Genomic DNA, 288,358 nt, shown 5'->3' on the forward strand with positions numbered 1-288,358 from the left:
ATGATTGATGATGAACACTGAACATTAAAATTCAGTGGTATTTTAGCGCTAGGGGGTGATGGGGAAAGTGAGTAACAGACAAAAAAAAAAAGACGTGTTCATCTAATAAAGTGCTTTGTATCCAGCATGTACTGTACGTCTACCTTATATAGATGTGTTTCTGTGTGTTTTCATCCTGCATTCATTTCACCAGCATCTTATAATTCTCTCCTCTTTCCCACTGTGCCCTTTCATTTTCTTTCTTTTCTTTTTTTTTTTGAAGCAGAATATGTTCTACCACACTGATTTGTTTGCCGGGGACTGGATGCACCTGGCCCAGCAGCAGGGGGGCATTCACATCCTAGCATGTTCACTGTGGTTCTTAACGGTTTATAATGGAGGAGGCACGACAAAGAGCACTGCTGAGGTTAGTATTTTACCATATGGGGTGAGGAGGGGGGATGAACAACCATATGGGCAAGGTTGGAATACACGTACGTGAATAGGAAATAAGGCTGAACTGGGAATCGTGTTCAGCAGCTGGGTTGAGATTTGGTGTAAAGATTGAGTAGTCAGACAGAGCGTGCGTGTGCCATGGATTAATGGTCAGCTGCGTTTTAAAATCTTAAGCTAAAACAATGCACTGAACAGGTTCATGATGCTGCTGTTATCGCGTGTCGGTGAAGCCCAAATCATTCAATTCTGTTTGGTTCTAGTATGAGCTGCATTCTATGTATTTGTGCAAAATAATGCATCAGATATAACAGTTGTTTATGTTTGCATGAATCTACTTTCATTCTGCTCATTTTGTTAATTATGTTTTCTCTTGTTTACTCTTTTTAAGAGATGACATTATTGTAAGTTGCTATATATGATTGTATGTGGTCATATTTGCTGATTTCTTTATTTTCTCAGATGATTTGTGTCACATTTTTTTTTTAGAAAAATCATGTTTTAAAACTACACATCTGTTATGTGAACTTCTCACAATCTGTCAGCATCATACTTAGGAAGGGTAAATCTTTTTCTGTGCAATGTTTTGGCCACCTCCAGATGAGGCATGACACTACATTTACCCATTAAGGTGTGGAAGTCGTCTCAGTCATAGGCCTTTTCACAGCAGACTGATCACAGTAGGGAAAGCAGGTGTTACTAATAACATTAAAGACCCCCTCTGGTAAAAATCTAGTTTTTTACCTTGTTAACATGTCCATATGGTGTTTTTATACCCTAGAAGACATATCACCAGCAAACTAAGCAGCCAACGCCATGGCTCAGTATTTCCACCTTGAAACTGCAGTGTACCGAAAACAGTCTGAAACACGGATTTAGACTTCTGGGGCTTTACACCCAAGGAAAGCAAGATGGAAATATTATTGATTATTTAAATAGAGAAGAAACTTCTAAATGTTAAACTTTGATACAAAGAGATAAGCTTTTAGGGGTTCAATTATCCCAGTTGCCCCAGAGAGAGACTTATTACATTTTAAGTGTACATATCTATTGTGTTAAGTTTCCACAGCCAGACTCTGTGGCTGTTTGGTACTAAGGAAGGGTGGATCTTTTTCATTTTGCATGTTGGCCACTCTTAGGCAAGGAATAATACTGCATTAATCCACTGGTGTGGATATGGTCTCAATAAAAGGCCTTTTTCACAGAAGACTTATCACAGTAGGAAACGCAGGTGCCACTAATAACATTAATAATGGTTGCATTCACTTCAAGTGTCCCAGTAAGCCACCGACAGTGGGCCAGTGAGCCAGCTTCCACAATACCAGGACTCTGAAAGGGAAGCAGCTGAAATGGAATATAGTCATGTTTCAAACTTTCAGGGTTTCACCTGTGCTAATATGTGAAAAAACAAAATTTCTTCAGTGAAAATGCTTACTGGTAATGTTGGGAAAATGTTAAAAAAAATGTTACACAGAATACATGTCAAGTTTAAAGTGATGCTGACAAATCACATATTCATCCATCCATCCATCCATCCATCCATCCATCCATCCATCCATCCATCCATCAATCACTGCTTAATCCTCTAGGCAGGTTCGCAGGGGGTGCTGGAGCCTATCTCAGACGACTCAGTCCCAAAGCAGGGGACACCCTGGACAGGTCACCAGTCCATCGCAGGACCACACATAGAGACATACTGTATAACCAGGCACACTCACATTCACACCTAGGGACAATTTAGAATCACCAGTCAACCTTCAGAGAACCCAGTGAAAGCATACGAACTCCACACAGAAAGATCCCAGGCCCAAGAGCAAACCATCTTCTGGCTGTGAGGCTAACAACCAAGCTACCATGTATCCCCAAATCACACATCACACAATAAAAAGAATTAAATTGAAATGCTACTGGGATGAAACAGAATGCACTTGAACTAAATAACTGTCATTCCTTTAATATTTATTTTTAATTTAATTTACCATGTGTTTTTATTGTATACATCTGCAACTGAATAAACATCTGAATTAATACTATATCCATCTTTATTGTATTTTAAAAAATACATGACATAAAGTGGGGTGAAAAATCCTTTCAGTTATTTGAAACATTTCAAAAATTCATATGCTAAATGATTATTCAACTGCACTTCTAACTTTCAAACTTGCATTAAAGAAAGAAAGAAGGAAAAAAAAATGCATGCACAATGCTCCTTCTCCCCTGGGGTTCATTAGCAGCAATGGAATTCAGTGACCCAGAAACTAAACCTAGCCCAAATCAATTAGCAGATGTACACATGCATACATCTGAGCTGCTAATTACAAAGCCAAACTCCTCCTCACTGGGAGGAGTTTCCCCTTTGAAGATGAAACCAAACTGTGAGAAGCCAAAATGTTTTATAAATACAGTATTTTTGTTGGCTTCAGTATTTTAATGCTGAACCAGTGTCAGCCACCAGAAGATGTTCAAGGGCTTGATTAGGTTTCAAGGATGGTAAAATGCAAATTTAGAGTTGACTGTATTAATATGGACTACATTAGTATCATAAGAAATTGTGACCCTCACTTTATTTATGCCAGCTCTAGGCCTTATAAAAGTAAAGCAGAATTTACTACATTACAATACCATATATGATAATTCAGTCAAACTGGGAGCCGTTTATGTATGTTATTGAAAAAATCTGACGTAACACCAATGCCACTAGCCACTTTCAACATTGGAAAACCTATGGAGCATTTCTATTTTAATATTGTCATTTTACTGTGCTTTTGCAGTGAATTTCACACAGTGATGTTCCCTGGATGCCTTAAAGCAGCAAATAAAGTACATACTACACTATTAAACATTCATAAATATTTCAGAATCCAGTCAAAAACAAACAGAATTGCAGATGTGAGATAAAACATCACATACTGTATGAGTTTAAAACGCTCTAAAATTTAAGGAAGAAAATATTGTGGGGCTTTTTCACAGTGGATTTTTGACTTGTCATTACAAGAAAATCCCAGCTGTTACTAATAATGTTAACAATGGCTCTGTTCTGTTCAAGTGTCCCACTAAGTCGTGACATTGTAACATTGAGCAAGCACACAGAGTTCCAGGAGCCTGAAACCACAGCATCTACATTCATTGTGTTACTAACAATGGTGCTTCTCCTTCTGCAACATGTAAAAATGCATTCTATTGTAATAGGTCTGTGCTACCACTATTTGGAAAAAAAGGAGAAAATTGTGTATTTACAATATTTCAGGGTACACTTTTAGGTAATAGGTCCATTAATCAATATTTATATCTAGAAGGATCAAATAAAAGTATAACATAGACTTGTGACAAAATCCACACAGTATTACCACTCAACTACCAATCTGGGGCTTGGTGGTTAGCACTTGCAGCTAGAAGATCCGTGGTTCACGTCCCGGCCTTCCCGGGATCTTTCTGCATGGAGTTTGCATGTTCTCCCTGTGCTTGTGTGAGTTTTCTCAGGGTAAAACGGCTTCCTCCCACATAGTTCCAGTCTGTGTTTTAGTGTATTTCAGCTCATTGTTTTGAGAGATGAAAAGAAATTATATATTGGTCTTTTGTTCATGAAACGGCCAGAAATAAGGATGTAAATTAATGATAATGTTGCCTAACGTCTGCCTGGTATGCAAACTTATAATAAACATTTGTTCGCTATGATTTAGTCCATTGAAATGTCCCAGTAAGCAGTAAAAATGAAGAAGACAAAGATATAATTTTGTATTGACAAGTGGTGGGGACACAGGGGCTCAAAAATAAATAAACAAACAAAAAATGAAACAATCTTCAACATATGCAATCTTAGTTGCCGGTATCAGGCAGGTTGTCTATTGCACAAGTAACTCTCAGGTATATGCATCACATGCACAGCTGCAACACCATGCCAATCGAACAATGCCATTATCACATCGGACATGACTGCATTGTTGTCAGTGACAGCAATATCCAATAACACTGCCTTACAACATGACAAAACGCAATCAAGCGAAAGAATTACACCAACAATGGAGCTAAGCTAAACATAATAAACCCATCTTGCCATTAGATGTTAAGTTTAACTGCCCTGTTGTTATGAGGTTGCATACGTTTTTCGCATTAGAAAGTTCACAAGAATTCATGAGTCAGGCTCAACCAATCATTACTCACTGTAGGCATAAGGTTTAAATATATGGGAATGTTATTACCTTTTCCAACTTTTGGCCCCAAACTGTAGTTTAGAGTGCAGTGGTTTAGGAGGGTTGCACCAGTTGAACCCTATGTTCCATCCACAGCTCAGGAGTATTATCGTGTGGATTATGCACGAGTTTTTTCTATGTACTATACATTGCCTCCCGTATGTTCTTACTGTGCCAGTAAACCTTTGTCAAAGTGATTTAATTTGTTAGAGAACAATTCTAGGTGCAAGATCTTTTCAGTTCTTTTTAAAAGGGTGATCTGTTCATGCCCTGGAAACATGTCACCAGTGTCCACAGTGTAAATGACACCCATGACAGCTGTACAATACAAAGACCCTGGGACAACATCACCTAAAAGGAATGCAGGTGTTTAAGTGTTATCAGGTGCTGTTCCTGCTTCCAGAAGCCAAATTACCTGCTTTGGAAAAACAACTTCAGTCAGTCATTGCATTGCACTGGAGCTGCTTAAAATTTTTCTCCTCTTTCTTGCACATCATGATGTTGCTGTTTGAGCACTTACTGTAACTAAGAATGCGGATCCATGGGCTGTGCGGTGTGTTTTGGTGCCGCAGTAAATGGAGCACTTCCCCTTTAAGAAAGTGACAGCAGGCAGCGGTGGAGGATCTGGTCAGGAACTGGTCAGGAGCGGACGGCAGTGAAGGAATCTCAAAACTTTTCCAACACACACTGCTGGGCTCCGTTTACTGTTTCACTTCACCTCCAGTGTGGCAGCAAATGTGAAAATAAGGTCCACGCTTCCTTACTGTGTCTGTCGGTGCTTCAGTGGATGTAACTGGCCGCTTGGAAAAGAGAGGAAACTTGCGAGACGGAAAACTTACGGAGAGATGCCCGACCGACTGCATCCCTCCCTCCAAAGTTCAGCTAAGGTGGCTAACGTTAGCTAGCGCAAGAGCCAGATCGCTAAGTGTGATGTAAAAGTTTGGATAAACTTTTGTTTGTGTGTCAAAACAAGCGGCAACACAGCACTAGCACGTCGTAGTGAAGAGAGTAATGTGGACACCAAATAATTATAGCGAACTGAAAGCTTTCATCCTTGGCTTGTTATCTTAGCCGAGCCAGGTTACATTATCAAGCTAATCATTTTTAGCAAAGTGGAGCTAGCTGACAGACAGCTAGCATCTGACATGAGAGAGAGGTTAGTTAGTCAAAGTGAGAAATGACATGAAACACACTTCTCGTTTATTAGTAAACGCTCAGCTCCGGCATGAAAAAACTGCAGTACTTTAACGTTTCAGGAACTGTTTCTATCATGACCTTCTGAACAGCATCACCACTTGTATTTCAGAAGATGTGAAGAGATGAGAAAAGGTGGACTATTGCATGAGGAACTGTTCTGGAATTCTGGACAGCTGTTAACATTTGTGAAGCTTTTGAAGAAGCTGACTTGAGTGATGTAAGTTTTATTTGGATGCAGTTTTGCTCCAGTCACTCCTAAGTCCTGCTTTTCTGCCACCATTTTTGAAATTTTTGATCACATCCTTGCCTTTTTTTTGGAGAGCATTCTTCAATTTGGAGCCTTCCTGCATTGTTATGAACGTTGTTCATCGGGCACATTCAGAGGGCCTGCATCTTGGATGAAGTGGACAGTGCTATCATGAAGGTGACAGTAACATTTGGGCAGACAGGTGTGGTGGTTCCTTGCAAGGACGGATGGACCGTGAGGGACCTCATCCAGCAAGCCACACAGAGATACAGAAAACTCCTGGAACAGGTAGAGATCAACTGCTCACAGTTATCTTCTTAGTGTACAAACTGTTGCGACAAAGTGTTGTATGTTTTTGTGTAACACATTTTTCCTGCCATAAATCCTGCTTATTTGTTTTGAGTGACAAAAATTGTAGCAGTAGAATAATATGCCATTGTCAGTGAAATCACATAGACTAGTGTGCTTTAGGGCATGAACAAAACCATGAGCAATTGCAATTGTATCTGTCTTTGAGTCTGTCTGACCTCTGCGCCATGAGTTCGCTACATTATGCATTGTCAGAAGTAGTTTTGTAATATTGTGTGAAGATTTTCATGATCTCCAGAAAGACGGAAAAGAGGTGAGATAAGTTTTTATGAAACGGCACTTTCATAGCATTTGAGATTTTCCCTGAAGTCATAAAAGAATAATCGAAAGCTCTGTCATTTTTATATCATGAAAGGGCCATATGACTTTCACATTCCAAAGTCGGGAAATTACACAAAGCCATGGAGGGCCAGTTCTCCATAATTGCTGTATAAAAAATTAAAAGCGTATCTGATGTGAATTGCGATGGTCCAGACAGGAGGAGGCACAAGTCATTTCCAATTTAGTTGTGAGTGTAAAATGCAAATGACTCCGTCTTGTGATTCCTTTATGACTGCTGTTGATTCCCTGCACTGCTCTCGGGGCAGCAACCCCATGACCCCCATCACACAGCCAAATCTTCTCAGTGACTTGCTTCATATTGGGTCTATTATTCAAAAAGCACAGCAGTTATATAGATAGATAGCTTCAGCTGTGATTGAGGAAGAGATGTTGAAGCTGTGTGTGTGCTGGGTTTATGTGAGACAGCACTGGATGATGCTGAGATTTTTTCCACCCCCCTTCTTTCTTTCTTTTCCCCTGTAGCCCTTTTGCCTTTTAATCTGCTTTCACCTATCCATATATCACCTCTCCCCCCATACCACTCTTGTGTGTTTTGCCCCCTTCATCTTGTGTATCATTCTTTTACACATCTCCTCTTTACCTTCCTCAAACCTGTGCACGCAGTCGAAACATTCGCTTCCCTTTCGTTTGAACTGTTCTTCCTCTTTGAACACTTCCCCCCTTCACCTCTGGTTCTTCTTTATGAGATTGCTCTGTTCCACCTAGAAGTAAAGGTGCATAGTCTACATTAGTGGTGAATTTTTGTCTGCACACTAACAGTATGGAATACGAATAGGCACGAGCTGTCTATATGTCACCAAGCCCACACAGAGTTGACTGTCAACTGTTATTTGGTCAAGCAGGCTGTTTGCAACATTGACAATTTTAGAAAGACCCATTGTGCTGTTCAGTTTGTATGCAGCTCAGAATGTGCAAGCTTGGCTAACTAGCTTCCATCACTGATGTAGGAGATGCTGTCACTGCAGAAAATGTATTATTATTTGAAAACGAAAAACAAAAGGTTAATGTGCACTTTACTGTACTGCAGTCTGTCTCTGATCTTACTCAAGAGTAACAACATTTTAGGCGTTAATGCTCACTGAACAGGTGTAATTATGCACCTTCCTGCTCTATTGATTAGATCTCTGAGTGTTTAAATGCTTTGCTTCCTGCATGTGTCAATGAAATTCTTTGTTAAGATCATGGACGCTGTGTGTGCTTTGGCCTGCTCTTCTCTTCTTCCTCTGTTTTCTTTTCCCTTTTCCACCGTCTCCCACAGCTTTGTCATCATTTCTGAATCTTTCCTCCTTTTGCTACCTTCACCATGCTCTTTGTGCTATTTGATAGTTTTGGCCTTTTTCTCTTCTTTGTTTTTTGGCATTTTAAATATTCTGCTTTTGCTTCTATTCAGTTTTTTCATACTCACCCCTTTACAACCTTTGACTGCCAACTCCTGCAAGTCTTTCTCCTCCCCCTTTTGTTCCTCAAGGATGGTGAATTTCTCGTCTCCTTAATTGCTTCATCTCATTCCCTCTTCTTCCTTTGTATTTGCTCTATGTGCATTTTTCTCACTTTCTTGTCATCACTCAGTTATTTTTCTGCAGGTCTAATCTGTTGTAGCTGTATAATTATGGCTGTTAATGTGTTTCAGGATTAGAAGCCAGGATATGTGCCTGTTGTAGAGCAGTCCAGTCCCTAATCCTCCCTCCCAGTGCTGGCAAATCATATTTTTAAACTGTCACAGAGACGGCTTGCTTTCTGTCTATCTCTCTCCCTCTCGTTTTCCTCCCCATCTACTTCATCCTACTTAGAGTGTACACTGTTTGTATTAAAAACATTTTATTATCTTGTGTGTTCCTGCATGCATCCCCTCTACTTAAGTGACACTGCCAATCCTATTTATCAGTTGCTTTGTTAGGAGATCCCACAGTAGTGCTTTAGATGAGCTAATGCTTAGGATAGGCATTAAACCCATGTTGAACTGCTTTTTTTTTAAAGTTGAAATTTAGTCTTAAACTGAGTTTCAGAGAAGATTTATTTTGTGTTTTACTTGCATTCTTTTTATTTAAATTAGAATTGATATTTTTTTATGTTGGTTATAGCCTAACAACTACAATTTGTATCTGCCTTTGTGTTTCACAGTATGAAACCAAAGGGGGATAGGAGAAACAATGGGATTAGAAAGTGAAAGGCAAAGGAGAGGGCTGATTTAAGTACATAGAGTATGTGTCATTTTTGTAACATTGTGCAGCTACATTGAAGTCTTTTCTAAGCATTCTATAGTTTCAGCTGTTTTAAGATCTGTTCAAATAAAATGCAAGTCTTAGTTTATGAAATACATATATAACCTTGACCTTGGTTATCAGCTTGGACATGTATAAAACTGTCAAGACATATTTTAATAGAAAAAAATAATTTCAGGTAAAATTCAATTTTTTTTTCCAGATAGGAACACAACAGTGTGAACAATTGAAAAGAATGTTAAGCAAAACAAATTTAAGTAAAACACGTGAAGCAATTGCTTATCTCTTCATTCAAGAACATATTTGCTTCCTTGGAACTATTTAAGATATGTGACTTGCTGCAACAATTTGTGGGCAATGACATTTAATGATATTTAAAACTGTGATGGACTGAGCACGATTGCAAAACTGTAGAAAGAAATGAAATTTCATTGAATCTGCTGTAGCCAATATCTATTTGGTAAAGTAGGTCTTGGCTTCAATGCAACCACTCAGAGGGGTTTGGGACAGATCAACTGTAAGTCAAGTGGATGAATCTAGATGCACCAGTGCAGCGAGAAGTACAGATTAGTCAGTCTGTAACCTGTCATTCGGCAAGTCTGCCATTATTAGGTTAATTGTCGTCTGCCTCACTCATTACATCAATGAAGTAAGTGCACCATGATCTGTAATTATTTGTTATAAACCCAGGAAGAAAGAAGACCTGGCTGACAGCTACAGTGTAATATTGGGCTATCACTCGTGATGGATGAATATGGGGGCAAAGCACAAACTATGGTAGGGGACAGAGCATGACTGTGTCTAGAGGTGGGTGATCTGATGATCTTACATGGTGAACGGTAGTAATTTGGAGGAATGTACCAAATTTAACGGTGTTTTGTATAAGCATTCATTTTGAAAGTGCAGTTGCTGCTAACCAGCTAGCACCAGATCATTTTATCTTATTTATTTATTTATTTATTTATTTTTTTCCTACCTGCAAGCAGCGAAGGTAACTGTTTTGGTGGTCCTCCCTGTCATTTAGCTGCCTCTCCAGTGAGTCTCTTATTCTGTGGATGGACTCCAACTACACTGTCTTAGATTGCAGTTGCAGACGGTAGTTTTTGGTCTGCTCTCATGGTGCTCTGCAGGTGGAAAACTGATCCATGTGCTGCCATGTCAAGCTCACTGAGGCTGCAGAGCAGAACAAGGATGCCATAAAGTGAAGCTGTGATAAAATACGCAACTACTGTCGGCAACTGCAGTTCAAGGTGGTGGATTAGAGTCCGCATGTGAGACGAAAGATTCACTGGAAAGACGACTGAATGACAGGCTGATTGGATGCACGGCACATTGTGGAGTTGTAAGTTATTTTGCTAACAAAGTACAGTGTAACAGATGAAGAGATTTGTGTGTTGGGCCTTTAAATGACAGGCTTTGTATAACTGTAATCATATGCACAATTAATCCTGTGATTACATGGGTTCAGTAAATTCGTGAGGAGACTTGTGATTCAGATGTTGGGTCGTGATTCTTCTCCAAAAGATTTTGATATTATCACAATAAGCTTTTTTATCCAGATTGCCCAATCCAAACTGTATCAAAGAAAAAAATATATACAGTAATACGCAAGATTTTTGTAGTGAGTTGATTGTGAGGAAATGAATGAACCTTAAAGAAATCAGAATAAAGACGATGAATGTGTAAAGAAATAGATATCAAAGGAAGCCTGAAATGCAGTCTGAGACAGAGCAGGGAGGGAAGAAGGTGGAGGCTGTTTTCATGGGAAGTTTCCAGGAAGTCATCAGTTTGTTGACACACTTCTTAATTACTTTTGGCCAAACAGACAAGTGTGCATCTCTAATGCTTACAAATGCCTTTTGGGTGATTACAGTGAAATGTGGTTATGCTATTCTTGAATATATACCTATTTATAGAAAGTAAATTTATATAAAAATGTGAAACAGTACGTCCCTTGGAAGTGGTGGATTTTTTAAATTATGCATTTGAACCAGCAAACAGTTGATTTATTTGAAACAGTGTTGTTCTTTTACAAGTGATATATAGTTCTTTTTTTAATAATTTCAATTTACAAAGAGAACTGTCACTTGAATAGTAGGTTTACCCATACATTAATCATGCTCTCAGATTCATTAAATCAGAATTACGCATTCCAGATTAGCTGTCAGCAATTTGAATTTCCTTTGGGAGTGAACAGTGGAATGCCTTTTTTTTTGCAGCATCTACAGGTTGTTTCTTTTTGAAGTGGGTTGTGTCATCATGCCAATATGTAAAGAACTCTCCAATGGGCCTAAGAAAAAAATAAGTTTCCTATTAGTCTGATGAGAGATTTAAAAAGATCTTCAGACTATTTGAATTAAATCAGTCCACTGTGAGGAATATCATCTACAAGTGATGTGGATTTCAAACAACTGCCAGTTTGTCTTGGACTCACTGCTGCAGCAAATTCAGACCAGAGGCAGACTGTTTGATGCAACAAGAGTTCTCTAAGAACCCCAAACCTTCATCACAGAATCTGTGGGTAACTCTGCAACTGTTAGTGTCAAAGTGCTGTGTTTGACCTGCATGGGAGGCATGCCAGGAAAAAAGCTATTGCTGTCCAAAAAGAACATTGCATCAAGACTGCAGTTTGCCAATAAACATACAGGGAAAGAACAGGCCTTTTGAATAATGCACTCTAGACAAGCGAATCAAAGATAGAGTTGTTTGGCCATGTGTCAACATGTTTGGCACATACAAAAGACAGCTTTTGTGGAGAAGAACCTCATACCAGCTGTAAAGCACGGTGGTGGAAATGTAATAGTTTGGAGTTGCTTTGCTGCCTCAGGGACTGGGCAGCTTGCAGCCATTGATTGAACTGTGAATCCTGCATCATATGAAATGGTGCTTGAAGATAATGTGAGACCATCTGTTGAAAAGTTGAAGTTGCACCGGAAGTGGACCTTTTAGCAGAGTAATGATCCTAAGCATAATGCAGATTCACCAAGGAATAGTTCAGAAAGCAGAAATGGAGTGTTATGGAAGGGCCTAGTCAAAGCCTAGATTTGAATTCCATTAAAATGTTGTGGCAGTTTTGAAATGGGCAGTGCACACAAGAAAACACTCAAAAACCTTACAAATAAAGAAATTTTTACATGGAAAGAGAGGCCAAAAGTTTCAGCAAGCCGATGTCAATGTCTGTTGGACGTGTGCTAAAGTAAGTTATTTCTCCTAAGAATTAAATAGAATGAAATAAATGAATTAAATAGGACAAATGTTTGTTTGTCCATATACTAAAAAAAGCCACCAATTCCTTATTCACATGACTGTATATGTATTATTTAATTTTCATCTATATCTGACTCTTCTTATCTGGTGAAAATATGGACAAACATTGAAACTGTGAAGTCAGTTGCTTTTGTGTGCTGGTGGTTTATTTACATTATCCATGTGTGTACTTACACTTGCACATATACTGTAGACTGTAAGGTGGAGGTGTGTGAAGAGTTTCTTGCCTATGTATGCTATATTTTCATTAGCCAGAGGAGGAATGCTTATGAGGCGTGGCCAAACAAGCTCATAACATCGTAAAACGTTCTGGCACCATGCCAGAGCACAGGCAATTATTTCTGAGAGCGAGGGAGGAGGCAGGGAGGAGACGCGTGCCCCTTCTCTGCAGACAAACCACAGGAATGCGTTGATTAAGACACCTATTCTATTCTATTCTATTCTATTCTATTCTATTCTATTCTATTCTATTCTATTCTATTCTATTCTATTCTATTCCCTATCTAAATGAAATGTGTGTAAAGCTGATTCAAATGACAACACTGGAAGTCTAACCTGCGAGGATTGGGTTTCAGACCGTCTGATCTGCAATATGAATAGACCATAAATCCAGCTTTACCAGACCATTAACTTTTATGAGGAATTATGACTTAACTTTGCCTAATTAGATGATTGGAGAATAAGCTTGTGCCCATCATAAATGTGTTGTGCTGTTGGTAACTTGATGAGGGATGTTTGCCACAGCATTTCTACTTTTCTTTTGATAAAATATTAGCTTTGTTCCTGTGGAGTCACAAGACCGATCAAAGAATGATTTGACTCAGATTTGGTTATTTTAGGTGTTAGACCAGGATCCATCAAGAATATGATCGAAACTAAAGTAATAATACTTTGTTACTCACACACTGTATGTCAGTGGCTTTATGACTATAGTGATTGTGAACCTCCTAGTTTTAGATAAGGATTTAAATATGTTTCTTTTGCTAGCGGAATTGCTCTGGACTGTGATGCCTTGTCGTATTGTGTGAAGCAGATGCTTTTCACGTTTGTGTAGATAGCATGAGCACCAGAGTTTGCTCATAGTGATCCTTGGATCACTGTTTTGTGATACCAAAGTCCACTCCTATGCACCACCTCCAGTTTTGACAGCAGCATGCATACCAAACTCTTGTGTCAACCATCAGACTAGAAAGGGTTACTGTTCTGAGATAACGGATGGTAGAGTTCACCACATACCTTAAAGCACTGAACATTCTACATCGTGTTTTACTCTGGTGAGAATTTACTCCAGCCTGTTAATGATTGCTAGATCATGCCATGAGAAGCAAATACTCCAAAACTAGCCGAGATTATCTGTAATAGTATCAGGCAAAACACTGTATTAACTGCTAATCCCCCCCGATTTTTGGATTAGATCAGTGTGTTTACAACTCTTATCTTTAATCTTACAATATCTGGGTGTCCCTCTAGGTTTTTAAACTGCCATACATGGAGAGACAGGATTTCTGACGAACACATTATCAGATGAGATCAGTGTGCTCATAGCTTTTATCTCTGTAAATCTCCATCTTTTGTTTTTTCAGCTGTACGGCTTGCCTACTGTAACAAGAAATCAAAGCGGGTTGTTGTTGACCTAAAAACAGCAGCAGGTCACCAGAGAAATGAGGCGGTTAAATGTTGCAAATGCCTTCTATCACCACATTTTTATGTTGATTCCTGCTGCAATTAAAACGCACAAGTCAGTTGTGATTCTGGTGTCTTGGTTTATGTCTGCAGGTATCAGTTTTAAATACAGAGAGAAAATATGTTCTGTTTTTCGAGAATATGCCAGCTGCTAGAAGTTGAAGGAATAGAGTTGTAGTACATCGTACATTTTATAGCTAAAACAATGCACTGTTTTGGCATATTTGAATTATAGTGGTTGATTAATGTAGGACTATAGCTAACTATTGTTTTCATTATTGATTAGTCTGTTAATTATTGTCTTCAGTATTATCAGTTGATCTGTAAAATGTAAGGCACAACATATCGCTTTCACACAAGTTTTTTTTATTTACTTAGACAAATAGCTAAAATTAATCAAAAATTCAATTTATAATATGGAATGAGAAAAGCTTGCAGATTTGCATTCTTGATTGTATGACATTACCAACTAATAATTTTAGCAGCTTGATAACGTACTAATGCTATATTATGTTCATAATTAAAGTCAACAGATTGTTGTCAGGTGACTAATTGTTTCAGCTCTAAAATCATTGCAAAAAACAAAAGAGAAGAAAACAAGAAAATGATTAAGCATCCTGGTTTTGATGCAGTAGCTGAAAAGTGTACAACCTGCAGTAAGGTCCCAGATCCCCAGGGTCCCCGAAAGCCCAGTGTTTACGGTATGTCACTTGATTTGTTTTAATTTGATAAATGGCCTATTTGTTTTGGACTGTGCACCTGTAAAGTCCAATATTAATTGAAAGGAAAAGCACAGGTACTGTGGATCTGTCTACAGCTCATTTTTGCCCCAGGAACCCCTCTGCTTTTAATGTGGACACGGCATCGAGAGCAGGCTTAGCTTTGTTTTTCTTACAAGTGTGTTCACTTTGCAGAACATTATTTGAAACGAAACATAAGCAAGCTGGTACGAATGTTATCCTATTTGTTTCTTTGTAGTCTTGTTCTCTGTTAACAATGTAAAACCTGGCAGAGGTTAGTCAAGTTGCTTGTGTAGTAACTGTGCAACTAAGATTTTATGTGCAAAGCCAAGGCCAGAAAAGATACCAAATTATTGAGATGACATTGTGCGTCTGAAATTTTCCCTAGCAATTCTAAAAGCATTTTGCATGTGTTGTCCCAGAGTTAATATGTCCCCGAACCTTCATTGATAGTGCTCAGTGTAGATAAACAGTGTGCAAAGAAGAAAATAAAACATTGCAAACACAATGTTTGAACATTTCTCTCTCATACATCTGGCCTGGGTGTCGGCCAAGTTCGTGTTAGAATGGAGTCATACAATGAATTCCAATAGGGAGGGAAGGAGGGAGGGAGGAAGGAATGGAGGAGGACTGAGGGACAAAATAAAAGTCTAAACAGCCAAAGTGTCAGAGTCCTGTATAACGGAGATTGTTGAAAAGCCATTGAAATGTCTTATTTTGAGACAAAATAGGAAAAAAAAGTGTTTTTATGGACCTGTGCTATATTTAACTTGGAATAAAAGCTTCATCTTAAGTAACCGAACACAGGCATTTTTGTTAGTTACTTGTATACATCAGCTGGTGCCAGATGACAGTCAAGAATGACTAATGTCAAGATCAAACGTTGTATGATATATGAGATATGTTTGTCTCAAATATTGCATCAACAGGTGGGCCAGGTATCAGTTGACTAATGAATTATGGTAGCATTAATGTACGGTAAATAGCAGGGTTTCAGTTATGGAATAGGTGTGTTTCCAAGGCAACAATGCATTGACACAATCCTTACCACTAGCTTTACTACACTCACCAAGTGCATTTTAAAATCTTTTTTGGTTTATGTACTGCTTTATGTTGTTGCCTTCCCATTTAGTAAGGTTGGAATATTATGTGATATAGACATGACATACATATCAAGCAGACGCAGTAACTGACCTGTCGCCCTGTGGATTTATACATTTGATTGAATCGAATTCTTTTCTGTGAGACAGGCACGTGATGAATGTCCAAAATGCTTCCTTTGAGGACTGGCCTTTACAGCCATATCCAGGGACACAGTGCCTTGTCCCATCTTACACTCTTCCTAATGTGAGTTTCTGAAAAACACTGACAAGCACATGACCCTGAAAGAGTGATTTAATGGAGCACCACCCTGTAATGTTTTGAGTCATACCTTTCCTCAGGCTGTGTGTGGTTTTTGTGTGACAGTGTGTGCGTGTTGTCTCAATATGTTGTTCAACAACCAGCTCTATGTAGTCAGCTGTCCAGTACAGTGTCGATGTCATTAATCACAGACCCAACACAGCGGAGAAAGGGAGTGAGGAGGGAGAGAGAATGGGCCAGGCTAGAGTTGTAATCTGTACAAGGCACCTAGGGAAAGATGTGTGGACCAAAGAAACAAGAGAGAGGGCAAAGATGAAAGGAGAAGGGGAGTCAAAAAGAGAAGGCTATATAAATGAGAAGCAGAAAGGAGGAGTTGGTGAGCAGCAGAGAAGGCATTTATGGTCGCGGCAAGCTCTGGATGTATTCTATTCTAAGTCTCCATATAAGTGAAATTATACTTTGTATTGTTTAATTGATTGTCTGTATCATAATGTGTAATAGTTTAGACTTTCATTTATTGGTATATTAAGTTAAAACTACATGAGTTACAGCTGCCTCTGTTCCCTCTGATGTTATACCCTGGAGAAAATGTTGGAGCAAAATACAGTAAAGGTCTGAAGATTATGTACTTTTATTTAGTCAGATGATTGTTAATGGTCAGGTATGGTGCTAACATTAACCAACGCTACTTTAAGACCTAAACAGACAGATGCTCACAGGTAGGGCGAGGTTTTTTGAATAGCACCAACAAGACAAGACAAAATGCTTTACGTACGACACAAATGGCAAAATATATATATATTTAAAAAAGGCATTAAAAAAGGTAACAGATACAGGTTTTGAATGACTAAAATAAACCAATAAAATAAAAATAAGATCAAATAGAACAAGACGGATGAGCTAAAAGATCATTACAGTGCAGTGTAGGTTATTCATAAATTGCAGTATTTAATGTAAGCATATGTATTGGCAAACAAAAAAGACAAAGAATTCTGATTTTAACGGATTGTGAGTTGAAGCAGACCTTCAGTTTTCTGGGAGTCACATATATGGAGCATGAAAGCTGAATGGTGCTTCGCCATTTGACTCTGTGGGCGGTAATATGACCTGCCCTAGAGAACAAGATCAGAAATGTGTTTTGACTCTAAACCATTGAGTACTTTATTAAGCAGTAGTACTATTTTAAAATCAGTTCTTTGGCAAATGTTAAAGCAGTGTCAAAATCTGAGAAGTGGAGTGATTTGGGATTTTTTTTTCTGGTTTTCGTGAAGATTTTAGCAGCATCACTTGCTGTTTGGCCAATTTTTTAGAGACCTTTTAAAAGTTTGGTCTGAGTCAATGACTATGCCCAGATACACTGATCCAAGCATAACATTATCACCACTGACAGGTGAAGTCAATAACGCTGATTATCTTGTCATCGTGGCACCTGTTGGCACATTGTATATATTAGGCAGCAAGTTGACATTTTGTCCTCAAAGTTGATGTGTTAGAAGCAGGAAAGATGTGCAAACGTAAGGATTTGAATGAGTTTGACAAGGGCCAAATTGTGATGACTAGATGACTGTGTCAGAGCATCTCCAAAACTGCAGCTCTTGTGGGGTGTTCCTGGTCCGCAGTGGTCAGTATCTATCAAAAATGGTCCGAGGAAGGAACAGTGGTGAACCGGCAACAGGGTCATAGGCGGCCAAGGCTCATTGATGCATGTGGGGAGGAAGGCTGGCCCGTGTGGTCCGATCAAATAGACAAGCTACTGTTGCTCAGATTGCTGAAGAAGTTGATGCTGGTTCTGATAGAAAGGTGTCAGAATACACGGAGGATCATAGTTTGTCGCGTATGGGGCTGCATAGCTGCAGACCAGTCAGGGTGCCCATGCTGACTGCTGTGCACCGCCGAAAGTGCCAACAATCTGCACATGAGCATCAGAACTGGACCACGGAGCAATGGAAAAAGGTGGCCTGGTCTGATGAATCAGTGTTTCTTTTACATCACATGGATGGAGAGGTGCGAGTGTGTTACTTACCTGAGGAAGACTTGACACCAGGATGCACTATGGGAAGAAGGCAAGCCTGTGGAGGCAGTGTGATGCTTGCAGTGTTCTTCTGGAAAACCTTAGGTCCATGTGGATGCTACTTTGACAGATACCACCCACCTAAGCATTGTTGTAGACCATGAACACACTTTCATGGAAACGGTATTTCCTGATGGCTGTGGCCTCTTTCAACAAGATAATGCTCTGTGCCACAAAGCAAAAATGGTTCTGAAATGGTTTGAGGAGTATATCTGACTTGGTTCCTGGTCTATTTGTTTAAATGAAATGTATCTAATTTATCTTAATCTGCATGACTCTGTTAAGATTTTTTTGTTGTTTTCTACAATCTGAGATTATGAGAGCATGTAACTATTCAACCGAAGACAACCAAGAATGGAGTCATGTAGAATACAGCTTGATTTTTCTTGTCCAAAATGTGTAATTCCTGATCTACTCAAAACAGTCCCTGTCCGTCAATTAGGAGTGAAATAAATTTAACGTTGTGCCACAAAGTGCCACACAGTTTTGCAGCCTGTGTAGTAATAAGTTTTAATCGAATATGTGAAATCTGTGTACAAAGATCCAATGTTACTAAAAGTGAGACTTTATTACTGTTTGAGTTTCCTGTTGTCATTCAGGATCTTAATATGAGCAGTCTCTGTGCCCTGGTGTATTTGCAATTCTAATGGAAAAGCGTGGAAACAATTATTAAAAAACAGAAATGTGCTCTGCTGATAAAGATTCACAATAAGTATAGTGGGAAGAATGGCCAGCTGGTGATAGATCTATGCACAAATTGCTGATTTCCAATGGTTGTGTTCTGTGTTATAGGAAGGAGATTTTTTGGTTCGTACACACCATGTTGAATACTGTGATGGAGGGATTCTCGACCCTGATGATATACTCAGCGATCTGGTAGAAGACAAGGACAAGGTAAGAAAGTATTGTTTTCTCTCTGCTGTATATGATACTGTAATGAAAGGGACTGGCATAATGGTTTTTAGTTTATTTGATGTAAAATGCAGGTGTGAGTTGATTTTGAGCCAACTGCAAGCACCCTCTAAAAATGCCTTCCTTTTTTTGTACCTGTGAAGTAGAACCAACATGTGTGAGGTTATTTTTTAGTCACTGCAACACAAAGGCCAAACTGCAAAATGTGTGTGTGCAAAAAAAGTGTGTGCGCTTTCTTGAAGATTTTAGTGGATATCAGTGTCTTGTGTTTGTCTGTGCGAGTGTGTGTGAGTGTGTGTGTTCACCCTAGAGTACTGAGCTGCAGTGGCCTATAAGCCACTCCCTTGGATAGAATATTGCTTCTCGAGCAAAATTCAAAGGTAAAGGTTTTAACTTCCCTTTAGCATTAGGCGGTGTCATTAGCAATTCACTTTTGGAGACTTGAGGCAAATTCAATCCATAATTTCTTATTTTTCCCCCAAGGAATGTGTCATTTTTTCATTTAACCCCCTGGGAAAATCTAGTTTTTTTTGTATGTGGCATTATTACAGTATGATAAATGGCCTAGATTGAAGACTTTTTGAACCATGGCTTAGGACCTTAAATGAATCTTGTGCCCTCTCTTGGTGGCTCTGCACATTAAAACAGTGTCAACATGTTTTAATGAGCCTGTGTCCTATGGTGAGCTGAATTTTTCATTTAGGTCACAGCTAGAAAAAGTTGAAGAAGCTGCTGGCTATAAAATGTAATGTACAGTGTATATCCCTGTCCTCGGCTCATACCGTTTGCCTTTAAGGATGTATAAATACTGCAGGATTTGTGGGAAATTCTCTGAACTAATTAAGAACAAAGTTGCTGTAGTTGGCAATTTCCCTCAAAGCTGTAAGAACCGCTGGAAAGAACTGATCTTTCTCTCTGAGAGTCAGGCCTCTGTTGTTCTGTTTGTCAAGAAAATGATTCTTTTTAGATTTGATGATCAAGATATTTCTCTGTGAGTGCAACTTCAGCTAAATGTGAAATTTATAATCTTGAGTGTTTTTAGCTTGACAGAGTTAACATAGCCTTTTTGTAGTGATATGAGCAATGAGAATTATCTCTACTCTAGAAAGTAATATTCACACGACATTTTTAGAAATTCTAATGGCCCAATTTTTTCTCTTTACTGGCTGAATTTTCCTGATGTGCCTTCATGTGTCAAAATGGGGTGGTTACATGACACACTAAGCTACAGCCTTGGGGACATGTGACTCAGTGACAGGAGCAATAAAAGAGTCAGGAGACCAGCAACTGACCTAGGGGATTACTATTATAGGACCCGTTGCCATGGTTTTGGAGAGATTCAGAGAGCAGCATGCACTGGTCCTGCTGTTGGCTAGTTGTCACTTGCCCTGTGCCACTGTAATCATGTTTGTAACGGTTTTTTATGTGGAGATGTTACAGTCTGGAGTTTTCCCTATAATCAGTCAGTGTGGCATTGGGTGTGCACTGCACTGATTTTTCACCCACAAATCAGTATGAAGAAGGATGCATTTAATTTGTTTGGTCATATAGGCTAAGACTAGGATTGTGTCCAAATTCAGTCTATATTTTTAGTACATTTACCCCTCACCATTCTACTTGACAGTAAATTAATGTGCTGTGAAGTCCTCTGTATAATTCCTCAACAATTGTAAAACCTCTTGCTAACAATCCCACAATGCAATGCTACATATTTTATAGATGTGAGATCAGCATTCCTTGCTTGCAGGAGGCAGTCAATAGAAATGAGTTACTTCAGGCTGTGTTTTTATGCCCCTACGCCAGCATAGCTGGAGATATTAGGTTTTCAGGTTGTTTGTCTGTCCCATTCTCATGAATGCAGTAACTCTGGAACATCTTTGGCTCAAACATTCTTTTGGACTCTAGGATGAACTGTTTAAAATTTGGTGGTGAAACATCTCTCCTAGTGTGGCACCAGCATTCACTTGGACTCATGGATGAACTGATCATAATGTTCTGAAAGAGCACATTCCTGGTCAGTATTCACTGCCTTATCTCAGGAACAGAAGGGGAGAGTGTGACCCTATTTCACATTTGGTCATATGTTGAGTTGGTGGTACTAATTTTGGGTTCAAACATTGAAACTGTAGTAGATATGATGTTACTGTGTTAAGTAACGTTAATATTTAAAAAGATTATACTGTCATAGTTACCACTTCAGAAGTTGAGAAGTTCTATCACAATCAACTGTCTTGGTCAAGCATGCAAACACAAACAAGGATTTACACACTTCAGTCTTTTGTACATACTGTATAATATGTCTAAGCACACATGGATGTAAAGTGCAGCTTAGCTGACTGGGAGAGGCATGAAACAACAATGTGGTAATTTTTTTTTCTATCTGGTAGCAGTGGATATAAGCCAATTACAACTGATTTATTATGGCTTTATAAAGGTGTAATGTGAAACATGTAGCGAACAGTTGCCTATTTGCACATTCAGCAAGTGCTGATTTACTCTCCATTTAGTTCAGTTTTGGTCTTCCTTGACCTGTGAGGTTGAGATCTGGCTGGACGATGTTTTGAAGAGCTGACGAGAACAGTGGCCTACCGCTGAAAGATTTTGCTGCCTGAGGACACATGAGGAATTGAGCAAATGGATGATATCAAAAAGTATAGTCAGCATCAGTCAGAGTAGAGGTAAATGATTAAATAAATGTTTAATCATTTGAATAGCAGGTCCCGAGTTAAAGGTGGTCTAACAGGTTTCTCTATTAAGGTTATCAAGATAAATTAATGTCACTGTGGGGAAGCTGCCTAAATGTGCATACTATACAAAGAGCTGTTTTGCATTTTTGTCCTAACTTTGTCCTGAACACTGTCTCTCATAATCACTCCTAAAGGATAGTGATGCTTTTTATTAAAGTCCTCTGAATTCAGTCTAACTGCACATAACATAGTGTATGTTGAAACATCAAATGCAGCACTGAAATTAAATATAGAAGGTCATGAATACTACAAAATACACATTTCAACACTGGGATCAAATAAAGTGCCTATCACTAATTCCCCTAAAACACACATATGGTAAGATATACACAGACACACGGACACATGCACGCATGCACAAAGAAATAAACTGTACAGAATGATACCCAGCAATACGCACTTCTGAGCACCAGAGATTGCATATGAAATGAAAGTGTGAAATATTCATTGGATTCTGAAGCGAGGCTCTCATAGTATTACTGAGCTGAGATGAATAAATGGCTCCTAATCCCAGATGAGTGTTTTACTGTAGGCAGACTCAGACTGCCTGGCTTTAGGTTTATAACCACAAAGAAAACAGAAGATATTTGAGGTCTGCTGAAGACAGAGGTCAAAAATATAGTTTTGAAAAATCCGGGATGAAATATTCTCAAGTAATGCACTGGAGAGAAAGCATTCAAAGTGCTGAGCGTTTGAGGTGATACTTATGTAGCAGCTGTGAGTAAATGTGGGTCTGGATTCTTTAGCCCTCATTTACATCTGGTATTAACATGTAATCTCTATCTGGATACATTATCTGGATGACTTCTGATCCATCTGTCTTTGCATTTACACCTGGCATTAAAGTGTATTCTTGTTATCTAAATTCTGCCTGCACTCTAATCAGATCTCAATATGCAGTATGCAAATGGAAATATTGAGTGGGCTGCCTTCAACAAACATGGGGCATCCCAGGTCAAGGGAAGCAGTGATGCTGGATGGGTTCTATTTATTTTTCCATTGGGAATCTAATGCTACTGCTACTAGCTGTAGCTTTTGTTTGCTTTGTTTGAGTTTGAAGGAAGAAGCCCAGCTGATGTTTGAAATACTATAGACAGAGATTGACCATCTCCAAATGTGGTCTGGCTGATCCGATTGTACTCTGACTCAATATGCTCTGCATGCATTTACCTTGCATTAGCTTGTGTTTTCCCTTATCCACGTAAATTATCTCGTTAATATGTGAAAATGGGGTATCAAATGGAAGAGATACAGTATATATATATATATGTCTTTATACTTGGTATCTTTATGTATTAGAGATGTAATTGTATATGTATGCTTCCCAAATGAGAATGGCCAGAGATCCAAACAGTTACTGTCAGAAGTCTATTTCTGTCTGTCCACTTGAGTACCAGACTGGAAATTCTTGAGCTTGAGTCCCATTTTGGCAGTAAACCAGGTGATGCTTATCAGCTATTACATATTAGACATTTTTTTCTTAATTTATTTGAGCTGACAGGTCAGAGTCTTACGATGCTTGGAAATGCACTAACTGTGTTATTTTTGCTTATAGATAATACAACGTGCCAGCATTTGACTGTCTTCACTGTTAGAGTAAGAATTATGTCCTATGAGACACAGTTGTAGGTTTACATTTTTCAATGTTTTTAACTGTCTTTAGTTTTCTGTACCATTATGTACGTACTATATATTTCATGTGTCTATCTTGACCTCACCACTGATGCACGGCATGTTGAAAGATATTTTGGGATACATGTTCATAACATATTACCCCTTGTTTGTCGAGAGGATCAATATCTATTTAATTTCTGTATTTTCATTTTTGGATGTCTGCGACAGGAATTACTTGAACTGAAAGAAAATCTAGGTTAGTAGTGGATCCTTTAATGTACCCTGGAACCTACCCCCACCTCTAAGAAAATGATGCATGTATTACAGATGAATTTAGGTGATCAGTTGTGTGGGGTAACTTTCAGTGTGTAGTTTATCCATAGATCACCAACCAACACCTTCCTTACCCCCATCCCCACCTTTTTTCTCTATTACCCTAATGTCTCCCTTACGCTGTGTTTTTTCAAGCTCACTCACAGCTTTATGCCAAAGAAAATGAAAAGTAAGCAGAAAATATGGATTCCCATCAGCATTTTCTATGTTGCTGGAAGTGTATTTCCTAATGTATTTTTCCCATCTTGTAGATATGCAGCAACAGACTTCCAGGGACCAGGGTTTGTTTAAAAGGTTAGCTGGTAATGGAGAGATGGAGGAGGAACACTGTTGCCTTGTATGGTATTGATGTTTGCTCTGGGACATTAATGTCACATACACTCGATCAGATGCCCACATACACACACACACACACACACACACACACACACACACACACACACACACACACACACACACACACACACACACACACACACACACACACACACACACACACACACAGTCTACATTAAGCTTTACTGGCAAATAAGATTTAAGATCAAAGAAAGCCCTCCCCTGCTCTGATCACAACCCACATCCTCAAACATACACACACAATCATGGTTATTATTTTATCTTTTATAATGGATCCCTGTCCAAACCTCCAATCATGCACATATACCCTTTTACCCTATCAAAAATAGAAAGGAGATTTTTTATTACATAGACCGACTGGCACTGTAAATCACTCAAAAAGATTTAACACAGTAAGCCATATATCTCTACAAGCTGAAAATTCAGCTACACACATACATAGAGTATGCACATATAGTAAAGGGTGCTCTGCTAATAAATGTTGACTGTCAGTGTAGACTGATATATGTGTCAGTGTACTGCAATTTACCAATGAGGCCATAGCCTCATCAAATATAATTCACAATTCGGCTAATGGTAGATATCTCAGGTCCTAAGGAAAGAGAAGGTTTATGGTCCCTCTACCCTTCTCAAGGACTACCAGATATACCTGCTCACACACACACAAGACAACTCGCCAATGGAAACTAACACATATGATTACCATATAATGAAAAACGTCAGGATACATAAAGAAAATGACAAAGAAACGATATTTGAGTCGCACCTTCAGGTGACAGGCTGAAGAATTTATGAATTTTATATCCTTTTGAAGGACTAAGAAGAGCAAGTGCCTGCCATACTTGGTATTGTATGTTAAACCACTGGGAATTGTGACAACACATACGCTTACACACACTCACACTGAAGCTGACCTTTATATGTATTTAGTGGTTTTACATAGACCATAATGCCACAGCGTCCACTAACTGGATTTCGTGTCCATAACATGTTTTTAGGGAAAAGGGTTGGTTTAAGGCTTGTTGTTGAATAATGCTGGTCAACATTGTTCTACAATGTCATGTTATGCTTGACTTGAAAAACCTGGACCTCAACACAGTTGTGCACACAGTGGCACTTTAAGATTGTTTGTTGCACGCGACAAGTATTCCTCTTCGTCTCCACAGGTTTAACCTTATTTCTGTTGTTCTGCTATGACCAATACTTAGATTCATTATAGAATATAAGATAATTTAGTGACCCTCAATGACTTGTATTGTTTCCTTAAAGCCTAAGACACAGCTTGGTTGCTCACAATGACTTATATTGTGAATAAAACAAGCCTGGCCCACAAATAACTCAACAATTCTCCCCAGACTGACCTGTTCTGCTGACCCCAAAGCTACACTCTAATAGTGGAACATATTGTGTATTCTACTTCTCCTTATACTTGTGGGTGAACATGCACAGACACACACCTACACACCAGGATGCACAGTAAGTGAAACCAGTGCAATGTGTGAAAGCAATAAGCAGCAATGCTTTCTTTAGTGGAAGGTCAATATTATTCTCACCAGTTGGCCACTTCATATGGAGGGCTGAGGGGGCAAAGGTAGCTAGAATACTGTTTTTGTGTGCATGTGCATGAGTGTGTGTGAGCAACACACATGAGAGTGTTTGTCCTCCCTGTTCATTCTTTTAACCTTTGCAAGCTGACATCACAATTGCAAAGGAAAATATATCTCTGAACTCAGCTGCCCTCAAAGATCTATTGATAAATATTATATGATTAGGATGGGCTGGAGAAAGAGTGAGAATTATTTTTTGTTTTTGACAGTGTTGTATTTATCTTAGTAAGTCAATTCAACTCTATATATTCTTAATGTTAAAACAAATGCATGGGAAACATAGTGCTTATAGATATGTTTTAATTTCTAAATTAAAGTATTCTTTTCTTAACTCAATTTATTTTCAGTCTAGTTGTCAAACTGAAGATCTGGTATATATACAAACACCATTATTGACATATTGAAGATGATTGACGTGTTTTTAGAGGTTAAGATAATCTAACCTATAATCTATAACCATAACAAAGTAAAGATGCTGACCGTGCAAAATATCAACAGAAAACAGACTTCATGAAGAGAAAAGCTTTTCATTAGACAGACTTAGTCTGGGGTCAAGCCCAGCCTACCCTGAGAGCTAGAGATAACAAGGCAGCCAGTCAGAGACTAAATCAGGTCAGGGTCAGCTATCCGTAGTATATGAAGACATTCGTAGAGAAGGCCTCAAAGAGCAGACAACCGATGGTGCCAAATGGCAACTATTTGGTTATTTATTTAAGAATTAGCTTGCACGTAAAATACAATTGGCGTTAGGTAAAGTGAAGTTACATAAAGAAATAATAAAATCATTGTTTTCGGACAAGGAATCATCTTTTCAATAAAAGTTGAATTACAGTTGGTGCCACTACAGTGCAGGAAACCAGTGCCAAAAAATTAATGATACTGGCGCAGGTACAAAAAAAAAAATCCTGCTCATTTATTAATACTTATCACAATACTAATATGATTATTAAGCTGAACGTATAGGTGCAATATGAATAATGAGATTTGTTGGATGTCTGGCTCCTTGTTTAGAGTATCAGGTTTTTGAAGCCTAAGATTAAAATGTTGTGATTAAATGTGGACTATGTCAGAGGCCACCCACACAAATTACTGCTTCTCAGTATGTCATGTGGTATTGCATGTTTTTCTAATCCCTTTCAAGTGTCATTGTGTTGATCTGGGTCATGGTTCAATTAATGTTGACATGTCAACCAGCAGCACACACACAGACACACACACACAAAATGCAGGAAGAACCTAATCATCAACTACCTTTATACATAAGAATGCAGTCAAATACTGCCTGACTGTCTGGTGTCTATTGTCTTCATTATCTTGTCACACCAGAACAAGCAGCTATGAATAATCACATTGCAACTGCATCATCTTTACTAATCAACGCTTTCACCATGGCTTTGTGTGTGTGTGTGTGTGTGTGTGTGTGTGTGTGTGTGTGTGTGTGTATGATTTTAGAAACTAGGGCTGAAGCCAGTGCTCTTCATGAAATGTGAGGAACTTTCTGTCAGTGCGTATGTACTGCACAGACTTAGTGTTCATGTCATTTATGATGAAAACTGTAGAGGAGGATTATGGGGCATTATGCATAATAACCCTTCCAACATGGTCATAATTGCCTCATTCTGACTGGCTTGTGTTTTGTTCCTCAAAATGACAGAACTTAGCTAGTGAGAAGGGAAAGGGGGAAGAAATGGGATGGAAAGAGAGGGGAGAAAGAGACAGGGGGCATGCATGTACAGCAGTGGGAGAACTAATTGAAGGGGTTGAGGAGCAGGAAAGAGGAAGGAAGAGAGAAAACGTGAAGCAGGTTGGGGAAGCTAGATAGTGTGGAATGATGAGGGTTAAAGAACCAAAGTTGTCCAGATAGCCATCATTTCTTACCAGTATTCATTAACACCCATCCATTCATACATCTTCCTGTACGGTCTGTCTACTCTGTGCTACATCCCTCATAGATATGTCATACATACACTATAGACATATGACAAGATAATAGAGCTGGAATCCAGCAAGTATATCTGTACAAAACAAAATCTGTAGTTTTACTGATCAAACAGAGCTATTAGCCACACAGCTAATTGCCTTATAAAAGTTACACTAAAACGATCTCTAATGATGAACGTCTAAATGATTATATTCCAGCTCCATAGCAAATGCTATTATGAGTTCACACAATCAGTGATGACGGCAATCAATCTGTAAATAATGCAACACATGCATTAGCTGGGGCAAATTACTTTTGCATGTTTATGTATGTGTCTGTGTATATGCACATCTAAACACATTGTGCAGCAGCCCCACATTGTATTTTCTCAGTCACGATTGCTAAATGAACATTTTTGTATGGCCTTAATTGACTCATTTGTATCACAAACTATCACATCAAGCAGATATAGCATCAATATGTATGTATATTATAAGTTAAAAGGCAGTGGTTAGAGTGAAGCACAGAAATAAATTATGGAATTTTGCAGAGTTGCATCTGTTACCAGCAGCAGCTGGTGTTATTTATCCATTTTAGACATAGTTTTCATGTTCATGGAAGTAATAAACTGTACAGAAGAAGAGAGCACAGACAGGAGAGATCTGCCTAATAAAAACAAAGAACCTGATCAGAATAATTTTTTCTCATTTTCAGAGATATAACTACTTTGTTAAAAACATCTGGTACCCTAAGAACCTTTAGTATTTTATGTATTTTGATCTAACTAGTGAATGCATCATTTAAAAGTAGGATTAGATTTGTTACAGGAAGAAAAAAAGAATATTCAAAACTAATAAAAAAAAAAGAATAAAGATACTGAGACATGTACAATTACCCTCAACACAGGTTAGATTTTACTTTCTCAGACTCAGACGTTTCCTCATTATTTTCTGTTGTAGATGTCTTCTCCCTTCTTCAGACAGCCCTGGTAGACGCTTATATATGTCAGCTGACCGAACCTCCCAGCCTCCAGTTTGAAGACCAGACCAACATAAGGGTTTGAAGAGTCTCTTGTAGAGTTCATTTCAATCTTTGATGGTGTCTGTGGAATCTTCATCATTGAGAATGGCATAGTTTGCTTAAACCTTTTCGACTGTTTGGTCCAACTGCATTACGCACTGCCTTTCTTTCTTTAAATATAAAGTTTATTCTGTTTTATTTAATTTTTTAAATAACATACAAAATTACACTTAGTTTCAAGATTTAAAGCCACCTATTTGCATAATTTAAAACCATCTTGCACATTTTTTTCACTATACCAACACCAGTAAAGCAGTCTGTATGACTGTTTATCTGTCTCTGTTCTGCTCCTTCCACCCACTGTGCCATTTGATGGAAATGTTGGCCAAGAAGACAGAAAGTAAACCAGACGGACTAAAGAGAAAGTTAGTGACAAAGAGGAACATGAACTGTTGGTCTTATCTTCTGGAGAAAATGGCTCTTGCTGACTAGAAAACCAACACACATAAAGGGAAATACACACACACATGCGCACTCTGTGTACTCCCCACTGAGTTGGCATGAGTCCCCCTGCTGTCCATCTTGAGGTCCTCAAGTCTGTCTGGTTAAGGTTGTTTCATCTCATCAGCTAGCCAGATAAAATAAGCAGCAGACATGATTCAAAGATGTATTTAAACAGGATTTATAACTAGAATAAAACACAATTTTCCACCAAATTGCACGTTTGCAGCATTGTAGGCCCAATTAAACTAAATTTCTTTGAGGTGGTGCCCAGTGGAGAACCCCAAGAATACAGAGGATCTCACACCCTTCTGTCTTCACATGTCTGTGCCAGGTTTCTGCCGCAACATAAGAAATCTGTGACAAAGTTACTCAAGTGTTTATCAGGGCAGTGATACCAGAAATTTCAAGGCACTGAATATTGAACTGTCTGTCAGTAAGTTGTAAATGGATGCTTGCTGTGATCATATGTGTGCGTAATTGAATGCAATAATTTTAATTAGAGGTCGACCGATATGGGATTTTCAAAGGCCGATGCCGATACAGATTTTTAAAAAAATTTTCAGCCGATGGCCGATATCTAAAGCCGATTGTAGAAGCCGATTTTTAAGGCCGATTTTTAAAGCACATCGATTACAAAAAGCAATTTAAACACTAAAAGTATATACATGTATATATTACAAATTAAATACACTGCATTTTCTCTTACCAAGAAACAAATCTCTTACCTGTTTTTTTTTTTAACCAAATAAGCAGGTGTGGAGCGAGGCTTGTTGTTGCCTGGCTCACTCGCTCCACTCATGCTCCGCTCTCTGAGTGCCGGGGGTCCTTCTAAGGGAAAAGCGGTCGCGGCAGCTGCCCGTACGGGTGCCTGATCACAAATTGGCTTTTTATTTGTAAATATCGGCCGATGGCCGATATTGAAAAAAGTCCATATATCGGCCCAAAATATCGGCCGGCCGATATATCGGTCGACCTCTAATTTTAATTTACTGAATTGAGAAAAACCCTAACACAGCATTTTATTAAGTTCACCCACTAATTAATAGTTAGTCTGACTCACTGAATGTAGATCGCAGGTAGAAGCCTGGTATTGGCTGGACATTTCATGTGGGTTTGTCCTCTGTTTCTGCTGTCTGTGTGTTCACATTTTAAAAATCCCCTTCCCTGTGGGAAACAACAACCTCCAGACAGCAACCCACAGCAAACACCCCCTGAAAAATTCAAGTCTTGCCAAAGGTTTGGATTGTGCAATAAAGCAGTTGTTTGTCACAAATTATCCATTTTAATGACAGTGCTCGCCTCCTTGCATGGAAATGTTCCACTAAAGCATTTCAACCGCTACTATTTTGAGTGAACACCATCCTAGCATTCTGTTCTTTGCCCTGCCCAAGATGATTTAGATTGATTTAAAGAAATACAAATATGCCAAAGCATTTTGACTCCCTGTAGCAGAATGATATTGAAGTACAACCTGGCTATTCTATACAGCGTTGTGTTGCCTCTCCAATGAACCTCTTGTTCCACGGACGAACTCCAAATTCATCGTCTTATACTACAGCTGGTGACAGTTGTCCTTCACTGAAGCTGCAGAGCAGAACAATGACGCCATAAATTGATGAGATGAATGACTTCCATCGTCAGTTGCAGTGCAAGACAGTGGAGTTGGACTTTATTCGCAGATCAAGAGACTCAAAGGGAATGAGCTGTATACTGTAGTGCTCAGTAATTTTGTCACAAATGACTGCAATTAAACTTTACTGATTTAATTGCAGTTAGAATGCAGTTAAATTGCTTATGGTGGATTACCTTATACATACCACTATTTAATAATTTATTTTTTGTCCGTCTTTCTGTATGCATATGCTCGCATCAGCTACATGTCATTGTCCATTGCGATGTTTCATTATAGACATCGTCATATGCCAGTTGGTTAGACAAGGCCCAAACTTAACACAAACACCACAAAGCCCATCAAGAACAGAAAGACTTCAAACAAAACCTTTAAAGTCCTATAGCCTCATGTGCTACAGGCACGTCGTGTTTCACTTGATCACATAGACAGATGGGTAATACAATATTACTTGTGTGGCACATTTTGAATAGGTCCGTAATGTTCCATTAGTTTGATTGCTTACAACCCGTCACACACAGTGGGCAGAGACAATAAAAGCAGAATAGAGCAAAAATTAAATGGCTCTTTTTAATGCTTTAATTTAATGGTTTAATTTTAATATTGTTCATTTATGACTCAAGTGACATAATTAGATTGTTTCACTTAGACACAGATACATGGTGCACGCTGAAAGCTCCACACAGATATACTTCTGCTTACACGCACACACACACTCTCACTCTTGAAACGCAGTGGAGTGGAATAATGGACAAGGCAATGGAATAGTGGGCAGATTTTATCATTCACACTCTCTTAACCACCAGCCATCTGCTAAATGCATGCATTCTTGTCTTTGTGTCTGTGGATGTGTGCATGCATTCATGTGTACGAATGCACACACATGTATATGAATGGATGGAGGGATCATATAGTTAAGTCACTAGAGTAATTTAATTCAAACAGAACTTTGCATCTTGCTTCTCAATGACTATTTAATAGAAAAAAAAGCATACATAGGGTATATATAATGTCAAAAACATTTGCAATGTTTGTGTTTGTCACCCAAATACTCACCAATGCAAATGCATGTTAAAGGTAGTACAGTAATGCTGCTTACACGTGTTATTAATTGCATAAATTATCTCCTCTAATTTTCTCATCAATATGCTGATTACAAACGTTAGAAATTTGTCTAAAATATAAGCAGAAGAAAAGTAAAACAAATTAAACAAACTGTAGTGAAAAAAAATTGCAGTGTCGACTACAAACATCTTAAACATTACAATAAATTGATGTTTTAAGATAGAAGTAGCTTTGCCTCAATTTTTTCCAATTAAATTTTTCCTAAAGGTCATCCAGGCTTGGCTCATGTATCATTATCTCTGTGTTACATTGAGAGGTTGCTCATTATGAGGTGTTAAAAAGGAGACAACAGTGAGATCTCACCATAATGAACCTAAATGTTCCCTCTCACATGTCTGCTCTTGTGCCCATCTCTTTGTGCTTCCTTTCAGTCTGTCTAGAATTTGTCCTCGCTTTTTCTCCCGTTACGCTCTTTTTCTGTCTCAGCCAACAGTACCTGTCATTCTGTTACATCATCTAGTTAATACCATTCTTTCTCCAATTCTTGTTGGTTTTCTTGGCTCCTTTCATTCTCTCTTTTCTTTGAACATAGCCCTCCTTTACCGTGTTCCAGACTTCTCGACAAGTATTTAGTAATTCTTTGGCCTTGCCTCCACTATCCACTCACCCCCTTCCTTCCCCTTCACCACGTACTTCTTTCTTTCTTTCACTCTTTCCTCTAATGAATCCAATCATTTTTGAGTCACACCTTAGTGTGCTTGCATGTATGTGTATGTGGACCCTTCATTTGTCAAAGGCACATACAGATGTGATCCAGACCTGATACATATGTTGACCCTTAGCCAGCAACCACGGGCGGTTAATTGACTAAAGAGAGGGAGAGGCTACCGGGGGGAGGAGGATGAGACAGAAAGCCAGAGAGAGAGACGATGATGTGAGTGAGAACATTAAGAGAGTGAGAGCGTGACAGATAGGTGCAATTTGTAAGAGCACATGAAAGGAGAAAGAGGAGGTTGCAAGAGAGAAAGGGGTTAATTGCCAGAGTGAATAAAATGTAAGACAGAGGCAGGCCGGTAATTAAAGAACTGTGGAAGAGACAGTGAAATAAAGACAAATGTGGGGTTAATGGTGAAAGTGTGTGAGATGGGCATGAGGTCACAGCATGAGGCAGCTTAGCAGCAGGATATGAAAGATTGATCTTGAGCAATAGAGAAAGGGTTAACAGGAGGATTGAAATGAAACAGACAAGGTGAAAGTGAAAGGGTTAATTTCCAGTATAATAAACGATGAAGGCTGAGTTCTTCATGCACCTTGGCTCTTAATTAAGAAAACACAGCCGCACCTGGGACCCACCTAATAGATGGATATTGCATGAAATTGTGTGTGTGTGTGTGTGTGTGTGTGTGTGTGTGTGTGTGTGTGTGTGTGTGTGTGTGTGTGTTACTAATTGTTATTGTTATGGAGTCCACATCATCACGGATTCATTGTGATGATGAATTATCTTAATGAAGTGCCTGGATGTGGGTTTTGTTGTGGATGGATGAACTAAATGACCAAATCACCACAAACTGGCCCATCATATGATTGGTGAAACTGTGTGGACAGACAGTTTTCTGCCCGTGTGTTTTCTCTCTTCTCTGCTTTAAACAACTCTGTTTTAAGGAAAATGAAACAATAATTGTTCGGTTGAAACTCTAGTATGTTTAGTTACATATTTAGATTAACAAACCTTATGAACTTGAACTGCTTTTCACTGTCAATCAAGAGAAGTCACAATGGATTTTACAAGATGTGGCCTATCTACAAAACCCTGGTTGCTTCTTCTTGAAATACAAGAAATTATTTTCCAAAAATAATCATTTCCTGGCGCGGGAGAACAGTCAAATCAGCAGTATATTATGGACCCGTCAATCTCATTTTGTAGTTCATTGTATTTAGAGCATAACAGTAGAAGCAGACTAATTTGCTGCTTGATCTAATAACTTAAAAGCCTTAAGTCATAGCCATCCCAGTCTTTGAGGATATTATGCTTTTTGCTACAGGAACCTTTGAGCTGTTTCATGAGAATGTTTTGAAATCTTCCTGTGAGAATGCCAACTAATCTGTAGCTTCATCTGAGCTTTAGATGGTCTGTAGTCTGTATTAAGGTGCATTGTCACTTCAAGTACACATCATTTAGTGTCAAGAGGAACTTGATTTATGGCCTTGAGAATAGATGATATGATTTGTTTGGATGACTAATGTAATCACGGTGTTGGCTGTGAGCTTTACTCTTCACCTCAATCATAGATGTTAGAAGGACCACCTCTCATGTCAACCCTTTCAGAAAAAAAAGCAGTGTATGCGATGCATGTGAGCTCTGTGTAGATACTGTGTATGTGCTTTCAGGACAGATTTATTGTGTGTGTATATATGTGTTGTCATTACACACACACACACACACAAACACACAAGGCTACCAGCAGTTAGCAGAAAGATTTAAATACATTGACAGAGTAATTCGCTGGGTGGTGAGAGCTTTATAAAGAGTGAACCTGTCCCTGAATGTGTGAGTGATGATAACAGGCTCATTTAATTGCCTAACCCCTACACACCCGCATGTGTACACACACACACACCACACACACACAGATCATCAGCTCCCTGAGTAGGCGTCACATAATTTCTGTCATTCACCTTGAGTAGGTAGAGGTAAGACAGTATGATGGAGGATTGGAGGAAAGGACATAAACGAGTAAGAGTCAGTCAGCGCGAGAAACCCAGCCAAAGCATATAAGAGGTCAGAGGCATTTGGATTGACTTTATATGATCTTTCACAAGTTCAGCCTCATTTTTATGTTTGTCAGCTGCATTTTGGCAAAACAATTCCTCACCAAAATTACTAGTTTGAGAGGATTAAGTTGCAAAAACATCTAGTATGTTGTATTTTTTTCCCTGTTTTTTAAGATCTAGTCCATTGATTCAGCAGCTCCTTGTCATTTGAACACAACTTTAACGCTGCAGCCAAGCATGGGACAATGTTGATTATTTTTACGCAAATTCAGAACATGGAACATATTTATTTTTGGCTGACAGCGCTCAGCAGATGCTTGGGAGTAGACCTGGCCATCTTGCATGCTGTTGCTATGAGACTGGTCACATATTCATACAACCTGGTACTTGCTGCTAAAACCATACCTGATGCTGTTGTCAGATGCATCCAGTAGCATCACCATTTAATGAGAAATACAAGTAAGGGTTGTCATTTGTGAAATTACTTAAATGCAATTAAAATTTAACTTGACAGATTCTGTGAAATGGTACCATCCAAAGGTCCCATATGTTGCCCCATTTCAGCAAATTTATCAAAATCTCACATGTCCCCATGGTGTGTCTTCAGGTTTTTAGCTGAAAAATATTGCAAAGGTGGTTCGATTCACCATCACTGTATAAGCCTCACTTTTATAGCTATTTTGCTCTGAAAACCAATGAGCTGCTGCTGTTCTCACCACCCTCAGGAAGAACATGCTGTCTGCGTCTGTGACTGACAACAGGAGCTCTCAATCACAGTTTGAGTGAGATGGCTATTGGTTAATTATGTTACATAGTGCCTGGGTCAAATTCTTACTCACTTGGAAAGCAGGGACGCTAACTAGTTGTAGGGAATGGCAATTTCTGTAATCATTCAGTTTTATTTTAAGTTTATCACAATCACAAAAACATAATAAAATAGATTTTCATCATATATTACCTTTAAGAAAAGTCAGTAGTGTTTCCCTTCAGATCAGCAACTTTTTTCCTGCCTTATTCCTTGTTACAATATCCTGGATCATGTGCACAAAAGCTTACAGTTTTTGCAATACTGCAGGTTACCTGACATCTGAGCACTGATTTTTGCTGCCTTTGCTGTCCTTCATAGTTAAGTTACACATGGTTGAAAGTGCTAGCTGCTAGCTAGGAGTGAGCATGCCAACTGTATATGGATGTGTGCAATGGCACATGAACAAAGGTCTGAGCACTGGCTAACTGAAAGCAATTGGTTGTTCCTTTGCAGGGTACAAATTTGTTTGTTGCAGCACCAGAACACCATGTACTAGTTGCCTGTGTCCCATAATTGATTTATTAAATTGACAAGACTAATTTTATAACTTTCCTCTAGCAAATCATGAAGTTGATTGATCATTTATTTGGCCAATGAGAAACAGCCCAGTCAGGTAGGAAATTTTGGGTCAAACGGTTCTCTGCATTGTATAATCCAACATTACCCATTCACAACCATTTTTCTAACTTTAACAAGTCAAAAAACTTGATTTTCACTGGAGGGTGTCTTCAATAGAACAGGCTTAATTAGATTATATATTTTTAAGTGTGCAAACTGCCAACAATATTACAACAATGCACAGTTGTAATTTGATTAATTACATTTCTGCAATTGCATTTCTATAGATTTTGGAGGAAAATAATTAATTTGGAAATATCTGCACTTAATCCTGTTCACAATGTTAACCTATCTTACCCTGTCATGTAAACATATAAGCAGCATAAAGCTTTAAGTGTAAACCCCATACAAATTCTACAATGTCACTGACACGACCGTTCAGAGACCAGATGCTGAAAGAGGATTATGGTCAAAACTGTCATCAAATCATTTATTGTTATGTCCACTGCTAATAATAATGATAATAATAATAATAATAATAATAATAATAATAATAATAATAATAATAATAATAATAATAATAATAATAATAATAATAAAATAAAGCTGACAATAGGGAAAGACAAAATGTAGCCAAGTGTGCAGAAAAAGACACCTATGACAAATAATGGACACCAGTGTAGCACTCCTGTAATAACATATCAGCATTTTTTAAGTATAAAATGTAAAATTTAGGTTTGTAATCGTAGCTCCTGTTTATTGACTGATCCAAGAATCACAGACACTGTGCTATGCCAGACTATTTCATCGTTTTCTGTTATTCACAGGAAATTGTTGATTTGAGATGGTGAGATTCTGTCTTGTGTAGAAACAGTTAATGATGCTGAAAGTATTTTTTTCTTGGGCCTTGTGAAGTGGCATGGCAAGATTGATTGTTCTCCTTCAGCTCTGAAGAAGATAAGCTGTCTGGGGGTCAGGAGACAACCTTTCAGTAGTTAACCCCATAATCCCCAAAGTGGTGACAGATTATAGGCATGTGGATGACTTAATCCGCAGTCCTCCATTGTGTAGAACAGTACAACAACCCACTACCAAACATGCTTAAAGTTTTAGCGGTTAATGTTTAAACACATGAACTACAATGGAAGAAAGGATTTGACTTGCTGTTTTTATCTTTTCAAAGCCATAAGAAAGTCATGGATCATTAACTGAAATTTTGAAATCACGCTTTTTGCTAGTTTTATCGACCCCAGTTGAGAAGGCCAGTGGTATGCGTACTAGTAGCAGGTTTGATTTAATTTATTCTGTAATTCATGCATGTTTCTGTGTATATTTACGTCGATATATGTGTGTATGTGTGTACTATACTGATCCAGGTTTAGGACTGTCAGCTGACAGTTATTACTGCTTAGCATTTTGACATGTTAATCCTCAGATAACAACCATCAACACATTTTGTGTGTGTGTGTGTGTGTGTGTGTGTGTGTGTACGAGTGTGAAAATGTGTATGCGTGTATGTGAGGACATGGTGTGTATGGGTGTGTGTGTAGTCTAATCAGTCACATCTGACAGACAGCAAATCCTACTTCAAAAGCCACTCAGACGTTCATTGTTATGTGGAGAGCCAATTGAAGGAGATAAGATGTTGGGTAAAAAGGAGAGGAAGAAGGAGAGAAGGCTAGATACATGAGCTATCAAGGTGATGTGAGTGTTGTAAACTAAACCTTGACATTCATTTGAGCACTGATAACTTTTAGAGTTCACTGTGTAATGCTCTAAGACATACAAATCATTAATATTTAAATCATGCATAAGTATAACCTAAGTATAACATAGTATAACATAAGTAACATTTTCTTTTTCATTGTAACAGCACCCCATGTACGAGCAAGGACCTTTATTCAAAGGTTTTCCGAGATTGGTCGTGGAAAAGAATGGAGAATGCCATTGCCCTTGGGTTTGGAATGAGATATTCTTTCAAAACTGTGTGCAACATTTGGGTGTCTGCATTTTTTACAATGCTGTGTACGAAGATGGAAACTTAAATCCAGTCAAAACATTGTTTATTCTAAAGTTTAGATATACTTGCAGTCAAGAGTTATAAAACAAAACCCCAAACCAATTATTCAATGAGTTGATCAAGGAAAATTCATTGTCTACAGCTTGTATAACGAAGTAATCTGTCACAAAAAACAAACAAACAAAAAAAATTAATTGTAGACAGAATGTCTCTAGGTTCTGAATGTTTGTTGGACAGATTGTATTATGATATACTAAAAGACAGTTTCTGAGATGTCCCAAGCCAATATTAGGAATTGGTACTGTGACCCTCAGCAAATTCCAATCCTTTTCCCCCAGTACTTTTTAAACTGCAAAAATTACAGGGATCTGACACTTAAAGGGGCAAAATACAGATTAGTTAAACTCTAACTATATGGAATTGGTAATCTCTCTTTCATTAAAGATTAGAGTACTAAACACCAAGGGAAGCAGCTTCTCATTTTGGGCATGGGCTGTCCGTTGCCTCAGCCAGTTAAAGTCACAAAAACCTAGCAGCAGATCGCTGTTAACATTAATTCGGCGAATAACTTGGTGACAGGCCAAAAAGTTATCTTCTCTGGTTTGTGTGCTCCTTACAGACACACAACACAAAGTTAAATAACTCCGATTGGGATCAGGGCCAAAAAACTTGACCAGGACACTCCCAGGTTCTGATATGCTGTAGCACCCCATTTATCTCACAAGACGCAAGATGAAATATTAAAAGTAACTGAGGCATGATATGAAAAGATGAGGTCTGATCACAGAACACAGTTATGCTAATTATCCAGGATTAGCCTTTAGTCGGCTACTGTAGAGACTTTTAATGTCTGGACTAACCTTCAAAACAAGCTAATTCTCAGACAGTGTCACAGATTTGATACACAATTACTCACCTACTTTCTTGGATTCAGAGGGTGCCTGTGCAGTTTTCTCTGGTTAGCAGGCTCCTCTGGTGTATGAGTACTGCCATTTAGCCCGCTACTGGTAGATCATTGAGAATATGGCCTGCACAGAATGTGTCCATCTGTGCCACTGTGTGTCTCCATAATGCTGTTCCATATGGACAAGTGTGGTCTACACACAGCCTTGGGGAGATGGTGGTAGATGGTTAGCGCACATGCACAAACATGCTCATACACGGATATTCTTCTTCATGCACAAGCATCAATACATATATGTAGGGACACAAACAGTCGTGCACGCTCATGCAAATATGGATGCAGACAAGCACACACACCATCTGCAAGACTGAGGAAACAGAAGTTGTCATTATATTTTGGCTGTGTGACAGACACTGAAGTTCTGTCTGTCTGAAGTTCACAAAGTCACTGAGCATTTGTTCTGTTGGTACTAATGGAGGCTGCTCTACTCTGGACAACTGAAATCTTTCTGCTTTCTCTCTTTCAGACAAAAAAATGTCTATATAATGTCTTTTTGTGTTTCTGTCTGGCTCTCTGCTGTCCACATCAAACACTTGGTACTGGATGTCTGGGACCTCACCTCTGTCTATGTCTTTACGTCTCTGTTTCTCATTCTTCACAGTATTTCTGTCCCCCATTCATCTTTTTCTTCCTATCTGTTTTGTCTGGATTCCTCATGCTCTACTGAGAGGTAAGGTGAATGGAGATCAATAAAGGGTCAACACATACACTTACACACTAACCTACACAAAAATGCACACAGGCTTGAAACTGCTGAGCAGGTACATTTTATTCATTCATATTCTCTATACAGAGACAAGATCATCCTAATTATCGATTACCATGGTGATGGATTGACTGCAGTAGAGAGGTCATAGAGATGTGTGTATGTGTACCTAGTAGTTTTGTCCCTGTCTTTTTTGTATGGTGTGTCTGTAAATCCTTTTGTAATGTACAGTATGCTCAGCCCTTTGTGTTAAGTGCGTTTTGTAATCTTTGCTGAAATCTATTGTTAATGTTTGACTTGTACTGTCTGAGCCTCTGTCTTTAAGATATTTAAGCAGTACAAGAGAGTAGAACAAGTATGATGGGGGCCAGAAAATATCAAGGAATAAAATAAAATAGTCGGATTAAACAGAGTATGGAGATTGAGAGAGTGAGTGCCGATGTATCAGATTCATGTGTTAATCAATAAGCTCTTTGTTACTGTGTGAGTGTATCCAATAGAGCAAAGTGGTGGAACATGATGATTTACATCAGCTGATTTGTAAGGAACCACTACAACTCAGAGGGGAGAGAGGCTTGGCCGAAAAGAGCAGCTGTGGAGAAGGCTACAGGAGGCAAAGCAGAGGAAGAGAAGGTGGGGAGAAGAACAGGAGCAAGAGGAAAAAAGAAGCAAAAGGAGACAGGGTGAATCATAAAGAAAGGAGGCAACCGGAGAAGAGGAAAGGCAAAGCAAGGCATGGGAGGGGGAATGATAGGAAGCAACAGAGAGGAGGCAAAGTGAAGCCAGAGGGGAAAACACGGCTAAGCAGGAATATCTGCTGATGAAAGTCGAAAAGGCCAACTTGTACATAGCCTAGTATAGAATAGCTGACCTGCCTCGGGGTTCATTCAAATTCTCTTTGTGATCTGCACAATTATTTTTATGGTCGTCACACAAAACTGTGCTAGGCCTTACCAATATCATTTCTCATGGTAACTTCAGAGAGTGTCTATGTGCTTGCTCGAGTGACCTGAGCTTGCCAGAACAGCAACAAAGCTCTTTGTAGTGGGTGCTTCAGAGTTATGTCATGAGACAAAACATGCCTTTTTTGCTTTGGCATTACATCAAAAGGGAGGGGAATGAAGACATGCTGATAGAAACAGGCTCACTGGGCATGTAAAGTGTCATGTTATAGTTCAAAAGCTCAGTTCATTTACAAAGGATGGAGTTTTAAAGAGTTTGCATACACTGCAAGGCATGGAGGTGTTGCTTCTCTATACAGCACTTCCTTCTTTGAGCCAAGAGACAGACATATAATGAAATATTTGTGAGTTTGTCTTCCTTTTTCTTTGCTTTTCACAGGCGGAGAGCAGGTCTTTTGTTGCAATATGAAACACATAGGTGACAAAATAACAGACCGTGAGGGCCAGAGGTGTGCGTGTGTGGGTGGGGGTGATTGGGGTGTAGTGGCTTTATGATGCACTTCAGATGCAGTTTCTGCTGTGTAGAGCTAGGTGGTGCTGTCAGTCTATCCTCTGTCAGTGTGTGTGTGTGTGTGTGTGTGTGTGTGTGTGTGTGTGTGTGTGTGTGTGTGTGTGTGTGTGTGTGTGTGTGTGTGTGTGTGTGTGTGTGTGTGTGTGTGTGTGTGTGTGTGTGTGTGTGTGTAAGTGCAAGTGCAAGTGTGCGTGTGTGTCACTGAGTGATCAGACTTGGTTTCTTTCTTATGAGGAACAGTTGCGTCAGAGTAAAAGCTGTGTGATTTTGGACCAGGAAGATGCATTTATCCTCAATTCATTGCTGTATTCAGATCATTGGAGTTCATTAATAGCATTCTTTTTTATGAAAAAACACCATGAAAAGCTGAAATAGCACAGTTGGCAGTAAATTAGCATATTCACAAGGGGAAAAATAGAAAATTGTTATTTTTGCACATCTTTTTTTTTTCCCCCCTCTTAATCTTCTGTTGTGTATCACACCCAAGACTAACTGCAAAAGTTGCACCCAGGCTATAGAATAATGTTTGATATACTGTATACGACAGCAGGCTGATTATTCACATACTGCACATTTCCACATGCATGGACAGGTGCAGTCCTGCATGAGTCCTTTGATACATCTATGGTGATGCAGTGGTTGTTGCTAAGAATATTGCTGACTGCATGAGATGCCATGCATATATGAACATCATAGATTTTTCTGGTAAGTGGTTGTGAGTAGAAATCAAAGATCAGTTCTGTACAGAGAGCTTAAACATATTTAAAGATTGTATATGTGTGTGTGTGTGTGTGTGTGTGTGTGTGTGTGTGTGTGTGTGAGTTAGTGTATGTCTGTGAGCTGCGTATATGCTCATGCATTTGGCTGATTGTAGCATTTTATTGATCCACAGCAAACCAATCAATCAGGCTCTAATCGACCCGATTAAAAAGCGTATCATGTGGAAAAAGGCGGTAAGCCTGCACGCGCGTACAAGCACTTCTATCATGTTGTGCACTTAGATTCTGAGCTGCTATTAATCTATCTATGTCAATTTGATGTGCTCTTATAATTTTAACAAAAGAAAAGGAGCCAGCTGTGCACTTCCTTATTCTCTCTAGCACACTCACATATGTTAGAACATGTTAAGATACATGATAGCATGCACAGTTTGCGTGATGTACGTATACCATTTACAGCTCACTACAGTATAACTTTTTGAGGTTTTACTTTCAGATTTTGTCATCTGTAGCTAGTTATTGATAATTATTTAAGTATGTTTAACTCCTGAGTAGAAGAGGGAGTTGTAATCTGGTACCTGTGTTGGTGTTTACCAAAAATAAGGAAAGATTCTTTGCCATTCAGAAAGACAGGCAGTGTGGTGCTTCAGGTTCTACTAGCAGTGCAACCAACCATCATTTTAATTGTTCATTAGTCTGTTATTTTCTTGATTCATGCTTGATCTATAAAATATAAGAAAATAATTTAAAAATGGTTGTCAGTTTTTACCAAAGCCCAAGTCTTTTAACTCTTGGTTCATCCACAAAGGTGTTTGCTTATACTTTCTGATTAACCTCTTCTCAAGACAATGCAAGCATTTACATGTAGTATGCTTGTTTTTTAGCATCCCTAATCAGTCAAAATGATGAAAAACACCAGTATGTGTGTGTGTGCAGGAACTTTGAATGCATTTGTCATTATTTTACGATAATTTGGGATCAATTAACCTTAAAGTCCTCTGGTCATTTTTTCAAATGCTATTATATATAATAGGCTGCCAGCATCCTGGGACTGCAATAGAGCAGTATGAACACTAACAAACATGCATAAAATCTGTCTTTGGAATGAATAGATGTGACGTTTCGAGTGTTTTAGAATGTCCATCAGCTTTTGAAAATCGCGGCACCTCTTTAGTTTTCTCCACACATGAGATAACTATACATGGTTTTCTCATAGGTTCTGACTTCTTTTTTGCTGCTGCTAATTGAGTGTATTTTGACTGTTGTGGCCATATTGTCTCACATGGGCTCTAATTAGCTTAGTTTCTCATTTTAAATGATCTGATTCATGAACAGCAGGAAAACAAATTTTTCATCTTCAGTAGTCTCAGGTACGTCTTCATTAGCAGTGGTATCAAAATGTGATTGAAACAATTGCTGTACAAAGTAAATCATGCATGTCCACCAGTTTCCTTTTTCCTCGAAGTTTCCTATCTTTGATCTGAGAAGGACATGGCTGTAAGATGCACTGAGGCTACCTCATCACCTGGAAATACTTATTTTATGTCCACAGGGCTGATTTCGCTAATATAGTATCAATTCTTATATTTCACAGCTCTGTGTATAAGTAGATTACAGAGCTGTGTTGCCCACTATTTCACCCTTTCTGGAACAGTCTTAGCTTACACACTACTTTTTGCAATTTCAATTGCTCATTAAAGAGACAAGTTCTAAGACATTTTTTGACAGTAAAGGCTAGCCGTGTCATTTTACAGTTAATTTAATTTTTGTGCCGTAACTTCCAAAAGGCATGTTAAACGAATGGTTTTCTGGGAGGAAGTTTTTAACGGAAGCTTGTTCGTCAGGCCTTTACTTGAACCAAGCTCTCGGCTCAGATAGTCCAGCGAATCCAAGGATCCAAAGAATCATTCTGTAGCTGAGAACCAAAATGAATCATGGATATTTGGCAAGATATACTAGTAGACTTTAATGGACAATGGTACCAAATTTTCTGAGTTTGCTTTTTCATAAGGGATCAGTTAAAATAAAATTTTTACATGAACAAGTCACGTAATCAAATGGTTGTGCTGTAGTCATCCCAAACCTAGATAAAGACAAAATGAATCCTCATTTCTTGCTCAGATGGCATTTTGGAGCTCAAGAATCCAAGCTCACAGATGGATAAAGGCACTTGTACATGAGCTTGTCAGCAACATGATCAAAGTTAAACATGTGTTTTGACAGAATGCTGAAATCGAAAGAAGGGTGGGGGGAAATAAAAAATTTTCTCAACATCTTCATCTTTGAGTCTCTCAGGGCTGTTGACAGAATAGCTGATGAAAAGGTTAAATGTTATATATAATAGCATGATTGATACAGACAGTGGTATCAGCGCTAGATGCTGAAAAGTAACAATTAACTTAATACTCAAAGGCTAAAAATATGAGCTGTCTGCCTTGTCTGGAAATATCAAGTCTACTACTTTTGAGGTCAGGGACACACATTTTCTACCAGCTTGGACTGTCTTTCAAATAAGCATTTGACACAAATGTACATCATATATGTCTTATAATCCATCAGTGAACAAATTGAAGCATTTATCAAAAACAGATAAACACTAGATGTTGTTTAGGTTGTGCATGTTTGATTTTTTTTTTCATGTAATGTTGCAAAAATGGCTAAAGAAAATATCTTTTCTCTTTAGCCTCAGGTAAGTGAGTGGCTGGTGTACGAGGAACAGAGACAGACTTGGCAGCGTGTAACTTTTCATTTTGCTGAAAATGGACACATCATTGCACTAGCACTTGACACAGTGACACTCTTAGACAATCTCAAGTTTCAGGTTTGCTTTTTGCTCTTACTCTCTGACATCCCAAAGGTTTTCACAGTACAGCACATCTGTCAGTCTCCCTCATTATTATGATTATAATTCTCTCTCAGTCTCTGTCTCTGTCTCTCTGATTCTCCATGCCCATTTCTCTCTCTTTTTCTGTGCTTTCACTCTGTGCAGTGTCACCTTTCTGCCTCTCACCCCTCTCTTCCTCGCTTTCCCAGGCTGCGGTGTCATTTTGTTTGGCAGGTCTTTGAGTCCCTCTGTCGAACAGAACACAGGCTAAGTTCTCCCCTGTCTCATCTGGTTGTCTTTCCTTTCTTTTCGCCTCAGCTTTTTAAGAGACTTGGCAAGGCTCAGTTGAATTTGTCTACACATTTTTCTTCCAGTCATTCTTTCAGATGTTCTTTTTTAAGAATCTCTGCTACTTTTATCTGGAAGCTATTAGTTTTGTTCTGCTATGTCTAACAGACGGATTTATGGAAACTGGTCAAGGATGTGAGCTGTTTTTGTAAAATATGTGTAGGTTTTTAAAATGTTGCTCTCCCCTTTTTCACCTCTGTATCGCTCTTTTTTCGTGTCTGTTTAATTGCCATCTCTACAGTAGCTGCTGGACAAGGGGTGCAAAAGGTTTGCAGTGAAGCAGCATGGCAGAAAAAGGTTAACTGATCGACATCAAATGAAAAGCACTGTGGTTACAGAACTAAATCAAGGTTTTGTTCCCCAAGACTGAACATAACAGAGAAGTGTGGAAATAAACTAATAAGACAGAGGAGCAGTCGGGGATGAGGAAAGTGTAGAGACAAAGAGAAAAGATGGAACAAGACAATGAGAGAAATCTGTGTTAGACAGATGGAAGTGGGGAGTGTGACAGAACATGAATGTGTGAGAGACTGAGAGGCCTTGGTTGGGCTGAATAGCTGGTGAGATATGGATGGGAAGATGGTGAGAAAGGTGCGATATTGTGTAACTCGATGCTATTCTGCTCTCTGCCTGGTGAGGTTATGCTGGAAAGAAAGCACATATATGTAGTATGTACACTACTGTTCAAAATTTGGGGTCACCCAGGCAATTTCGTGTTTTTCATGAAAACTCACACTTTTATTCATGTGCTAATATAATTGCTAATCATCAGTTAGCCTTTCAAAATGATTAGCTAGCACAATGTAGCATTAGAACACAGGAGTGATGGTTGCTGGAAATGTTCCTCTGTACCCCTATGGAGATATTCCATTAAAAGCAACCCTTTCCAGCTTGAATAATCATTTACCACAAAACAATGTCTAGACTGTATTTCTGATTAATTTAATATTATCTTCATTGAAAAAAGCAACTGCTTTTCTTTCAAAAATGAGGACATTTCTAAGTGGCCCTAAACTTTTGAACAGTAGTGTATGTCTAATCTATAAATAAATTAAAGCCTGTGTATTTTGAAATTTAGTAAAAACAGTAGTTATCAATGCAATAAATATAGAGATACAAATTTTAAACATATTACCGCACATTAGCCATGTCAGCAATCAATAATCTCTAAGTTGTTGAAATTAATAAAATAAAGTGGCCGTTTTTCCATGTGCTGATAAAACATTTTTAACTACTGACCCTTAATGTTCACCACAACATTTACGTCATTACAACAGAAATTTGAAGTACAGATAAAGTAAACACCATTAAATAGCAAAAAGTAATGACTTCATTTAAAATTTGTCTTCAGGGATTGACCTGACAAATCCAGAATTCAGTTTCAGACACAACAAACAATGAGCTGTCTTCCACAGTAAATAACCTTTTACATTATTACAATACTCATACCCAATGTATTTGATGTAGTAAATTGTTTGCTAGAGTTAACATTAGTCCAGAATGCCAATACACTTGGTCACATTAGTTTAAATGTGTGAAACATGTATTCAGAGTCCTGCTGCTTCTGAATACAAACAGCATTCGCTCCTGCAGTTGGTCTCTGCTGACAGATACTCAGCTCACACCCTCTGTTAGCGTTTGGAAAACCTAGGTTAGTGTTGGTGGGAGGATCAGGTAACTAGCTGAACGGGACAGCCATGAGACACCTTTTTTTTTTTTTTTTTACAACTCGGTGTTGTTGCAACCCTTACAGGCGGTCGGCAAACACACCTGTAAACTCCATCTCATCAAACCCAAGAGATTCCACCTAGTGGTGCAAATTTACAAGACTTGTTTGACATACATGTCTGTCGTGTCTTGGCGGTTCATGTGTTTATTACTTGATTCTGTTATTAAAACAGTGAATTTTGATAATGTGTGTGTGGGCTATTTATTTTAACTCATTAAGATTTACCTGTTTTAAACACCAGTTGAAGAGACTGCTTTAAAAAAACTGCTCTAATTATCAGATTCACCTTAAATTGCCATTGCCTTGCGTTTTAGAACTGCATTTTTCGGCTTTGTTTTATTTGTTTTTTTCCTGCTTGTGCAGAAGAAACAGCAAACAAATCATAGTGCAGTCACTCATGTTGCATGTGAGGGAGAGAGAGACAGTGCGTTGCACACTTGTGGGTTCCAGTGTGACAGGAAGCCTCTGGCTTTGCTGGCAAACTCCCCTTTCTTTACTCTTGGCCACTATAGACACGACGCACACATACATACATTTACACACACTTACGCATACACACACAGGTCTATTCAGCTTTTGCATGGAGGCCCCTAGAACACTGTGTTGACAAGCTCTGTGCTATGTTAGGCTAAACGCAGACTCAGTGCAATACTCAATAGACGGGGATTCCACTATATAACACAGTTAAAGCTAGCAGAGTGTCACACACATGCAAAAGGGACACGAATGGAGTCAGTTGTTAATCGGTAGCCACCCACTCTGTCGCAGGAATGCTGGGCTCCTTGGATGTCCTCTATAGCGTCCTCATCCACAAGGTAACACATAAGTTGTGTGCATGCACATGCACTGAACCACACACAGTTTTCCTTTGCTTTATTTGTAGAAACGTGATCAGTAATGTGTTTATGGAAATTCATCAAGCGTAGTCCATAGTCTTTGTACTTCTTAGGTCAGATCTGGTGTCTTGTTAGCATTTTCTTCTTGATTTAAAATCTGTTGATGCTACTTTTCAAATTTGCTTTGCATTGTGTAATGTAAGTAAATTGCTAAAAGTAGCACATTGGCTGTGAAGAAAACTGGAGTGACTTTTATCTCATTATGAGTCTCAAGTGAGTAAGGAGTAGCAAACAGAAAACCTGGAGTGACAGTGAATCCATGTTAACCACAAACCTTTAAGCAGAGGTCCTACTGCTTCACTCTGGTAGAGTGCTGTGTTCATTATGGATGAACTAAGTAGAAGAAATTAAATGAACAATAACTGACTCCTTTGTGTGTTTGTGTGTTGTTTCTTTTTTTTTAGCTGATGGCGGTGTATGAGGAGCAGGAAGCCCAGCAGAGGGGCATGGCTAACAGTAGCCTAGCCCCCAGCCCTGAGCTTTACCAAGCGGAGCTCTCTGCTTTCCAGCCAATCGCAGGAGGAGAGATTGAAGTCACTTCCTCAGCCCTAAAGTCCAGTGAGTATTTTTTTGGTTTATATTAAAGTTGGCAATGCCCTCCTCCTCCCCCCTTAAAAAAATTATCAAATCAAATCATTTGACATTTTGCAGATTCACATTTTTAACGAACAGCAATTTTTTTACTCTGCATTACGTGTCAGAAATACACAATGTGTGCTGAATAATATTTATGTGAATACATATTAATCATAATTTAATACTGAAGATTTTAAATTTATTTTAAAAGTTTTTTGCAAAATGTTTAAGTTGCCTGAACACAAAGATACTTGCTGCATCTTTGGTTTAATTTAGACTTCATTTATGAACTTTCTTATCTCTAGAAGAGGACCAATGTCCTTGACAACAGTTAGGCTCTGGCATATGTCACTGCAACACAACACTAAGCCAAACTGAATTAGACAAGGTGTTGTGCCTTGGACAAGCCAGTCCATTTTACCTCTGGCATTGATAATAGCACAGTGTCTGACCATGCTGGCTCTTAGAGGAGCTTAGTCTTTCCCCCACTGTTGACTAGGTGGAGGCTTTGTAATTCCAGAGTTGAGTGTCACATGGTCTATATTCTATTTCAAAGTACTTTTGTAAGTTAGCAAAGAAAAAAAAGTCCTTCGGGAAGCATCTTACCTTTTAGTTGTAACCTGCAGGTCAGTGCATAAGCAGGTCAATGTCACAACTGATGTTAAACAAGAAACAGGTTCGGCTTTCGATGACATTTGATTTGAAGTGACACAACACCATTGTATGATGTATGGATAGATAAATGGCATGAAAGACAAATCTGTCAGAATTAAATAAATGAAATAATAAAGCACATTTTTGGCTTTCATATTGGCTCATTAGGTGCAGTGTCAGAGCCATATATGTTTTGTACATTCTAGGAAAGATGTTACCTTTGAATTCCAGTACAGACAAAGGTCAGGATGTGATGGACAGGATAGTAATAAAAGCAAGATGGTAACAGCTGAAGGGTTGGCAAGACTGTGTCTGAAATGCACAGTGAACAAGGATGAAAGAGAATCAGATGAGGAAAAGGGGAAGACAGGAAGTGTATGTGTTCTGTCAGGCTGTAAAGCAAAAACTGATGTCTGTGTCTGGTTACTGTTACCTGGACCAGACCTATCTGCATGACCTTTATTTTCTCAATATCCTTCTCTTTGCTTTGCTTTCATTCTCTGCCACCCTCTTTTTCTCTTTTCTATTTCCTCTCTCTTCTCTCTCTGTCTTATTTCAAGTCAAGTGCTTGTTCAGTAGAGGTACTGTACATGTGAATGTGAGAGGGCTTAGAACTGTCACTGTAACTTGCTTAAATCTAACTTTGCTTTAACAAAACAAACCATGTGGATAATGGACTGTGTGTGCTTACAGTTAGCCAAAATAAATGTTGACATTCCAACATATTTTGTCAATGTGATTTTTGAAATAGCACTTCAGATGAAGAGCATAATGCTCATGTGTTTATTTTAAGCTGTGCATTTTATCAGCAAGGTTTCACTCTTTTGATGATGCTGTTTTCTCTTTCCCATTGGATTGGATCTAATTTCACACATTGTGCGTAATGCAATAAATATCTTGTATCCTATATTAATACTACTAGTTGTATCTCTAACTGAACTGACATTTCAGCTTGTATGATTTGTCCTTCCTAAATTGTAAAGGGGCCTTCGCTGTATGATCCCGACACTGTTAAGACAGGAAGTTTAGTCTGTTTCAGTATGGCGCCTGTCAGCAGAGATTAGTGGTAATGTGTGACTGTCATGGGAGATTAGAGGTAACAGAGCTCTGGAGACTATCACTGTCAGTGTGAGAAGGTCAGAGTTAGGCCTCTATCACTGTCTACTGTTTTGCCTCTCAGTCCAACCACTTGTCTTTCTCTCCTTGTCTTTACCAGCTCCTTCTCCACGTTTCTTGTTCATTGTTTCTGGTTCTGGCCGTCTTTTACAGTCTCTGTAAATCTTCTTTTGTCTTCCCTCATCTTTGTATCCACTTCACTCTTCTTTGTGTTACTCGCCTCCATTTTCTGAGCTGACTTAGAGAGGCTTTTGATTTAGCTATCTTCCCTTCAGTTCTCTCTGTCTTGTCTCTGATGTGTATTTAAGTTGCTCGTTAATAGTGCAAAAAATGTTAAATTCTGTGACATGAGGGACACAAAAACAGCAATAGAATAATGTATTGAGCTTAAAATCAAGAATCGGAAGTGCTGTTTTTTTGTTCTTATTTTTTTCTAAACTGGGACACATAATCTGCATTAAAATGGATAGGCAAGGCTTTTTCAATGGAATCAAAAAACACAGACTGTAATAGTTATTTGGGTGGGTGGTACACTTGTGAATCATTTAGCTTTTTAATTGTTACTGTGGATAGAATCTTAGCAAAGTGACAGGTGTGCAGAAATGCGAAATGTAAAGTGCCGTATTCATTCTGTTGATTATATACGTTAGTTTTATAAACAAGCATTACATATCAGTGTTCAAAATAGGTACTTTTTCACAGAACATATTTTGATGTGTCAAAGTGGGACTCTTAAAGATAGTCAATTATGCTTCAACAACATTTTTAATGTGTATTTTTTTTTATTTTTGGGCGACTTTGACTTTGTGTATTACAACAGTGTGGAAAACTGCATAGTGACATCTTTTGATGACGCTGTGATCCTAGTTTATTCACTGCCTAATTCACAGTTTTAAAAAAAGCAATATTTCAAAGGCAATATTTCAAACATTCACATCAAATTTGTTTGACAGTTACATGAAAGCATGGCTATTGTCATACTGCCATTGCTTACTTAAGAGACATTCCTAGTGTAACTAGTAATGTCTGTTTGTTCCCTACCCTTAATACAATAATGTGATAATTTATTTAGTTTAAGAAGATATTTTCCTTCAGTGTAAATTTGGAGAAAATGATGGCCAAATAGGCTGCAGCGGTTTATGTTCATTGAAGAATGCACTCCAGTAAAAAAAAAATGCAAATTGCTGATACTTAAATGACAAAAGTCCAACGTACCACTCTGTCTCATATTACGCTATCAACATTATATAGCAAAGATCTGTATAATGGTAATACTGTAGGGGAAAGGTGAGTAGTAGTAATTATAGGGAGATCTAAAATTCTGCTGAAATAAAGGCACAAGGATAGGTTGGCTTTATTAGTCCCTGCATAATTATTGGGACATGCATATATATTAACCATCCGTTGTTTGTTATTGATATTTTTGTTGCACTTTGTCATGTTAGTGTATTTCTCATGTACTCTACATATTATCTTCTCCTGTCAATGCCTTTACTTGTGTTTCTATCCGTCTCCATCCAGTGTCTCTAATTTCTACCTCCTGTCGTCATCCATTCATCTGTCTTTCATTGCCTTTCTTTGAAGAGATGAATTGATTAGAGGTTTGATGTAATCCATATCCCACAGCCGGTCTTAAGAGCACCAAGGGTCCATTTTGTGACAATCAATATATGACCCTACAAATATCATTTGGCATGTTTTCTGAGTCGTACAACCGTATAGAGTTCCCTCCACCCACACCATCACTTTTACCATTCTATTCCCAATTGAACCATAGATGCTAACATGACAGTGTTCTTAATCTATATATGGATTAATGGTCCCTATGAGTGCGGATGGTAGATTTAAGGTTTGGGAGTGTACCAGACAGATCATAATAATATCACCACTTATAAATTGTATTTCTTTGCTTAGCTTTTTGCAGTGTTGAATTTCCTCTCAATTTTGCTATTCCCCCAAGCTCCAGGAGTAGCACAGGCACTGGTGCGTTGTGTTTCATTTATCAGTTTCAGTTAAATGATGATTTTATGCAGAGGGCTGATGAGATGCGAAGAAGGAGACATATCATATGTTATATACTTGCACACAGAAATTTGCAAATCAGCCCTTTATTGGCCATTTGGATGCATGAACACCAGTGTGCTCACCAATGAGATATGAAGGGAAGGGATCATACATTAACTTCTCACACACTGCTACTTTCAGATCTGTTCCTTGCAGACCTATGGAGCGATGCATACTCACATTTCCAAAAACAGCTTCCAGAAACGAGCTTAGTATGTAATCAGTCGATATGGACATACATCCATAAGTATGTGTCTGGCTGTGTTGGCTGTTGAGTTTGGATGATTAAAAGAAGTATTAGGGAAACCCCTAGGTTTTATTCAAATCATGAATATTTGAAGTTGGGTCTTTCTCTGTCATTGTGTCTTTCTTTCTTTTCTTCTACTAAATGTCACTGACCAGCAGTCAGAACACTGTATTTTCTTTGAAAGCACACTTTGACTTGTGTAGGTTTAATTTCACGTGAATATTGCCATGACAGAGCAGAAATTCATTTTGTCAGCAACAACATAAAAATATTCATCTCTCCTCTCTGCTTGTTTCTCTTCTTGCTTTGACACATGCAAAAAAACGCGTTCAAAACCCTTTGTGTAGTGTGGCATGACAGGCTTAGGTTTGTATCTTGTCAACTAAAAAAATATTATTAGACATGAATTTTGCTGAACTGTGACACCATCAAAATAGCATATGAGAGTCACATTGGTGTGCATTTGTGTGCTCATAATGTGCATCCATTAGTAAGACTTGCTAAGGTTTTTGAATCAGCATTGATACAGGACTTCTCTATTCTTACAGTTTTTTCCAGATCTGCCATGTCTTTTGTGCCATTAGAATGTGATTGCAGGTAGTTCTATCTACTCCTATATGTCACACGGTTATATTTCTGAGTTTTTCTTTCAAATGGGTCACTGTTTGGTGGTATGAAAGAGAAATGAGAAAAGGTGGTTGATGTGCAAGCTGTAGAACATCTCTGTTAAATATTTCCTGTAGATTTTCAGTGCATACAGACAGACTCTATAAACACATTCACATGTATGCATACAGTTCTGCTTCTGCTTAAGACAATTTGTACCTTTTGTATTAAGACAGGAAGTGGAGGTAGTAGATAAAAGACTTGCTTGTGAAGAATATCTGAGGAGTATGTACTGCTTTGCAATTGATGTCCACCCAAATCTGTAAGAATAGGTCTCAGTGTAGCAAACATTCAAAGCTACCTCCACATATCGTTTATTTGTGTGTTCTCTGTACTCTCTACAGACACACCCCTGATGGTGAGAAGTAGCAGTGACTCAGCCCTCAGCCCCCAGTCAACAGAGACTGAAGCCTCCTTCAATGAAGACATCACTGTGATGGTAAGGCCCTAAGGCATCTAGATTAAAAAAAAAAAAAAAAAAAACGGCATGAAAAGCACATAGGAACAGCTGTGAGAGGCTAATGAACACATACAAGTACCCATAACTAAGTCATGATGTCTGTGATATGAATTGTACCGTACATAGTAACCAGCCTTGAAACACATAAAAAATTAGAAAACCATAAAGGATATGTTTAGGTTTTTTAAAATATATCTTGAAACAATACTAATGTGCTCCTTTATATGTGATTGCTTTAACTATATCTGCTTTTTATGCTGACTGGGAAGCTTTTTCTTCAGGGGCACAACTCTGCTGTATGAAACGGGGAACAAAATACTAGGGCTGCAACTAACTATGAATCGATATAGTATATGCATATACTATATATGCATGATACAGCATGGACATGCGCGTTTATGATACAGCGTGGATGTCCATGCTGTATCGTGCATATATAATATATGTACGATGCAGCGCGGATGTCCGTCCGTGTTCTGCTCGGACGGTGATTTCTGTTGCATTGCGCGCTCACTTCCGCTTTTGATGACGTATCGTGCTCAGACGATTCATTGATTCGTCGTTAGTCGCAGCCCTACAAAATACCTTGTTCCATGCAAAAGTGCTCTCAGAACTTTTGCTAAGGCTCAAAAGAATCTGCAGTTCCACTAGATCTAGTGTCTAGTTGCTTTAAAGGTTACTGTCTAGTACAAAATTCCTTCTTTTGTTTACTCTTTGTTCTTTCTGCAGAGCTGAGGAAGATATCTTTCTGTAATTGCATGTAGATTCTTTGTTGTGAAGTAGCCTGCTACCTACAGGATTTAACTGCTTGGCAGCCAAAAAAAACCCTTTTGCATTACTTTAAAAATGGTTAATTTTGACCCAGTAGGGCAAAATGATTGATTGATTTTCTCATGAACTTTTATTCCAGCTTTTTGAACATGTCTCTCTATATATATGTTCATAAGTTTTTGCAAGATATTGATTTACTTGATGAATCATCACAAACTTTCCACTACTACTGCTGTAATCTAATAGGCAGATTGCCATTAAATATGCTAAGTACATTAAGACTCTCAAGGGGATAAACTGTTTGATTTTAATGATCCCATGACCTTTCTTTCAGCAACATTCCTGGAGCAAATACAAAATTTGCACTACTGCTCAGAAAGCTCAAAGAAGAGCAGAATGTTTTTAAAATCTACCTTCCTACTAATGTAGATATTGCTGGAATAATCAGATTTTTCCCCTAGGATTCATAAAATTCAATATTTTTTGAGTCAATTACAAATGCTAAAATTGCTTAGAAAGTCATACATTTGAAATGTCAAGTGCCCAAAAAATAGCTCATTTTATATTTGACGCTTTATATTGGAGTCTTTCTATGTCTATAGGGAAGCCTCACATATGTACTGTACATGGACAGGTTTTTTTTTTAATGTGATAGAGACTTGCAGAATACTAGAATTGCATATTGAGTCAAAAGTATTTCAGATTTTTATGCGTAATGCATACAACATCAAAAGCAAAAAGAGGTGGAAATGTGCATACACATTTATACCAGCGAACCTTTTTAAATATTAGTGTATGTACTGCGACAACAGATCAGTTCTACAGGTACACAGCAGCCTTTTATTTTTTTGCCTCAAGGAGCAGCATGGACATAGGTCAACAGTAGCTACGTGTGTTTAATGGTTTAGAATCAATAGTGCCTGTAGCGTCTTTATGTCCTTTTTAAGATGGATTAAGATGAATGACTGTCTCATTTTTTACCTTTCTTTTCATATTCTCTCTCCCTTTCTCAAAAGGGCACAGGGCCAGCTGTTGTTCTCCTTTTGCGTCATCTGCTCCATCCTCCCCCTTTGCTCTCCTCCATTCTTATAACTCAATTTTTACATCTGTGCCTTTTCAACATTTTCAATATATTGGTCCAAATGGTGTCAAACTTAACAGTTGGGGTCATGCTTAATATAAAAAAAAACTCAAAAATAGCTACTATTAAAGTACAGATCCTTTTGTTATTGCTCATGCTTTTTCCCCTCTGTGAAGATTGCAGTTTTAACATGCTTCTTTTTTCCTCTTATACTTTTATTAAACCATTCAGTCTGTAAATAAACTGCCCTCCATCTTTATACTCTCCATAGTCTCTACGTCTGCTTCGTCAATTTGAGCTTAGAGGCTGATCCATGTTGTGTGTTCCCTCTCCTTATAAGCTAATCTTTTACTGTGTTTCTGAGACGTGGGGGTGTATTGACTTTTTAAGGTATATTGATATACTTTCAAATGAGATTTTGGTTGAGAGAATACCTTTTAATCTCGTATACTTGCTGCACGTAAACTCAGTGCCACTCACTTACAAGTTCTCCTGCAACATGGTGGGGGAGACAACACTGCTCTGCCAAGCAATAGTATCTTGAAGTCTAGCTGCATACAGAAACTTGATGTGACAATAGTATATGTTGAAACACTTGACAAAGTTTGTTGAACTAATGCAGTAAGAAAGCACTCCAGGATTAACATAGCTGGGGACCCAGAATGGCTGAAAGCACTGAAACCAAGTGAGCCGTCGATGGCAAAATTCCAGTGTAGCCAGCTGCCATTGGGATTCCGTTGCACGTCTCCTTGTGCTGTAAGCAGACAAAATGGATGCTTAAACATTAAGGAAACCTGGTTATATACTGAGTGATAGGGTTATTATTTCAAACATCAAAATGGAATATGTAAAGTGGTCTTGCTGAATTTCAATATGTAAGCAATATGTATTCATTCCCTTTGCATTCTCTGTATGAACAGCAGCTGTGTTCATATAGCATGATTAAACATAACATCCAAAAAGGACATCGGCCAGACTTGGAAATATAGTTATAGCTATACTGAAGGAGTCGGACAGATAGAAACATGAGTAATTTCAAAGAATGATATTTTACAAGAGTTTGAACTCAAATTGAACTGAAGATGAGCTCCTCCATCTGTAAAGTTTACACTCTGGCTTGCATTACTTTACTATTACTATTTATTATATCCCTAAATACACAGTTCACTTAGTGAAAACAAAACTCATGTATTTAATTACCAGAACATAGGCATCCAGTTTTGTGTTTTTATTTTTGGTTGTGTTATAGTTTCATATTCACAGTATATTGTCAGACACAGAAGATCCCTCCAGCTTACTTGTTAAATGAACTCCATGCTTGATTGGACTCTTGAGTAGTGAGCCATTGACCCTTGAGACGTCTTACTGGACAAACATCCTTTTTTAATCACAGGGTATTCCCTTTAGAGCAACCTGTTTGGAAGGTTCAGTTCCTTTGGGTGATGTGATTGGTTCTCAGAGGTGGTCAGCTTCACTGCTCATCGTTGTTAAGGGGGAAATAACTTGTTTGTGACCATACATTTATACGTCATCAAAGTTTAACATTAAAGGACTGTTGTAGTTAGCATGTTAATGATTTCATCCAGTTCCTATGATGATCTACCAGAAATAAACCAGCTAAGGCATGTTATGATTAACAGGTATTTAATTGTAAATTAACTGATTAAAATATTTGACAAATAAGGCAGAAGACAACAGATAATGTATGTTACATTAGCTGAAATAACTAGTTAGCAGTTTTCTATTGGTAAGCAGAGAGCATTGTTGGAGTTCAGCTAGGAAAGTGCCACCATGAGAAAGTCTCTTGTGGCACTTAATACTTACTTGTTTAGTAGACGTACATTTAATCTCACACCTAACATCACAGCTTCGAACAGAACAGTGATTCCCAAAATTACTTTAGTAGTATCGCTGTGAATTGTTGTTACATGTGTTTTCTGCTTTTTATTAATCAACAAGTGTTGTGTTATAGAGCTGTTACCCTTGATTAAAACTCACACCATTTTGGCTTTGTAATAAAATGGGCTAACTGTGTGTCTAGCATAAATTCATATGGAGGTAGTCTGAACAATGAAAACATATTTTGCACAAATGTGAGATCATTTGGCATCAGTTTTCTCCTTCCATTCATGTAACTGACATATTTCCCAATCCCGTCATTCTGACTATGTGGTAGCAATGAGTGCTTGTGAAGATCTGTAAGATTATATTCAGCCTCAGTGTGGTAATCAGTTACATTTTAGGATGAGGATCTTGTTAGTGTAACCCCTTAGCCTACAGAGTGCAACAATGTGTGTGGACAAAAATCGTGATTCATTTTTTAACCAGAAGCTCCAAAAGTCAGAGAAAGGCTGAGTTCATAAGCCAGAGAAAGCAGCAGGCGAGCCAACTGTCAGTCACAGCTGCTCATAGCAACCACACTGCAGACATTATAACCTTCTCCAAGCCTTCAAATCTTATTAACAGAGTAATAATTTACTGAATCAGCAAGAGCATACATGTCAGAGGGCCCAAATTTTGCAAGCAAGATCATAGTCATTTGTTAAAATATTGAGTGAAGTTGACAGTCTTTAAATCAGAGTAAATCAGAACCAGAGATTTCTTTGAAACCATCCTTCTGTGGCTGCTGGTTGAAATGTGCTTTAAGGTGCCACTGCACAAACTTATAGGAGAATTCCAATTCATTTCAATTTAACATATTTCTCATTAATATGGCTATTGTAACTATAAGTGTGATGCTAACTTTGCACTCTTTGCCTCTGTTGTAGAGGTTTGGACTAAAGGCCTTTAGCAGCAATATGCATGAGTTCCCTGAGGCTTTCCAAAGAAAGCAGATTTTTACATGAATCAAACATTTGTTTTCAAATCTCACTGAAAGTAAACAGAGCTGCCAGAGTAGACCTTTTTCTCACTGTATTAGCTTTTACTTGCTGTTGGGAGAGCTGAGCATTCTGTCCAGCTAGTCTCACTGTTTGACATTGGGTCAGTGAAGCACCATCTGCAGGACAGCATTATTTTTAAAGCTGCATATTTATTAGTTGTAGTTCCACAGCAGGGATTACTCTTATCCACTGATACATGGAGATTTTCCACGTCTGTCATCAACAAGTGTCAGTCTGTGCCGTATTCCTCTTTGTCGGCAACAGAGCAGTGAGTGCATGCACACCAGCAGGTTACTGTGGGGCAGTTTTTTCAGGATGTAATGTTGTCTTTCCATTTCTGCCTCTTCCCACAGTCTATGTCAGCCTCACACAAGGAATCCCCTTATTGATCCCTAATGAATTTAGCAAAATGCTCATTCCAGACAGTTAAGTTTGTGTTTCCCTTCAGCCAGACTGAAAACATACGTTTACAATGAATAATCTAAAAATTGCATTATTTGTAAAGCTGCTGGGAGTTCTTCATGCCATTCCTCATTTCCCTTCATTTTTACAGTTGACATGCAAAGTACAAAGTTAGCACGATGCATTAATGGAAGATTCCCGAAGTTCACAAAAGCCACAATTCTCTTTTAAGCTTCAAACTGTGTGACTTTCCATTTGAGTAACATGTCAGAGGACTAAATGTGATACATTGGATTCAGTTTAATTTTTTGAATCTGACATTGAAATAACTGAATTGAACCTGTTACATACAAACATATATGGTTCTACAGTTATGGATTCATCAAGAACAAATGTGGTCAGAGGTGTATGATTGGCTTCATTCTATAATACACAACTGAGCATTTCACAGTGTTCAATGTCTGATAATTGTGGGGAAGTGAGAATTGATTTGTTTCTCTCTTTCAGTTTTTTTTAAATTACTGTTTTGCACTTTCCTTATGAGGTTCTGCAAAATTGTATGTACTACAAAAATGCAGTTTTTTTAAAATCTGAATGTTGAACTAGGTTGAATATGAAACAGCTAAAAATACTTTTAGCCAATTTGTAGAGGTAACAATTTCATGAAAGCAGTCTGAAATTTTATATCCCTAAGCTACGCATACAATGTATATATTATATAGTTCAGTGCAGTCAATACAAATTAGGTGTGAAAATAAATCTCTCTCTATTATTATTCATCTTGCATCTTTCTGTCTCCTTGAAGACCTTCAGTGTCACACATTTTTCCTGTCTATACCTTTCCATCTCACACCTGCTGTGCTGCTGTGTGTTACTCTGTGGAATGTGTCTACTGTAGATAGAGAACTTAACTTTTAGTTTTTCTCTTCCTCATACATCATTTTCTCAGTCACTGTCAATATCTTTTTTTATTTTTTCATTTTTGTCTCCTTCACTGTCCCTTGCCCTTTCTCTCATTCTCACACACGAGCACACAGTCATACTCACATATACCACACTCAGTCACTCCCTCATCTGTCTCTTCTCAAGCAGCCAGGTTCTGATAGAGGTAATGGCTCCGGGTAATTGTTCAAATTGTCACTTGGCCTTTTGGTGAGAGCGATGAGGGGAAGAAAGTACTCTTCTTGCAGTAATTCTCTGTCTTTCTTTGTCTCTGTCTTTTCTCTCACTCTCTGTCCCCTCTCTTTATTTAATTTCGACCCAGAAAGATTTACTGATGCAGCTCTTCCTTTTTTAAATGCCAAGCATAAATGAGTACAGTAAGCCACAGAATCACTCTCTTTTTCTCTCTTCTGTTTTCTGTCATGCCTACAACACACACGCACACACACACACACAGACACGCACACGGATTTGCAGGTTAGTTACCATGTGTTAATCAAGCTGGGAGTACTTGTCCTTGCCTAGAATACTACGGAGGTTAATAAGGCCACACAGCACTTATTTATCATGCCACCTGGGTGTTTTCAATGCTTGTTTGACTACATGTGTCCATTTGGATTCATGTTATTGTGGTTTCAAGACAATCTCACCAGAGGTCTATTGATGTCAAAGTGGATATCAAACATAACTAGGCTAATATATTGTAGCCAGCAACAATCACTTTTAAGCACGTTAACTGTATTTGTCGTCTTAATTGCAATGTTTTCATGAGAGTCACTTTGAAATTTGAATCTTTTATTGTAAAAAGAGTCTTATGCACTTGATAGTGACAAGTATTCTCACCTGTAGGACAATTGCCCTTCTTATTTGCTTTTTAACACTGAATCATGATCAATTGAAATTTTGAAAGCCACTGTTGAAAAAAACTCATTAAATCCCAACAAGAGTTCACCAGAAGGCACATGTGAAATTCTGAAGTTAGCTGGAAGAAAATTCTTTGGTCTGATGAGTGAAAAAAATTGCATTTTGGCCATCAGATTAGTTGCTTCATTTGATGGACAACACTACAGATTTTTACAAATACACCATTCCCCTCTGTGAAGCATAGGTGTGGCAGCATCATGATATGGGGATGCTTCTTGGCAGCAGCCCTTGAGAGCTTGTAAAGGTAGAGGGTCAAAAGAAATCAGCAAAGCATTGGGAAATCCTGGAGAACTGCCTGATTCAGTCTGCAAGAAAACTGCCCCTTGGGAGGAGTGTTGTTTTCCAGCAAGAGAATGACCCAAAGCATGTGATCTAAGCTACACAGAAATTATTTAAAGACAACAGTGGCTGAGTCTGAGCTCAGACCTTGCAGAAAAGAAACAAACTGGTGCATAAAAGTTTACCAGGATGAAAGAAATTAAGTGATTGATGCTCAGAATTTCTTGGGTGAGGACACCCAGGTCCCCTGCTTTATGTGCCCCCTTAATGTTTAGTGTCTGTTGATTTCTTTTTAAATGGATTTGATTGAATTTATTTGGGGGCAATTTAGTGCTTCCATATAGATCCATATTAGAGCTTTAGATATCTACATATAGGGATAGTTTAATAATGTCCTCAATGTCCAGCAATGTCATCTCTTTTAAATGTACCTCAGGCTGCCTAAGTGAGTTCTAAATCAAATACTGTCACACCTTACTCTATGAAAACAGTCATCAATAAATTACTGTTTTTCCTGATGAAGTTAATCCCATTTTGCACGAAACCATCATTGTTAGCTACTCTTACATACACACCCATGCACGCATGTGTGTGTGTATGTGTGTGTGTGTGTCTGCCCCATTCATTTTCATACATCATACACATTGCAAAAGGCATGTGTTAAGATAGATTACCTTAGGTTTATCACTTTCATACAGATGAGCACACATACATACACATACACAAAATGCCCAGTATGCATTACTGCCAATTTATCATACTCACTCTGGGAGTGTTTTCAGGGAACACTTAGCCTGATTGGTCATTCAGTAATTAGTAATATCACTAATAGTTTGCTCTTTTTGTCCGCTTTTAGCAATTATTAGATTGGACCAGAAGCCTAAATGCTCGCAGTCCATTTATTACAGCATAGTTATTCAAGGTAGGATTATCCATCACTGAGTTAAAATGGAAATCCCGCTTCTCTTTATCCAGTTTTTGGAAGGCCACTAATGCTCACAATTATTGATTAGGCTGTCCACCGTTGACAGACTAATGTATTAATTTTTTTCCCTGCAGTTGTCCTCACCATATTTCTAATAAATCTTAGTAATTTAATAACCATATTTTTGATTTCTTTTCAGAGCATTAGGCCTTTCAGTCATTCTTTCTAATCAACTTTTCCTTCTTGTGTAAATAAATTGTCTTTCTTTATGGAGCTGTTTGCACAACATGTTGATAGGATTATTAATTACAGAAAGCTGGGACGTTTTTGAGAATTTTCAGCTTTAATAACACGTGAACATGCACGTCTGAAAAACAAAGTAAAGAGCATTGCAGATGTTGAATCCCTTAGAATAAGAATTCTAACAATGATATTGGCAGCTGCAGTTTCCAAACAACAAGGACTTCAGAGGATCATTCAAATGTTAACAGGAATAATGAGACACAGTTACTCGTTCAGAATCATTTACTTGTTTTAAATTACCCTTTGATAACTAACATACATTGATGGCCTTTGTAATTAATATATTGCTGTTCCAAAGAGCAATTACTGGAGACTGTTTCTATATGCTGTTATTAAATGAGACACACGATTAAGCACCAAAGACTTGACAATTAATGTATAAGCAACTGCTATGACAAAGAGGTTAGTATAATTAATGTTACCTGTCATCCTGTTACTAATTAAGCTCACATGACAGCATCAACAGCTAGACTAGACTAATTGATTTCCAAGCCGCTACACCCCCAACATATGTTACAGTAGTGACTGTCTGTCGTTCACTGTTGAGTCTGATCTCGCCTTCCTTCATCTCTTTTTTATTTCAGATTTTTCTGCTCGCTTATTTCAGGTGTTATTTTTCAACTCAGTCTGGCTCTCTTTTGGTGTCTGACATCTTTCTTATATTTTTGCTCTCTGTTCTCATTTGTGTCAGTTTCTTCTCTGTCTGTTTTTCTCGCTGCCCTTCTCTGACAGGTGGAGAAGGTCAGAGGGCAGCATGGGGGCTGGTGGAGGTCAAAGGTGGAGGGTCATGTTAAGAGTCCATTAGTGCCAATGACTAACACGGAGCCTTATTGACCTGTGTGTGTCTCCATATGCTCACATAAACATGTGCTCAGTGTACCCCTTTGCACAGATATTCCCCGAATGATACTCACATATGTTCATATATGTGTATTTGCAATTCATAATACAAATAAAATTGGCTTTATTTGAAAAATACTTGTATATTTACTCTGTTTGGGGTGGTGCTACAGTTTCCCCAGCTGTAGTTTGTGATTAAAATTCTAAGTATAGACTTTAGAATATTAGGAATTCATTGTATTTGTAGTAGGACTGCACAGTGGATCGGTGGTTTGCACTGTGGCCTGGCAGCAAGAAGATCCCTGGTTCGCATCCCGGCCACGGCCTAGGATCTTTCTGCATGGAGTTTGCATGTTCTTCCTGTGCACACGTGGGTTTTCTCTGGATACTCCAGCTTCCACAATCCAAAAACATGTTGAGGTTAATTGGTAACTCTAAGTTGTCTGTAGGTGTGAACGTGAATGTGCTTGTTTGTCTCTATATGTAGCCCTGTGATAGACTGATGACCTGTCCAGGTGTCCCCTGCCTTCAGCCTATCAGCTGGGATAGACTCCAGCCCCCCGTGACCCCAATGAGGATTAAGCAGTGTATAGATAATGGATGGATGGATGTAATTGTAATAGAATAGAATAGATAACTTTATTGTCTGTTTCAAGTAAAAACAGAAATTCGCCTTGTCAAGGCTGTAAGACAAATTTCTGTTTTTTACTTGGAACAGACATTACATTTGATTAATAATGCAGATTAACAAACAAAACCAATATGTAAAACCTGATCTTAATGCAGACGATGTTGGGTTCACTCCAAGTCTAAATGCGGAAGGTAAGTTTTAAAAATGATGCAATATTGCTATATAATACTTTCTGTTTTAGCAGCAGAAAACATTATTTTGACATACCCAAGACCATGTATTTGGCTTTACAGAAGGGGTGAGTTGAGCAGGACACAGAGGACTAATTGTTGCAGACTCTTTAAAAAGATGCTAAATACAGTTAAAATGTATTGAAAAGATTATATTAAAGGAAATGCTTATGAATATGGGAGAAACCAACATTTCTGAAGTATTTTTGAAGCGTTGTACATCCTGCCATGCCAATAACACTTGATTGGAACTGGATTTTTTTCCTAATGCTGTCAGTATTTATAGTTTAACTCTCAAGAAATATAAAGGACTTGAATTGAAATTGCAACTGCTCATGAGTGTTGCCACGACGCTAAAATTAAGAAGGCAGATGCGGGGCTCACACATTGCCCCACGGTCACACAGTGAGGCAAAACAGGAAATGCAACTTCTATGGTTATTGTAATGCCTTTCTGTTGGGGTTATACACTATAACACCAGTGCAAATGTCGATTTATATTATATAACAAATAGTGCATCCCTAAGAAAGCATTTACATATTAAAATATGCCAGACCGTTGCTCATTGAAACTTTGCTTTTAGTCGCATTGGCTTGTTGAAAAGCAGCTGGCACAGAGGTGACAAAAGGACGTTTTTTTCCTCTGTACACCAATTAAATCAATAGATGTTCTTCACAGTATCTAACAAATACAAAACATAATTGGCTAAATGTCTAAAATCATTACCAGTTTCCCAAAGGTGGACTTGGTTGCTGAGCCGTTCATTATAAAGTGTCCATTCTGTGAACTCACACATATTATATATAGCAGATCTAGGCTGTGGCACATGTGAGTAGTCATATACAGAAGAACATGTATACTGTTACGTGATTTATCTCTTCTTTAGGGAATGAAACATTACTGTGAAACTCACTTCTCTCCATTGTATACAAATACATACACTTAGTGCAAGAACAATGCTGCTGTATAAAGTAATTTTTACGTCTTTTCCTACTTGCATCTGCCCTTTCTGTCCTACTCCTCACTGCCTTTCTCTTGGTTGCCGTGACCATTGACAGTGTTATTTATCACTGCTTGACAACACTGTCTTCTTGCCTTCAAATATTAATTGCTATTTGTACGTCATTCATCAATTAATTTGGCAGCTCCATCATTCCTCACTTCATTCATTCATTCATGCCCACTGTATTCCCTTTTCTTTCAAATTGCAAAGACTAAGTTGTTGAGTTGAGGATTTCAGACTTGCTTTAATACATTAAAAGGTAAAATCAAAACATGTGACTTCCCTTAATTCTACCGCTAAGCCACTGACTTTTATTTCTTTTGTTTATTTACAGAGGATTTTTTTTTTTTTTTTTTTTTTTTTTTTAGTGAATTCATCCACTTGTCCCCTAGTATTCACGTTCAAGTCTTAGGGGTTCAGATAGATTTAATGTGCTGTTGGAGCTTGTTGTTCACTTACTAACAGGACAGCTGTTGTGTTTGTGTTCTCTGCAGGCAGCCAGTCCTGCTGCGGAGAGGCAGGCAGGAGTGGACCGAGCCCAAGGCAAACACACCTTCAGTGGCAGGTCAGTTTATTTGTATGTGTATTTAATTGCTGTCTACCTTTATTTGAATTTATCTTGTTTTCATTCATTTTGCTTGTCGTTTGTCTTGAGGAACCACAGATGTGTTAGATTTGATTAAATGTTCTGATTAAGTGAGTCTATCGCTCCATCTTTTGGACTCTGCATGTTTTATGTAGTTAGTTAAGGATAGGTTTTGTATGTGCATGTGTCTGCATTCATGTTTATTGATGTTTGTGTGTGTGTGTGTGTGTGTGTTTCTGTCCTACTTTTCCTTCATTAAAACAGTATTCTAATCCAGATCAAGGCCCTCACAGATACAGTTAGTGTAAAGAAGCTCCATCATTAGCTGACTACAAAAGACTGCCAAAACAGGGTCAGGGACACACACAAATGCAACACACACAGCCGTAGACTGCCATACACACATGGACTGAAAAAATAAACAGCTGCAAACTCACTTGCATCTGCTTATTTTTTACAGGCAGACACAACTGAACACATAAGACACATGCATACACTAATGAGGGCTGCAGTTAAGAGTGTTTGGGGTGCCCTGTGTGTCCTGCAGGCCTTTGTGGTGTGTGTTTGTGTGTGTGTGTCTGTGCTTATTTTGGCCGTGTGTGGAGCAGAAAACTACCACAGGAGGACAGAGGAGTAGTCAGAGTAAGACTGTACTGAAGTAACAGTATTTGCTATTTGCCTAGCAATCCATACATAGTTATGTGTCTATGCCAGCATAATCAGAGCTTAGATTAAGGTGCATGGGTCATAATTCAAATTTTAGTTGTACTACTATTATTTAGCTTTGAACCTGACATATGCAGCCTTTGCAGTGCAGTGTTTGACCTAGCTAATATGCTCATATTCCATCAAAATGTGAGAATTTAATCAGAACATTGTTTCAGTTTTTGCAAATGCAAGGCATTTAGAAATCACAGGTGTTTGTGTATTTGTCTCTCTTTGATGACCGAGGTCTTATTGTTTCAGTTGGAATATTATTCAAAACTGGTGCACCTACATCCTATATCACAGTTTAGAGACAACTGAGTGATTGAGTCTATTAAATAAAGAATGACGAGAGGTCATATGTTCACTAAGGTTTCTCTGGTCAAGATTTTGGGGCTGTTTATGAATGTTGTGGAAGCAGTGTCAGTAGATAACAATGAGCAATCACAGAGCCTGTTTATCATATTGTATTATTCATTTTTAGAAACTATTCTGAACAACATTGTTAAGTATCAAGAAAAAGTATCGGGAAGTAATAACTGTTTATTTGCTGTCAACACATGCGACATGTTGCACTCTGTCTTGCAAATTCTACTTAATCATTAGCAGCCTTTGTCTGGCTTTGGGAACAGCTTACTTGAACAATTATAGCTTTCCTGTGCAATAAAATACCAATTTATAAAATAAAAGTTGGAATAAATTGTAATTTATAGAGTCCACTGATCAAACTGCTTAGGTTAAATATAAAGGTTTATAATAATAGCAGCTGATGGATTCGAGCAGCTTTAATGTTCACCCATGAAAAGAGTAGCCTGCTGTATGTAATGGGCATAGCTGTAACAATGTTTACTTTTTTTTTGTTTAGCTTTGTCATATGTAGTTTAAATGACAAGACGAAGATAAGTGTTGATTTGCTTATGACATTCCTCATTATATTTCCCTGTTTCTGTCTGTTGTGATGTCTAACCATATCTCAAAATATACTTGATAATTGAGATGTGACCCTAATACCCCCCAGCTTTTCCAGCAGTGACCGTGACACAGATACCAAAACTGTAGTTTTCATTTTTCTCATTTACTTGATTTAATCCCAAGGTCTGTCCGAGACAAAGAAAACACTGTTCTGTTTTAATAAGCATACAAGATCCCACAAACCATGGCCAGTCTTTGCAGTAGCAAGACTAATACAGATTAAAAGTGAATGAGTCCATTGTAAATTTGAAAAAGTGCCTATTACATCAGTGATCAATGTGCTGCTGTCTGACAACACTGACCTCCGCTAATGGACAGTTTATTACTGTGTTTCACAAATGACCAGGTCAGTATGAGCATGCAATTAATCCACAGTTAATTCATAATGACAAAACAAAGTCATATATAGATAACCTGTAAAGGAGATGGAGAAAGAAGATTTTAGCTTTGGCGAGAATAATGTGTGACCCCAGCCTCTCACAGTAACTAACCAACTGCAGGCACAGAGCGCAGACTGAATGAGATCACATGTATGGACAGTTACAGACTTTCTATTGCAGATTGAGGTACTGTGAAACACAGTTTGGCCACCTGCATTCACTGACAAGCAAACCAAATGGGAACAATTTAAGTTTGATCACTTCTCATGGTAGCACATAGTTCATTGCGGTGAATATAAAAGTAAATATTCAAGACACCCACTCACATTTGGTTCATTTTCTCGATAACTTTTATTCTGCACATGTCCTCTCATACACACCCTCACACACATCAACCATCTCAACTGTGAGTAATGCAGAAGTGATGTAATGGTTTTTGTGGTCGCCGGGGAAACGATCCTTGAAATTGCAAAAAAGTCCAAAATGAGTAGAGGAATGCAGCCATAAATACTGGCACAGTAGAGCATACGTTAAACGAACACGTGTGTTTGTGTGGCTGTATATGAGTTTCTGTGCACATTGTGGTCTTCCCAGTGTTGGTGTTTGCGTGTGAGAATTTGTGCACCCTTAAATGTGAAGCTACACCTATAAATACAGTAATGGTCCATCATTATTTTAACCACACTGCATGCACACCAGAAAACTCATTACATTTGAATCAAAATGTCCTTTTTATACAGGGAAACAGATTTACTGTAAATTGGTTTATTGAAATAGCATTTCAAGTATATTATATTTCTTTGTGAATAAGGCACTGTACTAGAAGTGTGTTAGAAGCTAGGAGGTGAAAAGGTAAATAGGTTTCATTGGATGCACAATACAAACTGGAGAAGAAAAGGGTTTTCTTTGTTTAATAGCACCTATTGTAGACTCAAATACTTCCATTTATCACTTGTGAAGAGTCCTTTTATGATGGTATTGCGATACTGATCTTTAGGTTTATTCATCTCTTTGTCTCAGTGTACCTGTGTCTCTGTCAGGCTGCCAATCTACAATGCTGTCTTCTGCCCTTCTTCATTTCCTACCTTGATTCTTCTTCCTTTTGACTTTTGCTATCCCAGGTTTCATTCATCCTAATTATCTTGTTATGGCTCTGCTACCCTGTTAATCTCTTTTTTTCATATTTACAGCAGTATAAAAATACTCTAAAATACTATAATCTTCACTGGTGTTTCACAATATATGGAAATGTTGGATGCAGGGGTTGACCAGTATTTTTTTCTTGTCAAGGTTGATACTGATGCTGTTAGTAATAAAGGTAGTCACTGATAGTTAAAACTGATTTACATTTGCAGAAAAACTGAAAATATTTGTGTCAAAATTTTGACACCACCACAAACTCTACATGTTGAAATGCCTTTGTTTAATTATGTTTTAAATGTTAAATTAAAGGAAACTTTTCAGTATTTGTTTTTCGGTGTAGACTATTACTAGCGATGTGTCATCAATCAGATAGTGCTGTGGGTTTTGCTGTGTTGCCTTATGTGACACAAATATCTGCATTTTTCTGTTATTTCTGACTATTTAATGAGCAAAAATGTCTGTAATTCTTGAGGAACCTCACTTCAGAAAACTGCCTTTACTCTCAGGCTAAGACCTCTTTCTAGGCCTCAAAAATCCTTCAAAACAAGAAAAACCCTACTTAGAGAGAAGCAACTACATCAGAGCCAAAGTAGCATATTTTAAATACATTTATTTAATTGGGAATCCATTAAAAATATCGATACTGATAGTCAGAAAAAATATTTAATATTGGAGCTGATGATACCCTTGACTCATAGTCAGTCGACCCACAATTGTGTGATATCTTTTAAAAACAATATCATCTTTAGCTGTTTGTGCTTTGAATTTCCCTCTCACTGTAAATGCCCTTGTTAATTCTGACTAATAATTATAATATTATTATTGGTAGTATTATTTCACATATTCATTAGACGATGCTACTTGTAGGCATTTGCCTGCCATTTGACTTTTGACTCATTCATTCTTGAAAGAAATTATATTTATTGTTTTTTACATTCCTATGTACATTCATACATTAACCTTTAGTAGTATTATGCATTTTTTGCATTCTCTGTAGTCTGCATCTCTGGTGCTGCACTTAAAAGACTAGCTGAGAGAAAGAGAGTGATAAATAAGGAGAAAGATGAGAGGGTGAATGCATTGAGAGGAAGAGAGTGGTTTGGTATTGCATATCCTTCTTTTTTGTTATTTCTCCTCTGTGTTTCTGTCTTTCATAGCGAGGATCAGTGAAGTGGCAGGTGGATAAAGAGAACACCTGCTCTCTTCATCTCTCTCTGCTTCTTTCTTTCTCCCTCTCTGTGCATTTGGCTGTTTTTTCTCTCTCTCTCTTGTTCTCTCATTGCGCTCCCTCTCTCTTTTCTGGAGTCTCACCCATTTTGTCTCTCTCTCACCCCCACTTCATTTTTTGCATTGATGCAGCCTGTCAAACATCTCACAGAAAAAAAATGAAAAAGAAAATGCAAATGGATCTCAAGTGTGTGTGTGCGTGTGTGTGTGTGTGCGTGTGTGTGTGTGTGTGTGTGTGTGTGTGTGTGTGTGTGTGTGTGTGTGTGTGTGTGTGTGTGTGTGTGTGTGTGTGTGTGTGTGTGTGTGTGTGTTAGAGATCAGAAGCACAGCAGCAGGAAAGGATAGAGGGAGGGGTAGATGTTATTTTCCCTCTCATATTAAGTCTATTCATTAGCCCTGTCTAATTAATTCAGTTTCTCCTCCCTCTTTCATTTCACTATATTTTACTTTCAGACCTCCCTTGCTTCCTACCTTCTCTTCTCCCCTTGTCCCCATTGCTGTTGTCTTCTTTTCTTTTTTATTTTTCTCTCTCTACCTAACTCAAAATTTTTTCCTCCCCTCCTTTCACTTCTGTTGCAGTCCTCAGATTGACAGTCAGTTGTGGTTTAAAATATCACAAGTAACCGTTAGACAGATTGATGTGGAATTTGAAAACTTAAATTTGGCACTTGGAATTTCTATTTATTCTTCTATTTTATGTCCAACAATCACTATGGTCAGTGCTGAATGGAAAATTTTAGTACGTTAAAAACCAACCCTATACATATTAAATTTTTTTTGCCACGCATGAATGCCCTCAGCTGCCTCCTTTGAACCTGGAGGAGCAGCAAGTTCTATTCTGAGCTTCTTCTTGAGAGTCTGAGCTTCTCAACCTTTTGTTGAGCATTAGAACAACCATACTTTGAAATAAACTCTTGTGGAGAACATTTTTCTGCGATCTTCAGGTTGTGACTCAAAGCTCCGAACCATGTGTGAGGATACATGGACTGACAGGCCATGTTTCTGTTTGCAACCATATAATTGTGCTATAGGATGTCAGTCAAACTTCAGCTTTAGAACGGTACTACCAGTTAAATGACACAAAATAAAGTCCATGTTTTTCAGAATTTCTTTATGTTTTCAGAGATGTTTAGTTTTTTTTTTGTTTTTTTTTTACCGTCATAAATAATTTTTTTATTGTCTTGTTGGAAGTGCCTTCAACTTGCGTTCTTTCTAATGGCCAACGAGAGGCGAAAAAGATGCCTGGTTGTATAGGAATCTATGAGAAAAATGACCCTACTTATACCTCAATTTATTACCTCAATGGGCATTTTCCTAATATGTTGACGCATTTTCTGCGTTCAAGCCTCTTTCAATAGAACATGATTTAATTTTTCTAAAATTGTAGCTCAATTTAGAATAAAATAAGTGATAATGCAGGTTTGCTTTAAAGTGTGGCCCACTTGTTATTGACAAATCCTACTCATGTCCTCGGGTTCTAAGTCAGATCCACCCTTTACTTAAAGCCAAGATGGCGGCAGCCAAATTCCAAGCTTAATAATGGCAGTTCGTACATTGATGGCTGCGTCTTTTAAAAGCAGACTATGTGAACAGTGGAAATGTGTTTTACGTAAACAACACATTCAGATATTATGTGTTTGTTAAGCATGTGTAATGACTGAGTGTACTGAGTAATTTTTCCAGTGCACACGGTCTGCAATCAAATCTGCTCGGAATCAGTGCTTAGTTTTGAATTGAGCAACTCCACATTATTGAAATAAATAATGCTTTTGGTTCTTTCATCTTTCTAAGCTCTGTCCTTGCCTCCCACTTCCTTCTCCTGTCTTGCAGTTCTTTGTCTCCTGTTGTCTGGATTAACTCAAATTTGCTGAGTAGCGATGATGCAGCATCAGCTTTGTGTGAGTGTATGTGTGTTGTGTGTGTGTTGTGTGTGTGTGTGTTTGTTTGTCTGTGTCTGCGTGTGTGTGAGGTAGAGAGAGACAGACAGAGACAAAGAGAGAGGGGGAACTTGTTTTTGCACTTTGCATCTCTCCCCTGTTGCCACCCACCATCATCAGTAACCCTCTCTCTGGGGTTTATCAGCATCTGTACTGCTATCAGTTGATGGGGGTTTAGGGATGGATGGATGGTCTAGAGAGAAAGAGGGAGACAAAACGAGCAGACACAGTTACAGACAGAGAGGGGAGGGTAAAACGAAAGAGCACAAAAACGAAGTTCAGACAAACTCACTTAGAAAAACACACACACACACACATAGGGAGCAGAGAGAAGGTCAGGAGAGGATTAATGGCTGTGCTCTGATAGATAAACTAATCAAACAAACAAAGACTTCAGCACGCACACACATTAAAACACAGGCTGAATGTAAAGCAGATACACACTTGAATAATCCAAACTAGACAGAGACATTGAAAGATTGAAAGCGAGGAAGAAACCCATGGAGAAGAATGGCGCGAAAAGTTTTGACAAACACACACACAGCACTCTGCACTTTTATTGACTTTGAATAGAGTGCTGGCATTCCCTTCTCTAAGGGCTGGGTTGGCAATCATGGATTAAGTCCTTGACAAAGAAGTATTTTTAGCACAATGAATGCATCAATGGAAAATGATGTGTCAATCCAGGATAGTACTTTTCTAAACTTTACCTCAAGAGACACATGCTTTCAAGACAGTTTATATTCTGCTCTCTGTGTTTGTATTTGTGTACCACCACATGTGCTGCCTATCCTGCTTTTTTGTCTTCATTTTCCCTCTCTGTCACATCCTTTTTTTTTTGTGTCTACATCATGTTTTATTCTCTGCATGTATTTATAAGGTTGAATTGATGTTTTTATATTGGCAATGTATGTTTTACAGTTTAGTTTTTGCTGCTCATAGTGATCAACCAGCCAGATGTGCTCACGTGCACCTAGAATTTAGTATTGGACATTGAAATTAAATTTGTGTCCTTCTTGGGATCCACACATACCATAATAACAAGCAGATAGTCCAAAATGTTTGAATTATACAACTGGCCTATTTTATGCTCACTCTTCTTGTCCGAAATTGGCAGATATTCTATTTTCTAATGGCTGTTATAGGTCAAAGCTGCCATTTATTTTAATGTAAGAGAACTCGTATTGCATTTTAGTATATTACATTTCCTCCAACTGATTCAGTTTTTGTCGATTTTGTGTACTTGTGTGTTCAACTGTCTGCATGTGTGTCTGTGTAGCCTGACCAGAATGGTGGAGATCCTGGGAGAAGACAGCCCTCTGGGAATCCACGTGGTTCCCTACTGCTCATCACTCAGTGGACGGTGAGTTGAGTGCATGGAGATGTACAAAAAATTTATTCACACACTCACGCACAGGTTCATGCTCACAAAAACAACACATATTCGTCTATATAAGCCCAATTGCTGCACTTGAACTCCCCAAAATCTTGTCTGTTTACCAGCTGTGCTAATGTTATATTCCCATAATCCTATTCTAGACTTGTAAGGAATTGTGACACATGCATGGCAGTACATAAGCATGGCAACCACACACACAAACACACACACACACAATGGTGAAAAAGAAGAAAAGGAATACAGAATACAGCTATGCAAGGCTTTTCTTTGGGTGTATGACAGTCAGACAGTGGATAGGGGATTTCCTAAAGAAAAGCAGGATGACTTTTTATGACTGTTCTCATGACTCACCTGACCCTACCAATCTCCTCCTTAAATTCCTCTGTCTGTTCTCTTTTTTTCTCTACTCTGTCCTCTTTCCTGTACACCAATTTCTTTTCATCATTTTACCATCCCCTTTACTTAGTTTCATGCTTTTGCAGCACCAGTGTCATCATCTCTGGTTTAATCAGCTATGTATTGGTGAGGAAATGGTAAAAGTTGAGGACAGAGAAGCTTGCATAGCTTTGCTGGCTGCTTGTGCACCATTTATATCTCTGTGTGTCTTCTTGGATGTCTGGCTGATTACTTGCTTACCTGCCAGTACTTTTCAGTCTGTTCTATGATTTCACTGGCTGTTTGTATATTATTTTATATATTTCTCTTTTTCACATGCTAACCTGCCTCTGCTCCTTTTTTATCTTGTTTTTATGTGTTTGTGTTGTCTTGTTATCTGCTAGTCAACCTGTGACCCCTGCGCTCCCGTGTATGTTTTTTCCAATTAATAGAGGGTCATACAAGTCATCGAGCGTAATCTGACAAAGCCGTGTTGAAATTAATCGTCCAACACCTCTGAAAGTAATTTTAAGAAAGTGTGCGTGCTTGTGAATTTATACATGAATACAATCTTTTTTAAAAAATGTAGAGGTATTGAGAACATCCCTTAATCTTCCTTTCTCTCATTGCGGGTTCTCCTATCAGGGCTCTTGGTCTGTATATCCGTGGAGTGGAGGAAGAAAGTCGCTCAAGAAAGGAGGGCTTGTTTCAAGAGGATGAGTGCATTGTCAAAATCAACAACACTGAGCTCATGGACAAGACATTCAGCCAGTGAGTACAACACCATTTGTCTGAGATGGGCCTACAGAGTTCAAAAGTGTGTCTGTGATGACGAATAGCATGTCGAGTGCTTAAGGATTTTAAAGAACAAAATCCGTGCCTCTATGTAGCATTAGAATCCTCACATTTTGCTGTTATGATAGTGATGAGACGATGGATAGTGAGAAATGTCAGTACCATAAATACTGCGTACTTGCAAAAAGGATCAGATAATTTTCCATCCTAAATTGCTGTTCCATCTGTTTTTTTGGTTAATGGAGTGATATAGGTCCTCTATTTTGAAAACATTCAGCTTATCCAGATTGCTGAAAAGCAACATATTTTCTCACTTAGATGTCAGTGTAGCCAACCAGATTTTTTGCTACATACAGTATGTTGGAGATTCTGGCCACTACTAATTAAAGACCCCCCCTCTGGTAAAATTCAAGTTTTTTTACCTTGTTAATATGTCCATATGGTGGTTTAAAATGCTGTGAACAGTGTACCAATGCCAGTCTGAAAAACATGAATTCAGGCTGTCAAGTTTGCAAAAACAACAAACCTGGGATCACTCCCATCAGCTTGAGGGGTGATACTTTCTGTGTTGTGATTCTTCATCGAAATTGGTTTCCAGGTCAAACATGTGTGGCTGAACTACTTCAGTATTGAAACTTGTCATTTACAATGTTTGAGTAGAGGTTAACTAGTGTGCTCTATCTGCACAAAGTAGCAGAAAGTGGGTGGAGAAAGAGGCAGGGGTGTTGGAAGGTAGGGATTGTTTACAAGGAAAGACTTCTAAATCAAGAGAAAGGTTTTTAGGGGTTTAATCAGTGCTCAGGAATAAATTTTAAAGTGATTTTAAAGAGCAAATAAAGGACAAAGAAGGCTTTCTGCATGGCTATAAAGATTGAAAGATTTTATGTGAATTTGATTTGAGCACTAATTTCCAGTTATATTAATTTGCAGATCTTTTAGCTACTGTGATCATTCAACATGATCTAAAAAAGTACAATACAATCAAAGTCTACTCATGAGTAGGCATATTTCATGTTTAAATCCATTTTAGGTCAGGTCCAGTGTCTCTTTTATTCAATTCAGTTCAATTACATTTTATTTATACACTGCCATTTCACAACATAAGTCATCTCAGGGCACTTCACATAGCCCATTACTCTTTTTCTTGCTGTCTTTTCTCTTCTGCGCCTGTTTCCCTTTCCATTGTCAGAGGGCTTATATTACTGATGTACTGCCACCACAAAGAACAGCAGAAAAGACATTTGGCAGATGTTCAGAGAGCGTTGCTTCCGAATTAATCTATGTATGTGTGCAGGGCTCTTAGAGTTGGCCTTTGTGCGTATGCTTGTTCCATGTCATTCCTTGAAGGAAACATTTGTTCAAGATTCATTTGAGACCAGATGTTTCTCGGTAGAGTTTGCTTACTTACTGTGCCACTGAAACGCCTGAGTAGAAATACATTAACATGACTGTATTTGTGGGTGTAATATGATTACTTTGCATTAAAATGACAAAAGACACACCTGTAAAATGACTGCCACAGATTACAAGTCCTGATGTGGATGTTACAATGATTAGAACACATTACAGTGACTATATAGTCCACACAACAGTTCCTGTCCAGCGTTCAGTGTGGTAATGAGATTATGTGTGAGGTATTTTATGCTGTACTGGAGGTAAATGGATTATCTTTGGAGAGGTTTGCACCTATTGTTCAAAGACAGGTGTATTGTGCCGTGTGTGCTCTCTTACTAACACCAGTTCACACACATGCACACAGACAGGTTTTCACCCTCACACATTCAGTCTTAAACACATATGCAAGTGAACAAAGGAAGCCAAATTTTAATAACAATGAAACAACGTGCTCTTAAATCTTGCATGAGATATATCCAGACCATTTCTTAACATTGACACAAATACTATTGCCAGCATTGTTCCGTCATGGCAGGTGGTACTGCAATATGTAGCTTGATCCAGTGAAATAAGTGTAAGTAGGCCATTGGAAGTCCACTGATCACTGTGAATGCTGCACTTACACTCTGTCATTGTCCCTGCTTGGCAGCTGTATTGACACAATCTGCTTGATTAGAATATCGTTTTTATACAATATATGCCTGCACACGTCCAATCAGGAGCAATAATGATATCATCCTTCCACAATGGCCCTATTACACAGGTGAACACACACCACTTTTATATCTAGTGTCATTGTACTGTATTGTGTCCTCAATACAATGAAGATCACTTTAAGTGTCATTATTCAAGAAGGTGTGACACAAGCACTTGCTGCGACTGCTTACTGTGTTGAATGGGTTCATGATGCAAATCCTGTCGAAGAAGAATGAAGGAGAAATGACCACCTATACACACACTCACCCACTCAGAGACCAGTTTTGCTCAGTGCATCATTCACAGATGTTGGCCTTTGGATTTAAATGCAGAATAAAATCAATGGGTTGCTCAGTAGTCTATGAAGGTTGACAGGCATACTATACTTTATGTGCACAAAATGGCCATTTGTGCTCACATTAGTAATTTTTACTTGTTCAGTAGTCATTTGTACTGATGCTGATGTTCGGTGTATTAAATTACAATTTTCTTACCTTTGCCTCCTGTATTCACAACATACAGTCTTTAGTTTGCAAGCAAACATATCCATGGATGTCTTTATGTGTAACAAAATACTAGATGTGATGCAAATTCAAATGTTCATTACGTTGACCGAGGACTTTAATAGGAACACCAAATGAATACTCTGTAGGACATCTATTTGCTCTCAAAATAGCCTCCATTCTTGTTGCTATGAATTCCACAAGATGCTGGAAACATTCCTTTGAGATTCTGGTAAATGTTGACACGATTGCATCACATTATTTGTGCAGATTTGTCACGCACATTTGTGCTGCGTATCTCCCGTTTTACTGAACGTGTTGTATTGGATTCAGATCTGGTGACTGGTTAGGCCCCTGAAGTACACTGAACTGCCTGTGATGTTTATGAAACTGGTTTGTGAGGACTTTTGCATTGTTACATGGTTTCATGTCATTGGAGGTTGGGTGAAATAAAACTGCCAAGTCAGCAACAATATGCATATAAGCCATGCATTCAAACCATGATTGATTGGTCTTAAGGAGTCCAGAATTTTCCGAGAAAACATTCACCCCACTGGCAGCCAGGACTGTTGACACAAAGCAGGTTTAGTCCGTGGATTTATATTATTGATGACAAATTCTGACCCTCCCATCTCTGTACCTCAGCAGAAATAACTGCATTTTCCAGTTTTGCTGAGCCTGTGGCCCTGTGCCCATTGGAGACGGATACTCATTCTGAGATGCTTTTCTGATCACCACAGTCATAAAGAGTGGCTAACTCCTCTGAAAAAAGTTACCTTTTGCCATCTCAAACCAGTTTGGGTAATTTTCCTCTGACCTACCTCATCAATAAGGAATTCCCATCTGCAGAACTCCCGCTTTGTAGATGTGAGTAAACTCTGGAGACTGAGATCAGCAGTTTTCAAAATGCTCTAATCAGCCTGACTCATACCAACAATCATGCCATGGTCAAAGTCACTCTGATGTTTGATATATTTGAAGTGAACATGAACTGAAGCTCCTGACCTGTGTCTGCATGATTTTATGAATTGAACTGCTGCCACATGTCTGGATGATTAGGTAATTGCATGAATAAGCAGGTGTACAGATGTTCTTAATGAAGTGCTCTGTGAATGTGCTTTAAGCAAACTTGAGTGATTGTTTAAAAATCCTTCACACAATTCCATTTTATCATCCAAGTATATCTATAATAGTTTACTAAGGTCCACTTATATTAAAGCCATATTTAAAGTAATTTTATTTCGTTTTTCATCTATTAAAAGATGGATATTATTCATAAATGACTTTCTAAACATAGTCTCCAGTTACAGATGGTTATAATCATTATCCATGTAATAATAATCTAGGCGGGAAACAATAGGAGTGTAATCCAATAAAATTTAAATAAACTGGATTTGCTCGGTCGGTTATCTGAGGTGAATGATGGTGTGTACCGATCGCTCCTGACACAACGGTCCCTCTAACTTATTTAGCATGATCTGATATAAAGTAATTCTCTGCAAAATGATCTTTTTTATAGATCATGAGATTGATGTGGCCTTTTGTACAGGTGTCATGGTTCTGTGCTCCTGTTCTGTCCTGTCTTGAGCTCAGTGAAGCTAAAAGACACAGTGAACCACCAGATGCTGACAATTAACAAAACAGAAATAGATTCGTAATGGTGTACAGTGTAATGCAGTTTAGATCATATGAACAGTTAACAAATGACCGCTTCATACATGACAGTCTTTCAAACACATTTCTTAATGCCAAAGAATTTTTATTTATTTTTTTATTCATACAAGTTTTGTTGCAGATCACATTTAGGCATCACCGAAGGTTTCAGTAAACACAGTTGTTTGTTACAGCAATACTCGGCAGTCTTGGAAACGACAGTTCCTTAAAATCAGTTTAGTAAAGATAAATGACCCTAAGATTAGCTACGGTGTATTGCGTTTTTTGAAAATCAAATACCGTATTTATACCATGTATCTTTTTTCTCTCCTAATTGAGTTATATATCCTTTTATAATTAGTTTTCTTGACAGAAATTGATAACTACACCCTGAATGTAATTATGATTAATGACATGATTAGTTTTAATGGTAAATGTGAGCCTCATGTAGTACACATAATTTGCAAAAAAGCTTGAACAAAACTTTTTCTCCGTTTCTTCCTCTGCACCAATTACTCATTGCCTGTCTCTTTGTCTTCATTCCTCTCCGCCTCTTCCTTATAGAGCCCAGGATGTGTTTCGTCAGGCAATGCGTTCCCCAGTCGTACGCTTGGAAGTCGTGCCCTCCTCCAGCAGAGAACGCTATGAGAAGAGTCTTATCGGTCAGCTGTTTGGAAACAACACCGGTCCCAACAACAGCCCCCGAGTCACCAGGACCAAAGAGCCACCTCCACTTATCAAAGCCAAACCGGTGTTTAAGCCCTCTGAGAATCCAGCCACACGACTGGCAGAGGAAGCTGCCAGCCTTGAGCCTGCTGTCAATGTAAATTACCATGCTTCATACATTCTACAGATCACTTTGGCCTCAGAGACATCTTAACTTTGTCTTAACTTATTGAAGCAGTTTTTTTTTAATCTCACAGACATTATAATGTGGTTGAAATAACTTCAAGTCAGTCAGGCCTTTTAAAGGAAGAGTATGCGATTCTAACCCAATGCACTTTTTGTCAAATTCAGTGAATATCTCCTCACAGTCTGCTAGCTATCTGCTCTGTATCTGCACTGAAAAAAAGATGTCAGAAGGGTGTTCTTACATAGCTCTGGCTCTGTAAATGGGAAACAAAGTGCCTTAAGGCGATCCACACAGCTCTATCACGTCTTGTACACGAAAATGGGGTAAGGGAGGGCGAAGACAGATGGTGGGGGAAGTGGGCAGTGGAAGCAGGAGGTACGGTAAATCTGTCACATGCTAATTGTCTTAATGTGCTAACTAGATAACATGAACAATCTTTCTCCTGACTTGCATACTCCACCTTTAAAGCTAAATATGAATATGAAAAGTATGTTTTAACAAAAATCAAAGTACAGTATTAATTGATTGGACATAAAATGTGACACATATAGTTATGGACTTTGTCACACTAATAGTCAACAGTGGCAAGTTGCCAGAGTTCTGTTTGCCTGCAGGGCTCTTGTCAGAGTTAAGTGCCACTAGCTACACAACTTTCGTAAAGAACATGCAGGCCTAATCACCTTTTTCAAAATGTGTCCTATGGCCTTTACCCCGAGTCTTTCCAAAATTTACACAAACTGTTTTTTTTTTTAATTTTATTGTTATTTTATGAGGATATATGGATGCTCAGACTGTAGAAACAGTACGAATCTCACATTATTTTGTAGTTGGTTCCTGCCTCTTTCCTAGAATATCACGTCTTATAAAACACAAACACATGTTACTGTGTTGTCCACATCGCCATGGTGACATGGCTGACATTTGAAAAACAGCTGGCATGGAAGCAACAGTTACTTAGCAACAGCAGATTATCTTATTTTATTAAAAATAAGTTTCTGCAGTCATTCTGTTATGCACAAATGCTGCACTGTTTCAGAAGCATTTTGCTGGGCTACACATATTGGCCTGTTTGTGGAGTTTCACCTCCCTTGAATTACAGTGTGTTTATGTAATTTTCTATCACGTTCGGTTTTTCAACAAAATCTAGATAGATTTTTTTTACTTTGTAAATATTTACAATTACACAATAGAAGTGAATTTTACAAAGTTCTGCAGACAACAGACAAAAATAGAAGATACTTCAGTCTAGATACAGCATTTTAAATTCTTTAAGCAAATGAATGAATGACACTGACAGTAACTTGTAGGTGGACACTTGTTACTGTGCTGTAACAAAAATACAAAACAATAAGTATCACACTCTATTTGCTTACATGTCTTATAAATAAAACAGCTCAGGGAATCCAGAGAGTTTAGATGTGATACATGCCGAATGTAAGAAATCAAGGCAATTCAAATATGTAATTTGAGTTGAGAAGGTTTCTGTTGAAATGTTGTCTTGCAGTCTTACTTTTTAATGCATTTTACTGCTGGAAAATTGAACTGAATGCTGCATGTTCCCCAACTAGACCCCCAAGGGTAGGAGTGAAAGCCCCCTTCTTAAGAAAAGCCCTGCCCTCACAAGCTTGGTAACCAATAAGAGAGGAGGACGAAGACTGAGGATCGACTTAAAGAAAGGTGGGGAACAGCTAGCTACAGAACAGAGCCCCACACATACTGTACAGAGTACAGTTTCTTTCTATAGAGCTCTAACATCTGCATGTTTCTGAAATGTTTTTTACTTCATGAATGATTGGAAATATATACACCCACACCCCATATATTTGTTTTTTTATGGTCCTTATCTGTCTATCTGTGTGTTAATAACGTTGCTATTTAGTAATATTGCTTCTATTTATGTACATCAGTTCACTCACTTTTTACTATTTAGTTTAATCTTTCATCTTCTGAGTGCAAAATTCATTTTTAACCATCTGCATTTCTTGCCTTTTTCTGAATGTTTCCAAAGGATCTGCTTTATTTCTCCAGCTGTTTGCCCAGAATTCACCTTATTTCTATACAGCTTCCTTTCTCTATTCTCTGGCTGAGTCTCCTTCCTCTCACCCTTCCTCTCTCCATCTTCCTGATTCCCTCTCTTCAGGGTCTATTAAGTCTTTATTGATCTGTTCATTTCTGCTGATATGAATTCATACTGGACCAAACTGCTGACTTGGCTCTGCTAAAGAGACCAGACTTAATGAGGTCTATAAAGCACACAACCAGTCCCTCTGTCTGTGTATGGCCTTTTCCTACACGCATGTATGTGTACGAGTGCCTTCATTCAACGTTCGCGTGTACGTGCGCACGTGTTTTTCACTGATTAGTGTTTTAATCTTCATCACCTCCCTTTCCAGAACATTCACTCTCAGTTTCCACTGCGTTACACTCATTTCTCTTTTACCTCTTCCATGTTTCTTCTTCATTTGCTTTTCCTGCTCTCTGCCCCACACCTGAACCCACTTTTAAAACCTTCACACCTACAGATACTGGAGCTGCAGCTATAGCTAAAGGGTTTAAGGCAACACACGCTCACAGTCTCCTCAGGCTTTAAGTTATTACACTTATAGTAGTCAGGAGCTGAGTCAACAATGCTATGTTGAAGTTCTTTGGAATAGTTTAGGGCAGGTGTGTGTGGGAGGATGAATATGAGATTTTTACTCAAAACCTGTAGAAGACAAATATTAAGGCAGGTAGTAAGCAGCTGTACAGGATATTAATGTGCTGAGATAAGCCTAGGGTTGTTACTTTTCCATGCGCACTGTAATTCACCTCTCTGTTCACACTTATGTGTGTGTGTTTGTTTACGTGTGTCCAGGCTCTGAAGGTCTTGGTTTTACTGTTGTAACCAGAGATTCTTCAGTACATGGTCCTGGTCCTATTCTAGTCAAAAACATTCTGCCACGTGGAGCTGCTGTCAAAGACGGACGCCTGCAGTCTGGAGACTGCATACTAGAGGTACAGGACAGGCTGGATGTCATCAGAATCATTTAAAATCTCACCCAGCTGTTATGAAGGTTAAGTGTTCTGGAGATGTGAAAAAAATCATACATGACAATGACGCTGTTTTGGCTTGGTTTGTGTGTGCGTGTAGGTAAATGGTGTGGATATTACGGGCGTGGGCCAGGAGGAGCTGGTGTGTATGCTACGCAGCACTCGACAGGGAGAGAGTGTGTGTCTTGTGGTTCTACGCCAGGAAGACATGTTCCTGCCCAGAGAGATGGTAAGAACCAATCACAACGTTGTACTCACAGCCAACGACACAAGATTTTCTAGTTGTTTGGAGGGTTATTAGCCCATATAGGATAATGGTTTCTTTTTCATTACCATTTATTCAACTCCATCTAATTTTTGCAGTTTTTGGTCCAATCATCAGACTTGCCTGGATGATGCACACCTCAGCAGCTTCATTATGTAGACATTAACCCCAAATGTCACTGAGGGTGTTTCTGAGTGACCTAAGAGACGACACACTTCCCTGTCCAATCATATTCTCTTTTTTAACTAAACAAGGAACTCATGTAATAGAGTGTTTTAGAGAACTCCTTTGTGATTGAATCAAATGAGGCCACTGTAAAGCTTTCTTCTATATAGATAATATAATGTTTTTGTGCCAGTCTTCCCTTACTGCACTGTTTATGCTGAATTTCACCTCTGTTTTTATTAATAAACACCTCTTTAATGCACTCTGGTTCTCCTTTTCCATGCTTTTTTTCTGACTTTGCATGATCAACTATTATGCATGCACTGATGATAATTTCAACTCTCCTGTTCTATCTTGTTATATATTTCTCATTATTTTCTTATGATGCTTGCTCTTCAACACAATAACCAATATAGAGATTATTGTGGGTAATAGCTTCTTTTCATCTTCTTTTGTATTAGTCATACTATAAACCTGTTGCTCTTTAGTCATCTCTTTTTCTGTAAGTCTTTGTTCTTTGAGGTAATTTTCTATCATCATTCACAGCTGGTGGAGTTTACAACATTTTGGTGTCACTTGTTTGCTTGCTTTCTTAATTATTGTAAGATATTTTTTGATTTGGTGCAATTTGCTTTTGCCTCCTCTCCACCCATCACTCACGTCTGTAGATCATTTTTCTCATCTTTCGCTATCTTATTCTGCTTTCATACTGCTTTTTGTGCCTCTTTTCCCACTGTTTGTCTTTCCGCTCCTGTCGACTGATGTTTCCGCAGCGACTGCCAGGAAGTTCCACATACAGACATGTGCAGGCGACCCTGAGCCCCATAGGAAGTTCTGTTTCTGCAGACAGGAAAAGCACTGATGTGTTGGAGTGTGTACACGTATTAACATTTAGGGTCATTTATGAGTGTCGCATCTGATCCAGAGTCTCGCTGTGTACGCATGTCTGAACTCCATGCCAGTGTCTTTTGCGTGTGTGCCAAGGATACCTTTTTGTGTTGTTGAATAACTGCACTTGTCATCCTATTATGTGTCCACTCAGAACCCCTCTGCAACCACAACACTGCCATACTATCAAACTATGAGAGAAAGCTCCTTTGGTAGCCAATTGTAGACAGAGTGAATCATAATGTTATATAGCTCTGCAATTGTTTGTTGATGTAAACAGTGTAGCCTTCATAGATGTGCAACTGCAGTAACAGATGTTTTCAAGGATGTTTTCCATTCTGTAGTTTGGGTTCCTTTTGTCCAAACTAAAAGACAAATCGCTGTATTAAACCATAGTGGACAAATTAAGTACAATGAGTAGAATCCAAGCACAGTACACTTTTTACTGGATTGAACAAGAACAACAAGCACTTTTACCTGTATCACTTGTACAAATCACTTATCATAAAACCGGTTCATGGACAATTCACAATAATAAAAATGGAATTAATAGTTGGCCAGTTTTTGAAATCACTTAACAATCACAAAATACTGTCGTTGGACTGGAAATGAACATGAAAATTCATTTTATCCCGGTGACTTTTCTAAGTTACGCAACATTTTTATGTTTTTTGACAATTTTACTACAATAGTTTAACTTTGAGCCTCTCAACTTTTAACTTGTCCGCATTGGTACGAGACCAGAATATCGCTCACCCACTTAGGAAACAGAGCTCTAAGAAAAGAAATGTTTCAGTATTGTAATTTTGCATAAAAAACTCAGTGCCACAATGTGCCCCGTAGGTAAAGTATTGTTGCCTGAGTTCTCGCTGTCCGTTTGGAAAACTGCTTAAGGCACCCTATGGTTCAAGGACAATACTGGTGTTTGTGTGTAGATAAATGTGTTGGTGTCTTTGTGCCAGCAATTGTGTGTGGTGGGTGTGTAGAAGCACTGAAAACTATTTTGTGATCTTTTTCCCGCTCAGTCCTCAGACCGACTTTAAAAGCTGATTTCTTATGTTCAGTCAAATTGAACAAAAGAACAAGTTTAAATAGACAGTGATGTTGAACTTAGTTAGAAGGCCTTTAGTTTTTCATTCCTGACTTCCATCCATTGCCAGTACATCACAGGGACAATACATGTACACACATACAATTTAGAATCATGAATTAACGTAGAACACAGAGAAGTACATACGACTGTAAGAACCAACCCACTCACCAAAGCACAGCCAACCAGCAGGTTCAAACCAAGGACACTTTTGTATTACCGCTCCCTAAAGACATCTTGTTGGGGCTAATTTGTGAAAAGACCTTGAAGCCTAATCAGCTTCACAACACTTCCTTTTCAAAATGATAAAAACTATGTAACTTAATGATGTGACAGATGAAGATGTTTGATTTAATGGTTCCACATTTCATAAGTTTTATGGAACATGTCAGATTAAATCCATGTTTTAATCTAAGAATTGACATTTCTGCAGTTGGTGCTGAATTGAATGAATGACAATGTTGGTTATATCTGGACAAAATATGACTATGAAAGAAAATGGTTTAGAAGAGATAATTGGTGTTAAAGCAGACAGACCTATCACCTGGAAATGAGGAGGGAGTATGAAAAATGGATTGACTTTGACTACAATTTAGTGTGAGGACTGATTAATTAGTGAGCTGCAAGTTAACTTTGGTGAGTTTAGCTGAACTTAATAAAACCGTTCTAGGTAGACGATGAGCACATGATTGGATGGATGTTAAGAATGATGACTGAAGGTTGAGGAAATAAGTCAGCAAATGGAAAGCAAGACGAAATCCTCTCTGACTTGGGTGCTGTTTGATAAACGAAAGCAGCAACAGATTAAATCCAAACTTCTTAATTCCAGTGGTATAGTTTGGTTTTACTTGACAGAGGGTTTGGAGTGCGTGTATGTGGGTGCACCCTTATTGTATGTAGAGTATTTCAATCAGCTTTTCGGTCTGTGTGTGTCTCCCTTTTCCCTTCCCAAGTGTCCCTCTCTCTCTTGGCCTCACCCTGTCTTCCTGACAGACAGCACGCCCCGGTAGAATTCACCTCTGTCTAATTAACAGCTGGTGGTGTTTATTCAGCAGTCACAACACTTTTCAAGAGCAAACGCAATTACAGTTCTCCATAATGGAGCTGTGAACACACTCCTTGATTGAAATTTAAATGTGTTACTGTGTGGTGTAATAAGTAAATGTGTGTATACGTGGGATGGGGGAATTCAGGACAGCTGTAATCATCAGTTGACAGCTGTTTTAGTGGTGAGAGTTTTCAAAATATACCCAGACAAGTGAATATCAGTAACTGTAAGTCATGAGTAATTATTGAAATGTGCACATTGATGAGGACAGAAGGACAGAATTGTAGAAATATGATCCACACAGGTCAGTTTAAAATGACAGCTGGGTCAACCTGGTTGCATTACATCTGAATTTGTTTATTCTGAGGCATATAGTAGAGCGCTTAATAATAAACAATCAACAAATTTAGTGTTTTAACAAAGCGTGGCAGCTTACATGCCACCTTCCTTTCTGTACTCTACTGTTGCTAAGTGTTGATTGGCTTCTAATAGCTTTTGGGGTGACACCTTCTTTGTTTGATGGTGCAAATGCAGTCTATTCAAGCAGTGAGTACACAGAAACAATGAATTTCACATGTTTGTATTTTCACACCAAAAAATCAAAGCATAAGCCTCAAAATATTATCGCACCTCACGAGCTAGCGTGTTTTGCAGGTTTTGTGGGGATCTTGTCACACATAAACAACATTCACAGAAACTTCCACATAACTCTCCAAGTTTTTATAGACTCGCTCCTGCTGCAGATGATGGCCATGTATTTTCATATAAAATCTATATGTAACTGTCATCACTTGTGAACAAAGGCCTAATACACTGTACTGTCCGTCATTCGGACCAGTAGTAAAGTCCCAAATTCAACAGTACAACTGTGGAGTTGTATTTATTTACCTTTGCTCAGCTTGAATCTATTTTTTTAAATGTCTTCTAGAGACCCGCCTTCGAGATGTTTTTGTAGTTTCAAATATTGAACAAAATATACACTACCAGTCAAAAATTTGGACACACTTTCTCGTGTAGGTTCAAAGATATAATTTTGAAATGAGAATCCTGATATGCTCACTTTAAGGAAAGACTATTAGCCTTGTTTCTGTCCGCATGAGTCTAAGTATGCTTTGATGGCCTCTGATTTTCAATCATGAACAAAAATATGCTTTTACATAATCTGTATATCTATATTTGCTACTACATGCGTTTTGCTTTCTAGTCAGTGTTTGCCAAGGACAACATTGCACATCTCCATTTCCCATCATTTTTTAATATTTGAAAGAGTTTTTTTTTAAGTATTGAGGAACAACTTTGTGCTATCTCCAAAAGTAGAAAGCAAAAAAAGTAACTTGAGTCATTTTGAAGTCCAATGGGAATGCTGCGAGCAGTCACCCTCTTTAAATATTGCTGTTTTACACAAGTCATTATATACAGTTCCAACTATTTTTAAAGCATGTTCCAGCAGACTTCAAACAGTGATATGGCTAGAGATCTGATTCCTTTTTTCTCCCTCCCTCCCTCTCTCTCTCTCTCTCTCTCTCTTTTTTTGTTGGTGTATGGGAGTTTGTTTGTGTTTACGGAGAGGAAACAGAAGAAGGATGATGATGAAATGATGGAAGGATCTTGTCTATCTTCTCCTCCCCCTCTTCCGTTGTCTCATTTTAGCCCACCATCTGGTGTTGTCTGCTAACGTGTGTGCTCGCTGTAGAACAAAGACATTACACCACCTCGAGACGTACACGCACTCTTACTCAAAGTCACTTTTCTGTGACATACAATCATATTCACACACATTCCACAATATAGCAAGCATACATCCTGCTGTGTTGGCTCTCAGTAAAGGCATCTTGTGCACACACACACACACACACACACACACACACACACACACACACACACACACACACGATCACTTACACATACAACATAAAACAACATTTTTTTTCAGTAATTTTCTTTGCACACGAACAAGCATACGCCTGCTGAGTTGGCTAGTGTCTTGAAACTAATGTTTGAGACAAAGATGCTCTTTTCTCCTTCCAGACATTTCACACCTCCCTTTCTCCCTCTCCCTCCCATTCTTTTGTTCTTCCTTGCACTTTGTTTTTTTTGCATGTCTGCTAAGGGGCTCTGAAAAAGTTTTCAATCAGAAAAAAGATCCCTGAATTGACTTACGGCAAATATCACAACTTGTTTGATTAAATGGTCATATTTGAATCCACGATGCGTCACACCCACTGATTTTTTTTTTCGAGAAGTAAAAAAGAAGTTGATGTTTTATTTAGAAATCCTCCCAAATATGATTTAAGGCACATCAAAATATTGTTTATATGGCTTTTTCATTGACAAGTTCTTAGAGACACACAGGCCTTCTTTCATTAAAAACCACTTTAGTGAAAAGTCAGTTTCATTGTATATGCACTGGAGGATTCAGTTTCTTCATCGTACTTGTGTACGTAAAAAAAGAGAGCTAAATTTAAATAAAGCACTAAGCTAAGATTTAAGAAAGAGATAAACTTTAATTTAAATGAAAGAATGTGAAAACAACCTTTACGTGTTCAACTCTTGACATAAATCATCCTCTGACAGTCAGACATCCAAGTAAAGTAACAGTAAGTGAAACATATGTTTTATCGGAGGTAGGTTTCAAGTTAGACAAACTGGCTTGTTGATTGCTAAAACACTGCATCATGTCTAGTGGGATTTCTTTCAGAATTTCACCTCAAACACAAAAGCATAAATAATGACTCAAAACCATATACATGGCAGAGCCACACCATAGATGATGTTATGATTATAAACCATTCACAAACACACTTTGGCAGCTAATAAGCTGGACTGAATGAAAGGCTTAAATGTGATTCCATCAGGCTTTTGGTGTGGTTCTGTTTTTGGCATCCTCTATCTGTTGAGCTGCAAGATGCTCTTCTGTCAGCCCCTTTCCTGTTTTTTTTTCTTTTTTTTTTTCCTTTTTCTTCACAACAGGAAACATGCTTTTTTAGTGCCAGATGCTTCTCACACAAACACTGACGTATAAAATCAGTAAACAGTTAACAATCGGTGACAGGACACATTCAAAGCACAACAACTTTATTGAACAGTTCCTTCAGTCTGATTGTACCTCATCCATCACTGGTCCACTGTGTGTGTGTGTGTGTGTGTGTGTGTGTGCGTGCCTGTGTGAATGAGGGGGAGAGTGTGCGTCGTTGCACGTCTTTGCAGTCTGTCGTCTCTTTCCGTTATGTATGTGTTACATCTCACTGATATTGTCACCAATGTGACCTCACAGAGTCACTACAGTAGATCCCCCATCTGTTACACCCTCAGAGACCTGTGTACGCACACACAGACACACACACACACACACACACACACAGACACACACACACACACACACACACACACACACACACACATGCAGACACAAACTCCTTGGCAGCTTGGTGTCTCTGCAGGAGCTGCCATCATCCCAGTGGAGGGCAGCCGAGAAGGGTATCACGTCTCTCTTCTCTTTCTCCCTGGCTCTCTGTCTCATCTCACATCTCTCTGCTGTTTATTGAAGGTTTATCAGCTCCTTCATCAGCTTATCATCCAACATCGCTGCTGTGTCCTAAAGCCCTCAGCACACAAGTGTCACACACACTCGTACATAACGATTTTTAGTTCACATCACTGGGGTCAACAAGGAAAGGTGTTGTAATGCCGTGCTCTTACTCTAACCTCTGATTTGTTGAGAGTAACAGCGATACATTTGTTGCAATGAATGGATAAAATGTAAACTTCTTTGACTGAAGCTTGACATTTTGGCAAATTTCCTTAATTGCTTTCTTGTTGGTTGTTAGATAAAGAGATTGATGCTGCTCTTATCTTTCTCTGCTAAATGTGCTGTCAGCTAGGAGTAGGTAGTGATGCAGTGGTTAGCAATGTCGCATCAGAGCAAGAACGGGCGTAACTCGATTCACATATCTGCATGTATGCAAAACTTTCATTTTGTCATCTACTCAAGTCCACAGCAGTCTGTGTGTACCCTTCTGCAGAAGCCCATGTCTACAAAACAACACGAAACAACTTCTTGTTATGAGGACAGACTCACTGAGCATATTTTCTGTCCTCCACACCTTTATAATTCATCAATTGGAGAGTTGTAATTAAAGCAGTTGCTGCCAGACTTTTGAGGGGCTTTGATTTGTAGCAATGTGCTTTTCATCGATGGAAGTGGGAGGTTATAAAATCTCCAGATATCCTGTGCTATATCTGCCCACTGTGCTCGGCACACCTCAGGAATAATCACATTTGGTGCTACAGCCCAACCTGTAACTATCTGCCATGTTGTGTAAAAACTGTAATGTCACAGTCAGCCTTTCAGAAAAAGCTGCGTGCATGTCCACTGTCCAATTTTCAGTTGCCATTCGTCTGCGCATGGGGATGCAGAAACCAGAAAATGGCCTTTAGAAATCAACTTACCACCCACTGTGGGTTTTTCTTTGTTGGGTTTCCACATACCTGCATGTGTTTTCTATGGGTCTTCAGTATTCCGGTTTAAAATGCGAGTCTGATTTGTGTATATGTGTGATTGTTTGCATAAATAGTTGTCTGTCTTTATGTTCTAGCCCTCACTGACTGATCTGTGTCTGCCAGGATCAGCCCCTGTAACCTTGTCATGATGCATGGCTATAGCTAACAAATGGATGCCATCAGCTGGCAAACTTAGCTTATCACAAAGACAGGCCCCAAAAACCCCAAGTGAAACAGACAAATTCACATTTACAGTTATACTTTTAAGAGACAGAAGGACTGGCTTCGAAAGAACAGTCTGCATTATCACAGGCATGATTTCATGTCAAATATATGATGTTGCAATGTCTATGTGAATAGAAATTCTATATATATTTTGGATGTGCAACAGTTAAGTTGTGGCTGTAGAGTCAGGGAATGAGGGTTTTGGCAAACAATCTAACACTTCAATGTTGCACATGCACAAGAAGAGAACAACTTTAATTCACTCTGATGGAAAAATGTACAAGCCTCTCACATCTTCTTCTTTTTGTGGTTCAACCCAATGCCCTTTCAGACACTTTTGCCTCTGTTCCCACAACTTTTTGTTATCACAGCCATTCCCCAGTTACAATCACATTTCATCAAATGATGTCTGAGTCCAGTCTGCCATTCCACTTTAAAGATTCTCTTAAATGTTTCATTGTGTGGAAGAAAACAGCTCAGATTTTGTACCCTATTGCCAAGAAGCAGTTCGGTGTTCATGTGGGGATCTTCGGCACATGAACAGAAGGCTAGCCGCCCCGCACCGTGAACCCATACAGTAATATGGTGGCCCATGAGCACTTGTAAACTTGGACAGTGAACCCTGTGCCACCAACACCTGCTGTGGGTTACATAGGAACTGCAGGCCGGCTTAACCTGCATGTACAGACCTTCAGTATACAACTCCAGGGGAGAGTGCACGCTGACAGCATTAGTGCTGCTCTCGTTGAACTGCAAAAGGCTGCAGACATCAATAAATAAGAATGTACAGTACTGTTCCTGTATCCCTTTGGACAGCTCTCCCACTGACATTTTATCCATAGCAATTATATCATGAAAGTCAGCCAGTTTCTTTCTCGAAAAAGCTCTTTTCATTCCCAACACTAAATGCAGACACTAGACACCCATACTGCTGTCCCCACAGACATGTTAACCCCACAACTTCATCTTCTTTGTGTGTCTCCTTGTCATTTTTCTTTCTCTGTAGGCTTCTAAATGTTTCTTCGTCACACTAAGATTGCAGACTCTAGGTCTCCCACTACTGCCTTTACCCTGACCATTAGTGAAGAAGAGGGTGTGGGGGATTGGACAACAGGGACCCATCCTGAGTGGTCTGTGATGGGGCAGTTATTTTCATAAGTCAGACACATAGCCCATAATGTCAGGTTTGGTCCCTGGGAGTACTTACCTCCGCCATTTGTGTGTATGTGTGCGTGAGTGTGATCACAATGCCACATTTAAGCACAGCGGCTACTGTTGTTTGGCCTTGTAAAATGGATCCTTGGGCAGTCATTCCCACAGCATGGGGCTTTCCACACACACATTCACAGAGTCTCAGCATGACTGGGTGGAAGGGCATCTGGGCACTGCTCTCATTAAAAGACCATGCTGCCAGAAGCAGGTGTCCTCACACAAATAAGCATATAATAGAGGAAGGGGAGAATTTATAGCAGGAAAGTGTTAAAGTAGACCTTTAATATTACTCACATATCTGAACATTGTGATCATCTTTCTTCTTAGCTGCTTTGTCATTTGATACAATTTTAATCTTTCTCTTTTTCCTCTCTCTGGCTTGCTGTTCATCTGTCCTTTAGAGGTGATGTAGTTGACTGTTCTCGCTCATTTTCACCTAATGTGTCTCTCCATCATTCTCACTTTTTTTTTTTGGTTCAGTTTAATAAAACACACACACACCGACACAGCGGTTCAGCTGTCTTTTTAATAGCGTGTCCTCTCGTTGATCCATCACTGTGGCAACCCATTTAAATGTTAAACGACCAGCACGAAGAGATTCGTCTATGCAAACAGCTTTTTCTGTGACTGGATGGATTTGATAGCGTTTATGTTGCAAATAGTCAAACTTACCTTTTTATAGCCACAAACGGAAAGCAGACACATAGAAACACACCATTGTGTTCAGTGTTAGACACAGATATAGCCACCGATCATAGCAAAGAGGCTTAAATAATGGAAGTGTTCCGTGAAACTGGAGTGTGCTTTGGCAATTTGTATGTGCCGTTGTCCCCTCCTGTATGCGTTTAAAAGCAATTTCAGGTAATGAAAAAGAGAGGCCCGGTTTAATTTTGTTTTGTTTTTTTCACCTGCTGAATAGAAACGGGCTCTTTATCTATTCACTCGTAATAAAAACCCACGGAAAAGTCAGGTTTGACACCAAACAATGATTATTTTTGCAAAATTCGCTCACAGGCCGTTTGTTTATCCAGTAAATTATCGAAGCTCTGAGGCTGTGCTTATTCGTTGTTTTCAAGGGAAATTGAATTCATCACCCAGAAAAACAACTTTACATACATTTGCATATTTTTGTCAGATTCCATAAAACATCTCACAGCCCTGTGGGTGGTCCTGACCCCCAAGCTGAGAACTGCTGGTTTAAACTTTTCTACAGTATAACAATACCCGTCCTCTGCTCTAAATTCATTCTGGCATTAGTTCTGTCCTGTGCTGAGTGTAAGAAAAAGAACTCATAAATAACAAAGGAAGGAAGTTGAATCAGATAAATTAAAAAAAAATGTAGCAGTGGCAGAAAAGCTGAAAAGTTGCCAAATCATGAAGATTACTTTGGACAGAAGTTTAGAGACTAATAAATTCTCAATGTAATTATGCACAGAAAGTAGCTAACGGTTCTCTTCTGGATGTTTTGAAGTTCTTTCCAAGGTCGGAGAGCTTCCTATCAGGTCTGGACAGTCAGTCTGATGGGGGGAGTTTTTCCGGCAGGGAAAACAGTTTTCTGCAGAGTAGAGGACTTTGTGTCGGCTTAGCGCTGTTAAACCTACAATCCACACAGACAAACAGTGTCTAAACCTGACACTGCTGACCCACGCAAACACACACACATACACAGACTCAGACAGAATCCTACATGTACATAGACGGTCACACACATCCATGGACTTTCTACCACAAATATGTACAGTTACAAAAAAGACTGATGCAAAAATGTAGCCACTGAAATTCTGATACGAAAACAGGAACCACACTGTTAATTCATTAGGAAACACCTCTGTATCCTGTGCAGCCCAGTCTAATACTATCAGAATGGATAATAACACAGTGAGCCACAGCTGAAGTGTTCATGAAATCAGAGTAAACAACAATATGATCACTAGTTCTATGACTGGTCAGAGTGAACCTCACTTGCATAGACATAGATTTCGCTTGGAACACTGGAGGGGATACATGAAGCAGAAATTCTGGGGATGCTCCCTGAAGAAATTTGGAGCATCAAACACATTATTTCTTGCTTTTTTGTGATGTTTTTTTTACACCACTGTGTGGTTTTTCTGTGTCAATGTATGAGGAAAATGTCTTTATTTATGTACAGGAAAAATACAAACAAACAAAATTGATCAGGCAAAAATGCAAAGCATCCCGTGGCTACGCTAAACATGTGTCACTTGTGGGCATTTCGCAGAGCAGATGCTGCAGCACTATGCTTCCACTATAATCAATGAAAGTGGCTACACCAGGCACGAGTAGGGCATAAATGGTGCCTATGTGGTGCAGATATTCATGCTGCAAATAAAAAGTAAAAATAGTCGTCTGTTTCTACAGCTTTATCTTCCTCTTCCGATATCGTCATGTGCACATTTTCTTCATTACAGGAACCTTAACTCTAGCAACCTACCACACTAAAAATTTCAAGTTTTTCAAAGGATTTGTATCATGCTATTTTTTTTTTTCTTTCCCGAAGGTTATCCATTTTAATCAAATCATCGTGGTCATCTTCTGGCAATACGATTCCACGTGTCACTATTTTGAGTGATCGTCGAAGCCGCATCATTCTCTTGCCCCGCCTACAGCGACTGTGATTGATTTATAGAAATTCCAACAAGCCAGAGTGTTTTCTTCCACTGTAGCAGAATGACAGTGAGGTGCAGCCAAACCAATGTGTTCTATCGCAAAAGCCTTACGCCCCATGTGTGCTGCAGGTGTAGCCACTAAAAAAATACATACAGGGGTACATTGACTCTACAAATAGTCCGCGAATTTTAAACCCTCAGTGTTATCACGGTATTAGCCTTTCAGGCCATACATATTGCTTTCAAATATTTCTTCTCCTGTAGATCAACTCCTCTCATTTATACATTGCATTTAAAAAAAAAATAATTAAAGTTGGCAAATGCTCTGTCGCAGTATGGTCGACAAAGCTATAGGCTACTCCGCAAAAATCCAAAACCAGGAGGAAGCCATTCAGATAGTTTGCATTTCTGCTGTGTTACTTAGCTAAAGTTGCGCCTGGACAGGTAGTCAGCAATCATCAGAACCTAGGATAACATATACACTCAGCAGAACCCTGGTTCCTTTGACAGTACTCTAGGCAGCATAATCGGGATTCTCAAAGCCCGGGCATGTCTGGGTTGCTGAAATCAAAAACACAAAAACGGGATACCTGAAAAACTCGATCTTTACCAGGATACTCACGTCCTCCATGTAAACACAGTCAATGTAATTCCAATGCTTGGATATAATATAAATGAATAAATTTTTTATGTTTAATATTTTAAAATAATATTAATGTTTTTGTGTTCGTCTCCTTTTTGCCAAAATATAATTTTAATCTTTTTTTGGTTTTTTTGCTGGTGATTCACTCAAACTGTGCTAAATCATTTGCAAAGGTGCTTTTAATATTTTAGATATTTATCACATCAAGTTGATTTATTTATTTATTTTTATTCTCATGAACTTAAAAGTTTGTTTTCCTTCACTAATAGTAATACTGGATAATGTTGCAAAAATGTGCACTGACCTATTATTTTGCTAGTTTCACAAATAAGCATTTATGCGAGTTTGTTGCACATTTGGAATGGAGAGTATTCTTTGATAAATACTGTTTCATGTCAGTACATTTCAGATAATGTGGATAGCGTAACCCACATGCGGTGCAGCGGTGCTAGCTCTCCCACTGAGCCATCAAACGCACTTTCATCTGGCAGGATCTACGTTTTTTGTTATGTTTACAATGTTTTTCCCCACTAACTCTGTCTCAGACTTAGTCATTACTGCCATATCTCTGTCTTAATAATATGGTGTTTTTCCACCATCTTTCTGGGTTTTATGATAGTCATTTTTATCTATATAGCCAGTCTTTGGTTCTTTTTCTTTCCTCGATATTCCCCCTGCTGCTGTCGCTGCTTTTGTCTCTCTTGCTCTCTGTGTTTGCCGTATTCTCCAATTACCTCTTGAAAATGCACAGGTCATTTTATTGATATTGCAGAGCTGAGAGAGGAAAAATGATGGGTGTATAAAAGCAGATAGTCCAAATGGCTTTCTTTCTCTTTTTCTTTTTTCTTTTTTTTTTAGACTCTAACCACAGTTTTTCAGTCATAGAGAAATTTAGCTGAAAAGCACCTCGTGATGGTTTCTCTCAAATGGAAAAGCTTTTAGTTTAGCTTCTGGAGGCTATTCAAGCCCAATGAGCTAACCTTTGTCTCCTCTTTCTTTGCCTTTTTTCCAAACCTCTGTCTTCGTCATCGATGTCTCACCCGTTCTACCTCTATTACTCTCTCCCTCCCAGAAGGACGAGCTGTCCCGTGTGCCAGGTAGCGTTGTTTCAGAGAATGGGAAGGAACAGCTCATGTTTGAGGTTCCCCTCAATGACACCGGCTCAGCGGGGCTTGGCATCAGCCTCAAAGGGAACAAGTCCAGAGAGACAGGAGAGGATCTTGGAATCTTCATCAAATCGATCATACATGGAGGAGCAGCATACAAGGTGACATACCCAAATGAGCAAATATAAATTACAAAGTTGTACAGTTACTAATCTGACATCACACTTACTTGTCACAAAGTTGCCCAGAACAGTGTTTACAGGACTGAAGTGTAACATTATGAAGAAAGCTTAGTAGATGAAATGGTATAGTAAAGGCCACTTCAGCTGTGTCTGCTTCTCGGCTCCTCCTCTGTTAACGTTTGACCTCTTATTTACCAGGACACACTTGACATGTCAAAGGCAGCATGAGACAGACAGGCAAACAGATGCACACATCCTCACACACCGAGTGCAGCTGTTAGTGTCTGTGCTCAGACTTGACAGAAATAGATGGAAAAGGGTCTGCTGTAGAAGCATTGTAAACTAGAAAAGCACTCAGAGTGCAGTACTCCGCCAAGGTTGTTCATTCCCCCGTATGGCATTGTCAGAAATACAGCATTTTATTATTTTTTTTTAAGAAATGCAGCATTTGTTTATTAGTTATTGACGATCAGAAATCATGGCAACATAGAATGTGACAATTTAATATAGATGTACTCACAAAAAAAAATGACCTTGCGCTGAGCACAGGTGTGTGTTATGCATGTGTACGTTATGTATGGATACTGAATCACGTGACCTAAATATGTAGCGGGCGGCGGGAATTGATGGGAAACACCCCCACAATTCATTCAGTTGTTCATTGTATAATTTCTGACGGATAAGTCCCGATAAGTCCGTAGCAGTTGACTGCTGTAGTGGATCACAGTCATGTGATCCTCAGTAGGATCGCAGTCATGTGATCCTCAACAGGCAGCTGACGTAGTATTCAGTTGTTGTCATAGTTACAGTGACGCTGTGCCGCTATCTCACAATGATACAGAAATCTTTAACAAATCCGTGGATCCAGACTGTAAGCCCCATCACTGCCAAAATCTAATCACTTGGTCCTTGTGTCATTTCCGACCTTCCTTGAACATTTCATCCAAATCCTTTAGTCCGTTTTTGAGTAATGCTGCTAACAGACAGACAAACAGACAAACCAGCACCGATCGTCACATAACTCTGCCGCTTTCCTTGGTGGATTAATAACCACCCAGGGAAGTCAGGCAGACAGAGTTGAAGGTAGGTTTTGTTAATGTGTTGGAGACTGTCAGACAGTCATGGTAATGTGTATGTGTTTGTGTGTGCACAAATTTGTGTGTGTCGTTATAATTTTTGCTATTCTGGATTCTTTCCTGATTGGACTTATGAGACACAGTGAAGGCTGCAGGCATGTGTTTGTGGGTGTGTGTTAGCTCAGTGGTTCCTCCGATTATTAAAAATGAAAATATCAAAAGACATTGCATGAGAAAATGACAGTTCCAGACAGTTCCAGCTTGATATTTGTTAACCAGGTTGAGGTTAACAAGGTTATTTAATTAACCTTGGTTGTCTATGTATAGACTTGGAAAACAGACATACAGTATGTCTGCAATCCAGCCATGAAAATGTACATAACGTTATAATTAAACTAGTGTTTCTTTTACAGGACGGTCGTCTGCATGTCAATGACCAGCTGGTGGCTGTAAACGGGGAGTCGCTGCTGGGGCGCTCTAACCATGCGGCCATGGAGACTCTCCGGCGCTCTATGTCACAGGAGGGAAATGCAAGAGGGACAATCCAGCTAGTGGTGCTGAGGGTTTTGAAGGTACGCTCACCCTCTGTCTTATGTGTCCTATTGTTGTTGCCTACTCGGAAAAATATCTGGATTTTGTGTTAATGTCCTCTATAATCATGAGTGGATATTTGAGCTGCGTTAATTAGCTAATTAATAACTGAATCGATCAAGACAAGAATAATTGTCATCAACATTGATAATCAATTAATCTTTAAATTAAATTTTTTAGTAACCATTAGTAACAACCTTAGTCTTCTATGAGAGCTGAGTATCTTTACAGTCTGGACTGTTGATTGGACATGTGAAGACGTCCCCTTTTCCACCTCTGGGAACTTGTGATGTGTGTGTTTCAATACAGTCAAGACATTGTGGGAGTGCGCCTTTAAAAAGCAAAAATCACACCTGATTTGAATTTGGTCGCCATCCCCTCTGAAGTAGTCTCTTTGTGCCGTGATACAGAGCTTCTGGCGCTCCTGACACCTTTGGAATGGTCTCTGGAAGTCCACTTCGATAAGTGCATCAGACACCATCTGAAACATACACTGCATCTCCTCTGTTGACCCTTCAACTTGAATTTCATTTTAGGAAAGGGGATGAAGTCACATGTAGCCAAAGCTGGGAAGCAGGACGTTCGAAGACTCAGAAAACTTAGTTCAGATTGAATGGAGTGAATGATGTCACTAAGTCACCTCAGGGTGTTCCAGTAAAACCCATCACTGACAGTCTAAACCTGGGGGATGAATTTACTACCACTAATCAATGCACTACACTCGTAGTTTCATGACTTACCTGATGCACCTTCTTCTATCTTTGATCCTCCGTTTCTATTCTGAAGACTGCTGTTTATTCTCTGGTTTGTGGCCGTAGACCCCCCTCTCGTCCCAGCAATGATCCTTGATATGATGGTTTGGTCAGTTTGACAGAGAATTGTTTATTATTATTTTCAACCTCTGTGCAACTTTGGGGTCCATGCTGAAATCAAAAATCCATACCAAGACTTTCTGGGAATGTTCCAGCCATGACAGGAGCACAGAGACAGGTTTATAGATTCATAAGGAGACAACTTTGAAGGGAAAAGCGACCATACACATCAGCTTTTGTTTTTTTATTAGTACACTCTCAGAACTTGTTAATGACACCTCTCATTTGCTGGCATTTTATTTATCAAACCTTTAACTGAATAATGAAGAAAAATAATTTAGATTATTCAAGGAAAAGGGTACTCAGTGGTGAGAAGCTTAGTGCTGAGCCATTTTTATTGATAAACAAAGGCGAAACTCATACTACATAAAGCCTGTTCATAATGCACTGAAGATAAGATAAGATAGATAAGATAAAGTTCTTTATTTCTCCCCACTCCAGAGGAAATTTACATTGTTACAGCAGCTTTATTTACAATATATACAAGGGTGGCAAAAATTTTTAACAGAAAAAATAAAAATAAAAATAAAGTTTAAAAGTGCAGAGATGTGCAGTGCAAGAATGTCAGTGCAAATTTTATGGTTTGGGGTGGTAATGATATAGTCCAGTTTATGTTAACATCAGCCAGTGATGCTGATGTTGTAAAGTCTTATAGCAGATGGGATGAAGGACCTGCGATAGCGCTCCTTCTTGCAGGGTGGATGTCTCAGTCTGCTGCTGAAGGAGCTGCTTAAAGACCCCACAGTGTCATGCAGTGGGTGAGAGGGATTGTCCATGATGGATGTGAGCTTTGCCAACATCCTCCTCTCACCCACCTCCTCTATGGAGTCCAGGGAACAGTCCAGGACAGAACCGGCCCTCCTGACCAGTCTGTTCAGTCTCTTTCTGTCCCTTTCAGTGCTCCCTGCTCCCCAGCAGACCACTGCATAGAAAATAGCAGACGGCCTCACCTTATCATCACAGAAAATCAGAAAAACCAGTGCTTTTCCAATTCTCACTCTGCATCTCTCCTATCCACTCTTTTGGCTCTCAACGATTAAAGCATGTTTTTTTTTCTTGTGGTCTATTGCCTCTGCTTCTCTCTTCACATGACTTTGTAGCCCTCCCATCCATTCTTTGCATTCTTGACACTAGTCTCCTTGCTCTCTTCTCAGCTCTTACCGGCAGCAGCGAAAGAGCATTTGCACTTCAGCTATTCAGATTTTGTGTGTTTGTGTGTGTCTGTGTTCTCCTTTGCATGTGTTTGTGACTGAGTGTTCTTCACTCAGCTGTATATCTTTTCTTTATAAGATTAAAAAAAAAAAAAAAAAAAAAAGATGCTTTTCATCTCTGCTTTTCAGCTGATGCCTTTTACACAGCTCTGTAGGCTTGTTTGGGCAAATCGTTGCACGCACAAAGCCAGGTTGTTGGCTCAAGAGTGGAAGGCCCTTTGCACGACCTGGTGGTAATTTAAAAAAGTTACACATAAAGCTTGCATAATATGCTCACACACAAGCACAAAAACCAACACATGAATTAACACAGAGACCATAGAGAGAACAAAAGTTACAGTATTAATATGTGTATTTAGATTAGCCCACCCCCCAATAATGTGGTATAAAAGTAATAGACTAAATATTTGAAAGTATTAAAACAGTTCAGCAGCATAAGAAAAGCTTTTAAAACCATCATGAATTTAACACAGCTACGTAATTATAATTGGATACTATAATCTTCTTTAACATGTGATTTATTGCATTAGACTCCTGGTTTTAATTAGGTGTTACAAAATAAACTGGAAGCTGAATGTATGTAAGCGTGTAGTTGTGTGATTGGGCTCACAGGGCTCAGGGCATCCCCAGTCAATAGCCTTATGTGAAAGCTGTTAGCAACATCAAAGGGTTGCATCCTCTTTGTCTTAACAGCAAAAAAAAAAAAAAAACAAGATAAAGGCCGATAGATAAGAGACTGTACCTTAAAAGCCTTTTTGGGCTTCGGTATTGATGCTGTTCAACATTACAGAAGTGGACCACTCTGCTATCCCTCCTCTGATCCCCGTTTCTACTTTTCTTGTATATATCCTTTATTCCCTTTCTCACTCAGTTCTTACTATAGTCATCTTGTGCCAGCGCTCTCTAATCTCTCATTTTATCCAGCTGCTCCTTTCATGCAGGAACCATCCAAACGGTGTCTATCTTCAAGCTTCATAAGTATGACTGCAAAGGTTCAGTGGCAATAATCTGAGGCTGTTTCTGCTGAACCTTGACATGCTGTATATTATTGATACTAATCAGACATTATATTGTACTTGTTTTTAGACAAATAGAGAATTCTGACCATTATAATTTTGGAAAATCAAAAATTTTCAGACAGCTAATTACAACTTTGTAGAATTTGTGCTCCTCTGCAGTTTTACTTAATATGGTTTCTGGTCTGCACTGAATTGCTCCAGTATCACTACTTGGCATTGCATAAATAAATTTGGCAGTGTTTTATTGAACTGCAACAAAAAACAAAGGGGACTTTATGGGTACACACATTCTAAAGTCATTTTAAAGCAGGAAGATATTAATTTAATTCAAAAATGAAATCAAAATACATAGTATTGCCACAGAGAGATGACTTTTTTTTTAGCAATTTATTAGATGACCAGAGAGGGACTTGATTTAAATGTGGAGTGTTTTCAGGCAGCACTACTGCTTTAAATAAAAAAAAAACCTTTGCTTCTTTAGCATGCAAACACTGACAATAACCACAAACTGTTCTCAATTACAACAAATACGTTACAAGACAAAACACTTCTATAAATGATGCATGACAATGCTTGAAGTGCAGAGTGAGGTGGGTAATATGTTGCTCCTAAACCTAAAATTTTCTTGCTTTAGGAGCACAGGTAGTCCAAGAGTGATGTCCATTAGTGATGGTTTTATATTTGAGTGGGAACAACTTAGCTCTTTGGATAATATGTGTAACTGAAGCTAATTTCCTGCCCTGTCCAAGAGGACTTTTGAGTCCAAGGAAAAAAAATAACAAGGCATAGAAAAAGAGGGGTAATGCAATTTCATGTTTTACTGTATGTAATGTTTTATACCTCAACAGCCTCATTTTGGCGTCTGAAAAAGTATTTGTCTTTTGTGAGAAATTGGACTGCAATATGGTGTTGAGCTATGGGGCCCGTAGGATCTGTAACACACTGAAGAATGATGCGTTGTGGGTTGGAATTAGGGAGAGACTGGGTGAGAAGCAGGAGCTGGAGAGAGGTCAAGAGTAGGATGACAAGGAGGATTTATTACACACATAAAGTACCGTTATGTCTTCCTTGTTGTTTGAGTGGAGGGATTATCCAATACTGAGAGGCAAATACACAAGGAAACACAAAAGTACACTGAATCACAATGGCAAAATGGCATACATATGCATGCATGTTAATGAATACGTACAGTTTTCAACACACTCACAAGTGACAAACAAATGCAAATTAAATTCCCAACGAAATAATGCATGCACAAAGAAGACACATCAACACTGTAATCAATCCTTTGTTTGACTATAACAGGGCCCCGAGAGGGCTCTCTGTGGAGGGGATAGGTGTCACTGGTAGTGCCACACACACACTGAATGGTGATGCAGTGCTGGAGTTGCTTTGAACCCTGTGGGGCATGGGAAATGGAGGCCCCTCTTTCACCTTGATCCTCCACTGTCTTTGGAGTGTCTACCTCTTATTCAGCCTCCTTGACATTTAAATGTGTTTGAATAGACAACTAAAGAACCCTCACTTACACCTCTGGTCATAACTCATTTTAAATGCAAACCACACATTGGTCACTGATGTAAAAATAAATAAATAAATGAGGAATGTAATTTAAAAAAAAAAAAAAACCTACATTTTGCCAAAACTGTCACTATGTGATGTTGTACTTGATTTTACGCATTTAGTTCCTTAATTTGTATTGTATTAAATGATGGTTGTTTCAGTCCTAATTTCAAGTTTTGTTTAGATTTTGTTTCACTGTTGTAGGTGCTTTGTGCTTGCTTTTTAAAAAGGGGACTTTTGGTAAGCATTCCTGTCATTTATCTGTCTGTGTTTGTGTTTTGAAAATGTTTCGTAACATTTGTTTCCATCCTGTTTTAGGATCAGCATGGGGTGTCACCCAGTCGCTCCTTTGACAGCTCCTCTGGACTGATGAGTCCAGTGAACGGTCAGACAAGATCACTCAGTCCGGCCACTGACTCCATCCTCCCTCCCCTAGTGACCAACAGCATCTATGCATCTAATGGTGAGTGCAGTTTTTTCACATCCCTGGTTGGTTAACAGGCTTATAATTTCATTATTAGTGCTTATTCATTTTGTCCTCTGGGTTAGCATTTTTCTTGCCCTTTCCTTTCTGTGACTTATCACTGTTGCTCTCTTTATATCAGGTCACCTCAAACACAGTAGGGAACAAAGTTATCAAAAATCTTTCTCACAATATCCGTGGTTGTAGTTAGTAAATCAAGACTTCAATCAATCAATCAAGTCAATGTAAATATTATTAGCATTTGCAGTGTGTTCCAGATCTAAAACACGGAAAACACGCTGAAAAATTCTTACTTGGACTCTGTTAGAAACTTTTACATGGATATTTGTGTATTTTAAATATCTGTCTGTCCGTCCGTCCGTCTGTCCGTCCATTGTTTTGTATTTTCACCTGTGTCAACAAGATAGTACTTATTTATTGTTGTTGTTTGGCAATGTGAAACATGCTTGTTACGACTGATGCCACGGATGGCATTATAGTCATTTGTAGTTCTAAATGTTCCTTTAGATCCCAAAAGCAAATGGAATCTGTCAACCTTTTTTTCATCACTTCCTTCATCAGCGAGGCACCATTGATGGTTTAAAAGAATGATTATTAATACCGTTCTCCCAGGTGGTATAATCAAGGGTAATCACAAAGAGGATTTACAAGTTTGAAACGAGTTGGAAAGTTTTAATAAGCTAGATAGCTTGTTGACATCTAAAGATGATACAGCATTTTCTAGCTCAGGTATTAAAACAAATCAACAAGTATAAGACTGCTAAAAACTTTGGATGTGAATGAAGATGAAAAACTAAATATGTACGAGCCACATTTTAGAAGGCTGGTTAACATAATGATCTGCCACCCCCTGCTTAGCTACAGATGTATTATTAGGCTAATATATACCAGAGCTATGGCTGTGATATAACCACAAAGACTGTATTAAAAAGTTGGAAATAGGCTATGGGTTGGAAATAGGCTATGGGTTGAAAAAGTAAAGCCAAGAGAGGTGCATTAAACTTGCATTCTCCTAATGGTCAGAAGGTGCCGATGCCTCAGGAACAAAGACGTCACATTTTGTAGAAGTGTATGAGAAAATTACCCTACTTATCACTTGATTTTTGCCCCAGTAAATATTTTTCTAATGAATTTATGGTCTTACCCACTACTTTCACATCTCTTTTACTGTAGCACAATTGTCATTTTGTAAATTATGGTCCCATTTAAAGTAAAATACACGATAAAAATTTCTGTTTCCGAAGCCAAAACGAACCATTGACAGGCAGCTTTAAGTTTTTACACGTTGCTTATCTGGAACAACCTCCCAGAAAACAGATCTGCTGCAACAATTGTTTCTTTAAAATCAAGACTGAAGACTTTTCTGTTTGATTCTGGCTTTCATTGAACCAAATTTGCAGCTTTTGAATATCTTAAACTGCGCTTATCAACAGCAGCAATGGGTGATGTCACAGTGGCTAGATCCATCTTTTATATGCAGTCCATGTTCGAACACCATACTGACGATGTCTTTAAGAGATGTTAAACTGAAATGTTTTCAATATAGGTGCGCTATCCTACCCTGAAAGCAGTAGAATCACATCTAAATAGTTGTTTTGGACTCTGATCTACTTAATCAGCAAGGGACACAGCTGTGGCTTGTTGAAAAGTTGAGAGCCTGGAAGTGGCAGGTTTGGACCTGGAAATAGCATCATCAGAAAATTGATTAATCACATCCTAACAAATGGATGAGTATTTGTATATCTAATTTGTAATTACTGGATTTCTACTGGTCTACCTGCGGAAACCTGCACTGAGAATGATTTTCTTATTTTCAGCTTTGGTTACTGTCTTTTACAGGAAGACCATTTAGAATGTTTGCACTTACCAAGATGTGCACCTAGTGCTTTTATCTCTGTTTCCATTTGAAGCTACTAAGGGAACCCTGTATGCCAAGATTTTCAAAAACTTGGAACATAGGTCTGTTCCGACTTTTCCTCCTGAAACATTGTTCTAGTTCAGTCTGACCTTGTTCCAACCCTCATTTTAATGCACTTCTCTCTTATTATGTTGTTTTGTTTTATTTTTACCCTTAAAACAGCATCAAAGGTGGGCATATCATTTGTAGTAAGTTCAGTAAAGCACTGAATAAGTTTAATAATCATGACAAATAAACAGTGTCTCTAAGATACAACAAACATAAGCAAAAAAGATATTGTCACCTACAGTACAGGCTTAATTAGAGAGTATTCTGCCTCTATTTTCTCTTTCATTTCTTTCCCTGGCTCTCTCTTCCAGCTTTTATTTTCTCTCGTTTCTCAAGGTTGCTGTTTGTTTGTTATTGCAAGATTCCGCCTGTGAGTTATTTTAGTTCTGTGTGTTTCATAATGCTCTTTCACACTAGCTCTGTTTTCACCCCTATATTATCTGTATGTGCCCGTGTGTGTATGTGTGTGTGTCTGTGTGTATGTGTGGTTGTTTGTGTGTGTGTACTTGTATTACTCATGTCGAGGGGATATAAATCAGTTTACACACACTGGGAATTTGCCTCCCTTTGGGGGACAAAGACCAAATCCTTATAATGTAAATATTTAAACGTTAGAATGAAGACTTGGTTTAAGGTTCATCTGAGTTTAAGTTTGAGTTAAGTATTGAAGCAGCGGAGTTATGTGACAATCGCCATTGGTTTGTCTGTCTGTTAGCAACATTACTCAAAAATGGATTTGGATGAAATTTTCAGGGCAGGTCAGAAATGACACAAGGACCTAGTGATTAGATTTTGGCAGTAATGGGTCTTATAGTCTGGATCCATGGATTTGTTAAAGATTTCTATATTGCGAGATAGCAGCATGGTGTCACTGTACCTATGACTACAAGCGAACACTGCGTCAGCTGCCTGCTGACAATCATATGATTGCGATCCTACTAAAAATCGACCGCTGTGGACTTATCGGGACTTATCCATCGGAAGTTAAACAAGGAACAACTGATTAAATTGTGGGGGTGTTTCCGAGTCCCATCAATTCCCGCCGTCCGCTACATATTTATGTCACGTGATTCAGTATCCGTACATAATGTACACATGCATAACACACGCCTGTGCATACCACAAGGTAATTTTTTATTAAAGATTTCATCCATCAGAAATCATACAACAACTGAGCAGCCTTGGCGGACTATTACGCTTTTTGAGCGCTTTTCTTGTTTATTTTTTTTTAAAGAGGATGGCTATGTCCTTGGTATTGACAAAAACTATTTTAAAATCTGAATTTGTACTGTACGGTTCTTTATTAGTTCATTTAAGTTAATTGTTAATTATGGATATGTTGTCTGAATAGATATTTTTTTTGTTTTCTTTAAGAGCCTGAACTGTCACAGTCACAGCCACTTAACACTTCTGAATAACCACAACTCCAAAACCAATGTTCTTACCAAACCATGAATTTCATGTACTGTCAGACCCCATGTCCTCTGACGTGACAGAAATAGACTGTGTGTTACCCAGCATTCCTGTCTGACTGTATACATGCTTGTGTTATCCTCAGTGTTGGTATCTGTCTGTATGTGTCCTTGTTTGTGAAAAAGTGTGTTTGCGTGTGTGTTTGTTCCTAAATGATATCTCTGCTTGTTTAGAAATGTGTTAATAGCTGCTGTGTGTGCGCGTGTGGGTGTGTTGGTTCAGGGATTTTTGGCCAGTATCAAACACTGTTGTTTTTTTGTGTGTTTACACTGAATCTGGCAAACAGCTCTGACCTTGGATACACTTCGCTGTTCAAATTCACCTCAGCTATAGCTCCATTTGCATACACGCATTAGTGTGTGTGTTTGTACAGTAGGCACATTTCTCAGGCTTTGTGAGTTGCATGCTGTGTTTCATTTGTGTGTGTGTGTGTGTGTGTGTGTCTATATGTCTATATGTGTGTGCTTGCCAGTATTTTACTCCCCTAATGAACTATTTCACACACTGAATCCATTTTATTTGGCATTGAGGTCTAAATTAAAATGAAGATTTTTTTTTTCTGCAGCAATGTGTGCTTTTGCTGAGGGATAATTTGAGTGTAATGATTCTCTACATATGTATTTATGCAGATGTGTTATGTTTGCATTTATAGATCTGTCTCTTCATCTGATATCCATTACTGCATCTTATTCTGTCTGCTACATTGAGCCTTCCTATCTTTTCTTTTCCTTTCCATCTACTTTGTCTCAATAGATTCTGTCTCTGACAGTTAATCTACCTAATCTAAAGTAAAATAGTTGCAGATATTGTGCAGTCGTTCCTAATTTTGTTATCACAGCATATTTAAATAAATTTTGTGATGGAACTTTGAACTGTCATAATTTGGTAATGATTGGACAGTGGCATTTTCACTAAAAGAGCACTGATTTACTCATGAAGATCAGTTTCCTCCTCATGGCTAGTACTGCTGTGACTTTATTTGTTGAGTGCTTTTCATACAAATGCAATGTAACACATAGTGACTTGAAGGCAGGGGACGCCCTGGACAGGTTGCCAGTCTATTGCAGGGATACACAGAGAGACAAACAAGCACACTCACATTCACACCTACAGACAATTTAGAATCACCAATTAACCTCAGCATATTTTTGGACTGTGGGAGGAAGCTGGAGAACCTGGAGAAAACCAACGCTGCACTAGCTGTGTGTCAGCGGCGCTAACAACCGAGCCACCGTGCAGCCCTAAAAGGAAACGAAAGAATAAAGCATTGCCCGCCAGTATCCCACCCCCCTCTCCCGGCTCCTTATGAACCTCATGGTACAAACGAAGAACTTAATTGGAGGAAACACTATCAGAAATACATGCAATGAGTGGTGGGTGGAGGAGCAAGACTTCATAGATCTGCACCTTGTAGATAAAACAATGGTGTACAGTTACATCTAAGTAATTTTAAAGTTTAAAAAAAACAGTAACTTTGAGACAGATGGATTTTTAGGGGTTGTAGTCATTGGCTGAAGAGGGACTTAAAAACGCTGAGATTATTTGACAAAGGTAAGTTCAGTATAGCCTATATTTATATGTATATATGTTTTTTACAACATATTGCAAAATAGTGATTAAAAGAAAAAAAAATCGAATATCAATTTAATGTAGAGTAGGGGTAAATCATTTCAGTTGAAGTAAGCCACTGCCAGACCAGAAAATGGAGGCACAATGACACCAACCATTTATTGGGATTTTATTTAAAATGACAGGATTGCCACTGGACAAAAGCTTTACCAAAACAATCAAAACTTTGGACTTTGGAGACACCTACTAATTCAAGAGTGTTTCATCATTATTATTACTATTTTGTACAGTGTGGAACAGTACTATAGAAATCCAAACTACTGAAAAACACATTTGGATTGTTGTGGTCAGCATAAGAATCATTTTTAAGCAGCCTCCTTTCTTCTGAACCTCCAAAGATTAGCTGCCTTTTAGTTTGAGAACAACTTTGAACACTTTACTCTACCAATCAGCTTCACGAGGTCATCACCTGGATTACTTTTCCAACAATCTTAAAGGAGTTCCCTAATTTTTTTTAGCTGCAGCCTTTCCCAAATCATTTCAATTTGCTGGAGGCCAGGTGTTGGTAGAGCTCAGGTCATCTGAGGAATTACATGTTAGATTTTGGGTCATTTCCCTCATGAAAAGCAAATCATTGTCTCAAAGGTATTAAGAAGGCAGAAAGATTCCACTAGTTAACTACTGACAAGGCTTACATGTGAATTGAAAACAACTGCAGGTGACTCACAAGCGGGTTGAGATATTGAAATTGAGATACTTTGAGGAACCTGAAGTATAAATAGTTTTCTCCTCACTAGATATATCCATTTGTGTTTTTTCTTAATTTTCATGTCTTTACTTATTTTCATTCTGCACTGTGGAAACAGGAAATCTCTTGAATGAACCTTTGACTGCTACTGTATGTGTTAAATTAATACGCTGCAGTCCATGGCGAGTGAGAGAGATAGGAAGGGATGATTACACCGACAAGCCGGAGACAAATACAGATGACAGGAAGGAAAAGTTGACTGCTGAAGAAGAGGATTCATCTATCTGCTATTGGTGCAAACCGCTATTGATCTATCATCTGCACTACAAATGCCATTTTCACTTCAAATAGTGGGAGTCAGTGAGAACAGATTTGTGTGTGAGGTGAAACAAGAATGTGTTTTTGACAGTTCCACTGATTAAGGTGCTGGCAGTGAAGAGGAGGGAGGAAGTTTGGGGGAAAAAAAGAGCTGAAAAGTGAGTAGGATGAAAAAAAGAATGATTTATAGAAGATCTGAAAGGAGAGATAAATGACAGCCAAAATATCAGATTGCAAGAATGGGAGCAGAAGAAAAATAAAGCAGGTGATTAGGGTAGAAAGAAAGTGAGAGGGGAGGGATAGAGATGAGAGGATGCGATATCTTCAGACGCTGCCGTTTTCCTCTCCAGTTCCAAAACGTCTCCACTTTCAGTCACACATGTGCGGATGTAAGCACATAAAGGACACTCAGCGAGGATTGTGCAGTAATTCCAGCATGTGTTGTGTGGCAGCTCCGTGCACTGAGAAGTGATGACTGTATGTAAATGACGCTCGAGTGGGTTGTGTGTCTGTGTATCAAGTTGTCATAAACTTGTTCATCAAGCAGACACAGCCGTATCGCTGCGATACATCTGCAGCAACTTCTGCTGTGTGCTTTTCATCCTCTTTCTTTCTCTCTCAGATTTTTCCTCATCCGACTGCTTATCTTTCTCTTGTCTTCCACCCACTCTCTTTTTTATTTTCAAGACATTTTTTTCCAGTGTAGCTTTTAAATGATGCTTTAACCCACTTCCTAGTGTCCTGCCCACTGTTAATGGCTGGTTTTCTAAATATTTCCACAAAAGGTTTATGGTAACAGTAGAACAGAGTAGCGCATGTTTAGTTAAAGTGTTCTTCCACCCGCTTTCTGAGTATCAAATAATCACCTCCTGTAAGCTTCGACGGCAGCTGTAAAACATTTGTCGCTTGCTTTTCCACAATTAAAACTAACCACTGCTGCCGTCAGTGGTTTAAATCGCTGGAAACTGGTTTCAGAATATCCTTAAGAACTTCACAAAACAGTCAGCATAATTTACATTTCTCGTCACACATAATCTTGGCAGAAAGCCTTAAAACTTACAAACCGATTGATGTGACAGTGTTCAGAGGGAGCAGCAGCAGTGAAGCTCTCTCTGTATCTACACAGATGGCTTTCAACCACAGTACTGAGCTTGTTTTGTAAGCACTTAGAAGCCAGTATAAAGTTACAGTTGTAATGTGTGTAAATAGTAGGGAAATAGACTTGTGGCATAACAGTATAGTTTGTTTTAGTAACATTTAGTGGAAGTCCAGTGCAAGCTGTTGTGATGCTGACTTCATCCAAATAGGAGTGTATCTGTCCAGTCAGACACACATAAGAAGGACAAATGAAAATCATGGCTGAAATGCTTTCTGTGTGACACAACTGAAGCAGGCGGATCTGTGTTTTATGAATGGAACAGTTTTAATCTCTCTCATTAGTGAGGCAGATTAATGCCCTCACTTTCCTTTGTCTCATTTCTAATTCAAGTCATTTCCAGGTCACATCACTTGTTCAGTTTGTCTGTAAACATCACACTAGAAAAACACTCTCCTCTATCGTAGCTATACTCTTAACATATATAGAAGTGTCCTCAGCTGTGCTTTGTTTTGTCTGTAAACATGGGATCACTCAGAATTCAGATAGTAGTAGTGGTTTTCCTGACCGATAGAAAAGCAAAAATCACCTACTAACACACTTTTCAGTGTTATTCTAGATGGAGAAGTGTATTGTACTATAAATATATTACTACGGAATGATCAGAGTATCCTTAGGATGTGATTGGACAGTAGAGAATCAGCCATAACCTATAGTAATAATACTATTGATTGTAACCAAATTAGCTGAAGCTGACCCCAGCTGCTGCACTCCACAAAAGATGACCACAGTTATTAAAAATCCTTTTAACTGGCTGCGTCATTTCATCACTATACATTTTCCTAATGCAGATTGATGTGTTTTTTTCTTTTTTTTTTTCTTTTCAGTGACCAATGGGAGTTACTCTCACATGGATGAGGAAGAAGACGGGGTGCTGTATGGACATGACCCTGAGTTCAGCAACTCTATCCAACACTCCTGTCTACAGGAAAGGTCTGTGGTAGAGCAGCTTTTTTCAGTGTTGTCGTACATGATACTTTAGAAATAAACGATTTACCAAACAAGTGATGACTGTCTCCTTCAACAAATGGTCTTTATTTGTAAGCTGTCAGCTTTAGGGAAAAGTTGTGGAAATATAATCAGTCTATTTTATAATTTATTTAAATATTTTTATGAAACGTAATTTAATATTGTGACTCATGCTCCGAAATACTATATTCAATATTGTGTCACTAAATATTTGACTTCAAACGCAGTAAATATATGTCACTTATATCAATCATGGATGCAGGCCTTCAGTTGTTCACGTCGTCTGCATGAGGGTCATACAATATTAATCGATGTAAACTGTATTATAGCCTTGAAAGAAAGTAAGAACAGATTTTAAGAGCAGAAAAACAAGTAATCTAAGAGCACAATTGTCCACAAGAATTAGTGAGTAATAACTTTGTCACTATTGACTGTCTAATCACTTTGTTTCAGGGAAAACGCTCACATCTCGTGCCCGGCTCAGCCCCAGTCTCCCACCCAGAACCAGAACCAGCGGCAGTTCCAGCACGTTAAAGCCTCCAAGAGCATGGACCTGGGTACGACTCAGAACCAGCATCACACTGGTGGGGAGTTTTTTCTGTTTATCTGCTCTGCATGGTGGCTGCATGAATCCTATCCTCACATAAATTTAAATATTCCTGCTGATGCATGACTGCTGCACCACTGGAATGCTCCTTAAAGCCACATGCAGACTTACACCAGCGCAGCCACACTCACAGAAACAGCTGCACATGCAGGTGGGGCCTCTTGCATATTTTCTGTGACTCCTTTTATTGAATTTTTAACAGTGCATGTGTGTGGTTGTGTGCTATGTGCTTACTTAGATGGGAAAATGTGTGATCTGGTTGGTCATTCAGACGTGGTTGCTGTGTAATTATCTTGTCTGTTCGTTACAACAACATGCATGTTTTTTTGGTGATTCTGAAAATGCATATGTATAGTACACGAAGATTGAATCATTTTAATATTCTTTTAAAAAATAAAAGGTAATATTACACATTTGCTCTGTAAACATTACAGAAAGGGTCTTCCAAGTAAGTGTGTGTTGTAGAATAAGATGGATATGGTTGTATAGTATCAACCTTCTCCCTTTGTTTTCTGCTCAGTTTTCATTCAGTTTTCTAACTTGTGACAAAGAAAATGAGACATGCGTCATTATATGTGCAGGATTTGAATTCGGCTTCGTTTTGGTCTTTTATTTATGCAAACAAATGTCAGAAAGGTAACTTTTGCAGCCACTGTCATCCCTGGCATCTTTGTTGCATGTTGCTCTCTGATTACTGATCTGCTGGTGCGAGGGTTTAGTGACATTTCAGTGGCTGTTAAAAAGTCAACTTTAGAAATATGTGTGTGTGTGTGCGCTTATGTCTGTGCTTGTGCATACATCAGTGTAATATGACAGTGGATGCAGCAGCACAACAAAAGCGTATTGTTTCAAATGTCACTTCCCTCAGTCCTCCTCCTCGAGCTGGCTCTGCTGCAAGATAAGTATGTTTGGGAGTGTGAATGTGTGTATGACACAAAAGAGAGTATTTGAACACCACAGACATCTATTTCTACATGAATAGCAGACTGATGGTATGCGCTGTATGCCCGTACGTCATCTCCTTTGTGTTTTTACACACTGGATCGTCACTAAATGCAGGACAAACAAACCAGGGTTTAATACATGACTGCTTAAATGGCATGGCATGTTTTCATTGCCAAACCATCAGGCAGCAGTAATAATATCTTATCAAAAAATGCCTCCTTTAGTGACAATAAGGGAGCAAGATTTTAGCAAATATTACATTGTGTGTGTTTTTTTTTTTTTTTAAATCTAGAAATACTGTAGATGAAAGGGCCTTATATCTTTAGGGATGAATGCTATCCTTCCAGACTGGCCTGAAATCCTGCTTGATCCCTCTCTTTTATTCCCAACATGCAATATGTCTCTGTAAAGTTCAAGAGACATTTCTCTCAGAGTGCAAATTAATGCTGAAAACGAAGAAGGTATACATAAATTCACAAAAGTTATTTTCGGTGAATGAGTCCATGATTTAAAACCATTGAAAATCTGGCTAAATCTTTAAGGCTTGTGTACAATGGTAAAAGTGTAACACAAATATAGTACACAGTAACATAATGAAGTCTCTGAAGTTCTGAAATAGTCACTGCAAATAATCATACATAACCACATTGCCTAATGAATTTATTAAGGTCAGCTAACTTGAGCATTAATTAGCAAGTATGTCTTTGTCAGCACGCATGCCTTTGCATTACTGCATGTAAATCAGATTTCGCTCATTAGTTTTGTTTGTAAATGCTTACAATTAGTCTTTCAGAATCATATTAGCTCTGTACTGGGTCATCTGCTGTAAACATGAATTTTTGTCACATGTACTTCAGAGAAACAGAACTCCAAGAATATATATCTCTAACATAGACACGTTTGGCACCATAATGACAGCACATATAATCATAGAGGGACATGAAAGAAAAATTGGAATGTTTCAACCTGAATTCTTTGTAATTTTATTTATCAGTAGCTTCAAACTATGTTTCCATAGGTTTGTTTGTGGGAATGTTGGACTATTGCATTTGCAATGTTAATTTCAAATGACAGAATTCTAAAAAGAAAAAAAATGCAAATTTTTTTGAAATTCTCTTTTTTAAAAAAAATTGAAACAGCAAATTATTACAGTTTCAACGTGTCTTGTTTACACCACTAAAGACTTTGTTGTCTTTCCCATATTTTCATTTTGTACCTCACTTTTTTTGGTTATTGCAGAAGAACAATAGAATGAGGGAGCCAGCTGTTTGTAATTATCTTCACAATATTAGAAAAAAATAAGAAAAGGAAAAGTAGACAAAGAGAGCTGCTCATGTCTAGTTACAGGTAGTTTCAAGTAAAATTGCATCTTCTGGGTTTTACATACTAAGTCCATTTAGTCCAGATCTGGTAGAACTTCTGTTTTTGCTGTTTTAGGGAAAATGTCAACTTTTCCATACTGTAAACCTCATGTACAATGTTAATCCATTCCTCAATGACGAATGATTCTACTTTTAACCATTTTCTCATGATGCTTCAAAAAAAAAATCTAAATTTTGCCAACAATTTTTTCATGCTCACTTTCACTTTTTCAAAAAAGAATTAATAGGTGATAAGTAGAAACACCCTTTCTGAATAACATAACTGATCAACTCTTTCTACTTTCTACTCATTGTCTTTGCTTGACAGGAAAGAATAATTGTAGCTTGCCCAACTAAAAAAGAAATCCTGAATACCATTTTTTCTCTCGTAGACAGCCAAAGTTTAGTTTGTTTCCTCTTCTTCAGGGTTTTTTGGCGGTTGGCAAACAACTGCTTTGTTTCTGGCTTCTTCTACTCTGTTAATTCCAGCCAGGTAACCTGTACCGCCACCATCTGATGACACTACAAAGCCTAGTGAAATCACTCCAAAACAGTTCATGAAAATGAGCTTTATGTGCATGTTTTGTGACATTTCAAAAATGTACTTCAAATTTGCTTGAAAGTTATATGAAAACACATCTCATCTAACTTGGCACACTTTAACTGAAGTGATAATTTGAAATCAAACAGTTTTGGTTAGTTTATGACAGCTCTGTCATGAGAGAAAACAGAAGCATCAGAGCTGGATAAGAGTATTAATTCAGTGCCAATTATAGGTAAAACTGACTTCATCCTAAATTGCAGTGAGTGTAGCTGGACTGCTTAAAGAAGTCCAGCACGAACACATCTGAGTTTGTCCTTTTGGTTTATGCAACCAGTCTTGATCACTATTGTTTCATCATCGTTTTGTTAGTTTATGTTGTCTTTTCCTTCTTAGGCTGAACAAGAAACTTGGCTTACTGCTTCCACTCCTTCCAACGCTGAATGTCTGTAAATAGTGCATATAGCAGTGTATCACAGTTTCAATCTGTGTCACAGAAGTGCTGTGTGCTTGGTGAGAAGGACTTTTCAACATTTGATGACTGCTTTTCCCGGACTGTTTGGATATGAGTCCATGCTGTGTTTTGGCTCTTGTGTTTGTGTAAAGAGAAAAAAAAGGAAGCGAGACAGGGACAGAATGAGCAGATTTTCATTCATGGGTCAGTTACATAATTTCATTTTTATTTAATTTGTCCTGATTTCATTTTCCACACCAGTCCAATTAAAAATTGAAGAATGAATTAAGCTTAGTTCCAAATTCTGGACTCCCTCTCATGGTTTTCACTGTCCTTTGCTGTCATGTTATTCTTTCTCTGCCTCTGCTGGTGTCCTTCTCTTTTTCTTTAGCTTTTGCTCTTTCTTTCCATCAGTTTCATTGACTGTGAATATAAACAGAACGTCAGCTCTGTAACTAAGTTCAGGATGAGTCTGCAGTATGTAGGTTGCATTTAAATCAGCTGGAAATAATTACATGTTAGTTTAACCTTGATTGTTAACAACCTTAGTGTGTGTGTGTTTGGATCTTTCTGAGGTTCCCTCCCAACTAACGCTACTTGTGCTTCAAACATGTGATCCCAAAACTCCCGGGCCGCCATAGCAGTCGTGTTAATTCACCGCAGACAGATGCTGTCAGATACACACATATGCAGTTACACTTTCGTCTTGGTTTTCATTAGAAAAGAATTTGCTTGGAGAAGCCATGTGACTGCTTGGTTTTTGTGGTTTGTTTGTCTTTATTTGGCGCGGTGCTACCAGTCAATGTGTTCCTTGTTGGCCTTAGAAAAGAGGGAGAGAAAAGCCAAAGAAGGACTGGGGGAGAGGTAGAAAGTGAAATGGGAATTAACAATGAGAATAGTGATCAAAGGAGAGAAAGAGGGAGGAGAGAGGAGCTGGATGAAATGGGTGTAACTCAAGGAGAAATGAAAACATTGGAGGGGAGACGTGAGGGTAAAGGGCAGAAGGTGAAAGGGATGGATGAGGGCCAGTGGCCAAAAGACAGAACGTGGATGAGAGAATGGAGGAGAGAAGGGAGGCTGAATGACAAATGAAGTGAAAGAGACGAGCGGAAGGGAAATGGCTTCAGTAGCAGTGAAGCCGACTTCACATCACAGGAGAAAAGAGCTGCTGCTCCGCCATCTTGTAAAGTGAGACAGAAAGAATAACAGTGGGGTAAAGAGTGATGATGATGAGAGCATGAGGTGGAGATGAAGGCAGAAAAGACAAATGCAGAAGGATTAAAGATTTTGTGGGGATTTGTGCACAGCAGTTTAATTTGTTGTGGATTTGGCAGGTCAGATAGATGGAAAGGTGCAGTCACTGTATGGTTATTAACATGAGTGTTTTGTGTTTCAGTGGAAGATGAGAGCAACGTTGGATCCACGGTTGGAAACACTGCAGGTGAGCAAACACACCAACACTTTTACATGATCAACATAATAGACAGAAAAATACAGAAACATACATTTTCATTTTCTCTAAAAAAAATCATCAAAACATGGCAAGAAACACAGCAAATATGGAGAAAATAAAGAAAAGGACTCAGAGAGCGCAGTACTCCACCAAGGCTGCTCAGTCGTTGTAGTATTTCCGACGGATACGTCCAGAAAAGTCCGCAGCGGGCAATTTGTAGTAGGATTGCAATCATGTGAGCGTCAGCAGGCAGCTGACGTAGTGTTCACTTGTTGTCATAGTTACAGTGACGCCGTGCCACTATCTCGCAATGATACAGAAATCTGTAACAAATCTGTGAATCCAGACTAAAAGCCGCATCACTGCCAAAATCTAATCAGTTGGTCCTTGTGTCATTTCTGACCTCCCTTGAAAATTTCATCCAAATCTGTTATTCCGTTTTTGAGTAATGTGAACAGACAGACAGACGAAGAAACGTACGCCAATCGTCACATAACTCCGCCGCATTCTTTGGCGGAGTACAAAGGAGGAACTTCAGAAAAGATGATTGACCTGAAAATAAATAAATAAGAAAATGAAAGAAAGATCTTTCCAGACATCTAATTTCTTGGAGTTCTTGAACTTTTCTATATTGAGGATTTATCATTAAAAATGTGAAACTGACAGATTTCTTTGTGTTTCTCATTGTTAACATAAAAATGATTAACTAACCTTGAAGTGGTTGAATTCAAATTAAACCCTTATTCTTCTGGTTTTCATTAAAAATGATCCGGAACTGTCAATATCGACTGAAATTAAACATTTCATCATGATAATTTTCCAGCTACATCACCCAGCCCTTACAGGAGATAATACTTGTATCTATGATTTTATGCTCTCACACAATCACCAAGTTTCTCATTAGAAGTTGGTGACACTCCTGACTTAAAATTTTCCACTGCAATGAAACAAGAATAAAGTGTAGACAAGTATAAACAGATTTTGTACAGTGTAGTATACGTTCTTTTTGTTCTCCCTGTCTTTCATCACATTCGTACCCCACTTCATTTTTGCTCCCGCATCCCCCTGTCCACCCCCCTCCTTAAGGAGGAACCACTAGAGAGACACAGAGTACAGATGGAAGTAAAATTTGCAGAAGGACTGGAGAGAAAAGAGAAAGGCGAGAATATGGGCTCTTCTTAAAGGCAGCCTTTGACAAGATTGCTCTTAATGGTAATAGAAAGAAAGAGATGGAGTAAGAGAGGACACACTTATCTACAAGGAAGGCTCAAGTGCTGGCTGGTGCATGGAAAGCTCTCACCTTTGTAGCCTACAAACACGTCTTTGTAAAAGTTTGATCTCAAACTTTTCTCTTTGCCTTGAAGTTTCCCCCATTTCATTTGTGGCTACTTCAGTGTAAGAGCACTCTTCATTCCAATCTATGTGAGTCCGTCTCGCTGCTTGCCACTTTATTTTTGTCAGTCACTCTTTTTCCGCATTCTGCGGTGCCTCAGTTTTATACATGGTGGTACAGACCTTCATATGCTGGGTCGACTAGTATGCTAGTAAGGCGATATCAGGAGCCTAAAAGACAAGATATGGAAAGAATACATTTATTTTATTAGAGTGAAACCGTAATAAATTAACTTTCCTGTTCCTCTAATACTAAAAAGATGGGAGAAACATATTTTTTCGTTCCTCCTGTTGGATTTAGAGTTAAAATGTGGCTGTAGTCCAGGCTGTATGAGCCAGAACTTGGGACAGTGGTTACATGTGTTCTGGACAGTCAAGGGAAGATTTTGGACACAAAAAGATGAGTGCTTCAGAGGGATTGAAATGTTAAAACACAGAGGGGAACGGCTTTGTTAGAACAATGAAATAAAACATAAATTCTGTAATGGACGGGTTGCATATGTCTGTACATTTCCAAAACTAAGCCTTTGATTGAGAGTGAACTGAAGTTGTTTATGCTTTTGTTCATTTTTATCAACTACGTTGACAATTACAAATGCTTAGCAGATGTAAAATGAAATTCTCACTCTTAATGACTTTTGTTTGTATTCCAGTTCCTGGAGAGTGCATTTTTTCTCACTGACAGATCTGACTTAAAGACACAAAGCAAGCTTGGGAAATAGAATCTGTGATTTAGGGGGAAAAAGCCTGACAGAAATATGGAACATGGAGGTATTTACTTGTTTGTCCTGTACTTTCTTTGATTTCAACTCTTTGTCTGCTACTCTGTAGACTACAGAATGTTTTTCAACTGCCTGCCTGGAATATATATTTAAGAGCAAAAAACATTTATAAGGGTTTCCCTGTCCTCTAACTCTGTTTCCATTGGATAAAATATTTACAGGCTCAGATAACATGAGAATTTAAGCAAGTGTAACTAAATTGTTTAGTTTATTGTTGCATTATCTTTTCAAAATAGCTCTAAAGGGCCCTGAATTTTAGGCTGCAGTTAAATCAGAAATCTATCTGACCATAGTTTCCAACCGCTCTAGCTTTAGCTGTATTTTCTCTTTTAATATGCCTGTTGAATGTCCAGTAAAGCCTGTAAGGCCCCCTTTCTTCTCTCCCTGTTTGATTTCCAGACTTTTCTTTTTTCTTTACTAAAGCCTATTTACACGTTCCGTATACCTGTTGCTTGTCAACGTGTCTCCTGTTTTATAATGCCACATAGCCCGGAGAGCTGTTAAAGAGAGTGTGTGCTTGGCAAGCGTGACAGCTTTTTCCAACCCACTTTCCTTTGCTCTAATGTATTTTTTATAAGTGAAATGCTTCCAACAACCCTGCGCTGGGATGTCAGACAGCTGCGTGGACTTTGGTGAGAGAACCGAGTGTGGGGCGGGGTCCTGGGAAATGAGCAGTTTAAAGACAATGACTTCTGGGAATGCTGTTTTCACTTCCAGCACTGGTCTGTCCCTCCACACCCCGAGAAACCACTGGGCAACTGCACCACAAGTACACACACACAGACACACATGCGCAGATACAAAACTTTTGCCATTATGGTAATGTTATGGTAATGGAAAGTCTCTATCATCCTGTGGAAAATGTGAACTTCGGGAGATTTCACATTATATTATAATATATTATTATAAAATGATGGAAACAGGAGACCATATTACAAAATGTGTGTGTGTGTGTGTGTGTGTGTGTGTGTGTGTGTGTGTGTGTGTGTGTGTGTGTGTGTGTGTGTGTGTGTGTGTGTGTGTGTGTGTGTGTGTGTGTGTGTGTGTGTGTGTGTGTGTGTGTGTGTGTGTGTGTGTGTGTGTGTGAAAACCTGCCCTGGATGTGAGACTGAGTGTCTTTTTGTGACTAAATGCATTTCGTATGTGTGGCAGCTGCAGCTGAGCAAATTTTCAAAAATGCTGTTAGTAAATATGAAAAAAATGCTTGTGATAAGTAAACTGCTGCACAGAAAAATCCCCAATGTGGCATTGCAGCTAATTGTGTCTGAGTGTGTGTGTGTGGGTTTGTGGTCAGACATGCCTGACGTCTTTGTGGTGGCACTGAGAAATAGGAGCTCTACCATTCAAATAATGAATCAAATCGGCTGTCAAAGAGGAAATATGTGAGCTACAGGGCTGTCGAAGTGACAGAAGAGGTTTGGACTAGGTAGTTTAGCTAAAAATGTTTTTTCTTAGTCAATATCAATTATTATTGATACATTTTTATGACCTATTTTTTTTTATAAGCACCATTAGGAAAAAGGTTTGATGTGAATTTTGCCACCTTACTTTGAATTTAACCACTTTAAGCAAACAAGGTAATCATTGCAACAATAAAAAATCCACAAATAAATAAATGTACACATATAAATAGAAATAAGTTGGCTGTGGGTGTCTTCTGACTGCAAAGCCTGTCTTGTAAGAGAAGCCACTGTTTCCCACCAGTAGAGGTCTGCAACAACTACACCACTGTACAGCATTGTTTCATTGTCCAGGCATAGAGGAGATGCTCAGAAATATATTTCAAGGACATCATACAAGACACTGTCCAATAAATGTCATATAGCTGAACAGATATAAACAGTGTATTGATAAAAAACAGAACACAATGTATGAGTTCATAACATTCAGTGGTGTAAACTGATTCTCTCCTTAAACCTCTTTAAATAAGGCAGTACAGTCAAGCACACATATCCAAAAACGGCTGACAGAACAAATGACTGCAGCTGTGTTTCTTTGACTTTGTTTTATTTGGGTGATGAAGACAGTGTGTGTGTCTGTCTGTCTGTGTGTGTGTGTGTGTCTGTGTGTCTGTCTGTCTGTCTGTCTGTCTGTCTGTGTGTGTGTGTGTGTGTGTGTGTGTGTGTGTGTGTGTGTGTGTGTGTGTGTGTGTGTGTGTGTGTGTGTGTGTGTGTGTGTGTGTGTGTGTGTGTGTGTGTGTGTGTGTGTGTGTGTGTGTGTGTGTGTTCCTCCCAGAGTCAGTGTATGAGAAATGCTTCCTTGTGAAAGTAAATGGTGAGCATTGACTACCAGTCAGAATGAGTAGAGGTTATTCCAGTAATTAGTTTTTTAAAAAAATACGAAGTTGACATTAGGTTTTTATTTCAGAATAAATCTTCCCTGTCTTTTAAGACCAAAAAAAGATTGGGTTGGATTATGATGTGCTGGGATTGCATTATGATGATGTATACACTAACGTTCAAAAGTTTGGGGTCACTTAGCAAAGTCCTTATTGTTGAAAGAAAAGCATTCTTTTCAGTGAATATAACATTAAATTAATCAGAAATCCAGTCTTGCCATTGTTAACTTGGTAAATGACTTTTCTAGCTGGAAACGACTGATTTTTTAATGGAATATCTACATACACTACCAGTCAAAATTTTGCACGCACCTTCTCATTCAGTGGTTTTTATTTAGTTATTTTCTACATTGTAGATTAATACTGAATACATCAGAACTATAATAGGATACATATGGAATTATGTTGTAAACAAAAAAGTGTTAATCTCCTGTATTAATCTACAATGCAGAAAATAATACAAATAAATTAAAAGCACTGAATGAGATGTGTCCAAACTTTTGACTGGTAGTGTATGGGTACAGAGGAACATTTCCAGCAACCATCACTCCTGTGTTCTAATGCTACATTGTGTTAGTTAATGGTGTTGAAAGGCTAATTGATGATTAGAAAACCCTTGTGCAGTTATGTTAACACATGAATAAAAGTGTAAGTTTTCATGGAAAACATGAAATTGCCTGGGTGACCCCAAACTTTTGAACAGTAGTGCACATGCGTACCTTCTAATGCTTACATGCATTGGTTACAAACCTTAAGTCTCTCGCCTACCATTGGATATCTTACGCTCAAGTTTTATGGGCTGCCTTGCTCCCCTGTAGACTCAAGCATTGGCATGTTTTCTATTGTTAAGCTATTCTTGGTCGGCTTCCTTCGTATCTACACATCTATATCTGCCAAAATGTATGTGAAGCTATTGTCTTTGTTCCCAGGATTTAATTCTACTATCTGTTTCCAGCACACAAACTGAATTATTAGAAAGGGGTTTAAATACATTGCCAGTCTTTGCTTGGAATTGGTTGCAAAATTGCCTGAATCTTCAAAAGCCAATCTTCACTAAATGAATTCGGAGGACCTTAAAGCAGCTCAGACAGATACATTTGGATGTACGTGTTACACTGGTCCTGCTTGATCAACTTTGTTCATGACTGTTTTTGCAATTTTATGATACTGTGATGCACTTTAAATCTTTATGTAATCCATGTTTATATTGTGTAAAACTTAATTTTGCTGCAGCCTGTTTTCACCAGAACAATCTTGTAAAATTGATTCTTTATCTCAATGAGCATTTTCCTAGTTAAGGGAAAAGATGTGATATTTGTATATGTCTAGAAAGGATGTGAGCATGTGTACGAATGCCCTCGGTTATTTCCCAAACGTGCATGAAAGGGTTTAATAATCAAAACAAAGATGCCTCCAAAAGAAGTGACAACTGGCAAAATAGTGTCATCTGTCTATACTTGTGAGTGCACACTTCCATGCACTAACACAACGAAGCCAAGATCTTCGTTCGGTAAACGGGCGTTCAACCGCCAAAATGCTTGTCTGCTTTTGTTGTACTTGTATGTCTTTGTATTGCCTAATTTTTGCTTCCTCCACCCACCACCAGCTCTCTCTGTCGCTCTCGCTCACTCACTGTCATGCTTGCCAACGCCATTCAGGCTTAGAGGCTGGCAAGCAGGCAGAGGAGCTTAGAACGGACAACATCTCTCAGAAAAACGTCTCTGTGTGTATGTGTCAGGGGGCCGGTGTGATGCTGAGGGACACTGGAGCAGTCCATTGTCTGAATCTCTCCCTGGTGGAACTTTGACTTTGACAACAGTCACACACTGACAAGACTCTGCCAAAATTGTGTCTTTAGAGAGGCACATCTCTCTATATCCCCTTCTGTCTCCTCCTCTCCGCGATTGTGTCCCTGCATCCCTCTCTCTTCATCTCCCCCTCTCTTTTTTTCTTCAGCTTTTTCCACTTTTTCATTGTTTCTCAGTCTCTCTGGCTCTTGCAGACTTTGCTTTGGATTTAACCTGAAAGCCACCTTGTTAGGCTGATGTGGATTGATGGATTAATTTGTCACACAGAGAGCAGCTCTATTTGTGTGCGTCTGTGTGTGCGGATGCTACTCCGTGCTGCCACACATTAGCTCTTTGCAAGACTTCTTAGACACTGAATTCAAACAGCTGAACTCAGCAATCCCTGTGTTTTAGTGTGTGTGTGCATGCGTGTGTGTGTGTGTGTGTGTGTGTGCAGGTGTTTGCTTGATTTTGAAAACATTTTCCTCGTGCGTGTTGTTTACGAGGTACCCGCCTGCGTGTTTAGCACACAGTGATGTTTCATTGTCTTTGTGTGTGCTCTTGGCTGCTCCTCTGTATATTGAAGGGCCTTTGACCCGTCTCCATCTCCCCCAGTAAGCCAATAAAGGTGAGCAGCAATCAGGAGATGGTCAGTGCTGTCGGTTCTCGCTGGTGCAGCCATTCATCTCTTTCAGGCTTTATACAACGATCACTGACATGTGCTGTACTGTATATTGTATGATGCTTGAGGGAGCGCCATGGAGAGAGGGAGGCCCTTTGTTTCCCTGTCTTTACTGTGAAATGAATGTAAATATCTATTTTTGTCTAAAATTTTTTATTTTTTTTTCAATTGTGCATTGAAGTCAGCATTTACTTTCCACAAAAAACTAGTGCTTTGGCTTCAAGCAAACAAAAAAAAAAACATGTTTTTTTTAATTGAATGTCATTGGATCTGCCTTTCTGTATTTTTGTGTTCTTGCATTGTGTATAATAAGTTAATCCATAGGCTTTAAGCAGTGCAGGTTTAGAACAAAGGTTAGTTGCTGCATATGGTTAAGATTTGGATTGAAGTTTGGGTTGTAAATGCTCACAAGGTCAAAGAATCAGACTAATTCCTGGGTAAGTTCTCTGTGGGTCAGATGCAGAAGATCTGGAGTGCCAATGAAATCACAATGTGAGGGATGACCACCTTAAACATGTGTGTTCATTTTTGACAGTTTGGTCAATATTTGTGCAATACTTCTGTCACTGTAGTAGGTAATGCTCTTTTAAGATGCATTTTTACATTGACTTTTTTTGCACAAAATTACTTTTGTAGTATTGAATACAATCTTTTTAATTTTTTTCTGAATCATTTTTAATTTTTTTTAAAAAAATTCCCCCCTTGGTTATTTTAAATTTTATTGTATATTTAACTACTAAGTCTGCGTTGGAAAAATGCAATAGACGCTAACAAAATATTAAATAGTACTTTATTGTGTCTGTGTAGTTTCTCGTTCATCCAGGTCATAACTTATATAACTTTGGGTACTTTATTGTACAAGCTATTCTTCTTAATTTTATTTCAGTTCAAGTGTTTAAATTATATATTTAAAAATTGGACTCATACTTTTGTCTGCACCTTTGCCATTCGCTATTCAACATGTCTCATGCATGGTGATGGTAAGCTAACGCTGGGAAAAGCCATTGTGAAACAATACATTCGCTTTCAATAAGACCTACAGGACCATGTGATTATGGGGTTATGTTTTTGGAAATCCACTGTACTGCATATTTGCCTGATGAGTTTTTGCTATTCATTTTTATTTTGTTGCTTTTCAGTGCAGCTGCATCTGCCTTAAACTCAGTTGGAACCAGTAAATAAACAGTGAGACATTAGGTTGAGGATGATGTCACATCTTTTTATGGTTTATGATGCCCGTTCAATTATTGTGAAGCCCTGTGGGATCGCAAAACCTCATTTCATCTGCTGGGAGATGGGAAGCATTACACACACATGTAGTATACAAGAAACTGTTGCGTACGTGAATAATTTCCCCTCCACAGCCCATGATATCTCACAGCACATACACACATGTGCAATGACAAATCATCTCTTTAGCACACATGCCTCCTTCTTACATAAACATGTAATTACACATACATAATTCTGAAATCCAACACTTAACAGCCATATCATCGCATTTAGGATGAATTCGTTACATAACACTTTCTGCATTATGTAATGAATTCAGTGTATATGTCCTTCAGAACATTTCACTGCTGGCTCGGGTAGTATTAGGGCTGTGACGTAAGGCTTTCCAAAACTCTAGGCTGAAGGGTGAGGGAACTTCCACAGATGGGACAGTGAGAGAAACTGGTTATTGTCATGATAGAAAGCCTGTTTTCATGGTGTATATTATGCAAAAGTAGAACACAAACTGAGCTGCATCTCCTTATTAGAGTCTCTAAAGTGCGATCTGGTTCACCAGAAGTTGGGGCTGTTGTTAAGTCTGCTGGCTTTGTTGCCACAGCCTGCTGCTAAGCTGCTCCTCGGTGTAATTTTGACTTTGAAAGTAGCCCATTGCCTTCCTGCCAACAAAATAGCCTTGGGATAGCTTGGCATTCTCTCTCTTTGTGTTTTGTTTTTTCTTTTTTTTAAAATAATTTTTTTGTTGTTGTTGTTTATTTTTTCTTCTCTCCTACTCTCTCTTTCTCCTGTTGTCATTCCCGTCCTCTCTCTTTCATTTCCATGCTTGCTGTCTTTCTCCAGCATCCTTTCACAGGGTCTGTTTTCTCTGCCAACCCCCCAACCTGCCACCTCCTCTCCTTTTAGACCATTTTGATAGTCGTCTTACTTGTCATTCCTCTTTCTCGCTCTCTCTCTCTCGGTCTCTCTTCCTCTCTCTCTAAAAGCAGCTTAATTCTATCATCTTAGAGTTGGACAGCAGTAATTACATTTATGACACAAATCCTGCTACTCACAGCAAAAAAAAAATGTGTGTGAGACACCCTGTGTTTGAGTATGTGGATGCATGCTCATCACCCTGTGTGCCTGTGTGTTTTTAGCTATACTGTATATCTATATATATGAGCGTGTGTGTGCATGTGCGTATATTGGAGAGAGCTATTTCTGAAACTGTTTCGTTCATCCCACTACCCAGCGCTTTGCAAACAGACAACTTGAGATTCAGAGGTTACTGTCAATACACAAACTGTGTTCTCGTCTGGATTAGACTTCTTAAACTGACTGCTTTCGCCCTCAAACTTTGTAGATCATCAGTTGAGACTGAACCTTGATTATGCCTCCTTACATTGAGTTTAAATGAACAACATCTCATGCATATTTCATACAGAATGTATTCTTCTACAGAAAGCAATGCGGTGTGACTAAATACTGATGTGTACAAATCTAGGCATGCCTCGTGATCTCAAGCACGCTGCGTTACAAATTTATTGTAACTGAAATGGGGGGGAAAATAAAAACATCAGAAGCTGGTTTAACTTGAAGACCACTTGTGTTTGGAGAATGTTACTGGCAGCTGCAGACATGTTGGCATGAGGAGTGTAAGGCCCTCTGATTAGAGTGTAAATAAGCAAAATAATACATCAAACATCCTGGAAGGGTTTATTCATAGATTTGTTGGTGTATTTCAGATGTTACTGGCAGCTCCAATCCACTCTACTTAGAGTTTGTAAACTGTGGATTATCTATTGAAAGGGATGTATGAGACCTTTTTTTTTTTTTTTTTACATCACACAAGCCTCAGCCCTAGAAGTCAAGATTTGTTTTTGTATGCAGTTTGACTTGTTAACAAAGAAATCATTCAAAGACTCAGTTTGGCCAGAGATCTAAGATGTTTCCCCTATCCAAGTTACACAGTCCTATCAGGCTGCTGCACATATGAAAGTTGGTTACCACTAGTCATAACAAGTGCAGATGCCTTCATTCAAATGAGACAGTTGTGTAGTTAGCATGCGGTCATACCCTGCAGCACATATGAAAATACTGAAGAAGAAAAGGCGTGAAATATATTTGGTAGTTAATTAGAGCATAAACTCAGCATTGACCTGTAAGGATAGTCAGTAAGGTGTTGACATTCATACCAATTTTACCAGGCCTGTCTTGCAAAATTACATTCCTAATGGGTGGATGTAAGCATTAGTAGGTACCAGCTACAAGGAGCCTGGGATTTGCATCTCATTGGACCATTTTGCAGTCTGGGTAGCTTGAGGCACCAAGACAGGAAGGTTCAGGAAACATCATGCTTTTGGTCAAAATATGGCTTTTCACGACATGTTTGAAGCTTTTCTTCAGTTTTCTGGGTTACCAAGTTGACAAGTCCTTCCTCATGAAATGTGGGATTGGTTGGTTGAAAAGGAGCAACAGCAAAGCAATAGAATGGTAAAGATATGTTGATCTGAAAAGTACTTGTGCTCAATTGCACATGTTAAATGAGTCTTTTATTGATAACTTGACTGTAGAGGTTGGGGTTAGTGTGTGTGGTGGGAATGGGGTAGGAGTGGCAGTTGTTTGTAGTGTTTTATTACTCCACCAAGGAACGCGGCGGAGTTATGTGATGATCGCCGTTGGTTTGTCTGTCTGTCTGTTAGTAACATTATTCAAACGGATTTGGACAAAATTTTCAGGGAAGGTCGGAAATAACGCAAGAACCAAGTGATTAGATTTTGGCAATGATGCAGCTTATAGTCTGGATCCACGGATTTGTTAAAGATTTCTGTATCATTGCGAGATAGCAGCACAGTTCACTGTAAATATGACAACAAGTGAACACTACGTCAGTTGTCTGCTGACAATCGCATGATTGCGATTTTACTACAAATCGACCGTTGTGGACTTATCTGGACTTATCCATCAGAAATGATACGACAACTGAGCAGACTTGGTGGATTACTGGGCTCTCTGAGTGCTTTTCTAGTTGCATTTTTTTATTATCTGTAAAGCACTTTGTGTTGCATTTTTGCTTGTATGAAAAGTGGTATATATATAAAATCTGATTGACTGATTTATTGAAAATGGAGTTAAGTTGTGTAGGAATGTCAGTTTTTTAGAGACGGGGTGGAATTTTAGTCTTTGGTGGTCAAAGTACACAGTGAGATGTTTAAGGCCACAGCTGCTGATCTCTGAAAACTGTGCAGACTTTACTAGTTAATATAGTTCAGTTTGATTACACTGCTGTGACTTGGTGTGCAGTGAGAAGTTGTTGTTTACTGGGATTTGATGCAGCTAGAAATCTTGCTCCTCTTATTTCTGTAAAAGCAACAAGGGGTTATGACTTGCGACATAATGTTGTGATCTATTATAGTATGTGCTACTATAAAGTAAACTTTAATCTTCAATAAATTTGTACCTGTTCAACAATTTCACTTAAGGTAGATTTAGTATGGATTAATCGCCTTGCTCTTTGATGTTTAATAATTCAGTATGCGTCTGAATGCCATGTGGACTGTTTATGGATGAAAGTCTCACATGTGACCTTTGTCCATCTCATCTGTGAGCGGCTGACTTACATTATGCATGTGCAAACGTTCATCGTGCGTTATTACTCTTTGTGTGTTTGGTTAATGGTTGTTTAAATAGATGTGGAAGTCACATCAGCCCTCTCATCTCCTTTGCTCTGAGAAAACACACATACACACAAAGAGCAGCCGTGTGTATAGGGAATCATTAGCTAAAGTGATGCAAGTTTAGCTATCATGAATCACAGTGGCATCATATCGACAAGCCAGAGCCAGCCAGGAATCCGGAGTGTGTGTGTGTGTGTGTGTGTGTGTGTGTGTGTGTGTGTGTGTGTGTGTGTGTGTGTGTGTGTGTGTGTGTGTGTGTGTGTGTGTGTGTGTGTGTGTGTGTGTGTGTGTGTGTGTGTGTGTGTGTGTGTGTGTGTGTGTGTGTGTGTGTGTGTGTGTGTGTGTGTGTGTGTGTGTGTGTGTGTGTTGGTGTATGTGAGTGTGTAAGGATTACCAGTGTTTTGAGCTGGCAGCAAGCCCAGCCTTCCTCCCTCTGTCCTCATTTTTCTCTGTCCTCCTCACTGCCACCAGGGTTTTCCCCCCGGTAATATTCCCGGGAGGAAACTTAATTTGCTCTCTCCCTGTCGACATTGTTCCTGCCCGTTTTCTCCCCATCTTGCCCACCATCAGTGTCTTCCCTGTTTTAGGTGGCACGCAGTGACAAACCCATTACCTCCTCTATTCTCTTTTGTTTTCCGAACAACCATCCTCACAAGTGGTGGAAAAATCACAGTGGGGCTTGAGCTTGAACTTGATCCAACTTCAGCAGTAAGCATGCCATTAGCTTTGGCTGGGTTTGTGCAGCAGGATAGCAGCAACAGTTGCCAGGTAGTCTCCTTATGCAGTGTTGGCTCTCTTTTAAAACTTGTAAAATACGTATCCGGGAAAATTTAAAGCCTCACAACATGTCTGATCTCTATCCTACTCTCTCGTGAATACTTCTACCTTTGCTCTGTCTTCTCATCCATCGCCCTCCTCTTCATCATCCTTTCTGCTAGCTCCCTCCCTCCCTCAGTAATATCTTGCACAGTGTACTTGTGATGATGGATGAAGAACTAGTAACAATAAAGCAGACTTCACATCCATCACAAACTCACCAACAGCATAGTTAACTGTATCACCATGGGTTTTTTTTTTCCTTTGGCTGAGCTCTTCAGAGAGCAACCATGTCACATTCTTTCTTCTCCGAGTCACTGTCTTCAGTCAGAACAATGCATGGCAGGGAAAAAAAAACGATTTGACTGACTGGTCAGACTGGGAAAAACCTGTCCACTTCATACTATATACATGCTACTTTCATTCACATCCTTTTCTCTGTGTATTTCTGTGCTCCCCCCAGCTCCATCTACTCCTGTGGAACTCGGCCCTACTCTTGGCTTGAAGAAGTCCAGTTCATTGGAGAGCCTCCAGACGGCCATGTCGGAAGTCAACAGAAAAAACGAACTCCTCCCATTCCATCGTCCTCGGCCAAATATGGTCAGGGGGAGAGGCTGCAACGAGAGCTTCCGAGCAGCTATCGATAAATCCTATGATGGACCAGCTGAGGATGATGACGGTAAAAGAGATGACGATGGTGTTGTATATTAAGGCAGAAATATATGTGTTTTTGTTAGATATGTGTGCAGGTCGGAATTACAGATGAACAAATAATTGATTTCTAATTGAAACTGCAATTTTAGACAATGCAGTCAGCAAATTGCAAAGGATGCAATTAAGGATTCATGTTATGTGGCGTGTGGTAATGCTCTGTCATGTTTTAAATGTATCACACGGTGTGAACGTCGAACTGAAGTTTGACTTTCAAAACTTTAGGATTATTTTGCAAGTCAAATGACACTGTAAGAGAAAATGCAATTAGATACTTTCCCCAAATTGCACTGTCTAGAGAATTGTTGGACATTAAAGACAAATGATTTAAGCAGCGAATCGCATTAAAACTTTTAGGTTTGCCCTCTGACCAAAGGAGTTCTGAGTTGACTAGTAGTGGATAATTCAAGCTACTAGTTGACTATTTGACGTCTGTGATATTAATTCAGTTGACTAAATATCTATATTTTTTAAGGGCATCAAACAGTGATTCGAGTTCCAAGGATGAGAGAGAATGTTATAAGCAGACTAACATTGTTAATACTGTGCAGCAATGCCGATGACAGTATTACAAATGCATACATGAAGCAAATCCAGCAGAACCAGCAAGTGGTAGGTTAATGATTTTAAGTATGTCGGAAAAAATAGCAAGGGCACGGAATATTTGGATAAAAAGCAGAATCATATAGTGGCCTCGGGTCGACAAAGGGCAGCCGGCAGACATCTAGTCCTTGGTAAGCTATCACAGAAACTCTAGGAGCTTAATGCCATTTGTCTGTTGCTGGCTAGTCACTGTCAGAAAGGGTTGGTTGTTGCTTCAGTGGTCCGGTTAGCAGCAGTGGACCATAGTTTCAGCTGTGGACTTTTTCATAGTCCAGCAGACTATCAGTAAATCTACAAAGTTTCTACCCACTCTGTCTCTTGCTTCTCCGTATACCTGCCATTCAGGGTGCACATGAGTATATTCTGTGTGTGTATTCTCAGATTTGGCCAGTGAAACCAACCTGGAAAACCCGGCGTTTGCATATCACCTTCTCACAATTGTCCTTTATCCTCTGAAATGATTCCACGCTTTGGATCGTATGTAATTACTATCTAATAACTGCAGGGAGCAGCTGCAGCATAGCGTCAGATAGGACTGTGTCTGTCTGTGACTGATTTAGTGTTCTCGTTCAACTCTCATCGACTAACTTTTGGCTGACTATGAGGGGCTTATGAGCCCTGGAAACTTCCAAGAATGTTTCATTTTTGCTTGCACCCCAATCACTGATGTCACAGCAGCTGTTTTTCACTTTAGAGTTAATGCAAAAAACTGCTTCGACATCAGTGATTGAGAAGTGTTTACTGTGATGGGAATTTCACTCACTGGTTCCCCTCCATCAACTTTCCATATGTTACCACTTCCAAAAAGACAGACAGTTTTATTTGTAAATCTCACATCTAATCTCTGACATAAACCTTCAGCCACTTTAGATGGATTTTTTTTTTTTTAACCCAATGATTGATGCATAATCGACTTACTTCCATTTGCAAGGTGTTCCCTAATTACACTTTCTCCAGCAAAGTGAGACAAGGGCTTCGCAACAAGTACCTCATGCCTCAAAATATCAACACATATTCAATTCCCTGCTGTGTTATTAGCAGCAAACTCTTATCAGTCACCACCAGAGTAATGAGTCGGGCTGTTTCAGATCACTACTCTCACCTCTCACACAGGATAGGACTAATAGGGCATGTCAACACCACACACACACGGTGGCCACATCTGTCACTATCTTTCTAAATGCTCAACACTTTCAGAGCTGCTGTTAATTGACAGAGAACAGTTCTCGGATGTGCACTGAATATTTATCTCTCCTTCTTCTCCTGTGTGCGTGCCTCTCTCCAGTGCTCTTTTGCTTGGCCTTAAATCACCGTAGCGTCAAATGTAAATGCTTATCAACTACAGTTGTTCCGAAGTGGATTAGCAGTTTTACTTGCAGACCACTTGGGTGTCAGGAAGGGAAACGCTGACAATATTTTGACAGTTCAAGTGCACGTCTAATTTATCCCAGAGTTCATGTGCAGCTGATGAATTGTGTGGGATCGCGATTTCAATCCAGCTACTGCCACAGTGCCATAGTGCTTCAGAGTTTCCAGTAAATTCAGTTGTCAAGATGGCTATTTAACAGAGGCTTTGAGTCACTTGGTTTGAGGTCTTTCATCTGGGATGGATTACAATGAATAGTTCTTCCTCCACTTGTCTGTTTCTTTACTTCAGTTTTCTTTGTATCGTGTACTTCAGTCTTTTTAGTAAAGTGAAGGAAACAGCTCAGTGACTGGCTTTATATCATGTGACTTGACAGTGATAAATCTATAATATTGGCAGATTTAACTGATATGTTTCGTAGCAAACGCTGTTATTGTTTTTTCAACCCAGTCAATCCTAATTTACCAGCAAACAGCAAAGTGAGCATTTCCCTGCCTTTGCTGTTGCCCAGATTTGATGAACAAACCTAAATGAGAAATCATTTGTGTAAGAGTCTTACTGTTTTTAAGAAACTCTGCAGTCACAGCTGTGGTTGCTGTGGTCATTTTGAAATTGGGACCAGCAGTTGGAGGGTAACAAGGACCAGCACAAACGTGAGGCTGTGGATCTGCAGCAATATAAACGCACAAACACACACACACACACACACACAAACACACAGTCCCATTCTGCTGGTAGACAGTCTTTGTAATTAAAGCTGAAGTGAGTATCCACACAAAATTAAATCTCAATCGACGTAACCGATTTGGTTTGGTTATCTTATAAAATCTGACAATTAGTCTGTTCGTTTGTGTGTATCTTTGTGTGTGTGTGTGTAATCATTGCTATTCAAGACCAGAACTCCAGTCTGGTGAAGAAGTAATGAGGCATCACAGTTTATGCTTTGAACATTTTTGGTGTTTTATATCTAAGAGTTGATTAATTCACTGTAAAGTTGATAACTGTGCTGCAAAGATGTAGAGAAGAGAAATCTGAACAGTATGTGTCAGATTGTATTTGGGTTCGTTTAAGAATATGTACATCGATGCATAATGATTTGTTTTGGTGTGGAAATGAGCGTGTGTTTCCTCGGTAACTGATAAGTGGTCTGTATTTTGTTGAGCAAATGTTACCTGATTTTATATCTAAAACAGATACAACACATTTAGCACTCCCATTAAGTATCTCATTGGCAATTTGTCATACAAAGAGTTCACTTGTTTGCCTTAATGTCAGAGCCTCCATCAGTTTGTTATATCAGTGATTTGATTCTCCAGTTTCATTGATGTGGAAATAACCCAGTATAGTTCTTTTCTTTCACTACTTCAGTCCTCTCTGAAACATTGTTCTTTCACCACTCACTCTAATCCCCATCTTTCTCTTTGTCTCTTTTCATTGTCTCTAGATGATGGTTCAGAGCTGAGTTCAGGCCGGGACACCCCTGCCAGCAGTTCATCCCGCCAGGGAGTTGGTGATCAGATAGAGGAGAAATCCAAAAAAGACAAGAAAAAGAAAGCAAAAACAAAGAAGAAGGAAAAGAGCAAGGGGAAAGGAAAAGAGAAAGAGAAAAAGAAACCAGAGGAGCCTGAGGAGACGGAAAAGAAGAGCAAGAAAATAGGCTTTGGCCTACTGAGGTGAGTAAAGGGCATTTTCCATTTGCTGGGGTTGGTTCGCTTTAGCAAAGCTGTGCAGAGCCAAACAGTGATGGCATGTATTTTCACTCCAGCCTCACAGCTGGATATAGCTGTGCTGTGCTACATTACTGCGGTCCCACCATAAACTCTATATACAAATAAAAGTGTCGAGGTGTGACGTCATGTACTGGTTTGCATTCAAGCTGGTTTGAATCGCCGGATTGCGGATTATGTTTGGCTGCAACCCCTGTTTGGTGCCAGGATCTTCAAAAAAAAGGAGTTAGGGGCATTGCCTTTCACACTCGGGAGACATGGTCCGCTACCTCGGACCTCAGCGCACTGGAAACACTGACTGGTCTACACCTCACATGGGCTAGTGCTAGCTGCTTTGACATTGTGCTAACAGCAGGTATCATAATCAAGTCCCCCTATAACCACAAACATATTGGAGCAGCAAGTCTGGAGAAAAAAAATTAGTTTTTTCATTACACTGAAGCTACAAAAGCCCGTCTCAGCACCAGTCCAGTAGGTAGAGAGAGCAACAGGCGAACCAACTGTTAATCACAGCTGTCTGGCATCGACCACACAGCAAATATCAAAGCCTTCTATTAGCCTTTGAATCTTTTTAGCAGAGCACTAATTCACAAACAGACCACAAGCACACTTATTACATTTAGCAACTGAAACCATAATGACTTTTTATTATGATTACAAAATTATTGGACAGTATTTCTAGGGAGAAGTCGGTGCTTTGTGAATGTAAATTTAAACCAGGTTTTCTTTGTAATCAGATTCTGCTGGTCATTGGTGGCATTGTGTTTCTGTCATGGGAGTTGTGACTTTGGTCCTGTTTGGTATCAGCATAGCCAGTCAGAGACAGCCCATGACGACCTGCTAACTGATGCTGTACCTGAGTGGTTAATTTGTTGTGTCTTAGCTGAAAACTAAGAGAAAATTTCAGTTTTTTTTTTTTTAGAAGGCTCTCAATGTTCAACTCTCATTATTTCTTTATTTTTTTGCCTTTAACCCTGCCCGAAGAAGCCATGAGCAGCTACAGATTTTGGATCTTTAAGTTGCTATTACTTACATTTTATTTTTTTATTTAACCCAAGGGGACACGTAAGAAAAAGTAATCCCATAAAGCATTTATTAACAACATAATATCGGGTCACACTTTGTGAGAAGTGGTCTGCTTGACAAGAATCATGCCTTTGTTAAATGTCAGAAAATCTGATCCTTGGAGTCAGTCATCCACAAGTATGTGCACATGCGTGTTCAGTGTTCATGGAAATCAGCGCACTTTCTGCACACCTAATGCATTCATACGATATCAGACAAAACGTGAACCGTGAGGTCTTTATTCCTCATGAAATACCGTCACATGGTCTCAGGCATGCAAAGACCAATCTAAGAGCGGTGCACCAATTTCCTTAAGAGGTGCTGAAAATTATCTGCCAGAACTATTTTGTGTGATTTGCTTTAACACTATATCTTCCAGTATATATAGACACACAGCATGAAAGGGCCAAAGTGTTTCAATGAGCAATTTGTACTTTCTACCTTAATGGCTACCTAATATCACTTATTTTCACCACGGTTGTTTTGCGAAGTGGGATTTCACATGACCATTACATAGATACAGATCTGAAGAAAAACACTTGCATGCAATTTGATCTACAAAATACAGCCGCAGCCTTTCAAAAGACACTTACAAAAGCAGTCTGTGTGAACCAGAGCACAAAAGAAACACTTCCAGATTTCAAAGCGCCAGTTTATCACAATGATTATATCTGAAAATTGCATGTTATTTAAAGTGAAATATTAGGCAATTAGACTAATATGCAGTAATTTCACTTAATTGAATGGGTTTAATGCTCTTTCTTTGAAGGTCACCACCTTTTTCTTCATCTCTTTTCCACCTTGTTTTCCTCATTCTCATTTTAGTGTGCTGTCTCCCTCTCATAGCTGCAGGACTTAGTCATATGTAAAAATGCTGCCTTTTTTATGCAGTGTAAACGACTCTTTATGTTTAGGCCTCTTCCTAATTTTGTCATATCAGTTTTGTTCATGAAAAGAGAAACGGATGAACAGATGTGAGGATGGTATGTGGTGTGTACTGTACACTGTGTTCTTTTTCTACAGCCACTTTCCTTTTTTTTGTAGCTATAAATCTGCCTAACGGCTTATCCACCTGTCTCAATCTTTGTCAGGTCTTCCTGAAGTGTCAGCCCTTTAGCAATTACAGTCCATCACTGCACAGGTTTTGACTTTGGGTAGCATGAAAAGAAATTAAATTGAGCATTAGTGACAGTTTCATAGCGTGACCTTAAGAATCCAGTTTTTACATAGCTATATTTAGCTGTATAATGCACTTCTGGAAGCCTGAAAAGGCAAAGAAACCTGAAAATGGAAGAAAGTTCCTGATCATTTTGATAAATGATTGTTTTGCCCAAATTGTAAAAGACCTTCACATACCATATTTTATTGGCAGCTGTGTTCTAACTGCAGTAAATAGTGAAAGTTGTCCAAAGCAGGGTCTGTGATTTATTCTTGGTAAAAAATTTCTTTTTTCATGTCAGGAGACCCTGTTGTTGAGTTTCTAGAGTTTTCAAATTAAATTTGAATGTAGTGATGATTTGAGCATAAGCGAAAATGGGAGAAGAATGTCTGACTGAATTTAGCATAGTGGTCTTTCCATTCAGTGTTAGTTGTTCAGAATTTAGTGATCTAACTCAATTCAAAACTAAAACAGCTCAACCTGAGGAAAAAAAATCCCAAAAAGCATGAATGGTTAGACTTTTATTATGTTTTAGTGAATTTTTAGGCCTGTATATGTTTATTTAAGAGGAAGAGCTCCAACAGTGAAAGTTTTTCTACCTTTATAAATTGTCCGTAAGGTTTTTTATTTACTAGATGCCAGTGTCATGTCTGAGCATTTCCTTCAAACTGCAGACTCATCAAACCATTTAAGAGGAGCCTTTTAAACTCAAGATATAACACAAACAACAGAAAACACATATTTATGTTACCTGTTGCACAGGAAGGGAAGCCCAGGTTCAGCTTTCAATGGCTTAGTTACATAATTGCAAGTCTGTAGGGATTTCAGCAATTGTCATTTGAGTGTAATGATCATAAAACCAGTGCTACAAAATAGTCAGATATGGAGCTCAAATTTTATTTATTTATTTATTCATTTTTAAATTGCAACAATCAGTTTTCTGTTTGTATTATTATCAGTTTTATATTTGTTTACTTGGTTATGATGGATCAGTTATAAGGTTACCAACAAGGACAAAGAGGCAGAAGTTTAAAAAGTAATTAAGCATTTTTTTTTTTGAGTGCTGGATACATCGTACTGTCAAATCTGGTTTCAGTTATAATATAATTTGTATAACCAATGCAGTATTCTTCTATTCTTATGAACTCACAGATTACATACCTTTTGATATTCAACATTCCTCCTTTTGTTGTTCCTGCAGTTCTCCATTGTTCTTTTTCTGTTACATATCCACTACGTGAAACACCGAAGGATGTCATTCTATCCACCTGCTTTACTCCATCACTTTCATCTTACCATCTTAGCAATGTTTTAAGTGCTTCAGAGTTCAGGAAAGGTTATAGCTGATACCCTCTTTCTGTGTTCATCCATCTCTATTCTGCTTGTCTACCACTCTGTTTGATTATGGTTTGGACAGCCTATGCAGCATGCCGGAGAACATCTCTAGTTTAATCTCACCAAGCCTTCCCTCCATGCACCTTAGCCTCCATCCATCCTTTCATCTAACCACCAGTTCCCCCATCGCATCTTGCCATGAGTGCTTTAAGAAACCATATAATACACCCAAGGATATTTTTAGACCTTTCCTCCACACCTCATCGCTCATCACCATAAGAGGGTCTTGATTAGAGACCAGCGATAATCTGAACCTTTCTCTCCTTCTCCCCTTTCTGACCATATTTCTATAACACCCCCCTCCTCTCTCACTCTTTCCATCCCCACCCCCCTAATCTTTGGATCATTCCAATTTTTCCTCTCCGTCTGCTCCCTCCAGCTCCAGCTCTCTATCTGCATTTGATTGCATGTAATGGTGGTAGACTGAGAAGGCAAATTGGTGCTATTCAGTAAGGCTGAGCTGCTGATTTGTCATATTCATCTAAGGGCACCTTTGATTGGCCTAATGGTCTGGAAGGGATGTAGTATGGAATACTCAGCCTTACTCCAAGGTCTCTGGTTTTACAGTAGTAAATGTTCATGTTTACCAATGTCATTGGTTGCTTCGCAAATTTGATACACAAGATCTCTTTAACTGCTTTTTTTTTCATTCAAGTACCATTTGCAAAGACATGTAATTGTATTATTTATGTTATCTTGCTCTTCACTTCCTACTATGATTGAAGAGAGGGTGTAGCTGTATAAATAAGTGGGGTAATGTAATTACTGCAATGTTTCATTGCCATTGTTAACCCAGGCAATAAAGTCCGGCTCTGAATGTTTGTTTAAAATGCCCTTTAAAGTGGACAGCTGGCTCTGTCATTCAAACCGCTGCCACCTGCCAATCAGATATGCCAGTCATCTGTGTGTGTATGAGTGTGTATGAGTGTGCGTATGTGTGCACGCACCGTGATAACCACCCCACCATCATGAATATTCATGCGATGATAAAACATGATTGGTCACACAGTCAGATGGTTGTCATATAGTTGGCACGTGGTGACTGTGAATCTTCCTGACAGCATGTGTGTGCATGTGTTGTATGCATCCGTGATCTCTCCAACATGTCTGCTGCTGTGTGACCCTTTCTTTTTGTCTAAACTGTGCATCTTTTCTGTTTCTTGCTCAGACTCTTAAGACTGATATTCCGATGAATCCATAAACCCTCAGAACATTTATAGTTAATACCCAAATTATTCATATCAATACTGAATTTAGATTTTTAGTGAAGTTTCATTTAAACAGTACCTGTCCTCTGGTTAGAAATGATGTAAACCGGTACAAAAGATGGTAAGACATTGTGCTAGAGATCTTAATAAGTTTGAACTATTCCTATGTTGTTGTTGTTTTTTAACTAAAAGTGCTGTGTCCATAATTATCGATTACTGATATTTTTCTCTGCCAGCTATTTCTTGACCACTTTGACTCCACGTTGCAGATTATGATCTACGTAGAAGGTCCAGTACTGCCCAAAGTTGAGTCTTTCAGCAGACTGTCTGATGTTTTCCTCCAGAATTCTAATCTCTTCCTCTTTTCTAATCATGTTGTTTACGTTGACAAGTTTGCCCAACTCCTCGGCTGAAGAGTACCCCAAAACATTACATTCCCACCTCCATGTCTGACTGTGAGGATGAAGTTCTTTAGTTTGAATGTTTCTTATTTCTCTCACCAAACATAATCCGTGTCCCTGCGTCCAAACAACTCCATGGTCAACTTATCCGACTGTGGAACCTTGATGACCAAAAGTTTTCTTTTTTGTTCAAGTGAGTTTTTTGTAGTTGTTGATCCTTGGCTTCGTCTTGGCTTCTCACACTACTATTCTTGCCAGTGCTGGGGTCACTTTTGGCTTTCTACTGTGACCTCCCCTATTTTTCACAGTGTGGAATTCATTGTACAGTTTGACTTTGCTTGGCACTGTAGTCACTGGTGCTTAAAAACAGTTGGATATGGCTTTATAGCCTTTCCCAGTCTTGTGGGTAACCACAGAGTGCACCTCTGTCTCAGTGATGGACAATAATAGGGAGCTCATTAAGCTCTTTGGTTTTAGTCGTGACTCGGACTAGCGAGTGACTGGAGAAGTATGGCGTCAGCCCTACTGTCTATGTCATTTCCAGCCAGAACAAACCCTCTTGGTCAAACATAGATTCACTACGAATCAAAATCTGGCATGGATATGAATAATTTTGTACATAACTGTATATTGTGCACACATACGTACTGTACAAAACCATAACTCAATGCTGTTCATAATTAACACGGGTGGAGAGTATGGTTCTCGAGCTGTTCTGTCATCTGTGTGTATGTTTGGCTGTAAGAGAGAGAGAGAGAGAGAGAAGCACTGTCTGTACAAATGAAAATATGGCAATCTATTAGGTGAGACTGGGAAAAGGACAAGGTCTCCCAGAATGGGACAAGGACCGGTGCCGCTGCTGCTGTCAGTGCATCATGTTTACGTGACTGTTGATGTGCCTTGCAGAGTATGTGCGCATGCTGTTCATTTTCAGTTTTAAAACAGTGTGAATTTATGAGAATCTATGATAATGAATGCATGGGCGCCTGCTGGCTTGTAATCATGCTCTGCTGTACTTAACATCTAGCTCTGTTGCTTTGTTTTGTGTGCAAATGTGTGTGTGTTTTTATGTGTTCATATCTGTATAATATTTGCAGAATAATCTAATTTAACTGCTGAATTCAGAAGAGAAAATTCATTTGGAAGGTATTACCTCACCAAACCTTAAAACTCAAAAAGCAACTCAATTGAGGTGGCAGCCACCAACCCGGAAACCCTTTCTTTACCTCTGCATGAAACATATAATTTCACACTCGCACATATTGTCCCATTTCTTTGCTTTTTGCTCTAATCCCTCCCTCTCCACTCGCTCCAGCAGGTCATAATGCTGCACCTCTGTTAGACTTAAAGTGCTCCATCGTTGGGACTATTAACCCATCTCCACGGTGGGGCCCATTAGGACTGACTAGCTTCTTTGTGGGCTGTGTAATGGTTGAGCTTCATGCCAGGCCTATTAACCCAAGTCTGTGCAAACTGTATGCCAGTGTGTTTTTGAATGTGTGCGTGTGGTGCGTATGAAAAGGTTGATGGTAGAAAATGGACTCACTTTGAAGTTGCAGTCCCCATTATTTGCAGGAGGTTTTCTGATTGGCGGAGCTCTACATTACATCCAAATCATCTACATATGGGTTTTGTAGTGGACAAAGAAGACGTGAAAGGAAATTGTGTACATGTGATTGTGTCTGGATGGGACTTTGTTTGTTACAGGTGCAGTGCTGTAGTATCATGCATTAAACGACCCCTGCCCCCCAAAAAATACAGCCCTGTAAAACTAAGCCGTAATTTTCAATTACGTTTAGGTAAAACATATTTTCTCATTAATTATGTTAGTGTGTGACATATCACAAATACATTACTAATCAATTTTTGCCTTCCTTTTGTTGGTCATTTTAAACCAACCAATCATATGTTAGAGAGGAACAGACCCATCACACTAGTAACCCAGAAAAAGGAGGAAAAGCTTCAAACACACTGACCAAGTGTTGCATTTTAATCCAAACCATGATGTTTTAATAAACGTAGCCAAGTAGTTTTGGTGCTTAAACTTTGCCAAGCTTCTAAGATGTAGCTGACAATATGAAAAGATACATTTTAACTAAAAGCAAGCTATTTTTGTAAACCGTTTTGACTAGTTTGGTGCTTAAACCTAACCAAACAGCAAGTGAAAACAAACTGCAAAAAAAAAGGAACTTAAAACTGCAGAATACAGAAATCTAGAAAAGGTCAAATAAAATATGAAATTACAGTGATCTTTTTGCAGCTTTTCTCTTCCCTGCCTTAAGCCTCTCCCACAACATGAATACATTCAGATGCACCTGCTAAAACTTGCCAAAATGGTTTAAAAAAAAAAAAAAAAAAAAAAAGCTAAACATTAACATTTGTCCATGACTGATCCTTCTTCAACTCCCCATCTGGCTGAGGCCAATAAAATCAGACCAAATACATTTTACGATAGCTTTGCTTATGTATAAATCTTTTGTTTGTTTGTTTTACTTTTTTAAAACAGCTAGAAAGCAACATTTTATGTCCATGTTTTTTTGTTCATCTGCCATCTCTACTGACATCAACAATGCATCCAGACACAAGTTAATAGCAACATTTAACAGCGAAACTCGATGATCATGTGTGGTGACTTCCATCCTCAGCAGGCGTCTTCTCCTGTCTGTCATTATACTTAACAATGTTGCATTGTCTTGTTAAAATTCTGAATTTTACTTCATGAGGGCATAATTACCTACAATTAACAACCAGCGGTATGTTGATTACAATTCAGACTATGATTCTAAAGTTAAAACACAGTATTCAGATAAGAATTTATTCACTTTTTAATCACTTAGCAGCAAATAATCTGGTCAATTCTGAGTAAAAGCATAACAAAATTTGTCCAAGATGACTTCAAATTTTCAAAGCAGGAAAAAATCCTGTCTTCTGATCAGACATTGCCTGTCATTGTTTAATAATTAGAGAGCACATGCTTGAAACAGGGGAAGGACTGTGCCAGTCAGACACCATGACAGGAAGTCATTGAGGTGTCACTGACTGATGTCATGCCTGCCAATCATCAGTGGGGCTGTGTGTGTGTGTGTATGTGTGTGCGTGTGCACTCCTTGCACACTTGTCAGTCACCTATTCCCTCAAGAAGCCATTTGCCAATGATAGCAAAGGGAGGTGTGTCTTGGGAGGGGCAGAGTGAGGAAGTGAGAGAAGGGCAAGAGAATAGAAAGAATAGGTCAAGTGAGAGTCACAGATGTTGGCACTGATTTTTTCCTCATTTGTTGTTTTGTGGGTTTTCTGTCAAGAAGCATACGTGTGGAACAGCCCTCTGAACACTCCATTGTTCCATATGTGTGTGATTCTGTGTGTATTACAGCTGTTTTTTTGTTCCAATTGTTTTTACCAAATAGCCCCATGCTGTCCAGCCCTCTCCTCATCACAGTGTTTACTATAAGGCTAAGATAATAGTTTGTATGGTTTAAAGTAAAAATGTTCCTAGCAACTAATTTCTCTCATTTTTATCAATTAAACCAAACTTTTAAAAAGACTCCTGCACACTCACTCAGAAAAACTGTCTTCAACTTCACAACCAATCAACATATCCGACATATGTACAGGTAAAACATCATTCAACCAAAAGCCAACTTTCAATACTATACCCCCCCCCCCCCTTTTTTTTTATTTTGTAGAATGGATAAAATCCTATAATATGTATGCTCAAAACACCCTAATTCCAAAACCCCATTCTCAAAATAGGATTCTCACAGGTTGCATATGTAGATGAAACTGCAATTGCAATGTAGAAATTCTATAATGTGCACAAATTAACCAGATGACATTAAATATTTTTTACTGTAGTTGTAGTTTGGAGATTCCTAGGTAAGGATGCTGTATATTGGGATCATAAAGGACATCCCAAAGTACTAGTGTTTGGATTCTTGGCATGGAAAGACAATGTAATAGTAGGAAGAAAAAAAAGTACATCCAGTCCCTATGCTTTCCTCCCTGGGCTGCCATCTGTGATTGTGTGCCTATGACCAAGGAGTCCTCACTAGTACATTCTGTTTGAGGGGAAAAACAGAAACTTTTAGAAAAATATCAAGAAACCTCACCGCGTTTGTGGTAAGGGCATGCAAGAAGAAGCAGAAGTTAAATATTCTACCATATTAATTATGAAAACCTGCACCTGTGTTTGGCAAGCTAAAGCTAAACCCAAAATGACTCAGCAGTCAGGTGCAAACAGTCCTCCTCGCCGTCTGTGATGATGACATGTGCAGTAAAGTTTCTGAAATGTTTGAAATATTGACAGTGTTGACACTGTTATGGTGTTATACTGTTGGCATACTGTGCCTGCTGCTGGTTGCTCTGAGTAATGAAGTTGATATTTAAAAATATATCTGAGGAGAACAGAGTGAAGAATGCTTAATCATCTTCTCATGTACATTTAGCCTTTTGTTTTTATCAGTAAACACAAAAGAAACGGCATTCACCTAGGATTTTGTTTTTTTGTTCCCTGGTAAGACTTCAGACAAAGAGAGATTGAATGGCATGTGGTTCTTTTCCATTCCACCTTTCCTCACATAGATGAAGCTTAAAGAAACCTTGGTATATATTTCTAATTAAATCTTTCTCACATGTAAATGAGTAGCCATACACTTTCCATACAGATTGTGGTGTTAGCTCCTGAATATTCATGAGTCATCATTCTGTTCCCACTAATGACACAACAAGAGGTAATGTATTCATCCTAACTGGCTGCTAATCAGCTGCTAATCTTACTCTGATATTCCTTGTGAAACGACGCTCAAGTGATAATGTCGTAACTTGTAAATTTAAAAATGTGTTCCGGACAATCAGGCTGTGTGCGTGCGTGCGTGCGTGCGTGCGTGCGTGCGTGTGTGATATGCTTGTCTGTTTTATTGTTTAAACCCCAATTCAGTTCTTCTGTACCACATGTTCTTTTCCACTTTGAACCTGAAATGGCAAATCGATGTCATCTAAAGAACCTTGTTTCTAAATGTATTTGGGATTTAATTGATCATCTCTGTTGGACAGAATTCATTTGAAAAGGAAAAACATGAAAAAGGAAGATGTTGACAGCCCACTGTAATAGCTTAAAAAATGACTGAGAAAGGCAAAAATTCAACAAATTATAGTGTTGTCTTCTCCTCAACACAATGGTGCTCAGAAAGTAAAAAAGGTCAAAGCAAGCCAATTTGCTTCCAATTTGCTTATGTGTTTTGTTATCTCACAGTATGTGTGCACGTACAACAGCAAATACACTTATGACTGTTGTTACAGACAACCCTTTGTGCTCAGTTTGGAGACAGTGGCAGTCTCTTTTTTTTCTTCTCTTTTTTCCTCCCATATTGTACCTTTACAAGTATGCAGCTTTTTCTTTCCCTCCTCCCTCACTCTCAACACTACACCATCAACCACTCTATGTGTTTCTGACCATATTTTATTTCATGGACGTATCTTTGCTTTATTGCGTGAGTGTGTGCGCATCTGAATTCGTGCATGACGGTTCCCAGGATAGCCCAGTAATACCATAATCAAAAAGGAACTGGGGAGAGAGAAAGTAGGTCTAATTAAGCTGTATGTGTCCATTATCTTTATATATCCTCCTCCATCTTCTGTACCTTCCTTTACTGTTCTTTCCCCTTTCATCTTGCTGCTCTGTGGAGCTAAATCCTTCGTAGTCGCAGATGGTTGCTTGTTTGTTGTAATCAGTCTTTGCTTTGACACTGAACCTACAGTGAAAATGCAGTAAACACAATGATGTTTTTAAAGTAGAGGAGAAAAGAAAGTAATGAGTGAATGATGGAAAGACACCAGCTCCTCTCCTCGGCGACATTGGCTCCGTAAGACACTGTGACTTTCCTTTGAGAATGAGGTGACACAATTGCTTCACATAACTTCTGCAGATTCGTCAGCTGCACTCATGCTGCAAATGTGGAACTCCACATCATCTCAAAGGTATCCTGTTGGATTCAGATCTGGTGACTGGGGAGGAATTTAAAGTCCAGTTTGCTTTGTGATGTGGTGCAATGTTATGCTGGAAGAAGTCATTATAAGGTTGTAAATTGTGGCCATAAATCATAGACAATATATAAGAGATAAAAGAGATTTTTTTTTTCTTTTCTTTTAGATTTATCAGACCAGGCTAAAATGTTCCAGTCATCAGCTGTCCAGTTTCATTGAGCTTGTGCCCATTGCAGCCTCAGATTTATGCACTTGAGTGACATAAGTGGATTTTTATGTGGTCTTCTACTGTTGTAGTCCATCTTTCATTCTGGTCACCACAGTTGCAAAGAGTGTTTTTCTGAGTTTTTTTTTTTTTTTTCCAGCTCTAACAAATCCAACTATTCTCCTTTGACTGCTCTCATCAACAAGATGTCTCTGTCTGCAGAATCGCCATTCACTGGATGTTTTTTTTTTTTTTTTTTTTGTCTGTTTTTTTGCACCATTCTGAGTAAATTCCAGAGACTGTTGTGTGTGAAAATCCCAGACAATCAGTAGTTTCAGAAATACGGAATTCAGCCTTTCTGGCACCTACAATCATGCTCTGGTCAAAGCCACTGACATCACACTTTTTTTCCCCCCAATTTTGATGTTTGATGTGAACTTAACTGAAACTCCTGAACTGTATCTGCATGATTTTATGCTTTGCACAGCTGCCACATGATGGGCTAATTCGATAGCTGCATGAATAAGCAGGTGTGCAAGTGTTCCTGATAAAGTGTTCAATGAGTAAATGTACAGTATTATGTTCAATCCCTCAGTGGTCGTTGGAGTGTTTCACTTGGGTAACCAATGCTTTTAACTGGATTCTGAAAGGTTAAGAGCATTTGTTACATTTTGCAGTAATTTCACTTCATGTTTTTGCCTTTTTTCCCATTCATGTCCTTTAAGTAGCAACAGATAGATGATCTGGGGGCTAAAATATGTGAATTACTTTTAATTTTATTGAGGATCTACTAGTCCATTGTCAGCATTTAGCACTTTTCAATCATTGGTCTTTTCATTTTCTATTCTAAGCTGGCAGTGGAGAGGAAACAGGGATGGCATGTAGCACAGAAGAGAAGAGAGTAGAGGAGGGCATGACAGAAATTAAGATAAGTGAGAAGTGTTTGATAGCAAGGGGATCATCAAACGAGATAGCGAGATGTAAGGGTGAACGCGAGGTAAGCTACAGATAGAGTGAAACTGAAATGAGGGTAATGAGAGAAGAGAAAGTGAGTGCTGTGGCATGAAAAAATGAGGAAAAGGTAAAAAAGGAATAAAGGTGAAAGAGGGGTAAGTAAGGGTAAGAGAGAGAGTTGAAGGAAAGGGTAAGCCTCTGCAGGTAGCAGTAATTAGAGCAAGGCTTGTCCCCTGTGAGGCAAATACACACACATGCTGTTAATGCACACAGATGATTGTAGCCCTTCATTGCCCATCGACTCCCCCTCTCTAGGTGGTAAAATAGGCATTATCCTCCAGTCCACATCAGGCATTTCAAAGAAACCCTATTACAGCAGTGCTCACACTATACCTTCTTTTATTACAGCAATGCAGACATATACACAAGCTAAAACAACAATGCAATCATACTTTAAAGTTACCATGAATGTTGTTTTAAATAATACACTAGCAGGTGCGGCGACACTTCAAAAGCATCAGCAGTAGTGCACAGCAGAGACAAAAGCATAATACATCAATAAATTGACTAGATAAATAAAACATAAAGCGCATTATAAGGTCACGGTTTGCCTGTTTGAGATATTAACTATTTAGCAGGTTTGACTGGCTCAATTCACCATGTCCTTCTCACTGCTGCTGCCGGGGTATAAAGTTTAATGAGCTTCTATGAGTAAAGGTTTTTCTTTTTAGTGAAGAGACTATGCATATATTTGGTGTTTTTTTGTTTTTTTTTCCACTAAATGACTGGATAGTTAAATATCAATCAGACTTTGTCACCATGGCTCCATGTTTGGCTTAAAGTGTCAATATGCCTCTGGCCTCTCCCAACACAGTGGCTTATTATGATTGACTCGGCTGATTCCCATATGACTAGCTCACAACTTAAACACAAAAATCACATGAGCATCACCAAATCAATCTCTTTATTTCTTAGCTCTAAGATGTTAATCTTCCAACTTCTCCTTTTGAGACAAACTGTCAGCGTCCTGGTTTTGGGAAGTCGCTCAGACTTTGTTTGGTAATACATACACTGCAGCACCCCAGAAGCCAAATTGGTCACTTAACTACTTTTGGCCATGTTTACCTGTGGAATCTGTAATTTGCGGTTGATTTTGTTTAATGATCAAACTGTCCAGTAAGAGTACATCAGAGTTTCAAGATTCCTAGTCAGGTCATCCAAAGAAGTGTCTCTTCCATCTGATTTACTGATCTGCTGTGGTTGTTGCGATGTCAGCGTCTTCTGGGGTCCCTCGACCCCGCGTGGGTGGCATGCCAATGCCACTTTTAGCATTTTTCTAGCAGTTCCATCAACTCCAACAGCTAGGAAAACCATCAGCTTATCACATCCCATCAGGTTCACTAGTCAGAATCTCCCAGTTCAGATCAATAGATCATAGCTAGAGGATACAGGATCATAGAAACCAGCCAGAGTAAATTGCATTTCGAAAACATACAACAGAAAAAAACCCCACTCTCTCCCTTCAGGTTTCCATCCAAAGCCACTCCTCAAAACACACGAATGCAGACTGTCTGAACACTATCTGAGTAAGGTACAGTGCTAGCTACGTTATTTGTGAATATGACTGAACAGTTGCTGTTTTAACTTAAAGGAGACCTGTCATGCATTCCTTATGATGTTACAGTATTGAATGTTATATCAAACATTTCAAAATTTCAACTATTAAGGTAAATATGCAAAATATTTGTTGTGAATAGAGTGCTCAGGCACATGAAATGCAGTCATTGCAGCCCACAAACAGTAGTTGCAGGCTTCTGGATATTGGACATTTAGAAAAAAGGTGAGCTTTTGGGGAGGGAGCCCTCAAAGAGACAGGAACTGAAGCAGGAAATTTCAAACAGAGGATGACCTCGAGCTCCATAAGGGCCCATTATAATATAAATAAGGATTTTTTTTTTTTTTTTTTTTAATCTTATAAGTGAAAAGCCACTCTAGTGGAGTCCCAGAATATAAATATAGAGGTGAAAATAAACATAATAACCCCTCTTTTACATCCTAATTTTATTAAACTTGCTTCTCACGTTCAGCCGGGGTTTTTAAGATGAATCACATTTAGAATGGGTCACAGTGTACTAACCTGAATGACTAAGATATCTCACTGCCAATACAGCTATCTAGGAAAGTAGATTTTCTTTTGCAGTCTTCTTCCAAAAAATAGTCTTATGTGCAGCAGCAAACAATACCAATCAATTTTACGCAATTTACTGAAAAATGTCTCTTGATGGAAAACACTATATGCTGTATTGATTCAAGTTGAAAAAGGACATCAGTCTGGTTCTTTGAAGTTTGAAATGAAAAAAAAAGGTTTTGTCATGTTCTTTGCTAAGGCAAAGTAACAGAAGTGCCAATACAAGAAAAGCACTCAGAAAGCGCAGTAGTCCGCCAAGGCTACTCAGTCGTTCTATAATTTCCAACTGATGAAATCTTTAAACAATTTGCGGTCCGCAGCAGTCAATTTGAGGAAGTATCGCAATCATGTGATCGTCATTGGGTAGCTGACGTAACGTTCACTTGCAGTCATAGTTACAGTGATGCCGCTATCTCGCAATGATACAGAAATCTTTAGCAAATCTGTGAGTCCAGACTATAAGACCCATCACTGCCAAAATCTAATCAGTTGGTCCTTATGTCATTTCTGCTGTTCCCTGAAAATTTCATCCAAATCCATTAGTCAGTTTTTGAGTAATGTTGCTAACAGACAGACAAAGAGACGGACAGACAAATCAACGCCGATCGTCACATAACTCCGACACATTCCTTGGCGGAGTAATAATACAATCCGTGTTGCTTTACCTGAACTTAAGGAAACCATTAATTGCAAGCATCATGGTAGAGCAACAGTAAACTTGAATTATGAATTGCTGCACTTTTGCCCATTTGTTGTCATACAAATGCAAGCAGAATTTAACACTTTTTTTGTAGACAATTGCCAACATTTGCCATGCACCAGGATTTTCAACCAAACTAGCTGACATCAGATTTCAAAGTATAATTTGGAATCTGATTTTAGCTAGTTTGTTGTTGCCGTCACTTGTGCCTGTCTGTATGTTTGTGTCTGTGTGCTTTTCAATGTTTTCACCTACCCCTGCTGTCTCCCAGTGGACTGCCTCCTGGAGAGTGAACAGAAAGTCCTTTGGGTGGGTCATATGGCTAGGATCTGTCTGGAGCTTGTTGTCTTGTTGACTAGGTCCTTGAGTGGTAAGGCTCTGAGCCACATAGTCATATTCCTCACAGTAGTTCCTGCTCAGTCTGTTTTGCTAATTGTTGCCCTCCTTGGAACATTTCACAGCATGAACATGCAGTCTTGATGCAGCTCTTCCTCTTTCCAACCTCCAGTCCTTTGGGAATTGCAAAGTTTTTCCTTCGACTGTCATGGTCTATAGATGAACACTTCTGGAGACCAGATGGCCTGTTCTTGATTGTTGGTTCACCACCTTCCCTCTGTGTGTCTTGACTCTGGAGAGAAGGATGTGCTGGGAGGAGCAAAATTAATTTGAGTCTCTTATTATTAGTGTTTCTTGGTGTAGGGGTCACAGAGGGGAAAGGTCAGGGCAGATTATTATGTCTTCTTCACAGCTGTCTGGATCTTCTTGTAGCCGATCAGCTCGAGGGCAATATCACATGTAGAGGAGGTGTCCTTGGCGGGGAAGGGGCAGTAAATGTGGAGACAACATATGGAAAGGGCAGAGTCCATTCTCGAACTCTACATCCTTCATTCTCTTCTTTTTTTTTCTCCACTTTTCTAATTATTTCAACATTAATCCTGCAGCTGATCTCTCTGCCCTCATTTCTGCTTCTCTTCCCATCTTCTGGAAAGATTGTTAGGTTTCTCATTTCCCTCTGGCTTTTTTTTTCTTTTTTGTTTACTTAATCTTCTCATTCTCTCGTTACTTTCCAGCATCTTAAATAGTCTATTAATTGTACCTGTTGTTGACAAACATGGTGAAATTCTCAGCCTAATGTTGCCTTGTTTGCCCCTTATTATTTTGTGGTGCGTGTAAGTGGTTCAATTGAGATGTTTGATTTTCCTATTTCGTTAAACAAATATCTCCTCGATAGGCTCAATGGGACTGTTCTACTGCGACTTTAAATGGGTTTGTCATTCACACTCAAATTTTGAACTCATTCTGATTCTCTTCAGTCAGATGGGTCGTAGGGCACATTTGTTCCGAGCAGCGCAACCCAATATTATAGACACGAAATACTAAACACTGACTGAGTTATGACAAAATGTATTGTTATGTTGTTTCTCATACATACACCAATTTTGTGTCAGTGGGACAACTGGGAAGAAAGGACGAGTTCTCAATATGCAATAGAAACAACTGCAGCAAACTGTAATGGTTCAACCTCTTGAAATTTCCAATCAAGCGTTTCCTCTCCTAAACCTATCAAACACTTCTTTCTTCACTGGCATCTGTCACTACTCACAGAATAACCTAGACTCAGTCGCCTCAATGCCATGATGGGATTACAGGAATATTCTGTCATATATCTCCCAATACTGTCACTGGGTTCAGATACTCTGTACACCTAGGTTGTACTCTCTGCATAAATTTCAACAGAGAAGATGATTCGGATTCACTTATCAAATAGATAAAGTGTCTGCTGTCCAGCACCTGTACCTGGCAGGCACTTGCCCTCCATTTGTCAAAGCAGAACTTTCCCTGAATCTTCTTTGAGACTCCCACTAGTGTTTAACATTCAGTCTAGGCTTAGACGTTGAGGTGCAGAATATACATTCCATCCTCATCACCAAAAAGTCCCAAAAATACTCCTGATATGTTTGAGAGTTGCTGATTCGTTGAAGAATTTAAGATTCTGTCTTATGAATCGGATCAGTTTTAACATTCATGCAGCACAGAGAGAAGAACACTTTTGTGGACTTTCAGAGTAACTTTCCTTTTATGTGGTATCACAAGTTGCTGACCTCAGTACAAGATTGACTCGATCAGTCACGCATTCGGGTGTTAGCCATGTGTTATTTTTACAACCTGCCATGACATGCCTAAGGCCTCCCTCAAGACAATGGCACATTTTGGCTCAGCTGATACCTCACAACTTAAACACAAAAATCACATGAGCACCACCAAATCAATACATTAACTGTTTAGATTCAAGGTGTTCAGTTCTTCAAGTGGCCAACTTTTTAATTTACCTCCAAATACCACCAAGTCTGAAGTCACAGTTACCTATTTATACTTCAGTGTTATGATGTTCTGTCATGTGCATGTGTTTGTGTGTCTGCATCTTCTCCAGGTAATGACTTGTGCGGCGTCCAGTAGTGCTGAGTACGCTGTTGATGCTGACCACACACAAACAATATTGACTGCTGTGGTTTGAGTATTGATATGCGGCCACTTAAAACGGGCCTCTAAGTCCATTGTGTGGAAGCCATCTTTTAATTTAGATTAGACTGTATAGAGTACATTCGTATTGAACAGTAGCTTCACTTATATTCTCTCTCAGCTTAATTTATTAGATTACTCATACCCTATTCATTCCAACGTTCTTTGTATTGGCAATCACTGCTTGGAAATACTGTTAACGACCACTAACCTATACTTGTAGGCCTACATGTAGCTATTTCATTTGTTTGTTAAGTTTTGTACATTATACTGAACTCTATCCCCTTATATACCTACAGTATTTTTTTTTTTTTTTTTTTAGTTTAAACACATTTTCCAAGACTTTGAGTGATTGGTATTGTAAAAAACTTAATTTAATTTTTAATGTGGCTTGGCTATATTGTAGTTTGCTTTAGTATTATTTATGTTTATGTCTATTTCTTGTGTTTATGAATTTGTATCTGCTAATGACAAGCTGGAGAAAAACAGATTCATGCCAAGATTGTATAGGTCTTTTACAGTTACAGGATGTACTAGAAACTCTCACACTGATTAACACAGTGTTTGTCCCTTATCTGCTTCCATATTATCCCATTTTGCTGAAGCCTGTATATTTTATTTCTCTTCTATGTTGTCTCTTTTTTTTGTTTCTGATGCCATCTTACTATGTTTCTCTGCCCAGATTCGGAAAGAAAAAGGAGGAGAAGAAGGAAGCGAAGGCGGCTCTGCAGCGACAAAAGTCAGACATTCTGAGTGACCATGAATTTGAGAGGATGAAAGAAGAAAGAGAGAGGTGAGGAGCTTTCTGGAGATTAGATTATTTTTTTGGCAACTAAAATGACTGACATCAAAATTCCAAATACATTGAAGGTGTGTGTGTCTTCCCTTATTGAGGAAATTTCTGTAAACATCTTTTGTTTTCCTTGTTGATCACAGATGATTGTTCACTCATCATTTTCATGAGACGCATTGAAACCACTTTATTAACATCGCTGCCTTTCCTTTCTTACATTGCTTGTTATCTTTACTGTCATCTCTCTTGTCTGTATCCCTCTCTACTCTATGCCTGTCATATCTGAGCTCTATGCTCATGGTGTGCTTCTGGGTGTTTTGTTTGAAGATGTTTCTCTGTCATAACTCCTACTGTGGCTCAATCATCAGTAGCCCACTCATCAAAGTCCCCTCTGTTTCAACAATATTCCTATTATTACTAGACATGTCCTCCATTTCTTTTTCAGAATTGAGGCAGCACATCCCGAGCTGCGAGAGCAGCAGTCCAGAGACCAGCAAGGCGGTGGGTCGGCATATCCAGACTTTGAGGATGATGACGCAGATCCCAACTATGCTCGTATACAATCCTTCAGAGACAGAGATACTGCTCCAGTGCCTCAGCCACTTGCTCAGTCACCTCCCTACAGTACCATTCAGCACGCCCATGGCCACATGCCCTCCCCCCAGGGCCCCTCTGGCTTTCCAGGGCATGGAAATCATTCCAATGAAGCTGGAGTCCTCCCTGATGATGACCCCCTTGACAAACTGTATGCCAAAGTCAACAAACCAAGGGGAGCTGGAACTACATCTCCTCCTGCTCCTGCTCCTGGTAATGAGAGGTAAGACACTATGACCTTATCAGGATGTAGTTAAGCTCCTCAGTAATGCACAAGGTTGGATTTAGTCATTTGGGTCAGTGTAGCAGAATTGATATAGTTTGATCTTTAAAGATAGGTTTGACACTTAAAAGATCTCATATAGTATTGTTCTAGTCTGTGGTCTGTGCTGGTGCAGAGCATGAAAGGGACTTCCAGGTGAGCCCCTAGGGTTCTGGTCGGGTTCAGTGGATAACAGGGTTGTCACTGTGTGGCCTCACTCCACACAAAGCCAGGTGTAGTGGTAAAGTATGCTGTCACCTAGGTGTCACAAACTGACTGTGGATACATATAACATGCCAAACAAACAGATAAATACCTCCCCTCTGTCTGCCCTTTAAGCCTGACTTCCTCTCCTCTACAGCTTTACAGTGCAATATTGTCTTTGTGATGCTTCATATTTTCCCCTCTCTTTGCTCCTCTCCTGTCTAAGTCACTGTCATCACTGCCGGTTTATCTCTCATAGGCCAGTGTATGTCTGTTTATGTGTGTGTATATTTGAGAACAGTAGAGACAGACAAAAAGGAAAGACTGGATTGTTTGTGCCTGCTTCAAGCTTCACTATAAGCACTTGTGTATGAAGTGTCCACTGACATACATACAGAGTGTGTGTATATTTGTGTATTCCACCAAAGAAAAGAAAAAAATCACCGCCGGGTTCGGTGTGTTCCTCTCAGCTTCACAATCCTGACTCTTTACCTTTATTATGTCAGTCACAGCTCACTTACTTCTGAATATATCTTCCAGTTCAGATATTCTCACACACGGCCACACACACATCCATGCACATCCACCTCATTTCTGTACCTGTCATAAAGCGAGGGAGTAAACCTGTCTGATGGACAGCTCCAGGCTTCATAGAGATGTTTTCTGACTCTGTCTTTTTTCTGTTGTGTCCTCCATACATAATAGTGTTTAATTATGCAAAGTCAAGGTTCCTTTGACCTTGACTTAGCATAGCCAAAATATTTTAAAAAGTGAACTGTTACAAAAATATATTTATGGTTAAGGGTCTGAATCCAGACACACTTGGTTTAGTATTGGCCAGACCAGTACAGGGAGATAAAGTCTGTGCCTGGTTCTTCTTTAAACTAAGGTCTAGGTTAAACATGAGTGTATCTAAACTAATGCTGCTTAATCCAAACCAAAAAATGTCTTAAGTCTGCTGTGTGATAAATAATGTTTAAACGTCTTTAAACAATTTACCTTAACCCCTAAATGTCCAGTAATTCTTGACTTATTAGTTTGTAAACACTCAAAGTTTGATGATGTTAATATCCTTAAGTTGATTGGGTTTGAGTCCTGATATTTGCTGTTAAAAACATTAGTCACAGGCAACAGCTTGATATATTAGTTATTAAACCTGCAGTGCGGAACTTTTGTCTCCCTTTGCTGTCAATGAGAGTCATTACACAAACACTGCCGACGCCTGCTGATGACATAAATATAATAGCTACAAAGCAAACACCAAATATTTTTCAAATACCGACCTGTCCCAGAAGAGAAACGTGACATCCTTGTCTGCCCTCAGTGGTTTCCCTTCTTTCAGCACTCTTAAGCAAAGAAAAGCCAAATTAGTGGTAATCCCTGTTTGTCTTCGCCATCAATCACTTTCTTTTTTAGACAGTAATCCTTCCTCTGAACACTGACTGTCTTTTCTTGTGTGGAGAATCAGAAACACGTCTTGGCCACTTCCTTGGTTTTTCCGCTCTAGATTTCACCAAGATCCTAGTCGCTGTAGCCCACTATGCCTCCTTTACTACCATTGGTCCCCTCCTCAGCTCTGGGAAACCAATCATTGCTGCTTAACATAAAAGGTATCACTACTGTTTTGGCAGTATAGTAATATTGCCACAGACACTATTTTAAACTCTAGTGTTCTGATTTTTTGGTTTCTGTATGTACAGTATGCAATATGTTATGAACTAGGCCTCAGTTTCTGACTCCAACTGGTGAGATACTATGTTAATGTTTGAGTAGGCTGTCAGCTACAAAGTCCGAAGGAAGTGTTTTATTCAACAAACTCACAAACAAGTGTGGATCCATTGTGATATTTTCCAGAAGGTTTACTTGATTTCAGTTGCTGACACAGTGCTAATTTCTGGCCATACCGTTTAACATGTTCAATATTATTTAATGGGGGTTTCTTCCATATATCTCTTTCATTGGAAGAAGTAACACGAGTCTTAAAATGTCTTGATTTTGGAAACCTATAACCATGGTCAGCGGTCCTGGCAGATAGTGCTATTCATTTATCATCACTTCCTGAAACCCGATGATGCAGACAGAAAGAAGTCCAGGTATTGGCTGACAGTAATCGATGGTGCCAAAAAAAGAAGTTAGTGTGTCAGCGGTGTCTGTGTGTGTGCATGTTGCTGTGTGTCAAGGGAGGCCAGAGCCACTGTACGCTTGTGGGAGACGGAGATAAACAAAATCACTAAGGACTCCATTCCATCAGCACCTCAGCAAAGCAATGAAGCACACCGATTTACACACACACACACACACACACACACACACACAGACTGACACACCGACACACATCCATCCACATAGAGACTGATGCAGTGACAGTAACTCCAACAACAAAAAGCTCACAAATATGCAAAGTTGTGTGTGCATGTGCCACTGTGTGTGTGCAGACTCAATATTAGGTGCAGATAAGACTGCTGTCTGTTAGAGAAAAAAGTCATGGATTTTTTTTTTTTAAATGTCTCAAAAAGTCAAATTACAAAACAAGTACTGCTTTGTCCTTGATAAAATTGGATACTGATGATAATTTAAGTGATAAAACATCAGTTGCAATTCTGTCTGACCCCAGAGGTATTTGTTTCGGCTTCTACATGAGGAACTTCACACACGACAGTGGGAATGATATGATTTTCCGTTTAGTCTTGATTCAAAATTAAAAGAGCAGCTGCTTATTTGGTGTACTAGATATGACATGTCATCATACTTGCAGTAAATTTAGCAGTCGTTGCTTCCACAAACTACTATGCACTTTGTTGACTACTTTGAGTAGTGTTATTGTATAATGAATGATGGCAAAACAATTTCTCGGAGAAATATTTTCTTATGTTCTACATACTTTTCTTGTATTTTTTGCTATTGGTGAAACAAGTTATGCCAAACAAATAATTATCAATTACAATTATGCCTCTTCAGTTTTGTTTTTCTAGTGCTACCTGCTTTAATTGGTCATTAGCTGTCAGTAATCCATCCACTCTGCTCGCTAACTAATGGTGCGTCTCCACTAATATCAGAAGCCCACTCTGAATTTATTCTGGGACTGGATCTGAGACAAACACCAAAACAACAAAAAAAACTACTAAATGCAGACAGCGTTCTTTCATATCTGCAGGTGTCTATAATCCATCTGCAAGAAAGAGCACATTATCAGTCAGTGAGCACTCACATAGTTGTTGGCCATAATTGAGCATAATGCTTGAATCTGTCAAAAGCTGTGGTGAACTCCATAGCAGAGGAGCAGCAGATTGTGAGATTTATAAAATAACAACGTTGAAGATAAGAACACATCATATGGATGTGTGACAAATTAAAGAAAACAAATGTGGAGAAACACCATGAATGTAGATGTATCCACACAGGTGTACTACACGGTAAAATTAAGTAGTTAACATCTAGGTATGCTCTGTGGCATGTAGAAAAGGACTGAGATGTTGATTGTGATTTTGCAACAAGATGACAAGAGCTAAGTGACTTTCAAAGAAGATTCATTGTTGGGGCACTGATGGCAGGAGCTTCAGTCACCAAAACTGCTTAACTGGCTGGTGTTTTAAAAGAGATAGTAATCAAAGTCACTGCATTTAGATTTATGAGAAAGGCATAACTGAAGTAAATACGGTAATTGTGGTCAACAGCCCAGCTCACATTTGATGACTATGTTGCTGGTGCATTAGTACAATGTGAGGTGAAACGAAAATTCACTCTTCCTCAGTTGACTGAGAATGTTATTGCAGGAAGTGATCAGACTGTTGGCAAGAAATGTTTGTCAACAATTAGACAGGGACATCATAGTAGGGTAGCAGCACATAAATGCATTGCAGTGCAAGAAAATTTTGCCAGGAAATAGTGATGCTTTGACACTTCTTTCCAAAGTTAAGGCACTGCTAACCAGATAGCCCCAACTTGTTTTTTTCTTGTGTTACCCTACCCACGGACGCTGCTGTGGCAGCCCTGGATGGACCTGTGCATGGACTTCAACTGTACCACTTTGGACTGTAGCTGGCAATCGTAGTTGGGTATCTAATCATACGTGGATGAGGGGAAACATGGTAAACATGTGATGCAAGCAACTAGCTGGTTAGCAGAGTCTGAACTCTCAAAATAAATAGCTTACCTACAGCACCCTTAACGATATGAAGCAGATCGTGTGCCAAATTAAGATCATCCATAATATACAATAATTTGATCGCCCACCCCTAGTACCAGCATTTTGCTACTTTCTTCGTGTCATGTCAGTTTTCTTTAGACAGCTGACAAAAACTACAGTGTGCAACAATTTGGATTTTACAGTATCGCCAAGTGTATTGCTCTGCATATATTTATAGCTGTTTGTGTGCATTTTTGTGTGTTTATGAGGTTTCAGTTCTTGTCACTGATTGGGTTCATACAGTTCTATTGGAAGGACAGTTATTTAACCACCCAGCACAGTGATATATCATGCTGTCTGCTTCTCACCACCTATAATTCCAAAGGGCACAGCCAGCTCAATTCCTTATGCATGGCAGACTTTAATGCAGACTCATTTAGTAAAACCCAGTGGACACAAACACACACACACACACACACACACACACACACACACACACACACACAGTTGAGAAATAGAGATACAACACAGTTGGTAAAGATTATACATAGACAAAGGCATATGTGTATTTTAGAATAAACAAGCACAAACAAGTTCTCTCTGCAAACACTTTAATAAACACAAGGCAGAATTAAATTACCCATCTTCTGATATACGCTATTATGTCAGTTTCTTAATTATACCAGTCAGAAAAGTACTTCCTATAATGTCATCCTTTATATTTGTAGGCTGGCCTTTGTACAAGCCCTCTACCGTCGTTTGAGCAAACAATGTGTGCTGACACCTTTTCAGTTTGTTTCATATCAGTAGTTTATATCTGTAGAGGTGCACATAAATAGACTAGAAAGATAGCTTGATCACATGTCTGTCTATCTTTACGGAGGACGCTGATTGACATAATGCATTCACTAGCTTTAACCCCAACCTTAAACATCCAAAATGAATGCCGAACCCAACCTTTCTCTTAATTTAACATAATTCCAACATTAGTCTGGACCCACAAACAGCCCTTTCAATTTGTGAGGACTGGTCAAAATGTCCTCACTAAGATGGTGTTGATATACACACACACACACACATCTACACACAGTCCATTTTCTGAAGTGACCATCTAAGCCTCAGATGAGAGCTACCCTCAGTTTTCTTGAGTGGGTGCCCCCTCCTACCCTCACCCAGCCACCACCACCTAACCCTTCCAAGTACCCCTTCCAGGTTACCATAACAACCACGACCTCTGGCACTACACCAATTAGAAAACAATCAGCCTTGAGAGACCAAAGTGGAGTGAGCTTGAAAAGAGAAAGAGACGTACTGTAGCACGAGTAAAAGATAAGTAGGGAGTAATAACAGCAAGAAATAAAGAAGAAACACAAGGGGGGGCTTCCAGAGTGCATTTGTTTCACATTTTACGAGGAGAGAGCCTAGGTCCTCCTAATCTAAGCAAATTAATAGTGCAATACAGAGGAACTTTTCATTAATATCTAATGCAACCCAGTGCAGTGGCCTTGCTGACTGTTTATAATGTTGCATGTTGTTAACCTGTATCAAAGAAGTGTTGATTCAGTAATACATTTATACCCTGTAGTCTGAAGTCATAACGCACTGTATTATTCTAAGACTAAGTAAAGCTTGCCAGGTTTGTATAGGCACAAAACATTTGATCTACGCTTCAAATGTCATAGAAATTACAGACTAATATTGCAGTGTAGTGTTTTTTTTTTCTTTACAAATTATGCTGATCAAGAATCTGATTCATTGTTAACAACTTAATGTTGCTGGTCTGTCCCCGTCTTCCTTCTCAGCATTTGTTTTCGGTTTGCTTGTCTAAAGAGGATAAACAAGTTTGAAGTGATTTTGCCATTGGCTTTTCACTTGTCCCACCATCTGCCATTGCAAGAAACTCTGAAAACTTTAGCTTTGTTTGTGCTGGATAAACAGCCGTTGTCATTTTTCTTTTTTTTCATTTATTTTTTTTGCTTCATGTCGAACAGTAATAGGCTTTCCTTCTGTAAAGACGTCTCACAGATTTCCTGTGAGTACTTGCGACACAATGAAAGTGCAGAGGTTTTATGACAAACTGTGAATATACAACATGAAGGCAAATGTTATAGAATTTGCACAGCTTGTAAAATATACTATACTTCCCCAGACATATTGGTTGATTCAGTAGATTGTTGGCATCTTATTGCACTTGGTACATCGAGGGAAACAAAATATACTTCCGACATGTGTATTGAAAGTGGGAATGGTGAAACAGAGACCAAAAGAGACATGGAGGGAGCTCGTACAGGAAAGAAAGATGAGCTTTTAGCATTGCTTGGCTGGTCACTGGAGAGGCTTTCTTTCCTCCGTGTTAATTAATCAGACATTCGCTCTGCTCTTTCAGTCACACACACACACACGCATACACAAGCTTTTTTTTAGACAGCAGTACATACTCACTGACTTTATGTTGCACACTCTTCTCTCTCTCATATACACACACTAGCACTTTGGAGGCGGCTTTTAAGGTGTGCCAGGTTGGACTGTGCGAGTGCTGTTTTCCACATCAATCTCTACTTGTAGGTAATTAGCCTTTGTAGGGGAGGGACTTTGGGTGTGGGCATGTGTGTGTTTAGGGGTGTTTTTGTGCAGGCTTAGGGCTGTTGCACGATTTTGACTCTATAACTCATAACTAAACGAACAACTAATGCCACATGATCATAAGATTCACTGAAAAATAGCTGCACAGAGAGCAGTCATTTGCAGGTTGTTTTGTAAAGAATTCTGTAACATCTTCAGACTGCAGAGTACATTAATGACTGTTCTCTCCAACAAAACAACAGCTTCGGTTGTTTGTTCACGAAACTCAGTGATCTAGGCTTAGGTAGTAGCCCTTTCCATCTGATAAACATGTGTGGTTTAAATGTTCAAAAATAGTCGATCTGAAAGTCAACATTTTCTTGTGGTTTTGCACAGGATTGAAACCTTGTCCTCCTAAATGAAAGGTCTCTGTGTGACCTGTGTCCGACGCTTGCCTTTGACTTTGTCCCTCTTTATTCTCTCATCTGATTAGAATGAAAAGACGCAATATGCCAAAGTCTTCCGTCACAGGCTAGATTTTCTAAAGCCTGACACTGGAGCCAGGATGAAGGACACAATTCTAGCTTCACCTCAGACCACTTGAACCGCAATATGCTGAAAGGCTATTATAGAATTTTTGCCCAAAGACACCAAAATAACTGCCTACTAAAGCTTTAATAAGAAAAAAAGTGCTTTCACTCAGCTTAACTGGCTAGTTTTATTTGTATAAACTCTGAAATCGTTGTGAACGTTTGTATTTGTTCCATGAGTGGGGGGTGGTGGTTCCACATATGCTCATATGGTTTGTTTAAATGAACTCTGTCAGTTAGGTGTGCAGAGTTTATAGAGACTAGAGAGGATATATACAAAAAAATAAATTTGCATCATTATGGAAATCGAACTTTTCGCTAATTTCAAACCTGACACAAACAAGTGCATTCAAGATATGAGAGAAGTTTGGAGTGTTTTGTAACTAAAAGAGGGTAAAATGACGAGTGACGTGGGATTAGGAACAAAGAAGAAGTTGAAGAAAGAAAAGGAGGAAGGGACTTATGGAGAAGAAAGGATAGAATGCCTGCTTTGAGCTAAAGGAACAAATTAGCAGGAAGAAAAGGTTGTATTTAATTCTAAAAGCAGGAAGAGAGGAATACAGAGTAGGAAAGGTGGAGGATAAAGGTTAAAGAAAGAAAGGAAAACTGACAAATGAACAGAACAAAAAGAGAAAGGGAGAGATTTGGAGAAAATAATTGCGGGTCAGCGCCCATCTAGAGGTAAAATAATAAAGGAGGACAATTTACAAGAGAAAATAGGTGGTCCAAATTTTATATGCTGAGAGGACACAGGAGAGGACTCAAATAATTGCAGGAATGAAAAAAAGAAGAGGATCAACTATTGAAGAGAAAAAGAGAAAAGAGGAGGTAGCGAGGGATTCAGAGGGGAAGAGAGGCTAAGTGGATGTTTTGGGATAATTCAGCAGATGAGATGAGGAACGGGGTGGACGGAGTGAGGACATGCAAGGAGAATTAGGAAGGGGGTCAGTGAATGTCTGGGGCAAACGGGGCAAATTAGACTGAGAAAAGTAGATGGGAAAGTAGCAAAAGCAGTAAAGGATAAACTGAGCTGAGATGCTGGGAGTAGAAAGTGGTGAATGTGAAGAGGACTAAAAGAGAGGAATGAGAAGAGGTTGGGGGGTGATGGAGCGGCTTTTGGGGGTGCAGACAAGAAAAAAGCCCAGAGTGTGTGTTTTCCGGACTCAAAGCGTATGATTCAGCCTAGTTAATAAGGAAAAGCTCTCAAGAGGCACTCGTGTGCTCCATCCCTTCCTCCCTCTCGCTCTCTTCCCTTCAATAGACCCTTTCTAGGTCTCTCTTCCCCCTGTTGCACTCTCTTCCTCTCATTTATGATTTCCGCCTCTCGTATTTGCACAAGTAGTTCTCAATGAAAAATAAATTCCATGCAAAGGACATCCGCCCGCGATAGAGCACGTACATGGTGAAAAGGACACATGGGCACATACACTCAGCCTCTTAAAAGGACGCACACAGATGAACACACAAAAAGTTTCACCACACAAAAGGTATACACTCAGGACAGAAGTATGGCTGTGTGCATGTTTCACTTTATTTGCCATATACATGTTTATTCCTTCCCCTCTCTATGAAATACCTTTTACATTCAGCTGAGATTGTGAAAAGGTCAAATGAATTGAAATTTTAATCATGGCAACCTATAGTGTACATGTTGCACTTTTCAGATATCTGTCCTCTGCCGTCTTACTGTTGGTTTATTAGTGGAGGCCATCTATATTTACTTAAGTTGAAAACCAAGGCAAAATGTTTGTATAATGTCAGCTTTTTTCTGCCGTCATAAACTTAGTGTGTGGAATTGTATTTGGTTGTAGAGTCCCTTGCCATAGCAGTTTGCGTCCAGTCTTAAGGCTTGTTTCCACTGCACACATATTTCGTCACATATAATCGTGAGCTAATTAAAAAGTTACGCAGCCAATGACACTGTGTCCATTGCAAGCATGTAACATCAGAGCATCAAAGTCTAAGATCCGTCCAATTCTAATAGCCTTTGAATGTAATAAAGCAGTAAACAGTCAATCAAACTTGGCAACTTGTGTCACATGTTGTGTGACATCGACAACCCTGCATTGAATCTAAACATGCAAAATGGTGGATCAGCTGCCAGATCCCGTTCTACGTGCTGGTGGGTGGATTTATTCACCTAAAAGTTGGTCATCTGCGGAGGTATTTCTGGGCAAAGACACTGATAAACTATATTGTTCTGAAAGCTGAGGCATCAGATCAGTCTAAACAGCCTATATTGTTGTTTAATAATGAGGAACTTGTAATGAAAATTGGTAAGATGTCACCAGGAGGCCATGAGAAGTGTGATCGATTAGTTTGGACCGCCTACAGGTTTCCGATGTCAGTTAAGATTGCCGACAGTGAAGACAAACATTAAGCTTTCTTCTTTGCATGACTACACGTCTAGTTAAGTAGTCTCTGCTGCAGGTCTTCAGCAGTTGTTGCTGTCAGCAGTATTTTAGCTGAACAAGGCAGCTACACCATCATCGTTTAATTTCAGTAATTAGAGTGTTTTTATTGCAGGTTATTGTTAGATACAAAGCCACGCTGGTACATAAAAACAATCTTTTTTTTCCATTTTTTTTTCCACTGGCAACAGTTAAGCAGCGTACAAGAAGGTAAAATTAGTGGATTTTATACTCATCAATGGGTGAGGTAGCTAAAAAGCAGCAACATGTTGGAATACAGGAGCACAAACTGAGAGAACTAAAGAGGAAAAATGAGGGAAAAGTGTGTAAAGCAATTTAGTAAACATATATACAGCTGCCACAGCTCGAGGATTAATAACGTCATCATTCATCCCAGACCTCCCCGCTCTATCTGGCCCTTTAAACTCCTCATCACTGATCTCCATGCCTCATCAAGCACTCTCCTCGTGATATTCTGGGATGTTGTTGTCTACTTGTAGCTAATGGCTTTATCGCTAAATCAAACAGAAAAGGGGAGAAAGGGGTTTTCCTCTCTGGTGTCGCAGTAAAGCTGGAGCTACTGGGACATATACTGGTTTTACCTCTTGAGTCTCATACATACATATGACCAGTCAACCTGGTCAAAGGCCTCACGAGTGTCCAGTGAAATCACAGCTTTCTTTGCGTTGAATTTTATATATAAGTATATAGTATAAGAAATTAGCATTGTAAGTTGATATAAATGTGCTTTTTGGGAATAAAGCCTGTTAGTTTTGGATGTAGAAATGCTTGATCTAAATATATAAACAGTAGGCTAGAATTCTGCTAAAAAACTGTTTCATTAATGAACACTGACATGGATCTGTAAGATGAGGCTTTTGGCTCATTCTAATGCTTTTCAAAAATTAATTAAATATTTGGATTAGGAAGGAATTGAAGCATATTGTTTAAATATGTGTACCAAGAGTGAAAATAGTTACTTGGAGCATGATTGATTGATGAATGAATTCTGTGTAATATACATGCAGGCCAAGTGCTTAATTATTCAGCAGTTCTTTAATACCTTCTATCTCTTCAATAGAAATGTCTTTAATTTACTACTTCTTTACTGTTAAGATGAGGCAGGTTTAGTCCAGACAGAAATTACTTAGTTAAATCTGCGTCATGATTAGCATATGACTTATACAGCTCTGAACAAAATCCGATAAAATGTACCTTTATTTCTTCACTATCTTTGAGGACACTGCCTGTTTCTGATTTCATTTTCAGTGTTGCCCGACAGGCTTGTGTCTGTCTGAGCTGCCGAGCCAACCGTTTCTGAAGTTCGTCTCCTATTTCAAATTGCATCTGCTTAATTCTGTTCATCTGCTTACTAAACTGAGCGGATAGAATTATATTGGACTCATTTCTTTGGGAGATTATAGAATCCAATGTGTTGAGATCTGCTGAGGCTTTGTATGGATGCTCGAGTTGAGACGTGGATTCATCTAACTCTGATCGCTTCTATTCTGTTTGTTTTACCTGCTACTTGTTACATAGGATATGGTGCTGCCTCTAACCTCTGCTTTGACTGATTCCCCGCAGTACTGAATCATGCACATCTCCTGTGTCATTTGTGCATTTAATGTCAGGCAGCCAGGCCAACATATTTGAAATAACTTAACCTTTAAAACCGTGTTATCAAATCTCCAGGTAATTTCACCATTTCTATCATTAAATCTAATATTGAGTAACATGGGAGCATGATCACTTATTAGCATATTGTAGTAGTCTTGAGATCAGTGTGGCCTAACAGCATGAGATCATTCCTCGAGTAAGATTTATTAACTAGAGAACAAAGGAAGACAAAAAATCTCTGGTGGTGGGGTTAAGTAGCTTCCAAATGTCCACTAAGTCTAGGTTGTAAATAGCATTTTTTAGCTCATCTTTACCGTTTACACATGATCCTGACTGTTATTTATCCATATGCCAATTGTCCGTAGTAGTAACTGAAGACTCCTCCCATTATATTTGTGTCACCAACATCTGGAATTCTATTCAAAACTGTCTTTAAAGTTTGAACCATAAACATTTACTCGCATGATGGGAACACAAGCCCCTGATACAGTAATAAATCTACCTTTTGGATTCCTGGCTGCAGACAAGATAAAACTTCCCATCATGTTATTTATGTTGAAATAAATGGAATTAAATTAATTTAAACAGGATTGCAGTGGGAAATATAATTAAAATCCAATATGATCTGATCATGTACAGTACAGGAATTATATCTGGTTTTGTTGTAAATCTGTCAACAAGTTAAAAAAAAAAACTTGACTATGAATCAAAACCTACACTGCAGGCATCTGATGGGACAGCCATTAATCCTTTGCTTCAAGTATAAATCCAGCTTTAGTCAGATGCCATCCGCAGCTATTGTTGTTGGCTGACACTGTAGGCAAATAGGCCTCCTGCCACACACATGGCTGTTAAAGTCAAAGGGGTACGTCGGGCCAGACAGCCTGCCTACATGATTTTATGCTAGCTGCTTTACCACCTGTAGCGCCCCCTCTATCTCTGTCTGTCTGTCACACACACATACGTCTGCACATACAGAAGGCTTGTCTAAATAATGTCATGCCAGACAATATTCAGTCTCTACAATACTCACACACTCTGATTGTCATCCCGATAGGATGCCAGCCTCCTCTGCCACACTGAGTGTCTCTCTTGCACAGGCAGGCATTTAGACAGCCAGTCTGATTGATGTCATGGCAGTCAATAGAGCACTAATTACTCCCCATGCGTAGACAGTGCCATATAAGAAGCAGTGTCATATCCTGTCAGCTGCATTTTAAAAACACGTGTCACCTCCTGTTAGCCAGTAGCGGAAAAGAAAGAAACGGAGGAACCTGACAGCCCCTACATGTGCCCACGCCACATACACAACTGTACTGTGTTACCGAGTCTTTCTTTCACACACCCCCTCTCCCTCTGTTCTTGCCCCTCTCTTTTTTTCACTCTGACCCACCTGCCAGCTTTGGTGATCTTTTGTTGTCAAACTTCATTAGGGGAGATGTCAGCTAATTAGAGCCGAGCACAAGCTGGGGAGATTAGGAGGAAGAAGATGATGAAGGGCGAGACAAGCGAGGGAAATGGAGGCAGGGCAGAGGAGAGGCAGACGAGCAGATGATGAAGAGATTAAGGTGGAGTGGGAGGGAAGGAGAGATGGATGGTATCAAGGTAGAGATGGAAATGACAGCAGAGATGATTACCTGCGTAAACTGGGGAAGCTTAGATCGAGTGAGAAAAGAACGAACGGATGTGAGAGAGATTGAAAATAGATTGTGGAGGAAGAGTAGCAGAAATGTGAATATTTACAGGACTAAATTAGTCACAGTAAAAGCAAATGTGAAATGAATAAATACATCACAAAAATGTCAAAATAGAAGAAGAGATGTACTAATGTTAAGAAATCTCATATCCTTGCAAACAGACGATGGACAATAACTCACACTGATTAAGTTGTTTTTGTTACTTGCAAGAAACCTGTTGGTGTGTGTGTGTGCGTGCGTGCGTGCGTGCGTGCGTGCGTGCGTGTGTGAGAGAGAACAAGCAGCAGAGTGAAACACAGATACAAGATACAGGGGGACGCAGAGCTAATGCATTGACCAGTGTTCGTTGTTGTGGTCTAGCTGATCCTTGTAAGACACAGCTGATAACGATCCCCTGCTCTACAACTAGACACCAGGGAGAAGCACACATATCTGTGTACGTGTAGAAAGAAAAAGTCTGCAACTCCATCTTGTCATCATCAGTCAATATAAAGCTATATTTCATCTGTGCTGCTCCCTCGCTAGTATTGACTGTGGTTTGTGTGCTGTCATTGCCAAGAGATGATTTAGTTTCAAAAATAATAATATTGTTTTTCTTAGATTGTCCATTTATGAGTTCATATAGTTAAAATGTAAAATAAACCTTGTGTAATAACATAAAGATACGTAATTGAATTCTGTGCAACTTTAAGAGATCATGTAAAATTCTGTTAATTCGTGCAGTTTGTTCATTGGCTCTAAAGGTTTTAAGGTTCCGTCCTTATTACTTCCTCAGCTGAATGGGAACTGTGGCACTGAATAGTGTGAGTTAGACGGTCATTTTGTTGCTGCATTGATTGGTAAAAAATTCTTACTTTCCTTGAAAAGGGGAAAGGAGCCATTTATTTACAGAATGTACCATCTCTTAAGCTTCTGAATCAATTGCTGCTTATGTTTTCAAGCTTTATTGATTTTTTCCAAATGGCTATCATGACTTTGTGTTTGTGCAAATGAATGAAAACTCTACTTTGCGTTTGTCAGAAGGTCAACTGCTCTGCAGGTGTGTTTTTGTGGGGTTTCTTATCTTTTTTTCTTGTCTTTGTTTCCTTCAGGAAGGCAATGCTAACACCCATTCTCTCTCACTCTCTCTGTCTCCCTCTCTCTCTCTCACACACACACACACACACACACACGCACTTTTGTCATGTTTGAGAAGTAAATTACAATTTTACGCCTATAATACTGACTTGTATTATATGTCAACGAAAAAGACATCATTATATTATATTGTACACTATATTACAAAAAGAGTTTAAGCAGATTCTTTCTCTACATTGCATATAAAGATGGATGAACCCTCTATTAAATCAACCATAGGTTTCCTAATGTGCAGTTTTGAAGTTCGGTATGCTGTTTCTGGCCATCTTGGCAGTGCGTAATTCCTCCTAACTCCTGGCAAATCCAAACTGACCAAGGCGGTGGCACATGATTGGCACTGGCCAGCCCTGTGACTGTACTGATCTGTCACTTAAAGTGGCCACACCTGTAATTATGCACAATTTTAAGTCTTGATATAATTTAAATAAGTGAGTTATATAACATTTATCGCCCTGTACAGTTGTCATGGAGGGGAAATTAGCTATAGAAACCAAACCGGTTTTGTTGGACCACGCTGTAAATTTGTTTCTTTCTGCTATAACATTGGGCTATTTAACATGGGGATCAATGAGGATTGGCTTACTTTCAGAATCAGCCTCACGTGGTCTTTTGAGGAACTGCAGTTTTTTTTTAGCGCTGGAGGCTGCCGCTTTAACATCATTTTATATTGTGGAGCCTCTCATTTTTCTATGCACATACTAACACACTCACATTTGCTTGCACATGGGTGTATAAATCAGATTTAGCCCAGAATCTGAGTGTCATATTTCCCCTGTGCCACATATAAGAGGAGACCATAAATCACCTGTGTGTGTCCATCCCGTGTGTGTGCGTCTGGGTCTCTTTGTACATGTATGCCTTGCTTGTGTGGCCGACCACACCACAGTCCTTGAGCCATTTCCTTTCAGATTTATTAAACATCTCAGCTCAAAGTCATCTGTTACAGAGCATTAAAAACATTTGCTTGACTTGTCATTTCTCTCTGTCTTTATCTCACATTTTTTCACTTCTATCCATCTCCTTGTCTTTCCCTGTCCCTTCTTTGTACATATCCATTACTTAATGGAAAATACCAGTAGCTTGTCAGGTGCATATGACTCCTTTAGACGCCAGCGGTGGTGTTTGTAATAGATTTGCCACATCGCTCTGGATGTTTTTTTCATTATTAATGATGTTATTATGTCCAGCTATAGGTGAAACAGGCTGATAATGGCTTTTCAAGGTATTTACACTAAATGAGGGCATTAAAGATTAAATAAATAAAGCATCCTTTAGAGAATTAAAATCTAAGCATACTGTATGTACTCTGAATAGATCATGTTAGGCGTTTTGACAGCTCCCACATTATGCCATTAAAAATTTATGTTATGTATACATGACCTCTGATCACGTCTGATCCAAAAACTGATTTAAAGCAAGCCAGAAAACCAGAATTTAACGGTGTAACTCCAAAGGAAGAAATTGCACCTTTTATCATAAATCTTGTAAATATTTATAGAGTTTAATGACAAAGACATATTCCTTTACTGTGGATACTGATATATTTTAGGGGATCTCACCATAGTATTAATGGAACAGAAGTCTCAATTATTAATAGCAGCATTATTAACAGCTATGCTGGGTTTCCGATTCTGATTTTAAACATTTATAGAATTATTATTGGTGTGGCAGAGCAAGAGCAAGAGATTGATATCACTGTGCTTTATAGTGCGTGTGTACATGCATGTGTGTGTGTGTGCATGCATGTGTGTGTGTGTGCATGTGTGTGTGTGCTAAAGAGAGGAAGGCAAAGGAAAGAAGAGTCCACTCTGATCATGGGCTTGCTTTATTTTTAAACATGTAAACCTTAAATGTAAGTCAACATTTTGTTTTATATAACATTTTATTCCTGATGTGAAAGTGATAGTTAATAAGAAAAAAAAACACATTTTAGTCACAAACATTTTTAAGTATGAAGTCATCTGCAGTGCGTGCTCTACACTGCTATCACATAAACTCATTCCTGCTGGTGCTTAATGAGCACATTGTAGTTAAAAAGTGAAGTCATAGTAGTCTGCTTCTTTTGTGGCTTACTTGTTTCTCCAAAGCTAATCAATAGCTTCCTCAGTTCCTCAGTCTGTTGTCATGGAGATGTTTGCATATGTATGTGTGTGGTGTGTAATGTCTGTGTTTATCACGTTTATTTATTCTTGAGCCTACCCTCTTCCTTTTATGTGAAGTTATAAATCATATAAAGTGCTCTTTGTGTGTGCGTGTGTGTGTTTTTATGACTGTCTGTTTATGTGTGTGTGTGGCTCTGTGCTAGAATATGAATGGAATGTGCATTTTACCACCCTGTTCTCCCCAGCCCTCTGTCAGTAAAATAGGGCAGAGGGTGAGGTGTAAGAGGTGTGTATCATCTGACTGACATTAGCTATAGCTGACTAGTAATGTACACACCAAGTGTGTGTGTGCAAAAGGAGCCTGTTTATGGTTGTGCTTGACTCAGACTGGTGGGAAAACCTGCCACAAAACTGCAGCTCACCAGTATAATTTCCCTTAAGTTCCTCTCCCTTTTCCTCCATTTGTTTGTACATTCATGAACTGGAGCTTTGGGATAAGGGCATATTTTTAGCTGAAAATTTGTCTACGTCTTCCTGATTCCTTCTTGTGCCTCTCCACTGACTTTATATGCAATCACACCACTTCTAAGCCCTTCTCCAAACACATGCAATCAGGATGGTCAGACTGAAGGCAAGAAGAAGCAGAAGATGTAAGATAACAGTGATTGCCAATTAATTTTTTGTTTTTATTTTGTAATTCTGTCCATCTGCCAGATTGCAAGGTGTGTAACTGCTGTTCATATGTATATATATATCTGTGTGTGTGTGTGCGTGCATGTAAGGGAATGCCTATTCAAGATATTTTTAAAATTTAATTGAAAGAAAATCACTTGAAATTATACAAAATGAAAAATAACATGGTGATAGGAATATCACCACATCTGATCTGCTTTGGTCATTAAGTGCATTTGGCATTTGATTTCACTCGGCTCCAAATCTACTCTTTTCACAGCGGACGTTGTGTCTTACTGCTGACACAGCTCTCTTTCATTTTCAGACTCGAGTGTGAAGCACAAACACACTCACACACACACACAGACACACACAGATTGCGTGTCACTATAACACAATCTTCTATATATAATGTATACATGAGTGCAGTTTCTCTGAAATGCCTCCAGTGAAAAGTTTAAATGGAAAAATACTGTATGCGGAATGGGACTCAGAAGCAATGCGCTGTGTAAAATCATCTATGGTCTAACAATTTTATGCAGCATAAACCATTTTTCCTTTATGTATATTCACAAAATATATCATTACAAACACTTTGTAAATAAACAATACACAGCCATCCTTTCACATGTTAATACTCATATAAATAGAACATGTATTTCATCAGCAAATGTATACATCGACTTCTTTTGATATTTTTGGAGTGACAGTTGCAATAGTGTTAATTGTTTATTTGGTTGATGCTGGTGATCTGTTAGTGGCATGCTTCTGGTATGTGCTATGCTGTAAGTCTGTTTTTCCCCACTCTACCATCATCGCTGTGGAATTCCTCTCTTTCACTCAATGGCCTGACATATATGGGCATAAGTTTTTTTTTTTTTCCTGCTTCTTAGTTAATCCGTTTTTTTTTTTGTTGATATTGTTAGACAACACTGACTCATTGAATGGCCTGTCTGAGACAAAAACATGACTACAGGGACACACAGAAGTAATTCTAAATGACTGAGAAGACTGTCTTTACACAGAAATGTTTTTTACCCAAAGGAAGTATAGTTATCATGTGTGGTTACTGATTTTTTTAGCAATCTTCAGGATTTGCCACCTCAACCATAACCTTAGATACAGAACATCTCAAAATGGCCCATGATTGACAAAGTTATCCATGCTTTAAGAGAGTGCAGAACACAGCTATTTTACATCAGATCTAGATTTTCAAAGATCACTAACTCCAACTCAAAACTTCATCAAAATGTCTTTATTTATCTTTTACACATGCTTGATTAGAAGAGATCTTTCCAACATTTACCCTTCTGTGTTGATAATCTCTTACTCATGACATGTAATCAGTGCTATGAGCAGGACATTGTTCAGGTCCATAGAACAGTGACTACAGAAAAATAGAGGCAGCTGCATCAGGGCCAAAGTACTACATTTCAGTTACAATTGATTTATTTGGTTAGGAATTGGTTTTAAAAAAAAAAATCAGGACTAGAAAAAACAGCTGGAAAAATGCTGTGTGTGAGATTTAGTAAATGGCCAGGCTGATAATTGGGCAATCCCTAACAGAAACAATCACCCAGAAATCTAGAGCCAACCAGTATTAATGCACGATCCCTCAGTGGGCATAGTTTTGTTCACAGAATGCCTTGAAGTTAATGTGAGCGTGGTGCTTTTTCCTGACTTTCTATAAATCACCTAATGTTTCATCAATGTGTTTTTCCTCCTTGCACCAACTCGGCTCCTGAAATTGCAGAGTGCAGTTCTAATGGTGCATATGGCTACATACGTGTGATGATATGACTTTCTGTATTTCCATTATGTGTGGGTGAGTGGATATGTTTGTATGTGCATGACTCACAGGGGTGCCCAGAGTTCATTGCTGATATGCTGTATATTTCCTGTGTTGACAGAGAGAGAAAGAATATTCCAGAAATGATTGATGCTTTTGTTTTCTTGCCTGTTGCAAGAGAAAAAGGAAGAGATGGAAAAACAGATATGTAGGCAGTCAGAATGATCAAGAGATTTGTCTTTGTGTGTGTGTGTAGCGTGTGCTCACTTGTATGTATATGTGTGTGTGTGTGTGTGTGTGTGTGTGTGTGTGTGTGTGTGTGTGTGTGTGTGTGTGTGTGTGTGTGTGTGTGTTCATGTGCACAGGTGGGTCTTTATTGCTACAGCCAAACTTCTGTAGGCTGATGTCGGGAACATTACTATTCGAATAAACAGATGGCTTGTGTTGGCTGGTTTATCATCAGGACAGCTGTCTAGTGCTGATGTCTCAAAGTGTTTTATATTACACACTGACACTGGTGGGATTCAGTTGTGAGCTGGACTTTGGTGCAAACACCTCGCAACGTAAAACTGATCACAGCTGCAATTCTTTGAATCACTATTTAGCGTGTTTGCTCTTAAGACCCCTACAGCCCAAAGCCTGATTGAATTTTTATTTTTCAATTTAAAATAATCTCACTTTCACCCTAAGTGTCCACATTACTGTATCTGCTGAGTCCTTAAGCTCTCCACAGTGTCATACCTGATTTTAAGAATGATCTAATAGACTGTTTGTTTGCTTTTGTTCCTCTGTGTGTATGTGTGTGTGACTGTAGCAGTATGGACAGGATCCAGCAACTAAGAAGAGAGTACCAACAAGCCAGAAGAGAAGGAATGGTGCCGCCTTATGAGGAACTGGATCCACGACGTAGAGGCCATGAAAATGACCCACACAGGGTAAAGAGCACAATCCCATACACACTAGTACATATAGCACAGGCACACAAATGAACTAAAAAGTTCATAGGAAAAAAGTTCTGATGAACAGCCTCATAGTGTCTTAATCCGAAACATATTCCGTTTTTACATTTGTAAAACCTTTTATCACTTTGTCCATCATCACTTTGTCTTGTCATGCAGCAACCATGCAAATATTTTGTGCTCATGTGGTCACACCAGCAGTACAGTGCACTACAGTGTGTCTGTATATGCTGTGTATTTGTAAAATTTCTTATTCCCTAACAGCTATCAGAGTGATCACTGCTTTTATTGCGTCTGTCGAGTGATCAAGGGCCTTAAGCTGTCAGTCGCAAGGTGCTCTTTGACGTGAATGGCTCCTTTAGGCATTGAGCTGATAGCACTGATATGATCCACTTTTCACTGAGGATGAGACACAGAGGAGATGAGTAGAGGTTTTACTCACCTGTCATCCTTCAGATTGTTTTTTTTTCTTTTTCAAATCGCAGAATCATAATCGCATCCGCACAGATTCGCTTGTGAGCTCAGATTGTCTGAGTCATGCTGGAGGAAGCTGAATAACACGTCTGTGGTAACATTATCATATTAAATTATTAATGTGCTGACAAAGAATCACCACCCACATTCGTACCAGGTGTCACCCTCCAGTGACATTTTGCTGCTGCTGCTAATGAAGAGCAAGTACATGTAAATATGTTGTTAAGTATCATATTTTATTCTTCAAAAGCCATTGTTTTGCCATTTCATTTGATCATCCAGACATTAGCAATATCTTCTTATTCTCTTGCTGGTGTCTATGGTTTAATTTAGTTTTAATTGTTTGTGTAATATATGACTGATCTTAATACTGCTTTACCTTTACAGCTGAAAGTTGTAATGTGTAACTTTTTCCTAAGAAGATGTATAAAAATAACCAGACCAACAGAATTTTAAAACATCACCCCCATACTAGCCATTTGCAAGACTGTACGTTTGCGCTTGCGGGTTTGGCTTCACTTTTCAGATGGGCATCATTATCTGCGTGCATCTTTTTTGTGCATCTATCATCTATGTTCCTCTGTGCGTTACCCAGTATAGCCAGAGAAACATGGTATACACTGGATGATACGTCAGACATTGTGGGAGGAAGAAGATGTAGTAGGCCAACTAGCTAGCTTGAGGCTACATTGTTTCTTTTTCTTTTCATGTGATTATATTGTCCGCTTACGATGGATCAGAATTAGTATGATTGTTTCAACCACTGATAACAACACTGGACTACCTCCCGATTGGATGTGTTAGGGTAACAAATAAAAAGCTAACATTATTCAAGAATGTTTCCTTAGACTGAACACAGTGTGAACATATGTGGCAAAAAGACATCCATCCATCATTTATACACACCTTCATCCTCATTAGAGTCATAGAGTCTATCCCAGCTGGACAGGTCACCAGTCTATCACAGGGCTACACCCAGAGACAAACAATCACACTCACATTCACACCTACAGACAATTTAGAATCATCATTTAACCTCAGCATGTTTTGGGCTGTGGGAGGAAGCCGAAGTACTCCATGCAGAAAGATCCCAGGCCGGGACACAAACCAGGGACCTTCTAGCTGCAGGGCGACGGTGCTAACCACCGAGCTACTGTGCAGCCCCGGCTAAACACAATATAATTAAAATTTTAATTCATTACTGTGGTAAAGGCAACAACTTCCATGATCCCACGCTGCTTCCAGATTCCATCAAAGTACGTTTGCGTTATTGTTTTGACTGAGAAACCGTAGAGACAAAAATTCCATACTGTGTGTTTAAGTCTCAGCTGTACAGGTCTAGAGTCACAGTCTTGCTTCAAATTCAACTCCTGTCCTGTAAAATCAGGTGCATCCTGGATGTCGCATGACCTTGGCTCTTCCTGTCACACTGCTGCCATGAGGCCAGGACTAAGTAAGGGGATTTGCAGGTTACAGGCAAATACATAACAGATTCATTTTAACAAATACTCAGAGGTGATGGTGTATGTCTAAGTGAATGAAATGTGCAGTGCTAACATTAAATCAAGATTTGTTACTGCAGAGTACCATGGTTCTCTGATGCCTCCAACGACTGCGATGTACGTTACAGAAACAGAACACATACAATGAGTAAACAAGCCAGAGGACTGTCACAGTGATATTTAAGCTTCCATGGCTTTGTAGGGAAAAAATCATTCTGAGCAACCAAATTTAGTTCAACACCATGGAGCTAAAATTAATCTGCTGTGACAAATGGACAAGTTTATTGCAGTACATCACAGTTTAACCACTGCACCATGAACTCCTCAAGTCAGCTCAGTTAGGTAGAGTTAGATGCTTCACTTGTGTACCCAGATGCTGTCAAACATCATTATCGTATGGTTATAAGATAGAATAAAAATACATACATGCAAGCTAACCACATCTGTACGTAGCTACGTGTGTGTATGAACATAAACAAGGATCGTAGGTACATGCTAACTGACAGCAATTTACTGTTGACTAAAAATAGAACCAGTTAAAGCAGCTTCACAGTATTAAAGTTAGGATGACTGCCTGTGTGAAAGTAATATATCCAACTTATCACATGAATAAAACTGATGTGATTAAAAAATCAGAATGCTGATTAATCCGATAGTTTGATCAATTTCCCAGCCCTTAGATACACCTTAGTTTGTGATCATCATTTCCTACTTTTTTTGTTAAATTTACTATTATTACGTTTCCTTTTACGCTGCAAATCATAACGCCGAAAAAACACCTCAAGAGTTTCATATGCTGAGGTGAGGGCCAAATTGAAGAATGAAGCTTTATTGCATGCCTATGTGCCTATTATATGTATTATTTACAAGTTCTGTATTGGGGTGGGGAAATAAAGTGTTGTTCTGCAAAAAGAAATATCATTCAAACAGTAAAAGCTAGTGTTGCTTGCAAGTACCCACATACAAGTAATTTATTTGTTTGGATTTTAGGCAGGTAGAAAAAATGTTCTAGTAAATATGTTGTATTGAAGTAAAGTCTTTCTGTCTTGACATGCTATTATAGTTTGAAATGTTTAAACTTTCTTAAGTTCATCATCACTACTCTCAAGTTTAACTGGACAAAATTAGTGGCCTTCCTCTTTTTCGGTGAACACTCCACACTCTGGATTCTCACTTTTTAAAACATTTACGCACAAAATAAATATCTTAGGCTTTTATACTATTTTTTGGACAATTTGAAGATTGGATTTCTGTAATATTGTGAGTTGCATTATTAGCTATTTTAGACCAAACAAGGCATCAAGAAAATAAGCAAATAAGATGATAATAAAAATAGTTGCAGTCATATCCACTAGTTTATTTTACATTTGTTTCAATCTTTACTGAGCTTTAATATAAAACAGAAGTTATAATTGAATGATTTGTAATTTTATCCCCTCTCCCATAGCATTCACACATCGCGCTTATCCAAAGTTGTACCTGGCCCTCTTTAATTCAGATCTAAAAGTCATTTGGTTTGTGACCAGCCAGGGGCAATCGTCTTTCCCCTGCGATCGATAGCCTCACATTACGCTGTTCTCTGCCTCCAAATAAGAAAACTTTGTTGTTATTTATAAAGCCGAGAGTGAGAGCAATTAGCATGCTTCAGAGGTGGAAATTAAGTTTGAAGTTAGAAAGTTCAAAAAAAAAAGGAAAAGAAAAAATCAAAAGAAAAAACAGAGCAGCAGCAGTTGCCACAGCACCTAACAAGCCCCTCTCATTAAGGATGATGCATTTATTAATTAAAGCAAAAGTGATTATTTACCTGACTGGCTTTCTGCGAGAAGGGTAGTGGGAGAAGTAATGGTTATGGGTGAAAGCCGATGGCAAACTAATTCAATTTCACTTTTATTGGTCTGTTTGTTTCTCCTTACGACATTTTTATTTTTGTATAGGATTATCAGAACGACTATGAAAAGTAAAAGCAATGGAAGCTTAAGTGTAGAGAGAGACGGAGACAACAAAGGAGATAAAGGCAGCCAGAATAAGAGAGAGAGCTCCTCATGCAATGTTGTCACGGTATACTGATTGTGTTTTTTTTCTTTTCTTTTTTCCCTATGGCTCCATTACCATTTCATTGATTCATGGTTATGGGTTAGCTGTCTCCGCAAGCAAAATTATGTTTGCCTAAAAACAATTACCAAGCAACAAAAGCCACACCACAACTTTTCCAAGTGAGTGCATTGTGTGCTAGTGTGTGTGTGTGTGTGTGTGTGTGTGTGTGTGTGTGTGTGTGTGTGTGTGTGTGTGTGTGTGTGTGTGTGTGTGTGTGTGTGTGTGTGTGTGTGTGTGTGTGTGTGTGTGTGTGTGTGTGTGTGTGTGTGTGTGTGTTTTGGAAGACAACAACAGACTTTCTCCCTAAGGAGAGGGGAACTAAATCAACAGGGCGCTGTGCTGTTGTCACATACACACACATTTACACAGTCCTGCACAGAGGGTACTGTATGGAAGCCAATTGTTATGGTGGGCGGCGTGACACAGCCTTTATTATGGGATTTAATTATAATGAATAGCTTTCATTTAGTTTTTCCTATACTTTGGGATTACATATGAGTTCATTTACAGTTAGTCATTTAATTACTAATGCTATGTTGTAGGCTGATGCAAAATGAAATGCCATAAAGTAATGTTACCGCCCAGTCATTGGGCTGTTTTAATCTCCTACACCATACGGAGGTGAGTATACTCACTGTGATAAATGCATCCTCCCTAAATGATTCAAAATTGTATCACCTTACAGTAATTGCATTACTTCTGAAATTAAGAGTATTGTGTTTGTTTTATGTAAAATGAACAACCCACAGTTTAGATTTACTATATTAAAAATACCAGCCCCACACGGGGAACTCAGTGCAAGAAAGGTCAGAATATCTTACATTAAGATTCCAGTTTTTGATTTTTGTCTTTTTCAGCACTTTGTGTGTTTAGCTTTTATTTTTGATGACAGACTTATTCCTCCTCAACATGGAGGATACCAGGGTTGCACAGATTTGTGGAGAAATGTTCCAACTTTCCTCAGAGACTTTTTTTTTTCCAGTTGCTCTTTGCTGGAGGGGTTGTGTTGCTCTGCCTGTCTTTTAATACCCCAAAGGTGTTGTATTGGATTCAAGTCAGGCAGCATACTTTCCCAGGTCATAGTTCCTACTTTGTTCTTCTTTAGAATCTCCTGTGTGATTTTTGGCAGCATATTTCAGATCGTTATCCTGTTGCAATATTCCTCTTCTGCCAAGCTTCTGAAGATGAGGAGTCATCTAGTCAGCCTGTATTTTGGTATAGCCACAGGTATTGCTGGTGCCATCTATAAATGTCATCTCCTCAACACCTTTTGCATGTACCTCTTTATCATCATATTGCCACCTCCATGCTCTGAGTGCCACGTATACGCTGTGGTAGTCCATGGTTCAAGCTGAACATGCTCAGGCTTTTTTCATGTTTCTTAACAAAGTTTAAGCTTGCAGGTTTGTGACCAAGAGCTAGCAAGGATTTTTATGGAGGATGATTTCCATATGGCTGGTGTTATACAATGTTCTTCTCCCTATCTGAGCTGTCACTCTGATTTCCTTTGATTACCCCGATTCTGAGGCTCTTTTCATGCCAGTTTTTCAGGTTCAAACACATGTTCTACAGGTCACTAAGGTGCTCTATTCTCTGTTGTGATTCAGTTATTTTGTCACTTCAAAAGGGTAAATGCCGCCAAAGTGGACCTTTACTTTCAATGCACAGGACAAGAGGTTAGGAAATGTTACCTTAGAAACCACAACCAAACGAATGTGTCCCAGCTTGCAATTCAGCATCAGTTATTTTGCAGTTATTTTAATGTCCATACCATTTAGGGAAAAATATGCCTCTTGAAGCTTGACAGATGCAGGGGTTTATGCTGAATTTTACAATGTCCTCTATTTCCTGCTCTCCCTGAAGATGCCTGTCAAATTCTGCAGCCGCTGAGCTCATTCAGCTCTCTGATGATGACTCTATCCTCTTCGTCACACTTGCTAGGCCAAGTGGTTCGCTTGCTTTTGCTTTTTAAATGCCGTGTTTGCTGTGCCGTCCTGACAAACTGTCCAGTAAATGGTTTACAACGAAGCAGGCCTCTATTGTAGCTGCCTCCTAATCTGTGAGTTTGTTTAAGAGTAACTGTTCAAACATAAGTGTGGATTTCAGATTCCCAACTTGACTGGGATGAAGAGTACTTTAAATTTGTGGGTAGTTTGTTCCATGATGACATTCAAGTTTCCTTTTTTTGCCAGAGCAGCATATTCATTAGAAATGAGACAAATTTACTGCCTTTGATTGAGGTTAAAAACATGTCCTGTTCCTGTTCAGACCTTTATTTTAATTTTCATTTCGTTTCTAGCTTGCTAACTAATCATGGCTGTGTGTGTTGCTGTGCCAACCCATGGCAGCTTGAGAACTAAATTGTCATCAAAAACTCAAGAGATCACTTGGCTGTAACATCTCCACACTGACAAAATCAACAAAATGTATTTGGCATTCTGTTCTCATTAAATAACTCTTTTTTTAAAGACACTTACAATGTGCATAGATTACTGAGAAACGTATTTATTGTACATTCAATATTTATTCATTTGGTCGAAATAATACTGACTCAATGCCCAACTCTGCTTTGTATTGCTTGTTTCTCAGTCCTCATATCCCAAAAATCTGAATTAGGACAGCACTCTGATGAAGTAAGTTGTTATTTTGCAGAAGACAAAATGATCTGTTATGCATTCGTTAAAATTATAAAGCACATCTGTGTTGTCCTCAGGATGCCAGTTTGGCCTCGGAAGAAACACATCTGTTTGAAAAGTTAGTGCAAGAATAAATACTTTAATTGAATATTTAATGGTATTTATCCATTCGTCCATCTGTTTTCTTTATCCACTAATACAATTCAGGATCAGAGTTCCTAGAGACAAGGCCAGCGTGCATTGGGCCAGAGGTGAGGCACATCCTGGACAGGTTGGCAGTCTGTCGCAGAGCTGAACGGACACTTCATACTTATATTCTTACCATTAGGATATTTTCATTTCATCTAATCTGCATATCTCTTAACATACTAACCCTGCAAAGAAGGGTCCTAGTGGGCTGGCCAACAGATCATAAGTCTCAAAAATGGGATTGGGAAAAATAAATCTGTCAGAATTTTTTCCCCATCCAATTCTGATGTTGTATGGATGTGTGTGTCCAGCCAGCTGTTCCCTGAAGTTAATTTTTTTCTCATCAAAAATGTTCTCTGTGCCTAATGAAGCTTTGAATCCAGAGTGAGAAGAATCCAACTAGACCATTCTGAGGTTTTTTTTTAGCTGCATACTCCATTTCTTCTCCACAGACATGCATGCATACACACATTCAGTGCTTGTTAAGGAAGTAATGAAAGCTTAAATGTAGTCTCTTAATCATGTGCATGTCCATAGCAATAATGTAGTTAAAATATACACTAACTACAATCATTCTGGTGTCAAACAACATATTCGTAAGTTGTGTTTTACATCCACATCAAATCTAAGGTAAGTTTACACAAACAGCTTTATACTATAGTCTTCTATCTAGAATATTTCAGTGGTGATGAGCCAGAAATAGGAAATCAAGGCTTGTTGTTCAATCAAAAAGGCTGTCTGCTTTGTTTGAGTCAAACATAGACACTTTTTTTTTTTTATGAAAGTTGCTGAATTTGACTTTTGAACATTCAGCATCATGTACCTCTGTGGTTGTGATCGATACAGATGTGATTCTTGGTACATCATCTTTCATACAGATGGTTGTTCCATGGATAGCGCTGAAAAAATTCCCCTGGATTTATATCTGTAGTAGCAGCGCATTTTCTTTGCTTTCCCTTGAAGATAATCAGGTGCAGGCAGCATTTAAAAGAGAGAGTGACTACTTTCAACAAGTAAAAAACACACACACATGGAACAGATTAATTTTAGTTGTTATTGGCTGTGTAGATCAAAGGTGGCAAAATGCTGCAGGCTTAGAGTAATGCTGCTGGAATTGCTCTTTTGTGCCACCTCCAAACGTTGGCCACGTACGGTTATAAGAGGATCTTGTATCACATCCTGTTGATCAAAACTGAATTCCCTGCACTGTCACAACTATGTCCGGTCCTGGCCTCTAGACAGTCTTATGAGCATGTACGTGCTTGTGTGTCGACTTCTGTGCGAGTGTTTGTATGTGTGTTTCTGCGATTGTCACTCTTTGTCTTTTGGTTCAAGGTTCCAGTCCTCTGAACTGGGTCCAGAATCCTTTCTAACCTTGTCAGTGTTGCCATTCAGAGAAGGAACACCATTGTGTGATTCACAATAGAATTTGGGAAATTCCCAGCACGCTATTCCCATAATGTTTCTTATTTTTGTCTTACTTTTTGCCCTTTTTAAATTCACTACTGTAAAATTTATGCCATTCTCTCACTTCCATCCATTTGTCTGATACCTTTGGCGTGTGTACAGCAGCTTGCATATTTTACAAATATGTAGCATTTGGTTGCACATTACCCTGCCTTACATTTCCATGAAACCATAAAGGTTTCAGTTCTAAGTGTTCCCCACATAGCAGAGAGCATAATTCTCTCAACTTCCCAGTCATCGTGACACTGTCTTTGAAAAATGCATCCAGAGAGAAGCTTTAAATAGGTCACAAATGCTGGAACATTGACACAAAATATTGACCTGGGTAAAGACAGAGAGCCTTTTCACAATGATAACACAATTTACCGCCATGATCTGTGTGTATGTGGGTACATTAGTCACGAGTATCACCCACAGAGACCCATGACTAACAGCGAACACAGTTTTTCCATCCTGTAGAAGCTGAATAAAACAGTGGCAGTGTACAGAATATTTCTCTGTTTCTGCAGTGCAGGGTGAAATGAGGTGAGGTCTCTGGTTCCTCAGGGTATACTTTCCCAATATTTCTCACACCTCATCATCTGACAAGATCTTGTGTGACTATGTTTAGACGAATTATCTCTTGTGGTGACTTGTTGTGGTATACCATATACAAATCACTGAAGTCATCTGTTCTTAGAGTTTTAATTACCAGTGGGAAATGCTTTTGGGGCCTATATCTGTTAGTATCGTAAGTATTGAATAATGTGTATTCTAATTCTTTAGTTGAAGATCTGTGAATATTATATAATCACACTTGTTGTCTCATAGCTGAAGACCTTTGTAGCAGATAGATTTACTTTCTCCTAATAGATTTTACTCTTAAAGTGTTATGGTATTGGTCATGGATCAATAATTTTAGAAAAAACAGACTGTCATTGACAATTTGAAAACGGCCTGGTAAAAGGTTCATGTAGCTTAATCCAGAATTTCATTTTGTATGCAGCAGGCAGTAGTTTTTAGGGGAACAAAAACAAAAAACTGTGTTGCATTACTTACTCAGCACCAGACTGCAGAGAAATAACTATTACGTGAGCTAAAAGAAAGTTAAAATTTGACTTGAATTTTTCAGGTGGCCAGAGACATAGTGTTGAATAAATATTAATGCTCCTTCATAACTGCCAGAAAGTTTATCACATCAGGTCACGAGATGATGGTGTGACCAAAAGACAGATGAATAATAATTTAATTTCTCGTGATACGTAAGAAGTGTTTGCTGTAGAATGAAAGCAGGGTTATTTCATAAAGTGCAGTTAATAGCAGCATGCATGTAGGCTTTCATTTATACTCTGAACACATACTGTGCATTTTTCACAGGATATGTGTTAGTACATTCAAAAATTAATAAAACTTTCAATGCAAATTTAGACCTTCACGGTAATGTTTAATGTCCAAGTCAGCAATCTATAATCAGTTCTTTGATAAAAATGATTTCAGTTTAATACACATTTTTCCATATGCTGAAAAACTGATTTTTAACCAATGACACTTCATTTTGTTGCAGTATCAGCAACACAACAACACATACTGTACGTACCATCTCACTGAATTCATAATTAAATGGGAAAAAAATGCTTCATTTGCTTTTCCTCCCCACTGATTGGCATGAAATAAAAACAAAGTAATAAACACAGCACACAACCTGCAGTCTTCCACAGTGAATAACATGTAATGTTATTAATCTGTTCAATGGTTCGGTATCAGAATAATCCTCGTAGCTGATCTGCATGATGGAGTGACTTGTTCACTGTATTTAATGTTAGTTCAGCTGCTGGAAACAGCTGCTCAGCTGGAACAGATGTCCAAAAATACTGTCGCAGCAACTTTGTCAGACCAGGAAATCTGTCAGTGTTTATTGCCAACTCTAAAACTTATCTCTACTCAGAATAGAGCGTCAATGATATACTTCAGTACTTTAATTTGATTGTTGTTGGAAGTATGTAGTAAGAGTCCTGCTGCTCCTAAATGTTAGCAGCATTAGCAGCTACAGCTGTTCTCTGCTGACAGACACTGAGCTGCCGGCCTCTGTTAACATTTGAAAATCCAACTGTGGCCTCAGCATGAGCCTCAGGTAGCTAGCTAAATCAGACAGACGCCACACACCTTTTACAAATTGACACAGTTTACTGTTAAACAGCAGGATGGTGTGCTTGTAGGACACAACTGCTACAGGCGGTCAGCAAACACACCTGTAACTTCAGCTAGTTAAACAGCATGACGTGGCCACAACCAGGTAATACAGTAAATAAACAATTAATTTCCTTACAATTAAACTGCATTTTGTCATTATTAACAGAAATCAATGAATCATCAACATGTGTTTCATTGACTAAACAAATTAGAATATGATATATGTTGTAGACTTTGTTCTTCAGTGGATGACTGCAAAGAATTCAAGTAAATTTAAGTGTCTCTAAATATTTAAGTTGCTTATGTTTCTACATTTGAGAAGGAACTGAGGTTTAAAGCCAAGAATTTTTATCACATAATAGTCTTTGTTCAATTTCAAATCCATGTGCTGGACACAGAGCCAACTCAACAAAAAATACGTCTGTAGTTTCTGACTGTGCTGGTGGTAGTTGGTAGTGCATAAATCTTCTTTTACCGGTAATAATTCCAGTTATAGGTTCTGCTTGGATAAAAATTCTTCTGCTATAGTTTATAAATTTAGGTCTTATAAATGTGCCACGAGCATCTAAAATCCGATTTTTTTTATTTTATTTATTTTTTGTCCATACTATGGAGTTGTACTTGCAGATCGTTGTATTTGTCATTTTACATTCATGCTGGGCAGAAAAAAACCCTTTGCCCTCCCTCCCTCTCTCTCTCACTCACACAAAACCACACACACACACACACACACACACACACACACACACACACACACACACACACACACACACACACACACACACACACACACACACACAGAGCCCATTCTTTCATGACCTCGAGACTGTTCATTTGATTTCAGCTATTGTAAAATAGAAATAGCCGTGCTACCTTGGCTGTTTTATAGGTGGACAGGCAGGGGATTAAACCCCAACTCTCTATTAGTAGAAAGGGACTGCCGTAAACCTTGTAGCTGAGTGTAGCTCTTTGTTATAATAGGCAGGGTTAAGAGACTTGTTTTCCAGCCCCCTTTCAATCAATTTTCTTTCTCTGTCTCTCTCTGTCGGTCTTCTCCCTCTTAATATAGTTTTCCATAATATTCAGCTTGGTTCATGGTCTCCCAGCATTATTTCTCCCTCTCTAAAGCTCTTTATTTGCCATTTTTCCCTCTTCAATAGGAGCTACATACTTAAATGTGCATCATGTTTTTCTGTTGGAGAACAGAATGCTGTTGTTGACTAGTCGACATGATCGATAGGTCCATCCAAGTAGCTGAGAGGAGGATGGAAAGATGTACATGTAAATGGATTATATTGTCAGAACAAGTGCAATGAGAAAAACTGTATCTGAGAAACAAATGGAGAGAGGTTTTATGCTCTTTAGCAGTCCAGCTATACCAAGTAAGGCCATGTTTCTCCAATCTGCAATATTAATGTCAGTTCTGTGTGACCATAAATCCACTGGAATATACTGTACCACTTCATCCAGTCACTAAAGACTGCACTGCTGGCAGCTGGCGCACACACACACTCATGAGACTCAAAGAAGCTTTCTAAACTGAGAATCTGAAAGAGATGCATTTCAAACGAGTGCAATATGTTATTTTTTTTAATCTTTTTTTGCCCCGTTCACATGAACAAACACACATACACAAATGTACTCACAAATTAGCCAACTAAATAATATTTAAACATGGACAAGGACACAGATTTCTACATGCAGCAGTTTCACACAGTCACCATGCTAACACATGGTGTACATGAACACATACACTGCCAAGTGCTCACACTGATCCACAGGTGGTTTTCTTGTGGAAAAACGCATACGTACTATTAAAAACCACTGCTCAGATCATATTCTCTCACCTTCTCCTTCAGTCTGAATGCAGCCTTAATGTGATGAACTCATATTTAACTGCAGCTCAGTTTTGTCAGAGAGACTGTTTCAGCTTGAATAACTTTCCCTGTGCTGTGCAGTTTTTTGCAGAAAAAACCCTTTTACTTTGCTGACAGATTAATCCAAGGATTGATTCACATCCTAAATTTTACTCGTTGCACAAATTGGATAAAGTTTAGTGTTTGGCATCGCTGGAGACAACCAGTGTAAATTTATCATCTGACACATCAGCGTTATTCCAGAAACAGCAGGGTAAGACCTACAGTCCTTTGTAAGCTCCAGTGAAAACAAGAATGACTGACTGGATAAAAAAATGACCTTTAATAAAGAATATATGTCAGACTGCCTGAGCACAGATCTGCATGACAAAGATAAGCTGGTTTACAAAGGTTATGTGGGAATGACACAGACATCATCTCCCTGAGAAACAAGCATACACTCATGCCAACACATGATTGCACACATACGCACACATGTATGCAGTCACACATCTGCAGACAAATACATACTTAGCAGTCAGACAGTGGTGTTTCCTGCACGATCATGGGATTGAGCTCAATGCTGTTACTCACTTTGCCCTTATAAGGACAAGTAGGGAGCTGGAACGGTACAAATGTGCTGAATCTAATGGTACAGAAAGGAAACTGGGCTTACACTGATGGTCCAGAACAACTGTTAGACTGAGGGAAGGAACAAAAAAGACAGAAACAAAAAGAGCACAGAGGGAGAAAGATAATACAAATCAAATAGAGAGCAGATATTTTACATTTCATGCAGCATTTTTAGCAATATCATTTATTATGGCCCTTACATTTTTCCTTGTTTTCCATCCTCACTCTCTCACCAGTCTGTGTGTGTGCACGTGTCTGTGTGTGTGTGTCTGTGTGTGTATGTGTGTGTCTGTGTGTGAGCTCACCCAGCAGCAGGTCAGGGGGTCGCAAGTCAGACAAGATGGGATCAGTGTCGACTCAGTGGACACATAGCTGCGTTTACTGGAACTGGCATAGATATACTCATGTACACACACATGCAGATATGATATACATCCTCTCACTGTCTCAGTGCATAGTAGTGATACTCTAATGTTCAGACATTTATTGTTCCTCTGTCTCTCCTACACTCTCTTTCTGTCTTTTCTCAGTCCCCGTGGACCACTGTGCCACGGAGCTAAGCTCAGACACACACACTTACTCATGAGGTAATCTTCTGCAAGGTTTGGTGCTTATGACTGACTGAAGCAATTAACGACTGACTTATTGTCAGAGATTTGGAGCCATTAACAGTTAAATCATTCACACTGACTGACCAAGGAAGTCAAGTGTGTGTGTGTGTGTGTGTGTGTGTGTGTGTGTGTGTGTGTGTGTGTGTGTGTGTGTGTGTGCTGGAGAGTGGGGTGTTGTAATGGCACATACAGTCACTGAGAACACTGAGGAAACCTGAAAAGTGTTTCAAGTCCATGCAATACTCAGAACCACTGTGTATGTAGACTTAAAGAGACTTTATTGTCATTGTTCAGAAGTACAACGAAATTTGTCTGAAGAACTTGACAATTAGCAGCAGTGCAAATAATAAAAAAATAGTAAATAATAAAAATATAAAATATATATATATATAAAAAAATATATAAAAAAATACTCTCAAATAATAAAAAGAAGAATCAAAGTACTATATACAAACAAAGTAAAGTGGTCAGTGCTGATAAAGTGGTCCAGTGTTGAAATAGAGTTCTTATTGCACAGATGAACCGGGAGGGGGGAATGACTGGGTGGTGGGGCAATGGGTGGGGGGTGTGATGGCAGCGACAGCTCTGGGGAAGAAGCTGTTCCGCAGTCTGCCGGTTTTTGGTGTATGTAATAGTTTAACTGATGATGTGGGGACATAAGTCAGCTTACACAGTCACCTTGTGGTGACCAGCTTCTCTTCAGGGTCCAACAACAAGTCCCCAAATATAAATGATTAAATTTTACCCTAAAATACTTGGTTTATGGTTTGGGTTAGACATGGCTTGGTAATGTTTAGGGTTAGGCTTAGTCTTGTGGAAATTAATATAAGTCTGTGTAATGTCTTGTGAAGTGATGGAAACACTACTGTGTGTGTGTGTGTGTGTGTGTGTGTGTGTGTGTGTGCGTGTGCGTGTGTGCGTGTGCGCAGAAAGAAGTTAACTGTTGGCTTATAATGAAAACCACTACAGGATATTGAGCCAAATGCATAACCGTTTTGAGTCAGTGCGGCCCGAGCCAAGTCACACAGCCTCCATTTGAATTGGCTGAAAAACAGTAGAAGGAAACCTGGTGTTGATAGAGATCCCCTTATACACACACACACACACATTATCTAAGCAAGTAAAAATGCCCCAAATAAAAGCAATACTGACCTAAAGCGAGCACATTGTGTCACTTAAGGAAAACTTTTGTTAGTGTATGAGTCTGATATAAACGCATCTCCTGTATCTTGTCTATCTTACTGATTGATCTGCTAATAGTTTTTTAAAATAAATCAAGTCATTATTTTGTGAAAATGATAAAGAAATCTAATACAACTCCATAAAGCTCAAGGTGACATTTTTAAATGTCTTGTTCTTGTTTGAGATTCAGTATACTGTCATGTATGGCAAAGGGAACCAGAGAATATTTTACATTTTTGCTTGAAAAGTTACTGAAATAATTAATTGATCATCAAATAGTTACCAAATCATTTTGCATTGATCGTTAGGCAGTTAATCAAGTTATTGATTCAGGTTATGACCTTTGAGTCAGTGTAGTTCCTTGCTATGCCAGATTAATGCTAATTTATAATTTTGGTCTCATATTTGCAGTTTCTCTAAGCAAATCTGTTCATTTGATGTTACACACTCGTTAACCTTTTTATATGACTTTAATCTATCCTAATGAAGTCTGATTCAGGAGTTAATACAAACCTTTGACAGGAAAGAAGGGCAAAGAAATGGTGGAAAGTTACAGATGAGGAAACAAAAGTACAGTGAGATGTAGAACTCAGAAGGAAAATGAGAAGGGAGTGAAAATAGAGGAAAGAAAGCAGGAATAAAGCCGAGCAAATGCGAGAAATGTCAAGGTTCAAAGATGAACAGAGTACTTAAAAAGAGGCAGAAAATGTGAGGTGATGATGTAGATAAAACCACAAAAAAAATAAAATACAGAGCAGGAATGGAAAGAGTGAGATGGATAGAGGGAGAGGGAGAGAAAATGACTGAAAAGGGAGAGTTATGCATTCGGTCATTATGGAGGAATGTTAATATGATTAGTGAATGACTGACCTCGCTGTCTGGGACTGGTGCCTGGCTGGTCTGATGACTGCTGAACGTCTGTTAGAGACACACACACACATAATAAAATACAAGGATGAGAACATACATTAGACACATATGCCAGAACAGACACAGTGCATGCAAGAATGAACCAATGCTCTCATATTAACTGAATTGTACGGAAGCATGTCTGAATACACACATTTTCTCTTGAACACAGACTCCCTCTCTGGCATGTGTAATTTGTGTTTTCTCCCCGCCAGCAGGGCAGAATGAGTCAACATGTCATGACTTATTATCTGTTTTTAACATTCATGATTCCCTACAGTCTGTCCATAGAAGGTGTAGGTCAAAATCCAGAGCAATTTATGAAACTGTGGCTACCAGGTCCCTACATGACTATGTCCGTAATTTATTCCCAGGGTGATTGACACAACTTATCTCATAGGTCATGGACATTAAACTCCCCCCCCCCTCAAAAAAATAAATCCTGAATTGCATCATTATGTTAACTGTATAGCAGCAACTTCATTAAAGTTCACTGTAGCTATGGAAACGTAGTTACAGTTGCACAGTTACATCACAAAAAATAAGTCATTGCTTCTTTATACATATATATATATGTATATATGTATATATATGTGTGTGTGTGTGTGTGTGTGTGTGTGTGTATATATATATATACACATACACACACATCTTCTAAGCACGAGCATCTGCCAAATTTCCATGCTTCTTTTACAATTTTTCTCTTCCCGTATTATATCTGACAACAAAAGCACAGACATAGTTCTTAATGAACTCATTAGTTGAGGCAATCAGTTTGCCAGGATGACACAGCTTAGTTGAGAGATGAGACATCATGTCATGACCTCAATGAAATCACATATGAATCTGTGCGTGGAGTCTGGGCTTTCTCCTAACTCATCACGTACTGTCGCTTTGTCAGGACCCCTTGGCGTCACATTTGAATAACATTTGGTACCCTTTAGCATCATTTTTTAATGAACAGGATAGTTCCATAGACCTATAAACATCTGTGAATGTCGGAAAAAGATGCCATGAGTCCATAACCGAATGTTCTCTGCTGGTGTCATCACAGTCACACCAGACAATGGCACATGTACCATGTGAGTAATGTTGAGAAATGGTGTTTTTTTTTTTTTTAACTAAACCATGGCATTTTTTCAAAGTTTAATCAAGTTGTTTTGGTGCCTAAACGTACCAAACAGCAGTTGAAAGCAACGGCTAAGTCACAAAGTAACACAAAACTGAGTATAAAAACATAAAATAATGTTTTGACACGGGACACTAACTTGTCTCTTTGGTGAAAGTGTTATGATTTACACCACCACCACAACCGACCTTTTGAGACTCTTTAAAATGACAAAAACTCCTCTGCATCTATTGGCATTGAATATTGACGCAGGTGGTGCAGAAGCTGAAACACACCTTTTGTGTGTCTCTCAGACGCCAGCTGCTTTGACAAAATGGCAGTATCTGACACCTTGGGAATGAAAACGGGCTGGTGTGTGAGTGCACAGTGGAAAAGATAATGATGCGAGACTATGCATGCTCCATGTGCTCCAGTTTCCTCCTACAGTCCAAACACATTCACAGCAGGTACAGTGGCAACTTCAGAATGCCAGTGGGAGTGAATATGAGTGTACCTGGGAGGTATGTATGCTTGTCCCTACTCTGGTATCCTGTCTACGGTGTCCACCGCATTGAGTGTACAGTAACTTGAGGCAAACCTGGCTTCAGCTCAAGTCTGCATCTGCAAATAAAGTCATTAGATAAGAGGGTATATATAATGGTTGTGTGTTGGTCACAATAAAAATATGATAAATGGGTTTGTAGAAATTTATATTTGGTAATAGGTCTAGATGTTGTAGCCAAAGAGGAACAAAAGACATACGACTAACTGTATTAAATCTGACCTTTACCCAAGAGCTAAGAACTACTAAATGACTGCGCACAGATGATCATTTTTATCGCTCCCATGATCCAGATTCATACATTAAGCTTTCTAGCAAAGTCAACAAAGGCCATGTCGACATCACACGTAGAAATAGAAATTAGCCTTTAATGTAGTGTGAAAGCATCTCTTGTTGCAGCACTATTAGTACTGGAAGAAATGGTTAGAATAATGCAGTTTACATAGTTTGTGTGGAGGTTACATTCTTCGAAATCCTATCTGTGTTTGTGGCGTCGGTTGTGTCGATCTGTGTGTGCATGTTTGTGCTTTCTTTCAAGTATAGCTCCTGGATCTTGATGTCATTATGCACGATCAAATTTGGATTTCTCCTTAGCTCTCATGACTTCCATTCAGGCTTTGAGAAAGACTCCAACAGGCAAATGTGCATACACACACACACACACACACACACACACACACACACACACACACACACACACACACACACACACACGCACACACACAGACAAAGCCTTGACCAGGTATGTGTGCAAAGAGCGATGAGTTTTGGTCCAGTGGAGAGTGTTATCACCACTGGCCACTGCACTGTGGACAGGACAGATAGCCAAATGGCGTATATGTGTGCGCAGGTATGTGTTTGTTCGTGCGCGAGTGTACATGTTTTTTTCTAGATTGTTGGCTCAGCTGTGTTGTCGAGAACACACACACCTCTAGGTATCAAATATGTGTACCCGTGTGCACGCTGTATACAGACTTTTGTCAATGTGTGAGCAAGCAAAGATAAAGTACGCGTGTGTGTATTTGGAGATTGTGTGCTATTCTTACAGCAGCATGCAGCTCTTGAGCTTCTGAGAAAGAAATATCTGATGTTGAAATATGGCGAGTCATCTAATAGATAAGAAATACTGAGAGATGGGGGGAGGAAGGGAGGGGAGGGAAAGTGAGTCGGGGTACAGTAGTAAAAGTCAGGGAGTTTCGCAGTAAGAGCGGGTTTAAGAAACTCAAGAGATGTCAAAAGAGACTGAGGAAGGGAGTGAGAGATGGAGTGTCAACTTGAAGTCACACTGAGAGACTAAAAGCGTGTGCTGGAAAGTCAGGGAGAGGAAGATGTTGAGGAACACCAGGAACACAAACATGCCTTTTTAACCTGCTGTTGAATGCTGTAAAGCTGCAGTAGGTGTCATTTTTACATATGGCCTAGCAGCTACCCTTTCGCACCAGCCCTCCACTGGTTATGTGTTTTCTAGCATAAATGTAGGATTGTGGTCACTTGCAGGAATTATTCTCAGCAGCCATTTTTTTCAGTAGTAAGGGCTTTAAAGCCATCACACTCCTAAAACTGCTACCTTTGCAACTCTAATATACCTATAGAAGAATGTAAATGCGACTTCGTTAAACTCTAGCTTTCTATTTGGCTCCTATGACATTTATTCAGACTTTGACAAAAAGGCAAAAAGGTAAAAATAAAGATATACTCTTAACTTAATATAATTGTCTAGTGTAGATGTAATGCTTTGCATGAATGCTTCATATTTATATAGCATTATAATAAGCATATATGGAGTAATTCTTTTTTTAAACTTGTCTCAGATGAGTTTCTATGTCATGTCAACAAAGCAAACTGAAATTGCAACTGAAAAACTTCAATGAGAGTTGTACAGAAGTGGTAAAAAATTCAACTCACATGCTGAGAAGGATGGGAGGGCGTGTGTAAATGGCAGCGTTTCAATTCAGCTGTCCAAAATGCTGACTGCAAAACACTCAGTTTCACTTAATGTTTATTTTGTGATAAATACTTTTAAAATGCTGGGACCATTTTCACTCCAATTCAGTCTAACTATTGAAGCAGAGAACGCTATGTAAGTTCCACTCTGCTTTGTATTTTGTTTGTTCTCCACCCAGATCACTTGATTTGGCCATTTAATTTAAAACTGAAATGCTCATGTTCACTTGATTTTAAGGAGCTCTTTATTAAATTTGACTTTACTGACAGTAAAACATTGGTCTTTTCAAAGTACATCAGAGATAGGAAAGAAAGTAAATGGATTCAAACCTCTAATGTGTGTAATACATCATATATAGCAGTCACACACAAACTGCAAGAACAATCTAAAGGAGGATAAACATGCTTTAAAATGTGTCTGTTTTCAAAATGTCAACATTCAAGCCCTATAAGGTAACTTTCAATTGTCTACAAGGTGATCTTATTTTTATATATGGCGTGTGGCAGGCTAGCAGTTTGGCTTCCTTTTTATCTCTACTACTTGCAATGAAATTCTCCCATTGGTCCCTTTTAGAGATTTGTTTCCAACTGCTAACTCAAAACTAGCCAACCTCTTCAGTGAAGATGTCTCAATGGTGTTTGGGAACTCAGGCCAAGTCCCTCACACCCTCTTTCTCACTCACACACACACACTCGTCCTCTCTCCCTCTCCCTCTTCTCTCCCTCTCTGTCCTCCCATCTGTGAGTTCAGCTGAACAGAAGTCTCCTGGGGCTTTTCATTGGCCGAGCTCCACACTACGAGGCGAGCTAATTGGCCAGCTGGGGCCCAGCCGGTTGTCGGAGACAGGGCATTGGCCGAGGAAAGGGTCAAGTGACATGTCATTGGTCAGATTGGCCGGTAACCTGGCAACACTTCAGGCTTTCCCTCTTGAGAAAAGCCTGGTGAGAAAAAAAAATCTGCAAAAGACTGTTGAACATAATTTGGCAACAGCTTTTCTGAAAAATTGTTGGTTAATTTGCAGCTTTTTAGTGATGTGAAAGTGTGTGTGCAAGTCCTTGCAGTCCTTGTGTGAATGTGCAAATAACCCTCAATCATGAGGTACTAAACTGTTGGAAGCACTGTGTCACCTTCAGCTTTTACCATTTTATCAATCCAAACAGGCTGGAAGTCACAGGCAGCATGACAGGCACAAGTATGTGTGTTGTCTGTTTTATCGATCATCCTACATCAAGTTGAGACAAGATATTGAAATATAAAAACAGTGCTGCATGAAGTTATCCTGTTTTACTCTCTTTGGTTATCTTTCTTAACCTTCTTCAGTCCTTCCAATCCTTGCTTATATTTGTCTGGAGCTGTTTTGCAATCTGCAACCTTTTATAGTCATGTTTTGATGATTTTTGCAACATAAAAATGCAATGTTTCTCAATGATCAAAATGAATAATAATGCACATTGTGGTGGTAGAGGAGCGCCTTTTATTTGCTTGTCAATGTCCACATCAGGTGTAGCCAACCTACCTACTTGGTGGAGCTGTTGCTGTTTTTTGACTTCATTATGTTGCTGTGTTCATTTGCAGAACCTCTGCTGATTTACTGAGTGACACTTTACATTACCATGAGGCACTTGCATGTTTTAAGCAACAAACATCTTTACTTTTACCCATGATTGTTTTTGTCTGTTGCATCAGATACAACAAGCAAGTCATAACTACCATCATGACTTGCTAATTCTCTCCATTAATCAATAGAATAGCAATAGCTCAGCTTATTTAGAGAGTAAATGGCTTGCCATTGGTCAGACACCACAAACATTGGTTTCTTCTGTAAAATCACTCTTCTCCTTCCAAGGTTTTCTGGCACTATAACAACATCACACTACTTCCATGCTTGCTTTTCAGAGATAACATGTTATATACAAATCCACAGGAGGTCCTTGTTAGGAAACACAGGCAATAGGTGACGTGAACGAATGACAAATGTTGTCATTTTTCTGGCGAGTCTCCACAGCCAGAGAAAGGGAAACACAGTCCTTCACTATAGATTAATATTGATCCACCTCCAACTTTTTTATTAAGTAGCAGAGTAAGCTAATCCAGAGGAAATGAGAGGTGGAGGTTAGTCACCAAGGATTAGTCTGGTCCCAGGACATCAAACGTTCCATTCCCACCCAGGAGATAATCATAGCCACGTTAGTCAGGAAATTAAGTGACTGCCTTTCAGGGGGTTTCTAATCCCCATCTTGCTCTCTTCTTATATTTCTCTTTCTTTCCCACCCATCCTGCTTTCTCCGGTTCTGTTCTCCTCCTCCAGCCATCCCCCATCGACCCCACCTGGGCTCGGGCTAAGTCCACATCCTGGTCAGTCTGCAGGAGATTGCTTGTGTCTGCAAGAAAATGTCTGTCTCTATTTCCAGGATGGTGCTCTTGTACTGAAAGTAATATCTGACCCATTCAACCAGGTCAGAGCTCTCGGAAAAATTTAAAACTTTTCGGTGATGTTCCTTGTCAGGATTTTAGGAATTTCAAGTGAACAACACGCTGTCATTTGCCTGGGAAATATAGAATCACCACACTTTATAAGCCCGACTCTCCAGTTTGTTCTGAAATAGGTAAAGCATGCACTTCAGTAGGGTTAAACCATCCGTTTTTTGCTCAGTTTCTGGAACAAGTCAGCTGTTAGACAAGAGAAGGTTTCTCAGGGGTCATATAATATAGGTCAGGATGGACTTAAGGTTTAAAGACTTCATAGTTGTGTGTATTGGTGTGCGTTTCTTTTCAAGTGAAACAGTAGTGCTGGCTCTGTGTGTTTGTACACTTGTCCATGTGTACATATCTGTTCATGCATTCAGGTCCACATACTGAACAAAAGCACAGCGTAGCAAGTGGATTTCTGCCTCCATCCAAAGCATGTCATCAAGCACAAAAGCAAATATTGCCTCCATTTTCCACACTTCTTTGTCCATTCCTCTTTTTTTTCTTGTGCTCTGTATCATCTTTTCGCATGTACCCAGTCGTACACATCGCATGGACACACAAATTGTGTGTGGGTGCATACAAAACGTATATCAAAAAAATGTTAGATATTGAATTGCGTCACATAGGTTTTTGTCTCACTGTAGTATTAAAAAATTGTATTTTGACATTCTTATTTAAAGAATATAAATAAGTGGTAAAAATTAATCTGATCGTAATCCAAAAGACAGGCTTCATTTCACATGGTTAATGTAGAAAGACCCTTATCAAACCTCATTCTGGTTTCCTAATTAGTTGTTTTGTAGTTTTAGTCAGTGTAATAAAGTGATAGCAGGTCCCAGTTTAGATTAAGCCTTTTTTTTCAGTTCAAAATGTATTTTAAATTTGAGGATAAGATCTCTTATCCACTTGCAGTGGTAATAGGACGTTAAGCTTACAGCCCCACTGTTACCTGAACTGAAATTTTAGCCTAGATGGAAATGGAGGGGGGGTGTCCAGAGAAATGAAAGAAAAACCAGGGAGATGAGAAAGAAACGGAACAGGGAATGAACAAGGTATGAAACATGTTGAGACTAGAACAGTATTACATACGAGACAATGGGAGTGAACAGGTCAAGACTTTGATGAAATTAGAAGGAATAAAGAATATGAGAACTATAGGAAAGACCTAAACGACTCCACGGCCATCACTACCCCCCAACTGGAGCCAATCATCTGAAAGAGGAACTGAGTGTGTGCGAGAGGCAGAAGGAAAAAGTGCCACTTTCATCCTATTACAGCTCCATCTAACCTGCTACTGTAGCCACCTGCTCCCACTGTCACACAATCATAATCACACACCCACTCTCGCACACACACAGACACACAAAACTTTTTTTTTTATTTTATTTTTTTTCCCCACTCTTGTATTTAGATTCTGTACATGCACATGCATACGTTCTGTCGCGCACGCAGTAGAAATGTGGCGGTGCTGCTCTTATGTGCTTATGCTCTTATGCTAAGTCTTGCTCCTGAGATATCATAGAGAAATAAATAAATAATACGAAAATCCACTAACACAAACCCGGCAGAGATTTTCCTACCTAAGGCACTGACTTTATAAAAATGGCAGAGCAGGTAAAAAAAATTTACCCTGCTCTCATCTTCGCTGTTTCTGTCGTCTGTGCCATCATGTGTGCGTCTCTGTCAGGTAAATTGTCTCCCCTTTAACCTCTACCTTTTCTCACTCTCCTGTGCTTCTCTGCTCTTCCTCCACTCTCTTAGTCTTCCTTGGAATTCACCTTCCTTTGTTCCACCTAATCCTCAAAGGGGAACTTTTTTTAAGTCGGGAAGTTTGGGGTAGAGAAAAGGAGACACAGATGGGGGAGTGGGGGGTAGAGGTAGAGGGATATACTATCTGGGTGGCAGGGAGGGGGCTTAGAGGAAACCAAATTATCTTCCTTCACTTTTTTGGCTCCCCATCTCCTCATCCTTCTCTCTGTCCCTCTGTATATGCCATCACCCCTGACTCTCTCTTCCTCTCTCTTTTTGTCCTCTTATCAACTACCCACCTTGCACTTTCAAGGACGAGCTTAACTGTTAAGAACACTAAGGATTGGATAAACCTGAGTGTGTGTGAGAGAGTGTGTGTGTGTCACTTCTAAATGTGTGTGTGATTTTGTCTCTGTTCTGGCTAATTTATTTTTTTTTTTTTACTGCATGTGTAATATGTGTCTATGTCATTGCATGAAAGTGTATTAAAAGTATAGTGTGAGCCTACATAAATAGTTTGCAGTGTGTGTGTGTGTGTGTGTGTGTGTGTGTGTGTGTGTGTGTGTGTTTTGTGTGTATGTCTCCCAAGGCTTTGCAGCAGAGACTAATCCTATCCGCTCTGCTATCGCCTTACCTTCCCTCTTACTATCATTTATTTATCCCCATCTCTCTCTCTTTCCTTCCACACTCCCTGGTTCCCTCGTCCCTTTCATATCCATCCCTCACGTTCCTCGCTTTCTCTTCACAAAATATATCATTCTATATAAAATATACACACACTTACAAAAATAGCTGCATTTTATACTGAAAAATTGCACAGCCAGCTCCTATTTTGCTCTTCAGGATCAGACATTTTTAGCATTATTATGTTTGTTTGTAGTTTGTTGTTGTTTTTGGTCCTAATAACAAAAATCTGTTAACAGAGTCACACAATTGGGTGAATCGGTTTTGATTTTGGAACCAAAACTTGTCCCCCTCCCCAATTGAAAACGCCCCACAAGTATGTGTAAGTTCTCATGGAAAGTGTTTTTACACCTAACCTGTTTGGTTCGGTTCAAACAAACTCTGGTGAATTCACCTTGTTTAGTTTTTTTTTTTTTTTTGTTTTTGATAACTCGGGGGGGGGGGGGGGGGTGAATAATGTGTGTGCAAGCTGTTACTTGAACTCTGGTGAGATGTAAAGAACCAGAGTTCTGAAAGTGAGGCATATGTGATTTTGGTACAGAAACTAAACTACCATTATTCTTTCTGCTTTTCATAAACAACTAAAAAAGAAGAATCTCCAAGTCTCTATGAGCACGAATATTGAATAGCTAGAGTGAACATCATCATATTATTGCCGGAGTTTTCGCTAACATATGAGAAGCTGAAAATTTTCCACAGCAAGTTGTGTCATGCTTCTGTCCCACTGTGTGTATTTTAGAAGTTCGTCAGGCTCAGATTACTGGACTTTTGGACAAATTTACCCCCATTTTATCTCCCTCAGCAATCAGAGAAGTCTGGTCTGGGACCTTGGTCTGAACTGATGTGCAGCCCAGATTATTTCATGATTTGAGAGGTCTACAGATCCAGTCTCAAACCTCCTGAGCCTCCTGAAATTCTTAATATCACACACGTTTGATATTAAGTACTGAAAATCCGGATGGTTCTGTACAACTACTGCCTGGAGCAGTGGATGCTGTTGTCAAGCAGCACTAAACAATCCACAGAATGCATTAACTAAAACCTGCATATATTCAAACTAATAGCTTAAATCTCAATTTCACTTCTTGCCAACCATTTTTGTATCCAGACTCATTTAGCCTTATGCTTTTATTTTTTCTCACAGTAGAGTATTAATAATGTGACAAGATAATAATGTTACACCTGCTTTCCCTTAAGATCACGTGAGGTGGCGCACTGCTTCTTGATTGCTCAGTAATCTTAACGATATCCTGTTTTATTTGATGCATCATTATTTTCCACTCTTGTAGTGTGTTCTTATCTGAGCTTAGAGGGAAGATCTGAAGTTTCTCCTCATGTGCATGATGCAACCCGGTTTTAAAACTCCTCCAGTGTGAGCCCGGCTTTCAACATATGTCACTATTTATGATATATGAGGTCCACAGGCAATCTAAACTAATAATGTTCATAATCAGTTATGTGTTTGTGAGAAATTTATGACACCAGAGAAGACAAATAGGGAGCAGTAACGTATATCATAACCTGCTGTCAGTCACTGAAATCTGATTTTCCTATATGGGATTAATTACGTTTTGCATGACGTTATGTTTACTCTTATTACTTTGTTTGGAAAAAGCTGCTATGAGCAGAAACTGGACCAGAAGTATAAGGCAACATTGCGTCGTCACACATCTTGTTTGTCTTTAGAGTTACTATAAGTCTAATAGTATAAATCAATGCAGTATCCTCCAACAGCGAATTTGCTTGTGTGTCAGCGTGTGAACTGCTGTGTGTCTGCTCCAAGTTCATTGGGATGCTGCCAGTTGATAACTTTTAAATGCCATTTAACAAACAGTGTTTTTTTTTGATTGATGGGTCTACGTACTGATATGCATACAAACACACACAAATCTAATACAGTCTCTCCCACTCTCTCACACACCTACAATAAGTAAGCGGGATGTGCTTTGCATTGAGTAGTATTAATAGCTGGATTCATGGGAGACGCTCTAAGCTGCATGCTTTGGGGAAAATTGACCTTCTGTGGTCTTAATTGTACCAGAGGCTCAGCAGCGCTGTGACATTTAACTGTGCTCCATTCTTAATTCTTAGCCCTTTATTCTAGTGGTTTGCTGACATTTCAGTAGGAAGAGGTTTGAGAATAAAGATGCTTGGTTTTTCTTTGGTGTCGTAAACAAATAAGCACATTTGCCCCGATTATTTTATTCTTTCACTATCTCTCGCTGCCTCGCTTGCAGTTTTTTTTCGAAGACTCGGTTTTGTTGTCTGTCACCTTCACTCTTTGGCTGCCACTCTTCATGTCTACGTAAACCTGAGGGAGATTTTACAGCCAAGCCATGCAAAGCGACCAAAGCGGTGCAAGTCTGCAAGAGGTTTCATTGGGTTGGTGATCAATAGTGATGACTCAGCAATTACTCTGCCAGGTGTTGAACAGCTTTGACTGTTTTTGTAGACACATACCACCCACTTAGACACACATTGATTTGCTCAAGAGTGAATGATAATGCTAAGATCAGGTATGTTGTAACGATAAAAAGACAAAGCTTTACTTTTATAACTGATTATAATTAAACACGCTTCATTAGTTCTGAGCTAGGTGACTCATACACAGATACTGCTGCATATGTTGTGTTATTTTTTCCCTTTAAAGAAATACTTGAACACATTGAGTATTGGCAAGATCAATGCATTTTGTCTCTTGGATATTAAATAATAGCTAAGAGTCGGTTTTCTTAGCCTAGCATAAAGGCTGGAGAAGGAGAGAAACACAAGGCAGAGCAACTAAATCCTCATGCCAACACCTCTTAAAGCTCACCAATTGACACGTTGTATTTCTGCATTAATTTGTAAGTTTTAAAGCTCTGGTACATGGATTTTGTTACTTGTGGTCACAGACAGGCATGCTGCTTCTCTTTGTACTAAGTTAACCAACTGGAAGTGGCATCAATCTGCTCAGCTAACTCTGTGCCAGAAAACAAATGAGTATATTTCCCAAAATGTATTTCTTCAGGTCAAGAATGATATAAGCTCAGAATTATTGTGTAGGAAAAATTTCTTCCGGCCTGCTTCCGGCTATATAAATAGGATTTACTCCAGATATACTGCAGCTGACTCTGGCAGAGTGACTGTCTCCTGTGTGGTCAACGTAGACTCATTAGAATAATGATGAACTATGGAAGGAGCTCATTTGTATGGCTGTTTGTGTGTGCAGAGGTGAACTTGTGTGTGAATGTGAATAAGCACGTTCTTGTGAGTGTGCTTGTCGACTCTCTTTCTTTTAGTGCTACTTTGTTAAGAGGCTGTAGTAATTAGCCTGAGAAAATGGATGGCTTTTCGCCAGCAGCTGCAATTACTGCTTTCTCGAGAATGAATGGATGGATAAATGGATGGAGAGAGCGATGGCATATAGTAATAGACGAACGAATGGAGAGTCGCATAGAGCAGAGCAAATAAAGACTGGGATGCTGCGATGGAGGTGGATGGAGATGAATAAACAGAAGGAAGTATCCATGGATAGATCACATGCAGCCAGGAATGGACATGAATTTAGAAAGGAACAGAAAAATAATATACTACAACTGACCCAAAATATTCAAATAAAGCCTTCTGTGATGTGTGCCATTTAAAAAGCTGAAGCTTAGCTCACCTCACACACAGGAGACCAGTGTCGTTTTTTGTCCCTCACTAGAGGCTAAGGTGACATATTAATAATATTAGATTAACAAGGTACATTAATCTATCAAACACACTGAGAATGAGGTTGTGTACGCACAGATTTCCTTCATTACAGTATATCTGTATTCGAGTGTGTGTGTGCGTGCATGTGTGTGTGTATTTAAATCTTTCTCTATCCCTGTGAAATATTAAAAACATGCTTTGGGTGAAGTAATCATAGAGAATGGGTTTCCATATGAACTGGTGACAAAATCCAACTAACAGCACACAGCAAGGTGTTGTTGTAATTTTCCACAGACCTGAAGCAGTTTTTAAACTGTGTGAAAGCTGGAAGGGTTCTTGTAATAAAGTGCAGTTAGAATGATGGAGGCTAATACTTTTTATGGGTGTTTAATTCTAAGTGGGATTTTTTTTTTTTTTTTTACACTGAGTAATATTGGCTTTGAATTGCTACATGACGTTTTGAGAGGAAAAATATGTCGAAAAGTTGAGTGATTTTATATGTTGAATGTACATGCTTTAATCTTGAGGTTGTGTCACCACCAAAGCGTTTTTTTGCCAGCTGAAAATGGCAGGCGCTTGTCTGAAAACGCACAGCTGGGAAAGCTTGAGAGCGATTTGGAGGCGCCGCATTCTTTCAGCTGAGATGCTTTGGTTGCTATGATACGGAATATCCAAGGAAGTAATGTGTTGCAAGTGCTGATCAGCTGACCGACTCGCTGACTGCTGCTCACCTGTTAGACCCATGGCAAATGAAATGTTCTTCAATGCTTTACATTTTCATATTAGCAGTGTTGACTTCTCCTTGGCGGTCATTCAGTTGTTAGAAGGATGTGACAATAGGTCAGTGTGGTATTTACTTCACACCTTTTCTGCTGTATTTGGACAGCTGGGTAAAAAGTGGTTGTGTCGTGTGCATCATTTTACCCGCTGCTGAACATTTTCCAACTGGAGGCAACCACAGAAAAACACAAAGCACACAGCGCTCAGCATGGAGTAGATATTCAGAGCCTTGTCACGTTGCTGGAATTTTTAAAATAGTGTAAATATACTGTGTTCCTATTACAAACGATTGAAAAAATATGCTTGCCTCAGGGAAACATGCTCTTAAGAATTCAGCCTGATTAAAGTGATGAAGATATTGATGTGGTCTTCTTAAAAGCATGACATCTGAAAGCATACCTATTGAGTTGAAACGTGGCATGCACATTCGGTAATTTAGTTTATTGACTCACTGACTCATCACTCTGTTGGTCTTCCTAAACTGCAAAAACATGTCAACCTCACAATGTTTTAGAAATCAACCTGGTGCAGAGTTCAGACACAGGGCCAGAGATTTACGAGGTAACGGCCATCAGTTTATTTTATAGTTTAGGTCACTCCCAGAGTAAGTGTTGATACCACATATCAAGCTTAAGAGCTAGAAACCTGCTATAGGCTTGGATCCTGGTCTTATGTGCAAGAATTGGGAAAATAAACCTTATATTTACATTCGTTCTTCAGACACACTTAGATTCACATTTTAAATGTGCAAATTTGACAGAGACATTACACTATGGTCAAAGATCTGAGGTCACTTAGAAATGTCCTCATTTTTTTTAAATCAAGTTCTTTTTTTCAATAAAGATAACATTAAATTAATTGGAAATACTGTCTAGACATTGTTGTGGTAAATGACTGTTCTAGCTGGAAACAGCTGATTTTTAATGGAATATCTCCATAGGGGTACAGAGGAACATTTCCAGCAACCATCACTCCTGTGTTCTAATGCTACATTGTGTTAGCTAATCATGCTGAAAGGCTAATTAATGATTAGAAACCCTTGTGCAATTATGTTAGCACATGAAAAAAAAGTGTGAGTTTTCATGGAAAACATGAATTTGTCTGGGTGACCCCAAACTTTTGAATGGTAGTGTATATTCCTAGTATAATGCACATTACCGTTAGAATAATTACTTCTTCTACTATGTTCTTAGCAGTCAGACAGTCTTCATCAGGTGGCTCTCATCCAAACACGCTGTCTACAACTGACTATACAGACACTAAGATATGTGAAAGCTTTAGGTATATCACAGGCAGTGGATGTGACACACACACACACACACACATGCGCACACTTACAAACACACACACACACACACACACACACACACACACACACACACACACACACACAAAGGAACCGCAGAGAGCTGTGTTTTAATTGAGTCAGCCGAAAGTGCTGGCTGAGCAGAACGATATGACTGATACGGATTAGACCCAGACTTCCCTTATTCATTGATTTCTACAAGGGTGGGAGGCAGAATGGGGGGGCAAGATGGAAGGAGGACAAAGACGGAGAAAAAGCTTTGTCTATTGATTTACAGAAAGAGAAAATGACATTGGAAGTGAAAGAAAGACATGTCTTTTGCTCACCCACGGACCTTTTCCGAATGTCTAGTTTTCTAGATACAGACAAACCCACATGCCACGTGTTTTTGCTAGCAGAGGGCAATCGGGGAATAAATGCAAAAGAGAAATTGGGTTAAATGGAAGAGAGCAGGAGGAGAGAGTTGTAAATTCAGGGATAAGTGATGGATGGAAAGGAGAAAGGGAGGTAGAGTGAGATGTAGAAGGTAGGGACAAGAAAAGAGATGTTAAGTAAGAGTTAGAGATTTAACAGTACACAGAGGAGCCCTTTATTTCACTTAGGAAGAGTTGGTTAATGAGGGGTAAAGATGAGTGTGGGCAGGGAGACAATGAGGAAGACAGGATGAGACTCTGATGGAGAGGTGAAGAGAGTGATGATGAAGAAATACAGAAGACGATAACACGAAGCGAAGAAAGAGACACTTTACATTTGTACTAAGTGGTCTCATTTAAGCTGCATGCATCTACCAAATACTCCATGTCGATCTAAATCCCTTTGAAATCCTTAGACTGCTCGAGTGAAAATGATGGGACATTGGAGCCATTGTGTGTATCTGTGTGTAAGATAGGCCGAAAAAAGTAAGATAGGAAAAGCCTATGAGTGTGTGTCAGTGCTGAAAGTGATGGGGTGGGGTGCTTTATGGGAAAATTGAAGGGTCTGTTAAAAGGAGAGAGATGAGCCCCTCTTACAGTGTGTGTCTGTGTAGGTGTGTGTGTGTGTGTGTGTGTTTGTGCTGGTTTGTGTGTGTGCCTGCTCCCTCTCCCTTCAGTATCAGTCTCTTCTGCTTGATTTCCGCGCTCTCCTCTCTGCCTCTCCTCTGCTCGCTATGCCGTGAAATGGTTTTTCACTAGACCATTACCCCAACCAGTGCACTACACTACTGCCACAGCCCTGTGTGAGTGAGAGGGAGTGTGTTTAAGTGTGTGCATGTGTGTGTGTGCCCGGAGAGAAAGAAAGGTGTGTATTTGGCTGCGTGCATGAGAGAGACTGTGTGTTTGTGTACAGTAGCTGCGCTTGAAAGAGAAAGATTGCGAATGTTTTGTTTATGTGTGGAAAAGATGGATTGTGTGCACATGTTGGTGTGTACGTGCTTGTAACTTTGCGTGTGTGTGTGTGTGTGTGTGTGTGTGCGTGCGTGCGTGCATGAGGGAAAATCAAGGGGGCTTGTACAGTATGTCCCACACAAGCTCAGCTGTCAAAGTGTTTGCCCTGCCCTGTGGTCCTGTCACAGTTGTCTACTAACATCCAGCATTCCTGTCTCTCTCTGACACACTTCCACAGTTACAGACAGACTAATATAGGCGACTACAACCGTAGTCTGTGAGTCATTCAGCTCACAAATAAACTGTGGAATCTTCTAGCTGCGGCTGAATGGTTTTTGGGATTGCCAAATTTTCACTTAAAAGCATTCTTCAGTTTAACCGTATGCATATTGTTACTAGAGTGCAAAGTATACACACAAACCAAGTTGATTTTGTCACTGTGGCTGACATTTTTATGTGTATAAATGTCTAACAAAAGAGTGAAGATTTAAACCAGTTGATTATTTTGTGACATGTTTACTGTGGTAGCACTATCAAGCTCTTGTCTTTATTCTGGACTGATGTTGCTCCATCTGTTAACAGTTTTATCACAGTTGTAGCGCAAATAAACTTGAAACCTTTTCAGACATAGGATACATAACATTGTTGGCCTCGTTAGTTGGTAAAGTTACTACATTCTGCCATTCAGACATTGGTCTATTGTAGTGACCTTATTCAGATCCATGATGATAATGGAGAGAGCCATAATATGGAGGCAATTTTTGTCATACACGCAAGATTGGGCAGTATGTTAAATGATGTATAATAAATAATAATCCACTAATGAGCAAAAGACTAAATCAAAATCTGCCATGTAACAAATGATTTAAATGCAATTTAATAACGGTTACTCTGTGTGACAGATCAGCTGCGTAATGTGGTGGGTAATTTACAGTTATAACTGATTAAAGAAGTTAAGTTGTGCCGTGCGTATGTGCATGTTACTTCCTTGCTTTGGAGATCTTATGGATCCTGCTGCTGTCTGATGCAGCAAGTATTGAATAAACTCAGAGGAAAGATGTCTACCAAGAGCTGGAAGGAACAAACTAAACTTCTACGACGTTTTGTCAAAACCAGAGGTGTTTATGATGAATCGATTCATTGCTGCTAATTATTTACACCGTCTTACTTTTGAACACTGTAGTCACTTGGACTACTGGCAGCTCCGTGTTAGCAAGCAGAGAGCATTATGGGAGTTTAGCTGGTAAAGGGCTACGATGAAAAAGTCTCCTGTGACGTTTAATACCTACTGGCTGTGACATCATCTGTATTCATCGCAGTAAAGGTTGATTTTTACATTTCTTTAATCATTTTTTACATTTTTAAATTAAGTCTGTAACACATGAAATTATAGGGAAAACTGAATGACAAAGATTTATTTTATTTTGGACTGCAAACAGTTTTTTGTGATTTCTGTGATGTATCTGGACCAATATTAGTGCTAAAATATGGAAAATACCTTTCCCACATTGTTTCACCCAATTCAAAATACATAGATTGTACATGTCTTTCCATTAGTGTCAAGACATGCAGTTCAGACTTGTGCCATGTTGAAAGTGACAAGGAAATGTTCTCTGAAAGTGACCAAGGTACTCGTTTAGGCATGAAGTCGACACATTCATATGTCATCAGATTATCAGAAAAGAGGCACATGTCTGAAAGTCACTTTAAAGATGTTTATGTACACTGCAATGTGCTTCCTTATTATGAGGAAGTGTTCTTCATAGAGAAGCTTATTTTTGTTAATTTATACTACTGGTCAAAAGTTTGCGGTCACTTAGAAATGTCCTTATTTTTGAAAGAAAAGCATTTTTTTTTCAATGAAGATAACATTAAATTAATCAGAAATATGTCTAGACACTGTTAATGTGGTGAATGGCTATTCTTACTGGAAATGGCTGATTTTTAATGGAATATCTCCATAGGGGTACAGAAGAACATTTCCAGCAACCATCACTCCTGTGTTCTAATGCTACATTGTGTTAGCTAATGGTGTTGAAAGGATAATTGATGATTAGACAACCCTTGTGCAATTATGTTAGGACATGAATAAAAATGTGAGTTTTCATGGAAAACATGAAATTGCCTCGTTGACCCCAAACTTTTGACCGGTAGTGTACATCACATAATATTTACTGTGCTTCCAACACCCTCAACACCCATCATCATGCTTGTACATCTGTGTGAGTATTGTTAGATAAAAATATGTGTTTACTCTGTCTTCATATGTACACCTGCACATTTATTGTACACGCACCTGTTTGTGTTCACACAGTGTATGGAATCACTTCTGTTCTTGATCCATATGTATAGAGACACGCACAGAGTCACACACACTCGGGGCAGTTTTTGTATTTGTTAACAATAGAAAACAAAACAGAATCATGTCAGCAATATTCCAAAAGGAAGGTTCCATCAAAAGCATCTGTCAGCTGCTTTCTTTCTTCCATCTCGGTGACACCTGTCTCCTTCTTCCATTCATTTTCTCTTCACTTCTCCAATCATGACTCTCTGCTTTTTCTCCTCCCCCTTACTCGTCTCTCTCACCTCTCTGTCTCCACCAGATGATTCAGTCATTCACCGTCTCATCTCTCACCCCTCTCGCTGTCTCTAGTTCCTTTTTTAACATCTTGTTTAAATCGTGTCGTTAATGTCCCTTTCACCTCCCTACTCCGTCGCCCTCGTCTTCACCCCATTCACTCCCTTGTTTTATAATTCACCTCTCATCTCTTTTCTCTCCCTTTGCCACTTCTCAATGGCTTCATAATATCCCTCCTCCTCTCTATATCTCCCTCACCTACTCTCTCTAACTCATTTACTTCTCATTCACTTTATCTCTCTTTCCTCCTTTCTTCTCCATCTAATGCCTTTTCATTCTTTCGTTCCACCTCTCTATTCCCTCTTAATATCCCGCTGTCTCTCTACCTGAGATATTGAAGCTATAAAGACAGGTGTTCAAAAGAAAGCAGGGCCAGCAAATCTGTTTTATATGCCTTCTGGCATCATCCCCTGGAATACAGAGAGAAGACGAGAGGCAGAGAAAGAGAAGAAAAAGCTGTGGTCTGTAATATCTAATTCTCAGCACCTTGAGGAGAGAAGAAGAACCTAGTTTTCTATAAAACCTTCAGCCTTTTGTCTCCACCACTTGGGACACACACACACACACTTCACCCTCCTTCTATCATGCTCTTTTGGATTTAAAACATTTTATTCTTTCTTTTTACTACGTGGGAACATGGTGTACGCCCTACTTTTACCAAACATTATTGTGCAGATGACATACAATAATTTCCTGTCAGAGGTACAACATTGTACTTCAGGAAAAAGTTATGTATAATGCAATTTTGTCAGATCGAATTGCCATTCATCAAGAAAAGCACCATTTCACCGTGGTGATAAAGGTGCGATAGACCACATTTAATGGGCTCAACACCGTGAAGGGATTGTGTGATGTTGGATGTAAGTATCGCATTTTATTGTTAAACTTGAGCATGTATGGAGAGTCACTTTGTCACCTCACATTATATTAAAATTACTCTATTCACAGTATTCAGTGTGCGTTTTAGAGAAAATTACTTGTGTATAATAATCACCTGCAACATTAAAACCACTGACAGGTGAAGTGAGTAACATTGATCTCTTTACAGTTTCATCTGTCAAGCGGTGGGGTATATTAAGCAGCAAGTGAACATTCAGTTTGTGAAGTTGGTGTGGTTGAAACAGGAAAAATGAGCACATTTTGATGACTAGATGACTGGGTCAGGGCAATTTTAAAACAGCAGGTCTTGTGTAGTGTTCCTGGTATGCAACGGTTAGTACATACCAAAAGTGGTACAAGCAGGAACAGCAAGTGAACCAGCGACTGGGTAATGAGTGTCCAAGGCTCAGTGATACATGTATGGAGCAAAGGCTGGCCTACGTGGTTCAGTGGCACAGAAAAGCTGCTGTAGTACAAACCTCTCAACCTTAATGCTGGCTCTGGTAGAAAGATGTCAGAACACACGGTGCATCGCGGCTCGCTGTGTAGCTGTAGATCAGTCAGAGTACTGATGCTGAACCCATGTCCACTGCCCAAAGCACTTACACTGGGCAGGTGAGCGTTCGAATTGGACAATGGAGCAATGGTAGAAGGTGACCTGGTCTGATGAATCATATTTTCTTTTACTTCATGTGGAAGAAATGGCAGCAGGATACACTATGGGAAGAAGGCAAGCTGGCAAAGGCACTGTGATGCTCTGAAACCTTGATTCCTGACATTATTGTGGATGTTGCTTTGATACATAACACCTTCCTAAACATTGTTTTATACTGTGTACACCCCTTCATAGAGGAGCAGCATTCCCTGATGGCTGAGGTTTGAGCACTGGCTGCATATAGTGATGGATGAACATCACCCATAGGTTTCCTGAAATATGGTTCTAAAGCTCTGTGTGGTGGCTCCAAGTGTCACCATCTGAACAGGGTCTTCATGTGTAACTACTGGCTAATTCAAAAATGAGTAGTGAGGTGGAGCAAGAGTGGAGCTGTGACAGGCATGTGACAGTACTCAGCAATCAGAGCAACCCCATCCTCAATTATACATAACTTTAAGCCTTAAAGCAATTTAAATGGATCGGTTATATTTAAAAAATTGCCCCCAGAAAAAGAGTAGTTAGCTTTATAGAGCAGAACTTTGTTGTTGTGCCAGTCTGTGAACATGTTTATTTCTTCAGCAAAGTTGGGGACTTTAACATGGGGGGGTCTGTGGGGATTGACTTGCTTTTGGAGCTAGTCTCAAGTGGCCTTTCAAGCAGTTTTTGGTATTGGCTTCATTTTTCAACCCATGGGTGTTGCTGCTTGGGTTTGGGGAACATGTCACAGAGTCCAAGCCATTGATTTGGCCTCCAAATTCCCCAGATCTCAATCCGATCAAGCGTCTGTGGTATGTGATGGAAAAACAAGTCCATGTAACTTCACCTCACAAACTTAACAGATCTGCTGCTAACGTCTCGGTGCCTGATGTCATAGGACACTTTCAGGGGTCTTGTGGGGCCGATGCCTCGACGGGTAAGAGCCGTTTTATTGGCACGAGACGGACCTACACAAAATTAGCCAGGTGGTTTTAATGTTGTGGCTGATCGCTGTATGTCTGCACATGCGTGTGTGTTAATGGAGTGTGTTGACGTTTGGGGTTTAGTCGGCTTCTTTTAGGAGCACCACGGCAGCTGGAATCTCCCCACTGAATAGGCTGGGATAAGCTCTGAGACAGAAACTGTGTGTGCATCTGTGTGCATGTGTGTGTGTGTGTGTGTGTGTGTGTGTGTGTGTGTGTGTGTGTGTGTGTGTGTGTGTTTGTGTGTGTGTGTGTGTGTGTGTGTGTGTGTGTGTGTGTGTGTGTGTGTGTGTGTGTGTGTGTGAGGGAGGAATGGGAATAAGTGGAGGGAGAGAAAATGAGATGTGAGGGTTAAAGAGAGAACCAGTGAGATGAGGAAGCAGGAGAGATTGAACTGTCAGCAGCTTGACTTAATCTTTTTTTTTCAATATGGAGATGAGACGCAATTCTGTAAATGTGTTACTGTGTGTGGGTGCGCGTGTGTGTGTATGTATGTGTGCATATGAGCGAGACAACTCCATCCTGTTTTGAAGTAACCTAATCTAGGATGGAGACCCTCTCTACCCCCAAACAACCTCAGAAGACCGAAACTCCAACTCTGAATCCCTAATAACTAGCCTTTGTCAATCCTAAATTACCCCTGTATCACACACACACACACACACACACACACACACACACACACACACACACACGCACACACACACACACAAAGCAAGGAGCTTATGGGTATGCATTGCACATGCTTAGACTCACAGTTTTGCGGTTTATTCGCTCTAAGCACAGCCGGGTATACTGTCTAATTTAAGCATTTTGACTGGGGAGATACCAAAACTTTGTGATTTTACTACCTCCACAAACTAAGCATTTGTTTTTCTTTCCCAGATGCCAGGCAGAGGGACAGATCATCGGCTGTCACCACGATATGAGGAGGTGGAACGTCAGTATGCCTCCTTACCAAGGTACTGCTTCCACTCCTTCCCTTGTATGAGAAGGTCCAGCATGCACATAGCACAGTCTGTTGTGTTCTGGTTTATCCTTCTCTTCTCTGCCTCTAATTAAATCTGCGTATTCTGTCATTCTTCCTGCGTGTCTCTGGAGGCCAGCGTCTCAGGCAGGGAACTCACCTTCCCCTCTCCCTGGGGAGCACACACTCAGACAGGGTTGAAAACTGATCCCTGACTCCTGGATCTGCTCCCCCGTCAAATCTTACTTTGGCTTGTACTTTATCAGAACTTTTCAGTGTCTTTGTGAGTGTTTTGTCTCTGCAACTAAACAAGCTGGTATCAGTAAGAGACACATTTTTAGTTGGTTGTCAGTGAATTAGTTATTGAACCCACTGCTAGAACTTTTTGAAACTAACCGCAGCTTTTAATTTCAGATTTCTCAATAGTTTTTGTAGCAGTAACTTTTCCGTGAAATTTCACTGGAAACTTCAAGAAAAAATTACCAGAGGAAATCATATTATGTGCTTGGCCAGTGTATGTTATGGGTTTATATTCTCTGGTCCATTGAAGTGTAGTTTTTTAGCTTCTTTATAAATATTGGAAAGCCGGCATAAGGACACAGATAGAACACAGATAGAAGAAGAGATAGCTACTTCCACGTTTGACCATCAACTAGGGACACCTTTTTCTGTGCACCATGCTTCAAGCTTATTGCCTAGTGCATCGCATTGGTTTCCTCTCTGGACAGCATGAAATATGGCTAACATTAGCCAACATAAGACCAATACCAGCTTCCTGAGTATATTAATCAATTCTTGAAAGATTCCTTCCATTTATTTCTCATTATGGGTTTTCTGATGTAGCCAGATAAATATTCTGTCCTTGAATGACCACAGTTGTGTAAAGACTCCTTTAAAATGAGTTTAAAACCCACAGTATAAACCCCACAGCTGTCCACTGACCATTTAAACATGTTAACCTCAACGCAAAAACACACCCACAGACATACTATATTCCCCAACCATCATCAGTCACTCCTGGGCTTTCAGCATCTCATTTTTCATTTGTAACATTGCCACTTTCTCTTCCCCTCTGTTTCTTCACTCTTTAGCTCTCTTTAATTCTCTACATTTTCTTTTTCCCCTGACTCTTCTCTGTAGAGTTCTTCTTTTCTCTGCTTCTCACCCCTTTATGATGTCTTACTCTCTTCCACATTTACTTGTTTCACGGTCAGTTTTTTTCTCAAAACATTCCAGGGATGAACACTCGTGCAGTGTTGTATTTAAGCACTCTATTAACAGGCCTGCTATCAGTGTATCTTTAACTCCTATCTAAAAATAAAACTTTTTCAAGTGAAAATAGAAGTGTTAATTTTAACAGTAAAGTCACAGAGTAGTTGTTACTAGCTTCTTCTCACCTCATTTTATTTTGCTTCTTACTACCGACACCTCGGCAGACCAACAAATGTTTGTTTGTGTGTGAGTGTGTGTCAGTAAGAGAAGGTGATAGAGAGTGAGTAGGTAAGTTAAGTGGAATGACAGACAGAAGTTTAGACCGTCAGGAACTTTATAGCCAGGTTCCCACCCCTGTTAAAATGGTGAAGGATGGCTATTTCACACCTCTTTTGTGAGTGTGTGTGTGTGTGCATGCGTGCGTGTGAGAGAGAGAGAGAGAGAGAGTGTGTCTGTGTGTGGGTGATGACTTTGGCAGATGGGAGCGAGAACAGTGATGATAGTTTTGAGGTCTGGCTGTGGTATCTGAAAAGCCTTGGGAAATTGGACACACACACACTCACATACAGGACACCCTGTTTCTGTTTCCACTTTCAGACATGCACTGTAATCTGTAAATGCTGTGCCAGTTTTACATGTATGCATCATGTTTGAAAAGGACCGCAAAAGTCTTTTTTTTTTTTTTTACCATAGAAGTCACTCTGACAGTCTGCCCACTTACAGCATGGTAACAAGTTCCAAAACACTGTGACATTTTTGTATATAACATACAAACCAACACGAGGGAACTGTTTTAGTTCTGTTCCTTTTCAGCAGCAGATCTGACTTTGAAGTGAGACCTTTCTGTTACCCTTGCTAAATCATTTGTTTAACCAAAAAACAACTAGAAATTGGCCTGCCTTCTAAATCAGAGATCTGCTTTTCTGCTTCAAACGAGGTAACAGTAAACAACCATCTACATACACGAACATAGTAAGTCATGCTGCCAAATCTCACATGGCAGATGCCAGATATCATGGAAGCATTGCACCTCAATCCATACCAGCCCCTCATATATGAAGTTAACATCAAAGTTTTCCACAGTGAACACACCAATCTGAAAATAAAAATGTTCTTGCTGTATAGACAAATTACCCACAAACGTTTCCCCTTTGCAATGTTTTACATCAGAAGGGGACTACTTTCTCTCTGGTTCTGTCTTTATATGTCTTCCTCTGTGCCTCTGCATTTCTGTCTACACTCTTTCTCCTGCTGTCAATTAACTCCAGAGATATTTCAGCTTCTAGAGAGGCAGAAAAAGAGATCATGTTTGGAAACCACATCCAGGCTGTTGACCTTATGAAAACATATTATTTTGCCACTGGCCCAGAAATAGCTGGGAGGCTGTATGTATCTAGTGTCCGCATGCCTGTATACCTGTATGCATGTGTGTGTATGTGGGTGGTTCCATGTTGGTGTATGTGCATATTTGTGAGTGTCTGTTAATATTTTTTTTTCCGAGCAAGTCCAGAAATAGCTGCAGGGCTGCGTAATCAGGTACTGTATGTTTGACTCGACATCAGTTAACTGGAGCACCGAATACATTGTGTGCGTGTGCGTGTGTGTGTGTGTGTGTGTGTGTGTGTGTGTGTGTGTGTGTGTGTGTGTGTGTGTGTGTGTGTGTGTGTGTGTGTGTGTGTGTGTGTGTATCTGTGTGCGTCTGTGTGTGTGTGTGCGCTGTGAGACACGATTTTGATGGCTCTAAAATTAAAACATGACCCAGCAGTGGATGATGTTTCCCTGCCTAAAGCACAAACACTTTACCAAACAAACTCAGCAAATGTCACTGCTTGAAATAGGTAGGAGTCTGCTGAAGGTATACTGTATATTTTGCTTCTCCATAAAATCTCTGTTTTGGTCATTAAATATAATACAAGAAGATGCACCGACTTAAAGTTTTGTGTTTTTTTTTATCCAGGGTAATTATCCTTGATTTTATATCACATATGATTCAGACCTATTTTAGGTTGTAAACTTAGTAACGAAATCTGTCTGAGTAAAACAATCTCACAGATGAAACAAAATTTAAAGCCATCAGTAAATAATGACGTATATTATTTATCTCAGGATTTCTCTCTAGTTGACTTTTGGTCCCTCACCACCTTATAATCCATTTAAACATGCAACGATTCACTTGCTCATGCAGTCGGCACTCAATAACCTGTGCTCGAAATTCAAAAAATACTCTTAACTCCCTCACTCTTTCAAAATATCTTTTAAGACTTGTGTGAAGTGTAGGTTTTCATAGAAAAGGAACACTGACAGTACAGACAGGCAAGGAGAGTAGGACACAGTAGCGCATCATTTTACCCAAAGTCCAAGGACTGTTCACACTGTCTTTATCTTGAATTTGCGTCTCCATCCTCTTGACCTCAACAACATCTTCCTCTGTAACACAATTTCCTTTACTTCGCCCCTTCCATCTCACTTCCTCTCAGGACTTTATTTATACTGAAACAAAGAAGCCAGTTAAGAGTGAGAGAGCATCTCTGTACGTCTACACAACCAGTTTCAGTTTTACAAATTCGAAATACACTGGCTTGTTTAAGACAGCTCAAAACTGTCTTTTGTATATTGAAACAAACTTATACCATAAATTATAAAAATATAGTCAACAAAAATTGATTTTTTTGTTAATTTTTATTTCTAAAGAAATGTAAAAATCCTAGAATTGAAAGTGCTCACAGCTGTTTACAATGCTTGAGAAAGAAAACGGAGAATAGATATTTTCCAACTTGCATTTTTATTTTTCTTCCATGCTTTACATCTATCTATCTGTCTTAGCCTGCAGAACATTTTTGCCATGTGAGTGTTGGTCACAACTGAGTTGCTAATGGTGTACTCAATTTTGATGAAATGTCACAATTTTATACATATTTGGTTAAATTTCCCAAGCAAACAGCACATCACAGATGAGTAGTGTAAGGGCCCTCGAAAAATGAAAAATCCTGCAATTCTTTCTGTTTGCACAATTTCTGGCTATGATGACTGGTGTCATTTGGGCGATTTTGTAAAGACAATATAGCTTTTAAAACTTTGGGCAGGATTGGGTGAAGTGCAAAGATGTGATGAAGCTGCGCTCTTTTAATTACTAGGTAAGAATGCAGGTACCATTGAAATAAAGAGTTGTATGACATTTAGAAATCATTGCTGGTTGGAATGAAACCTGGAATATTTTGATCCCATAGTAAGTAACTACTCTCTAATTTTGAGTTAATGTTTCAGAATAAATGTACATCTGTTTGAAACTACTTCAGCAATCCATACTGTATGCATGAATGCCCATTAAGTGTATGAGTGTGTTTGCACCTGTGTGTGCATGTGTGTATGTGTGTGTTTCGGTCATCCTGAGGTCAGTCGATGGCTATCAGAGTTGGTGTATGGTCAACATTAGCAGGTTGCGCCCTCACCATGTGTGCGCCATTACTGACCCATTTACACATTCCTTCCCTCTCTGTCCCCGATACACAAACATACAGAGAGAGGGAGACGCAAGTAGACATGCATATTTTCTTCTTAAATTATTCTTTATTGTGAAAAGCAAAGCAAACAGAAAGAAAAAATCTGAAATAAACAACATCAGACGTTGACATGTTTCATGCAAAGCTCATCTTAACTGTTAAATATATTAGTTTGTGAGAAGACTATTGATGCTCAAGAAACAAAGAAAGAAATAGATGGAATTGGTTACATGATAGTGCTATAGTCCACTCATTTCCATAAAGTTAGCCTCAATCCTGCAGTTTTTTTTTTGTTTTTTTTTATATTTAGTGGCATTCTTTCCTTTCATTCACCTTTATCTCTGTTCATACCTGCTTCTTAAGATCTCATTGCTGGTCATGTGAGTTTTATGGCCCATAAAACTAGACTAGTCAACTTTGATTGAAAACAGCGTCCGGTTGTTCAAGCCTCGACTCAATTGGATTTGTCAAACACCCTTTCCAATTTGTCCTCGTTATTGCTCTTATTAGATTAAAAGAGCCAATCAGAAATGTTGTGCAGGTTCCTGGGAAGGCTGTCACTTCCTCATTATAATGATAATTAGATGATTAGTAATTAGAAAGCAGATGTTGTACTGTGTCTTGTGCTCTGTCTCTGTATGCTTCTCTTAGTTGAGTTCCCTCATTTAGTTCCCTCCACTTTTTGCCATTTTGCTTTGCATCTTTCTCTCCCTCTGCCCCTCCACTTCTCATTTTCATTTTCTCTGAACTTGGGGTGAAAAGGGCATTGTTGAATATCATTTCACTCAGCCGAGGAGGGAAGTGAAATGGGAATGTCTCTCGCTTCTCTTTCTGTCTCTCCCTCCCTCCATCTCTCTTGAGAAGACCTCCCAACCAGGCCTGAGAGTTTCCCAGACCACTTTACAACTGCTGCACAATCCACCCCATTGTCCAGTTGTTTTTCTGTGTTTCTCTGGACTCATCGACGCTCCGCTTATTTGTCAGCTATGCAGGGGATCCAAAGAAAGACTCTGCCTCCCCTCCTCCTCCCTTTTCCTCTCGTGACCCCGTCTTGTTCCTGACTTGTAGTGTTTCTGATATGTTCACTCGTTGGTGCTTTAAAGAGTTTTGGTCGAAGCTTTGATCTTGATCGTGGACTCTAAAATGTTGGGTTACAACCCATAATGTGTTGCAGAACCCGCAGGTGGGCATGACTAGAGTATGATATGCTTTCATATGTATGAACCCTGGGGCGAGGGAGGAAATTTTTCTTTCAGGTCCCCGGCGGTAAATGTTTAACAGGTTTGCTGGAGTTGAACCAATGTTAAGTGATACTGTGCTCATGTGGAGTGAAGGTTGTGAAAGAGTTGCTACATAATAACATCCTGACAAGACAAGCTTGTCTGGGATAAAAACTACACACGTGTAGTACTGCCTGAGTGCATCAGAACAATGTTCATGCACTTTTTTCTTCTTGTACCGAAATTAGATATTTGCACTGTATGCAAGTACAGCTACATTTTTTAAGTGTTTTAAGATCCAGTCATTATTAAAGCATAGGGTATGCAGGAAAGCCAGTAAAAACAAATGGAATAGCCAAAATTATACTGACATTCAGGGTGCATGGATTGATTCACGCCAACTCATGCGTTTAATAACACAGAGGGAAACCTTCCATCTTCAAAGTTACCAGCAGCCACAAATAGTCTTTGAGTAGCAAAGTGAATTTAATTATTTTTACCTGCTAGTGAACATTAACTCTTAGATGCACGAGTGATTGGACCCTACACTCTTCCATAAGTGGGTCAAAAATGACCCCTATAAGAATCAGCATGTGTTTTTATGCCATTCTTGTCATTTTGGTTAAGAATAATAATTTGTATTAATTGTTTGTATTATATTTTTGTCCATACAAGCCTGATTCATGTTTGAAATATGTTTATTTTTCACTTTATGACAGATGAGTATTTTGATAATTGATAATGAAGAATATTGCACAGAACAGCAATAGAAGAATGTCAACATCCATTTTGTAGACATTTTTCCACTCTTTCCTCTATCTGTTGCTACTCTTCATCCCTCCAAGTTTGTGCACTGCATCACTTCTTGTATGATATTATCAGGGATAAAGAGCTTGGGTTACTAATATAAATACAATAATTTCTTAAAAAATATAAAAGGTAACTTAAAAATGTAAATGGAATGATATCGATAACATGTTTTTTGAGGATCAACTGGAATATGAAATGATAAAAACTTTTCATTATGAAGACATTGCAAAAAAACGACTTCACCGGGTCATTTTTGACCCACTTATACATCTAAGGGTTAAAGACCTCTTATAGTGAAAATGGACTTTCTTGCCTCATCTACGTGATTTTCTTTATATGCTGAAAGACACATCATGAGATAAATAAGAAATCAACTCCAGGGCAGAGCACTTCCACCTTGAGACTTCAGTGTACTGATAATTTCTGGGTTTCATACGTAGCAAACTTAAGGAACCAGTCCTGTCAACTCGTGGAGCAGGACTTTTCATATCATTATTATTCTTCGGATTCTAATTTGAACATGGTTCACTGAATTACTCCAATATTCAATATACACTTGTTTTCCCACCCAGAAGTCCTTTCATATGAATCAAATGAGGGTTTCTACATCTGCCTGTTTGAATTACTGATTCATAACTCCTCAGCATGTACTAAATTAGTGGCTTTAGAGGGGCCGTAATTTTGTCAGCAATTTGTATTCTGTGGTACTGAACAGAATAAAATTGTCCCCAGCTTGAAACTGTTATGAACAAAATAAGCAGTCAACACCATGACTGAGTATTTCCATCATGAACTGCATCGTACAGATGTCAGTCTCAAAAACATGGATTCAGGATTCCGGCGTTTCAAATGTAGCAAACCTGAGGTTGAGGAGCTTCATATTGTATCCTTCTTCAGAATTGGCTTTGGCAAGAACATTTTTTGCTCAATTACTCCAGTATTATATACATATATAATAATATACAACTTGCCATTGTGTAGCATAAAATAATTTAACAGTCTTTGAGCTGATTTGTAGGTAAGCTGGTGTGCTTGAGCTTCAGTAAAAGTGGACAGGTGGGTGGGGAGAGAGGTGGGGACTCCACAGATCTACACATTCTTGAAGAAGCAGTGGTTTGGAGTTGCATCAAAGCCATTTTAGGGCATAAAGGGATTGTATTTAATGGAAAAAAAAAAATCTTACTATGTAAGTTTAATACACAGATATGAGTTTTTAGGGGTTAAAGCTTCAACCAGAGGGAAACTGGGACAAGTAAAGATTAAAAGGCAAGAACACATCTTTTCTTTCATTATTCACTCTTCTGAAGATTTCTTATTTGTGATGCACTAACAAACAAACATTACAAACCACCCTGTTGAACTTGGACAACTTGTGCTGCGCCCACAATGCCTGCAGCAGATAAAAGCTTCTTTAACTCCCTTTTCATGGAGTAGCCTGTCAGATGAGCACGACCTCTGCCTTCACTGCAACCTTTCCTCCAAATAGATGTTTCGAATGCGGCTTCATTTGCTTGGCACATGTAAGCAAATGGAATCACTGAAAACACAAAATACTTGTGGTTGTTCGCGCATATTGCCTATTGCAGCATTTTTGTTTTACAACCTTTGACTTCTAGTTTCATTTGATAGTACTGTTCTATTTTTTTAGATGATTATATTCTCAGCATGATGAAACCTGATCATGTGATCACTCAGAGTTTATGTACACTTAACTGTAGGAACAGTGGTTAAATTACATTCAAAACAATCCACAACTTAAACATGTATGCAGGTTATCACACCTCTGATTGTGCAAGAAGTCAAAATTCACCTCTTATTTCATTTGATTATGATTATTTGAGTATTTTCACCTGGTATTTTATTTTGAATATGTGTTTTCTCAGGACAAACAGTAGTCTGTCTGTTCTCTACATCAGTTAATCAATCATCTACATGTGGGAAATACATTAAGGCATTATTACACGTTGTTATTTACTTCTGTCTTATGAACAAGAAGATGGACTGTGCTTCATACATTTCAACAGTTGCAGCTGTAAAACGTTAACATCTGGCAACAGTCTAATGACCATCTGCCGTCCCTGTGCTGCAAGAGAAATTCCCTAGTTTCAAAGTTATATTGGATAGTAAAATGATAATTGCATGTGTTCATGCATGCATGCAAACTTCTTGTTCGCAATTACATGCACTATGACAAGCAACATTACAAGTGTGAGCACAATTTGAGTTCACGTCCAATACGTTGATAAAAAGAAAAAAAAAATGGAAGGCACGACAAATGGAGATGATTTATGAATTGTTTGAAACAGGAAACAGCTCGTATTACTGCAACAAGCAGGAGGTTGACAGTAAAATAACACAGAGAGACTGTAGAAATTGAGCATTGATGTACACATTATACCCACTTTCCATTGTGCTACATTCACCTTTAAAGTCCCCATTAAGCTTTGTTCCCATTTTCAGCTGTTAATCATTGATGAGGTTATACAGTGCACACTATAACTGTAATAACTGTAAATGTATTGTATTTTGTGAATGTGTCTCCTGTTTTTTTTGTTTTTTGTTTTTTTGTTTTTTTTTTTGGGGGGGGGGGGGGGTGTTGTACTCCCTCAAAGTCCACTCACATGAATCAAAAGACTTCTGTCTGTGCTGGGGTTTCTGTAATCCTCCAGCTCCCTGTTACAACTGCTATTTCAAAACTCCTCATCATGCACCAAATTAGTGGCTTTTGAGGGGTCGTAATTTTGTCAGCAATTTGTATCCTGTGGTCCTGCACAGAGCAAAAAAATGTCCCCAGCGTGTAACTATTACTTCTTGCTGAGAGGGACTTTATTGGCTCAAGATGTGAAATAATGAAGGTTTTTTTTAACGGGATGTGGTGTTATCAGTAATGGATTTCATTATGTTTCAGGAAGTCACCCACTATACTGCCTATAAGTCTGCTATGTATGATCACACCATAACTAAATGTCATCTTTAGGTTGAGTAATTTCAGATAGTATAGATGGGCATTACCCATTCAGGTACTTAGAAGGTTCAGCCAGTTCACTGCCAATGTGATCAATCTGTCTTTATGGCTGTTACACAGGTAAATTTTGAAAAGTTTCCGTGGCTAGCGATTCGGTTTGCGCCATTTAACTTGACGTATGGCTTAATTTTTATGATATCGTTTTCTAGATTCTAGGTTCTCCCTGAGACAAGGTTATGATTTTCCTCTGATATTAAAGCTTGTGAACATATATAGTTAGTTGAGGTGCATTTCAGGGTGGCCAAAAGTGATATATATTAATATTCCTTGACGGAGACCTGACATTTGCAATGCTGTGGAGACATTAATGAACATTTCTTTACTTGAAGATGTTATCCAGTCCTCTAGGGCAGTTTTATTTCTAGTATTTAAAAGGCAAGTTGGAATATGGTTATAGTTTATCATGGATTTTTTTTTATGTAGTAGTGTGACTTGCAAAAAATATATAACAGCAGTAGTTGAGATCGTAACTATTAATTTCTTTCCTTTCTGAAAAGTATTAATATGTCTCACACATCACAAGACAATTTCAAGATGCTTTGTGCAGACATCATTAAGGGTGCCATTGTGCTGATGTGTAACAGGTAAGGTAAGAGAGAGAATGCAGTAGAGAAATAGGTGCAATGACATGAACAACAGGTCTGAAGGACGTTCACTCCCATAGTGTGGTAGTACATAGCATGAACCTTAATTTATTGATCCATCAGCTGCTCTTACATTCGACTTGTTGATCAGAATTTTTATGTTTTTTGGAGGATTTGCCTGCAGTAAATTGCCAGCCTCTGTCATTTTTGGCTGAGGCTTCGTCGCTCTATTTCCAAATGGCATGGCCGTATTATGATGGGATGCGAAACACCACTCCAAATCCCCATTGTTCTGCCCTCTCCGTGTTTCCGAGGCAACAGTCTCCTACCATCTGGAAGGCCCTCATCCCTCAGTTCCTCTCATTTTCCTCTAATGGGTTTCTCCTCTGTCCTTTTCCCATCTCATTTCAGTGCTATTTCTTTTTTCTTCTCGCAGACATCTTTTCTTAAACTTTTTTTGTGCTCTAATTTGATCCTCTCTCCTGTTTCCGCTTTCTTGCAGTCGCTTTTTCTCATACTTTTCACTTTAAGTACTTACTGTATTACCGTAGTCTTACATTTGCTTTTCATCTTCCTACAGTAATTTCTTCTCATTCCCTGTCTGCCTCTTTTTTCTTTTAACACTTCAACTGTGTTCTCTAATATTGAGTACTTTGAATTATGCACCATCACACATTCATAGTCACACACATGGTATATTTCCAAATCTGTGTGCTCAAACACATACACACACAGGGGAATGTAATCATGTTAGTTTCCTACGCTAGTATGTAATTCATGCATGATGTACTGGTGGATTAATCATACTTGACAGAACTTTATTGACAAAGACAGATAGGAGCCCCTGAAAGGTGTTTAGTTTCATTGAAACGAGAACAAGTGTGTATGTGTCTGTGTGCGCATGCGCAGGTGTGTGTGTGTGTAGGTGTGTGTGTGCGTGCGTGCGTGCGTGCGTGCGTGCGTGCGTGCGTGCGTGCGTGTGTGTGTGCGCTCCTCTAAAGTAGGGCCCATTATTCTCTGCAGATGCTGACCTTCAGCATGCTGCTCTCTGGAGAGCACCACTTGTTTCACTGCCTTTTTTCTCCCCCTTTTTTCTTCTTTTCTCAATCACCTCCCTCCTCTCTGTTACTTTTCTTTTTCCTCCCCCTTCTCATTTTCTGCCCCTTTCCTCCTCCTCCTTGTCCTTTCATGTTTTTCTTCTCGGGTTCACAAGACATCCATCTGAGAGGCTCAGTCTCTCTTACTTGTAGCCATCATTCCCTTTTCCTCGGTTTTCAGATCAAAATTTTCTTATTCTTTGTTCGGTTTCCTCCAACTCATTGTCTACTTCTTGTTTTCACCTCTGCTTTATTTCCTGCGTCTTGCCTTTTACTTGACTGTCACATTGTAACAGTGTTTTTGAACTACAGTTAAAGTAAAGCATTGTTTCAAATGAATCTCATTTATCTTTCTGCTTTAGTGATAGCAGTCTACTTTTGCTTTTGTGGATTCTATCAACTTGAAATTACACTTTGTCACTTGAAACTGATATTTTAATTTTGGCAAAAGTGTGAAAATTAGGTTGACTACTTCTTTAGCATTCTGTAACTGCTATCCCCCTTTTGTTGCTGTTTACTTGTAGGATTACAGAGTAAAAAAAAATGAAAGCACGCTAAGTTTAGTGAGAAAAATATTTTACATTTTTGGGCAACGCAAATACTTAGATAAAGTTAAAATGAAGTTTTAATGCTCTTTTATGACAAATCAACTGATTCTTGTTCATCTAAGTTAAACCACCGGCATTAATATTACTTGTTAGCTTAATTTAATAAAGGCAATTGAACTGTGTATTACCAAATAAAGCAGATTATTTAAGTTGGTTCATCAAATCTCTTAATTCAGTGCAGAGCCTCTTATGTCTTTCTCGACCAGAGAAACTTTATAGAAAGCCTTTTTTTCGTCCTTCATACCTCGTTATTTGACAATTCTAGTTCTTGTCCTCACCTTTGCCTTCCTCCTCCTCCTTGTCCTCTTTTCCCTCTGGCTTAGCCCTCTGTAGCCACATCTCTTTGTCTTCTGTTTACGCTGGCGTCTTATCCTCTTTAAATTCATCTACCTTCTCTCTGTCCTTTGCTCTTTAGTTGTTCCATGGAATACAGATGAAGATTTGATTCTTTAGTGGTCTGCTCTTTGCCTGTAAACTGTTCATTTTCTTGACACAAATTTTCCTCTGCTGCAGAGTCCTCAAACAAAACACAACATTAGCAGGCAGGTCATGAAACAAGAGATTTCGTTTTCATTTTAGATGATGAAATAGTCTCCAGTGAAATAATGCCTGGTCTTTATTTTTTTTGCGTACTCTTAAATCTCTATTTAATTTCTCGTACAGACATTGCTTGACTTAAATATGCTCAATAATCAGGTCTGTATTTGTATTTAGCTGCCTGTTTGATGCTCAGTAAGTCATTCAAAGTGAGGTGTGATTACCTAGGAGTTTCTTCTCATCGTTGACATCTTTAGATTTACTCAGTACATAATTTTAATACAAATACTGTTGTTTTCATAATAAGTAGTCACATAAAGAATCAATGCATGATTCATATTTAGGGAAAAGTCGAGCTCCACCCTACCGCACAGAATTCTCCTGTTATACACGTGGTTTGTTAACATTAGGCAGCTATACAGTGCAGGAACATTGGGCGTGAGGGACACAAACTTTTACATTAACAGACTCCTAATCAGCCCTTTCAGCCTTTCTGTTTCCATTGAAGTGTGGGATCCAACAGCTTTGACTGCAACTTCAACTCCAAGTGTGTCAAACAACAACAAAAGGTCATTACTGGATGTAACTTCAGTTCTACGAGCACGTAGGAAATAGAACAATGCAAGGTTTGTTTTGTTGGCCTGTGTGGTGAATTTTACATTGTTCATGGTGATGTTCAAGACAGCAGAACAAATGACACTCCTTGTCATGTCTGAATTTAACCAGTCACCCTCGAAACTGGCATCACACTTTTTTTGTTGGCTGCTCAGAGACATCTAGACTGAAGAAGGTGTCTTTTTTTTGTCCTGTGAAAACAGCCCTAAAAGAGGTTCTACAGTGATGGTTCCTACACTCAAAACATTCTCAAAAGTCTGAGCTGTTTTAGGCCAACAACTTCATGCAGAAAAACATTGTTTTACCACAACACACTGATCTATAATACATGACAACTGCGGATATTAGCATGCCTTACCTTAACATGCTCAAACTGGCTCACTATAATGTAGAAACCTGGCTAAATTAATGCCAGTAACTAACTTGTTTTGCTTTTAAATTGTTTATGTGAAATTTTTAATGCATGTTCTGCTAAAAAAAAATGCCTGTTTAATACAGGAGACTCCAATGCATGGAGGTCAAGGGGCAACTAATTTCAGAATATAGATTATTATCAACTCTATTTTGCTTCTGACTTTGGTTTTTCAGCAGTTAACAGTTTCAACCAAATTCAACCACAAAGCTAACTTATGTTTCAGTTATGCTTTTTTGAAATACGCACTTCTTCTAGTTTTGTTCCTTTTCATAATGTGTTTAATCTGTGGTAATAGCTAACCAGCACTACCACACTATGCACAAACAGTGCTCTTCCTTTTATTTCTATGAAACCTAGTGACAATGAGGGCTTTTTTGAAATGTAGCTTTAAAGATAGAATGCACAAATTTGGTCAAATGCATTTTTTTTTCAGTTTCAGCAAATATCTAATCACAGTCCACTAACTTCCTGTTCTGAATACACAAAGACAAATTTGTACTGCACTGGCTTTGTAAACAAAAAAAACAAATGTTTTTCAATTTGTCACATGCTGGCTAGGTGAACATCAACCATCCACCTCCAGAATCACAGACTTCATCTTTAACCTCATATATTTAGCGTAAAATATGCACATAGCCCTCATACGCCATGCTATTTCACAGGCTTTGAGTTTTAATGTAAATCAGCTGGAAACATTTAAAAGTCCGTTTTCAATCAGTTTACATATTAATGATAGGTTGCCCTAGTTAGCAAAAGCTAAAGTTGGCAGTTTTTGTCATCTTTTGTATCATTGCAGAAATTATGATAAAGTTTGAATGGTAAATTCTCTACCATTATCACTATAATCTGCATATTTTTATTGTAGGAAAGCAAAACTGTGTAGGTGTAAGAACAGTTAAATGGGTGTTAGGTTCAGCAACGTTTAGTTGAGTTTTTTCTTTCTTTAAAAAAGTAACACAAGTCTAGTTAAAGGTTAAAAAAATCTTCTGGTTTTGGCAGCAGCATGTTGTGCTGTTCTCCTTAAAAAGTCTACAAGAAGACTTTACACATGCTGTTTTTTAAGTCATATCAATGACAAACATTAAAATAAAATATGAAGTTATCTTTGCTCCCACTTAGGTTGGTGACCCAGTCTTCCACCAAATGGTTGTTAGTTTTAGCAAATGGTGCTGAACATTTGAATGTTATGTCTATGTTTTAGGTATGCCCCCTAATCCTGGTTAATAATACCCTTTCTTAGCCTTTGACCCCATCTTCCAAGTGTTTGGTGGGAACTGACGGAGTGTCATGTGACTTCAAGAGGTCAGAAGTCAAGAGAGGTTGAGGAGTCACACACACGCAAACACACATTCACCAATCCAAGCCACGTTGACAGCTGAACCAACAGCATACCATCTCTGACACACACACACACACACATACACCCAGACACACAGTATGTAACCACTTAACCGTAAGTAAGAAAACAGCTTAGTGTCTTATTGGGCTTCTTCTAATAAAACAGAAAAACCTTTTTTTCTGCTGCTTCAGGCATCACTCTTAATGACTTAACTCTGTTCTGTTAAAAGTTTATTTTTTTTCACCACTCACAGTTAGTACAGCTCCAGATGCCGTAAAGTGTACCTGTGAAGTGTGCTCACGCAGCAGCTTAGTGTGCTCTTACTTAAACAAAGACAACTGCCAGTCACTTTGAAAGCCTTCCTTTCTGCTTGGTATACATCCCTCTGAAAATGGTTTCCAATTATACAGTGTTTGCCACATATTTTTTCCAAATGCACTCTTCTGCACACTTCTATTAGACACGGTGCACATGACGCTACATCCTCATGTTGGCACCTGTGTTTCTGTTCATGGACTAACGAACAATACACGACAGAAATTCATAATTGCATCCCGGGACCCCCCCTAAGGTGAAATAATTGGATTTTGAAGCACTTGCCAGCATAAATGTGCATATTAATGAGTCAAAACTGATTTCCTGAAACTAATTTAATGTTTTAAAGCTCTAATTTATAGCTTTAGGGTTTGTAGAGATGTCACAAGTGTTTTCTAGCTGGGCTTGTTTAACATTTAATATTAAAAGACTTCAGGCAGATTAAGGGCCTTTTCATATTATTTTTTTTCATCCAACATGTAGTGGCAAGAAACAGCTCTATTAAATGTGATTCAGGTGCCAGACATGGTTGTGACACTGTCTTATATGTAAAAAAAAAAAAAAAAAACCATGGGAGCTACATGGAAAGGTAAATGTTCCATTTTAACATTAGGGTGATATGTGTATATAATTGAGTGAGATCCAGTTTAATGCTAATTTTAAGCATTACCCATGTAGTGTGCAATATTAGGTGAGTTAGCTTGATGTTTTTTGTAGACAGTGATGAACAGTACTGTTTTTTAATCCAATAATACGTTTTTTTCTCGATAATTTATGTGGACATTTGATGTGTTTCGTGTACATTTAGGCATAGTTAACCCTCTGAATCCCAAGCTTGTGGTCATTTTCTGCTAGTGTCACATTTTTCTCACTGTGAGCTCATTATTTACTGTAATATAAAGTCCTCGACCTCTATGAAAACAGCTCAACCATGACTAGAGGAAGAAAGAACTGCCTTCTTTTGCAGTGTGACACAGTTGGAATGCCATAAATGATCAAATAGAAAAAAGGAAATTAGAATTTCTTTGATTATTTGTCTCACAAAAGTATTTTTAAAAATGGAATCAACATGTATAAAATTCTTACTAGTATTGCCAGATGTTACCAATATTAATAAATTACTCTACATGTAATATGTACTTTATTACCTACTTACATTTTTAATTAGTTTCTGTATTGCTATCTATTAGATCTGTGTAAACACAGCCTGCAGTTCCCTGAATTTCGGTCACAAAACTGTTGGTTGCAGCTGAGTCACTAATGGCTTTAACATTGCTCTAAAGGGCACAGAATTTATTTTCACACCATATTTCTTTCACACCTAATGGACCACAAGAAAGAATATTTATGGAGTGTTTTGCCCGACAAAAACTGTTTCTTAAATACAAAAAATAGGTGCAATAAAGGTGATGTAACTCTTATTGTTCATCCCTTTGGCTGCTAACTTCATGCAGTAATTAGCAATTCATAGAATTTACTAAGCAGTATAAAACAATATTAAATGTGAAACAGGTTTTTAATCTTCTTTTTTCATTCCGGCACTTCATTCCAGCCTTGCAACCAATAGACTTGTCTGTCTTACCCTCCTCTTCCTTAGATAATAAGATATTTCTCCACCCTTCATTATTTCCCACTTAAGCTTTTATTGCCTCATTGTTTGGACTGTGCGTCTCTGTGATTAAAGCTTCATAATGAAGTATCACATTAGGAAGATGAAACTAAGTTAAAGTTAGTTGAACTCCAGGGACATTATTTCCCGGCAGCTCCATTTTCACTGTGGCTCACAGAATGATATTACAACAGCAGTTGTGGAACAATTTGAGCTATTAATGTGTTTTATTACTAGACTGTCAAAATATCATGACTCTCATTGACAAAGAATCTGACACTGTTGAATGCAATTTGAATATATGAAGCACTTCCCCAACTCTAAATCTAAAACTGTTTTTAAGTGGATATCAACACAAGGTGAGGATTCGGCTCTACTAAGACTCATAAAGAAATAACTGAATTAAAGCCGCAGTAGTTCATTTCCTCTTCTTCTCGTCGCTCTTTTTTCACTCACTTTAAATATCACTCTTTGCCTCTTTGTTTTTTCTTTTCCTCTATAACCCTCCTCTTCTCATCTGTTGAGGCGGCTCTGTTTGTGTTGGTGCTTTAGTGTTTGGTTATATTGAGACAATCCATCTGCGATGTGCCTGTCATTGCCTCTCAGGAGTTTTTTAATGTGTTGTGTCACATCGCTACGTCTTGTCTTTCTGTTTTAAAGCTATTCGTGTTGCCCTGAGATGGACTGGGATGATAGATGGCTGTGTATGTGTGTGTATGCGTGTGTGTTTCCACCAGTATAACAGCTGTATGCAGCCCTTTTAGAAAGAGTAAGTGAAAGCGTGTGTGTTTATGAGAGAAAGGGGCAGGTGCAGAGGACATATAACAAGTCCTTGTTTCCTCTAAAATCCATCAGAAATCTCTTAAATACCAGGGAATTAGAAAGGCTCACATTACTCTCAATTACTGTCAAACCTGGAGAGAAATCCTTCCAATTATCCTTTCGAATATCTGACCTGTGTAGCCGGTGAATGCGCCATCTACGTAACGAACAGCATTAAGGAAGTCATCCCTAAACAGGTATTATACAGCTGAATTACACTTCAAACTGAGTCCTCAATGGTTTTTCTGTTCTGCTTGGGATGTTTTCAATTTTTTCATTTTAGTTTGATGACTCTCTCAATTATGTTGAACTAGTTGTTGCATTTGCCAGGAAGCTGTTCTCATTCATTACATCTGTTTCTCTCATTCTTTCTTTCTCTCTGTCTCTTTCACATACGCACATCTGCACACACACTCACACACACACACACACACACACACACACACACACAAACCCACACACAAGACCACCAGTCTCCTCATTTGGTCTTAACTCCTCTCCAGCTGTGTGCAAATTTGCCTCCTCCAGAGTGCATGGGGTTTGGGAGGGGGTGATTAGGAGCCAGCACTGCATTTAAGCAGTGTGTGTGTGCATGTGTGCCTCTTCTCTTTTGTGTGTTTATTCAAAATGTTCTCTCTGTGTGTATGTCTACATAAGTGTTTTAGTTCTCATATTGTATACTTGTCCGTGTGTGTGTGTGTGCCAGTAATGGGTTCCATCCACATTACCCTGTAATCCCCAGCTGCTGTGCAGTGCTGACTGGGTTCCTGGAGGGAGAATTCCAGACCGGCCACCGGATTTACAGTGGATTCTCCAAAGATTACCACTGGATACCGCTGCCATTCCCAATGTGGAAACTCTAATAGCCCACTAGAGCTGCAATGATTATTTTCATGATTTATTAGGCTGCCAATTGTTTTATGAAATTAATCAATTTATCTTCAGAGGGAAATGTCCAAATGTGCTTTTATAGCATAAGTCAGAAATGTATGCAGTGTGTTACTCCAGTAAATTTGGGTTAGATAATGAAAATTGTGCATTTTCTGCTCTTGCTTACATTTGATTTCCAATAAGCGAGCTTTACCCAGCACCTATAAAATTATTTCCTCCCTGAAATCCAAAACATTGTCCATATTTTCCAACTTCATTTCCAACAGATCTCTGTTAGATCACCAGCAGCTAGTCATAATGTTTTAGAGATCAAAGATGATTCTAAGCAGACCAGAAGTTCTCAATAAACACATTGTATTAGTCAGAGTCATACTAAAAAAATAATACCAGAATGGTGACTTCTTACTTCTTCTTGCTTACTATTCCTCTCTTTTTCATACTCTACATTTAACTCATTATCTTTATGCCACCATCTGTCTCCACACATTTTCTCTTACCCATCTTTATCCTGTTTTATCTGACCCTTTCTACTTAATCTTCTCTCTGTTTGCGTTTTTGTTCCAAATAATGGTCGACAGATGGTGATAAGAAGTGACATTGAGTGTTCTAATTGGACAAAATGATTGAAAGCCTAAAAATTACAATAAAACGTCATGGTACATATCAATAGATAATGTAAGGCCTTTGTTCACACTATCTGCTGATGATTTAATTATCTGTAAATCTCACAGATGATGTCTTTTTTTCCTCCTGCATACTGCTCCTGTTCTGATTTTGCTCACTACTTTATCTTGTTATCCTGGTTTTCCCTCTCCCTCATACCTTCCTCTTCACTTTGCTTTTCCTCCCCTCTTCCACTCGCTCTTATCTCTCCCTTCCTCCTTTCCCTGCCCTCTCCACCTCACCATCACCTCTCCACTGCCCTTATCTCTGCCTCAGTGACATTATCGTGTCCACGGACCAAATGCTAAGTGACAGATTGACTGACTGATATGGGTGCACAGGTATACAGCCACAGCGGTAGATAGCAAGCCCTGCAGATTGGCTGGCAGGCAGACTTGTAGTCATGAAATGTCTAAAAAGAGTGAGAGAGAATCATGCAGACACGTGGATTGACAGGGCAGCTGACAGGCTGACATGTTGGTAGGATCTCTAGCTAAAGAGCAGACAAAACGGCCGCGGCTATCAAGATGAGAGACATTTGAGACATGTAGCTGATACGCTAACCCGGAGTGACGTACAATAAGTGTAGCAGAATAAGTCAGAAAGCAGAAGACAGGTGACGGATAGGTTGACAGATGAGATGACAGAGAAGCAGAAATGTAATGTGTGCGTGCGTGCTCTCCCACACATAGACATGCGAACAGCGGACATGGAGCCAGGAGGGGCAGAAGCAGACATCCCAAACATGATGGGTATGTAGTTAGTTAGACACTTTCTACTGCTGACCACCCAAATTGACACATGCAGGCGTCAGCATGGAGACCACCAGCACTCTGTGTGTACCTGTGTGCACTGTGCAAGTATTTATGTACAAATCTGTGTTTAATTTATTCTGCCTGTCTCCGTACCCGTCTGCACATTAACATTATCTCCAGGCACTAGCCAACAAGTCAGCTATGTGATGAGTTGGGGGCTGTGGAGCCCCTCCCACTCAACTATGCATATCGGTGATAAGTGTCATTATGACACTCATTGAGAGTAACGTAATTCTACTCTGAACACATTTTAACACAAGTGCATGCTTCAGTACACATGCCTTTGAAGCATATCAAGCCAGCATTTGAATAAATACAGACAGAATCAAAATTGGACTGGATTTTTTAAATCACATTTAATCTCGCATTTAAGCACATATACAACCAAGCATAAATACACTTGCATGCAAAATAATGAAATGTGGAATAAGACTGAAGCTAAATTTAAACTGAGAAAGTAGAAAAGAGATTGAAATTGAGGCAGATGGGTAATCTGAGAGAGAATTAGAAACAAATGTAGACAAATAAAAGAGACAGATACACGGAGAGATAAAATCTAATACCTTGTAATGTTTGCTATGTGGACGACACATGTTTGTGTACTTGCTTTCCACTGGGCACAAGACATTGATATCCATTAACAGGACTAGACTGGATTGCCACAGCTGTGTGTGTGTCTTTGCTTGCGTTAACTGAGCCCCAGCCTACTTAAAACTGTCACATGTCACTTACATTCTGTTGCTATGTGATCTTTGGCTGAGGATGAACTGTTGGCTGTGCGTTTGCTTCTCGGTCTCTTTCACTCTTTTCTCTACTCCACAACAAATACTTTTTACCAGATTTTCATGAATACTTCAGCCCTACTCAGCAGGTTTACCAGAGAAAATGGCAGCAAGTGTGGTATTAAAATGTGCTGCTAGATTCTTGTTAAAATACATGAAACCAACATCACAAACCAAATAAAACAAAAAACTAAAATGGTGTAGTATGTAGTAGGCTGATTATTTGTTTTACTGAGTGATTTCAGGCAGAGCAGGAGGTTGAAGTTGTGGTGTCATGCAGGCCAATCATGTTTTATACCATTGTCATTTTTATAAATTATTGTATTTATATTTCTAACACTTTCCAGGTAATTTTGTATCAAAATGATAATGAGTAATTGTCTTTCTCCATTGTAGATGTAGCCACGGTCTGTCACATAAAATTTGTACCGAACAGTGAGCCTTGAATAAGTGTATAAACTCATTGTCCTTTTTACACTTGGCCATGATGGGATTCACTAAGCAGAAAAAGAGAGCGCTTTGTACTATAAACACTTTGGGAACTGGATTTAAGAGTTCAGCCATGGGCAACTTTTCAGCTTTTCCCAGACAGCACGCTTTTTGACCATCTAGACATGGCTGTGTCGCCCCGGTTATTGTCTGGTTAAAGGAAGGGACTGACATAGATCTGTAAATTTTTAGTTTTTATTTTTAAGTCAGAAAAACTTCTTTGTTTCAAAAATGTGCTTTTTTTTTCCAGACGAGGTCCACTGGATCCAGCTGACTACCCTGTGCAACCGTGGTCGGGCCATTACCCTGGACCTCCCCCAGCCCAGCAGGGATACCCCCAGTCCCCATCCTATCCTAACCCCAGCGCCCAGTCTGGCCCTTCTTACTCCAGCTACCAACCTGGACAGCCATACCCACGACCAGGGGACCCTCGTGGTGTTGATCCTGGCTACTACCCCCATCCGAAGTAAGTGAATACAAGGAAGCTGTTTATATTACAGTACACAATGCAACTGTATATACTGAGGTCATCCTCTAACACAGGAGTTACCAGTTGAGGAAAGATGACTCAAATGCCTTGCACAGGCAGGATTAATAAGCAAAAGTGAAGCTTCAACTGGAACAAACTCACTCTCTGCTTGTTGATTTAAACCCTTACAAACTCACGTATATCAAAGTGACATATTTAGAAGTTTGCCGCTTTCAACCCATCCCTCCCTAATTCAACCATACATGTTATAATCAAAAACCATTCTGGAGACAAATGATGCTATGGAAAGTCCACCCGGCAAGGTGACAGCCATGGTGGTTATTTCACTCATGATGTTTCTTCTAGTGTATTCAAAAAAAAAACAAACATATGGACTGAGAGAAGAACAAACAAAAGGCGACTGGTGAAACTGGGAAAATCCAAACAAAGTGCTAAAGGTATCCAAAAAACATCACGGGAAAGTTGTGCAAAAACAAAAAGCACAAGGAGGACATGAGGGGAATTACAGGGGAGGTGAACAGAGGAAGTGACAAAGAGAAAGGGAAAGCACATAGACTAAATACACAGCAGAAGTAAGACACAGGTGGAAAGAATAAGACAATCACAAGGGCGAGACACAAAACAAAGCACACACAAGGAAAATGATGCTCAAAATGAAACTGAACATACATGTGGAAAAAGAGAGGAAGCCACAGACAGGAAGCGCGAGAGAAAGGGAAAACACTTCCAAACAGACAGGAAGTGATCTTACACGACTAAAACAGGAACAAAAGCTAACAACAACAAAACCATGACAACAGGTCCCACTGACAGAGTAGTTACAAAGTATCTCCTTCCTTCTATTTGTGGTAATAATGCAGTCCATCATCGTTAATACACTGTGAAATCCCTTTCTGTGCTGTGATACAACCCCTACCCGTCCTTTTCTCCTCCTTCTCATACTTTGATAATGTTTGATTCTTCCTTATTTTCGTCTCCTGCTTTTTTCCCACTGTTTGACCAAACCTGGTGTTTTGCTGCTAGCTCCCAGCAAAGAGGGCCCCTGCGGCAGGATGTGCCTCCATCTCCCACCCCGCCGCTACGTGGACTTCGGTACGACACCATGACACGAGGCACTGGGGGTGGAGGTTACAGGTAGGGGGCGATTTGAGGAAGAGGATAATTCCAGGTAAATTCTCAATTCTAAAATCCTCCTTTATTTTACTGACTACCCAATTTTAACATACACTGCCTGTTCAAAAAAAAAAAAAAGTCGCACACTCTAATATTTCATTGGACCGCCTTTAGCTTTGAGAACGACACACATTCGCTGTGGCATCATTTCGATAAGCTTCTGCAATGTCACAGCATTTATTTCTGTCCAGAGTTGCATTAATTTTTTGTCAAGATCTTGCATTGATGATGGAACAGTTGGACCGCTGCGCAAAGCCTTCTCTAGCAGGTTCCAAAGATTCTCAGTGGGGCTGAGGTCTGGACTCTGTAGAGGCCAATGCACATGTGAAAATGACGTCTCATGCTCCCTGAACCACATCATTGACAATGTGAGCCCCATGAATCCTGGCATTGTCATCTTGGAACATGCCCATGCCATCAGGGAAGAAAAACTCTATTGATGGATGGTTCACCACTATCCTTCAGGTTTTAATAATGTGTTGGATGGCTCTTAACCCAATTTTAGTTTTAGCAATCTGCTTAGTTGTTTTCTTGATGCAGGCCAATAATTTGACCCATTTGTCTGCCAACATGGTTGTTTAAGAAAGTAGAAGCTACTTACTGCGTCCGTTAGGGTTAAATAGGTTGTTGTCAGCTGAAACATATTCATCACTGCAGTAATTATTCAATGGAAGGCTCTTACCTATTTGCTTAGTTAAATCCAGGTGGTGACTTTTTTTTTTTTTTGGACAGGCAGTGTATAACACATGTTCTGAAATTTAAAAATTACCGGTAAGAAAAAACTATTCATTAATTGTTCTTGTACATTTATATCTTAAATGTGAGTCTCTTCTTAATGAAAGCATTTTGGAACAGATTTCTGCAGTAAGATTCAAAATCCTTAAGTGTACCAGCCCTTGTCTGGATAAATCTGAGAACCTCTTTGATCAGTTACAGGCACCAATTGGAGCCCAGTACAGTCTGGTATGATTATACTGGGGACGGAGAAAGACAGCAACACCAAACCAACCCAAGACAGAAGAATGCCATGACTGCAGCTGTGTAGATAAACCAGATCCAGAGATGAAATTAAGCAGAACTTTAACTGCTTTGCATCATGCAGCTCGCCTGCTTTCAGTACTCCAGTGAAATATACTTGTGAAACCTCTTAATGGTGTAATTTGAATTACCATCATTATCCAACACTGTCGGTGTTGTTTGAAGTATATGCTAATGCACAGACAAGCAAGGTAAAGAAGGTTAATTACAGGGTGGCGGACGTGATGCATAATGTCTTGGTTTTTTTTTTAAATCATTCAAATTGCTTTGAATCTTCCCAGAGTTTAAAATTAGCCAGGTTTTCACTTTTCACTATACTCTGATTAAGTTGTCTCTTTCAAGCCTCAGTCAGAGCAACAAAGGTAATTGGATCCATTTAAATGAAGCCACTACGGGCGTACATACTGCTCTGCATACTCTCATATTGTTCCTGGTGGTTTCTCTACTGCTGCTACAACAAGCCAAAAAGTTAACTATCTAGCATTGTAATTTAAAACAGCATTCTAACATAGTCTGTGTGGACATTCACATGGATAAATAACACGTCTCAGTGTTAATAAGTTTGTGTAGTCAAACCATTTTGTTTAGATTGAAGCGGTTCATGTGAAAATGTGTTTGCAGCGCTTTGAGTCTCCTCTGAATGTTAGTCAAGATGTGGACGACAATAGAAAAAGCTGAAATGATCGTGTGTTCCAAAACTGCGTAGATAGCAGCAAATTAGAAAATACACTGATCTGCCACAACATTAAAACCACTTCAAGGCGAAGTGAATAACATTGATCATCTCATTACAATGTAATATTCTGTTTGTAGTCTGTAGTCCTGGCATTTATGTGAAAGTTACTTTGACACACACCACCCACCTAGACGTTGTCACAGACTAAGCAAACCACCATTGTCCCGTGTCCATGGCCCGACAGGTCAGAGGTGTTTTGGCAGCATGATGGGGCCCTACACGATATTAGACAGCTGGTTTAAGTGTTGTGGCTGATTGGTGTATATCTCTATTAGGAATGGATGCTGAAAAAAAAGTCTGCATAAAATTACAATCAGCAATATCAAACAGTATATCTATCCTCGCTGATTATACTAAAAACAGTTCTACAAAACATCTAGAGTTATGGTGATATTTACAGTATGTTAAAGTAAGGGCTCATTCTGAGGTTCATTGTGTCAGTTTGCCAAACAGGGAGAACGCCACTGTACCACTAAACTACAGGTTTAGTTTTAATGACTAGTCTGTGGTATCACATATTGGTTTGTCAATGAAGTAAGGGAACATTTAAACTGCAAAGTAGAGCACTGTATGAATTATCTGTCCGCGTATTGAGATGCTTTTAATAATTCTATGATTGCCTTTCATTTTTATCCATTTAATTACATTTTTAAATCTATGTCAACAACCACTTTTAGCAGTAGGTTTACAGCACCTATGAATGTCCGTATTTCTGCATTAATATTATAGTGGAATGACAACATCACAAAGCAATTCATGAAGTACTAAATCTCAACCTGACATCCATTTATATTAGTGTCAGGGCATATTAGCAGTACTGGACTATAGTTATTTGGAATGACCTCTACTTGAATGTATTATAAACTTGCATGGATGACATTTGGGCAGTCATCTGTACTCAATCCATGCTGTAAACCTGTGTTTACTGAATCATTTATAGGCGATCAGAGTTTTCTATTTTCTCATTTGCTATCAGACATTCAGTTCACAGATAGTCTGCTGCAGTAAATACGGGACAACCAACAAGTTTCTGGAAGAAATTGCATTAAGAACAAGACATTCTGTAATAACGTTGCAACTGCTTCTCAAATTACAGCCCACTCAAAGCAATACTCACACCAAGCAAGATAATTCCAGCATGAACATTTTTCACAAAAAACGCTTTTAATGCTGCCTTCCTCTTTACTGGAAAGAATAAGCAACAATAGTAGTTAATTTTGTAATATATAAAGCCACTACATAGTGCTATCCTGTACTAGCCTTGCTACATTTCCACACTGAATGTGCAGGAGCATAGTTGTTTCAGCCTTACTGATACTGGTGAGTAAACCAGACAGAAAAGGGTTTTCTTTTTTGGGCAGGTGTTTAACGGAGCAGAGATAGGGGTCGTTTCCACTCCGTGTTGCTTATGCCAGGTGCTGTAGTTTGGATGTGAAGGGCTCTGTGACCCCGTGGTGTAGGCATCACTGAGTGCTGAAGTCCTGCTCAAACATGAAGTGAGCTTCAGAGTGCAGTCAGTGTGTTCAGTGCTGCACCACAGTGGAGATCCATTTATCCACTTACCAAACCATCAGTTAAGTGTGACTAAGAGTTAGAGTGTAGCGTAACATTTCTGTGTTTCACTCCACAAAGCTCAGCAGTATTAATTTCAATGGAGCTTAAATGTTTAAAATGACATTTCAGGATTAGGTGGATCGCATTTCTATTAATATGACTGATGGTGAAATCCCACTAAAGTGAATGTTGAGAGTAATTTGACTGAAACCCATGCAAAAGAATGTAAAATAGATTTTGCTTTGAAAGCTTTTAGTTTGTTTTCTTGGACGCAACTGGATTTTTGGGGGGGAGTGGAAGGGAAGAATGGAAGCGGAAAGGTTGGCAGGATGGAAAGAAATCAAGAACAGATGGGATGTACGGATTTATGCAAAGGGGAGAAATGAATAGAAGTGAGTGATGAGTAGAGAAGCAAAGTAGGGCCGAAAGAAAGAAAGAAAGAAAGAAAGAAAGAAAGAAAGAAAGAAAGAAAGAAAGAAAGAAAGAAAGAAAGAAAGAAAGAAAGAAAGAAAGAAAGGAAGAAAGAAAGGAAGAAAGAAAGGTAATAGAAGATATTTATGGAAAGAGTTGGAAAAAAATGGTACAAACATAAACGCAGTGCAAGAATCCCAAACCTTTTGTGGTTCGCAATGGGATTATCACAGAAGAATGGAGCAGAAGATAGAATGAAAGTTCATCAAGATTTGTGCAGCATTTGTTCTGCAGTGGGAGGAGGGTTACAGGGGTCGGCTTGTGTTGGCTGAATGTAGTGAATTTTGGGAATTATTCACAAATATTTGCTGGGGTTTTTTTTGTTGTTGTATGCTATCATCACTTTTCAGCTCCAGTGTGGAAATCAAACTTCCAAATCAAAATGTTAATATATTACTGAAAGTAGGATAATAAAGCATATTTTTAGGAGCTTGACCTGATGTCAAGTAAAGAGAAGCAAAGCCGAAATAATTCACGTCCCTTTAAATCATTCACTCCTTTGCTCAGTGCTGATATTACAGCAGATAATAGACTAGAAAGTAACAGCTCAATAGTACAATGTGTGATACTAGACAAGGGTTAATCAAAACATTAGGAGACTGTAACATAACTGCCTATAACAATCAAAAACTGTACCTGATTTGAATTTTGTGGGCGTTCCTGTTACAGTAGTCTCCTTGTCCATGCCTTTGCTTCCTGACCTCATGCACCTTGTTCAATTTTGGAAACCGTGGGCTCTTTCACTGTAAAAACTGCTGTTTCTGCTCTTGGTGGTAGCTGCAGACCCACCTCTCATCAAAGTGATGATCCTCAACATGAATTTTGATCGTCTCCATGGAACGTGATGGTCTTTTTCCTTGCTCCAGATTGACATCCATGAATGATGCGCTTGGTGCACAATGAACGGTCTTGGAACTTTTTGATCAACCCTTGTTATTTACCGTACATTATTTCAAATGTTACAGAATAAGCTCTTCGCAGGTCACATGCTAAATGTGAAGTCGGTTGGTAAATGGTAGTCTGAAGTAATCTGTCTAATCTAAGTGTAGCAAAATGTATATGCAATATGACAACAAAAAGTCTTGCTGTTTTAAACTCGCAGGGCCTTCTCTTGTTTGACTGATGACTAATATGACATTACGGCTAATAATTTATGCTGCTGAGTGAAAATGTGAGCATCTGTAGCTGATTCACTAAAACTAAAAGAATTAAGATCTCTGTTCATTACAAAAAGGTCATTTTCATTACTTTGAATAATCATATTTACCTATGCATTCCAATATGCTAAAGACTGAGCATGGAGTACCAGAGGTAATGATCCTCTGGGGTCACGTGAATGATTTTGGTGTTGTCAGTCTGAAAGTGGATCACACTCCCTTAAGACAGAATGAGCAGGAATCAAAGATGAAAGTTTTCGTCCGCTGTGTGTATCTGAATGCTGGGTCCGTGCGTGGTGAGGCTTTTTGCGCTACAGTATATTGAGATGTGAGACGGTGTATTTCTGTTACTCCTCTGATGCTAGTACACAGTCCACACATATGTAACTCTTCACAAGCATTTATTTTTTATGTTTTTTTAAAATAATAGTCGATGTTGCTGGTTGTGTCGACAAAGGCCGTAGATTGTTTGACTAGCATTGCCAAGCTACTGTACGAATGAGGTACACTGCATACTTTTGGATCACTTTTCATTCCCAAATTCAATTCAGGTTCTTTTTTCTATACACAATTTACATTGAAGTAATAACCCGTACAAGCAAATTTTAACTTGCTTTCTCGAAAATTTCGAAGAAAGTGTGCAAAAATAGACGCAGTGACACTTTATGTACCTTGGTAAACATGTCAAACACCCTGTCAGGCTCTTTGGTTTTTAGCAGTTGCACAAGTTGAAGGTACTCTGTAGAATCTTCTATATGAAGGCTTCTGGTACTCCTGGATCTCCTTTTACAGAGATCAGCAAATGAAGGAACCAGCTAAATAACCTGTCTTAGAAATATAACATTTTTTTATTATACTGCTTGCATCTAAAATTTCAAATTTCCTTTTATAATGTAACAGTTCTATTATTGTTTTCCAACATTTTATATTTATGTATATAACATCTTTTTTTGCATTAAAATATTCTTTCCAAGACACAGTTGCCCAAAGATGTCATACTTTAAATGTTAAAAATGTTAAACGTTTTCTTCTCTTTAAGTCACAATGCATGCCCAGCACATCTGCTAAGGTTAATTAAATATGAGTCAGGAGAAATTATTTCCCTCATGTCCCCCATACCCTGCAAGGTGAATCATTAACATTGCCAACCCAATTTAGTCCATCATTTAAGCAGCTGATAAATTGTACCTTTGTGATAAGAGATAGATGTTGGCCCCAAATTAATGTAAGACTAATTATCAATTAGAAAAAGAAGATAAGGAACACTGATTGTGGCACAAAGTTTTCTTAGTTTTCCTGGCGTAATGCCACCGCACTGTTAGGTCGTATCCCTGGGACTAATAAGCATTTAGTCACAGTGTGTGGCTTAAGGTGCTTTCTTATTTGTCAGAAAGTGGGTGCAGGGAGTTGGGCTGCAATCAGAGAAGTTTGCAGTAATGAGACACAGAGGCCAAGGAAATGTTTTATCGGTCAAGGCTTAATTAGCATATCCCAGACCTCCTGGCCAATGGGGAGACGGAAAGGAAGTAATTAAATTCTCCAGAGTCGCAGCCAAGGTTCAATATGGATCTACAAAGTGTGTCTGTGTGTGTGTGTGTGTGTGTGTGCATTTTCAACATTGAATATTCTGATTACTGTGTCTATTTAGGTCCCATTCAGTGTTTGTGTTAATGCATGTCAGAGCTTAAATTAGTACAGAGATTAATTGCAGTGTTCCTCTGGACTGTTCTCATGTTCTGGATATTAAAAAAAAAAAGTCACTGAAAACAACAAATGAAAAGAGTGGGAGGACCAAACGCCTGGTCAGCTGCCTGGTTAACCTGACTCATAAAGTTTTGCTCCTTTTTTTAGCTGATTAAAAGAGTGAAAAACTTTCTGGCTCCTTATCTCACTGGTAAATGACACATTTCGATTTTTGCATTGCATTAGAAGACTTGTTGTGAACATTAAAGGTTGCTGCTGCTGCTGCTGCTGTTGTTGATGAGCCAGCTGCACAGGGGTTGTTAAGCCTGACAGAAGTGTAAGTGTATCTGTCCTTACAGCCCACTTTTACAGGTTGTTCAGTTCGCTAAAAGCACCTGAAAATTGGTACAAGGCCAGATGTCACTTTGCCAACAGATCTTCCCATTCAGCAGAAACAGAAAAACACAGTAAATATTGTACTTGGGTTGAGGTCAGATCAAGAGTTTGAGCTCTTACTAAGAGCAGAGAGGAGTCTCTCGGACAAAGCAGTGCTTCACAGTATTTCTAAACGGCAATCCCTTGTAGCTCCAAACAAATTTAACCATTAGCTTTTGTGAGCCTAACTTAAAGCTAACAATTAGCTTGATAGCAGATTTTTTTACTGTTATTTTCTTCTGCTTATGCGGGTCTAGATTGTAGTAGCAGAAGGCTAAACTGGGCATTCTAGACATCTTTCTCCACAGCAGCATGTTTTAGCTCCTCTTTGGGGATTCTATACTGTTACCAGGCCAGATGAGATATGTAATCCTTCCAATAAGTTCTCCTCCTACTTGTTCATTCCCAGAAGCCCTCCAGATAAAAGCACCCAGGAGGCCTCCTAATCAGATGCCTGAACCACCTCAGTTGGCACCTTTCGATGTGAATGAGCAGCAACTCGACTCTGAAGTCCCTACGGATGTCTGTATCTCTAAGCCTGAGCCCAGCCACCATGTAGAAGGAACCCATTTCCACTGCTTGTATCCACGTTGTTTTGGTCACTACCCAGACCTCATGAACGTAAGATAGTGCTGAAACATGAATCGAGAGCTTCACCGCAAGTTGCTGCGAAGCAAAGAAGTTTACGTATATTGTTGTTCCAAAGTATGTGGTCAATGTCCTCATTTTTTGAAAGAAAAGCAGTTTTTAACAATGAAGATAACATTAATCAGAAATACAGTACAGACATTGTTAATGTGGTAAATGACTATTCTAGCTGGAAACAGCTGATTTTTAATGGAATATCTACATGAAGGTACAGAGGAACATTTCCAGTAACCATCACTCCTGTGTTCTAATGCTACATTGTGTTAGCTAATTATGTTGAAAGGCTAATTGATGATTAGAAAACTCTTGTGCAATTATGTTAGGACCTAAATAAAGTGTGAGTTTTCATGGAAAACATGAAATTGCCTGGATGACCCCAAACTTTTGAACTTTTGTGTATCTCCAGACTAATTTTTTTTATTCCCACACCAATAATGTCTAAAAATTGATAGATTTTTTTTTTTTAGTTATTTGAGCCACTTTCAGCTAGATTAAGCAGACACAAGTGTAGTCTAAGGATCTCAAGTCATGTGGTTTGGAGTAGTATTTTAACAGCAGGAGATTAGTATGCCATGGTTCTGTTGTTATACATCTGCCACATAACGCAGTGTTAATTAACATGTACGCACTCACCAGGCTCTTCATTATCAACACCTGTAAACCTGCTTATTCATGCAATTATCCAATCAGCCAATCATGTGACAGCAGTAAATCATAAAATCATGCAGACACAGGTCAGGAGCGTTCATATCAAACATCAGAATCTAAAGTTCAGTCAGAAAACCAAAACACATGCAGTTAATTGTTGCTGATCGAGCTCAGAGCAGGACTCAAAGGCTACAGTAACTCAGATACGTAGCTACTTCTTATAATTGGTGTGAGCAGAAAAATGTCTCTGAATACTCAGCAGGTCAAACTTTGAGGTAGATGAGCTACAGCAGCAGAAAACCTTGTTGGATTCCACTTCTGTCAGACAAAAACCGAACTCCGACGCTCAAGCTCGCCAACAACTAGACAACTGTAGACTGGAAAAATGTCGTCCAGCCTGATGAATCCTGATGTCTGCTGAGGTATGGAGATTTTACAAACTTAATTTGTAGTAATTTTTTTGACTGATGCTGTATTTTACTGTATCTTATTACGCAAAGAGCCGGGTGATCACTTATTTTGTGAATTGGCACCATATAAAGGACAGTAAATTGAATTGAACTGTTTGACAGACTGTCAAACAACCTGGTAGAGTCACTGACTGACTGTGTGACAGAGTCATTGACTGACTGGGTGTGTAATTGCTCCAGCCTCCTTCCCAAGGCAGGTTTGGCATGCTGTAATTATTAGCAGTTATTATTAGTAGTTTTAATAAGCATTGTAAGCCACTGTAATTAGGATTTCCTATTATGAGTGGTTGCCAGCTTGTGGACGTGTGAGTGTGTGTGCGTCTACTTGGCAAGGTATTGTTCAGTCATAGCTATTATTGGTGGCCTGGCAGCTGCTTTTTTGTTCCTTTGACTTCTGATTGTTCTTCATGTACACATTTGGTTTGAAGGCCGTCCTTGGAACGGCCAGACCTCTAAAAAATTCTCATTAATTATTGTCAGTGCACAAGCTTGTTTTTTTCATTACTGTGGACTCCTGAGTCAAATGTGACAATCACAGATCACATCTTGTTTAGTTTGTTTTTGCACACGCATCCATTTCAATCACATTAATGCAAATTCAACACTATTCTCATGTTTGTCGCCTCTGGATGTTTTGTGAGTTTAAAGTTTAGATCAACATTGACTGAAACTGCAAATTGGCATTAATATGCAGAAGTGATACCCAAGGCCAAGTGTCAGTTTTCCATTTAGTCATCAGAATTCATAATCCTATTCGGCACTTTGTGTACACTTCAGGAAAACAGAGAAAATATTGTCCAACTAATGGGGTTTGGGAGGATTATGAGATCTCACTGAAACAACTGTGGAAAGTTGGTCTTTTGGGAAATATAGATCTCAAAGAAGAGTCAGTGCAGTGATTTGTTTTAGAAAATTGGGTTAACGTTACACACTTTTGTTATGTTCATAGAAACAAAGCTATAGGAAGTGAGGCTTGTTTGAAAATTTTAGCATCCAGGTTACCTTCTAGTGTTGAGCTCCTCAAGCTGTTTGACCTGCAACTGTTATAAAACTTACAATATACACTACTGTTGACAATTTCATGTTTTCCATGAAAACTCACACTTTTATTCACAACATAACATAATTGCACAAGGATTTTCTAATCATCAATTAGCCTTTCAACACCATTAGTTAACACAATGTAGCATTAGAACACAGGAGTGATGGTTGCTGGAAATGTTCCTCTGTACCCCTATGGAGATATTCCATTAAAAATCAGCCATTTCCAGCTGGAATAGTCATTTACCACATTAACAATGTCTAGACTGTATTTCTGATTAATTTAATGTTATGTTCATTGAAAAAAAAATGCCTTTCTTTCAAAAAATGAGGACATTTCTAAATGACTCCAAACTTTTGAACAGTAGTGTATCAACTTAGGATTCAGTTAATATATCCTTCTCAAGCTGTTTTTCTTTTTTTTTTTTGATAGTTACCATTGCATCTCATCAAAAAAACAAAATACTAGGATTAGAAAGAAGCATAAAAATCTGTTGTGTTCAGCAGCACTCAGTGTTTTCCACTTTCTGAACATATTTCACAACTCTTTTGGGGGTCATGAATCCCAAGTCGGAAACTGCTGCAGCAGTGAAGAAGAGTCCTTTGAAATGCAGATACAGATTTATCTTAACTGTGGGAATGCGTGAATAAACCAGTGACCACATTTTAAAAAAGACAGAGGTGAAGTGTTGGTTACAGTAAATTCTATGTGTGTGAGTCTTTCTGTTCACATCCTGACGGGGTCATGGACAGTGTATTAAGAACACTCAGTGCGTCCTATTAAGTGTCTGTGTGCAAAAATTACATTTCCTCTGTCCCCTGTGCACAGTAATGACTTGTGGTAAACTCCATTGGCAGCTGTTTCCCTTTTCCCTATCCTGTCCCTTCCCACCCCCACCAACCCCTCACACACACAAACACACACATACACATACACACACTCTCCTACTAGTGGTAACCTTGAGGCATCTTGCTAGCCCACATACTAATTCTATCCGTACTGGTTCTTTCAGGCCCACTGAGGAGGGAAGGGTGACAGGCCCGCCTTTGTGTTCTAGGCTCGATCCCCATTAGATCAGGGTGTGTGCTGCCGTGATCGGTTGCCTGCTAGCGCTGTCTCATGATGTTAGTTCAACTTGCAGCTTCCAGGACAGAACACACTGTCAAGAGATGTAAACAAACAGAATTCAGCCACACACTCTCTGCAGAGAACCCACCCGGGATAGTAGAACACCATGCCTGTTTGGCCTGGAGGATTACAGCACAGCTTCATGTGGCTTCTTGGTAAACACAGAAACAACACAGCAAGAAAGAAAGGAAACAGCAACTTCTGCTTGGCTTGTAGTCATTCTACACTTTTGTGTGTGTGTGTTTTATTATGGTGCAGATCAACCATTGTAAGTTTGTTTGTCCAAATGTTTGACACAGAATTCAAACATCGATTTCTTCTCACAACTTTTTTTCACATAACCACTCACAATCACTTTTATGTCTTTAAAGTTTTCTCTTTGTGCATTTAGAGGTTTAATTTTCCCATGAAGCAAATCTCTTTCAACTATAAAATAACTTACACATGACTCTGCATTATTGTTTCCTCTGGAATCCTTGGATCTATGAACTTCCTGTCGAACTCACCTCTCCCCACGCACAGCAGCTTGAGCACACCAGCTCACCAACGACTCTGCTCAAACACTACTCTGGGTTACACAATGGCAAGCTGTAAAATCGGAGTAGCTCCGCCATACATGTTTGAAGCGGAAACCAATTCTAAAGATTGATTATACTGATTGACAGTACTGGTGGTTTAAATTAATTACGAATAGAACCTTGGAAGTCAGTACAGTTTTAGGGTGCAATGCCATGGCATCAGTTGCTTTTTGCCCTCTTGATGTGTCTTCCAGCATGTAAAAACACCACATGGACACATTAACAAGGTAAAAAACAACTTGATCTTTATCAGAGGGGGTCTTTAAGACTAATTAAATTATCAAATAAAGCTCCTCCAAAGGTGAAAGACCTTCCCAGTATCTTTAATTATTTGAATTATCTGCTATAATTTGACTTTATAGCAATTAAACGTGTTCCTGTTAATTGGCTATTTGCTAAAGTACCATTATCAGAATCCTGGACATGCTAGCAGTAGCCATCAGTTTAGTTGCATTTATCCCGACACTCCACTGAGAAAGACTTGTACTACAGCTGTATGATAGTTTTTATCAAGAGGTCTAAATTCTAACTCCTTTATGGACCGTCAACTTCAATTTTACTCAGCATGCATACATAAGAAATATCTAGACATCTTGCATCTCCAGAGCGAACACACACACTCTCTAACATAGTCCTTCACTGCAGCAGCCTTTAGTTGGTCAAGAGAAGCTGATAAAAGAGGAAATGACATCCATCATCGCTTTGAGAGAGAATAGGGAAGGTGAAAGACAGGCCATCTCTGCTGTTTTTCTCTGAAAAGGAAATTAAGTTGCTTTACTCACCGCAATTGTCTGCTTTTGTCTCATCATTTTTTTCTCCTCAGAAAGCCGCCAACCAGTCTTACTCATCGTCTCATTAATATGATTCTCTTGTCTGTTTTTATCTACATATTCCATCACCCTGTAATTTTGCTTCTTTTTTATTCCTCCCGTACACCTTCTAATCTTTTGTGTCCTGATTATTTAAAGAAGTTAAAAGTGAAAATGGTGGTATTATGCTACCTGTTGTTTTCCATCTGCGATCATTTAAAGAAATATAATAATGGCTTCATTTTCTTTTAATGCATACTTAATTGCAAGCTTCCAGTCAAGTCTGACTCTGTGGTCGCAGTAAATTCAGTGCCCAAGCTAATGTGAAATTTCAATTAGAGAAAGAAAATCTGTCACTCAGCAGCTGTGACAGCTCTGGCTTTTTTTTTTTTTAATCTGACAATTCAAGCTTTTTTGAGAATAATATTTAATTTTCTGAAATAATTACAACAGAAATAGCCAAAAAGAAAAGTAAATGACTCAGAAATGACCAAGCCCCCCAATTACTCATGTGACTAGTCATATTAAGTCAGTTTTATTTATAGAGAACATATAAACCCACAAATGTTGCTTTACAGCGCTTTACAAAAAGACGACAGTTACTCTGGTAACTACTAATCCAATAACTGAACTTCTATAATATTGTTGGAGTAACGCTGGACAGTTTAGAACAAAAAGGATTAAACTTGACTCAGTATTAACAGCTCCTCTTTTTTAATTCCACATATCCTTCTGTAGATCTCTAGTTTGCATCCTGGCCTGAGATCTTTCTGTGTGGAGTTTGCATGTTCTCACTGTGCATGTGTGGGTTTTCTCTGGGTTCTCCGGCTTCCTCCCACAGTCCAAAAACATGCTCACGTTAATTAGTAACTCTTAACTGTCCGTAGGTGTGAATGTCAGTATGATTGTTTGTCTCTATATGTAGCCCTGTGATAGACTGGCAACCTGTCCAGGGTGTCCCCTGCCTTCACCCCCGCAACCCTAATGAGGATTAAGTGGTGTATAGATGATGGATGGATGAATGATTCTTCTGTCTAATCAAAACTAGTGTCAGTCAAAGCTGGGGTAAGCAGTTTTTTGGGGGGGCTTTTTGCATCATTGGGCAAAAATTATGTACTAACTTTTCAGCAAATTGTAATTTCAGTGGTGTGAGGAAAAAAACAAATTCTGCATCTCCTCCTGACTGTTTTTCAGGCTTAAGAAAGTCCAGCCTATGACAGTAGACTTTAACAAATTATAGCTGCTTTCACTAACCAGATAAATGAGGATCAATAGCACCAAAATCAGTGGTGAGAACAGGATGTGGTGGTGCAATGAGTCAGATGGAGGAATTTTAGTCTGGAGAGCGGTTTGACCCAGGTGAAGCCACAAATGAATGTTTACAGCAGAAAAAAAGACCTTATTTTTCAGTTCTCCTCTGTTTACTTCAGTTTACTTTAGTTTGCCATTTCCTGATTTCTGCTTTCTAATCCAATATACTTCAAACTGACTAAACATCTTCTCTACGCTTGTGCTGCAAAAAATCAGGTGTTGGTACACAACATTGTCTCTGTAAATGAGAAAAAGCAAAGTGGGGGCGTTTGTGTTCAGGCACAGGCAAAGACTGTGTGCAGCGTACAGCTCAATCAGGCCCACATCATCCAGACATAGAGGGGGAATTTAGAGGATTTTTAAAACACTGTGTGGTGGGTGGTTTTTGTGCAGCAGCAGCTTGTGGAGCAGGTGTGAGAGACAGCGGCAACTCTTCCTCTCCTCCTTGTTTCCAATGGGAGCTAGAAGTCAGTTTCAGCACCATGGGGCTCTGTTTGTTCCCTCATGGACACAGACTGAGACTTCCTTCCTCCAAGGGGTTCCTCCACGGAGCAGCCATGCGGGTGCTGGCTCCGATCCCACTGGGGAAAGGCGTCTCTACGTCTTTTCTCGTTAGTTTTTGGTTTGTTTCATTTTGGATGCTGTTTGCTTCCATGAAATTTTACAATGTTTGCTTTGCTTTAACTGTGAGAAAGAGACATCCACTCACATGCTTTTCTGTTGTGGTCCACTCGAACAGTTATTACAGTCATCACCGTAGATTTTCCAGGAATTTGTGGGACAAGGTTTCTGAAAGTGTACTGAAGAGATGGTTGTGCTTGTATTGAAACTTTCTCAAGCTTCCACCACCTTTAAATCCCTCCAAATATATATATAAAAAAGGACAAACCTGCAGTTCCCTAGAAAGTGTCTGTGATAATATAAGTAACGCCTACTGCATCTTCAATCAGTCTTGCTCATTTTGTTCATTTCGGGGGGAAAAAAAACAGTCTTGCCATCTGTTTTTATGTGCTCCTGCCTGCAATGCTGAATTGTCAGTAGGAGTTTTATGTTTTAGCAGTGGATTTGCTTTTATGACAAAATCTGCAATGTAAAATAATCTCCTGGTACCTTGAAGGTTTTCACTATGAAACAAAAATACTCACATTGTGATCTATCTGATTGCTTTTTTTTTCTGTCTTTCACGGCATTCTTTCATTTTGTCTTTGTGCAACACAAATCAGAGCTCCACACTAAACAAACTTCTCCCCAGCAGGGTGGTATTTTTCCAAGAGGCTCGGGCTGAGTGTGGTGTGTATATTACATAAACATTTCTGAAATAAACAGTTTCGAGCTGTTGTAGACCGTCAGGCTTGTTCTGTAACCACCGTAAATCCTCAAAGTCTTAGTTGAGCTTCTAAGTTGCACCCAGGCTGTGCACGGAAACCACCAACATCCACCAGTCAAACAGTTATGTCACCGCTAAAGATGGTCAAAGTTTGCCTTTTCCAGTCCAACAAAGGTGCAAATTTTATCATGCTGAAACTATATGGATGAATAGAAGGAATTTTGGGAAGATGAAAAATGCTTGTAAGTGTAAAGCTCTTCTGTGAGGGTCACCACTGTGTCGCTCTTTTACACACACACTCACTTTTCATACAGCCGGGGGGGAGCTTTCAGCCTACATACACACACTCTCAAATCTTACAGTCAGTCACAGGGATGGGACCAGCATGACATGAGCAATTATAATCTTCCCAAAATACAGCTCCCTCTTTATTCAATCCCTGTCCGAGCTAATAGACTCTGTAGTTGAGGATTTGTGTTCAAATCGCTTGAGGGAAGGAAGCAGGAGAGGGGATAGGGAAAGAAGGAGAGAGGGTATAAATAATACATGCACAAATATATGCCTGTTAGGGTCTAATCCTGAGCTAGTGATTTGCAGTCAATACAAAACACTCATAAAGTCTTTGTCCCTCCTCTGTCGCACTCTTCTTTTCCTTTGACACTCAGATTGCTGAGCCACCGAGTAATTTTCACACAGTCATGTTTTGTTGCGAGACGAGATAACAAAAAAAAACTGAAATGTGTGGAATAGGAGGAATGATTTTGAACAAACATATCAAAACAAATCACAGCTCCAAGAGATATGGAGGAAGACAAGGGAAAGAGGAGAGAGGGATGAGAGAGGAAAGCCACACAAGGATGGTGGAGAATGAAAGATGGAGAAAAGTGGCAAGAAAAGGATATTGCATAGAGATTGGCTACTGATTTATTATCTCCCTTGCTTTTATTAGTTTCATGAAGAAGTCATGCAACAAGCAGTAATAAATCACATTGGGGATTTAATTTGATGTCACTTCAGAAATTATGAGCTGTCTTTTGCTTCTTTGTAGCTCCTAATTTCAGGCAAGTATTTTCCTCCTTTTTTAGAAAGTCTACCTGTCAGAACAAATTAGTCAGTCTCACTGCTTTAATTTGACTTCACCCCTTGTCAAAAGCCTTACTTAAACAAAAATACGCGATTCCAGAAAACCTCGTAATGAAGGTTTTATTTGTCTCTTGCTCCACCTGACTTGTGGTTTTCAGTGACCTTTGTGTAGAGCTTGTTGTTGGTGTGGAGTGTTCCTACGACTCACAAATATTAGTGTTTGTGGTTGAATCTATCTACATGCATTTACTGAAGTACTATAGTTCAGTACAAGTTTGTTCCAAGTTTTTTCTTTGTATTTTTTTCCAACCTAGAATTCTGGTCTATTATCTAATATGCATTGGAGTACAGTTAAATGAACAGAATACGGCAGTGGAAAAACTGAGTAATTGTGCAAGAAAGAGAGTTGTGAGGGAGGCCACCAAGACACCTATGACTTCTGACTGAAGGAGTTCCATCTTCAGTGGCTGAGATGGGAGAGGCTGTGCATATAGCATCTAACTTCATATTGCATTGTAAGTGACTTCAAACATGAAGTTACATCACTTTAAGCACTTTGGATAACAGTCACACTGGCCAATAGCGTGTTTTTATAGCTTGTAAGTAAATGTCAACAAACTCCATTTTCAAACCTCTTATCCAATATCATTTTTAACAAAGTATCACTATATTTTTAACCTCACATATATGAACTTATGGCATTGCCTCTATGGCGAGTTTTAACAGATGGCAGCAGATTACATTCAGAGCATGCTCAACATGTCTGCCTTGCTTTCTGAAGAACCAGGAAGAGAACCTGGAAGTGACCTAACAGGATGTGAGGTCATCAGATGAACCAGTATCAAAAAATGAACCTCTTATACAACTATTTTAACCTTTAGCAGTTGTTAACGCTTTCTTTAACTGAAATTAGTAAATGTGAATTATTTAAAGGACACAATCTGCGCAAAATTAAACTGAAAAGTGCCTTAGTGGCGGCACACTCCCCATCCAGTCAGGGGGTGGGCAGGTGTTTGTTATTTAGTCAGTTTTACACTCAAGCTTAGCAGTAGATTTAACATGCTATGATGGAGAAATTTCAGTATTTCTGTTTCTTAAGCAGGTGACAGACTGGGGGTGAAAAATGAGGCAAGAAACCCTTAATCATATTGAAATAATGCAAACATAGGTGAATAATTCTGAAATAGTGTGTTGCAGTCAATACTTTAAAATAAGATAATTGTGCACATTGCATATGCATGAAATACTATTTTAAGTTGCAGTGGAATAACACAGAGGCTCTGACTGATGATGATTTTACACATTCACCACTCTGAGCTGATTTAATTAACTGGATCATCATCTGTGGAACCAAAAACTCATTTTTCCATCTTGAGGTTAGTCAACTCGGAGTTCAAGTTTAGGTTCAGAGTTTGTAAACCCTTCTTTGTGGAACAGGCTTCCATGCCATCCCTCCAATGCTCCTAATACTCCAGATGGCCAGTACAGCTCTGGTTACAGGATTCGTCTGATACCAGTTTGTTGATAGTGCCATAAGTTGATCTTCATATGACAATGACAAGTGCCATCTACTGGCATGAAGAAGCGGTGGGCTTTCTGTCCTAAAGTCCATTTTATCCTCTAGAAGGCTGAGATGAAGCAGGAAGGGCAGAGAGGAGGAGACTGAGGGTGGCAAAGCAGAGGAATGAAATGCAGCAAACGGTCCAACCAGCTGGGGATCGAACCGGAGACTCTCTGCTCGGGGCGTTTGCATCCATGTGGTATGAGCCCTGAACATTCGGCCACCAGGTCATTCCATGTCACCCACTTTCTTCTCTCCATCTGCCCAGTTATTCTCTGTCTGAAGGCTAAATCTTAGAAAATGAGAAGCAGCTGAATTGGTTTTGAAGACATTTTAATCATCTATCTTACTGTCAAAGCTGGACTGGGACACATATTCAGCCTGGTATTTATCAATCACCATAATCAATCATGCACCACCCATTTCCAAAAGAGAAGAAACATGCCAAATACCTTTAAAAGAAAAAAAAGTGTTGTTGTAAAATTGTAAACTCTACTGTGATGATTGACAAAAAAAAAGCAATGGTATCTGTGATTTCAAACGTTGAAAAGTTAACTCAGTAAGTCAAAAAGAGACCTGTGAAGTCCTTGGATGAGTCCCTAAAAAACAAGGGTTTTTTGTTTATTTGTTGATTGCCCACAATTTCTATATGCCTCCCTTGAGTTTTGTCTTATCCATTTTGGCACTTTATTGCTGATGCACTGTTAAATAAAGGCGCTGAGCCCAAAGACAGAGGAGTTTAAAGATGTTAGTGGGCTGAACACTGTGTCAATTAAGAAAACATACAAAACAATGGGCCAAACTACCTGTTTTATGGGCTGATTAGACAACCAAAAAGAAGAAAAGGATACAGGTGTGTTGGTCCAAAAATCACGTTGGCCCAAAGGGAAAGTGCTCGGTCTGCCAGATGGCCTGCTCAGCCCTGCTTACTGTATATCCAGTGTGCATTAGGGTCACATGGTAAGTGTCTCAATTCTTGTCCAGGAAATTATTTGGATAGTGATTGAGGGATGAAAAGAAGAGTTAAAAATGGATAAAGAAGTTAAAAAGGATAAAGAGTGCAGCAGTTCGAGGATTAGCTGTTGATTTTTCCTTGGCTGGTTTGGTTCCTTCCCAATCTCCGTGTGCGTTTGTTGGTCTTTGACAGGCTGTAGTTGTTTTCTCAAAAGCCATAAAATGATTCATCAATGGGAGTTCATGTAATAGCAACAGTATTCCATGATTTGGCACCAAATTTCTCTGAAGACGATTTTAGTGGAATTTATTAACATTTTGTTCCGTGCTGAATGTTGCTTTCTAACCAACTGTGGTCACACTAACCAGACGTGGGCTTCTTCTGAGCTCTTAGCTCATGCTCCTGCTGCCTCCGCTGACATCACTAGCTTGGTTCTGCTGAATCTCACACACGTACACACAGAGACAAACACACAAAATAACACACATAATAGCACTCTGATGTCCTGGCAGCCTCATTTCTCTCTTTGTTTGTGGTTTTGCATTATATCCGCTTGTCAGAATCATGGATGCAGGCACCTTAATGAATCATTTTAAGGGAGGTTTGTACATTTTACAGTGTGTACTTCTGTCTTAAGGAATCAAAATGTAAACTCCTGTCTTTTGTTATCTGTGGTGCCTCTTTTTGTGATTTTTGCAAAAGAGAAACTAAAAACTAAATAATGTCCCTAACGTTAAAAAAATAAAGATAATTCAAGACAAGTATTTTATTTAGAGAAAATCCTAGTGGGTGTATGACAGCATGCAGTATCACAGAGAATGTACAGTGCCATTTTCCAAACACTGCCATAGAAACATGGGGGTTTTGTCTAACTGTGTGCCTGGCTTTATTAGTAAATTAGAAACAAAAAAGCACTAGATGAAGCTCTGATTGTGTCAGTTTGTTCTTATGGGATGTGAAGAATGAGGCACATCAGGTAGAAATGAGAGCGTCCAAGGTCCTTTTGTTCATTTGTAAAACATCATGAGGAACATGTTTTAGGAGAGCATTTTCTGAAAAGCTTTCATTTTTTGATCTTGTCTCCCATAGCCAGGCCTGTCTGCATAGCACTGTGTCAGTGCTGGAGAATGGTCTGACTGTACCTCATTATTATTGTGGTGTAGGGAGAAAAAAAACACTCTGGCTTGTTTGTATTTTTCTAAACAAATTACAATTTTCTTGGTCTTTGCTAAGCCCAGGACGCAGCAAGTCACAGTTTTTGGGTGACTATTTGCATGTTGAGAGGCAAGCACGGTCGTGAAAATGGCTTTTTCATTAAAAAAAGCAAAAAAAAAAAAAACAAAAAACAAGCAGGCCTGCTTTACTGCCAGATCTTCATTAAAACTTGTCATTTTCAGTATGTAGGTTGCTGCTCTGAGGTTGCTCTCGCTGTCGCTCAAAGGGGATTTTGAAAATGGTAACATAAAGATAGCAAAGGGAGGAGAATGCAGCAGGTTTAAACCCAAAGTCTACATCCAGTCAGTCAGATTATTTTTGCAGTTTTTTTTCCCCCCCACTTTGACAAATCATTAAATTAAGGGATATATATCAATTACCAAATTTTCATACCATTGTGTAAAAATCCTCTTGAACCTCTAAAACATTTAATTTTTTTTTTTTTTTTTTTTTTGGTTCTATTCCAATAGATAAAGAACATGGCAATGGTGAAGCATTGCTGGAGGAAGAAAAAAAAGTGAATCATTGCCAGATTATTGGGTTTGGTGCTGTATGAGCTAGATTTTGGCATACTCACTGTGTTTCTGTGTGTGTCTAACCATTTGTATGAAAAGAGAGCTCAGGAGAAGCTGCCGCTGCATTAGAAGTAAGATAAACAATTAAGGCAGAAGTAAATATTAGAAGGAGGAGTACAATCAAATTTCAAAGGCAAGATCAGAGTGTTGTTTGAGGTTAGGATGTCGCTCTTTGTTTACAGTCTCTAAGTGGATCAACTAAGAGCTCTGAGCGTGTTCTTTGGTATGAAGCTCTTTGTGACAGGAGGGTTTTGGTGAATTTGGGTAAAACCAGCAACAAAGCCTCTTGACTCGTGCCAAACCACGTTTTGGTGTGTGCTACCATGCCCACAACTTTTTTTCTTTCTCATGGAAACTGATATGGAGCTAATCCATGGAGCCCAAAAGCATTTGAAACTGAGTGGGCTCCAGAAAGCTTTTCACTAACGTTCATCAGTGCTCAACCACACACTCACACACACACACACACACACACACACACACACATATTCTCTTACAGAGCATCGTTTCCATGGAGAAACATTTTACACTCTCTGGTCATAAGAGAATTAAGAGCACTAGATTTGCAACAAGCGTTTAAGAGCACTGATGATACTGAGAAACAATTTTTATAGTCAACAGGGACTTAATTAATTTTCCAGCGTGTGGCGTCCGCTGCAGCTCTGCTTTGTGAGGCGAGTCTGAAATGCAAATAAGCTAACAAGCAAAGTGTGACATTATTCTTCTTGTCATTTCATTTTAAGCTCTGTAGCAATTGTGATTTGTTCATTATTCACTTCAGTGAATATTGTAATGTGATAAAGGTCTGACTGACCAAATTACACAGAGATACAATAGTGAGGCTGAGAGGAGACTGTTAAACTTTATTATACTTTTTCTTTGCAGTATAATATGCAAACTTTGATAGAAAAGGGGCTTTAAATGTTTTTGTCGAGAGCAGGTTTTTGTTTATGTTTGTGTGACAGACTAATGCTGCTGCTGCTGCTGACTTTTACAAAATGTCTGCGCAGAGGCTGGAAGAAATGAAGTGGTTTGCGGTCCGAATGGAGAGAGTCATCCGTCTTCTGTTCGACACACATGCGCAAGTGCGAGCGCACAAGATTGCGGGTGTACATACGCATTTGTACGACTTCTCGCACTCTCTCATCACAAACACTTGACACACATTTACACACAGGCCCTGCAAAGACAGAGTCCAGAGAGCGAGAGACGACAGGGGGAACATAAACAGGCCTGACAGGTATGCTAACACCAACCTCTCCAGTTAGACCTAAATGTCTTTTCCCAACACGTGTCACTCTGTAGTCACTCCCAGAACACTTGATATGTTCTATCCATAGCTGCTGAAATGCCTTTTTTTGTTGCTGTTGTTTTCCTCCTTTGGCTAACTTGGGAAAACATTGTCAGTTTGTGGCTTGTGGAAATGGAAATATTCACAGTCACTGGAATAAACACAACAAAGAGATTTTTAAAGTGATTAAATGATGAAAAATACTGGATGGAAAAAGGATATTTGGATTGTAAATTACAGACAAAAATGCCTCTTCCATCAGTTTACCATTATTATGGAATCCTGCTTGTGGGTGATACTAATATTTTTGTAAAATGTATGTGTCTGTTAAATGAATTTTTGCGGTTAGAGCAGGAAAAAGGACCACTTTTGTGTTCGTGTTTCCACTTACAAGCAAAAAATGCATTAATCTTTTATAGATAACATTCAGAAGTCACCCCAGACAACCACCAGACCGCTGAGCCAGTCTTTGAATTAATTCTGTGTACCTCTGTAAGCTGGCTGTGTATTGATGAGAGGAATCGTTCTCTTATGTGTCCAATTATGGGAGCTTTGCACAGCCTCTTCCATTTTTCCAAAAGTGCGGTGATGTACATTTAATGGCTCCTTTCGGCAGGACTTCTGCTCTGTGTTAAAACATGAAGCATGCGTGCTCGCACAGATCTCCTGAGAATCTCGCTTTTATCCAGACACCTTCGTACAGACGTTTTACACAGGAAGACACATAAACAGAACATGTGCTCATATTTATATGGCGGCATGAGCACGCATGCGAACACACAGACAGACACAGGCTGTGTGTTCGCTCACATCTAAACACAAAAAGCGTGAGAAATGGTTTTCACCTGGCGTGGATTGAGTTTCATCCTTTCAGCCGTGAGAGTTTATTTGCTGCTTAAAACATTACCGCAGAGGGAGTTTCCCGACGCTCCAAAGTGCTGCATTCCTCTCAGCACACACACACACACACACACACACACACACACACACACACACACACACACACACACACACACACACACAAGGGGAAACCAAAACTTTATTTTCCATCTCTGTCTCCATCACACCAAATCTCTCTCTTTCCTTCTGTTACACCAGCATTCACACTCCACCTTCCCATCCCTCCCTCTTATTGGTAAAATAGAAACAAAAAGTACAAGATGAAGCTCTGATTCTGACGGGTTTTTTCTTATGGGATGTGAAGAAGGAGGCACATGGGCTTCAGGTAGAAATTAGAGCTTACAAGGTACTTTTGTACATTTGTTGAAAAGCAAGGCTTTCATTTTTTGAGCTTGTCTCCCATAGACAGGCCTGTCTCCATAGCACTGCGTCAGTGCCGGAGAATGGTCTGACTGCACCTCATTATTATTGTGGTGTCAGGAGAAAAAACAGAGGGGGAAACCGAAACTTTATTTTCCATCTCTCTCTCCCATCACACCAAATCTCTCTCTTTCCCTCTGTTACACCAGCATGCACACTCCACCTTCCCATCCCTCCCTCTTATTGGTAAAACAGAAACAATAAAGGACAAGATGAAGCTCTGATTGTGTCAGGTTTTTTCTTATGGGATGTGAAGAAGGAGGCACATGGGCACCTCAGGTAGAATTTAGAGCACAGACGGTACTTTTGTCCATTTGTAAAACATCATGAAGAAAATGCTTTATAAGCAGAGCTTTATACATTTTCTGAAAAGCAAGGCTTTCATTTTTTGAGCTTGTCTCCCATAGACAGGCCTGTCTCCATAGCACTGTATCAGTACTGGAGAATGGCCTGACTGCACCTCATTATTATTGTGGTGTAGGGGGAAACCAAAACTTTATTTTCAAACCAGATCTCTCTCTTTCCCTCTGTTCCACCAGCATGCATACTCTACCTTCCCATCCCTCCCTTCCTCTCTCCCTCCTTCCTTCCCTCTCTTTCTCCCTCTTCCCTCACCCACTCACACTTGCAGACACCCACACACTCCTGTAGGTGTAATGTTACGATGCAGCCTGTTAACATTCCCGGGCTGGGGCTGCTGAAGCTTTCCAGATTGTTCTGTTTAGACAAATGCTGCCACAGAGGAGGGCTGGAGACAGAGGAGCAGAGGGATGGAGGATTGAGGCTGCACGGCAAAATCTGAACTCACTGGTCCATAATTGACATGCAAAGAAGGCCTCCTTGTCCACAAAAAGCCGAAAAATCTGTGTAGCGTTGCTGTTTTCATGCACACCTTTGCAAACATGTATCAGCGAACACACACACTTAGCCACGGTTCCTGTTCATCCTGCAGAAGTACCCTCAGCTTTCCGTATCTCATTACGCTGTTGAAATGTCAACCTCGTTAAAGTGGCCTATTTGACTTAACTGAGAAGCAGAGTGTAAATAAATGCTTCAGTCCAGTTTGTTTTCACTGGTCTCTCCAGCACTCTGCTCTCATTCCAAACCAATTCATCAAAGAACACTTCACTATTTCTTTCCATCTTTTGCCTTCAGTCCTTCCTTTCATTTTCACCTTTTCTTAGTCGCTCTCAATTTGCAATGTCTTCTTTCTTCTTCCTCGCCCTTCCAGAGAGGACCAGAGTCAGAATAATACTGCACTGACTGAGCCGATTTTTTTCCCCGCTTTTCTTAAGACAAAATGCCCTGAAAATAGTTAACTTTTTTGGAAAGAGGTAGTACACTGATTGAATTTTTAAAGACAGTCATCCCTAAAGTGCAAAGGTGTACAGAACTTGAAATAGCTGTAAAAGCACCCACTCACACCTCCTTATAGCAAGTTTAAAGACTTTTCTGTGGCACCCACACTTTCTGATCATTTCAGCGGTCCTATTTTGAGCAGAAAAATGTTATATAAGCTCCAGTTTGGGCAACTCATGTAACCGTTTTATAACTTCTTGTACTGACAAATCAAATAAAACCCACAAGGCAAACAAAATAAATAATCCACAGCTCTGCCAGCTATTCACAGCACCTGTTGCTGTTTTGAAGACATCTACAAATAGACAAAAACCAAGTAAAGAGATAATCTGTGTCTCAATGCTGTCCTTTCTTTTCACTCCCTTTCATGCACTGTTTCTACTTCCTCTCAGCTCATTTCACTGACTAGAGTTACTTGCAGCCGCTCTGACATACACTGAACCTTCTCTGTCTGACACGACGCTTGCAGTGAAGCGAACACACAACAGTAAATGCTTGATCGCTCGCTTATACTATATACAGACCAGCTCTTTGACCCGCGCAACCTCGCAGGCTGACAAGGAAATACGGCCTACACTCGCACACAAACGCACTCAAACACAGAGCCGTACACTCTTAAATGCAGGCACAAATGTCACACTCTAAATCCTCTCATTTCCTCTTTCCTGTAGCTGGTCAGTCAGGCGTGGGTGACACTCTGAGAGTATCGATAGCAGGGGCAGGTTTGGCTGGCCCTGTCAGACACGCACACACACACACACACACACACACACACATGCACACACACTGCAAACTCAGGGCTGCAAGTCCCACACACACATCTACACAGGCTCTCTTGCTAATATATGCACACAAGCCCACACACTCACACCCCTGTGGGCACTGGAGCTGCGGTTCAAATCCTGCCCAGTAACCCTTAACGGATACCAGCGCCTGGACCAGGTGTGTGTGTGTGTGTGTGTGTGTGTGTGTGTGTGTTGTTCCTGGATGGTCAGCGGTGCATTTCAGAGGCAGGTGATAATGAGGTCCTAGTTGACTGCACCGCCATGTCACTGCAGGGTTTTATATGTGTGTGTACGCTTGTCCGGACAGGTCATGGACCGTTGCTCTTTACTGAACCCCGTTCTGCTCCCCAGACAGTCGTCATCACCTGCCGAGGGTCTGTCTCCCTCTCTTGTTTTGCTCTCGCTCTGCTCAGCGTGTCCATGTCTGAATATGCGTTTGTACTCAAAAGGCTTTTTTGTATTTATTATTTTAAGGTAGTGGGAAAAAAAGACTTTTACAGCAGGTTTTGGCTGAGGTTGGGCAAGGAATGAATTTCTGACTTCAGGAATTACATGAAGCGTTTCTTAACATTTAAACAAAAGTTTCAACATTTTTTGCTAATAATTTATGATTTTAAGTTTTCTATTGCTTTAACACAAACCTTTATTCACCCATTTGTTTTACAACACACATTTGGGTTCATTTGGGTGTAAAGTTCAATAATCAACAACAACAACATCAACAGTTTCCATCAGTGTTTTCAGTTAAGACCACTTGAAATAAAATTATGTTCAATTAACAAACTACACTTAGGGAAAATTTGCTTTTTTCTACATTCAAAATCTTACATATTACCAGTTTTAACCTCTTAAAATCGTCTAGATATTGTAAAACAGGAAATTTCAAAACTCAAAGTGAAGAAAAATGAAATTACCAAACCAATTTTATTAAATTACCTCAGTTAGAATTTAGTTTTGAACTGATTAACATGGAAATTTGAGTTTAAATTACACATAATATTGAGTGAATCCAATTACCAACATTATTATGTCAACTCAAGCCATCAAAATATTTTCAGAAAATTTAAACGGTTTATCTAAATCAGTAATTTTTATTTTTTTTAATGTTGCATCTCGCTTTTAATTAAATTTTGGAATCATCAGATCCCTTGAATTACTTTTCAGAGTGTAGCTAATGTGAAAGCATGTGAAACAGAGAAAAACATGAGAATGTGCAGACAGCAGGACAAACAGTTTGATGAGTAATGCAGTAATCATTGGGTCATTGAGTCTCTGTGACATTCACTTCTACATGTTTACATGTAATGCACTGCTACACTGACCTACTTCATGCTGGCTGGATACTGACTAATCATCCTACTCTGAACACTCATGTACAACAAATAGATACTTAAGTAACACGCTGTATGTGTGCAGAAATACATTTACATAAAGACTGAGTGATAAAATGCACTGAACTGAATTAATACAGAAAAGCACACACATACATAAACACAGTGTTGATTACTTCGTCTTGCACTTATCACCATATTGACCAGAATAACCTTGTTGTGTTTTTTCCCATATAATTATACAATCTAACAACAGAAATACCTAAATCTATTCATAATTAAACCAAAAACAAGGCTATTTTCCAAAGTTCCTATAAAGTTTACTTTTCATAAGCATTTACACTGTGTAGTGTGTGATAGTGAGCTCTTAATAGGCATTTGTTTGTTTTGTGTGGTATTATTATCCTCATCAAAAAGAACACCCATGGCTGTTCTTCGTCTTTCATCTCTGGTCCTCACAGGGAAACCATCATTAGTCGATTCACCTGAGTTCACTTTTATGAAATGTCACTTATTGCTCCACACCTTGGACAGACAACTGTTGATTTCTATGTTCTAACATCTCCAGATCTATAAAAGCAGATGTTAAAGCTTATGAGTGACCACATGTACAATGCATTTCTTCCTGTACTGTTTTGTACTTGCTTTATGTTGTGAACCAGTGTTTCACATCCTCACTAGCTGTTTGTAGGTGGAGAAGAATCCTGCTACTATAAACTGAATGTTAACAGGAGTGAGGGTACCAGGGGTTGTGTGTTTGTGTTTGCACTGCTCGGGTAGATTACTGATTTGTCTGATTTGCGTGTGTTTAGGGTCTTGCTTGCATGCATTTCTGTGTGTGTTTAATAAATGAGGAAGGGCAACAAAGGTTGCGCACAGCGCTTGCTCCCCAGCTGGCTTGGTTGTATCGTAGCAACTCAACATGAATAATAATCATAAACACACACAAACACAAACACAGTAATGAGCTATTCTTCTGTAGCTGCTCTGGTTAATCTCCCTCAGCTGTTTCTGCTCTATATTGAGATGCAGTCTATAGTAAGCATTCATTTACTCTGGCTAAGAACAAATGACAATTTAGAATTAAATTGATTTTGACATTTTAGCTTTAGCATTTTGGGTAAAAAGTAAGCACAAAAACAGTCTAATGTGTTTTGCTTTTTCTCACAGCACTTGCTTCTTTTTTTTAAAAAAAGATAAAAGAGGATTATATCACAATAAATTAATTTTGTTTCATCCACCTGTGCTCAAACTCTATGATCAATATACTAATTAATATAGATTACTTGTTGAATTTACCAGCAAATGTGTTTGTATCCTCAAGATTTCAATCAACCACTTTAAAATGGCTTGCTAAAGATCAATTTACTTACTCTGATCCTTATTAGGTTAAAATAAAAAGTCATCTTTACTTTTGTGGCTCTGAAAAAGCCTTGTCAAGTCAGAGAAAATATCTCGAATGATTTCACACTCACTTTTCTGCTTGATATGGAGACTATAAATTCACACAGAAAACCTTTTGTGGAGTTTTAAAGACAGCGTCTAAATAAAAGCAGAATACATCCAACCTTTTTGGAACATGGTCTGCTGTTCAAAGTTAGGATATTTTGGCCTCTGCTGCAGGTTTTGACTTTGTAAGTACAGCACTAAGTTGATATGCATTTAATGGACTTCTAACCGAAGAGTCTGTAGTAGAAGGTGAGAGAAGATGTAGATGATATAACTGTGTTTTGCTAGAAACATTACATTTCAGACAATTCCTACAAATAACACCTGTTGAGGTAAAAACAGTGCATTATAATGAAGCCAAAATTTGGGCTGCCCAGTGTACCAAACAAATATGTAAAAGCTATGTTGATCCACTGTGCAAGAAGTATTGTTTTCACATAAAAAAAGAGAGATGCTTCAGTTTTTTAAGGATTTCTCTTGGGGCAGGAATTGTTACCCTGGCAACACAGAAAACAACTATAGCTTTGCATTAAGCATGTGGCAATCTTGCGTGGCATCTGAAGGCTGGTGACTCTGAGCGTGTCTGTCATTGGACACAGTTAAATTGTGTACAGTGGCTTGGCAAGAGCAGCAAGCTCATGAGTAGACAACCAGAGGCAACACAGAGAAGTTCCTCGTTAGATACAAGGTATGATGCTACCATGGGAGCAGACAGAACGATCTGGCCAGAAGTGAAGCCGGGGTTTAAGTACTGCAGGAGGTAATTAGTGGATGAGTCTCAAGTGATTCAGGTGATTTACCACAACACAAAGAGGGGAGCAGTGGTCAAACCCAGGTACAGACACACACTTGAACAAACACAGACACACAAGAGACAAAAGACAGAGAGAGGAACAGCAGAAATGCAAAGACCTGGACATCTCCATCTCTGCAGCCTTCTTACATGAGCTTTGAAGTTCATTCATGTTCAAAGAGAAAGAAACTCATGACTTTACATGACTCATGACATCACATGGAAGATCACAAAAATGTAGGCATCTTAAAATGTTATTGCCTTTAATGTAAAACTAATATGTTGGACCAATATAGCCATTACACATTTTTTGTAGTGAGACTGTGTTAACTGATTGATTGGATCTTTTTTTTGTGATCCTGCATACATTAAACTGCAACTACATCAAGTATTACAAGTATTGCTCTGCTCCAGCATTCCTTATTCAGAACGTCATATGACAAATATCTGAGAACATCTTCAAACCTTTTTCAGTTAGGTGTAGTTACATGTGTTATGGCACTGAAGACTTCTGTGATCGTAGCATATTTTCTCTTGAGAAAACATGTCTATTATCAAACATTAATATCTGCTCAAAGCATCCTTGAGTCTGTTTCTGGATACCTGAACAGTACCATCGACAAAATGGACTCAGAAATGCAAGGTTGTCTTCAGCAGCGATAAAAACGGGAGTCAATAAAAGTCATCTGGACACTTGAACAGTACTGACAAAAACCAGCGAAGCAGCACTCACACTGTTTACAGTGTTTCAGCGGGTCCAATGCTGGTGAAAATAGCAATTTAACTGTGCTCTTAAGAGAGAGAGAGAGTGCATATATGTGTGTGTGTGTGTGTGTGTGTGTGTGTGTTGGAAAGAGGAGAGAAGTTGGATGAAGAACGTTCTCTTATTGACCCCTCCGCCTATCTGTTTGGTTTTATGCCAAAGTCTGTAAACACATTTTGAAAGAAGCCAAAAACATAAAATGATCTGCCTTTTCAGAAGTTAAACCAGCAGCTGCAGTTGTAAAGTTCAGCCAGCATCTGTTCCTGCCAGAACAAATACTACCTAGTATTTAAGCAGCGGACAACAGTTACTGGTTAATGTCTAAAATGGCTTATCTTAGAGTTCCACTTTTAATTTTTCTGCAAAGATATGTTGAATACAGAAAAAATAAAATGGCTAGTCAACTTTCATTTCTTTGTTTGCTGCCATGTTTTTCTCATTTTTTCCTGGAATGTTTACCTTTTATTTCATTTCGTATCAACTCATGGTATGTAACAATCGCAATGTGGGGACTTGAGCAAGTCTTCACAATGTGAAAAAGAAAAGCACTAAGAAAGCGCAGTACTCCGCCAGAGCTGCTCAGTCGTTGTAACATTTCTGATGGATGAAATCTTGACAAAAGTTGTGGCAGAAATCACAACACTATAGAATGTGGCCATTTAATATAGATGTACCCACAAATAAAATGACCTTGCGCTGAGCACAGGTGTGTGTCCGGGAATTGATGGGACACCCCACAATTTAATGAATTGCTCCTTGTATCATTTCCAATGGATAAATCCCGATCAGTGCACAGTGATCGATTTGTCGTAGGATAGCAATCATGTGATCATCAGAAGGCAGCTGATGTAGTGCTACAGTGACCTGTGTGCTGCTATCTCACAATGATAAAGAAATCTTTCACAAATGTGTGGATCCAGATTATAAGCCGCATTACTTCCAAAATCTAATCAGGTGGTCCTTGTGTCATTTCTGACCTTCCCTGAAAATTTCATCCAAATCCATTGGTCCGTTTTTTAGTAATGTTGCTAACAGACAGACAGACAGACAGACAGACAAACATATGACAATCGACACATTACTCTTCTTCGGTGGAGTAACTATTAAACTGCAAGGTGAGGACTCGGTTTAGGTGTAGGTTTAGCCAAGTAGTGGTTGTAGTTACAGTATGGGCTCTCTGGCCACAAAATGAACACAAATCCTATATGCGCATATCCATATGTAAAGTAATCGTGCTTTGTACACTGATTCTATGAGATCTTTATCATATCGGGGTTTTTTTTAGCCTTCTTTGTAATTCTTTTCCTGCTTCTTTCAGGTCTTATCTGTATCCAGTGCTGTGACATTGTGAGGGATCAGTAAGGTTACCTCATCTTATCTCAGTGTTATGTGCTGTGAAATGATTGATACTTCATGTGTCTGTCTCCGTTTGTGTTTCTTTCCAAGTCAAATAGAAAGGTTGTGTCAGAGGGCTGGATGAGTAGGAGCTGTTCCACTAGTCAACAAGACAGAGGAAAGAAAGCAAACGGTTTCACAGAGAAGTTGTGAAATAAAAAGAGAGATCAGGGATTGTGTGTCACACATCCTTCCTTCTTCTTTCAAACACTTGACCTTTGCTCATCTGTCCTTTCATCTGATACTCTTTCTTTTCTCTTCCTCCTCCTTCCTTCTGTCACATTGACACCCAAGTGACTTATACAGTCGTCCTCTCCATCAGTCTGCCACAAGTCAGACACCACAAACACACAATAAAACTGACCCCGTTTAATAAACAATCAACACAGTGTGCGAGAGTAAGGAAGCTTTTAGTGGCGCCTTCTTATCTTGCTTCCTCTCCAAACACAAGAAAAGAAAGAACTGCCTCAATGTCTGAATGTCGTCTTTGAGAGTCATTCACCCTCCTGACACACACACACAAACACACACACACACACACACAGCCGCATTCACTCCCTCTCAGTTACACTCTCCATCCACCAACATGGACCGGCTGTTGTGTGAAGTGGCTTAATGAAAGAACCCTCACAGTAGCTTTGGTCCTCAGACACACATATGCGATTACATGCACACAAACTGTCTATATAGAAAGATGAATTGTAGAAAGAAAAATATTTTGCATTCATACACCGAGCTGAAAAGTTTTCAAAGAACTGAATGGCAGTATATAATCAAACCAGGACCTGGAACCTGAGGCAGAGCAGATCCAAATTATACTCAGACAAGTTGGGTCCTGATTTATTGCTGTGGATCTTGGATCTGTGAATGGACTCTCTCAGCTGTCAGCTATCAGCTCTGATAATGTTGTCTGTGACAATCATCACAAGAGGACAATATTCTCCCCAGAGTTAAACAGACCAGCTCAGTGTCAGAACTCTCTGCCTCTTCAAATGTTCCCTGTGATCATCAGCACACACGTAAAACAAAGATACCACCTTGGGGTTGAATGTCTGCCAACCAGTCAAGTTGTAGTTTATATCACTGTCTGCTAAAAATTGATCTTTGACCTTTTGGAGATAAAATGTCATCACTTCATTAATTTATCCTGTTGTGTGAAACTCAAATAGTAGAAGTCATAATTAGAGTATGAACTCTTGAATTATGGCCAAAATGGATTTAGTCAGGTCAAAGTGACCTTTAACAACCAAAATCTAATTAGTTCATCCTCGAGTGCAAGTGGACATTTGTGCCATATTGCAAGAAATTCCTCAAAGGGAACTCTTTAACATGGGATTTCATGTTCAAGACTTGGGTAAAGGCTAAAATGATGTTTTATGAGGTTGCAGCATACCGTAGGTGTTGTGGTACCTCAGTGCACCAGAATGAAGCTGCAATACATTTTTGTCCAATAGAGGAGATCAAATATTTGTGGTTTTGCGAATTCTGATTGAAATTCAACCAAGCACCATCAAAGCTTATGCTAACTTATGCAAGAGTGGCAATAACTGGTTGATTCATAGCGTCAAACACAACATTCCACCTTAAAACTTGCAGGAAGCTTCCGGTGGGTTGTATTTTAATGTATTTTTTCTTTTCAACAAGACATTCTTTCATTCATCATTCACTCTTCTGATGCTTCCTTTTTCTTTATTTAATGCATTCGTAAAGACATGATACAAAGGCGGCTTTAAACTTAGACGGCTAATGCTGCATCCACACTATCTGCAGGAAATGAAAGCTTGCTTGGCTACATTTCTATAGCCGAGGCTATTAGCTCGACCTTTGCATGCGCTGCATTGTTTCCTCAGTGCAGTCGTCTGGAATGCAGCTTCATTTGTCCAGCACAAGTAAATGGAATCATTCAGCTACTTGTGTTCTTCCATCTGTATTGCTTAATACCACATTAACTGCGACCTGCTTCATGATGGTACTGTATAAAGCTACTGAGCTATAGATGTTTTGGCTGATAATATTCTCAACGTGAAGAAACTGCAGTGGTGGCTCTGGTACTTAAACAAATGGCACTCACCTCCGGGTCACACTGACCTTGAACTTTGACCTTTTACTACCAAAATCTACACAGCTTATTGTTAGGTCTAAGTGAACATTTGTGCCAAATTTGAAGAAATTCCCTCAAGGCGCTCAAGAGATATTTAATTCACAAAGAGGAGAATGACGGACAGCCAGACAAGCGATGCCTCCAGCTACAGCTGTCGCCGTCACGGAGACGCAGTAATGATCTTATCTCCACGCTGTGACAGCATGGGAGTTAGTGCAAGTTAACTTGTAATATTTAGGAGCCATGATTAATTCACTACTACTTCATAGTTTTTTTGGACAACAGAAACAGAAAATTATGCAAATGAGAACAATTAAATTGTGTTTTTGACTGTGTGAAAACATGGTATACGGAGAGCAGAGTCTCTCCTACTCCTTACCAGATGTTGTCGTGATGACCAAATTTTAAATCTGAGACCTGAAAAGAGGTTGTAGACTTACTGAAGAGACAAGGAGAGATGTAGCCATTCTCCTGTTGTTCAGGTTATTCACCGGGGTCAGGGGTCTCTATGAAAGCTGCTTAAAATACAGCATGGACGATGGTCGTGCTAACACAAAAACAGCATTTTAACACAGTTGTATGTATGTGACTATCTCTGTGTGTACCTGCTTGTATTCAAACAGATTCATTTGAACGTAGACAATTGTCGGTATGTTCACTGTTGTTATTCACTTTCATCTGTTGTCATGGAAATCTTCCTCTCCCTCCTGTGGTCGTGTCTGTTTGTATATTAAGCTGATTATACGTGAAGCAGACAAGTCGACTGGAAGAGAAAGATTCAAGATTAAAACCAAACCAGAAAGGAGATTTGAGAAAAACTGAAAAAGAAAGAGAGGCATTGCAGAAATAAGGTGGGAGAAAAAAAAAGTTTATTTTCTGCTTTGGAGTCCAGACTGAAGCCACAGCACATTAATGTGGATAAAATTGAAAAGGATGTCAGTGCTGTGAAAGTTCTCCACATATTAGTATTTTCAGACCATTAAAAGTTTGTTGTCAACACAAGAACACCAAAGCAAAGGACAGACGTGGTTAATGGTGGTTCAACAACACAGTGGTTACTGACATAACATGAGGAGTGTGCTTGAATAGGGACAAAATACAGCAGCATCACCTTCTCCGGTTGGTTTTAGCAGCACAAGTCCTTACTGTCACTTCACTTGTGATCACCTAGTGCCTGTTCTAGCGTGTTTATGATAATGCGATTTGACCTAATATCTTAATGCTCCTAATGAACTGTAATGAAAGCAACAAAAGACTGCTGGTGCTTCAAACTAGCTCCAACTAATACTGTGTGTGCATTTTTGTTTTGAATGAAAGCTGTGAAAGAGGGAGTCTTTCTTCTCCGAGGAGAAAAACTAGACAGAACAACAATCCATGAGCAAAGACTTCCGCTGCTCATTTATTTGTTTATATTCATTTATTGAAATATAAACTACTGCTGCAGTCCAATCATCCGTCTCCTGCTGCCTCTCTCTGCTCATGCTGAAGCATGTGAAGACAGTTTTCTCAGAAAAAGGGAAGTGAACTCTGAAACTGAGCTAAAACATTTTTTTTCTCTCTTGTGATCTTTTGAACTGCCTCTGATTACTCCTGTTTTCTTTTCTACTTCTTTCTCACTGATTTTGCTGTCTGTCTTTGCACTCACCCCTTGTACATGTTTGTGTATGTACGCTGAGACTTGCAAATGCAGAGATAAACTTGGTATCTCATAGAAAATTCGTTTGAGGCTGCATCATTTGAGTTATGGTGAGTTCAGGAGGCTTCGACCGCTTGGCCCTGCAAAATGTTCATAATTCCAAGTCAAGTCACAGCTATTTATATAACACATTTAAAGCAACACCCGCTGAGCCAAAGTGCTTTCCAGTAGAGGAATTTGATTGGCATTGTGAATTTGCCATACCTTTTAAAATGAATATTAGGTCTCTACAATGTTATTTATGATGTGGATTTACCTGAATATATTAACCAATACAGTAAAACCTTATAAAATGATATAAAATACGAAATTCTATACGCCAAGACCCACTTGGATAGCTTAAGGTTAATCTGTCTTACTATCTCGTGTATAATTTAATTTCCATTGTTTTAAAGTTATTCGCATACACATTCACCCCGCACACATAGATGAATACACACATCTGGATCACACAACTACACTACATGTACGACATTAACTCATGCCACTCAGACCTGTAGTTGCCTAGCAATGTACTGAGCTGTGTTTAAGAAATATACACTATTACCACAGGATGTATATGGAAAAATATGTAATTGTTACAATTTCTCTGCATATGTTCAGAGGATGTAGAATATTATGACGGAATTAAAGAGAAGTGAATATGGGAAATGAAGGAGACTAATTATTAAGGGAGAAATGCATTGATTTTTTCTTTTTTTTTCTAAATATGCACTTTGTCTTGTTGGCTTTTTTTGAGCCACATCTGATTTAACTGCTGTTTTTTTTCTGTTATTTATTTTAATATCTTTACAGTGCACATAGTTTGTGTACTCATGTGTGTTTTGTGTGCAAGGAGATGAAACAAAAAGAGAACAAAAAAATCTAGGCTTTTTTGTCTTTATATTTATGCATACTGAATGTCTTTGAAAGACAGTAAAGAGAGAGAAGGAGTGAAATTCATTCATCCACATACAGTGTGAGCTGGATGAATGCGTTGGTTACTTGTGACTGATTTAATTGATGTGTCTATACATCAGTCCTTTGTGTGTGTGTGTGTGTGTGTGTGTGTGTGTGTGTGTGTGTGTGTGCGTGTGTGCGCACAAACACATAAAAAAATCTTCTACATCTACAAATGCGTGTGTGTGTTGTTTGTAAGTGGGTGTTAATTGATGCATTCTCTCCCTTTGTCTGTTTAATGGAAAAGCACTTCTTATTAAACTGTCACTCACAAATCTGTGCTCATCTGTGCGTGCAGCAAGAGAGAGAAAGACAAACGGGAGAAGGTCATTATAATACAGTGTGAAAGGAGAAGAGAGAGGTTGTAAAAGGAGAGCAGAGAGAGAGCAGGAGAGGTGTAGAAGAACAGACCATTACAACAATTAGTGTGCCTTTTAAAAAGCTTTCCTTCACAGCCGTTTGATATTGAAATGAAACAATGTGCCTCTGCAGGAGGCTGTTGGGAAATTAGCCTAACAATACATTAACTGACACACACACTCTCGCTCGTCATCACCTGTGGAGGACTTGTTTCCTTCCCCTCTCCCAATTCAGCCATTTCATTTAAATTAATTTAGATTCACTTCCGTTCAAATCAGTTCAATTATGTTAAATACTTTTCTGCTCACCTCAGTTAAGTGTGCAGTGCTGAACGGTGAATTTTACTGAGTCATGGAATAGTGTTGACAAAACATTAGAGAAAAAAAAAGAACACTTTTAGATTTAGTTTGCTGTGGTGTTTGTAAGGTTTGTTTCTACAGGGTTGTAATCTAAACATAAAGGAACAGTAATAAATACTGATGATGATTCATAATATTATCAGACGCAAGGTCTTTGCAGAGACAGAATACATAACTTCACTGCTTCATTATGCTGTTAAAATGAGTTGAGCTTTGAGTCCAACAGATGCACTTTGCGTCTAAATTCACATCCCTTCTTCTGAGTTGAATTGCTCACGTATCAATACAGCGAGGTGAAGCACATATCAAATAAAATTGCATGACTTGAACTTTCCAACAATGCCACTTGCCTGTCTATGTGATGAGGCGTTGGTGAGATTTTACTTTTTTATATTAAATTTAATGACCTGCTTCCAGCTGTGCATCCATCTCCACACTCATTACTCTTGTCTGATTTACTCCTTGCGTAGTTATGTTAATATCTGTGCAATGCAATCATTGTATAGATATTAAACAAGTAAACATTTGCCCATTTGCCACCTCTGTTACTGTATGTGCAAACTTCAGTGAACAAAATACTGACATATATTTCTGTTTGGCACCAAGCACATATTTTTAATAAGTTCTAAGTCATACCTTCGTGGTTCTAATACTGCATGATGTCACAAATTCTCCCCTGCACAATTATGAAAAGATATGTCTATGGCTAGCATTTTATCGTGAGATACACAACAATAGCACAATACATTTTCCCCTTTGAATTAAAGACCAACATAAGCAAGTATTATCACATCAAACGGTACAAGATCTAGACAGCCTCGACCAGTGGTAGCCAACACGGTGCCCGCGGGCATCTGGTTGCCCTCAGAGACCATGTGAGTTGCCCCCCAACGCATGTTCTAAAAATAACACTAGTCACCATGAAATTCCTTTTAAAAAAATTACAGCTGCTGTTCTTTTTAAATCAGAAATACTTACATTAATGCAGATTTTAAATTACAACATTTATTATAATTTTTTTTTAAAAACAAAAATGTCTTCGGTGTAAATGAACTTTGACTTTGTCCCCTCAAAGTTCACTGCCATGTCAAACCACCACATCACTCTGCTGAAGCGTCCAGGTGCAGACACTTTGGGAAGCTAGATGTGGTTTTTACCCCCAAAACATGACAGAGAAGTGAAAGAGAAAACACAGTTTTCATGATGGCTGGGAGGAAGAGTTCTTTTTCATGACAGTGAAAGATAAATATATGTGTCCTATTTGCGGGGCGATTATTGTGTCGGCAAAGCGGCACAATGTGGAGAGACGCTACTTTAGCCGTCACAAAGCTTCCATGCTAACTAGCCACCTGGTAGCACACATAGACTGTATGCGCACTACGGACAAGAAAAGCCTGGGACTTAAAGGCAGCTTTGACATCTACTACGCAACGAAAAGATTCTTCATGGAGAAAAATGTACCATTAGAAAAGCTTGTTTTAGTGACGACGGACGGGGCTCTTCCATGACGGGTCGCCATGCAGGCTTCATTGTACGATGCAGAGGTGATCCAGACTTCCCAACATTCCTACATTACCACTGCATCATTCACCAGCAGGCCATATGTATGTACAAAAGTGGCCGGATTTGATCGTGATGACTCGTGTCATGAAGATCATAAATGGCTCCAAAGCCAAACAACCAGGACATTGAAGGTGCTGCTGGAGGAGCTGTCAGCTGAACATTGTGACCTGTTACTACACACAGAAACCCCATGGATCAGCAGGGGAACAGTTTTGCAGCGTTTTTTGTCACTGTTGGCTGAAATAAAAGAGTTGATGCAATCCAAAGGGGAAGACACCTTGCTGCTGGAGGACACTGAGTGGATTCTTGCCCTTGCATTTTTAACGGACATCACTGGGAAACTGAACCATCTGAACTGTGAGCTGCAAGGTAAAGGTAAGACATGATAAGCTCTGCAATGCCAGGCTTCCCACTAACACACATTTACAGACAAAGAAAGAGGTAACATGTTGTCATTCAAAACACCGTGCCATTACACAAAAATGTGAAAAATAATTTGTTGAAATCATGTAATAATTTGTTGTTATGATCTGTTAAAAATGTTGCAATGCTGGTGAAAAATGCTGGTGATTAGTACTAATGTGATAGGATTCATTTCAAAATGTGAAAGAGTTGTTTTTTTTTTCTTACATAGCTGATAATTTGTACAAACATGGGACAGAGTTCATGAATTGTTCAAAAATGTTACAAAGGTAGTGGTTTGCACAAATGAAGCATGATTTGATGACAGTTAATGATTTCCTAAAAATGTTAGAAGTGACAATTTGCACAGAAATGTAACTGGTGTGATGTTGAACAAAATGCTATATATATATATATATATATATATATATATATATATATATATATATATATATATATATATATATATATATATATATATATATATATATATATATACATATATATATATATATCATATCCGTCATTGTTGTGGAAATCATTGTTAATAATTATTGTAAGCAATAATTAACATAAATGTGATCAGAAAGTCTTTTGACATATTATTTTCACATTATTATTATTTAAAGATGATGGCACAAGTTTGCTATTGAGGAAGTTTGTATCAAACAAGGTGCCCTTTGTACTACTCAGTACCCTTGAAGTTGCTCTCAGGTTCAAAAAGGTTGGTGACCCCTGGTCTAGACTGTTCTGGAAAAAACAAAACAAGATACGATATCTGTGAGTATAAAAGTAAAAGTAGTCAAAATATCCTGAAAATAGCCTCAGGCTCATAGCGTTAATGTTCTGTTGCATATAGTTTTATTCAGACAATGCCAAAATTGTTGTATAAAAAGCCACAGCACACACACAGTATTTCACATTTAACTAGACTCCGGGGCAGAGAAAGTGTTTTGTATGACACATTTATGTCCTGTTAAGCTGCCTGGTTATCTGGTTCTCCGTGAAGCAATACCAAAACAACTAATCTTTAAATTCAGTCGTTTCTGAAATTGGGTTGCAGCTTTACAAGCGTCCATAAAAACGTCCCAAGTCAATATGTTGTAATCTTATTGGTGCCTATCTGTCAGTCTGGCTGCATTCATTGTGGCTGAAAGTGATTTATTTGGGAAAGTGACCAGGCTGCTTATTCAGACACAAGACAGACATTAAATTGCTATCAGATTAACAGAAAGGGGGCTGAAAGGGTCTATAAACTCCTCTCTTCTTGATGGCATCCTTTGAAACTGGCGGTAGAGCACACTCTGTAACGCACTCCACAGATGATGAATGCACTGCAAGACAAAGTGTTGATCTTAAGGTCCTTATATGATACCAGATTCTAGACATATTTCAAACATTCTAATCATGTTTTTCATCACATACACTTAACACAACTGCTGACTGTTTTCCAAAGACTACTGTAATGGAAGAAGTGTTTTGGGAAAGTGATGAAAGAGGCAGAGCTGAGAGTTTGCAGCCTGCCGTCGGAAGAAACACTTGATGCACTTTGGAGGGGGGTTCCTACTGGAAGATTAGAAGTTATTGGGTTGCAGGGCAAGACTTTTAAATGGGGCTGGGACCTGGTTAGCTGGGGTGAGGAGTAAGGGAGTGTTTGGCTGATTCTCAGCAGGAGGAACCGACTCTCTGTTGCTACAGATAGGAGCCTCACAGCGGCAGTGAACATCAGACTGTTACATGACCAGGCCAAATCTGAACAGTCAGACCTGCTGATAAAACTTCACATTTTGGTACAATAATAACATAAATCTTTGCACTCACAATCACAGCATACTGATTGCCATGTTAAAGTGCTACTGTCAAATAAATAGCAAATATGGCACCAGGTTTGCGTGGATAGATGTTCTGTAATTCTGCGATCTACAATTGATGTGTATAAAACATGCAGTTCTTCACACAAACAATGCATCCTGATGCTTTTCTCTTTTGGACTAGCATTCTGGAAGAACTATTAGTGTATCTTTTAAGCTTTATTCACAAGTGAATGTAAAAGGGTTTATACGCTGTGTAAGGTGACAGTGATTGCTGCTGTATTGGACTGTGTGATTGAAGAAAAGCTCCACTACATATCAAAGTTCTCAATTAGCAACACAGTCTTAGCTCTGATCATACTGAGCCTCTCCGTCACTCAAAGCCTCTTTGAGCGAGCAATCAAAACTGTTAGATTCCCCTGCAGGCAACATTTGCAAGTTAAATAAACATTAAGTGATCCATTTCATACTCATGTTCCCTCATGTACTTCAGTGCCTTTTTTTAAAAAATGTCTTTCTTCCTTTTTTGTTTCTGTTCCATTCTTCAGCTGAAATAATCCAGTTTTCCCACCGGCATAAATACAATTTCTTCTTACTTTACAGTCATCTGCAGAGGTTAAACTGGGTCAAAGCTGTCAACGCTGACACATTTAGTCCTCAGTGTCATCAGGGGACACTCAATCCACTACATCCACCGTCTTCAGTGTGTATATTTTTACAGTTATCTGTCAGAATTAGTCAAACAATGACTGCAATATATCTTGTTACAGTAGCCCTAATAATGTCAGACTAATTGCAGCTGCAGAGGTGAGAAATGTAGAAACTTGCAAATATTGGATGTTTCACAAGGTTTCCCTTTGTACCGTCCACAAAAGCCACCTTGCAAATCAACCCTCTTTTTAGTCAGTCAGACACTACTGATGGCATGGATAGATACTGACAAGACATAGGCCTACTCGAGGTAACCTAGCTAAGAGCTGCTAATCAAGTGGCAAACTCAAGTTCGGGTTAAACTGTTGACGATTTTCGCAGAACATCAGAGTAACTCAAATGAGTTAAAGATAATGCAAGCTGTTTTGATCTTTCCCCAGCTATAACACCATACATGATACAGTAGAATGTAAATTGTTTCCCCTTTAATGCCATTATTAAAAAGATCGGTCATGCATATTAATTTATTCATACTGATATTCTCTCACCATTCTAAAATTTGATAATAGTAATAGACTGGAAAGGTCACTTAAAGAATTTTTAATTATTATATTTTGTCAACGGTTAATTGTTTTTTACACTGTGGCAATCAGAGGAGGACAGTTAACAGAATGCAATCCACCTGAGGCACAGTAGAGGAACTACATCTCCCAGCATGCCGAGGAAGGGCCTATAGGATCCAGCAGTTCAGTTGGTGGAGAAGCTGTGTGCATGTCCTGCTTCGTGTTTTGGCCAATAAATGGCCAAATGAATGTCCAGGGTCTGGGTTCTGTGTATACCCACTGTGATATGAGGGTAATGGGGGTCACAGAGATAGTAAAGACAGATAGATAGGCCTAGTGTTTTTGTGCTTTCTCACTGTGATGACGTGTTTGCTCGTGTATGTGTGGGTTTTCAGAGTCACAACCCATTAGTCTTGATGGAGTGGAGCAGCAGTAGGGGGTCATACCAAGAGGCCAACTGTGCTTAATAGGAGATGGGTTTGGCCATTGTTTTAACGCGAGAAACAAGTTTTCTATATGTTAGAGAGTGTATGTTTCTGCGTCCTTGGTGTGCAGTCAAACTCTTGACCAAGGCCTTAAAGAGCCCCTTAAGGTTTTTACCTTGTTATTTGTCCATATTTTGCTTTTGGTCTATGCTAATAGACACATCATGAATGGCATAAGCAGACAGCACTACGTCGAGTATTTCCACCTGGAAACTGCAGTGTACTGATGGCAGTCTCCAAAACACAGATTAAGACTTCTAGCAGTTCATATGTCACAAACCTTCGGAACCGATCTTGTAAACTTGAGGAGTATTTTTTAAAAACAGTTTCTGGTTCAAACATGTATTACTCTAGTATTACAACTTGCCATTTTGTTGAGTAGAGTAGTTTTCATGTGTTGGACCAGAGCTGTAGGTAAGCTGGTGTGCTCCAGCTGCAGTGATGGGTGCAAAAAGAGAGACAGGGACTTCATAGATCTCTGCATTCTAGAAGAACAAAAAATGGGGAAATGTAGGAAGGAATGATTGAATGGAAAGTACGTATATGTAAGTATGTAAAGATGTCACTTTGATACACAGAGATTTGTTGTTTTGTTTTTTTTGGGTTTAATCAGCAACCAGAAAATGATTTTAAAAGTCACAAAAATGATTGTAGCCTGTTTCGATTTTTAGGTCCTTTTGTTTTTTGGTTGTAGTTTCCTTGTTTCTGACTGACCGGCTGACTGCTGACTGACAAACTAAACCTGCTAATAAACTGACACCTTCACTACACTGAAGTGACTTTCTGGCCACCTGGTTTTGGCACTGATTGTTTGACTATATAGTCAACTTACAGACTGACTACTGACCAGCTGAATGACTGAGTGACAACTAAACATCCCTTGCAGAGGCAATTCTTCACTGACCATTTGTCTTTACCCTGCTTTATTATGGCACCATAAAACTCTGGAGTGGGAGGAGAACCCTAAAAAGATAGGGCTGTAAATAGAGAAGCTGTGTCTGGGTGTGTGTGTGTGTGTGTGAGAGGGAGAGAGAGAGATGCTTCATTAAATCCTTTGTATTTCATCCTGTCCCTTGTTCTAAGGCCATCCAGAGCTATAAAGAAGAGAGAGAGGCAAATGGAAAAGAAAAAAAAAGAAAGCATAAAAGACTGAGTTACAGTGGTCTTCTCCATTCTCATCGAGTCCCTCCATCTTCACCCTGCCATCCACACCCCTTTCTATAATCAATAAACCTGTAAAATTTACCCTTATCTCAGAAGAAATGCGTTGCTTGTAAAGTATTGGAAGTGAGAACCTTGGAGAATTAAGAGATTGACTACTGAAATAAAAGAAATTTATCTGATGAAAGAAATAGACAAAGCAGGCGTCAATGAAATCCTATCCTGGCAGTTTACATCTGGTTAATTTCCCTGCCTGTAATAATGAGCAGCACACAGCCACGTTACTAAATTTTGCAGTGGGATGCCGGTGGGACCTCTTCATTGACTCTGTGCGAGACAGTCACAAATAAGACTACAGGATAACTCATAGTATGATTCATAATGGAATATATGACCAAAAAAAAATATCACCGTGTTCAATATGCCAATATTTGAAGACTACTGGTAAAATACACACCTATGTATAATATGCCACCACATATACAATATATTCTGTTTATTCTTTATCCACAATCTGTCCTAGCTAAAGTCTGCATATTAAACAAAAGAGAGAGTGAGAAGGAGAAGATGTTTAATGTCTGGAACCTTGTGTCGTTATATACGAGAGAGGAAAATGGAGACAAAAATTTGTGGGACAAGAGGTGGTAAAAGAGGTGGAGAAGGAGAAACTGGTGGAAAGAAGAGATGCTGAAAAAATGAAAGAAACGTAAAGAATAGTGTTGAGAAAGAAGGCAAAGCACCAAGGAAGGCACTTAAGAGGATGAAGAAGAGAATGGCATGTGACATAGGGCTTATTAAGCATAGCAGCAAACACACAACACTATCTACGACAGCCAAACTCAGAAAGCCAGTGGCAAATGAACAAATCTGTGGTCAATAGCCTGTGGTTCTGCTTTTTTGCTTGTCTGATTCTTTCCCTCTTTTGTGGGCAAAATAACTAAGAAATCATTTACCATTTGATGTTGTCATGCTTAATGAAAGGCCATCAGTTACTCAGACAGACAGTTATTTACAGTGAGGTTAATCAGGCTTTGGCCTGCTCATGACACTTAAAAGTAAATTTGATTTCCAGGCAACAGTAGAGTTGTTGTTCCTTTATGTTTTTGTTGTTCAGTCAGAGAGCCTGAGGCCATCAGCAAACCTTGATGATCTTTGAGTCTGTGACCCAAATTTCAGCTTGATGGTTTAATGATCACACATGATCACTCATGTCCCCTGTTAACATCCCAAAGGTGACCTGACACCAGCGCATGTTACACTCCCATGGTCCAGTGTGTGTGTGTGTGTGTGTGTGTGTGTGTGTGTGTGTGCATCCAGAGACAGTGCATGTGTTCTTTCAATGTGTTCAGTCAAGCTTGTAAGATAGCATTAAAAGACCGCAAAAGTGCACGTGTTTGTGTTTGTGATTATATCTGCCCTTGTTTTTTGTATGTCATCAAGTCATTCAGTGACACACAACAACGCTACACACTTCTGTATTTGTGTGTGTGTGTGTGTGTGAGTGTGTCTGTGTGTGTGTGTGTGTGTGTGTGTCTGTGTGTGTGTGTGTGTGTGTGCTTGCTTTCTGTTAACACACTTTAGTAGGTCTGGGAAATGAAACAGCTGTTGACCCCCCATCTCTTCCACCCATCTCAGACGCTGTCCATCAGCCAACGCTCCTCAATCAATTAGCGTCCACTAATGTGTGTGTGTGCGTGTGTGTGTGTGTGTGTGTGTGTGTGTGTGTGTGTGTGTGTGTGTGTGTGTGTTAGGGAGGCGGTGGTGGAGGATGCAGTCAACCATCTCATTGAAGTGGCGGCTCCAAATCAAATTTGCGGGCCAGTATAGCAACCTCTCATTTCCCCTTCTCATCTTTTCTCGCTCGGTACTTACACACACATGGACACACAAATACACACACACACACACACACACACACACACACACACACACACACACACACACACACACACACACACACACACACACACACACACCCACACACACACACACACACACACACACACATGTGCAGATGATCTTGCATTAACTTGCATTATTTTCCAGGGGACCTACCCTATCCCTGAACAAAATCCTTACCCTAAACTTAGGTTAATGTGACAGCACAAACAAATTTACATGAGTAATACAGGTACACACACATATGCACTTGCACAGACTCACAAAGTTCTACAACCACGCATACACGCACCCTCAGCCCAAAATCTGGTTGTTTCCTCATGGTAGATTATTATGGTAATCTGACAGCTCCAGGTGCTAAGTCTACCAGCTGCAGGAAATAGGATTTTCCTGGTAGCATTTCATTCCTTCCATGCATTCATCATTCATCAGTTCATCCATGCATCCGTCCATACCCAGCCAGTGGCATTCTGTCTTCACGTATACAGTTACTCTTTTAGCACTTGTTCATTTAGTTTTCTCACTTGAACAAACCTTATCAACTTTCCTGACATTACTGTCTCATCCAACCATCTTTCTATCCAGCCATCCATCTATCTGCCTATCCCTTCCTCTAAACCATGCTGAAAAAATAGGATTTTCTCCAGTAAGCAACTGTATATTCCTCCGTTTCCTCCAATCCTCCTTCCATTCACATGTTCCTCTATCTCTGCCAGACTGCGAAAATAGGATTTTCCCTGGAAGTAACTCCAATTATTATATCACTTCCCCCCTTCTGGTCCTCGCTCCCCTTCTCTCTCCCCCCTTCCTATAAATAGTTACCCAATGACAACTGTGTATTTGTTCCCTGGTAACTCCTTCCTTAATTCACATCATCAAAGGGGTAATCCTCAAGCTTGTCATTTTTAAATTTTGGTTTCTGTAGGTGGATTTATTTTCAGCATCCACAACTGCAGCACATGCTAACTTCCCTCTTGCATTTATTCCAAATAAACACACGACTCCCTGTATGCCAGAAACTGAATCATCATTACATTATACCACTATGCATTAAGCAATATAGACTTTCATTCATCGTTTCAGTGTGTTTCACTGATAAAGGAAACTTAGGACTATGTCCAGCAACACCTCTTTTATCCAGGCTATTCCCTGTGAGGTCATGTTCAGACCAACAATAGCACTGTATTAAAACTATTTAAATAACTGAATTACAGTCAACTTGCTCTGTTGGCTGATTTTTTTAAATGTTATGTCGATGAGAAATCTGACTACTGGAATTGGAGAAAACCATTAAAGAATTTTTGAATGCATGACTGTACAACTTGTTTCTCTTGCATAACCTGATCACTGTCATGCATACAAGCTGCAGAAGTGATGAACGTCACCTCAGATCTGGGCTACAATCCATTCTGAAAAGGATGCCAGTACAGAAGTGACATAAACCTGTATTCTTTCTAATGGCCAGCAGGAGGCGACTCCTCTTGTTCCAAAATTAAGTCCATTTCTATAGAGGGCTGTGAGAAAATGACACTGCTTCTCAGTTGATTTGTTTCCTCAGTTAACATTTTCCAAATTACTTTAGGGTCTCAATTACTATTTTAATATTTTTTTTAATACAGCATGATATTCATTTTGTTTTTTGATTCTTCCATTTTGAGAAAAAAGCAGGATATGTTTTGGGATGTTTCAGTCACATCCACACCTCACTCATTACATCTCATTACAAAACAGCACAATGAGAACAGCCAAATGCCAAACAACAAGGCTTTAAAATGGTTCTCTACACAAACCAGTGGGTGATGTCATGGTTACTGTGTCATATATATATATATATATATATATATATATATATATATATATATATATATATATATATATATATATATATATATATATACAGTCTATAATGTAAAAACATATATATATAAATCTGGTTCAAATTTTTCAGCAATGCGAAGTGAAATGATATTTTTGGAAAAACGAATGTTAGATGAATGATGATATTGTTTACTCTGCAAATAAAAATGAGGTCAAGAATTAAGTTTTTGCAGCCGTGAAAACTTGCCCAAGTTGTAAATGCCCCTGTCATATTATTTTTAGCGCTGCGCTGTGTTTTGGTACTTGATAACCCTCCAAGTTCATAGATGTATTACTAAGCTGGATTTCTCGGTTTGTATTTCCTCATGTGCAGCAACATGCCAACACCAACACAGGCCTTTGTGTTATTTTTTTCAACACAGTGTTATTTTCGGTCTTAGCACTGCCTTATCCAATATCCCTCTCAATCTCCTTCACCCTGCAAGGCCTGCTTTCGCCTCCTTAAATTTCTGTGCTGCGATATGACGGCCAAGTCATTTCTCCGTCCCTCGGTTCTGCCACCCTTCCCCTGTCTCACTCCTCCCACCATCACTCTGTTCCCCCAATCCCATATGTATGGTTTCATAAAGGTCAAAATATTTTTCATTTCGCTCACCTATAGGAGATGGAAATGTCACCTGTACTGTATATGAGCTTTAGTAAATCTTGCCGCTGAGCTGTGTGAATAATGTAGGCACAATGGGAGTCCCCACTGTGTGCTTCCTTTTCTTTCATGACTCACAGGTTTTTGCCAACCCAAATATGATCCATGCAACTAATAGTCCCCAAGTAAATAGAATAAGCTTAAAACAGTATTGAATGATCTGTGTGAAATTCTCATTGTAACCCTTCTGTGCGGTAAAATGGATTCTGTGTGTGTGTGTGTGTTTGCTTGTGTGTAATTGAATATTTTTTTCCATCTTAATTACAAGCTAAGACAACAGCCAGATCACTTCAAGGTGTTTACCGTTAAGATTAGCATGAAGAGGGCATTGTGTAAGAGGAATACAAACTATCTCTCCTCCATATAGTGTAAATATAAGACTCCTGCTTCATAATTCCACTAATAAGACCCCCTCATTATACCGCAGTTGCTCACCTTTGCTCATTGACCCTGAAGCGAGCTAGTGTAATGTTGCCCAATGTTTGCTTCCATGTAGCACACCGACGCTCTGGAACCAGAGGCATGACGTATATCACAACAGCATCACAGCAGTTAGACAGAGGAATGTTGGGGATGTGAATGGAGGAGCAGAAAAGAATGAGGCAAACAAAGAGAAGTCTCAGATGCTGTAACGAGACACACAAACACATACTGACACAGTTTGTGTAATCTGCTCTCTAAGGGGGTTAGAGGCCACTTAATCAGTGTTGGGTTTCCTGACCCATCATTTTATCATGATCAGAGGCTACCCCCTCTCTGCATTTGTGTGTGTGTGTGTCTGTTGTCGGTGTTGTGTGCGCTCATGATTAAGCCATTAGTGATAATCCTATCAGTTTGTGTCATCTAAGACAAACAAGGGTGTCCCCCGCAAAGAAAACCACTGTTATTGTGCTTTCCACAGCCAAGAAGATCTACTCAGATGTACTCACACATCTTCCTCAGGCTGTTGTTATTGATAATGTCATTAGACAGAGAAGAATGTGAAGATGTTCTGCATCCTGTCATTAAAAGCATGTGTGTGTGTGTGTGTGTGTGTGTATACTACATACTGGTGACCAGTGACCCGTGCTTCTCTGTAATTCCAGTGTTACAGTTGAGTGACTTGCCCAAAAACAGGTCTGTCTTTTGTTCCTCTTTAACAATACCAGCATACATATGACTGTACTGTCTGCAATTGGAAGGTAGTGGATCGTGAAAACTGTGTGTGTGTGTTTCCCATACACTAAAGTACAGTTAGTTCCAATTACTGAAATTCTATTGGTAGTGCCTTAAACAGAAGAATGGGGTGACCGATGAACTGATCTAAAGTTAGAATAATAAAAGAGTGAAGAAAACAATAGAGGGCGATGAAAGGGGGAAGAGAGCTGGATAACTGTGAAGGGAGGAGTGAGTGTAAAGGGTTTTTTTCTCCCCTTCCTCCTTTCTCTTCACTGTAAGCGTCTTGTCAGAAAGTGACTGATGGCGCTAAACACATTAATTCAGCTGTCACACCAAAACCATGTAAGAATTTCAACTTTAGCGGAATTGAGAAAACAAATCCCTGTAATCAGACTGATGCCCCGGCTTAGTGTGTGTATATTTTCAAAGTGCATAGAGATTTTTCTTCTACTAGTATCCTTAAAACCTTAAATAATTAAAGCTGTGCCTGATTCATGAAAGCTTTTTGCTTGTTTGTTGCTTGCCATTTTGTGTACCATGCGTTCACTGCTTGTTTTTAATATATTTATCCTAAAAAATTCAATGGAAAAAGACCCAGCATACTGTTGTTCTCACACAGTCTGGGCTTTGCATGAAAGACACTGTAAAAATGAGCACAGTTATATCGATTTGTAACAAGACACACATGTAAAGTACATTTCAACGATAATTCAGAAAAGTAATTTAGACGAACTTAGAACAAAGCTCAATGGCTACTCATCTTACAGACTTATAATAACTGATGAGCTGAAAGTCTGTTTATACAGGGCATAATTTCATTTCTGAATGTGTCAAACAACAGGTGTGAGAGCATACATTTATTTAAATTCTGGTCCTAAAGCCTCGAATTAGCTTTAAGCCTAAAACATACCTCTTAAGTTGTGAGTCGAGCATTCCTGAAACTCATACTTTGTGCACTTTAATTGTAGTCCATTTGAAAAAGACCTGGATATCAGTTTGATACTTACTCCACACGCATAGTAACATTTCAATTACAAGACTTACCTGTCATTTCCCCACTGAGGAACAGTGAGCCTCTGCTGTGCTACCAGCTGAGTAAAACATCCAGAGAGGACAACCTTATCTACAACCACACACAGAGAAAGAGAGAGTAGAAACGGAAGGAGGGCAGGGAAAAAATGATAGTACGAGAGTGTAGTAAATGAGAAAGTCAGACAGAGGGGAGGCAAGAAAGTGGTATAGGATGAAAGAAGCATGCAGAGAGGGAAAGTTCTGGCAGACAGAAGAGAAATATGAGGAAAGAGGTGGTAAAAGATAGTTCACTGACAGACAGAATGAAATAAAACAGTGAAAGACACAAGATATGGAAAGTTTAAAGCTTTATTAGAAAGAGAGCAGACATTTTTCAGAAAATCTGCACAGCTCCGACAGCATACTGTGATCCCTAGACACCGTGTGCATGAATCTGTGTATCAGCAAAAGTCTGTGTGTGTGTGTGTGTGTGTGTGTGTGTGTGTGTGTGTGTGTGTGTGTGTGTGTGTGTGTGTGTGTGTGTGTGTGTGTGTGTGTGTGTGTGTGTGTGTGTGTGTGTTGTGTATATATCTGTCTCTCTCTATCACCTCTGTGTCCTTGCTAATAGCTGAGTGGACTCCCTGCAGTCTCCACAGGCTGTACTGTGATTATCACTACTTAGTTGCACACCCACACAGAAACGCACACACACACATGCACATGCACGTGCACACGCAGAGACGTAGCTCTAAATGAGTATGTCAGTGCAGCCCATGTTAACTGTTGACACACTAATTTACAGTGACTTCCTGTAAGATCTGCACAGTAATATGGCTTATTGATGAGACCAGAGGGAGACTGGATGTGCGTTGTGTGTGTGTGTGTGTGTGTGTGTGTGTGTGTGTGTGTGTGTGTGTGTGTGTGTGTGTGTGTGTGTGTGTGTGTTTGCATTGCTGAGTGTTTCTGTGCTGGTTTGCCCACACCAGAGATAAACAGATAAATATAGTCGATCCATGGGTGATGTATGCACACATAAATATTCACTCTCCGCGTGTGAATGTGTCTGTTTGAGACACATTGATAGCCGTGGGTCAGGGTGGAGATTGAAATGAGTGCGGGTATTTGAGTGTGTTTATCGGAGATATGCGGTTATGGAATGCATTTTTCCAATAATTAGATTTTTCTCCCTCCGCATTTCACTGCATGTGGACAAAGTTTACGACTACTGATCTTAGGGGAGAAGAGAAGAGAGGTAACTTGATCCATGATGTGGGAGAGGTCTCGAACAGGAAATTTCATTTTGGACGGCGGTGAAACCCTGGACAAAATACAGCCCTGCAGAGCCCCTGGAGCCCGAAGGTGTCAACAGGTTGACACTACACACACTCACGCGCAGATAAAACATATCCAATGCACTGGCCGCTTCCAACTATGCACTCAGACATCTTTTAACTCTCTGACATACAGACACATGCACAAACATTTATTCACGGGCACACACATGCGCACAAATGAGGAGGTTGATGGACGCAGAGCTGCTGGTCCCTCTGAGATCACCACATTCTCCATATGCCATTAACCTCAAAGATGGATGGAGGGAGAGAAGCAGCGACAGAGTGGTAATCAACAGGATGGAAAGAAATCTCAGTGGCCCGGTAATATTTTGGCGTGATGACTTTGGATGTACAAACATTACTGCGACTTATTGCAGTCAGAGCTGATGAAGCTATATGTGCTCACAGACTCACAGGCATGAACTCTGCAGGGAGGTAAATGATGGGCCCTTTTCCCAGAGTGGCACAGTCCTTACCTGACCTGAGTGGTTAAGTAGCAATGTTCAAGTGTAAAAAATGTTGCAGAGGAAGGTGCACGTTGCACAGATATGCACAGATATCTCTCATTTGCAATGAAGTTTTTCTGTCATTTGAAGCATCGGAATCAGGCAAGAATCAGGTTTGCTGCAAAAACGCATTGTGTTTAACATTTTTGTTTATCAAGATTTGAATTACTTTTAACATGAGTTCTAAGTCAATCCTGAATGTGAAGTATTTTCATTGAAATGTAATTTTTTTAAAATGGCTGAAATTCAGGTTTTTGTTGGTCTGTAGTTTTTTAGAGACCTCAGTTTCTGACCTCAGTTCCTCTCACTTGATTCAATAGGAAATTTTCTTTAGGGGCCCTATGACACACTGATATTTCTGCTTTCAAAAAGAAAGACAGAAAGAAAAAAGAAAAAAAAACACATTCACGCATGAGAGTCCCAAGGAAACTGGTCTACATTGTTTCACTCCCGGGTAAAATGTGCTTCCCACTTCACATCTGGAGGATAAGAAAAGAGGAAATGAAAGTGGAAAGAGGTGATGTTTGGAGAAAAGACTGGAAAGAAAAAAAAAGGATGAATCTAACAAATAATGATATTAAAGAGGAGACTAAATAATACAGTGAAATACAATGAAAGACATTAAAGAGTTAAAAGGAAAAAGTTCAGTCGGGTATAAAAAGTATGAGTGAATCCAGAACAAAAGCCCACAAATGACAAACGGAAAAAAACAAGGGAGACTAATTGAGAAAACGCTGAAATGAAATAAATTAACTGATTAAATCATTCATCAAATAAGCAAACAAGAGAGAAAGGTAGAGGTGCAGCATGTTGGCAAGGTGTGGACAGCGTCAGTATTACTTGTCGACAAGCCGGCCGACAAGTTCTTCCCTTGACGCAGAGCGAGGATCACCTTACCCTCTGCTGCTTTCACAGCTCTGCTGAAACTCACATATGCACACGCATGACTGTTTTTATTAAAACGTTGCAATTTTTTACTTCTTTTTATTCCATGACTGAACCCTGTAGGTCAGGAATATGAGATCTGCACACAGGATATCATGCAACATGTCAAAAATCAAGTTGTTAATAGTGAATAACAGAAAAGGAAATTACTTTTAACTAAACTGCTGAAATGATCCTTGGGGTAAAACTCAGCAGAAATTGCTTTTTAGAAACAACAAAATGCAAAACAAATACTTGTCTGCTGTATGAATATTTGCTTGCTGTAACCTGAAGCAGTAAAACACTCAGTCAAGAGATGTAAAATTGAAATGTTATCTCACTTCACTGCTCCAAGAACAGTAGCCACAGTAAAGACAGAGAGTGCAGCTATTAAACCAATCAAAGAGGTCAAACATGTTAACAGTCAAAATCAATAGCAGCGTAAAACAGACAAAACACTCTATGCCTCTTTTGGATCAGACTTGAGGCCAATTCATGCTTTCCGTGTCCACATGTCTGGAAGTGTCGGAAGAGGTACATGTGACATAGATTTGTCATCTGTCAAACTGACTGCATAAGCACCAGGAAAACAAATACTTGTAATGATGAGAGACTAATCGAGGAGATTCTCCGTCATGCACACATTTATAATTCACAATTGAAAGAGCTGTTGTTAAAATCATCGATGACAGACTTTGGAGGTGCTTTGATTTTCAGCAACATGCTTTCCACCAGCGGAAATCTTCTGCTCACTTTGCTTGGCACACCTCTGTACTAATCAGAGGAGCGCGGTGCTACAGCCCAGTCTGTGATTGGCTGTTGTAAAAAGTGTAAAGTCACAGCCAGCCTTTCAGAAACATCCACGGAAGCCCTTTGAGTTTTACTGCGTTGAATCTGAGGGGCGATGTGACTGAGTGGCAGACCCACACATACCTATGCTAGCATGAACAGAACTACATGAGTGTCCACTGTCCACCTTCAAAGGCCACATCAGTCTGTACACAGGGTTGTGGAAACCATGAACTGGCCTTTACACATTTGTCCCATGCTGAGGGGGATTTTTGCTCTGTTAGGAATCAACCAATGTAAGCTTCACCTGTCAGAAAAGTCACAGAGTTTAAAAAAGAAAGGAGTTAATTTTCCATTGTTCCAAAAACACGTGAGGGAACAAGCATGCATCTCCAGTGCATCTACAAGCAAATCTGTCAAGTCTTATCTGACTGCATGGTAAGGTTTTGCTTTAAACTAGACAATGCACCAAATTAGATGTATTGGATGAATAATTTGTGTAGCTGCCAGATTGTTTTTGACACTACTAGCAATCTAAGATGACTTAATAAAAGATGTCTGCAGATAGTCTTCAGTCATAAGAGATGCCACGCTGCGAGCAGCGAGCAGCATTTCTGTTCATTGCCCTAAAATGGAACCTCGGTAAAGCCGAGAAACCCAGTCCGCTGCTTGGCAAGCAGAAAGGGTGTCATGGATTAGCTTAGCCTAGTTTCACAACACTGTTGTAAGTTATACAGAAGAATGCGTGACGGGAAAGTCCACAAGGTTTGGGTCCATGTGGTGCTGTGGCATGGTTTCAGAATGATCCGCAGAGGTTATTTCCTACTTCTCTGGTCCAAATTCCTCCTGCCAACTTGTGGATACTAAGATTTCAAACACTTTTTGCGTTCAGCAGACTCTGCTGAAACAAAAACTTGAGACTCAATTTAACACTATTTCACTTCAGTTTAAAGACAGAATGTCTCTCTCTCTGTGGATTAATATAAAATAAAAGTTCTCCTCTTTATGCAACACTGAAATAACCTATTGTCCATATTCAAAAACTTCAAATGTTTCATAATAATGTACGAACAGCAACAGTGTTAAACTGCTATTAAACATCTCACAGAGCACCATGTCTACCTGTTCTCTACTGTTAAAAGTAAGACATTTTTGAGGACCAAGTGCTCAGATGAACGTTGCAGGGATATTACCATGTGACTGTTATGTGCTCTCGTTGCTTGACAGATTCCAGTGGACCAGGGTGGGTTTAGTTTCAGTGGAAAGACACTGTATGAAGGGGGTGAGAAGGGGTGAGAGAGACGGGTTACAGAGGTCGTACGACGAGAGGGACCCAAGGAATGAGTGGGGTGACAGTTACCGTCTCTCTGCCACACACACACACACCCACACACACACACACACACACACACACACACACAGCAAGTGGAATGGAAAAAGAACTTAATACCTTCAGACCTCCAGAGATGTTTGAAAACATCTGAGTGACAGTTTGATGGTGTGTATGTGCGCCTGCGTGTGTTTCTGTCCTAAACTGTGTGATAGATGACACAATTTACCAGCCTGCGTACCATGATCAGGGCGGAGATTTGTGAACTCGTGTATCGCTCCTTAGGACTGCTTGTTCTCAGAAAACTGAGCCAGAAAGGTTCAAGGGGTGATAAATAATTGGCACATGACGTAAGAAGCGTCAGCAATCGTGTGATTATCTCCTCTGTCATGGAAGGGTTGGAAAG

General features: G+C 39.1%; 1 protein-coding gene across 7 annotated transcripts; it reads left to right on the plus strand.

Annotated features, from left to right (window-relative positions):
* The first annotated feature begins 5,248 nt into the window (after window positions 1-5,248).
* pard3bb (par-3 family cell polarity regulator beta b) lies at window positions 5,249-239,410 on the plus strand. 7 transcript variants are annotated; one of them, XM_055015197.1, is made up of 27 exons: window positions 5,249-6,354; window positions 18,915-19,016; window positions 48,054-48,207; window positions 53,317-53,411; window positions 65,140-65,210; window positions 72,875-72,958; window positions 74,015-74,140; window positions 78,976-79,234; window positions 80,833-80,941; window positions 82,119-82,258; window positions 82,395-82,523; window positions 96,030-96,224; window positions 97,735-97,893; window positions 102,896-103,040; window positions 111,119-111,224; window positions 111,714-111,844; window positions 116,565-116,609; window positions 129,768-129,983; window positions 133,429-133,657; window positions 152,168-152,278; window positions 152,724-153,095; window positions 172,856-172,976; window positions 210,387-210,463; window positions 230,423-230,482; window positions 232,067-232,282; window positions 233,330-233,440; window positions 234,410-239,410. In XM_055015197.1, exons 1-27 carry the CDS (start codon window positions 6,238-6,240, stop codon window positions 234,522-234,524), a joined length of 3,795 nt encoding a protein of 1,264 aa, XP_054871172.1. In that variant the 5' UTR covers window positions 5,249-6,237; the 3' UTR covers window positions 234,525-239,410. The 7 variants fall into 7 exon arrangements, with proteins under 7 accessions (XP_054871172.1, XP_054871173.1, XP_054871174.1 ...); XM_055015198.1 differs by having other exon boundaries at window positions 172,859-172,976; XM_055015199.1 differs by having other exon boundaries at window positions 111,714-111,817.
* Window positions 239,411-288,358: the final 48,948 nt, after the last annotated feature.

This window comes from Amphiprion ocellaris, chromosome 11 (assembly GCF_022539595.1).
Source record: "Amphiprion ocellaris isolate individual 3 ecotype Okinawa chromosome 11, ASM2253959v1, whole genome shotgun sequence".
NCBI classification, from domain to species: Eukaryota; Metazoa; Chordata; class Actinopteri; family Pomacentridae; genus Amphiprion; species Amphiprion ocellaris.

Bases quoted from the DNA above. Each gene is read 5' to 3' on its own strand.
- pard3bb (XM_055015197.1), top strand. From the start codon at position 6,238: ATGAAGGTGACAGTAACATTTGGGCAGACAGGTGTGGTGGTTCCTTGC. The intron at 111,225-111,713 runs GTCTGTGGTAGA...ACTTTGTTTCAG, and splicing joins CACTCCTGTCTACAGGAAAG to GGAAAACGCTCACATCTCGT. The intron at 116,610-129,767 runs GTGAGCAAACAC...TGCTCCCCCCAG, and splicing joins CACGGTTGGAAACACTGCAG to CTCCATCTACTCCTGTGGAA.